Here is a 288,358-nt window from a genome sequence, read left to right as displayed (position 1 = left end):
ACTTTTCAGTTTGATTTACATTTTTTAAAGATTACTCTGATGAGATTGTAGGGGACCAAAGGTGCTAACAGGGAGACTGGTTAAGAGACTGTTGTGGTAGTCCATATAAAGAGATGGTGGTTGTTTAGACAGGGGAGGTAGTGGTGGAAGTGCTGAGGAGCAGTTGCATTCAGGACCTATGTTGACCCGAACATTGGGTAATTCATTATCTATTTATCCAATTGACTATATGATGCTGCCATTTACCAGAGGAGGACTGGGAAAAAAGCAGGTTTTTCAGGGGTAGAGAGGTATGGGTAGGGGAGCAAGTATTCTGTTTTAGATATGTTAGGTTCAAAAAGGTTATTAGACATCCAAGAATAAAGATGTCAGGTAAGCAATTGGATATATTTCTCAGTTGTGTGAAAGAGGATGAATCTGAAGACATAAATTTGAACATAATCCATGTTTACATGTTGTAAGTGAAGATACAGATGGCAAGAGACCCAAAGACCAAATCCCAAAGCACTTCAACATTTAGAAGTCAGAAAAAGAAAGAGAAACTAGCAAACAATAGAAGAGGCCAGTGAAATCAGGAAAATCATGAGGTGATGGTGTCTGAAAGCCAAACAAGGAAAGGCTACAAAAAGGGATGAAGAGATCAACTGTGTCAAATTCTCCTGAAAGTTGGCTAAGGTTAGATTTGACTATTGACAAGACAGAAGCCATTGGCAACCTCGACAAGAGCAGTTTCAGCTGGAGGTTGGGAAATAAAGATTGCTTAGAGTGTGCTGAATGAATGACACTGTGGATACAAACAATTCTGTCACAGAGATTTTGTTTTAAAGAGGTGCAAAGAAATGGGTGACAATTAAGAGGGGTTTGTAGAGACCAGGAATGATGTGGTAGATAGGATATTGTTCCTAGTTATTTCCTGCCCCTCTGATTTGTGTCCTTGCTGTACAGGAGAGAGGGTGGAGCACATGTCTCCACCTACTTGATGTTGGACTTAGCTCATGACTTACTTTGGCCAATGGAGTGTTGTAAAATGGGCCACAAGCAAAGGCCTTAAACATATTTGAGAAGTTTGGCTTGGCCTCTTGTGGTCCTGTGGAAAGCACACATATGCGCGTGCATGTGCACGCGCGCACACACACACACAGAGAGAGAGAGAGAGAGAGACAGAAAGAGAGAGAGAGAGAGAGAACTGAATAGCTGCTGGTCCAGAGAAAATGTGAAGACATGTGGAGGGGATCCGGCCCTAATATGAACCTTGAATCAAGTTTAGCCAACCTGCGACCTGAAGTGGAGCTCCCCAGAAGATCATGGGCTGATAAATGAGAAAAATAAGTGCTTATTATTATGACTTATTGTTAAAAAATAAGTGTTTATTATTGTGATTAATTAATTTATTTTACTTTTTTTTTTTTTTGAGATGGAATCTCGCTCTGTCACCAGGCTGGAGTGCAGTGGTGCAATCTTGGGTCACTGCAACCTCCGCTTCCCGGGTTCAAGCAATTCTTCTGCCTCAGCCTCCCAAGTAGCTGGGACTACAGGTGTTTGCCACCATACCCAGTTAATTTTTGTATTTTTAGTAGAGACAGGGTTTCACTGTATTGGCCAGGATGGTCTCAATCTCTTGATCTCATGATCCACCGGCCTCAGCCTCCCAAAGTGCTGGAATTACAGGCGTGAGCCACCATGCCCAGCCTGTTGTGATTTATTGCACAGAATATCCAGATTGGACTAAGCTCCCTTACTATGTGCTTCCATAACCCTCATTCTTCCACTCTCATAACTTTAGATGCATGTATCACAAATGCTTGCTCTGTCTTCCCTCCATCATACCCTCAGTCATTTGAAGGTCTTGGTTGTGCCTGTATCATTCACAGTTGTCTCCTCAGTGCCTCATGCAGTGCTCAGCACATAGTAGGGGCTCAACAGGTATTTGTTGAGTGGAAAGGATAAAGTACAATGATTTGAGCTTGAGACACACTGATCAGGGCTTTCTGTGCATACCAGGCTCTTTATCTCACTACGGAGAGTGGTGTGCATTGTTGACATTTGCTATAGGCAGTTTGTCTCCTCTAAGATAAAAGACCAGGAAAGACTGTAATATGTGATCCCTTCCGGTGTCTGCTCATCTATACTGTCAAAATCCTAACCATCCTTTAAGACCAAGCTCAATTCCCATCTTACTTAGGAAGGAAGCCTCTCCTGGATCCCAGATCCAGCTGGAATTTTTCCCCTTAGTATTTACAACAGTTAGCACCTGTCTTACAGCCTTGATCAGATGTTTATCTAAAATTCTTGTATGTTCTCACTGTAATCCCATCCCCCTCCTCCCTTCACCAATTAGACTGCTTTTTGAGTAGTATCCCTGGAACCTAGCCCAGTGCTGCACATGTAAGACATCTCAATAAATGTTTGTTAATGAATAGTTACTGAATAAATCAATGAATGGATACTTTCATTCACACTTTTATTCCTCCCAGCATTTAGTACTGCTTTGCACATTGTAGGTACTTGAGAAATATGCACACTCACACCCCCACTCACCTGCCACTCCTGCAACTTCTCCAATATTTGGGAGAGGACTGACAATTTTATCTAGTCTTTTGGGTGATTCCTAAATGATTCTCCGACAAGAGATAAGGGCAGTCCTCGCTCACTCTAATCCCTTGTAATCTGGGCCTGCCAGTAGAATAGCTGTGTTTACCAAATCAATGGTCTGGTTCTGGCTTTCTTCCCTATGGATGTTTCTTTAGCATTTTGCATTGCTTATAATCCATGGGAAGCTGTTTGTTCGTTCGTTCGTTCGTTCTTTCTTTTTTCTTTTTTTTTTATGGAGTCCTGCTCTGTTGCCCAGTCTGGAGTGCAGTGGTGCAATCTTGGCTCACTGCAACTTCCATCTCCCAGGTTCAAGCGATTAGCCTACCTCAGTCTCCTGAGTAGCTGGGATTACAGGTGCCTGCCATCACGTCCAGCTAATTTTTGTATTTTTAGTAGAAGTGGGGGTTCACCATGTTGGCCGGGCTAGTCTCGAACTCCTGACCTCAGGTGATCTACCTGCCTCGGCCTCCCAAAGTGCAGGGATTACAGGCATGAGCCACCGCGCCCAGCTGGGAACTTGTTTTGAAAATTCAATTCTAAGTATGGATTCAGTTGTAGAGTTTCCTCAAACTCTTCAGTCTGTTTCTTGATTTTTTTTCCTAAATGAATAATCATGTTCTTTGCCTATGGTCATATACTAAACCACAACTCTCTTTCAATATCACCATCCTCCCTCTACCAAAGGTTTGATTTGCTATAAACAATATTGAATTAGCAATTTACTACTGTTCAGAATTTTGATGTCCCAGATAATAGGAATCTTGGGGTTCCAGGTCTTTCAGTGGTGGAAGAAGAGGTAGCCTAGGATTTACCTCAAGGTAGCTGCCTATTCGTGGGGGTCCCAGATCTACCTGGCTCAGTAGGAAGAATGTTGGCCCAGGATGAGGCCTGACCCTTCTCTCACTTAATGATTTCTGAGTCCCTCTTGCTGGATCTACAAAATGGAAATTTGACTTACCTCCCAGATCTGTTGTGAGGGTCAAATAAGAACCTGTGAACGTTTTCATAAACTTTATAGTGCTATATAAATATATAGCATTGGCAAAGCCATCTTCTCTATTGATGAGTCCTGCCTCGTGTCTGAATTCTAGCATTCAAAATTTATACCTTTCCCTAAAGAATGACTTTCATGAGTTTTGATGGACAATGTTGTTTGTCGCTCCAATAGTCAGTCCCTTCTCCCTTGCTAACATGACTGCTTTTATTTGGGGCAGTGATGTGCTGTGGATCCTGGATCCTGGATCCATCATGATTCATGGCACATCATTGCCCCAAAGGTGGAGCACCATATCACTGGTGCCCTGAGGTGGAGCACCAAGGTGGAGCACCAGTGGAACACCACCTTGAGGTGGACCACCACATCATGCTTTTATTTGGGGCAGTGATGTGCCATGGATCAGGATGGATCATGATCCATATCAGTCAAAGGAATCCTTGATGGAACATTTGCTCTCCCAGCCCCCCATGCAACTAAGGCTGGTCTTGTAACCCAACCCTGGTCAATGAGATATAAGAACACATTTGCTGATATGTTGTCAGAGACAAGTTGTCTCCCAGTAAGAGGAGAACCAGCTTTTCCATTCCATGTCTTTCTTTTCTTTCTGTCTTGAACATGGTCATGTGCAGACACAATGGCCAGGGCCATGAAAAGCCATTTTGCAAACATGAGGCAACAAGCCTAGGGACAGCAAGTCTGGGCAGTAAGCCTCCTCTACCCTCCCCAAAACAGAACCAAAGATTGTAGCCAGGAGAGCAAGACATTAAGTGCTCACTCTTAAACCAAGCACAGAGAGATTAAGTAATTTGCCCAACATCACATAGCTAGTAGGAGGTAAAGTGGAGAGTTGAACCCAAGTGTTTTATTCCCAAATGACTGTTTTGTTTTGTTTCTTCCACTGCATCTTTTTTCTCACCTGTAGTCCTGGTCTCTTCGTACACTCATCCTGGGGGATCACACCCAGGATCATGCTTTCTAGCAAACAACTCCAAATCTACATTCCCAGCCCCAGGCTAATAAGAGCCAATCCCCCTCACATTTCTGCTGGATGGTCTTAGGCTGTCTTACTAGTAATATCAAGCTCCTATGTCTAAAACTGAACTCATTTATCCTTGCGACTTCAATACTTTTTCCTTCCCTTGATTTAGCTCATTTTGGTTAGTGGAATCCCAAGTCTCCTAGTCGTCACATGGTGTTGAGGACAGAATGTAGGTTTTGAAATCAGAAGATTTGACTTCAGATTGATCAGCAGTCGGTTGCAGAATCATTGAAAGGGTTGAAGAAATCCATCTCTGTTGAGCTTCCAGGAACAATAACCAAAGCCACAATGCAGACCTGAATTGCCAAGAGAGCTGTTGCCCTCTCTGGTCCCCTTGGGACCATGACCGTATTAGGAAGAGAAATCAGCATCACCAGGAGGCAGCCACTGCCACTGGTAGCTCCAGCCCCAGGACATATCTGCTATAATTCACCCCAGCAAAACAGGATGGCATGTCTGCCACTTATCCTGAGTCTGTTTTTTTCTCTCTCCATCAAATCATTGGTACCCTGCAACAGCCCTCAATTGCACTGTCTTTTTAGGTAACATTCTTCTCTAGTGCCAGAGGTATACAGGAAGACAGGAGCATGTCCCCTGTCACCCGTGTCCCATCCCAATTCACTGCCAGTGACAGCGGGACATTGCCAATACCCCACCCACCACAAGTGATGGAATCTTCACTGCCAGCTGGCCAACAAGTAGTTCATCCCTAAAATCCCATTTTAGAGTGTGCTTCCTAGGATCGCTTCTCTTACCAACTGCCTTAGACAGGAATCCCTGCAAACAGACTCTAAGCTGGAGAGGAGAATGCAGAAAGTTTACTCACGTGCTTCAGGAAATATGCCTCTAAAGGAGGAAGGAAGGGTCGGGCGTGGTAGCTCATGCCTGTAATCCCAGCACTCTGGGAGGCTGAGGTGGGCGGATCTCCTGAGGTCAGGAGTTTGAGACCAGCCTGGCCAACACGGTGAAACCCCATCTCTACTAAAAATACAAAAATTAGCCGGGTGTGGTGGCAGGTGCCTGTAGTCCCAGCTATATGGGAGGCTGAGGCAGAAGTGCTTGAACCTGGGAGGCGGAGGTTGCAGTGAGCCCATTTCACACCACTGCACTCCAGCCTCGGTGACAAGAGTGAGACTTTGTCTCAAAAAAAAAAAAAAAAAAAGGAAGGAAGGTGGGAATGGGCAGAGGGAGAAGCTGACTTGTGATTTGGATGTTATTGAGGCCTTACTCACCCCAAAGCCTCCACTCACAGCATTCCTACCTGCCATAGAGGCTTTACATACCTTCCCATCTGCTGGATTCTGTGGCTGAAGTGGAAGAGCAGCCTGCACAGCAACTGCGCTCGTGGAGCTGCTTCTCACTCCAGGCGTCCCAAACCTGGCAGCTTTCAAGATCCTGCAGGGAGCTCTGGAGCATTGTTGGCCCTTCACTTGTCCTAAATTGAAGCAAGGAGGTCAGTCACTGGCCCTGGGCTGCCCCTTAGGAGGGAGCAGAATTTCAGATGGGGCAGCCCCTGCCACTGACCACAGTTCCAGAGAGGGGTGCAGCTGTGAGAATCAGCAGGCAGTGTACCCAGCATCTGGAGGGGGGGCGTCGGCCCTGAAGAGGGGTTGGAGGTGGAGCCCCACAGCATCCGCTGCATGTGAGTGTTCACTGTAAATGAAGGAAACAGCACCAGGCTGGAGAACGGGGAGGGCAATGAGTTTGGCCCTGGGACCTGTGTTTGTGTCCCAGTTCCCAGACTTACTTACTCTATAACTGTGTTCAAGTAATGTCACGTTCCTGAACATTTGATTCCTCATTTGGGTAATGGTTATGATCATAAGAACACCTTGCCCTGCCTCTGCATGTGGCTAAAGTTAAACCAAATGAGAATCTGGAGGTGAGAGTCCATGATAAAATATTGTATGAGTGTGAGGAGTTCTGATTAATGGGGTCTGATTTCAAAGAAGTGTGCACCAGGGATATTGAGGTCTAGAGCAGAGGTCACTGAGGCTTATGCCAGAGTCTTAGCTGGCAGAGTTTTACAAGGAGGAGGAGAAAGCTGCTTATCTCTGTGCTTCCAGGAAATGAGGACTAGTAGGGATAGAGCCCTAAAGGAAGGAGGAAACTTGGTGAAGAAAGAAGAAACAAAGAAAAAAGAGATGGAATTCCAGTGAGGAAGATGGAGAAGAAAGTGAAGTCAACATGTGTTAAATAACTACCCTGTGCCAGGTGCTAGACTGGGCCCTTGTACCTGTATTCTCTCTCCGTAAGGGAGATGATTCTCAGAAACTTTTGCTTGCAGGTGAAAGGAAATCCAACTATCTTTTTTTTTTTTTTTTGAGATGGAGTCTTACTCTCGCTCTGTCACCCAGGCTGGAGTGCGATGGTGTGATCTCGGCTCACTGCAACCTCCACCTCCCAGGTTCAAGTGATTCTCCTGCCTCAGCCTCCCAAGTAGCTAGGATTACAGGCATACACCACCACACCCAGACAATTTTTGTATTTTTTGTAGAGACAGGGTTTCACCATGTTGGCCAGGCTGGTCTTGAACTCCTGACCTCGGTGATCCGCTCACCTCAGCCTCCCAGAGTGCTGGAATTACAGGCATGAGCCACTGTACCAGGCAGGAAATCCAACTATCCTAAGCAAAAAAGAACTCAGTAAAATTCCAGAATTCATCACTATACAATTCATCCATGTAACCAAAATACACTTACGCCACAAAACCTTTTTTTTTTTTTTTTTTTTTTTTTTTGAGATGGAGTCTTGCTCTGTTGCCAGGCTGTAGTGCAGTGGCATGATCTTGGCTCACTGCAACCTCTGCCTCCCAGGTTCAAGCAATTCTCCTGCCTCAGCCTCCCGAGTAGCTGGGATTACAGGCACATGCCTCCACACCTGGCTTTTTTTTTTTTTCCTGGTATTTTAGTAGAGACGGGGCTTCACTATGTTGCCCAGGCTGGTCTTGAACTCCTGAGCTCAGGCAATCCGCCTGCCTCAGCCTCCCGAAGTGCTGGGATTACAAGCGTGAGTCACCATGCCCGGCCCCAAAAAGCTTTTGAAATAAAAAATGAAAGGAAAAAACCCTCATACTTGCTTAGGTAAAACAAACACCAACAGAAAAAAAGGAATCTATTGGCTCAACAACCAAAAAGGTAAGGCTGGCTTCAGGAAAAACTCAGTTCTGGGATTTTTGTGCTACCTCCGAGACCCGTGCTCCCCATCTCCCATCTCTTGGCTCTGTTCTTTGACTGCCTGTGTTGGCCAAGATGGAGGTCACAGCAGCTCAAGTCAGTGGGGGAAAGGACTTGCTGCATCCTCTGTCATTGCCGAGATCTCACCCCTCAGCATCTCTCATCAGGTCCCACACCCTTCCTGACCCAGCACCCAAGTCCCTGAGAATATGATGTGCTCATGGGCTCAGGGCCTATTCAGAGCCCATGGGCTGAGGGTTGGTGACAGATGGCTCTTACGGGCATTTTGAAGAAGGGTGAGTTGGGTGGACAATCACAGAGGACCACAGCAGCGGCCTTGTACTATTTTACAGGTGAGAAAATTGGCAGCAGGCGAGACTGAGTGACTTGTTTGAGACACATGTTGTCTTAATATCTGTTTGAGGGAATGCTTGATTAAGACGTAGCTGGGAAGGGGCAGTCCTGGAGTTGGACATGCAGTCTGTGTGACCGGCAGCCCATGTTTGTATTCCATGCTGTCTACTGACTGGATGACCTTGGCCTAATCACCTACCCCTTTTGACCTTGGTCCCCTTATCCAGCTCTGAAATTTGACAACTCTCCTTTGAGGAAACTTATGACTAGATGAGCTATAAATTCAGTACTGTCATAACTGTTGCCAAATACCTGCTTCTTTCTCCTCAGTATTTGTTCTAAGTGAGGGTAAACACAGTTCCGTTCGGGCATCATCTGATGGTTTATGTTCCCTTCGGTTTATTTATTCACAAGGACTCTGTTTCTCATCGTGCCTGTAGGCGATAATGGATGCTTTGGCCTGGAGCGTGTAGTTCATTTAGCAGTTCAAATCCTCTTCCTTTTTCACCCTGCTTCCCCAGTGACCATTGTTCTGGGCTTCATTATAAAACAAATACTTCTTTCCACTATATTGACCCCAAATATTTCGTCAATTCGCTTGTGTTACTGAAAGCCAAGTGTTGATTCAGGCTGGGACAAACAAAGGCTACTTTGTGAGGCTGTGCTGCAGACAGACCAGCCAGATTACCTTGTGCAGGACTGGTTGTTTTTTCATTTTCAAAAAGGCAGTGTCTTTTTAAGCATAGTATCTTAGTGGCACATAATTACGCCACACTAACAAATAGTCTGTTGTCATTTTAATCTATATTTACTTCTAGTGTTGTCTGTTTTTTCACTGTATTTATATAGTTGTAGTGTTATATAGCTATAATTTAATATTTTGTTTATTTTACTTCATAGATTTTTCCATTCTGTGAACCTGGACTTTACTGTTCTCATTGTTACATTATACTCAACAAGCATTTATTGGTTCATTCTGAAACTCTTTAGCTAGTAACTACTTAACTATTCCAATATGAGTTACATCCAGTTTTTATCATCATAAATAATGTAATAAATGTATTTGGACACATACCTCTCCTGATCTTTTGGATTATTTTCCTAGGATAAATTCCCAAAAGTAAGATCATTAGGGGGAGAATTTAAATAGGTCTTAAAGCTAACAGCCAATCATGTGCGTGTGTGTCAGTGAATCTGTTTCCTCATGATCCTAGTCATTGTTAGGCAGGGATCTAGACCCGACATGGCGGCGCCACCCGGCGTAGCAGGCCCTTTGTTCGAGACTTCCCTTCCTCTTTGAACACACCCACAGACTTGCATACGTCAGAGGTTCCGGCTGGGCAACCACACTCCCCCATGACCTGCAGCTCACCTGCATTCCACAAGTTCGTAAACAGCAGTTTCAGTTAACAGTTTCCAAATACCCCTTCCTCATGACCCTTACTCAACTCCTGCCCTAGTAGTTTCAAGACCCCCCAGGCCCTGTTTGTACAAACAGCTTCCCTACCTCTCGGGCTATAAAAAAGCCCCTACCCTCCTCCCTCAGCGTGACTTCCTCGGCCCGCACCTTTGGACTGAGGAACCTCGCCCGCGAGTCCTAATAAAGGCCATTCTCACTGCCATTTGCCTTGTGTCTTCGTTCCCGGTTTGGCTCCAGCCTCAGTTTACCTTTACAGTCATGAGTTATAATTTTTTTTGTAAATACAGGACTCCTCCATGAACTGGCTTTTGCCTGTCTTTCCCTTCTAATTTCCCAACAATCCCCAACTTTCTCTTCTATTCTCCACCCCCTCAAAATATGTAGGTTTTTTTGGTTGCTGTTGTTGTTATTTGGTTGGTTGGTTTTGTGCTGTTTTTTAGAGACAGAGACTCACTCTGTAGCCCAGGCTGGAGTGCAGTGGTGTGATCACACCTTACTGTAACCTTGAACACCTGGGCTCAGGCGATCCTCCCACCTCAGCCTCCTGAAAAAATAGGTAGTTTTTTACACACAGAATACCTTGTTTTGAACATGAACTTCCTGTTACCATAGGTGCTCTACTGGAGCAAGACACTGGATACCAAAAGCTGCTATCAACCATCATCCCTTTGCTTAGTGTTATGGACTGAATTATATCTTCCCCCACCCCCAAATTCATCTGTTAAAGCCCCAACCTCCCATGTGATGGTATTTGGAGATGGGGCCTTGTGGAGGTAATTAGGTTTAGAGGAAGTCCTGAGGGCAGGGCCCTTATGATGGGATTATAAGAAACACCAGAAGACATGCATGCTGGCTCACGTGCACGCCCTCCCTCTCTGCTATGTGAGCGCACTGCATAACGATGGCTGTACACAAGCCTGGAAGTGAGTTCTCACCAGACATCAAACCTGCCAGTACCTTGATCTTGGACTTTCCACCATGCAGAACTGTGGGAAATAATGTCTTTTGTTCAGGCCACCCAATCTGTGGGATTTTGTTATAGCAGCCCAAGCTGACTTACACACTCAGGATCCATCATTCTTAATATTTGCGATGTTATTAGATAATTAGTTATCTAAATAGATCATTTAGAATTTGTTTCCACATTTCTTACTTGCTTTTCATGACAGTCTTGTAAATATCCTCATTTTATAGAACAATAATGGTCAATAGATACATCTGGAGAACTCTAAGTTGTTCAAGATGGTTCAAGGGCAAGGGTGCCATGTGAGGTAAGTCACTGGACAGAAGAGAGGACTGCAGAGGCTGGCACATGTAGGGCCTTTTGTGGCAGTTTCAGGAGTTGGACTTTTGACCCACAGAGGCTGGTGTTTGAAAGGTTTCAGGAAAGGAGTAACATAGATTAAGATGTTAGAGAGAGCTCAGACAGCAGTGTGGGATAGGCAAGGCAGAAAGCCAGGGTCCAAGCTAGGAGATCTGCAAAAGTGAGCAGTGATGAAGGCCTGAAAGAATACTAGGAATACAAAGTACTAGGAATGAAGGAGGACAAAGTTAAGGAAGATCTTAGAGTTGATCCTCATTTGGTAGAGGAAGAAATTGAGGAGTGAAGAGAAAAAAAGAAACGCACCCAGGGCACTCCAGCTAGTTCAAGAATTCAAAAAACATGTATTGAGTCTACCATGAGCCATGTGAATTCCCTGGTGTGCAAGGGACATGTTCTCGTTTCATAGTTTGTTGAGGGAAATGGTCTTCTGTAGCACTGGGCTTTGAATGAATCAGCTTCCTCTGGAAAGAGTTGGGTTAGGCTAATGCAACCAAACTCATGCTACTTCTCTCTCTCTTATTTTTTCCAGGTCTGAGCTTCAAACCATGTCCAGGTCTCCTTTTCTAGGGATTTTAAATTTTTCAGGCAGCCCAGTCTATCTCAGTCCCCAACTGCCTTCACATTCCCCCACCTGGTGCTACTTGATCTGTCTTTGCAAGTATAGCCCTACTTCCAGTTCCTAAAATCAATCCTCATGTGAGATAAGAGATTTAAGTAGCTCCAATTACACTTCTCTGGGTCATTTTTACTGTTTTTCAGATTCTGATATAGTGTTCTGTTCTAATAACTCACATTTTACTGTGGTTCCGGTGTTGGTCACAAGTTCATGCTGCTGTCCCAGTTTTGGACTGGGTCTCTGCCTTGTTCTTGTCAATTCCTGTCCTCCTGTCCCAACCCACGTATCCTAAATGGTGTCCTGATCCTGCACTTTTAAGGGTTCTGAACCTGCTGAGGACCTTTGTGCTTGATGTTATCTGTCCATTAGGATTCCCCAGCACTTGGTCTTGCAGCCCCCTGACCCCATTGAAAAATGCTAGCAGGATGGGAACCTGTTTTCAGACCACTTGAATCCCAACTCAACTACAGCCTCCTTGCAGCACTTAGAGTGAGAGGGAAGTTTCAAAACCCTGTTTGGTCATTTTGAGTAGGTATATTTCAGGTCCCACCCACCCATGTTCTGCTCTTTCCTGCTGCAGTTAATTGTTTCAGTCTGGAACCTGAAAAAAAAAATGTATTTAGCAAGTGTTAAATAAAAACATATTTATTAAAAATAATGTGATTTGCCACATTTACATGCTAAAGAAGAAAATTAAATGGTCATCTTGGTTGTTGCAGAAAAAGCATTAGGTGACATTCATTATGTATCTCCTTTGCAGCTAGAAATGGAAAGAAACTCCTTTAATTTGATAAAACATATCAACATAAAATTCTCAGCAAATCTTGTACTACATGATAAAACATTAAAAGATTTTCCTTTGGTGCATATGTTAATTAGCTTGATTTAGCCATTCTACAATGTATATATATACATTTTGTTTGTTTGTTTTTGAGACAGGGTCTCGCTCTGTCATCCAGGCTGGAGTGCCGTGGTGCAGTCACAGCTCACTGCAACTTCAACATCCCAGGCTCAAGTAATCCTCTCACCTCAGCCTCCTGAGTAGCTTGGACTACAGGCTTGCACCAACATGTCCAGCTTTACATATTTCAAAACAACATATTTTAGATGATAAATATATACAGTTTTTTAATTTGCCATTTAAAATATATAAATAATTACTTTTTTAAAAAAAGATTTCACTTTGAGATTAGGAGCAAGTCTGTACTTCTAGTCAATGTTGTACTGGAGGGCCTATCCAGTGAAATAAGGAAGACACATAAATATAAGGCACAAGAGTTGTAATGAAAAGACTGTCATTTTTCTTAGATGCTATTATAAATACATTTAAAAATCCAAAAAACTACAGCTAAACTATTACTGATAACAAAAATACCAGTGTACAAAAAATGTTGTATTTCTCTATTCCAGTAAAAACACAGTTAAAAGTAGAATTTAAAAAGAGATACCAATCGTAATATAATTTAAAAAGCATTAATTACTTAGGAATAAATCTATGAAAAGATGCAGAAGTCCTCAAAAGGTGAAAAATTAAAACTTCCTGAGAGATATTTTTAAATATCCAAATAAAGGAGTTATACCATGTTCATGGATAGAAAAATGACTATTTTAAAAATGTTTGTTCCTCCCAAACTGATCAGTAGATTTGACGCAACCCCAATCAAAATTCCAATTGATTTTATTTTGTAGAATTTGAGAAGCTACTTTTTGAAGAAAAAGAAAAATGTAGGAGAATTTGTTTTATCAGATATCAAGATACATTACAGTATTTTAGTTATCAAGATGATGTGGTATTTATGCAAAGATTTTAAAAACAGGCTGCAAATAGTTCCTCTAGAGTATAGAAAATGAGGGGAAAAAATATAATAAAATAAAAATTGACCAGTGAAGCAGAATAGAGAACTTAGATCTCACATACCTGGGCTTGATCTATGACAGAAGTGGCTGTAGGTAAAGGATAACATTTGTAATAAATAATAATGGAACAACCGGAAATTGTTCATATTGGAAATGTTGAGATTTTATTCCTTCCTCATACTATATGTAAAATCAGTTCCAAGTGGATTACAGACTGCTTTGGTCTGAATGTTAGTGTCCCCCCAAAATTCATATGTTGGAGCCTGATACCCAATCTGATGGTGTTGGAAATGGGGCCTTTGGGAGGTGATTGATGAGGGCTCTACCCTCGTGAGTGGTATTAATGCCCTTATAAATGAGGCTTCAGCTCCCTTGCCCCTTCTGCCATGTGAATACATAGAAGGCACTGTCCATGAGGAACAGGCCCTCGCCATACACCAAACTTGGTGGCAACTTGATCTTGGAGTTCCCAGCCTTCAGAACTGTGAGCAATAAATTTCAGTTGTTTATAAATTACCCAGTCTAAGATGTATTGTTAGACTGGGTAATTAGCCGAATGGATCAAGACAAAGATCTACTGTGAAAGGCTAAATGCTTTTGAAGGTAGTGTAAGAGAATATCTTAGTAATTTTGGAGTAGATATCTTATGTAGATAAAAAAACACTAAACACAAAGGAAAAGTTATAAATTGGTTATAGTAAAATTTAAAATTTCCATTATTCAAAAGATGCCACAAAAAGAGTTAAAATATGAGCCACAGAATGGGAGGACACATTTGTAACATATATAATTTTTTAACCCATTTCCCATTTGCCCCGAGAAATGAGCACTGGTGGTAGGCTGCACTTTTTTTTTTTTTTTTTTCTGAACAAGAAATAGGTTAAAAGGGCTAGCATACAGAATATGTGATAAATATTAAAAATACATAAGGCAGCAAACCCGATAGGAAAAAATAGGCAAAGACTTGAATATGTATCTCACAAGAAGAGATATTCAAATGGCCAAAGAACCTATGAAAAGTGCTCAACATCAATGTTAATCATGAGAATGCAAATTAAAATTATAACAAAATACAACTACACATCTGTGATTGGTAAAAATTAAAAAGACTAACAATATTGCATGTGCTAGGATGTGGAGATTTAGTAACTCATAATTCTGATGATAAGAATGTGAATCAGTAAACCTGCTGTGGAAAACAGTGTCGCGTTGTGTAGTGAAGTTGAACTTTCCATGTTTTTTAGAAAGATGCATATGTACATTCACTAAGATAAGTGTAAAAGGATGTCTAAAGCAACATTTGTTTTTTGTAATTTCTGAAAACCAGAAACAAACAAAATGTCCATGATATGGTATATTCATACCGTAGATGACAGAAGGAAAATAAGCAATTCAGTTTTAATGCAACAATGTGATGAATCTAAAATGTTGAGGGAAAAAAATAAGTTTCAAAAGAATAATACAATACAATTCCATTTTTAAACAGTTTAGAACCAAGTAAAACAAATACGTACAGTTTAGGGACGCATCCTCAGGCAATAAACCTACAATGAAAAGTGAGGAAATTATTACTATAAAGGGCAAGTGGTTACTTCTGGAGGGTGGAAGGAGGGGGTTGTTGTTATAGCAAGGAATAGAAAGAGGACCTCTGTGATGTTCTTAATGTTCTGTTTCTTGGCCTGGGGGATGATTGCTTGGGTCTTCACTTAACAACCATATGTTAAACTGTACATATAAATTGTATGCACTTGTCGCAGTAATATATCTTAAATTAAAAAATACTTTAAAAACTACCAAAACCCCAGATATTTCTGAAACCCCAGATATTTCTGATATAATGGACAGATCTAACTAGCTGAACAAACTGTGCACATTTATTTTCAGGATAAGCTTTGATTCTTGCTATCCACATTTCATTAATTCTGGACTTCATCAAGACCAAAGCCCAGGTGGCTATCCGCCAGCTCAGAGACCAGAGACTCTTCAGATTAATTTACATCTTTGGTCTACTCAGACTGTAATATGATGATGATGCCTTCATTATGAAAAAAAAAGGAATTAGATACACAAAATTACAGGGCTGTAAAAATAGGGAGGAAAAGATTATCTCAAAATAAGAACAAAGAAAAACAAGTGGCCTAGATTCCATCACAACTGACCTGAAGGTCATGATTTACCTAAATTTGTTCTTCACAGTTATAAGTTCTATAAATGTATTTCACAAGCTTGGTATGTGTATTTGGCTATATTTTGGAGGGATGTGAGTAATAAATAATAGTAGTTAGAGACATTGTTACAACCTTGCTGATTTGGTATTTTGAATTAAAAGAATAGTGTTAAGTGTTTTCTAAAAATCTATTAGGAAAAATATTCATATAAGCCAATTATTAATCTATATAAGATTTCAGAAAGGATGCTTAAACAAGGTTTTCAAACACTCTAAAGATCTTTAGAGGTCGAGGGCAGTGGCTCACACCTGTAATCCCAGCACTTTGGGAGGCTGAGGTGGGAGGATCATTTGAATCCAGGAATTTGAGACCAGCCTGGGCAACAAAGTGAGACCTCATCTCTATAAAAATTTTTAAAAATTAGCTGGGCGTGCTGGCATGTGCCTGTGGTTCTAGCTACTTGGGAGGCTGAGGTGGGAGGATCACTTGAACCTGGGAGGTCAAGGCTGCAGTGAGCCGTGATCATGCCACTGCACTCCAACCTGGGCAACAGATCGAGACCCTATCTCAAAAAGAAAAAAAAAGATCTTTAGAGAAAAGGTATATTCCAGGAACAAATTATAATAGTATCAATCCCTGATAAAACATTAAGCTATGATTTTTAACAGATAGTTTATAATCATTAGTAGTGACTAAGAATCAGCATGGCTTTTCTAGGAAAAAAGTATTTATTATTCTCATTTCCATTTTAAGGAAATTACTAGGTTCACGAATAAAGGGAATGTCGCAGACATCATAGCTCAATTTTCACAAAGCGTGGATACTAGTTCAATTAAGGGATTAACAATTTTTAATTGTTCAGTTATTTAACTTGTCATATCAACCTTAAAGAACTCTATTCTTCAACTTGTCCATTGTAACACTTGATTGATATCTGGCTGAAGAGCTAGAAAACTTACTTATGAACTGTACAGATGACTCAGCACTGGAGGAAGAACTAAGACATTGCATTGGAGATTCAGACTTACAGGGATTTGAACATGTTCCAAAAGAGGGCAGAAAGGAAATGAAAACTAGGTTAAAAAAAAAAAAGTTCAGCAACACAAGGTCAGTATTGAGAGGCTGTGGCTTGACATTAGTTTAGTGGAGAAAGACCCATAGTTTTAGCCAAGTGCAATTTAAATATGGGCCAACAATGTGATTTGGCTATTTAAAAAGCTAATGTGATTTTAGGGTACATAAACACAGACATAGTATCCATATCAGGTGGGTGATGGTCTTGCAGTGTTCTACGCATTAGACATAGCACAAACAGTCTTCAATTTGGGGTATCTTGTTTTCAGCAGAAAATGATAAATCAAAGATTAACCAGAGGGCAAATAGAATTACAGATGATCAGGAAATCAAGTCCTGTGAGGAATAGTGAGAAAACCTAGCAAGAGTTAGTCCTAAAGGGAACATGAGAGCTACTGTTACACATTTGAATGTCTTGCAGAAGAAGGAGGTTCTTTTCATTGATTGGTTAGTTGCTTTTTCAGTGTGCTGCAAAGAGCGGAATTGAGAGGAAATCAATAGAAGAGTAGATTCCAAATTAAAGAAGTTTTACACTCAGGGACAATGCAACCTGGAAGGGGCTTTCTTGTGAAGTACTAAGCAGAGTCCCAGAGAGCAGGAAGAGCACAGGCAAAGGGGCTGATGTGAAAAACTAAGAAATTGCCTCATAAATGGTAACCAGCAAAGGCTTTGGAGCCAGACAGACTGCAACCAACCCCATCTTTCTATACTAAACAGTTGTGTAACTGAGCAGGCTACTTAACCTCTTTGAGCTTTAGTTTCCGTACTTATAAAATAGGAATAATAATAATAATATACTCATCTCACAGGATGTTTTGGATGAGTAAATAAAGTTATGCTATTATTGGTAACCCTTGAGGAAATTCCTTCAGTGGGACCTTAGATTCCAAACCTGCAAGGCAGCAAGTAAAATCCTGAACCTTGGCTTTTTATGATCTGATAAAAAAAAAAGCTCCTCTGCCTAGAAATCACATTTGCCCATGATGAACATCACTGTGAAACTGGGGAGTCTGTGGCACTTTTTGCTAACCAAAATAGGTCAAAGAACATTTGATTTCACGTCCTCACTAACTCCTCTTTTCCCTTTCTCTGTCATAGAGAAAGTAATAAAGTCCTAACCCAGCTTTGACCATTATGTCTCCCACCTCCTTATTGGAACATTCACCCAGCTGTAAATTCAGGGCAGAACCTTTCTGCATTCAAAACCAAGCAAGCTAGGCCAGCTTTAGGGTCCAGGACTGTCTTAACCATTGCAGAATCCCACCCAGCAAATGGCAAGAGCAGTGCAAGGATACCTGGAATCTGCTTGGTATTGCACATCTCAAGGAGTTAGACCAGGGAAACGCGGTAGACAGAATTCCAGGCTCCTCCATCCCTGGTGAACATGCCATATAATTCCCTTCCCTCAAGTGTGAGCAGGGCTGTAAATGTGGTAGATTTCATTCCCACAATTAGGTAAAGGGGTGAAGGGATTTTGCAGATATAATTGATGTGCCAAATCAGTTGACATAGGGTTAATCGAAAGGAGATTATCCTGAGCAAATTAGATGAACTCTTACAAGAGAGTAGGCCCTTCCTGAAGGAAGAGATTTGAAGTACAAAACATTTTCCTATTGACTTTGAAGAAGTAAACTGCTTTGTTGTGAGGGGGCCTATGTAGAGAGCAACGTGACAAAGAACTCTTAGCCTTTAGGCCGGGCACGGTGGCTCATGCCTGTAATCCCAGCACTTTGGGAGGCTGAGGCGGGTGGATCACTTGAGGTCAGGAGTTCGAGACCAGCCTGGCCAATGTGATGAAACCCCATTTCTACTAAAAATACAAAAATTAGCTGGGCATGGTGTGGGTGCCTGTAATTCCAGCTACTCAGGAGGCTGAGGCGGGAGAATCTCTTGAACCTGTGAGGCAGAGGTTGCAGTGAGCCAAGATTGTGCAACTGCGCTACAGCCTGGGCAGCAGAGCAAGACTCCCTCTCAAAAAAAAACAAAAAACAAAAAAAACTCTTAGCCTCTAGGAGTTGGCAGTTGCTTCTGGCCAACAGCCAGCAAGAACAACAGCCTGCAAGAAGAGGGGGGCCTCAGTCATACGGTCATAAGGAAATGAATTCTGCCAACCAGCAGTGAGCTTGGAGGAAGACCTTGAGCCTCAGAGGGGAATGCAGCGCAACTACCCCATTAAAATGGTGAGACCCTGACTAGAAAATTGAGTTAACTCATGCCCGGACTTCTGACCCATGGAAAGTGTGGGATAATAAATTTGTGTTGCTTGCAGTCACTAAGTTTGTGGTGATGTGTTATGTAGCAATAGAAAACAAACGGAGGAGCAAGAAACCTGTTTGGCCTGACCCTGTCACCATCTTGTGATAGCCACATATTCTATGCCATTGCAATAAGAAATCAGTGTGCCCTTTTGGCCAGAAAGGAAAGGCAGTCTTTTTATTTAAATTATTGTTATTATTATTATTATGCTTTAAGTTCTAGGGTACATGTGCACAATGTGCAGGTTTGTTACATATGTATACATGTGCCATGTTGGTATGCTGCACCCATTAACTTGTCATTTACATTAGGTATATCTCCTAATGCTATCCCTCCCCCTCCCCACTCCCCACAATAGGCCCCAGTGTGTGATGTTCCCCCTCCTGTGTCCAAGTGATTTCATTGTTCAATTCCCACCTATGAGTGAGAACACGTGGTATTTGGTTTTCTGTTCTTGCGATAGTTTGCTGAGAATGAGGGTTTCCAGCTGCATCCATGTGCCTACAAAGGACACAAACTCATCCTTTTTTATGGCTGCATAGTATTCCATGGTGTATATGTGCCACATTTTCTTAATTCTGGCAGCCCTGGGTGGAGTTTTGCCTCCCCAGGAGCCTGGCAAGTAGGAAGAAGTGGATAAGTGGGTTCTCTTCTCACTGTGACTGGGCAGGCTGGTGCCCAGGCCAGGGAGAGACAGATGCTTCTGGGGCAAGGCAACCTCCAAACTCCCTCTTCCCCTCCCCAGGTAAGACTCTGTGAGGCTGTAAAAAGCACTATTTTACAAATAATCAACAGGCTGTTTATAAAGACTTCTTAGCTGTTCCCTAAAGTGATTCTTCCAAGAAACACTTTGCTGCAATTAGGTATGTCAGTTATAAGTTGTATATATTTTTAAAGTATAATAACATTTTACTTCATTTATTTATTTTTATTTTTTTCTTTGAGACAGAGTCGTGCTCTGTTGCCCAGGCTAGAGTGTGATGGCGTGATCTCGGCTCACTGCAACATCTGCCTCTCGGGTTCAAGCTATTCTCCTGCCTCAGCCTCCCAAGTAGCTGGGATTACAGGTGCCCACCACCAGGCCCGGCCAATTTTTATATTTTTAGTAGAGACGGGGTTTCACCATGTTGGCCAGTCTGGTCTTGAACTCATGACCTTAAGTGATCCACCCACCTCTGCCTCCCTAAGTGTTGGGATTACAGGCGTGAGCCACCATGCCCGGCACATTTTCCTTAATTTAGATTGGCCTTTGCCATGATTAACCCAAACCAGTGAGGCTTCACAGTCAGTCGTGATGAGACCTGCAAGGGCATAGAGATGGTTTCATCATGTGTTTCAGTCATGGATTGGCCACTTTCTGTGTAGTCTTGATTATGTGTCACTCTTTCACACCTGTCAACTGGGGTGAGGCAGTTGTGACAGTCTGATGGGACTTTGTGAATGGGCAAGTCTAACGTGTACCTGAGACAGAGGCGCACTTGGGGCATGCACTGAGTGGGTGTCCGGCTCCCGGACCTCTGGGTGAGGCGGTGGCCGGAGGGCCCTCCCCTTAGAGCTTGCTGGAGGGGAGCTCAGTTCCTTAACTGTGACCACCAGCCAGGGTCCGAAGCGGAGAGCCTGATGTCTGTGTGATACCCTAGCCCAGCCTCAGAAGGTCTGGGATATGGCATCGGAGCTGAGACCCAAAGGACTGGAGCAGGAGTTAGCTCCAGGGAGAGAGGGAAAGGAGCACAGGGAGCCCGAGCTCACAGATTCCTGGTGCGAGAATGATGAGCTGAGGAATGAAATGAGTGCATGGCAGCAAAGAGCTGAGGAGCTGGGCAGATGCAAGTCTGGAGAGAGGCGGGAGCCAGGTCCTGGAAAATCTTGCCATGTGCTCAGGAATCTGATCAGAGGATAATGGGTGACTTGGAGCATTTTAAAAAGGAGATCAGCATGACCAGATTGAACCCCGAGGACTGTGATTTTCAAACAGTTCCCCAGAGCGCAAAGTTTCCTCTGGAGTGGGAGAGAGGAGAGGAAGAGGGCTTCATGCTGGCACCTGCGCTGCATCTCCAAAGCATTGCTGCTCTCACCTGGTTGACCCGGCGGTTCTGGGAAGGCTTAATTTAGTAAGACAGGTCTCCCTTAAAAGTAAAGCTTGATATAACCTAGATGACTGGTTGATAGGCGCAGCAAGCCACCATGGCACATATATACTTAAGTAACAAACCTGCACGTTCTGCGCATGTATCCCAGAACTTAAAGTAAAATTAAAAAATAAAAGAAATGATCTGACACAGCAATCAATCAATCAATCAATCAATAAAGCTTCAAAGATCCTTTTAAGAAAAATTTCTCTGGTTGCAGAGAGGAGACGGGATTGGAAATAGCAACACATGTGGTCCCAGAGGAAAGTGATGGGGCCCAGTTCTTGAAAGTGGGACTGGGGAGAAGTCCGCAGATGGGGAGGTGTTTAGGAGGAGGGGAACTCTGAAGGACTCACTGATCAGGGAGAGGGGATTGAGGAGGCAGAGAAGAAGTGAAGATGTGTCCTTGGTTTTTTTTTTTCGAGTGGCTGGTGGAAAAGTATTGCCATTCCAGCGGCATCGGGCCTGGAGCATGAGAGGTAAGATTGGTGCAGATGCTGAGTTAGATTTGGGTGTGTTCGTTTTTGGGTGTCAGTGGCACAACCAAGTAGGCAGAGTGTATGAGTCTGGGGCTAAGAAGGAAGGTCTGGACTGGGTGTGGCTTTAGGAGACCTCAGCCTATAGATGGTAATTGAATCCATGGTACACGTCTCTGTTACCCAGGAAGACTGTGCATGGTGAGAACAGAGACATGGGAAAAGTCCTGGGAAGCATTCACATTTAAGAAACAGCCAGAAAAGAAGAGGCTGGCAAAGTCAACTCAGGTGGACAGTCCAGGGCGTGGCAAGGAAAAGCGAAAACGGTGATGTCACGAGAGCCAAGGAAAAGCATAAAGAATAGAAGAGTATCAGTAAGAACCCAACACTGCAGAGAAGGTAAGTGCAATCCAGACTCTGAGAAGTGTTTATTTAAAGACAAGAAGGTTGTTGGAGACCCTGGCTAGGGCAGTTTCAGAGAAGTACTGGTGCAGAAGCCAGAGGAGAGGATTTAAGAGGTCAATGTGAGCCAATGTGAAGATAAAAGATCATTCTTTCAAGAACTGTGTCTATAAGGGGTGGGAGCGAGATGGGGAGTAGGAGTAGGACAAGTGGGGTTGTGTTTTTTGAGAGGTGAGAACTTGGGCATGTTTGAATTCTGATGGGAGGGAGTCAATATAGGTGGAGGGGCTCTGCATTTAAAACACAAATCATAGTATGATTTTTATTTATTCACTTCAGAACTTTCTTGAGCACTTACCCTTTGCAGGGCTTGGGCTCTGTTGGTTATGGGAGAGGAAAAAGGGAGGGAGAAAGGGTGCACATCAAGTTTAATGACTTTCCTACCTGCTCTCAGAAACATATTCAAAGTGGTGTTGACAAGCTGGATCTGGCAGATGAAATGCCACAGCCCCTTTCATCGTATGTTATGGGGCTCGGTCTTCTAGACATTGTTTTACTGATTAGCTTCTTGAGCTTGTTGGTTGGCTGTACCAGAGTAATGAACAGGCTGTGCCTAGCCCTGCTGAGGGAGAAGCACATGAACTCTGAGTCTTTGGCAAGCTGGAGGCCAGAGGTCCTTCCAAAGGCCAGAACATTCCATGGTTCTGGAGGCCTGAGGCTAAATTCCATGTGAGCGGCCCTTGTGCTTTGTTTTTTTTCTAGGTTGACCTATCCTGGAGAAGACTTGGGACAAAGCACCACTTATTTTGCTTGTGGACATGACAACAGAAAAAAACATGTGTAAGAGGGGAACTAGGTGTTCTAAACTGTGGTCAAACTATCTGTAATAAAGCTTTGCTTGTTTTATTTAATTTCTAATCTGTTGCAGGCCAATGCTTACTCAAACAGAAAGTTTGAGTAATTAAACCAGTGATTTATTGTTTAGGGACCAGCATTTGTTCCAGGACCACGCTGTGGGTAGCCCACGTTCACTTCCCTTCCATTGACAATGCTCATTCTGGCTCTTTACCCATGTCTAGCGCTTAGAATGGTCAAGTGTGTTTGCCTTCAGGCTCTCAGGAGCTCAGTTCAGATGCCACTCCTCCTACGGATTCTACTTCACTCACTCTTCCTAGGAGGGATTGGGTGTCTGCCGTCTGACAGTGGATTTCCACGAGACGAGGGTTTGAGTGTTAGGAGTTTATTGGGAAAGAACCCCAGAGAACATTGGAAAGGGAGTGGGGAGATGAATGAGAAGGGGAAAAGTCAGTAAAGGGATCAACTGAGCAAGCCATCTGGTAGACAGCTGACACTTGGTTCTGCTGGCAGGATTCTGAGAAATAGGGTGGAGACACTCACCTCAGAGTTAGCTCCCCCAAGGCATGAGGAAGCTGGGTATTGATACACCATGGTCATTCATAGGCAGGCAGCTGCTTAGGAGGACATTAATTCCTCCTCACTACCAGCCTGCAGGGCAAAGTGGTCTCCAGTGGCCAGAGAAAGCCCCCAGGCAAGAAACTGCCTGTACCTTCAGTTGAATTGGTGGGGAGTCTTCAGCCTCTGCTACACTCTGCCTCCATCTGTAGTCCCATCAGACCCTATGGTTTCTTTCTGTTCCATGCCCATCATATTGCTTTGTAATTATCTATTTCCTTGTTTATTGTTTATCTCTTTTTCCTAGAGTCTAGGACCTAGACTGGGAGCTCTTTAAGGGCAGAAGCTATATCCTGTATCTCTGCATCTCATTGTGGAGTGTGGTATTTTTCATCCCAGAAGATGAAAGAATGCATGAATCTGGGCCTTCCAACACCTCAGCATGGGCTAGGTTTTATCCTCATTTTAAAAGTTAACAAAATAAGACAGAGAGAGGCTATGACCTGCCCTTGGTTATGAAGCTAACTGGTAGCAAAATCAGATCTCCCAATTCCAAATCCTGGTTCTTCTCATTGATTACAGCTGCCTGCAATTTTCTCTTCCATTTCTTACTCCCATATCCTAGTTCAAGAGCATCCACAAGGACGTGCATGTGTACACACACACACACACACACACACACACACACACACACCACTGAGTGCTTCTCTGTAGATACTTGCTGCTTTGTTTTTTCTTTTGGGCTGGTGGCAAGGTGGAATGAAAAAGTGAGAGTGGTCTTCTAATAGATATTTACAAGTTGCAAACCCAGCTGGGGTCTATGGAGTTATCCATTCTGAGGTGATATAGAATGGCCCCAGATGGATTCACAAGATAAATGGAAGGGAAGGAGAGTGGCCTCAGCTCTGTCCTCTCAAGCCGACCATAAACTCTTGTCACCTGGAGTCCTACGCCATACTGTATCTCCTGAAGGTGTTGCTGATTTGGGGTGACTCTCAGCAGCCTCAGCTATTTTTCCCCTTGACTGGTTTCCTAAAAGGACCAGGGAAGCTTGCTTCTGAGTGCAAGTCCTGTGCCTTGTCTTACCCTCTCCCCATTGTTCTCTGCTCCACAGCCAAATTGGGCTTCTGTTATTTATTATTTCTTTATCCATGGTTGGCTCTCCCCCTGGGCCTTTGCACATGCTGTTCCCTTTGCCTGGAATTCAGCCCCTCTGCTTCCTCCTAGTTACCTTCCCCTCCTCGTTCATTAGCTCTGGTGTCCTTTCTTGAGTGTGCCTCCCCTCTCTGCACCCCTACCTTCCTCCACCCCCTACACCTCATACCCTCTTACCTGGAGCCATCCCACCTCCTTTGTGGCATTCATTCCAGTTTGCAAGTGTACACATTTGCTGAAGTCATATCTTTTCAGGACAACGTCCCCTTTTAGAGTCTACGTTTTTGGGAAGAAAGAGCTGTGTCTGGTTTTGTCTAGTATTTCGCTCTTGTACATAGTTGGTACTCAAATATTTTGAATGCATGAATGGATCAATGATCAAATGAAAAGCTAAGCCTCACAAGCTCCTCCCAAGATAACCCTTACTCATCTTTTTTAATAGATAATGAGATGGAAACTCAGAAGATTTGGGCTTGCCAAAAGCCCAAGAGCTCATGAGTTGGGACAGCTGCAGAATTCCACCCAGGGCTGCCTGACTTCAACCCCCAAGCTTGGTGATATTGGGAGAGGAGGCTAGGTGGGGCCATTCAAGGAAACTTGAGTCCTATGATGTTTCTTTATTGATGCACACAAAATAATTTAGGTCTCTAAATCATTTTATGTGCATCAACACAAAAAGTAACACTAGACTACAGGAACTGAGCTAAAAGCAACACCAGACTGCAGGAACTGAGATCATGACAAGGTGATTTCAGCCTTGGTATGCCAGTCCTCAAAGGGTCACAAGATGAAGGGAGATTCCCCATGTTTACAATGAAGAGACCTTAATAGTAGCACAATGCAGAGCAATCTCCAGACACACAAAAAAAGATCTCCTGGTCTTTTTGTCTCTCTCTTGAGGAAACTTAACTTCATTGCTCAAATAATTGATGGGATATAAATTAAGCAGGATTGAAAAACCCACCAATCTCATAGACAGTGACTTGGATAGGAGCCGAGAGATAGAGGTTCTGGTTGTAGTTGTATCAGACTTGCCTTATATCACCACCCATGATGCTAGGTTCATCAACTGATGGATTCCCAGGTCCATCTGATTTGAGGTTAAAATTAATTCATTAGCCTTAGCTCTTCACTATCCCACTCAGGGTACTCCCCACTGCAACCTCTGACCCAGCTAGGCAGTCCTAAGTTTTACCTGCAATAAGGTCCTAAAGATGTGTCCTGAAAATTAAATGTTAGAAAAGGTGCTGTATAACTTAATTACTCTTTGCTTTGTAGACACACGCTTTGACCTTCCCCACTTCTTGTATCCCTTGAACTTCATCCTCCCATCCCCCATGACTGAATACACAGAGCCCTGGCTTAAGTTTGAAGAGCACCAGCATTTGGGCTTAGGAAGCTGCTGCTTGTGACCAGCTAGCATCTTACTATTCATGCCAGTATTTTCATTCCCTCCCTGACTCCATTTATTTTCATAAAGTAATAATTGTGGAGGATATAACAGAACTACATTTTTATTTTTATTTATTCATTTATTTTGAGACAGAGTTTTGCTCTTATTGCCCAGGCTGGAGTGCAGTGGCGTGATCTCGGCTCACCACAACCTCTGTCTCCCGGGTTCAAGCCATTCTCCTGCCTCAGCCTCCTGGGTAGCTGGGATTACAGTCATGTGCCACCACGTCCAGCTAATTTTGTATTTTTAGTAGAGACAAGGTTTCTCCATGTTGGTCAGGCTGGTCTCGAAGACCCGATCTCAGGTGATCTGCCCGCATTGGCCTCCCAAAGTGCTGGGATTACAGGCGTGAGCCACCACGCCTGGCCAGACCTGTTTTTACATGTTAAACAAAAGTTGGTCTAACAGCAGAACCTTTTCTTCAAATGAAAGCCTATACAGAACCTCGATATACAAGCCAATAAGAGAAGAATGGCTCAGGCCTGACATGGTGCCTCACGCCTGTAATCCCAGCACTTTGGGAGGCTGAGGTGGGAGAATTGGTTGAGCCCAGGAGTTTGAGACCAGCCTGGGCAACATGACGAGACTTTGTATCTAGAAATTTAAAAAATTAGCTGGGTGTGGTGGTACGGACCCCACTACTCAGGAGGCTGAGGTGGGGGGATCACTTGAGCCTGAGAGGTTGAGGCTGCAGTGAGTTGTGAGTGCACCACTGCACTCCAGACTCCAACCTGGGTGAAAGAGCAAGACCCAGTAGAGGGAGAGGGAGAGGGAGAGGGAGAGAGAGCATGGCACATGTTGAAAGGCTTCAGGGACCTAGAGCCCTGTCTATGCAAACCTGGCTCTGTGCAGCTGGGTGGAAGCCATCACTATCAAATAATACTTAATTTCGCCTTCCATAATGTTTGTATAACAAAGATGACAACTTTGTTGAAATGGAGCTGTCAGATGGCAGGCAGGGCCATGTCATACCCTGATATGTTTGGTTGCATCCCTGAAACCTCTGATATGTGAACATATCTACTTTGCACAAGAAAGGTCGTCATGAGGGTCATTTATAACTCATGAAGAAAGGGCCGGTCAGCAGACGGGAGAATAAACAAGGTCACCTGCAGTTGGTTTCTTGGGTGTGGTCGTTTTTCTTCATTCTTTATCACATCCTTTCTTCATTCCCTACATATGTGCTTCCATTTTAGTAACTGGGGCCCATGGCTGGCTCCCCCTCTCCCCACATCTCCCTGTTGATGGACTTCAGTTTTAACATTTGGGACCCACTGAGCCTGATCCCTACTCCTCAGCCATCTTTTAGGGCTGCCGAGACCCCAGTTTCCCTCCAGGACGGGTGGCTGGGCCTTAACTTTGCCTGCTCGCCTCTTTGGAGCTAATGTCCTGCCACTTGAAATTATTCTAAAGTGCATATATCCATGATGGATTTACAGGTAATATTCAATAATGTTAGACTTTTTTTTTAACTTCTAAAAAATCCCAACTTGTGCTTTATTTTGTATCTCACTAGCATTAGTGAAAAATATATTTTAACCTATTGGGCTCATGGGGTCAGCTTTACTTGGGTGCAAATGGTACAATAATGTCACAGTGAAGTATAGGCTTATAAACATTTAAATCTCTATTAGAGGCCTCATGAGTGATTTAATTTCATTTTATAACAAAAACAAAAAATAAAAAACAATCCCACTCCCTCAGGCTACACTAGTTCCTCAGTGTTTCACTTCTAGATTGAGGTATCAGAGGAAACTCACTGGGAAGTCAAAAAAGGGAAGAAAATTGAAAACATATACACCTACTTAAGAAAAAGCCAGTTGGAACTGCTGTTACAATGGAAATACCAAATAGTCAAGTACTGTCAAAGATGATGATTTTTTTTCTTTCATTTTGAATTTTTGTAACCAAAGTGTTTTGTAAAAGGAAATCTTCATTTGATCGGACATAGGATCAGCTATAGTCTGCCCTCCAATCCCAGTGCTAGCCTCAATGCTGCTGCTTCCCATGTGTAAGCTTTTGGGGAAAAGACTTCATGACTCTTGGGAGGATTTGGCCATGGCTCCAGTATAAAGGGTCACACAACCCTTTTAGGCTTAGAGGAAAGCTTGGGAGCTCCTGCTAGGAAAAATGTCCAGATCAACAAAATTTTGTATATAATTTTGGAGTGTTTATATATTCCCCAAATTCATGGACCCAGATTTTTAAAACCCTCCTGTAAAATCTTTCCAACGTTGACACAAAAAGATTATTAAGGCCCAATTCACAGTGACATTGGCCTGTGAAGGTGCACAAACTGGGCAGCCTACCCTAATAAATCATGGAGTAGGAACAGGTGACAAGCAGACACTTGCACCCACACTGAGCACAGAACAAATGGCAGGTGTGGTTCACGGCCCTGGATGCTGAGCTGTTGACAAACTTGAGAGGGACAGAGCAGCAAGTGTGGAGGCAGGACAGGGCTATGCAGATCTGATAAGAGGATTAGGTTACACTGCCCTTCCACCATTCCTAATGCCCTCAGACTGAGCAGCTGCACCAGCTCGCTCTTTCTCAGTTAGAAAAGTCTCTGTTGGAGCAGTAGCTGTGGGCCAGCACTCCCTGCTCCCGAGCACCTGCCTTTCCCGGAACTCCTGGTGTCAGGAATGCTGCCCCTCTAGTCCAGTACCTGCATGCTCTGCAAGACAGCTCTCCTTTCACCTCACAGGAGCCACCAGCCTAATTCTGGGGGTGGGTTTAGCTGGTTCTCCAGTGCTCCCCTGGCACCCCGCCCACCGCTCTTTTACTGCACCCGCCACGCTGTGCCACGAGGGTTTGTTCATGTAGCTTCACCAAGATAACAAAGACTTGCTCTGTGCACAGTGTCAGGCACACAATGACTATTTTTAAATGTTTGTGAAATTATATGCTCACAACTGTGTGACATACGGTCAACCCACTGAAAGAATGTGACCTATATGATGCATGCAGGATGCAGACACTCTGGGGAGCCCCAACATTCGTGAAAGCATCTTTCCTAAGAATAAAGACTGGTCGTGAGGAACAGCCTGAGGTGGAGGGAGCAGCCTGAAGTGACAGGAGCCGCTGGAAGTGGTAGAAGTGGCAGGAGTATCCTGAGGTTGTGAAAGCAGCCTAAAGTTGCCAGAGTGTCCTGAAGTGGTGGTGGGAGTCCCCTGAAGTGGGGAGAGCAGCCTGAAGTGGCAGAAGCAGCCCACAGCAGAGGACAGACGGTGCCCCTACTGAGCATGGAGTCAGAAAACTAAGAGCAGCTTCGTGCCAAAACCCCTGAATAATGGCGTCCTGAAGCAGGAAGGTAACCACACTCTCTAATCAGGGTGAGCAGTCAGAAAGTTTAAGGGGATCTTATTTTCAAAATGCATGCCACAGACCTCATGTTTGTTTGGCCTCTGTGCTTTTATTTTCTTTGAATTAAACCTTTTGGCCTTCGCCCTGAATGAGAGGGCCTTTGAGGAGCTGGGATGGCCGCAGGACAAAGCTTGTCCAGTAAACAGGGCAGTCTCGGATGATGGGAAAGGAATGTTCTATGCAGAAAACATCCCTCAAGCCATCAAATCATGTCAGGACAGGTGATGGCATGGTGACCTACCAAGGACGAGACACAGATGGAAAACAGGGGTTCCCTCTGCATAGAGGGAACTTCAGAGGGACAATAGAGAGACACAGCACTGCCTCCACCTGCAAGCAATCACCTTTAGCTAGTCGTCATCCTTCTCAGCCTCAGTTTCCCTATCTGTTAAAGGAAGGCATTAGAAGTTGCACATGTATTTTACCCACAGGCCAGTCTGTTGGGGTGAATCTTATATGAGTCCAATAGGTTCAGCAGATAAAGAAGAAGGATCATAAGTGGGGCCCAGGGCCTTGCCCACGCACCCCCATCCCCTCTCTGGCCTCAACACCCCAAGGGGCAGAAAACTTTCTCAGGAACCCAGAAAACCATCGCATAAACTGCTTCTTTCACCCCAGTCCCAAACTCCAATGACCCCAAAAGCTGGATGGTCACATAAAGCGTGATGTTGGCTCATTTTAGCCATGGAGGACTTGAGGACTTGAGAAGCTGTGCTTCTTCCCCAGGAGAGGTTGTTGCTGGACTCTGGCAGCTTTAGGAATATTAGCCCTAGGTTCCCAGACTAGATTTTTGCATGAAGACAGAAATCCAGATTTTTTCATTGAATTCACCTAATTTTTATAACATTAAGAGATGATTTTTTGGAGAAGTTTTAGGATTACAGAAAAATTGAGTGTAGAGTATACAGAATTTCCATGTATGCCCTCTTCTTGGCCTCAGTTTCCCCTGTAATACCTTATATTAGGGTGGCAAGTTTGTTACAATTGACGAACCAATATTGATACATTACTACTGGCTAAAGCCCATAGTTCATATTTGGGTTCACTCTTTGTGAAGTATCTTCTGTAGATTGTGACGGGGTATACTGACACGTACCCACCATCATAGGATCCTATGGAATAGTCTCACTGCCCTAACAAGCCTGTGCTCTGTGTGCCTGTTTCTCTCCACTCCTCGCACCAGCCCCTAGCAGCCCCTGATCTTTTTTACTGTCTCTATAGTTGTGCTTTATCCAGAATGTGATGTCACTGGAACCGTAAAGTATGTAGCCTTTTCAGATTGGCATCTTTCATTGGGTGTATGCATTCCTTTCTGAAACCCTCCTAATTTTTAACTATTGAGAACCAATGGAAATTGTCACAAAACACTCAAAAGCAGAACTTCACCCTACCCCATTTTCTGAGTTGGATGAGTAGGTACCTTTCTCTTTCTTTCTACAACTGATATTGGGAGCAGGGGTTGTTGGGGGTGAGGGAGAGAATCTCAGAAGTAGAGTCGGACACAAGGGGCAAGTGGCACCTGGTAGGGGATGGTCTTATTTTCCCCTTTGGACTGGCCCCTTGTGACAAGCCCCTTCCCCATCAGTCTGCCTGCCTTCTGGCCTCCCCTGGCTGCAGAACCTGCATCATCCAGTATCTTGCCCGCCCTTGCTTCTCCCTCTCCCCCTCATCCCCCTATGCTTGCTTCAGCGAGAAAAGCCACAGTAAAAAACCAGCAGAGTGGGCCTATGTCCCAGCTGTGCCCATGGCCAGGGCTTGCCCAGAAGCAGTGGGCACAGCCTAATAAGATTTAGCAGCCCTGGCTGTCAGCAGCAGAAGCCAATGATAACTGGATAATATTTCAAGTGTGGGGCTCACGGTTTATTTTTATACACATGCAATGCCCATTTAAGAAATGCCATCTTTGCATTTAAAGCCTGTGGAGGAAGCTTAAGAGCCTGGGGTCAGGATCAGACAGACCTGGGCTCAGATGGCGCTGCTGCTGCTGACAAGATGTATGATCCTGGCTAAGTTTGGACCCACTCTGGGCCCCTGTTTTCTCATCTACAAAAATGAGCATCATAATGCCTTCTCTGAGAGTTATGATGAGGAATGACTGTGACAAGTGCCTTGCACACTGGAAACACGCATAGGTATGAATTCCCTTTCCTTTCTGGGAGCTGGAGGCCTGAGTTTCAGTTCCAGTTTTGCTCTTATCTAACTGTTTTATCTGGGACTAGCCGTTGAATCATAGACACACAGGCCAATAACTGCCCTGCCCCTATTTGTTTTTAAACTTGTTATTGAAAACCCTTTTTTAAAAATTGAAAACCTTTTTATATACATTCAGAAAGTACACATACCATAGCTGTGCACCTTAATGAATTTTCAAAAACTGAACACACTGTGTATTCCATCTGCTTTTGTAAATTGAGGTTCTTTTTGAAACACAGCCATGCCCATTTATTTCTGTATATGTCTATGTCTATGGCTGCTTTTGCACTACAATGACAGAACTGAGTGGTTGAGATGTAGGCCATATGGCCTGCAAAGCTGAAAATACTATCTGGCCCTTTACAGAAAAAGTATCCTGACTTCTGTATAATATTCCATTGTGTGACTATACTAACATTTATTTATTCATTTTGCTGTCGATGAGCAGTAGATTGGGTAGTTTCCAATTTGGGGCTATTATGAGTAACTTGCTATGAAGATCTCATATATGTGTTTTGCAGAAAATACATATGTGTTTCTGTTGAGTCTATTCCTAGGAGTGGAATTATTGGAACCAGGGAAGACGTAAGTTTAACCTTATTAAAAACTGCTAGTTTTCCAAAGTGGTTGCACCATTACCTCTCCCACACGCAGTGCCTGAGAGTTCCACTTGCTCCATATCCTTCCGATACTTGCTGTTTTCTGTGTTTATCACTTCAGACATTTTTTCTCCCTGCCCCTTCCCCGCCCCCCGCACACTTTGATGCTTCTCCTCTCTCTAAGCTATTTCTATTTGTGCTTGGACACCTCCGGCAATAGAGCACTCACGGCCTCAAGGGACAACCGTTTCATCTTTGGATACTTCTGATCTCTTAGGAGCTTTTCCTCATATAGTAGCCCTTCAGATGTTAAAAAAATCAGTGCTCATATTCCCACGGAATGTTATCTTCTCCAGGAAAAGAAACCAGAATATTTCTAGCTTCTTTAAAGTTGCTCAAAAGACATGGATCTGCATGCCTTCGTCATCCTGGCTGCCTGATGAATGTTTAGCTTCTCTGGGCCTCAGGTCCCCTGTCCGTAAACTGAGGGAGTTCAATGAAAAGATCTTTAGTCACGTGAACTCCAACATTTTGTGTTAAATGTTGTCATGGGTACCCTTGAAGAGAGTTCCGCACACATCTTTAAACAGGGGATCACACCAAAATGGTCCTGTTCACGTCTACTGAACAGTAGAGAATGGAGACAGTAGAGAATGGAGTACTGCTGACAGTAGAGAGTGGAGACGTTTATTTATTCATCTTCTCCTCTAACAAATTGTTCCTGAACACGGAGGATGTTCCACGTGCTGCCCTAGGACTCCAGGATGATGGGACTGATAAAGGTCTCTCGTGTCAAATACGACTCTGGCAGGAAGGGGGAGTGAGGAAGTGGACTGTGTGCCTGGGCGACTCTGTAGCATCCAAGGGAGGTTGGCACTGTGCCACGTGCACCTTTAAAAGGCAAGCGTCATGGGAAATGTTGAGGCTGATGCAGATCACTGCAAGCTGCAGGGTAGCTGGCTAGCTAGGTGAGGGAGGAGGAGTTTGGGCCTTTGGCTGGTCACTGGGGGCATTTGGCCTGGGGCATTGCTCCCTCTGGAGATACGGAGAGTGCAGGCTTCACTTTCAGTATTCGCAGACTTCCTTTGTAGCAAGAAATTCCCAGGCCAGACTTCTCTTTTGCTTTCTCCCTGACACAAGTGGGAGTAGAGAGTAACAACCGAAGGCCAGGTCACCAAATCCAGATGGCAGGCAGACACCAACCTAATCTAACTGACCCAAACACTGTCAAAATGCAAAGCCTGGGAGGAGAAAATGAAAATATTGATTAGGTTTGCAAGACTCCAGATTCCACTGAGTCTAACAGGAGCACGGCTTTGCATATTGTAAAAGAAAAATCTAGCTATGATGTATTAATTCATGGAGTGGATACTCTAAGTTTTGTTTTATATACAAAGTTTTAGAATATGCCCAGGACCCCAGCTTGTAAGGATAACCAGCTTGTCAGGATTACAAACTCAAGCAGTCAAGCTTCAGGTGCATTGCTCATAAGGATGATGCTATTCACGTGTAGTAACAGAGCTTCATTTGGGAAGAAAGCCCTCACTGGCAGTCGGAATTGCGGCCTGACGGCTTGGCCAGCTCTGGTGTTGGAATGGCGAGGTGGATGAAATCCCAGGGGCAGCCCAAATCCGTCTTCCAGTTTTACAGAGGGGCCTAGGAATGAAGGTCCCAGGGTCACAGAGTTTACTAAAGTAAATTGCAGTGTTAAGGGTGATGTAAAAATTCCTCCTGGCTGGGCATGGTGACTCTGCCATTCAGGGGTCATGTCTATAAACTATAGGCCAGCGTTCTTTACAAAGGTATTAGTTAGAGATGAAACTATTAGTTGGAAAAGATACGCATTCTTTCCTGATAGTACAATTCTCCTAAGAATATTTAAGGATTATTTTAAACTTTTGCATGTGACAATTAGTGTATAGAATATTGCCACAATTTCAAAATTGAAAATAAAAAGTCATATATTTTCTTTCACCTTCCGTTTAAAAAAAAAATCCAGAATGAGTAACTGGAAAAAAGGAATGAATTCTCCAAAGCATCAAAAATTTACTACAAGAGGAGAGAGATGTTATGTAATGCATAATTTACTTTAAAATGTTTTAGCATAAACATTCTTATATATGTGTGTGCAAACTGATTTTAATATAGACTCTGCAATTTTAACTTTTAGAAGCCTTGCTCAGAAATGCAGACTTCAGGAGTGCTGTTATAAGTTACCAAAACTTTTTATTAGATCCTTGGCTAATGTTTCACCAGTAGTAAACATGGTTTAGGATCTGGGATTGAGTGTGCATCTTTGCAGGCACACCTGTCCTGGTGTGGATGGGATGCAGGAGCCTGCTGAGCCCAGCATTGCTCGCACCCTCCAGAGTGGTGCCCTGGACTTGCAGCTGGAGATTTTCCAGCCAATCCCTCTAGAAGATTAGCTAAACCTTACTGCTAAATTATTGGGGTATCTGCTTCACATGAACCTTTCATGATTTACTGGATAGTCTAAAGGGCACAAAGTAGGGCCTCACAGACTTTTCAGAAAAGCTCGCATGCCTGTTTCTATATCTGCTTGCTTAGAAACATTTTCCACAATTCCATGTGAGGCTTGCCTTCCCTGTACATGCTACCTGGCAGAGATTCCCAGTGGGGTCTTTCAGGCCCTCACCTTCCTCCCTGTGATCTTGGAAGGCTGCCAATAGCCACTGAGCCCAGTCAGTTGTGAAGAGTCAACTGGCTTAAGCTTGACCTTGGGAAAAATATTTCATAAACTTAAAAAATGTAATATTGGAATCTCACATTTTTAAAAATAGAATTGCACCACTGGTAGTATATCCAGGTGAGGTGTTATACATTTCAGGTACTCCTCTGCTCATTACTCACATTGTACCTGGTACATCATGTCTGCTCACTACCAGGAGACAGGAGCACCCAAAAGTGCCCTGTTTGTTTGGCCCATAGCTAGTGCTAAAAGAACAATAAATGCATTTTTCATAATGATATTTATCATTATGATAAGTAGATTAGGGATTGGCAAATTATAACCTAGGGGGCAAATCTCACTTCCTACCTGGTTCTGTAAATAAACTTTTATTGGCATACAGCCACAGGCTTTTATTTACATTCCCTTTGGCTGCTTTCACAGTGGCAGAGTGGAGTAGCTTCAGTAGACACCCTGTGGCCTGCAAAACTGAAAACATTTACTATCTAGCCCTTTACAGAAAAAGATTCCCCGCCCCTGACATAGATGGATAGCCTTAGTTTCTCATCCCATGACTTCTCAAAAAAAAAAAGCCCTATTCATTTTGAAGTCACAAAACTGGCTTGACGTGTAAAATAGGTGGTACTTGAAAAAGCATTGTAATTTGCAGTATGCTTTTAAATTTCGTCTTATACTTCAGCGTTTGTAGAAATCCCAAAAGGGCAGTTCCATGAGAGGAGGAGAGACAGGGTGTTCAATGATCACAGAGAGAGAAAGGCAGATGGAGGAGACAGCGTAGTGACAGGGCCCTTTCCTCTGCCTACGAATGAACCTGCCCCACAGCCGTTCTTCCGCTCCTCAAACACAGCAGTGGTCTGACCTCAGGACCTTTCCACCAGCCACTTCCTCCATCTAGATCACTTTTCTCTCAGGTGTCCACCAGGCTGGCTCCTTCTCATCACTCAGGTTTCAGCTCAAATGTTGCCTACTTGCAGAGATCTCTCCTGCTCACCCACTCCAAAGATTCATTCCCTCCCCCCAGACACATTCTAGAAAACATTACTTCTTGTTTTTTTTTCCTCTTTATGTCACTCCTTGGATGAAATTATCTTGTGTTTGTTTAGTGTCAGTCATCCTGTTAGAGTGGGTAGCAAGGCAGACATGAACAGGACAGGAAAGGGTCTTCCCAAGGAAGGTTAGGCAAGCATCAGGTGATGGTCAGGTGGCTGTTAAACTGTCTCTCTAAAATAATAATTGTTCACAGCCAGTGCCAGGGAAAGGCAGTCTCTCAATAGATAGAAAATACCCAGCCCGGTGGGGTGGCTCCTACCTGTAAACTAAACCCCAGCATTTTGGGAGATGGTGGATTGCTTGAGCTCAGGAGCTTGAGACCAGCCTGGGCAAAATGGCAAAATCCCATCTCTACCAAAATCCAAAAAAAAAAAAAAAAAAATTTAGCCAGATGTGGTGGCATTCGTCTGTGGTCCCAGCTGCTCGGGAGGCTGAGGTGGGAGGACTGCTTGCTGCTGGAGCCTGGGAGGTGGAGGTTGCAGTGAGCTGAGATCACAGCACTGCACTCCAACCTAGGTGACAGAGTGAGACCCCATCTCAAAGAAAACCCCCAAACCCTGAAGCTGGTGATCAGCAACTTCCCAATAAGACCTCAGGAGTTGGACTCAGGACTTGGGTGCGTGGGCTCAAGCACGTGCACTAAGAGGCAAAATGGTGGCGTTTAACTGGTATATATGACCTTCCTCTAGGAACACTCGCCTGGTAAGGGGAAAATGCCTCAAGTGAGCATGAGCACAATTTCAGTAAACACATTGTGCATGTGGCCCCTCCCAGGTGCTGGCAGGCCGCTGCTCAAGCAGTCAGCTTGCCCCAGGGAAAAATCAAGGGAGGAGAGATGCAAAACCCTGGAAGCGTGCCAATACATAAAACCCCAACTCAAAGGTCAAACCGGGCACTTGAATCTCTCAAGTTGCCCGCTTGGCCCTCTTCCAAGTTTACTTTACTTCCTTTCCTTTCCTGCTTGTCCTGAGGAAGGATTCTTCCTCAGATGAATTATTTCCTCTGAGAAGCAAGAATCAAGTTGCTCTGGACCCATACGAATTCCCCAATGTTAACAATTCCAGACCCCATGAAAGGAGGACTCCTGTCTGTTTCACTCATCGTTGTACCCCCAGAACCTAGGCAGTGCCTGGCACACCATGGGTCTTAAAGGAAAAGAATGAATTAATTGAGTAAGTTAATGGAATGAGTTAAGTCCACTAATTAATTCATTCCATCAATTCATTCATTGATAGAATGAATGAATGAATCGAATGGATTAATGAACAGTTAACCACCACACGGTAATTACTGAGTCCTGGGTCTCTGCTTCTTTCCCCACCCAGCCTGGCCTCACAGTGGTGAGCTGAAGGCAGAGCTTTTCCTGTTTATAGGTGCATAGGACCAATGACTTAATTTAACAAAACGGCTCTGGTTTGCCCATGCCACTTCCTTTAACTCCCATCTAGTTTCTTTATTCATTCAGTATTTAAGGGAGGCCCACTTGATACAGTTTGGCTCTGTGTCCCCACCCAAATCTCATGTTGAATTGTAATCCCCACTGTTGAGGGTGGGACCTGATGGGAGGTAATTAGATCATAGTGGTGGATCCTTTGTGAATGGTTTAGCACCATGCCTTTGGTGCTGTTCTTGTGATAGAGTTCTTGTGAGATCTGGTTGTATAAAAGTGTATAGTACCTCTCCCCATCCCTCTCTTGCTCCTACTCTGGCCATGTAAGATGTGCCCATTCCCCCTTCACTTTCTGCCAAGATTGTAAATTTCCTGAGGCTTCCCCAGAAGCTGAGCAGATGCCAGTGCTATGCTTCCTGTACAGCCTGTGGAACGGTGAGCCAATTCATCCTCTTTATAAATTGCTGAGTCTCAGATATTTCTTGACAGCCATCCGAGATCAGACTAATACACCACTCTTTGCCAGGCACTTGAACTTGTGCCCGGAGGCAGCTTGCCATTCTGAGGGAGAAAGTAGTTAAACAAGCCATAACAATAGGTGGGATGGGGCAGTACAGTGTGCCCAGGAAACAGGCAGGAAGGATGCCAGCCTTAATCTGCAGGGTTGAGGAAGCCTTCTCTGAGTAGATGACTTCCAACCCAGAGAGCTGGAGGGAGATCTGCAAAGGGGAGCAGGGGTAGGAGCAGATAGGGGACTGTTTTCCTAAGCAAGGCCCTAGGGAGTTACTTTAAATAACCTGCAGAGGTGCAGCTGGAACTGAGCTTGCAGTGGAGAGCAGAGGTGGAGAGGTGGGCTTGGTTGCCAAGAAATTCCATGGGCGAGAACCGCTTGGACTTCAGTCAGCAAAGGGAGAAGCGCTTTAACTGGGGAGTGTGGGATGAATTCCCCCAGACCCCGTGGTAATCTTGACTCTGCAAGGGGAAGGGAGGCAAGTTTCTTCCCCTTGCTATAGACAGCTCCCCTTTGAGAGCTTCTAGCCTGCACTGAGTAACCTGACCAGCAGGCACCATAACTGACAGAATGATACCCAGGGCAGGCTGAAGAGGTTCTGGGACTTTCAGTGATGAAACCAGGAAAGGCCCAGACCACCAGAGACCAGTTGGCCACCTACCAGCAGGGCTTCTGTTCAACCCATATACATGAGTTACGGTTGTGGTGGTTATTATACTAATGAAATCTTTCCCTATTTAGTGATTTAGTAAATAGCACCTCTCTGAGCCCTGGCTCTGTGTCCCCATTCTCTTTGCAGTATAGCCCACTGGCCCCAAACTCCCAGGACCTCCTTGTGTACTAGTGTGCTGTGGCTGCTGTGACAAATACTGCAGACTGGGTGGCTTAGGCAACAGGAATTTATGTCCTCACCATTCTGGTGGCTAGAAGCCCAAGATCAAGATGTCAGCAGGGCTGGGTTCATTCTGAGGCCTCTTCTGTAGAAGGTGGCTCGTAGATGGCCACCTTTTCTGTGTCTTCCGTGTGTCTCTGTCCTAATTTCCACTTTTTATAAGGACCTTGGCCATATTGGATTAGAGTCTACTCATATGACTTCCCTTTACCTTAATCACCTCTTTACAAGCCCTTTCTCCAAATGCAGTCACATTTGGAAGTAGTGGGGGTGAAGATTTCAACCTACGAGTTAAGGGGGGCACAGTTCAATCAATAACACATTGTAAGCCCCTCAAGGTCGAGGACAGTATCCTTTGCAGGTCCGTCTCCCCAGGTGCCTGATTCCCGCCCTGTCACTCAATGCTTGTCCTGCAGTGTGACCTTAGACAACTCCCTCCCCTCCTCTGCTTCCTCATCTGCAAAGTGAGAGGTGGGCTCTCTGCATGTGCTCCAGTGATTTTGAGGCACTCGAAGTGACACCATGGATCATTTCTTATTTGCCTTTTGGGCCAACTGTGCTCCATCTCATGATCCAAGCAGCTGTCTTGGCAATGTAAGCTGCCAGTCACGAGGACCTGGCCAGGTGAGAGCTTGTACACAGTCCTCTTTTGTCTTCAGTGGAGGCTGCCGGGAACAACTCAAAACAGCCACCTGAATGATGCTGGCCGAGAGAGCCACCCTTGAATGCGATAGGGCAAACCCGGTTTTCTTATACTCTTGCCTCCCCTTATGACCAAATTCCTCTGTGCCTGGCATGCTCTTTCTTGCCTAGGCTGTCCCTTCTGCCTGAAGCACAGTTTCCAGGGACTCTCCGCCCCACTGAGGTGTGCCTCCTACATCTTCCTGACTCCTAGAGTGGGCTCTGTCCCCTTGCCATTGCTCCAGAGCTTTTTTTCTCCCATGAGTGGTGTGCTGTATGATGCTCACCTTGTCAGGCATCACTTCCTCCACTGGGCTGTGAAATCCGGATCTGAGGACAGATCCTGTGACCTCACCTGTGCCTCTTTGGAGCACACTTTGGGTACCTGGTAGGCACTCCATAAATGCTTAAGGCATGAATGGCCTGATTCCATTTTCATAATGAATTCCCCCCAAATGTTATTCAGTGAACTTGCTGACAGTTTTCTAAATTTCCATACACCAAATTGTCAGTTTCTTACCAACTTCTTCAACTGTGAGGGCTGAGGTCATCTGCTGGGAGAAGGCACAGGGAGGTGAGTCCGTCCCTGCTGCCGGCCTGCAGGGTCCCCTGTCAACAGGGAAGCCAAGTATGTTACGAGATATGGTACAATATGTAAGAATCATGGAAAGGGGCTATGGGAGTCACTAACTTGCCTGGGAAGTAAGGAGGGCTTCACAGAGCAGGGATATTTGGTCTGAGTTTTGAAGGATGGAAAGGAGTCCAGCAAGTAGAGAAATGTGGGTAAAATGTTCGAGACACATGCAGAGGCTCAGAGTTGTAAGAAGGCTTGGCATCTCCGAGAAATGGTGAGCCGTCAGGTGCAGCATGGCTTGTCTGGCTTGAGATGAATCATGTATGTGCACTGTAAACACCTGAGTGCAGCTGCCTCCACTCTGTGTCATTCTCTTCCATCAACCTGTGGGCTCCTTGGTTTGAAAGGCATGCATGAAAATTCTGTTAAGACGGGAATCTTCTTCCTCTTACAGCAGCATCAGTGGTGGAGGCTAGGCAGAGGCTGGCAGGTGCAGCAGTTGGCACTGGTAGAAGGAAAGCAGCTGACCATTTCACATGGGGCCCGGGTGCTCAGCAGCATGCTGGCTGGTTGCTCAGCAGAAACCCTGGGACGTGAGGCCCATCCTGGGTAGAACACAGGCCAGTGGAATGAGTGGGCCAGGCAGCTCAGGGCACAACCTGGTCATAACGGGGCTTTCTTTCCTGTGGTTGCTCTCACCCCACACTTCTCACTAAACACACGCAGAGTTGGCACCCTCCTGGACAAGTGGATGATAAAAGCACAGCAGAAAGGCCCGGCTGGATGAGCTCATGTTTCCAGGCCCCAGATTGCTGCATGGCCTCACAAAAGTCCCTCAGCCCCTTTTGTTCTCTGTTCTTTCATCTTTGGGAGGAGGCTTCTTATTCATGCCCTCCCGACCCTACAGGATGGTGTGAAGGCTATGTGAAATGAAGGGCATGGAAAACTCTAGAAGGTTGGGCCCATACCACCATTGTTATTTTATTCCGTTTGATTTCTACTCACTTTGGCAGCAGCAAGAAGATTCACTCCCACAGCAGCTACCTCTGGACTGCATGGTGTATGTGGTCTGACAGTTGCACAGGTTAACTGAGAGCAGAACAGAGTATTTGCCTTCGGGATTCTTCTGGAAAAAGGCTGCTTGCTGCCAACTGCGGTGCTTTCTGCAAGGTGCCCTCTTGCGGCCAGGCCCGCCCTGGATCATCCTCCTTGGCACCGTTTGCTTCTGTGGCTTCGTACTTTCAGAAGGGCCTCCCGGCCTGTCCTCCCTGTTCCAAATTCTCATCACACTTCAGATCTCAGCCAAGTTTCTCTTTTTTTCTTCAGTAAACTTTCTTTGGTTGAAAGACGCTTGGAGTCCAGCCAAAGGTCTGTTTATCTCATTCCCCTTTTGCTTCTGGGGAAGTAAGCTTAAGACTGCGTCCTTCCCCATGGACTCAGCAGCTCTCAAACCCTCCCTGAAAGTGAAATTCTAGCTTCCCACAATACTAAGTTATCTATTGCTGCCCAAAAAACTGCTTCCACACTTAGTGGCTTAAATCAACAACAGGTTATCATGTTTTGCAATTCTATGGGTTGACCGGTTCAGCTGGGTAGTTCTTTTGCACAGTGCAGGGCTGCCGAGGTTACCCATATGGCTGCATTGGCCGGGGAACAGCTAAGACTTGAATGTCCATGAGGACTCCTATCCTCTGGATTTTCTCTCCATGTCCTCTCATCATCTGGTAGTTTAGCTTGAGCTTCCTTACAGCATGGAGGCTGGCTTCCAGAGACGGTGTTCCAAAGACCCAGTGTCCAAGTGTTTATCAAGTTTGTGCTTGTGCTGTTTGTGTCCCATGGCGAAAGCAAGTCACATGGTCAATCCCAAAGTCAGTGTTAGAGGGGATTACACTAGGACATGATTACAAGGAGGCATTGTTCATTGGGGGCCACCACTGTACAGACTGTCCAGGTACCTCTCCTTTCTGTTGGCCTTTACAAAAACAGCTGAAAGAGTAAACATTTGCCTGGCACCAGGGTCTGGGTGACTTAGGTAAAGAGACCACCAGTTTCTCCTTTCTGCAATGTCCTCTTCCCCTCTGCACATTCGCAGCTGGAAGCGATGGTTCTGTGCTGCGAACTCCCTTGGGGGCTTTTCTTCTGCCTCTGTTACTGCACTGAGTCATTTCCAGCCAATATTAAAATCATGTTTTATGTCTGTTTTTAGCTGAAGTGAACCATCTAGTGTCATTGCCACGCCCCACCACTGCCCTTTTACAGATGAAAGAACTGAAATCCAGAGACTTTCAGGTCACTTTTTCGAGTTCTGCGACTGGCTGGCGGCAGCCCTTAAATCAAACAACACCCCGTGTGTTGGCTGTCACTCTTGCTGCTGCTGCTGCTGAGCTTCTTTGGTGGCCAAAGGGGCTGAAGCCACTTGATTCACCCCCACCCACGGCACTCAACTGCATTTTCTTGTCTCATTTCTCTTCCACCAACCCCTGATGTGGGGCTCAACACCTTCATTGCCCAGAGAAGGGAAGCACATTGCAGATAAGTAACTTGTCCAAAGTCAAAGCTACTGAGTAATAAAAGTAGGACCAGATCTGGAGATTGGGCTTCGAAATCCTCCCCTTTATTCTCTGAAGAGGCAGTCTATGCATGTGGTTAAACATCCCAATATTTCAAAAGGATGTTCGGTGAAGTCAGTCTCCCTGTGAGCCAGATCTCCAGGCCCAGACATTGTCTCCAAAGCTGTCTGCTCTAGCCGGTTTCTTTCCACACTTTCAGCTTTTCTGTGCATGTACAACCATGTTCACAAGCGACAGTGTGCTCCCGATGCTGTCCTGCACCCGGCTCGTTTCACTCAAGGATGCATTGCAGAGCACACCCCGGGTCTCCGCACGTCCACTCTCACTCTTTCAAACCGCCGTGTTGTATTTCCCCATATGACTGAACCATCCGTTTAACCAGCCCTCTAGTCATGGACACCAGATGCCATCCTTTATTTGAAATAGTTTTTCTCTGTTTTGAACATCCAAAGCAGTGCTGTTTATGCGACAGCTACAAATACATGCTTAATTATGTATTATTCCTTTTCCTCAATCCCTCACCCCATCTTTCCCTCCCTCTACCCCTTCTCCTTTTCTTCAACAACTGTCTGTTGGGTCCCAGCTGTGCACCCAACAGTGCCAGGCTCTGGTAGCTTTCCTGGTTTTCCTTTTGGTTGCTGGGATCCAAACCCCACTCCCTGCCCCTTTTTTCATGGCCCTGTTACTCCTACTCATAGCTGATTTAAAGAAAATTTGTTATAAATATAGTCACATTTTTCCTTTTTTTTTTTTTTTTTTTTTTTTTTTTGAGACAGGGTCTTAATCTGTCGCCCAGGCTGGAGTGCAGTGGTGTGATCTCGGCTCACTGCAACCTCCATCTCCCGGGTTCAAGCAATTCTCTTGTCTCAGCCTCCCGAGTAGCTGGGATTACAGGTGCCCGCCACCATGCCTGGCTAATTTTTTGTATTTTTGGTAGAGATGGGGTTTCATCATGTTGGCCTTGCTTTTCTTGAACTCCTGACCTTGTGATCCTCCTGCCTTGGCCTCCCAAAGTGCTGGGATTACAGGTGTGAGCCACTGAGCCCGGCTTTTCCTAAACTATTTAAATATAACTGATAAATTAAAACTTAAAACTTTCAAAATAAAATTTTCCTAAATATTTACACAGTCAAATTATCTTGTTTCAATGTAACTGTCAAATGTAACTTCGAAATGCTTCAAACACCTTAAAATTTAACACAAAAGTTTTTACTGTGCCCATACCTTAACTTTGTAAAAACAGTTGTTATTACGCTGGACATGGAGGCTCATGCCTGTAATCCCAGCACTTTGGGAGGCCAAGGCAGGAGGATCGCAAAGTCAGGAGTTCAAGACCAGCCTGGCCTACATGGTAAAACCCCTTCTCTACTAAAAATACAAAAATTGGCTGGGCATGATGGTGAGCGCTCATAATCCCAATTACTTGGGAGTCTGAGGCAGGAGGCCTGAACCCTGGAGGTGGAGGTTGCAGTGAGCTGAGATCTCGCCACTGCACTCCGACCTGGGTGACAAAGCAAGACTCTGTGTGTGGGGGAAAGAAAAAAAAAAAAAAAAAAGAGTTGTTATTGACTTGACAAATTTGTCATCTCTACAAAATGTATTCTTATACTGTTTCAGGACTGCCCTTATTGGACCGCAGAGAGAAAGATGATCTCCTTCTCAGTGCCTGGACCGGTGGGTTCTTGGTGGCAGCAGGCATTTGCTGGTGGGGCCTCCCTCAGACCATTTTCAACTGTTACGCCAACAGGACTTACAGCGAGTTCTCGCAATCTTCACTCCCATGTGCATGAAGTCTTGGGAACATGATGTTCTGCCGCAGTTTACAATGACCTTCATTATGCATCATTAGCATTTCATTAACATTAGCAGGGCCATATAGCAGTTTAATCTATCAGCTACTCCCTTAGGATATCTGGCTAATCCATTAACTTGCAAAGTAAATTATTGAACCCCCTCTTTTACCTGTTTATTTACAAGACCACCGGTCCTGACCTGCCCTTCCTGGTTTTGGCATGGTTCCTTGTCTTCTGGAAGCCTTTGACTTACTCTTAGTCAACTTATCTGCCCCTTGAAACTTATATAAATATACCATCTCATAAACAAACACACAGAACTTCAAGTAAGAAATAAGACCCCGTATCTACCAAACCTGTCTCTTTACTAAAATATCCTATTTTGACCCTTTCTTTGAATTGTAACTAGTTTTGTAATTACACAGTTATTTGTCTATTTTTACATATACGATGTTAACTTTTTATCAGTAAAGCCTCATGGCTTTTCAGAGAGTCAACTTGTAGATCAACAACCATAGATCTACAGTTGTAGTGATATGCAAATTGTCACTGCCTGTTCCTTTGTCCTTTCAGCACTAACCCAGCATTTTTGGAAGGAACCTGGTTTTCTGAGAATAGCAAGATGTTTCAGGTCATTCTGATGTTCCCTTACTCCCACACATGGAATTAGCTTCTTTGAAGGGGCCCTGGCCACTGCTAATGAAAACCACTCCGGAGATTAATACTTGGGTACTGAGAATACACACAGGTGTGCACAGGCAGACCAGGGATGCGATGGCACTCCATGCCACTGGAAAGACAGGTGGAAAAGATGCTGTTTCCTAAGCTTGTAATTGTGTTCATAGTGAGATTACTCATATAGTTCTAGTATTACTACAGCTTTCTCTTTTATGTGATTTTTAAGTGGATTATTTTCTACAATGTGCCTATTTAGATTTTTGACTCTTAACCCAAACTGATTATTCCTACCTCTGATTTTATCATTATATGTGTGTGTGTGTGTATATACACATATGTATATATATGTATATACACACACACACACACATATATGAATTTTAGAGACAGGGTCTTGCTTTGTTGCTGCCCAGGTTGGAGGAGTACAGTGGCATGATCATAGCTTATTCCATCCTTGAGCTCCTGGGCTCAAGCAGTCCTCCAGCTGTGGCCTCCCAAAGTGTTAGGATTATGGGCATGAGCCACCATGCCCAGCCAAGATCCATTATTTTGAGGTCGCCTGTATCCATTATCAAAACCTTCTTTCAAGAAAGCATCTTGTGAAATTATGTTCCTAAATTATTGTTTTCATATAAATGTTCATTTCTCATAAAAATATTGGATATTATGATAAAATTGACACGAAAATATTCAGTTGTGCAAATTAATTTTATTTGTTATATAACTAAATGCCATTTCATGTCGATAAATTTATTGACACAAATTCATTCACATACTAGCTTCAAGAGGCCGACTGCCACCAGTGGGCAGCTGGGAAGCCGCTCTCCTCTAGGAACCATCACCGAGGCAGGTTGCCATTAATTATACACTTTTGAGTGATTTACATCCAATTCCACAAATGTGTCTTCATTAATTGAAGGCATTTTGAAATACTACTGGCAAATAGAAAGAATAGAGATGTTTGCTGATTGAAAACATGCAAATCACATAGTAAGGCCATGGAAGAGCCAGCTGTGGACTCCTCTCTCCATTTACGAACCTGGATTCCCCCACAGAAAGGGGCCATCTCTTAGTCATTTCCATCTGTCTATGGCCAGGACAGTTTCCAGTAATAATAGGTGCTCAGTAACTCTTCTCTGAATGATGAATGGGTAGGAGGAAGAAAATGCCATGGGAATAGTGCAGAAAATCATAGCTTTCCAAATAATTAACCCAGAACCATCATCCACAGTCCACAATTTCTTCTTTTAATTTGTCTTCAGCATTCTGAGGTAATTGGGTTTTGAGACAAATTTTAAATTGTTTCATTTCCAAAGTTTGTTTGGTCACAACATCTAGGAGCAATCCATCTGCTAATCAATAAACAACATTTAAATGCTGCTGCGAGAAAGGCAAACCCACAAAACCAATACTGTCAGCAACGCAGGACAACTCTAATTTCCTGACAGAAATCGATTCACAGCAAAATAATGATTATTGTAAATATTTATAGTTCTAAAAGAAAAAGCTCATCAATGCAGCTTTTTCAGCAGTTCATTTCCAAATAAAGATTCTGATGGGCCCCACCTAGCCATGTATCTTGTGGTGCAGGACGTAATGGCTGTGCAGCGACTCTGTAGCTGTCTTGAAACTGGCTCTCTTGGAGGCTCTCTTGGAGGCAGTTTGGGTACATTCCACATGCGGTGGGGGAGGAACACTGGGCATGGAGAGGGGAGGTCCACACCTGGCTCTTCACTGTTTTACTGTGTCATCTCAGAAAGCCATTTGACCACCCTGAACATTCCTTTTTTCTCATCTGGAAAAGAACAATAATCATATTGCCCAACTTAACCTTCCAGATTGTGAGGATGAAATGAAGAGGCGGGGAGGCTATATCTGTGAGCATATATTTAACGGACTAGACAACTTTAGGGTCTTCTCATGGTTCCGTATTTCCCAAGAACAGGGTTAAGGCGCAGGCAGGAAGGCTCCTGAGAAATCAGATGAGTCATCCTGAAGCTCAATGCCCAAGGGAGTTTTCCTCCTAAAAAATAAGTGACCCCAGAACGAAGTGTTCATTCAGTAATATGACTATGCAACACGCACTGGGAAAACAAAATGAAAAGGACCTGTAAGGGCTGCTCAGGAAGCTCAGTCTAGTGAGGAGGGAGGTTGTGCAAACAGAAAAATGGGGGACGGAGCTAGGCCAGTGCGACCACAGCTGTGGGAACGTGAATTGTGAGCTTCAGGGCTCATGGCCTGAGAATTTCATGTTGAGCAGCAACCACAGAGGGTTATTCCAGGAAAAGAAGAACAGGCAAAGACTAGCATTTCAGGGGAATCATGAAAACAAATCAGTTTCCCAAACTTCAGTCTCTTGAGGTCTGCTTTTACTTTTTTTTGGGGGGGGGGGCATGGCTCTGCAGCATGTACACCATTTTAAGTTGACTGATTTTTGAAAATGTCAACAAACAATTTAAAAAGAAAACTTTATATGACTGTGTGAAAAACGTTATTATTTGTCATAAACAGAAAATGACCTTAGAACATGGGCCACATCAACTCATTACTCATGAAATAACTGTCAGGCTGAGTTTGTTTCTGAGGCTAAAGGGGTGACCAAGACGGACAGAGGTAAGGGAGGGAGATAATGTCACATAGGAATGGACGTTACGTAGAAAATATGAAGTGTCTTAGGAGGGTTACTTTAGATGGGTTTCTAGGGGTGAGGGTTAGGGGTTGGAAGATGTCATTTGAGTCGAGGACTACAGTGTTGGAGCTAAACACCTTAACATCAAAACCAAAAACAAGGTCATTAAATTTCCACCAGACTCAGCTGCCTGCCGAAGGCTGCGCCACAAGCAGAGAAATGAATGAGCAAGTGTTGGAGGCGCGCACACCCAGCGCAGACTTGTTGCGGGACAAAAAGAGACGTGAGGAAGTCGCCATATCACGTGTGATCTTACGCTGCTCAGTGCTCTGTAGCCCCTAAAACCCAGCTGGGTGGCCCAAAGGAAAGCACCACACGCTTCAGGAAACGCCGCAGCTTCCAGCGGGATGCAGGCTGGGAGCACCCCGATAGACACATCAGTAAACTGAGAGCAAGAAAAGTTAATTCGCTGCCCCAAATTAGGCAGTGAGAGGTAGCGCTGCGACACGAAGCGTGCCCAGAACTCTCCTTGCACGCCCAGCCCAGCAGCTCCACATGCCGCGGGTCTAAGGTCGCCCTGGCAAAGGCCGGGCAAGACCGCCAGACTCCCAATCCCGAGATCCTTGCTCCGGCCCTCCCGAGGGCCCCTCCCTGGGCGTGGCTCAAAACGAGGCGCGGCGGAACCGCGGAGCAGGATAAAAAACACGGCCTGCGGCTGCGAGCATGCGCGTTAGCTCGGCCCTGCCGGGCCGCGCTCGGCGCCAGGGGAGGGTCACCCGAGGCGGACGTCCGCTACGCAGGCGTCTGCGCCCCGTGGGGAGGAGGGCGAAGACTCCATCCGCCATGTTGGATGCCGCAGATTCGCCATAACCTCGCCGGCTCGTTTCTTAAAAAAATAAAAATAAAAAGCGAAGCGTCAGCAGGGCGCCCCGCCTCCTCGGTCGGCACGGGAGGGGGCCTGGAAGAGCCCGAGGCTTTTTTTTCCTCCGCCGTGGGGGCGTTGCCATGGAGACGCGGGCGGCAGGTGAGCCGGGCTGGGGGTTGGGGTGAGACTGGGTGGGGGTGGGGCGCGGCGCGGCGCGCGGGAAGCCGTTTCGAGCGTCGAGTCGGGAAGCAGCGCGCCGGCCGCGGAGGGATCCGGGTCTGGGGAGGAGAGCGAACGTAGTTGCGTGCTGCGGCTCACGTTCAGTCGCTGAGGTATCCCGCCGCAAAAAAATGAAAAGCAAGGAGGGAGCGAGTGGAAGAGCACGCGCCCGGCCGTTTCCACGGCAATGGGTGGTGTCTGGGCGCGCGCCAGTGACGGAACGCAGTGGGCGCGAGGTTCGAATCCCGGCGATGCCAGCTCTTTGACTGAGTGGACCTTGGCGGGTCTTCCTTCTTGCCTGGCCTCAGATTCCTCCTCGGCGAAATGAGTACCTCCTGCAGGTTTCCCGGCCGGCGGCTGGACCTGATAGATTGACAGATCTTCCACTTGACATCCGGTGCAAGTCTTTTAACCTTGAGCTTGGGGGTCTTCACCTGTAATTACTACAAGCTTCCACATTTGGGCACTGACTTAACACGTTTTGCTGCTCAGCTCTCTTGAGAACTCTAATTTGTAGGTCATTTATTATGAGGAACAGAAGTTCAGAGAGGTCAACATCACACATTTCAAAAACGATAGAACTGGGGCTTTAAAAATTAACTTCTTCCAACTTGGGCTAAAATCCAAACTCCTGCGTGCTCGCCTGACTTGTACCTCTGTCTTCTTAGAATAGGGTTTGGCTCATGTAAGTGTTCAGTATATACTTAGTGAATGAAAGAACGAACGCGCTAACTGATCACGCCTGCCCATCAGTCTGGCCCTTTTTTTTTTTTTTTTTTTTTTTTTTGCTGAGCCCAAGTGACCTTTTGGAGATGCAAACATCGTGTCACTGGGACTTACCCTGCACAGCTGCCTCTCTCCAGTTGTATGTTCTGAGCCTACCAGTTCATCTTCTGAAACATCTGTAGTGTGTGTCCCCATGCTGAAGGAAGTAGCGTGTCACTACCTCTAACCCCCAGGGGCGGGTTAACCCCCTTTCCTGACTTTAGTTTCAAATAACAGCTTTGCAAGGAGTCCCTCTGCACGCCAGGCAGGGGTAAAGAGCGGTGCCAGTCATAGTCCTGCCTTCACCTGCTGCGGTGCTAGACGTGGGAGAATGTGTCCTGGAGTGACAGAGTGGGCCCAGAGCCAAGTATTGGTTCAGGAGACCCGAACTATATCAGGCGTGCTTTTTTAAATTTAATTTTTTTAATCTTTTGAGGCGGAGTCTCGCACTATCACTCAGGCTGGGGTGCGATGGCACAATCTCCGGTCACCGCAACCCATGCTTTCCGAACTCAAGTGAACCTCCCACCTCAGCCTCCCAAGTACCTGTGACCACAGGTGCGCTGATGAGCTGTGGTGCCCAGCTAATTCAGGTATGCTATCTTATGTTAGCCTAAAATGAGCACTGGAGAGACCTACTCTCCAAATACAGGTTGAGCATCCCTAATCCAAAAATCCGAAATCAGAAATGCTCCAAAGTCTGAAACTTTTGAGCACTGACATGAGGCCACAGTGGAAAATTTTCTGTCTGACCTTGTGAAGGTTCTCAGTAGAAATGCAGTTGCATAACTAGGTGCAGTAGCTCACGCCTGTAATCCCAGCACTCTGGGAGTCTGAGGCGGGAGGGTCGATTGAGTCCAGGAGTTCAAGTCCAGCCTAGGCAGTGTAGTGAAACCCCATCTCTCTTTTTCTCAGCAAAACAAAACAAAACAACAAACAGTTACACAACTGTAAAGGCGATGCTGTTAACATTCAGAAAGAAATGTAGGCTGAACAGCAGACTTAAAGCCAGCCATTGTTTATCATTCTGTTGTTTAGCAGCTGACACGTGTTCTGGTGATGCTGCTGTGCTGCTGAGGTACCTTGAACACCTTGTTTTTCACTGTATTAATGGTGTGTCATATTTTTTACTGGTAAGGACTTATGTGTAAATAAATGTAAGAAAGTGATCGTCTTATTGGTAGCATAGAAATTCAGAGTCAGGAATGGTGGCGATGCCAGACAACCACAGATTGCCCATATGCGTGGCTGAGATAGTGACACGTTTGCTTTCTGATGGTTCATTGTACACTAACTTTGTTTCATGATCAAAATTAAAAATATGGTAAAATTACCTTCAGACTGTGTGTATAAGGTGTTCATCAAACATAAATAAATTTCATATTTAGACTTGTGTCCCATCCTCAGGTTATCTCACTATGTATATGCAAATATTCCAAAATCCAAAAACATCTGGAATTCTATAACTTTGGGTCCCAAGCATTTTGGATATGGGATCCTGAAACAGTAGTTTATTTGGGAATAATAGGGGATTGCAATTTAGATAACGTGCGCTATGCTGGATCATAGGCACATCCAAAGAAGTTGGGGCAAATGGAAACTTTTAAAGACCAAAGGGAAGTCCACCTATGCGGTTTTGAAACAAAGACCATTGGTTTTAGAGGCTTATTGCAGGAGTTGGCATTAGTCCATTGGAGACAGGTGCACAGGCAAGTGTCCTGTGCGAGCAACAGGCTCTAAGGAATTCCTGGCATAGTTCCTGTCATAGGCATACTTGCATGAGGGCCCTTCCTTCATATCCTCTGGCCCCATTTTGTTTAAGAGTTTCACATGAGTGACTCCATTTTGATAAACGTGAAATATCTTCTCGATTGGTACCTTCTTCCTCCCACGTTGTTACTTGTGTAGAGAGAATGAGTTGTCCACTTCTCCACTTCTGGAATTTACCCAAGAGTTTTAAAGAAGAACTCTGGACATATGTTGACGTTGCCTTCAATTTCCAGCTGTACCAAATGAGAAAAGATCATATATTAAAATGTGTTACGGTCAACTCATGGTCAGCTAATTTCTGAAAAGAGTTTCCTGTTTTGGTTAATTTAGGAAAGGGAGTACCATGAATGATAACAAGGTGGAGTTGCATGTGGTCTACAGAGCACAGCTGTAGGTGGCAAATGAGCTGAGATGGTCATTGTGTGAATTGGAGCCCTGTTTCCACAGTACTCCCTTCTTAGTGGGCTCCTCCTTTGCCTCCGGTTAAAGGGTTCCTGTTTCTTGTCTCCCCATACCTTGCAATTTACATAACTTTTCAAAGATAGCTATCGTTAAGTAGAATTAAGCTCTTGCCTAGAGCAAGGGCAGTCAGGAATCAGATATATTAAAGTCTCCTTAATTGCATTTCCTTTTATAGATAGTTTCAAGCATACCGCCTCTGAAAAGTTCTGCACCAAGATGGGTTGATTTAATTATGTAGAAGAGATTTAGTCTAGAGTTAAGTTTTCCCTCTCTTCTCAGCTGTTTACCCAGTTAAACTTTCACTGTTTTTGCAATTTCTCAAGGACAGGCATCAACTTTAAGGGCTGGAACATTTAAGAGGGTGGAAAGAGCCTGTGCTCTGGGCCCAGGGATCTGCTTCTCACCAGATTCCTGACCTAAGGGAAGTCACAGAGCCCTTGGGACCCCAGTCCCTTCATTGGCAAAGGAGACACAATCCTGCCACAGGTGGCTGCTGATGGCATTCGGGAAATGGGATTTGTCGCTTCCCTTCCCAGAACCAGACTTCCCAGTGTACAGCTCAGTACACTGTCATCCACTCGCTTCTTGAAAGCATTTGTGAATGGAAAGGCAGAGCCTCCCAGACTCAGGTCATCCTCCCACATCAGCCTCCCGAATAGCTGGGACTACAGGAGTGCACTGCCACACCTGGCTAATTTTTGTATTTTTTTGTAGAGATGGGGTGTCATCAGGTTGACCAGGCTGGTATTGAACTCAGCCCAAGAGATCCATCCACCTCGGCCTCCCAAAGTGCTAGGATTATAGGCTTGAGTCACTGTGCCAGACTGAGTAATTTTTAATAAGTCATTTTTTAACATAAATAAAATTAATTTATTGACACAGAGTTTCGCTCTTTGCCCAGGTTGGTGCGCAATGGTGTGATCTTGGCTCACTGCAACCTCTGCCTTCCGGGCTCAAGCGATTCTCCTGCCTCAGCCTCTCAAGTAGCTGGGATTACAGGCATGCGCCACCATGCCCGGCTAATTTTGTATTTTTAGTAGATACGGGGTTTCACCATGTTGGTCAGGCTGGTTTCCAACTCCTGACCTCAGGTGATCCGCCTGTCTCAGCCTCCCAAAGTGCCGGGATTACAGATGTGAGCCACCGTGCCTGGCTGAGTAATTTTTTTAAAAGAGAGAGAGAAAAAAAAAGCAGAGCAAAGCAAAATAGACATTTTAAACATCTTACAGATTTAACGTTGCCTCCTTTTTTTTCAAGGAACACAAAATATATAGATAATTGAGTTTGCTTATAAAGATAATGTTTGGCATATCAATAGAAAAACAGGGACTTAAAATTGGGTGACATGATTTTCTTTTTTTAAACTAAAAAAAACTGTAACCTGACAAATTATATTTGTTTATGGGGTATAATGTGATGTTATGATTTATGAGTATAATGTGGAATAATTAAATCAAGTGAATTAACATATCCATCACCTCAAATAGTTATCATTTTGTGGTAAGTAAACATTTAAAATGTACTCTTAGCAAATTTGAAATGTACATTATTACTGTATTCACCATGCTATGCAATATGTCTCAAAGAAAAAAACTATTCCTCTTGTCTAATTGAGGCTTTGTACCCTTGATCATCATTTTTTCCTGCACCCTCAGGCTCTGGTACCCACCATTCTACTGTCTGCTTCTTTGAGCTCCACTGTTTTAGAGTTCACATGTAAGAGAAAACATGCAGTGTTTGTCCTTCTGTGCTGGCTTATTTTACGTGGCACAGTGTTCTCCAATTTCATCCATGTTGTCACAAACGACAACATTTCTTTTTTACAACTGAATAATATTCCATGGTGTATATGTCCCACATTAAAAAAATCATTCAGGTGTTGTTGGCCACTGAGGCCGATTCCATACTTGGCTATCGTGAATGGCACTACAGTGAACATGGTTCAGTCATCCCTTTCAGTATACGGGTTTAAAATCTTTTGAGTTCTTTTCAATCATGTAATACATGGAGCTGCAAAAGGTGGAACTCTGGAATCGGGTGCCTTTGTGTTCAACACAGTCAGATCAAGGCAGAATGGGTGGGGTACGGACCTGGCCTCAGAGGATGCCAGTGGAAACTGCAGGTTGTCCAAATAGGAAAGGGGCAGCATCCCATAGTGGGCAGTGGGGGAAAAGAGGACCAGCTCAGCCATGGGACCCGGAGCCAAGGACCAGGAGAGCTTTAGGGTGTCCTGGTATCTCTGGAGGGCATTTTAATTCAGCCCCAAGGCTCCTTGTAGGGCCCTAACTGGCTTCCTTCTTAGTGTTAGATATTCTCCTTGTGTCCCTGCTGGTGGGCCTCTTCTTCAGGAGTTGCTACCATTTCTGTGCCCCCTAGGGTTATTATTATTGCTTATTATTATTATTATTATTATTATTTTTTACTATCAAGCTGGTCTTCAGTTTACCTAGATGTTTATGCCAACTTTGTGCTGTTTGCTAGGGATGCAAAGTCCAATATGACATGTTCTTCCCTTTTGAGGATTTCATGCAGTCCTGGCAGTGGAAAACGGATTCCTTTAGGAATGGGGCTAGGTGCTGTGATGGAAGTAAGCCTTGAGTATTGAGGGTTTCAGAGTGGGTGCATCTACCCCAGCCCGAGGGATTGTGGGAAGGCTTCCTGAAGGAGGAGATGTGTTGAGCTGGGTCTTGTGGGATGAGCAGAGGTGCCCTGTAGAAAGAAGGGACAGCTGGTGCAGTGACACAGGTGTGGCCCACCCTTTGTGACCAGGTGAGTACTGAGCTTGGGGAGGGGCATGGGGTGCTGGAGGTCTGTGATGAAGGGCCTTTGATTAGCGGGAAGCTGTTAGGACTTTGTTTTGGAAACTTTGAGGGACAGAAAGATAACAAGGCTGGCGGACTGGCCTTTCAGAAAGAAAGATCTCTGGCAGCTGCCAAGAGACAGGTTTTTTTTTCTTGTTTTGTATGTGTGTACTATATATACTGAAGTGCATAGACTTAAAGTGTAGAGTTTGACCACTCACATAACCCACACTCCTAACAATATTCAGAACTTTTTCATCAGCCCAGAAAGTTTTATCTTGCACCTTACTGTCCCATCCCTGCTCCTCACCCCAAGCAACCAATAGTCTTTTTATTTGTTTGTTTGTTTCTGAGATGGAGTCTTGCTCTTGTTGCCCAGGGTGGAGGGCAATGGCGCGATCTCGGCTCACTGCAACCTCCGCCTCCTGGGTTCCAGCATTTCTCCTGTCTCAGCCTCCTGAGTAGCTGGGATTACAGGGGAATACCACTACACCTGGGTAATTTCTGTATTTTTAGTAGAGACGGGGTTTCACCATGTTGGCTAGGCTGGTCTCGAACTCCTGACCTCAAGTGATTTGCCCACCTGGGTCTCCCAAAGTGCTGGGGATTACAGGCGTGAGCCACCGTGCCTGGCCACAATCACTAGTCTTGATGTCACCATAGATGAATTTCTTCTTCTGTAGAACATCATATAATTCTTTTGTGTCTGGTTTCCTTTATTCAGCATAGAACTTCTGAGATTCAGTAGTTTGTTTCTTTCTGTTGCGTGAATATAGCCACAGTCTATTTCCAGTTTTTCGTTATGGGGAATAAAGCTGCAGTGAATGTTCCTGTACAAGCCTTTTTGTGGATATTTATTTTCATTTCTTTTGGGTTAATAAGTACATAGGAGTGGAATTTCTGGGTTATAGTGATGTTTTAACTTTTTAAGAAACTTCCAAATAGCTTTCCAGAGTCATTTGTATCATTTTACGTTCCCATCAGAGAATTCTGTCAGAGAAATCTGCTTGCCGTCTGTCCTTACCAGCATTTGGTATTGTCAGTCTTTTATTTTGTCTTCTCTAGAGGATATGCAGTGGTATCTCCCTTAATTTGCATTTGCCTGATGACCAATGATGTTGAACATTTTTTCTTGTGCTTATTGGCCATTTGTGTCATCTTTAGAGAAATGTCTATTCAAGTCTTTGGCCTATTTTAATTAATTGGGGACTGGGTGTGGTGGCTCATGCCTTCAATCTCAGCATTTTGGAAGTCTGAGGTGGGAGGATTGCTTGAGGCCAGGAGTTCAAGATCATCCTTGGCAACATAGTGAGACCCCACCTCTACACACAAAAAAAGCTGGGCATGGTGGTGGATGCCTTTGGTCCTAGCTTATCAGGAGGCTGAGGTGGGAGGATCGCTTGAGCCCAGGAGTTCAAGGCTTCAGTGAGCTGTGAACATGCCACTGCACTCTAGCCTGGGCCTCAGTGAAACAGTTTCTCTAAAAATAAACAAATAGGCAAGCAAATACATAAATAGGATTTATTGTCTTTTTGTTGCTGGAATGTAAGAGTTCTTTATATATTCTGGATGTTTGTCTTTTGTTGTATATATATGTGTGTGTGTGTGCATGTGTATGTTGTGAACATTGTCTCCCAATTTCTGATCACTTATTTGTCTCTTATCTTTTGATGAATGGAAGTTTGTAATTTTATTGGAGTTTTATTTGCCATTATTTTTACATTTATAGGAGGTGCTTTTTGTATCTTCTCTTAAGAAATGTTTTCCTATTTTAAGGTCACAAAGAAAGTCTCCTAAATTTTTTTTTTAAGGTTTATATTTCTTGCTTTTATTAGGTCTACTATCTATCTCTAATAAGTTTGTGTATGGTATGAAGTAGGGATGGAGAATGTTTTTTTTTTTCCTGCATGTGGATACCCAGTTTTTCTAGCCTCGTTTGTTAGAAGAACCTTTTCTTCCTCCATTGAATTACTTTGACTCTTTTCTTGAAAATTATGTGTCAGTTCACTCCTGAACGTTCTGGTCTGTTCCACTGCTCTATTTGTTTATTCTTTATCAGTACCACACTACTTTGATTACTACAGCTTTATAGTAATTTTTGAAGTATAAATAATAAGCAAGAGAACACTTTTTGGAGGGACAAAAATGCAGGCAGGAGAGTTTCATTAGGTGCTGTCCTAGTGCAATCCCAGCTGTAGGGATGAGGAGGGACAGATTTAGAGAAGTAGTTCAGAGAGAAAGCCCTTGGGACTGGTGAGGGATTGACTTTTACCTTAGGGACCTGCAGGCATTCCATCTGTGTTTGTTTCTAGGGAAAGGGGAATGGTGAATATAACAGGCTCAGGGACATGAAAACTCTGCAGGCTTCCTATGTGCAGCCCTGGGTCTATAATCTTCAGTTTCCTCCTGTGGTGGTAGAGAAGCATCTTTTGAATTCTGCCTGGTTTTGTTTCTGAGTTGGTGCAAGGGACTTGTTCAGGGCTAGCCCGGTTCCAGGAAGCACCTTGGGAAGACCCTTCCTCGGGGAGAGAGCCCCACAGGGAACCAGGCTTAGGTAATGCAGGGAAAAGGGGCCCTGAGGGGAAGCAGAACTGGGTGGAAGTCCTGGTCCTGCTGTCTAACAGCCCTGGGGCCTTGGCAAGTATCTTGAGCCACCATTGCATCCTATATTATATATTATATGAAAATGGTCCCCACAGACCTACTAGGTAGCGTGCTCGTAGAGTTTTCATACAGGAGGATTGGGAACATACCTGGCATATGGCAGGGGACTTTACTCTTTTCCACCATCCGTCTTTTCCTTCTTTCCCTCTCCTCTCTTCCCCTTCCATTCTCCCTCTGTCAGCCTTCACCTTCTTTCCCTGAACATTTGGATCCAATCCCTCATCATGCAATTGCAGGGGAATAAGATAGGGCCTGATCATAATAACTATCATTTCTGTAGACCTGCTCAGTTGGGTGCTTCACACCCATTCTTTAGTTTATTCTTCACAAAAGGTCTGCAAGGTGGGCCTATTATCTCTGCCTTGCAAGTGAGGATACAGAAGCTCAGGCTGGTTCCTGTGGCTGTCCAGCTCCACTCAATCTCTCCCTGTGCTACTGGCCATCTGTGCTTGCTGATGTGGTCATAAATATCTTTGAAGTGCCTGCTGTGTGTGAGGCCCTATCTGGGCTGCGTGCAGTGACTGAGGTACCAGCTGGTAGGTGGCTCCACAGCACTACTCACATATCCTCTATGGGAATGGTTCTCCCAGGAGTTAGGTATCGAGGGGGCCTTGAGACCTGTTCTGAAGGAACTCACAGTCTGCAAGGCGGACAAAACTAATTAAAATGAGCAAAAGGTTTGAAAGATTCTTTAACAGAATAATGTATAAAAATGATCAATAAACATATGAAAAGATGATCAACATCATTAGTTCCTAGGGAAATGCAAATTTAAATCACAATGAGACACTACTACCTACCCACTGGAATGGTGAAAATTGAAAAGAATCCCAAGTGCTGATAAGGATGTGAAGCAGCTGGAACGTTGATACATCATTGGTAGGAAAACAAAATGGTACAGCTACTTTGGAAAATAGTTTGCTGCCTTCCTACAATGTTGAGGGTACACTTATGTATTAGTCTGCTTTCATGCTGCTGATAAAGACATACCCGAGACTGAGTAATTTATCAAGAGAAAGAGGTTTAGTGGACTCACAGTTCCACATGGCTGTGGAGGCCTTATAATCAAGGCAGAAGGCGAAAGGCATGTTTTACTTGGGGGCAGGCAAGAGAGAATGAGAACCAAGTGAAAGAGAGATGGTTCCAAGACCTGAACCATCAGGTCTCATGAGACTTATTCACTACCACGAGAACAGTATGGGGGAAACAGCCTCCACGATTCAATTATCTCCCACTGGATTCCTCCCACAACATGTGGGAATTATGGGAGCTACAATTTAAGATGAAATTTGGGTGGAAATACAGCCAGACCATATCAACTTAACATAAAAGGTAGCAATCCTATTCCAAGAAAAATGAAACCTATGTCTGTCTGAAGACAGGTATACACATGTTCATAGCAGCTTTATTTCTAATAACCCTGTCTTAGTCTGATTTCTGTTGCTTATAACAGAATACTTGAAGTTGGGTAATGTATAAGGAAAGGAATTTATTTCTTATAGTTCTGGAGGCTGAGAAGGCCAAGGTCAAGGGGCTACATCTGGTGAGGGCCTTCTTGCTGGGTGGGTACTCTCTGAAGAGTCCCAAGGTGGCACAAGGTATCAATGGCAAGGGGCTGAGTTTGTTAATGTACTATGATCAGGACTCTCTTCCTCTTCTTGTAAAGCCACCAGTTCTATTCTCATGATAACCCATTATTCTTTTAACTCTTTAATTCATTCATGAGAGCAGAGCCATCATGGTCCAATCACCTTTTAAAGGCTCCACCTCTCAACACTGCCACATTGGGGGTTAAGGTTCAACATGCATTTTTGGAGGGAACATTGAAAGCATAGCAAGCCCCAAACTGGAACCAGCCCAAATGCTCAACAGCTGGTGCAAAGATAAACAAATTGTGATATATCCATACAAAGGAGTACTACTTGGCAATGAAAAAGGATGAAAAAGTGATGCGGGCAGCAACCTGAACCAATCTCAAGGGTGTGTTAAAGAAGCCAGACACGAAAGACAACATACTTTGAGGATGGGAGAAATTAGAACCTTTGTTCACTGTTTGTTGGAACGTAGAACAGTGCAGCTGCTGTGGAAAACAGTATGGAAATTTCTCAAGAAATGAAAGATAGAATTACCATGTGATTCAGCAATTTCACTTCTTGGAATATATTTCCGAAAATTGAAAGCAGAGTCTCAAAGAGATATTTGTATACCCATGTTCATAACAGCGTTATTCATAATAGCTAAAATGTGGAAACAAACCAAGGGATGAAAGGCTAAGCAAAATGTAGTGTATACATAAAATAGAGCATTATTCAGCCTAAAAAGGATGGAAGCCTGACATAGGCTACCACATGATGAACCTTGAGGCCACTATGCACAGCAAAATAAGATAGTCACAAAAAGACAATTACCAAATGATTACCCTTACATGAGGTTGCTAGAGTAGTTAAATTCAAAGAGACAGAGCTAGGATGGTGGTTGCCAGGAGCTGGGGGAAGAGGCATCTGGAGTTAGTGTTTAATGGACATAGAGTTTTGGTTTTGTAAGATGAAAAAGTTCTGGTGATGGACGGTCGAGATGGTTGCACACCAGCGTGAATGTATCTAATGCCACTGAACCGTATACCTAAAAATAGTTAAGATGGTAAATTTTATGTGTATTTACCATAAACACACATTTACACGGGGGTGGGGGGTGAGGGCACTGACTGAAGAGGCACCAGGAGCTTGGTGGGTGCCTGGGACTGGTCTGAGTCTTGACTGTGGCGATGGGTCTCTCGATTTAAACTTATTCACTTGCACAAGGGTCCCTTGGACAGTGCTAGAAGCTTGTACAAGGTACAGTAGGGGGATCAGTGACGTGGTCACTGCCAGTCAGTTCTGCCTGGGCTGGGCGAGGGGCTCAGGAAAGCCACAGGATGATGTTTGAGCAGATTGACCAGGCCAAGGAGGCACAGCAGGGGGCAAGGCAGGAAACCATGAGGGAGCCCGACAAGGTATGCAGCCTCTGCCTCCCCCTGGACTGGCCAGAGCTCCGCGGAGGCATGGCAGTTGCAGCCCAGAGTCCGACAGTGAACCTCCAGGTCCTCGTGCATTCTTTGTACAGGGGTCAGGTCTGAGCTGCCAAGCACTGGGGTGGAGGGAGGGGAGTGTGCTTAGCCGGCCGGCTCTCCTGCTGGAGCTGCCAGCACTCTGGCTGAGCTGTCCAGTAGCCTCTGGCTTGTGAGGCCCTGCCCATGTCCTGAGTCTCTACCTCCATCAGTAGGGCCAACTCCCTGTCCATCTAGCCTGCCTTTCTCTCCTCTCCTTGGTCTTTCTTCTTGCTGAGTTGGGTGTCTGTGGGGTCCCCCACCCCAGAAATATGGGCTCTGGGAAACAGCACTGGCTTTGGAGTCCCGGAGACCTAGCTTTGCATTTTAGACCCACAATGTGATCATTCTTGTGACTTCTTTGAGCCTCAGTTTCCATTTCTACAAAATTGTGGCTAAACATGTCTTCATCTGAGGATTTTATTCTCTGAAGAACCAAGTCAGGTGAGGTACACACTGAACTGGCTGCTGCTCAGGAAGTGTTTTTGAGGTGATCTTGAGAGTTCTTGCTGAGCAAGGCCATGTTGAACTCAGTGCCTAAGACTCCATCAGAGGCAGCTTGCAGCTTTTCAAAGTCTGTCGGGGAATATCACTGCCTGATGATGCACAGGACTTGCAGCTGTCCTTGGCCCCACTGCCCGCATGCCACTTAGCTCCCCACAGGTGCGTGCCAGCCTTCCGCCTGAGCCGAGGCTCCTGCCCTGGCGCCTTGTCCATCCCGACAGCATGACTCTCCAGCACTCACGTTCTTAACCACCAGAGAGGTTATCTGCATTCCCAGCTTCCACCGTGTCCCAGTGCTGTGGGACGTGCTTTCCAACCATTGTTCTCTGCCAGCGTAACTGCAGTTCTCTGATGTTGGGATATTATCTTTGATTTACAGACAAAGAAATAGAGGGGCAGAGAGGTTTGATCTCATGCTGGTAGGTGGTCCAGCTAGGATTTGAGCTTTGGGCTATTCCATCCCAAACCAAACTGTGCTCTTCTCAGGCTACTGAGTGGACTCCATCATATTTCTTGAGCACCTGGACTGTCAGCACTTCCCACCCTACCTCATTTAATTTAATGACCCAGGGAGGCAGATGCTGTTATTGCCATTATACAGATTAGGAAACGGGCTCAGCAGGTTGGAGTCATGGCACAGAGTCCACTCCTCACTAGGAGTGCAGCCAGACTCACCCAGGTCAGTGTGGTCCCAAAGTACAGGTCTTTACACCTGCAGGCCATGGGTTAGCTCCTTTTATTTCCTCTGTTGTCATTGCTTTCATGTCTCTGTTCCTTTCCCTCTTTGGATCTTACTGTTCCTTAGAGATTGACAGAAGCATTTCATACTTGGGGGTTATTAACCCTTTCCTGCCAGAGTTTACTCTTTGCCCTTGTGGTGGGTTTGACCTGCTCTCAGGTGTGGACCCTGGCTCTATGCTCAGTTCCCTATGCAATGCAGGGAGTGGGTGAGGGGCAATGATTAAGATCACCGGACTTTAGGGAAATGGGGGAATATGGAGATACGGTTGCAGAAATATGAGGTGCCCTGGAACACCAGGCTTTGACTCTGCCTTTTTAATGTCGATCTCACTCTCCTCTTCTTCTCTTTCTCCTGCTGTCAATTTTTAGAAGACAAAGTAATCAAGAAAAACATTCTGTACTTTTCCTTTTTAATTTTTTTTGGTCTTTGCTCTCTAATAGGAAGACTATATAAGAAATGCCCACAGAAGGGCTTGAATTGGGAGACGAGTTTTGGTGATGGGAACTGATGGCTAGACGGTAGGTAGACAGGAACATTGATGGGATTTGGTGACTGTTTCTTGGTGCCCTTCCGGGGGAGGAGTCAAAGGTGAGAGGGTGGCTGGGTGGCCAGGAGGGTGCTGTGCCCTGGATCCCTGGGGGTATCCAGGAGGCTGGGTCTGTTGAGTGGGAGGAGGAGAGTTCCTCTTTGGGACACAGTGACTTTGACGGTTCACCTGATCTTCTGATGCTTCTACCAGAATGTCCCAGGGAAGAGGGGCTCAGGGCATGAACGATTTGGGTGGGGCATGGTGTTTGGAATTCTTGGATGCAAGGAACATAGATTTGATCAGGGCATTCTTTATTATTGCTCTTATTATTTTAGTTCAGAATTCCTTAGCAAGTCTACTGGAGTGTCCAAATAGTTGGCTGTCCTGCACTGTCAGGTTTTCCTGCTGCCTCTCCTGGGCACGCTGTCTGTCTCTTCCACCTTCCCTTGCCTCCTTCTCCTGCTATTATTTGGGTCATTCTTTTTATTTTTATTTATTTATTTATTTTCGAGATGGAGTCTTGCTCCTTCACCCAGGCTGGAGTGAAGTGGCGTGATCTCAGCTCACTGGGCTCCACCTCCTGGGCTCAAGTGATTCTCCTGCCTCAGCCTCTGGAGTAGCTGGGACTCCAGGCATCTGCCACCATGCCTGGCTAATTTTTTTTTTTTTTTTTTGTATGTTTAATAGGGACAGGGTTTTGCCGTGTTGGCCTGGCTGGTCTCAAACTCCTGACCTCAGGTAATCCACCCACCTCGCCTCCCAAAGTGCTAGGATTACAGGTGTGAGCCACTGCCCCCGGCCTTGGTCGGGTCATCCTTCTGCGTGTTCCTGACCGGCCCTGGTGGCTCCCTTATCCCAGGGCTTTTGGAGTTTTCTCTGTGTGCAGTCTGAGCAGGTAGGAGGGACTAGGTGACATAGGAGTCTGTTGCTCAGCACTGGGCGTGTTAAATATTGTTGTACTGGCTCAGTGTGGTGGCTCACGCCTGTAATTCCAGCGCTTTTGGAGGCCGAGGCAGGCGGATCACTTGGGGCCAGGAATTTGAGATCAGCCTGGCCAACATGGTGAAACCCCTTCCTTTTTTTTAAGTTTTTAGTTTTTTGAGATGGAGTCTCGCTCTGTCGCCCAGGCTGGAGTGCAGTGGCGCGATCTCGGGTCACTGCAAGCCCCGCCTCCCGAGTTCACGCCATTCTCCTGCCTCAGCCTCCGGAGTAGCTGGGACTACAGGCGCCGCCACCACGCCCGGCTAATTTTTTGTACTTTTAGTAGAGATGGGGTTTCACTGTGTTAGCTGGATCTCGTGGCCTCGTGATCCGCCCACCTCGGCCTCCCAAAGTGCTGAGATTACAGGCGTGAGCCACCGCGCCCGGCCGGTGAAACCCCTTCTCTACTAAAAATACAAAAAAAGGCCGGGCGCTGTGGCTCGCGCCTGTAATCCCAGCACTTCGGGCGACTGTGACGGGTGGATCACAAGGTCAGGAGTTCAGTACCAGCCTGGCCAAGATAGGGAAACCCCCGTCTCTACTAAACATACAAAAATTAGCTGGGCATGGTGGCGGGTGCCTGTAATCCCAGGTACTCTGGAGGCTGAGGCGAAGAATTGCTTGAGCCAGGGAGGCGGAGGCTGCAGTAAGCCGAGATCGTGCCGCGGCACTCCAGCCTGAGTGACGGAGCGAGACCAATGGAGCCAGACTCCGTCTCGAAACAAAACCAAACCAAAAGCAAGCCAAAAACATTAGCCAGGTGTGGCGGCGGGCACCTGTAATCCCAGCTACTCTGGAGGCTGAGGTGGGAGAACCGCTTGAACCTGGCGGGTGGAGGTTGTAGTGAGCCGAGATCGAGTCACTGCACTCCAGCCTGGGCGACAGAGCGACACTCGTCTCCAAAAAAAAAAAAATTGTTGGATGAGTTTCCTGACGGGGCAGCTCAGAAACCTTTAATATGCCTGAGAGAGATATGTACAGTCCAAGTTTTTCTAGATGCCGGGCGCTTCTCGCCTGCAGCCTCCTGAGACTGGAGCGGGTCCCCAAGACCTAGGAGGGCCCCCTGCTGGGCGGGGACGGCTACCAGCCTCAGGCCACACCCCCTCAGAGTGCTGGTTGGTCTGTGGATGGTGTCATGTGCTCATTCTGGGCCAATCGGAGCCTTCCGTGGTGGCAGGCTGCCTTGTCCCACCTGGGCAGGGCTGTAGCCGCGTATTGGAGAGAAGCGCGGGTGGGTGGCGCCTGCCGGGGATAACTAGGGTGGTGGGGCTTCCTAGGAGAGTGCGCGAGTCTGGGAAGGAAGGGTGTAGATGGAGAGGGAGTGTCTTCACCTCTGCATGCTCCGTGGGAAGCGGCGGAGGCGCCCAGCATCCCTTCTACTCTGCCCTCGGTGGAGGTTTACTAGGTAATTCTCCCGATGCGAGTTTCCACTCTGAACTTTCGTGTTGATTCTTCGGTGGCTTGAGAGGTGTTTGGGCTGTTCTCCACTCCTGGTCGCCTATAGCAATTCCTGGCAGGAATGCCGTGCTGCTCTGTAGGGTGGCCCAGGACTCACCGGCTGCCTTGGTTGGCTAGAGATGCGGCCTGGGCCGGGGGGGCCTCCTTGGTTAGAGATGGCCCGGGCCTGGGGGTGGCACCTCCTTGGTTAGAGATGGGGCCAGGGCCTGGGGGTGGCACCTCCTTGGTTAGAGATGGGGCCAGGGCCTGGGGGTGGTACCTCCTTGGTTAGAGAGGGGGCCAGGGCCTGGGGTTGGTACCACGTTGGTTAGAGATGGGGCCAGGGCCTGGGGGTGGTACCACCTTGGTTAGAGATGGGGCCAGGGTCTAAGGGTGGTGCCTCTTTGGTTAGAGATGCGGGTGCGGACAGGGCCTGGGGGCAGTGCCTCCTTAGTGAGAGACGCAGGCAGAGCCTGGGGGTGGCACCTCCTTGGTTAGAGACTTGGGCTTCTGGGGGGTGGCACCTCCTTCGTTAGAGATGGGACTTGGGCCTGCGGATGGGCTCCTCCTTGGTTAGAGATGCGGGCAGGGCCTGGGGGCAGCGCCTCCTTGATTAGAGATGCAGACAGGGCCTGGGGGTTGATGCCGCATTTGTTAGAGATGGCCAAGGCCTAGGGGGTGGCGCCATCTTGGTTAGAGATGCGGGCAGGGCCTGGGGGCAGCGCCTCTTTGGTTAGAGATGCTGCCTGGGCCTGAGTGGGGGGCGGTGCCGCCTTTGTTAGCAATGGCCCAGACTTGGGGGAGTGGCGCCACTTTGGTTAGAGATGCGGGCAGGACCTGGGGGCAGTACCTCCCTGGTTAGAGATGCTCCTGGGCCTGGGGAGCGGTGGTGCCTTCTTGGTTAGAGAGGCAGGCAGCGCCTGGGGGAGCGGTGCTGCCTTTGTTAGAGATGGCCCAGGCCTGGGGGCTGGCGCCACCTTGGTTAAGATGACCGGGCCTGGAGGGTGGCGCCTCCTTGGTTGGAGATGGCTGGGCCTGGGGGCGGCGCATGGTTAGTTACGGACGGAGGACCTGGGCCTGGCAGCTGTGGAGTGGCTCTTGCCTTTCAGAGACAAAGATGGAGAGGGAAAGGGGTATGGGATTTGCTCAAGAGGGTGGCCAGGGGCCCTACTGGAAGCAGAGCCGAGGCTTCTCACTTCTCAGAGCGCCCGCAAGGGCCTTCTTGGCCGGAGTGCCTCCCCGGGAGGATGTGGACGCAACCCCCTTGCGCTGGGCCTGGAGTGAGCTCCTCCGTTGCTGCCTGGGCCATGGTTGGTTCGTCCTCCTCTGGACGCTGCCTTCTCCTGGGTTCTCCCTGCCTGGCTGCCTCCCCTGAAGCCCTGAGACCCGTCAGTTTGTAGGACGACCGTCCTGCTGTGGGCATGAGAATCCTCCCTTTCCCAGGTGACTTCATTTTCATGTTTTTTTTTTTTTTTCAGTTAGTCTTTTGAGAACTAATTTTCCAACTTTAAAAAATGAAGACCTTAGATATATAATGAGGCAAGGTTTAGGGAACTGTAGTTATAGTGATAACTACAGTAATAGATTTAATTGCTTTTTCTATTTAATACTCCGAATGTCTTCTGGGGAGAAAGGCTTTGGTTACATGGACACCTTTTATTCTTTGAGCCAACTTGATTTGAGGATTCCGGTGGGGAGGGGGCACAGGGGCACACTAGAGCTGTAATTTCTGCAAGTAAAAGCGCATGGATCTGGAGTTTCTGGAGTCTTTAGAGAGGCAGGGAAGACCCAGTGATGGGAAGGAGAGGCGAATGAACCAGGAGGATGTCTAAATGGAGCCTGTTCTGTGTTGACCTCTCCTTGAGACTCTCAAATACTGAAGGCATGTTGGATGTAGCGTTTGTTCTCATTTAACCTGTTATTATGACATAATTTATACTTACAGAAAAATGGAGAGAGTAGTACAAAAACTTTTCATATGCCCTTCACTCAGTCTCCTGAATGTTAGTATTTTACTACATTGCTTTGTCCTGTCTTTCAGCCATTTGGGATAAAGTTGCAGAGCTGATGCCCCTTTGCCTATCCCTAAGTATCTTCGGTGTTTACTTCCTAAACACAAGGGCGTCCTCCCACATAACCACGTTTCAGTTATCAAAATGAGAAACAGCATCAGTGCAGCGCTCCTCCTGAGATTCCACTGATTGTCCCAGCCACACCCTTTATGGCGGAAGGACACCCCAGCCGCGTGCCGCATTCCAGGGTCATGTCTCTTCACTCTCTGAATCTGGAGCGCTGCCTCTGGCCTTGTATTCCACGACATTGATATTTTTGTGGAGTATGGGCCAGTTATTTTGTAGACTCTACCTCCCTTTGGCTTTGTGGAATGCTTCCTCGTGAGCGGATTTAAATTCTGCATTTCTGGGCAGGAATTTCGCAGAAATAATGCTGCGTTCTCAGCACACCATAGCAGGAGGCATGTGATCATGATTTTTTCCATTACTGGTGATGCCACACGTTTGAGGAGGTCAGGTTGCTTCACTGTAAAGTTACTGTATTTCCCCTTTGTAATGAAATGCCTTGTGGTGAGCTCTTTGAGACCGTGTGTTTATCCTGCTACTCCTCACTCCAAGGACTTTCTTCATTCAGTAGTTTCAGCACCCATTGATGATTCTTGCCAGAGTTGGTTAGCATCAGGATGGCTGCTACATGATGGGTGTCTAATTCTGTCATTTCTTCCGCACTTACTAGTTGTCTTCTCCACACCCCCCTCCCCCTGTTTTATTGAGGTATAATTAACAAAAATTGTATGTATGTAAGGTATACAATGTGACGCTCTGATGCAGGCATACATTGTGAAATGATTATCACAATCAGCTAATTCACATAGCCGTACCTCACATTGTTGCCTTTTTTTTTTTTTTTTTTTACTAGTTGTCTGTGTAAGCAAGAATGTTCTCTTTTCCTTGATTTATATTTGCGTAGACTCAGGAATGCTTATTTTAGTCAGTGGTCTGTAATCTTTTCTCATTGTTTAATTTGATGCTCAGATTCCCCCATATTTGGCCAGTTGTGTTAAAGTGGGCCTTTGTGTTCCTTCAGCATGCCCCCGCTTTTGTGAGGACTTCCTTGCTTTCTGGTACAAGATATTCTGGGCTCATTTTGTGCTTTCCCTGTTCCAGCTCTGGAATCAGCTGTTTCTACAAGGAGGCCTGGTTTCTTTTAGTGGAGAGTGGCATTTAGAATCGGAGGTCTGGGAACTAGGTGAGCTGGGTGTCATTGCCTCTGTGCCCTCTCAGAAACACAGCTAGGAAACAGAGGGATGTCTGTACATATATGAGACATACATATATCTAAACTCAGTACACACCTACACAATCTCTATTTCCCTCTTAAAAATCATTGAGTTCACATGGATTTTTCCAGTTGCAATTCAACAACACAGTGTATTCTGTCCTCTCCCCTTTCCATGATAACTCCCTTCTCTGACAAAGAAAATTCTGGATCTCAGTATCCATAGTATAGTTACTTATTTACTCAGTCCTGGACTATACCAAAAATAGTTTCAGAATCAGGAAACCATGTCTTTGTGAAAAAGAAGCCTGCTACCTAGAGTTCAGTATTTAATTAGAGCTCTTCTTCTCTTTAGCCTGAGGCATCTGGTGTAAACAGCAGCTTCCAAAGTTACTTGGGTTGATCGTCTCCTATTTCAGTGCAATTATGGTTATTCATTTAAAGTATGGTTTTGTTCATTTGTTTGTTTGTATTTTGTTTTAGGATTTCCTCCCATACTTGTTTATTTTATTTACTTTCATCCTCTGACTAGGTGAATTTTGGAGGCGAGCGTATTTCAGTGAAAGGACTGAGTTTCACTTCTTTTCGTTTGTGGGGCATGAACAGGGAATGGCAGAGGGCTGAGGGTGTAAATTTCCAGGAAGGAGTGGAAGTCCTGGGTGGCTGTGGCCCTGAAGGGACTTACCCCATTGAGGTAGGGATGGGGCACCACTGCTGACACCTGCATTCTGAAACCCTTCAGCAAGCATCTTTCTTCTAGTGCTTTGTCTTGATTCTGGTTTCTCTTCCTTCAAACCACCATTCTGATTTGCATTTATTCCCGTTTTATAGATGAGGAGTCAGAGGATCAGAGAAGTTGGTTTTCTCCTCTGCTGGGGATTGGACTGGGGGCTTTCCCACCCTGAGCCTGATTTTTCTTTCTTGGCACACCATCTTCTTTTTCTAGAAAATGAGAGTGAAGAATGATTTAGTTCAGGCCGGTGTGGTGGCTCATGTCTGTAATCTCAGCACTATGGGAGACCGAGGTGGGCAGATCACCTGAGGTCGGGAGTTCGAGACCAGCCATGACCAACATGGAGAAACCCTGTCTCTACTAAAATACAAAATTAGCCAGCTGTGGTGGCAGGTGCCTGTAATCCCAGCTACTCGGGAGACTGAGGCAGGAGAATCGCTTGAACCTGGGAGGGTTCAGTTAGTTCAGTTAGTTCAGATTATTCTCAGGGATTCTTAAGTGAACACTCTGGAAATGTTCTGGTTTTCATGATAAAGGAAGTGCAGATAAGTATCTTTTATAGCTTTAACATGGATCTTTTAAAGCACTTTACTATATTTTGAATTAAATGATATTGATGATTTTGGAGCTTACAATCTATTGAGGGAGACAGGTTAAACCAGCACAGCATTAAATCCGTGATTACAAATTGTGGTCATACTGCAAGGCAAATAAGCAGGAGGGAGTATCAGAGACCTCATTAATATTGAAGGGGATTTACGAAAAGTCTCTCTGAGAAAGCTAAGATGGAGCTGAGACTTGAAGAATGAGGTTCCTGAATTAATAAAAAGTCTGAAAACCAGCGAGCAGATGCTTGCTTACTCGTCCTCCTCACCTTGCAAAATTGCAAGCCTGCAGGCCAGAACAAGCTGCCCTGTGGCCGGAGTTCTCTTTTGTCTTTTATCGCCCCCTAGGGGACATGTGTGTGAATGGTCCTGCTACAGGTGGCTTGGGAGATACCCTGTCTGTGGAGGCGCCCGCTGCAGTGGAGACTGGTCTCCTGGCCACCATCACAGTGCAGGCCCCGCCTGAGCATGGAGCTGAAGGGCCAGGATGCCACGCCTGCAGGAGAGAAGACCCAGGGCCACTGGATAGCTTGTTCAGATGCTTACGGCACTTGGCTATGGGAGAGACTGGCCTTGCCAGGGACACCCTGAGGCTGTACTAGCCTAGTGTGGTGAGGAGAAGGGGGGCAGCCTTTCTGAGGCTCCCAGTGGTGTAAACACAGGTGGCAGCTGCCCACAGTGATGCCCCTGCATCAAGGGGAGGGTCAGGTAGGGCTTTCTGACCTTGTTTAGACACTGGCTGGGAAGCTGGACTTGGACACTCTGTCCTTTCCAACAGCAAGAGTCTACAAAACTAGATTATAAATAACACCACAGTCATGTAAAATTATTCTCATAAACAAAATGGAATTGCTTATTTATGTTCCTGAAGGGGAGGGTGTGTGTCTTCCTCATTTCTGATTGCACCTAGCATGGTGAGTGACAGATGCCAGGCATTCATTTAGTGTTGAATTATGAGGCCAATGCACATAAATGAAAAGAATTCTGCTCTTTTCTCCTAATAAAAACTGAACAGCCCAGATATTTGGATAATACATTAAATATTTATTTTATATTTTGGTTACCAGGAAAAATGGGCCAGATCATTTTGGTAGGCTGGGGATGAGTTGAGGGGATGGTTTGGAAAATTATTCTTTTTCCAGTGGCTCTCCTTCCTCAAATTTAAAGCTCTATTCTGGAATTTGAAAAGACCCTAGACACATCTAAATACTAAGGGGAAGTTCTTTCTTCAGGTTTAATTTTGAAAATCAGAACATTTTATGTAACTGAGACTGATATAACTGAGGCCAATCTCAGACTTTTGTAAAGCGAACATTTGGAATTGAATTTGCATGTTTTCCACATCTGCCTCCAGTTCCTGCCCAGCCTGTTTTTTATCTCCTTGATAAGGACCTCAGGATCCCTGAGCACACAGTCAGCTTTTAAACCTGTGACAATAATAAATGAAAATGTTCGTCTGTCATCTGCCTCTCCTGTAACAGTGCAGACAGGGACTCTGGTCTACAGGTTCTAAATCTGCTAATTCTTAGTCTCGATTTTCCTAACTCAGTAAATCGCGAAGAGTTTGGGAGTGTTGGAAGCTTCTACTACCCTGCTGGAGGTCAGGGAGTAGAACCTGTGTACTGCATTTCCTGCTGGAGGTCAGGGAGTAGAACCGGTGTACTGCATCTCTCTCGTCTGCAGGGAAAAAGTTTCCTAGTATTCTGGAAATAATGTGAATACTGGATTCGTGCCTAGTCCGAACTTTGATGTGCTGTAGGTGAAAAATAACACATTGGCTATTGAAGACTTAGTGCAAAAATTTAAAATTTCTCATTGATCTTTGAAAGTGGATTATAAGTTAAATGATTCTATTTTGGATATACTAGATTAAAGAAAACATCATTAAAATTATTTTTTTTCTTGATTCTTTTTATTTTAATATGGCTACCAGAACATTTTAAATGACATCAGTGGCCATGCTGTGTATCTGTTGGATAGCACTGGCCTGGACAAAGCATCCAACCTCTTGCCCCGTGCTTTCACAGACCTGGGCTGGAGTGCGTGTCCTTGCGCAGAGTCACACATCTGTCTGTGTCCTCCACTCGAGGAAGTGTCCCTGGCAGGGAGGCCATCTCCAGGAGCAGTGCCTAGCACCTTTTAAGAACAAAGTAGCTGTTGATTGAATTCGGCCTTATATATTGTTTTCAAGCCTGTTTCACCTAGTAGATTGACTACCTTGACCGCTGGAAATTCTACTCGTTTTTCTCTTTCATGGCTGCCTCTGCTCTCTATCGTAACATGCGAATCACATCTTTGTTGAATTAAAACATCCCTGAATTAAGGGAAGGAGGCTTAGTAGAGTCAGCATTTCCAAGGACTTGGGTTTTGTCTGGCAGGAATTCTCACCCACCATGGTGTTGATGCGGGGCAGGTTCTTGGCTTCCTTCAGGAGGGAATTCAAGAGTGAGCTGCCAGTGGTAGTAGAAAACAGCTTTATTGAGGCAGTGACAGTGTTACCGCTCCCGTGGAGCAGGGCTACCCCGCAGGCAGAGCGCCAAGAGTAGCAGTGCTTTGCAGCCATATTTATACCCACTTGCAATGATGTGCTAATTAAGGGGCAGGTTATTCAGAAATAGCCAGAAAGTGGGTGGTAACTTCCCGTGTTGCCATGGCAAGGGGCAGTAACTTTTGGGTGTTGCCATTGCAATGGTAAACTGTTACGGTGCTGGTGGGCATGTATTATGGTGATGGGCAGTGAGAGGTGCTTTGGGCCCTTCTTCCCACTTTTGACCAGTCTTCAGTCTGGTCCGGAGTTGAGTCCTGCCTGCCTTCTACCTCAGTGTGATGTTAGTAAACTGCAGAAACAGGGAAAAGTGCAGGCAGCACCTTCATCTGCTGTGTGCCAGGCACTGTGTTTGGTGCTTCACTGGAATAAACTCCGTGCATCTTGAAAACCCCAGGAAGCAGAGTGTGGAAACCATGGCTGGACACGTCTAATGAACAAACGGGTTGAATCCCACCTACTGCAGCTCTCGGTTCCCTGAGGCTGCAGCAAGCTCTTATTTGGTCTCTTCCTTCTCTTGATGGGTTGAGGATGCAATGGGATAGAAAATGCGGGTAGAATTTGAGGCCCCTGAGGGAGAGGGCGGAGGTCGAAGGTGGCATGTAGGACCCTGAACGAGTGTTGTGTTTCCAGAGCTGGAACTGGGTGGCAATTTTCTGCTCCCTTGCAGGGCTCCTGACAGCTCCTCCAAGCACCTGCTGTGGCTCAAACTCTGGAAACCCAAGTCCTGGCTCCTTTTCTTCCCTTTGTCTCCCCCACCTTCTTCTCCCCTTCCTCGTGACTCGTTCTCTTCCCAGCTCTTGGGATTTGGATCCCTTATTTCTACTTGCTGTCATTGTTGGTGCTGTGTTGTTTATATTGTCTCTCAAAAAGCTTCTGAATTGCCTGTGTCCTTGGTTTCCCTAAAGAAAGTGTGTGTGTGTGTGTGTGCGCATGTGTGCTGTATGTGCATTTGTGTATGTACGCATGCGTGTTTTGTGGGTGCATGTGTGTATGTGTATGTTTACGTGTGTGTATGTGTATTTGTATAGATGTGTGTTAGAGGACAGCAGAAGCAACTAGAGACCCAGTAGGTAGCTTTAGCTATCCAGCTGAACGTTTCTGGATTTAAAAATTTCTCTCTCCTCTTCAGCATCGACGCTGTTTTTAGCAGCCTACAAAGCCTTTTCCCAGTATTCCCCTACCTAAGACCCCCACCACAAGATCCCCCCACCACCCGTCATTCTTACCCGGGCAGCTGTGGTTATCTGCATTTTTGAGCTGAGTCCATACGGATTCAGGAAGGGAAAGGCAGCTCCAGTCACACGGAAGTGGTGATGCCATGGGGTTTGCCATGGTGTTTGAACCTGGGGCTTCTGACCCGAACTCAGTGCTGAAGCTGGCTTTCAGGCGGCCCTTTACTTCAGAAGCGAGATGAGAGGTAGACCGACCCCACAGAGGAACCGAAATACGCTAAAGCAACACAGACCAACAGCTGGCAACCCGGACGTGTGGTCGTGATGGGCATTGCTACTTCTCCCCAATACACTAGAAGATGGGAGAGGATTTTGCTCCTTTTACTTTTGATGTGGAAATGACCACAGAGACTTGGTTACTTAGAGGCATCGCCTGAGAGCTGTGGGTAGGAGGCTCCTCAGGGCCACCTCGTCAGTTTGTCAGTGGGGAGCTGTGCTGTCCAGGGTCTGCAGTGGGGCAGGGGGTGTTCCTATACCCTCAGCCCTTCCCACACATCTGCTCTCAGGATGGGGGGCTGTTCCTGTTTATGTAAAATGATTTGTGTTGCTTTCCTGAGGGCCACATTTTAAAGCTATGATTATTGTGTTAAATGTGAATATATTCCATTGCCCAGGGGCTCTCATTTTGAGAGTGCTTAAAAATAACTTAAAAGAATTTATGCCAAGTTTCAGCATGGAAGAGATGTGTATGCATAAAATTATAATGCAACTGTTGGCCCAGCCTTAATTATAGCTGATGCTGAGTATTTCTCATTTTATTTTGTTAATCCAGCTTCAGCAAAGAAACACCCACGGGATTTCTCTCTTGCGTTTAATAAACACGTTAACTGTGTGAGCTATGGGATTTGGCATGTTCATCAGCATTTTATGAGATGCATGATAATCATTTCACAAATTAGGGGTGTGCATTTATTGGAACTTCAATCCACTGAGCCTCAGAGCCGGGAGGGAGGCACCTTGGGGATGATTTATGGGCAGGGGAGCAGCAGGAGGCAGGAGGGTTGGTTCATATTGCGTCCCTGCAGGTTGAAGGGGAGGAGGGTGCTGGTGAGTCTGCCCCACACCCTTGCTTTGGTTCAAGATGCTGTCTCTGTGTCTCTGCACGTTAGCCTCTGCATAAGGCCTGAAGACTAGGCTCCACTTTCAAACACTCCAAGGCCACTTTTAATGTGGGCTACTCTTCTTTCAGAAGAGACACTGTGAGGGATAAAGAAATTCAGAGACGTATGCAGAATCCATCCACTGGAAGTATGAGAGCCACTAAGGAGCTCAGAGGCCTGGGCTCCTGACCAGGCGGGTACCCCTCATACTGCTTTGTGTACAATGGTGCCTCCGAGGGGCCAGGTACTAAGTTAGGCACGTCGTCTTCGTGATGTCCTGTGGTCCTCTCTACAGCCCTGTGCAGACGGAAACTGAAGCTCAGAGAGGCTAAGTATGTGTGCACAGGGTCACACGGCTACGAGGGCCAAAGTAGTGTCCCGATCTGTATTGTTTTAAATGAGAGGTTTACTTGTGAATCAGAATATTGTTTTTTTTTCCCTATTATCTTTTCCTTTCAAATTTGCTGTTCACATTTTCTTAGATTACTGTGTTACATGCATGTAGAGAAGTATGCATAGGATAAACAGCTTAGTGAATGTTCGCAAATTGAACTCACTGCATAACCAGTGAGTAACCAGTGTCACATCTGGAAGCGGAACTCCCCTGCACCCCAGAAGTCTCTGGTCCCAGCCCCCAACCCAGGATAACCCGGACTCAGGGCAGGGTGGTTGTGCCTGCCTTGTAGCCATGTCAGTGGAAGCATGCTACCTGGATCCTGGGTTAGGTTTATTCCTCTCCATGTCATTTCTGTCACATAGAAATGTGGGCATACACGGGAAAGTCCCATAAGAGTTGAAAATAACTTACTCAGGTTGAGAATTGGCCAGGTGGCGGCCAGTCTGTGGTCAGAGTTGGTCTGAGTTACCTGCTGGGGCTGGCCAGGGCATCTGAGCTGTTAGGGCAACTGCACCCGCTCTGGGGACCAGCAGCAGCAGCGACTCCACCTAGGAAGGACAGCGGAGTCTGGTCCTGGGCCAAGGATGTGTGTTTGGGTTGCAGCCCTGCTGTGTGTCCACCTGCTGTATCACCTTGTAATCCCCTACCTGGCCCAGTTAACTCATCTTAAGATGGGAACAGCAGCCCCTCACTTACTGGGTTAATGTGAAGGTTAAGTGGGGTGACGGGGAAGGCACCAGCCAAGAGTTAGGCAATCAGTAAACACTAGCCATGTTTTTTAAAATTATGGCCATTCAGCTGTAGTGCCCTGATGGGCCACCGGAGGGTGGTGTTAGCACGTGTATGTCGCCCTCCCATCGATGAAGCTCTGTACTTTCTGCCTGACGGTAACTCCCAGTGTTGTTTTGCTAAAAGCCTGTCTGCCTCTTACCTGGTGGTTCACTGTTCCCTGGTTCTGGACCTGCTGCCAACCTGTGCAGTGGGCATGCTCATTAAGTATGTGGTCTGGGTGGGTTGGTATCACTTACATCTGGCATACTGTTATTTTCCCGCTGTTGCTGCCCAAAATGAATTGCTGTAGTAAATTATAACAAACACAGCAAAGTCCCCTTCTCCATGTAGCTCCTTTTCTTAGTTGTAATTAATCATTTGAAATGTCCTTCTAACCATGACGCTGGCTGTGGGCTGGGGAGACCAAGACTTACATTCCTCGCAGTATTGCTCTCTGTGAGCATTACAGGAAATAACAAGCGATTTCCCGTGGCAGGGCTAGGCACCAGGGGGGTAGGCAGATGTGGTGGTCGACTTGGAGGGTCTTGGTTAAGTTCTGGCTTTTTAATTTATCTGGCTGGGGGCTCCTTTGGCAACTCGCTAACTCACCTGAGCCCCAGGTTTCTGCTCTGTAAAAAGGGGATGATGACGGTGGTGGTGGTGATGGGGATGACACCATGTACTCGGCTGTTTCCCAGGACAGCAGGGAGGTTCCAGTGTGGTCACTAATAGGAATGTGTGTGTGACCAACAGGAGGCAGCGTAAGCACCTCCCTGCAGCTGGTGGCTGGGGCAGGGGAGGGTGGGGGTGCCACATTGTGCCATGAAGTCTTGATGTCTTCCTCTCCTTCCCATGACTGACACGTGGAAACTCCTAGAACACCAGCTCTGGGAGCTCCTGTGCCTTTTCCTGCCTGGCCTCCTCTAACCCCGGCGGACCATCTGCTCACCTGGGCCCTCCTTACATCCAGCCCACACATTTGCAGCTCTGGAATCTGGCACTTTGAGGCTAGGCTGCCCACACTTGCCACACTCACCAAGTTTCTCGTTGCAATGAATGAAACTTTTATGCCAAGAATGCCTTTTCCCCACGTAATCTAAATCTATCTTGCTGCTGGTTAAACTAGTTTCCTGTCTTCTTTTATTTTTTGGGTCATTTTATCAATGAACATATCTTTATTACATAAAGGAAGGGAGAAGTGTAAGACATATCCCTACGCTGCACAGTCAAACATCTAATCAACGTCAAAGAGAAATACCAGGAACCCAGCAGCTGTGTCCAGAGCTGGCATGTCCCTGTGGTATGGGCAGCCCTGGCCTTGATCTCGGTCTTGAATGAGTGTTTGGTCCTGACCAAGACAAGTTGACGTGTCTGAGGCCAAAGCGGTCTGGTGATCAGTAAGTCTTCGTCCCCTAAGAGGGAGATCTTATTATTTTGTCAGTTGCTATCCCTTTATTTCTAACACCCATATAAGTGTTTTTTAAAATTTATTTATTTTTTGGATTACATGTGTAATTCCTATTGTGGAAGATCTGAAAAACTCAGAGAAAATCTCTAATCTAGCAAAATCACACTAATTGTCTTCCATCTACCCAAGCCAGGCACTGGTATGGGGTGTTAGGGAGCTGGGTGGATGGGCAGAAGGTGCTGGGTCCTCTCCTTGGTCCCTCTCAATATCCCTCTCTTTCTCTGTCTCATGGTCTGTGTGTCTCTGTTTTTTTTTCAGACCAGTTTCCTTGGCTTTTCCCCTGTAAGTTAACAACTTTCCCCTAGTCATCCAAGTGGAAAGCCTTTTATCAGAAATTGCAAATTGGCAACCCGCAGGCCAGACCTAACCTGCAGATTTGCTTTGTTTGGTCTGCAGAGGCTGCAGAGGTTTTTTTCTTTTCTTTTTTTTTTCTTTCCCAGAAAAATCTTATTTGATGGCCAGTGCTTAAAAATCAGGGGATTCCAACTACAAGTTCAATATTTGGGCCTCCAGGGGCTGGACCTGGGAGGCAGCTGCCGCATCAGACAGGGCAGGCTTTCTAAGTGCCCCCATCCGCTGTCTCCAGACCTCTGGGATGGGCCACCTGCCTGGGGGGCAGGAGCTTCTTGCATCCATTCCTGGCCAAGTACTGGTCTGTGGGGGGCTCTTGGAGGAGCCGCCGCAGCTCTCAGTGTGTCTGCCCTGTCTTTAACCTGTCCTCTCCTCACACTCAAGGCTCTTCCAGCAGATGAGGCTCTTGGTTCTGTCCCCCACTGGCTACGTGGCTTCCACTGCCTTCTCCTCTCCTTCCTCCAGCTGTCTAGCCACCTCCTGGAGCAGTTCAACTTCCCCTTTTCTGACAAACCTCTTCCAGGTGCTCCAGCCACAGAGATCTCTGCCTTCTCCGCACATGCTCCTGTGGCATGTGGTTAGTATGTTCATATGTAGATGTGCACACATACAAGCTGCTTTCTTACCTAATTTTTAAGCTCCTTGTGACTCATCAAGTAGCTGTGGAACCCTACAGGCCTGTATTTGATTCTTAGGCAAATTATAGCTTTCTCATCTGTAACGTGTGATAATCATATCTTTCTGTCTGACACATTTGCAGAGCTACTGTGTACAGCTGTGCAGGTTACACACTGCACAAAGGAGCCACCTCTTTTTTTTTTCTTGTATCCTCCATGCCTGCAAGGGAGCCACTTTTTAAGAGGGCACATTTCGCATAATGAATTTGTATGTTTATTATGAGTTTTCCACAAATGGCTGCAAAGTGTCTTGTTCCAACAAACTCAATATGTTATGACCATTTTCTGACAGGGGGTGCTAGTGTCTTAAGGAAGGGTGCGTTTGTCCAGTTCTCACCGAGGTGCCTTAACGGCTAGCAGCAACCCAGCTTGTCCGGATCAAATGTGAGAGGGAGCGCGAAAGCCTCTGGTACTCAGGAAATGTTTATCTCCTCTCCCTTGAAAGCAGGGCTGTCGTGCTGGCATAGAGGTGAGCTCAGAAGCCGGGCTTACAGCCTGAGTGTGTACAGCATGCTGGGGAAAAGGGGCCTTACAGGGACGGGAGCCGGGACTGGGAACCAGGCTCTCCCCAGCTCACATCCAGCCTGCCCAGTTATATGGAAATGTTACTGAACTTCATTGATTCAAATACTTTTCTTTATTTTATTTTATTTTATTTATTTTATTTTGTTTTTGAGACGAGTCTCACTCTGCACCTACAGTGGAGTGCAGTGGCACGATCTCTGCTCACTGCGACCTCCGCCTTCCAGGCTCAAGCGATCCTCCCACCTCAGCCTCCTGAGTAGCTGTGACCACGAGTAGGCGCCACCACGCCTGGCTAAGTTTTTGTATTTTTGGTAGAGACAGGGTTTCACCACGTCCCTTAGGTGGTTTTGAACTCCTGAGCTCAAGTGATCTGCCCGCCTAAGCCTCCCAAAGTGCTGGGATTACAGGCATGAGCCACTGTGCCCGGCCAGACTTAGATTTTAGCATCTCTAAGATCAGGAGGCAGCTTCCAGTTGGTATGGTGAGAAACTAGTGTGTCTGAGTTTATTTGGCAGCGTTTTTATCTTTTTTAGTGGTATGTAAAATATCCATGCTCCCTAAAGTAGATGTTGTCTTAGATTTGAGGAAATAACAATAATAAAACCTATTTCACAGGATTGTTGTGAGAATTAAATAAGCCTCGTATGAGCCTCTGGTGGTGCCGGCTCATGGTGAGGGTTTAATTAATTTAACCTTCCTTCTCATCGGCTTCTTCCTCTTTCAATGCAATTGTTTTGGTTACAGCAAGTTTTCCCTAAGTATGATGATGGTAATGAAGTTGATAGTTTATTCACAGCTGATTAAAAGTTCTGCAAGATGAGCTAAATGGAAGGAAAATGTTTGTTCTAACCTGAGTCTCTTTTCCTGAATATATAAAAAAAGGTATTTTAAACCTTACTCATCTGCATGTATGAGACTATTCTTTACGCTGGATATGACAGCAATCCAGCTTTATGTTGTTAAAATATTTCCATTCCGATTGGGAAGCTGCTGGCCCTTAGGAAATTAATAACTTAAGGACAAATGAAAAACAAGAAAACAAAAGTATAACTCAGAAAGAATTTGCCACCCTACTCCTCTCCTCATAAGATAGATAATTTAATAGGGTCTTACTTTTGGCTGTTGGACTCTCTCTAAAGTTAATAAATCCAAGTAAAAGATAGTTACAAAGCAGGGAGGATGATTTATACTAATCAAGGAGAAGAAGTAAGAGATTTTTAATCTGGGGCTTTTAAACAGAGTAATGTAATAGTCTCATAATGTAGCATTTTGTCTTCTTGAGGGCACTGATAAATGGTTAATCATTTTGTAATAACCAGATCATCTAGCACTTGTTGAGTGCCTACTGTGTCGGCAGCATCATCGCTAAGGGGAAGCTGGCATTGGGCTGGTGAGGCTGTTACTGCAGGTAATGAGTACAGGTGGTATGAAAGGCAGTGGGCAAACGTGTGGCAAAAGCCAGCCCTTCAGACCCTGCCTCTTCCCACCAACTGGGCAAAGGTGTAGGGTCCATAGCCAGCCCTTCAGACCCCAAACTTCCCTACCAGCGCTCAGAGATGGGCACATTCACTGGGCTGCATTCTGGGTGTGCCTCTGGGAGCTGCCTCCCTCTACCTTTCTGAGCCTTACATATCTTCCAGGGTAGTTGGGATTGACTGTGATCATGGATAAGCCACCTAGCAGTGTACATGATCTTCTCAAAATTATTGTTTGTTCCAGAAGATCCAGACTCTTTTTGTTTGCCACAGTTATTTTTTTTAAATGTGTATTTTGAAATAATTACAGATTCACAGGAAGTTGTAAAGATAATACAGAAATCTCACGTACCTTTTACCCAGTTTACCCAAAAGTGGTTTACATTTTTAAAATAAATATAAAATATACACAACACAAAATTTACCATTTTAGTCATTTTTAGGTAGACAGTTTAGTGGCATTAGGTACATTAGTGTTGTTATGTAACCATCACCACCGTTGATCTCTAGAACTTTTTTTTTTATTATCCCAACCTATTGGTTACATCTTATGTAACTGTCATACAATATTAAACCAAGAAATTGGTGCCGGTGCAGTGTGTGTGTATAGTTTGAATCCATTTTTATTGTGTGTAGATTTGTGTCATTACTCCTGCAGTCAAGATGCAGCACTGTTTGTTGCCGTTTGATTTGTGTGAGTGAAGTGTAGAAAGCTTCCCACCATTTACATCCCTTTACCCTCCCTCGTTTTTCAAAAAAGGTACTCAAATATGTTAATTTTATTGTTTCTCAATACACACATTTATTTGTCCTGAAAACTGTAAAAATAGCACAAAGTTTCTTTTTATTACAATCCAAATTTTTGAAAGCCAGAAAATCCGATTACTATGCTCTAGCCAAACTACCGTGCTTTCTTTACATTCTTTCCCCACAAGTGACTTTGCTTCAAATTCTTTTTTTTTTTTTTTTTTTTTGAGACAGAGTCTGACTCTGTTGCCCAGGCTGGAGTGCAGTGGCGTGATCGTGGCTCCCTGCAACCTCCACCTCCTGGTTTCAAACGATTCTCCTGCCTCAGCCAACCAAGTAGCTGGGACTACAGGTGTATGCTACCTCCCCTGGCTAATGTTTTTTTTTTTTTCAAATTAGAGTTTAAGTTCTGGGATACATGTACAGAATGTGCAGGTTTGTTTCATAGGTATACATGTGCCATGGTGGTTTGCTGCACCCGTCAACCTCTCATCTACATTAGGTATTTCTCCTAATGCTGTCCCTTCCCCCAACCCCCAACCCCTGACAGGCCCCAGTGTATGATGTTCCCCTCCCTGTGTCCATGTGTTCTCATTGTTCAACTCCCATTTATGGGTGGGAACATGCAGTGTTTGGTTTTCTGTTCTTGTGTTAGTTTGCTGAGGATGATGGTTTCTGGCTTCATCCATGTCCCTTCAAAGGACGTGAACTCATCCTATTTTATGGCTGTGTAGTATTCCGTGGTGTATAGGTGCCACATTTTTTTTATCCAGTCCATCACTGATTTGGGTTGGTTCCAAGTCTTTGTTATTTTGAACAGTGCTGTAATAAACATACGTGTGCATGTGTCTTTACAGTAGAATGTTTTGTAATCCTTTGGGTATATACCCAGTAATGGGATTGCTGGGTCAAATGGTATTTCTAGTTCTAGATCCTTGAGGAATCTCTACACTGTCTTCCACAATGGTTGAACTAATTTACACTCCCACCAACATTGTAAAAGCGTTCCTGTTTCTCCACATCCTTTTCAGCATCTGTTGTTTTCTGACTTTTTAATGGTCACCATTCTAACTGGTGTGAGATGGTATCTCACTGTGGTTTTGATTTGCATTTTTCTAATGACCAGTGATGAGCATTTTTTTCATATGTTTGTTGGCTGCATAAATGTCTTCTTTTGAGAAGTGTCTGTTCATATCCTTCACTCACTTTTTGATGGGGTTGTTTGTTTATTTCTTGTAAATTTGTTTAAGTTCTTTGTAGATTCTGGATATTAGCCCTTTTTCAGATGGATTGCAAAATTTTTCTCCCATTCTGTAGGTTGCCTGTTGACTCTGATGATAGTTTCTTTTGCTGTGCGGAACTTCTTTAGTTTAATTAGATCCTATTTGTCAATTTTGACTTTTGCTGCCATTGCTTTTGGTGTTTTAGTCATGCAGTCTTTGCTCATGCCTATGTCCTGAATGGTATTGCCTAGATTTTCTTCTAGGGTTTTTATGGTTTTAGGTCTTACATTTAAGTCTTTAATTTATCTTGAGTTAATTTTTATATAAAGTGTAAGAAAGGGATCCAGTTTCAGCTTTCCACAGATGGATAACTGGTTTTCCCAACAGCATTTATTAAATGGGGAATCCTTTCCCTATTGCTTGTTTTTGTCAGGTTTGTCAAAGATCAGATGGTTGTAGATGTGTGGTTTTATTTCTGAGGCCTCTGTTCTGTTCCATTGGTCTATATATCTGTTTTGGTACCAGTACCATGCTGTTTTGGTTACTGTAGCCTTGCAGTATAGTTTGAAATCAGGCAGCGTGATGCCTCCAGCTTTGTTCTTTTTGCTTAGGATTGTCTTGGCTATTAGGGCTCTTTTTTTGGTTCCATATGAAATTTAAAGTAGTTTTTTTTCCAATTCTGTGAAGAAAGTCAGTGGTAGTTTGATGGGGATGGCATTGAATCTATAAATTACTTTGGGCATTATGGCCATTTTCACGATATTGATTCTTCCTATCCATGAGCATTTTTCCATTTGTTTGTGTCCTCTCTTACTTCCTTGAGCAGTGGCTTGTAGTTCTCCTTGAAGAGGTCCTTCACATCCCTTGTAAGTTGTATTCCTAGGTATTTTATTCTCTTTGTAGCAATTGTGAATGGGAGTTCACTCATGATTTGGCTCTTTGTCTGTTATTGGTGTATAAGAATGCTTGTGATTTTTGCACATTGATTTTATATCCTGAGAATTTGCTGAAGTTGCTTATCAGCTTAAGGAGATTTGGGGCTGAGATAATGTGGTTTTCTAAATATACAATCATGTCATCTGCAAACAGAGACAATTTGACTTCCTCTTTTCCTAATTGAATACCCTTTATTTCTTTCTCTTGCCTGATTGCCCTGGCCAGAGCTTCTAATACTATGTTGAATAGGAGAGGTGAGAGAGGGCATCCTTGTCTTGTGCCAGTTGTCAAAGGGAATGCTTCCAGTTTTTGCCCATTCAGTATGATATTGGCTGTGGGTTTGTCGTAAATAGCTGTTATTATTTTGAGATATGTCCCATTGATACCTAATTTATTGAGAGTTTTTAGCATGAAGGGCTGTTGAATTTTGTCAAAGGCCTTTTCAGTGTCTATTGAGATAATCATGTGGTTTTTGTCATTGGTTCTGTTAATGTGATTGATTACATTTATTTATTTACATGTGTTGAACTAGCCTTGCATCCCAGGGATGAAGCCAACTTGATTGTGGTGAATAAGCTTTTTGATGTGCTGCTGGGTTTGGTTTGCCAGTATTTTATTGAGGATTTTTTGATGTTCATCAGGGATATTGGCCTAAAATTTTGTTGTCGTCGTCGTGTCTCTGCTAGGTTTTGGTATCAGGATGATGCTGGCCTCATAAAATGAGTTAGGGAGGATTCCCTCTTTTTCTATTGTTTGGAATAGTTTCAGAAGGAATGGTACTAGCTCCTCTTTGCTCCTCTGGTAGAATTTGGCTGTGAATCCATCTAGTCCTGGATTTTTTTGGTTGGTAGGCTATTAATTACTGCCTCAGTTTCAGAACTTGTTATTGTTCTATTCAGGGATTTGACTTCTTCCTGGTTTAGTCTTGGGAGGATGTATGTGTACAGGAATTTATCCATTTCTTCTAGATTTTCTAGTTTATTTGCCTAGAGGTGTTTATAGTATTTTCTGATGGTAGTTTGTATTTCTGTGGGATCAGTGGTGATAGCCCCTTTATCATTGTTTATTGTGTCTATTTGTTTCTTCTCTCTTTTATTCTTTATTAATCTGGCTAGCAGTCTATCTATTTTGTCGATCTTTTCAAAAAACCAGCTACTGGATTCATTGATTTTTTTGAAGGGTTTTTCTTGTCTCTGTCTCCTTTAGTTCTGCTCTGATCTTAGTTATTTCTTGTCTTCTGCTAGCTTTTGAATTTGTTTGCTCTTGCTTCTCTAGTTCTTTTAATTGTGATGTTAGGGTGTCAGTTTTAGATCTCTCCTGCTTTTTCTTGTGGGCATTTAGTGCTATAAAATTCCCTCTACACACTGCTTTAAATGTGTCCCAGAGATTCTGATACGTTGTGTCTCTGTTCTCACTTGTTTCAAAGAACATCTGTATACCTGCCTTTATTTCATAATTTACCCAGTAGTCATTCAGGTGCAGGTTGTTAAGTTTCCACGTAGTTGTGTGTTTTTGAGTGAGTTTATTCATCTTGAGTTCTAATTTGATTGCACTGTGGTCTGGGAGACTTATAATTTCCGTTCTTTTGCATTTGCTGAGGAGTGTTTTACTCCCAATTATGTGGTCAGTTTTAGAATAAGTGCAGTGTGGTGCTGAGAAGAATGTTTATTCTGTTGATTTGGGGTGGAGAGTTCTGTAGATGTCTATTAGGTCCGCTTGGTCCAGAGCTGAGTTCAAGTCCTGGATATCCTTGTTCATTTTCTGTCTCATTGATTTGTCTAATATTGACAATGGGGTGTTAAAGTCTCCCACTATTATTGTGTGGGAGTCTAAGTCTCTTTGTAGGTCTTTAAGAAGTTGTTTTATGAATCTGTGTGCTCCTATATTGGATGCATATATATTTAGGATAGTTAGCTATTCTTGTTGCATTGATCCCTTTACCATTATGTAATGGCCTTCTTTGTCTCTTTTGATCTTTGTTGGTTTAAAGTCTGTTTTATCAGAGAATAGGATTGCAACCCCTGCTTTTTTTTGCTTTCCATTTGTTTGGTAGATCTTCCTCCATGCCTTTATTTTGAGCCTATGTGTGTTTTTGCACATTAAATGGGTCTCCTGAATACAGCACACTGATGGGTCTTGACTCTATCTATAGATAATTTGCGCCTCTGTGTCTTTTAATTGGGGCATTTAGCCCATTTACATTTAAGGTTAATATTGTTATGTGTGAATTTGATCCTGTCATATGATGCTAGCTGGTTATTTTGCCCATTAGTTGATGCAGTTTCTTCATAGTCTTTGGTCTTTACAAATTGGCATGTTTCTGCAGTGGCTGGTACCGGTTGTTCCTTTTCATGTTTAGTGCTTCCTTCAGGAGCTCTTGTAAGGCAGGCCTAGTGGTGACAAAATCTCTCAGCATTTACTTGTCTGTAAAGGCTTTTATTTCTCCTTCACTTATGAAGCTTAGTTTGGCTGGATTTGAAATTGTGGATTGAAAATTCTTTTCTTTAAGAGTGTTGAATATTGGCCCCCACTTTCTTCCGGCTTATAGGGTTTCTGCTGAGAGATCCACTGTTAGTCTGATGGGCTTCCCTTTGTGGGTAACCAACCTTTCTCTCTGGCTGCCTTTAACATTTTTTCCTTTATTTCAACCTTGGTAAATCTGACGATTATGTGTCTTGAGGTTGCTCATCTCAAGGAATATTCTTGTGGTGGTCTCTGTATTTCCTGAATTTGAATGTTGGCCTGCTTTGCTAGATTGGGAAGTTCTCCTGGATAATATCCTGAAGAGTGTTTTACAACTTGGTTCCATTCTCCCTATCACTTTCAAGTACACCAATCAAACGTAGATTTGGTCTTTTCACATAGTGCCATATTTCTTGGAGGTTTTATTCACTTCTTTTCACTCTTTTTTCTCTAATCTTGTCTTGCTTTATTTCATTGAGTTAATCTTCAATTTCTGATATCCTTTCTTCTGCTTGATTGATTTGGCCATTAATACTTGTGTATGCTGCGTGAAATTTTCGTGCTGTGTTTTTCAGCTCCATCAGGCCATTTATGTTCTTCTCTAAGCTGGTTATTCTTGTTAGGAATTTGTCTAACCTTTTTTCCAGGTTCTTAGCTTCCTTGCATTGGGTTAGAACGTGCTCCTTTAGCTTGGAGGAGTTTGTTATTACCCACCTTCTGAAGTCTACTTCTGTCAGTTTGTCAAACTCATTCTCCGTCCAGTTTTGTTCCTTTGCTGGCAAGGAGTTGTGATCCTTTAGAGAAGAGGTGTTCTGGTTTTTGGAATTTTCAGCCTTTTTGTGCTGGTTTCTCCCCATCTTTGTGGGTTTATCTACCTTTGGTCTTTGATGTTGGTGATGTTGATACTATTCCTTTCTGTTTGTTAGTTTTCCTTCTAATAGGCCCCTCTGCTGCAGGTCTGCTGGAGTTTGCTGGAGGTCCACTCCAGACCCTATTTGCCTGGGTATCACCAACAGAGGCTGCAGAACAACAAAGAGTGCTGCCTGTTCTTACCTCTGGAAGCTTCGTCCCAGAGGGGAAGCTGCCAGATGCCAGCCAGAGCTCTCCTGTATGAGGTGTCTGTTGACTCCTACTGGGAGGTGTCTCCCAGTCTGGATACACGGTGGGTCAGGGACCCACTTGAGGAGGCAGTCTGTCCATTATCAGAGCTCAAACACTGCTGTGAGAACCGCTCCTCTCTTCAGAGCTGTCAGGCAGGGAGATTTAAGTCTGCTGAGGCTCCACCCACAGCCGCCCCTTCCCCCAGGTGCTCTGTCCTAGGGAGCTGTGGTGGCTCCACCCTGTTCAAACTTCCTGTCAGCTTTGTTTACACCATGAGGGTAAAACTGCCTACTCAGGCCTCAGCAATGGCGATGCCCCTTTCCCCACCAAGCTCTAGTGTCCCAGGTCGACTTCAGACTGTGAGAATTTCAAGCCAGAATTCCAAGCTGCAAGAATTTCAAGTCAGTGGATCTGAGCTTGTTGGGCTCTGGGGGTGGCACCTGCCGAGCCAGGCACTGGAGACAATCTCCGGGTCTGCTGATTGCGAGGACCATGGGAAAGCGCGGTACCTGGACTGGAATGCACTGTTCTTCCCGGTACAATCTCTCACGGCTTCCTTTGGCTAGGAAAGGGAAAATCTCCTGACCCCTTGCACTTCCTGGTGAGGCGATGCCCCATCCTGCTTTGGCTCACTCTCTGTGGGCTGCACCCACTGTCCAGCCAGACCCAATGAGATGAACTGGGTACCTCAGTTGGAAATGCAGGAATTACCTGCCTTCTGCTTTGATCTCGCTGGGAGCTGCAGACTGAAGCTGTTCCTATTCGGCCATCTTGCTGGCTACCTCAGTTTTTTCTGTTTTTAGTAGAGACGGGGTTTCACCATTTGGCCAGGCTGGTCTTGAACTCCTGACCTCAGGTGATCCGCCCACCTCGGCCTCCCAAAATGCTGGGATTACAGACATGAGCCACTGTGCCTGGCCTGGTTCAAATTCTTGATGTTGGGTTTCCTGTCACTGACTTTAGGCTTATAAAATACATGGGAATACTTATGTCCTTTTGGTGCTTTTTTAGGTCAAATCAGTGAGTAGAGCTAAAATATACTGAGGTTATTCAAATACATTCAAACTACACGGATCACTTATAAATTGCTGGTATCATGGTAGGAAGGAAAAAAGATACAAGAAGACAAAACACATCATAGAATTCATTATCAAAATTATTGGTATATAGTCTATTCTAGCTATATATCCTTTTATGTAAAATTACCAGCAAGAAAGAAAAGCACAAGAATAAGGTTTATGGCTGAAGTGACTTGGTGTCATAATCCCTGATTCTAGCATTCCCAGAAGGATCCTATCTGTTAAATATGCGGAAACTGCAGCAGCATTGGAGTGGTTCACTTCTTCGTTCATTCTGAAGTCCCTTAAGCCGAGTGTTAGTTAGTTCTCTTTCAAGCCTAGGAACTATGCTGAGTAATGGGTATCTCAATTTTGCCATTCTTTCTTTCTGCTTAGATAGCAATGTTTTTACTCCTCTCTTCTTGTAAAGCAAGTCATCTCTGATTTACTTGAGGATCGTTGCTCTTATATCCTATTGTTGGGGTGAACCTGTGGTAGAAGGGAAGGGAATTCAGTACGACGGTTGATAGTCAAGTTATAAAGGTTCTTTATCAACATCTCAGAGCAGAAGTTTGAGAGGACCCCCTCCCTCATTCATGGTATAATTGTTGTAAGTATTTCTTCTGCATACGTTGAGAACTACTTCCCACAGAGATAGACTTTTTGTTTCAACCGTCAAACATAATTTAGAAAACCTAAGAGGAAAGTCTGGTGTATTTACCCATATTTTTATACTTTCCTTTCTTCTTTCTTTCTTTTTGATGTTCTAAGATTTATTGTTTTTATATTTTTTTTCCTGTTTAGGAAACTTCCTTTAGCCATTCTATTAGGTGATATCTACTGGTGACAAATTATGCCAATTTTTCTTCCTTTGAGAATGTCTTGATTTCCCCTCCATTCCTAAAGGGTATTTTCACTGGACATGGAATTTTAGGCAGACAGTTCTTTTCTTTCAACATTTGAAAATGCTGTGCCATTTCCTTCTGGGTTCCATTGTATCTGATGATAAATCTGCTGTCATTCACATAATTTTCCTCTATAGACTTTTTTTCTTGTTACTTTTACATTTTCTCTTTGTCTTTAGTTTTCAGAGATTTGATTATGATGTGTCTTGGCATGGATTTCTTTTTTTAAATTATTTTACTTTAAGTTCTTGGATACTTGTGCAGAATGTGAAGGTTTGTTATGTAGGTATATATGTGCCCTGGTGGATTGCTGCACCTGTCAACCTGTCATCTATGTTTTAAGCCCGGCATGCATTAGCTGTTTGTCCTAATGCTCTCCTTCCCCTTTCCCCCCAGCTCCCAACAGGCCCCAGTGTGTGACGTTCCCCTCCCTGTGTCCATGTGTTCTCATTGTTCAACTCCCACTTATGAGTGAGAACATGTGGTATTTGGTTTTCTGTTCCTGGTTAGTTTGCTGATAATGATGGTTTCCAGCTTCATCCATGTCCCTTCAAAGGACATGAACTCATACTTTTTTATGGCTGCACTTGGCATGGATTTTTTTGGATTTATCCTGTCTGGGGTTTGCTCAGCTTCTTGAATTAGTGGATTTATATCTTTTGTCAAATTTGGGAAGTTTTCAGCTGTAATTTCTTTGAATACTTGCCCAGTTCTATTCTCTTTTTCTTTTTTTGGGACTCATGTCACAAATGGTAATCTTTTGTGATAGTCCCACAGGTCCTTAGGGGCTCTGTTCTTTTCTTTTTCAATCTCTTTTCTTTGTTATTTTTCTCTCCTTTTCATTCTGCTTTGAGCCCATCCATTGAAAGTTTTGTTGTTGCTGTGTTTTTCTATTCTAAAATTTGTATTTGGGTTTTCTTTATATCTCTGATTTCTTTTCTGAGATGCAGTATTTTTTTTGCTTGTTGTAGAGAGGCTTGTCCTTTATCATGAAGGCATTTTTGTGATGGCTACTTTAAGTCCTTGTCAGCTAATTCTGACATCTGTTCCACCTAGTATTGGTGTCTGTTAATTGTCTTTTCTCATTACAATTGATATTTTCCTGGTCTTGGAAAATCATGAGGAATGATTTTTAATCGAATCTTGGGCATTTTCGATATTATGTTATGAAGGTCTGGATCTTATTTAAATCTTCGGTTTTAGCAGGCTCCATCTGACACTGCTCTGGTGGGGACAAGGGGGTACTGCCTTATTACTGCCAGTGTGGGGTGGAAGTTCAGGTTCCCCACTCAGTCTCTTTGATGCCTGGAGAAAAGTGCACCTCATTACTGGTGGATGGGGGTGGGAGTTCAGGCTCCCAACTGAACCTCTGCTGCTGATACCAATCCTAGCTAGAAGGGGCAAGGGTGCTTTAGTACTACCCTCCATGGGGCCTCCAGTGACACTTCAGTGTGCAGTGACAGCTTCATTACTGCTGAATGCTGGTGAAAGTCTTGGCTCTGTACTGGGCCTTCTATGCTACTAGCCCAGCTGGGAATGGGAAGGGGTGCTCTGTTCACTGCTGGGTAGTGTATTTTGAGTTTTTACTTGGGGCCCCTGAGACCATCCATGTCAACAATACCAGTGATCTCCTCTGCTGTCCTTCTGTGTCAAGCCCAGCCTGCAGGACCTCAAGGGAGGCAGAGGGGTATGGAGGGGCACAGGGCTCTGGGGACCCCAGTGGGGAAGGGTTTGTACAAGGTTTTGCTGCTATGAAGGTGATATTCGTCCCTGTTACTGTCCATCTCTCTCTGTCTATGATGCAGAGCAGAAGGTCTGGAAGGATGTAGGCACCACACTGTGCTCAGTGATGCTCTGACTCTCAGAGGGGATGCTCAGGGGTTGTCTGTATTCTATAGACTGCTGTTTTGTTGACTGTTACCATCAGCATGTACTCCTATGTACCTTTTATAATAAACAATAATGGAAATATTAAAAACTGGTGTAAGGGCTGGTGGGGGACCCCATAATGCCTGAACCCTGTCTTGTTCCACTCATCCTGCCCTTGAGACTCCCGCCAGGTGGATGTACAGAGGACAGCAGCAGCAGGAGGAGGACACTCTGCCTCGTGTGCTGGGTGCCAGAGCATCCTGCGAGCCAGCTGGATGTGAGCTGGCTGTGAGCATCTGTGACTCCAGCTCAAGGCCCAACTGACCCTCATCACCCCTTTCCTTGAGGGCCTGAAAGTTGGGGAGGGGTCCCTCAGAGCAGGCCAGCTTCAGCTGATCATGTCTGCGGCCCATGGCTAGAGCACCGGCCACCTTCTGCTGCATCCTGGAACCTTCCCAGTGCAAGGGACTCAGTCTCCACCTCGGGGCCTATGAATTCATATTCCAGTTAGCAGCTGCCTTCTGGAAGGAGTTGGGTCAAAACACCTTGCTTGTCCCAAGGTCCCAGAGCAGGCAGGGGGGTCAGAGGTTGCAGACAGGACCTGATTGTTCTTGGCTGGGAATGTTTATAAATCAGAGATCAGAAATGAGGACTTATTAGTACAGTTATTTTAGGATTTTCCACTTTAATAGTATAGAGTAGCTGGCTAAAACCTGGGAAACAGTAGGAATTGAATGCTCAAACCCCAAACTTCCGTGATTTTCTTTGTGCTGAATATGTCATTTTCCCTTTGAATTCTTTTGATAAGGTTGAGTGCACAGTAATTGGACCTAAAATGCATCCAAATTATAGCATCTTCATCAGGATTAGCTGACAACATAATTATGAGTATATTTCAGGGTGAAAGATAATATTTTTTTCATGTTAGTCCACTATAGAAAACAAAAGTGCCTCCTTTGTTGTTATTTTGGTGGATTAACAATTCTTAATATTTGGGGGATGCAGCCTGACCCCGCGCCCTCTCTGTGTGCTTTGGCATTTTGCCGTTTATATGCGGCTTTATGAACATCCCTGATGAGTGCGGCTGCCTTCCCTGTGGGGAGGCACTCATAGGTTCTGTTGAAAAGGGTGCACCGTGCTCTCTGCTCTGGGCTTTTGGAACAGGCTGCTTTTAAATTTGAGATTGCAATGGTAGGAGCAACACAGAGCGCCCCCTGGGGAGCCTGGCTGTCAGGACCAGCCCCGTGCCCAAGACCCCTGCTCCCTTGGGGAGTTTTGTGGTCTCGTGGGCTCTGTGTGGCCATATGTTCTTTACTGGTGCTGACCCTGCACAGGCCACGTAGCACTGTGGAGCCCTGGGCCTGGGTCAGGGAGATCCCAGTTCTGCTTGCCCCTGCACTTCCCTGGCTGAGGGGAGGTCAGCTCCTCTGACCCTCCGTCCTGTATTGTAGAATGGGGATCATGGGCTGGCCAGCAGAGAGGTGGGGGATTGAATGAGGGAGTGTTCATAGGAGTGGGGGGGATGGGGGGTAGAGCCCATGCCTGATGCACTCTGGAGTCTGGGAGCCCCTCCCGTGACCTCCTGTGCAGGTCTGGCTGCCTTTCAAGATCCATTCAAGTGCCTTCTCCTGTAATTTCCCAGGCACCTCAGCCAAGGCTTTCCCCTTTCCTCTGCTCGCGGTCTTTATGATTTGCAGTGTGCGACTCAGCTTCCTCATTAGTTGAACACCTATCATGTGCCAGGCTGGGGACATGGACTTGAATAAGATGCCATCCTTGCCTGGACTTGAATAAGACGCCATCCTTGCCTGAGCAGCTTAGAGTGGATCCTCCTGAATGGTGTTGGATCTGCTGTGTTATCCTTCACCTTGTTTTTAGAAGGCCTAGCAGTCTTTCTGATTTTTAAATGTTATTTAGACTCATTGTAGAAAATACAGATGTTATTATTAATTATTATTATTATTATTTTGAGACAGAGTCTTGCTCTGTCACCCAGGCTGGAGTACAGTGACACGATCTCAGCTCACTACATCCTCCGCCTCCCAGGTTCAAGCAATTCTCCTGCCTCAGCCTCTCGAGTAGCTGGGATTATAGGTGCACGCCCCCACATCCGGCTATTTTTTTGTATTTTTAGTAGAGACGGGGTTTGACCATGTTGGCCAGGCTGGTTTCAAACTCCTCACCTCATGATCTGCCCACCTTGCCCTCCCAAAGTGCTGGGATTACAGGCAGGAGTTATTTTTTAAAACAGTTTCACAGTGAAAATTTTGGTGTATTTCCTTTCATCCTGGCCGGCTTTCCTTCCTTCCATCTATTCATAAATAATATCTATCCATTAATAATAAAATTGTATTCATACCAAATAGCTGAGTATTCCATTCTTTGTTTGTTTGTTTGTTTGTTTTTGTTTGAGACGGAGTCTCGTTCTGTTGCCCAGGCTGGAGTGCAGTGGCTGGATCTCAGCTCACTGCAAGCTCCGCCTCCCGGGTTCACGCCATTCTCCTGCCTCAGCCTCCCGAGTAGCTGGGACTACAGGCACCCACCACCTTGCCCGGCTAGTTTTTTGTATTTTTTTAGTAGAGATGGGTATTCCATTCTTTAAAACTTAGTGTTCATTATGAGTGTTTCCCTGTGCCATTCACTATTCTTTGAAATATGATTTTCAGTGGCTGTACCATAATTTGTTTTGTGAGTGTCAGGATTTGTCCACTGCTGAGCACTTCGGTCACTTCTGGGAACTTGCTATTATAACTACTTGTGTGTTGAGTATCTTAGTGCACAATCCCTGTTCTCATTTTGGATGATCATGAAGGCAGGATCTCAAGGAGGAAAACCACCGGTCAGAAGTTATGAGCGAGTGTCTTTGAGGCTCTTGGCCCCTTTGCCATGGCAGTATTGGTTCATGAGAGTGGCAGACTCTACCACCCTTGTGCATGCCTGTGCATGTGTGTCTGTGCTGCAGAGCAACTGTGTAGGGAGAAGTGGTCTTGGGCATTGGGCTGGTCCCGAAAGCCAGACTCCCGGGAAATCTCTGAGCAGTCCTCTGTGGGCAGATGACCCAAAAGAGGCTGCCTTGCAGGCCAGAGAGATGTGGAGGCTTACGACACACTGAGCTGCCTCCCCACTGGCCTTTTTACACACTCTCTGCACACACTCTCTGCCCGCTGTCCTCCCTGCTGACCAGACCTCTTATTATTTTGTAATTTGAATATGATGCTGGCCTTTTACTCAAAGGCTTGGAAGACTGTCAGCTGGTAAAAGTCATTTGTCCGGTGTAGCCAGTGCTTGGCATTGACCATTGTCACCCAGACGGCCAAAGGATACTTCCTTTTGTTAGAGCAAACCTTCCCCAGGCCTGATGAGGGTGCCTGCTTTCTGAACTTCCCTGCCTTGATCTCAGCCACCTTGGGCGTCTCTGTGGCTGTGTTAGGGAAATCTCACTTTCTGAGGTTACCAGTATCTTCCTCATGGCTGGATCCAGTGCCTGCCCTCCCCATTCTTGCTGCGTTTTTCAGGAGCAGCCCCTCTTCTCTTCCACCTTCTCCCTAAGGGCTTTCTCTGTCACTAAGGACTTGGTCTTCTGTTTGTTGCTTGCTATGAGCTGAATGTTTATTTTCCCCTAAAATTCATAGATCAAAACCTTCCCTCCAATGTGATGGCCTAGCAGGTGGGGCCTTTGGGAGGTGGTCAGGTCATGCGGATGGGGCCCTTGTGAATGGAATTCGTGCCTTTATGAAAGAAACCCCAAAGAGCTACCTTGCCCTTTCCACCATGTGAGGACACAGCAAGAAGGCACCAGTTATGAACCAGGAAGCGGCCCTCGCCGCCAGTCATTGATTCTGCCATGCCTCTATCTCAGACTTCCCAGCCTCCAGAACTGTGAGAAATACAATTCTGTTAATAAGCCACCCAGTTGTGGCATTTTGTGATAGCTACTCAGATGGACTGAGCCAGGGCCTTTGGAAGGATTTGGCTTCTTGACACTTTCCATCTTTAGGCTTGATGCTCCTCCTTGGGTGCTGACCCCATTTCTCTGCCCCACTGTAGCTGAACCCCACCCTGTCTTGTGCTGCCTTCTCCTAGTAGGCATCTGCATGCTGACATCCTGCCCAAAACCACTTGATCCTGCCCATCAGACCTGTCCTTGCTCCCTTGGGGGCACATCTGCCTCCCCTGTCTCTGTTGTTGGCCATGTCTAGTCAGTGATGGTGTCATACCTGCTTGGCCTGACTCCTCTGCAGACCTGTGTCTCCGGCCATCATCTCTGCTCTCATCTCCGAACAGGCTCTTTGGTGTCAGTCCCACCCGTCTTGGGCCGATGTACTCCTTCCTTCTCCCTCCCTCATTCCGCCATAGCCACTTGCTGTCCTCCATGTGGACTGAGGTGTCCAAGGCTGGCCAGATGCTGTTTCCAGTGACCTCCCATTCTAGGGGGGCCATGTGGTGGGGCCATGCTGCGTCCAGGGTATGGACACGCAGGGGAGCTGGCGCAGCTCAGGCACGTGGGGCCTCTCCTTCGGGGCCAGCCCCTTCAGACACAGTTTCTCCTTGCCTTTGCTCTGCTGGTGGACTCCTGGTTCTCTCAGGAGCTGCCAGTGCCTGCTCAGTGACTGTGCTGGGAATCTCTGTCCCTGTGTTGTCAGCAGATCCACTCCTTTCCCTTCCTCCTGCCTCCACGGCACTCCGTGTGTTTCCTCCCTGAGCCTGCATGTCCCCTGCCCACACACCCTTCCTGGAGTTTCACTGTCCCGCAGCACTGAGCTCTGGTTGTCCCTCAGCTGAGAAGCCTCTCCTGTCCATGGCAGCCTGTCCAGATGGGGATCCACGCCACTCTCATGGCCCACGTCCCATGGCGGAGCCTTCTGTTATGTGAGAGGTGTTCCAGGTTTCCGTGTTCGTCTCTGCCTCCACCTCGGGAGCTCCAGGTCCAGTCTCCCTGCCTGAGAGAGCTGAGCACACAGACACATCTGTTACGCAAATTCATAACAGATGGCCAAGGCCAGGTGCCACCCAGGGTCCTCAGGCCTTCAGGTGGTGTGGAACAGCCAAGCAGTAGTTTATTTCCGGTAGTCTCCAACACTTTGTCATATACAAATGCAAAATAGTTTTATTTATGTAATCTCCAGGCAGTGCTTGGTGTGCCTTTGAACTAGGAGACCCCTTGTAATAGCCCTGTGGTCCCCAGAAGTTCAGCTCTGTTACATATCACAGAAGTCCCATTTTCCTGAGAGCATCCTAGGAACCAAGAATACTTACAGGTATTGGGAAATAATTTCAGTAAAAACCATCACATGAGATTGTTCTGTGGCATGTCTGTCTCTCCAGTGAGATGGTGGCCTCCTCTTGTGGCAGGGCCTGGACCTCATGCCCGATTCATCTCTGTCTGCAGTGTCTGGGGTGGGGCCCACCTGTGGTTACTGCTCAATGAATGCTGAAATGAACACATCTGAAGCTGATATGTGCTTTGGGGATTATGCTCTTTGCTGTAAGGAGTTTTATTGCAGATGTTGCTGGGTGTAGAGTCTTAAGTATTTTAGCTATGACTTGGAGAAACTCAGCTCATGGGCTGTAGCCAAACATAACTCGTGTCAATTGCAGGTAAGAGAGAGTCTGGTCCCTGCCTCTTGCCCATGATGACTTGAGCAAGTTGCTTTTCCTCTTTCAGCCTCAGTTTCCTCAGCCGTGGACCAGGGATTGCAAACCCTTTTCTGCCTAAATCACTGGGCTATTGTAGGAGTAGCAGGAAGCACATTGAAAACAACTTGGCCTCCTATAAAGAAAAATGTATTACTCTAATCACTTCTTGTTCGGGAAGCATTTTGGGTTCCTTAGGAATAGAACATTTCCCGGAAAAAACAATATCGATTGGCAGTATCTGCGAGAGATTTTCATTGATGAAGCAATGTTCTGCTTTGTTAAATTTTGATTTCATGTGTTGTTGGTAGAAAAGAATTCTCTTAGGTTGTTACCTCCCTGTTAGTTCACGGAGAAAGTCTTCCTGTGAATCCAGGGAGGGTCTGGCTCCCCGGACTCCACTGCCTTCCAAGGGCTCCACCTTCACGCCAGCAAGGCCGGGTTGGCCTATTGCCTTTCCTCCTTATTTCTGGTAGGAGAGTTTTACTGTAAATAGGAGAGAAATGGGGTGGGAGAGTGGGGATCAGGAGATTTTTTTTTGTTTTTTTTTTTTTCTGAGACGGAGTCTTACTCTGTCGCCCAGGCTGGAGTGCAGTGGTGCGATCTCGGCTCACTGCAAGCTCCGCCTCCCGAATTCACACCATTCTCCTGCCTCAGTCTCCCGAGTAGCTGGGACTACAGGTGCCTGCCACCACGCCAGGCTAATTTTTTGTATTTTTAGTAGACAGGGTTTCACCGTGTTAGCGAGGGTGGTCTCAAACTCCTGACCTCGTGATCCACCTGGCTCGAACTCACAAAGTGCTGGGATTACAGACGTGAGCCACCGTGCCCGGCCGATGTTTTCGTTTTGAGATGGGAGAATAAGAGTATGCTTATAGGCCAATGGAAAGATCTAGTACAGAGGGAAGAATTGATGACCTGGAGAATGATTATCAGAGAGGGTGGGTTCTGCACACACAAGCCATCACACACCCTTTGTCTAGTAACCTTCCCACGTGGGGCTGTGGGAGCGTCTTCTTGGGTGCAGGCAATCAGGGATGCCCTATCTTTAGAGAATTTGAAAGTAATGATCACATAATTGAAGTGTTTGTCTGCTTTTGGTATCTCCATGAACCAGCAATTCCAGACAACATCAGAGACATGATAGCCCTGCTCTGGGGTGGGCCACTGCCCTCACCCACACACCTTGTGTCCCCCTCACTATGCCCACCTTCGCGCCAGCAGGAGCAAGGTGGGGAGACAGCTGAAGATGCAGGCAGGCTGAAAGGGGTGGCAAGGGCAGTTGTTTTCTGGATGCTTCCAGTGAGATATGAAGCAAGGTCAGCTGTTGAGAGTGAGGAGCGAGGAGGATGAGACACTTGCTCACCATCACCAGGGAGCACAGAGCTCGTATGATTGCCATGTATTTGTCTAGCATCGCTAGGCAGTAAATGGCGTAGAAGTTGCATGTGACTTCCAGGCAGCGTTGAGAGTCCCCAGGAGGCTGGTGAGGGGGATTCTGAGGGGAGCCGGGTGTGGATTGCCAGCTGTCCGGATGCTGGATGAGGACACACCATGGGTGCGGAGTTGCGCCGAGTCAGTGTTGTGCTTTCTGAGTGCCCGCTGGGTTCTTGCTGCCGAATAGGCATGTTCTATCCCCAAAGTTCCTATGGATTCCAGCAACTGACAGATGACTGCTTCTCTGAGGTCCCCAGCTTTCCAGCATTTAGGGATGAGTTGGGAATTTAACCTGGGCCTTTTGGCTTCAGAGCCGTTGTTCTTTTCAGTGGACAAAGCCACTTCCTTTCAGTCTGAGTATATATAATACTACAAAGATCTGGCTTTTAATTGTTATTGTATCCTGAATTTAATGTTTTGTTATATATCTTTATTTTATCACTCTAAAAAGTGAGTGTTTTATTTCCCTCATTATGTCTCCCTGTCTTATAATGAGATGAACATAATGAACTATTGGTAAATTTTTTGAATAATGAGAATGCTTTAAATAGGAATTCAGTGGCTTTAAAGAGGCAACTTTAAACTTTAAACTTCCCATCGTTTGATTGAAAGGTGCTTGCCTCTTGAGAAATGCTATTGTGGTCAGTTTTTCCTTGCACCTAATTTGAGAGAGTCTAGCAAGACTCCTTAATTGCCATCAGTGTGCAGTTCATTCATTTGAGGGGTAGGATTTAGTTTTTCAAGTTGCATATTTGTTTTTTAATTGGCTGTACTTATCCCAGAATCTGGGCTGATGAGTAGATTTGGGTAGGGAGGAGGTTTGTATTAGACACTATCCAGAAGGACTGAGGGTTGAGATACTGAATAAAGAACTTTCTGGCCCCTGGAATTCCCTGAAGATGAAAGTGAGTGGCCTGCCGTGGAGGTGACTGCCAGAGGGACACAATCTGGTAGAGGCTGGTGATGGCTCAGAAGGGCAGCTTTTGGTATTTTCTTTGGCAATTGGAAGTAATAATTGTTTATGTGGAGATGAAATAACATATTTTCCTTTTTTTTTCCTTACAGAAAACACGGCCATCTTTATGTGTAAATGTTGTAACCTTTTCTCACCAAATCAGTCGGAACTCCTCTCCCACGTTTCCGAGAAGCACATGGAAGAAGGGGTTAATGTTGATGAGATTATTATTCCCCTGAGGCCTCTGAGTACACCTGAACCCCCCAACTCAAGCAAAACCGGAGATGGTAAGGGGACTGGAGAGCGGGGCAGGATACCTTCTGACACACCTGTTGATGTTGATTTGCTCCTTAGGCATAGCAGAAGCCTAGACAATCCACATTTCCGAACCAGAAGTCACAAAACGAGTCCAATTGTAGATACGCTCAAATAAGATTGTGTCTTTGAAATCCCATACCTGGCCCCCTGTAGGTGTCCTCCAGTGTCTGGTTGGCGAATGAATGAATGAATGAATGAATGAAAGGAAGTGGCAGTGTTCAACAGTGTGAAAGACATGAGCTCGTTGTCAGACAAGTGTGGGTTTAACCCAGCCCTAGCACCTACTGGCCGCATTACCTGAAGCCAATGATGTTACTTCTCAAAGCCTCACTTTGCTTCTCTTGACAAATGAAGAGAAATATGCTGGTTACAAGAGGGTCTGTGAGGATGAAGTTAAAGAATACACGTACAGGACCTAAGATGATGCCTGGCACACAGAACATGATAAAGGGAAGCTGTTGTTCTAACATACATGATTAATAAATAAGTCTGTATAATCTTACAGCATTTTCCAATTCTTCCTGTAAACCTGGAACAAGGATTGAAATTGCAAAGCTTTGATTTGCACTGAATCCTGAATCCTTTGGGTTCATAGTCAATGTGCAAAGTGAGATGCATCTTGTCTGTAGTGTCCAGACATCTATCACTGAGTGGGTTATCAGATGCAGCAGGTGCACGGATCAGAGAAACTATCCAGGCACTGTAATTAGGTCCCCACAGACAAAAAAAAAAAAAAAAATATATAGCACATGAGGAACTGCTGCAAAGATCCTCACAAAACCCTGAGATAAAGGACAGCAGCTGGGCACCTGTGCAGAAGCCCAATACATAGCAGTCAGTGTCCCATTGCAGGGTTCATCAGCCACACTAATAATCCAGTGGCTCTTTCCTGGGAATATTCAGACTGGCATTTCTAAATAGGCTGGCTATTGATCATCTGTCGGACACCATTAACAAGGAGAGATTCCAGACAAAAAATGTTTTGGTTAATAAGTCCCTCTGGTCATTCCCAGGGTTCTCAGTGAAACATGCCTGACAGAAGATTAAGTTTTTGGGAAGTTAGGAAGTTCTGAAAGTTACTATTAGTGGCATAAAGTGAAAAACGAAAAAGATGCAGCTAGTGGTGGGTGAATAAGGAGCAGCAGTTAGTATTTGTTACTTCTGTCATCACCATCAGCTAATAGCATGTGTGTCCATGGCGTGCTCAGCCCCTCACAGGCCTTGTGAGTGGACCTGTCCTCTCCCCATTGAGAGGAAGCAGGAGTGAGGAGGAAAGTTATATGGAATTGCGTCTCAACCAGTAGCACACACTTGAGACCCTTTGCTTTGGGGTAGAGGAGGAAAGTTTGCATGGGGCACTGAGAGTCCGAACCTCCTTGGTGTCCGGGGCCTTGCAGTTCAGCGCCCTCTCTCTGCCCACCCAGCCTGTGTGAGTCCTGACCCCTGGCCAGAAGCTTTGTGACACCCACAGTCTCCATGGCCCACTTCCCTGCTGAGCAGTCAGTGCCTTGCTTTCCAAAGAGTATAGCTTCATAGAGAGGACTTTAGTCAAGAACTGTGTACATCTGTGTACCTGCCTCTGGGATTGAATGTATATGGACTCAGAAAAATGGATAATGTCTCTTGTCCAATTCATATGGCAGATAGAAGCCATGTGGATCAACGTGGAAAGAACTTCTGGATTGGCTCTTGCAAAGCTTTTAGTTCTTTGCTTATTAGGATTCTCTTCTTTCTAAATGATATGTGAATAAGAGAGAAATTTTAATTTTTAATTTTTTCATTTTCTTTTTGAGACTGAGTCTCACTCTGTTGCCCAGGCTTGAATGCAGTGGCGTGACACTCTGTTGCCCAGGCTTGAATGCAGTGGCGTGATCTTGGCTCACTGCCACCTCTGCCTTTTGGGCTCAAGCGTTCCTCTCACCTCAGCCACCTGAGTAGCTGGGACTACAGGCGCCTGCCACCACACCCAGCTAATTTTTGTATTTTTCATAGAGACAGGTTTCACCGTGTTCCTCAGGCTGGCCTCAGACTCCTAGATTCGAGCAATCCACCCACCTAGGCCTCCCAGAATGCTGGGATTACAGGCGTGAGCCACCATGCCCCACCTTTCATTTCTTTTATAAATAGGAAATGAATAAATGCTGAAAAAAGCAGAATTCACATAGAATTATGAGTGTCGGTGTTGTAAGGTGCATTTTCCGACGTCCACCCTTCCACACCTAACCAGTGTTAGTGAGAGACAGTGCCACTCTTGTAGGAGCTGGCCCTGAGCTCCTGCCCCTTCCCAGAGGTTCACCTTTCTCTCAACCATCCCCTATGCCCCTCTCCTCCCTCTCAACCATCCCCCATGCCCCTCTCCTCCCTCTCAACCATCCCTCATGCGCCTCTCCTCCCTCTCAACCATCCCCCATGCCCCTCTCCTCCTTCTCAACCATCCCCCTTGCCCCCTCCTCCCTCTCAACCATCCCTCATGCGCCTCTCCTCCCTCTCAACCATCCCCCATGCCCCTCTCCTCCTTCTCAACCATCCCCCATGCCCCTCTCCTCCCTGTCATCACTGATCTACAGCCATGGGCCCCCGGCTGCTAGCGGAGGAGCAACTGAATGCAAATGCCATCCCTGCCTGGGAAGCTCCTTGTAGGTGTTCTTGCTGGTTCACTCGTGCATGTGGCTGGGACTCACTCAGCCTGGAGTCACCCTGAGGAACACTCCTTTGGCCCCAGGTGGGGCTGCAGGACTTTTCTCTGGGCTCCCAGAACCCCACAACTAGACTTGTTTCAGTTCTCTCTCACCTGGGTGTGCTTTCATTTGTCTCTGTTTCTCTTGCTTGTCGGGAAATGTCCCAAAGAAGGGATTTGGGCTGTTCAGCTCTTAGCCTCTGGTCCTGGCATGGGCACTGACACAGGGTATAGCCCCTTCCCTGTGTGTCCAGTGAATGGATTATCTTTTGTTGTCCTTGCTTTCTTGCCTTGGGCCTTGCTGCCCTTCCCTGTCCCAGCTGTCACCCTTCGCTCAAGAAACTTCAGTGACTTTCCCCACCCAAAGCAAGGCTCCCCAAACTCATTTGACCTGGGGACCCTTCTGACTAGCGTAAGACCCCTGACTTCTATGGAGTGCTGTTGGCAGCATGGGTTCACTGGTGGGGCCCTTCTCTTGGCGCTGCAGGCTCCTTCTACAGCCGAACAGCTGGAGGTCCTCTAGGCCTCCGGCTCCTTTTTCCCTCTGTGGTGTTGCAGATGAACCCACACTTGTAAAACTTCCCTTAACTCCTCCAGGTGGACTTTGGTGCTTCTCTTGGGCGAATATACTATGGGGGTAAACCCATCAAAGCAATTACACTTTTCCTTTTACTTTTTTTTCTTCCCAGGTTTAAGAGTAATTTTTTTTTTTTTTTCTGAGTTGGAGGTTTGCTCTTGTCACCCAGGCTGGAGTGCAATGGCGTGATCTTGGCTCACTGTAACCTCCGCCTCCCAGGTTCAAGTGATTTTCCTGCCTCGACCTCCCAAGTAGCTGGGATTACAGGTGCCCATCACTACACCCAGCTAATTTTGGTATTTTTAGTAGAGATGGGTTTGCCACGTTGGCCAGGCTGGTCTCGAACTGCTGACTTCAGGTGATCAACTTGCCTCAGCCTCTCAAAGTACTGAGATTACAGGCATGAGCCCCCATGCCTGACCCTGAAATCTTGCTGTAAAAGAAAATTAAAGCAATATAATATGGGGAAAACATGTTTTTCTAACTGCCTTCCAAGTTCTAGAAATGATGGTGCTAACAAGTGTGCTTCCAGACCTTTTTCTCTTCATATGTAAACATAAATACACTGTTATTGCTTTGTTATTTATAAGAAACAAAAATGGGATCATAATATATGTTCTGCAGTCTTCAAAAAATGTCAGCAGTATATATTGGGTATTTCTTCATTTTAATTCGGACATGTCTCCTAATTTCTTTTTTTAGTTTTATTGAGGTATAATTGACAAACAAAAAGTGTATGTATTTATGGTGTATATGTGGTATTTTGACATACGTATACATTGTGAAGTCACAGCCAACTTAACTCATGTATCTATTACCCCATGTAGTTAACTTTTTTATGTGTGTGTATGTATTGTGAGAAGATCTGTTCTTTTTTGGCTGTGTGTGATGGCTTACTCCTGTAATCCTAGCATTTTGAGAGGTTGAGGGAGGAGGATCACTTGAGCCCAGGAGTTTGAGACCAGCCTGGGCAATGTAATGGGACTCTGTCTCTACAAAAACAAAACAAAACAAAACGAAAGAAAATTGCCAGATATAGCACATATGCCTGTAGTCCCAGCTACTCGGGAGGCTGAGCCAGGAGGTTGAGGCTGTAGTGAACTGTGGTTTGCACCATTGCACTCCAGCCTGGGTCATAGAGTGAGATCCTGTTTCAAAAATAAATAAATAAATAAATAAATAAATAAATAAATAAATAAAACCCAAACCCCGACCTCCTCTTTTAGCACATGTCAAGTACACGATACTGTATTATTTGTATGCCCTAATTTTTTTTACTGTCTGTATGGTATTTACTTCTATGGAAAATGCATAATTTACTCAACCTTTCTTTTCTTTTTTTGATGACATATGTTTTCTCTCTAATTTTGTGCTATTATAAATAATGTTATAATAAATGTTGTCACGAATATCATTGTACATTGTGCATTCAGGTTGGCTATATTCCTAGCAGAATTGCTTGTGTAGAGAGTATACTCATTTAAAAGTTTGCTAGGTTTTATCAGAATGCTCTCTGGAAAGGTTTTTTCCATTTATATTCTCACTAGGATCTAAGATCTTCTGTTTTTCCATATCCACGTCAACTCAAGGATATTATCTTATTGTAAAGAGTTTTTGCCAATTTGATAGATGAAAAATGGAGTATTATTTTAATTTGCATTTTGCTGGTCACTAGTGAGGTTGACCATGTTTAATGTTTAATGACTATTTACACATCTGTGGATTACTGTTCATATCAGTTGTCTGTGTTTTCGTTTGCTCTTTATTGATTTGTAGGAGCTCTTTGTATAGAAAATATTACCGCTTGTCTTTAGAGAATCTGTATGTACTCATTTTAAACCTTACGATGCATGACAGTGATTATTTTATACAGTAAGTGTTCATTCAGAGTTAGCTACATGTTTACGACTCTCTGGCTCTTCAGTCCTTGGATCTCCATCCATTCCATCTCCATCCGTGGATGAGTTTTTTCTTCTGGTATAGAATACACTTTAGATTTCTTTGTAAAGAAATCTGAATGGAGCTGCTGATCATGAGCTCTCCTGGTTATTGTTTATCTGATGTGGTTCTAATTAGTGTCTTTATTATTGTTATTTTGAGACAGAGTCTTACTCATTTGCCCAGGCTGGAGTGCAGTGGTGCGATCTTGACTCACTGCTACCTCCACCTCCTGGGTTCAAGCAATTTCCGGCTAATTTTTATATTTTTAGTAGAGACGGGGTTTTGCCGTGTTGGCTAGCCTGGTCTTGAACTCCTGACATCAAATGATCTGCCTGCCTCGGGCTCCCGAAGTGCTGGGATTACAGGCGTGAGCCACCGTGCCGAGCCTATTGTCTTTGTTTTTAATATATATTTTTCTTGGGGATAGAATTTTAGGTTGGCTTTTTTTTTTTTTTTTTTTTTCCATTTCAGCACATTGCAAATATTATTTCATTGAATCCTGGCTTTTATTGTTGATATATTGATAGAATGCCAGCTGTCAATCTGACTTTAAGTGCTTTTATTCCCTAGTCTCTTTGTTTTTGGTTTTCTAAAGTTTTACTGTGTTGCATCCGGGTAAGGTTAAATAAATGTTTACAGTGATGTTGGTTGGTCTTCTTAAACCTATAGATTTATTATTTTTATAAATTTTAAAAAAATATAAACTGTTCTGCCTTCTGGTATTGCCTCTGCTTCATTATCTTTCTGTGACTTAAATGTTTGCTAGTCCTTTTGTATACCTTTTATGTAACTTTTGTATGTTCTTTGCTTTTATCTTGTGCTGCATTCTGGGTATTTACTTCTGATCCATTTTCCAGTTCACTATTTTTTTACCTGTTATTTTTAGATAAAATTCATATGAAATAAAATTTGCCATTTTAACAATTTTAAAATACAAAATTCAATGGTTTTACTATGTTTACAAGATTGTACAACTTCTACAACTACCTAATTCCAGAACATTTTCATTACTCCAAAAATAGCTCTGTACCAATTAAGCAGTCTTTCAAGATACATCCATATTGTAGCATGTATCAGTGCTTCATTCCTTTTTTTTATGGCTGAGTGATATTTCATTGTATGTATATGCTACATATTATCTATCCATTCCTGTTTTGATAGACATTTGAGTTGTTTTCGCTTTTAGGCTATTGAATAATGCTTCTATCAGCATTTGTTTACAAGTTTTCACATGAATATTTGTTTTCATTTCTCTTGGATATATGCCAAGGAGTGGGATTGCTGGGTCATATGGCAATTGTATATTTAAGTTTTTCTAGGACTGTCAAACTTTTTTCAATAGCAGGTGCACCATTTTACGTTTCAGTCAACAACATATAAAAGATCCAGTTTCTCCACATCCTTGCCAACACTTGTTAATTTTCACATTTTGATTTGTACCCATCCCAGTGAATGTGAACTGGTATTTCATTGTGGTTTTGGTTTGCATTTTTGATGATTAATGATATTAAGCATTTAAATCTTTGATCCATTTTAAGTTAATTTTTGCATGTGGTGTGAGGTAGGGTTCCAAATTTGTTCTTTTGCATGTGGCTATCCAGTTGTCCCAACATCATTTGTTGACAGGACTATTCTTTTCCCATTGAGAGGTTTTGGCACCCTTGTCAAAAATCAATTGAGTACAAATGTGTGAGTTTAATTCTGGACTCTGAATTCTATTTCATTGATCAATATATCTCTTCTAATGTCAGTACTATACTGTTTAGATGGCTGAAACTTTGTAGTAAGTTTTGAAATGGGGAAGTTTGAATTTTCCAACTTTGTTCTTCTTTATCAAGATTGTTTTGACTTTTCAGGGTCTTTTGCAATTCCACATGAATTTTAGGATCAGCTTGTCTGAGATTGCATTAGATCTGTATTAGTTCATTCTCACACTGCTATAAAGAAATACTCGAGTATTTTATGAAGAAAAGAGGTTTAGGCCGGGCATGGTGGCTTACGCTTGTAATCCCAGCACTTTGGGAAGCTGAGGTGGGCGGATCATGAGGTCAGGAGTTCGAGACCAGCCTGGCCAGTATGGTGACACCCTGTCTCTGCTAAAAATGCAAAAATTAGCCGGGTGTGGTGGTGCGTGCCTGGAGTTCCAGCTTCTCGGGAGGCCAAGGCAGCAGAAGAATTGCTTCGACTTGGAAGGTGGAGGTTGCAGTGAGCTGAGATGGCACCACTGCACTCCAGCCTGGGTGACAGAGCAAGACTCTATCTCAAAAAGAAAAAGAAAAAGAAAAGAAAAGAAAAAGGATTTAATTGATTCATAGTTCCTCATTGCTGAGGAGGCCTCAGGAAACTTAAGATCATGGTGGAAGGCAAAGGAGAAGCAGGCACCTTCTTTACAGGGTAGCAGGACAGAGTGAGTGCAAACAAGAGGAAATGCCAGTCACTTATAAACCCATCAGATCTTATGAGAACTCACTATCATGAGAACAGCATGGAGGAAACTGCCCCTATGATCCAATTACCTCCACCTGGTCCCACCCTTGACATGTCGATATTATGGGGATTATAATTTGAGGTGAGATTTGGGTAGGGACACAGAGCCAAGCCATATCAAGATCCATTTAGAGACTACTGTCATCTTAACAATTTTAAACCTTCCAATCCATGAACATGGAATATCATTCAATTTATTTGGGTCTTGTTTAATTTCTTTCAACAATGGGTTGTATTTTTCAATGTACAAATCTTATACCACCTTGATTACTTTAATTTCTAAGTATTTTATTCCTTTTATGCTACTGTAAATGGAACTATTTTCATAATTTATTTTCAGATTGCTTATTGCTAGTTTATAAATACAACTGTTATTTGTTTATAGATATTTTATCCTGCAATTTTGCTGGACTTGTTTATTACAGCTTGTGAACTTGTTTATTAGTTTTTAAAAAAGCTTTTAAAAACTTGTTTATTAGTTTTTTAGTGTATTCCTCGGGAGTCTATACATATAATCTTGTCATCTGTGACTAGAGATAATTTTACTTTTTCCTTTCTAATCTGGATTATTTGTATTTATTTTCTCGCCTAATTGCCCTGGCAAGAAACTCCAGTACAGGGTTGAGCAGAAATGATGAGTGGCCATTCTTGTTCTGATAGTATCTTAGAAAGAAAGCATCTAGTCTTTTACCATTAAGTATGATGGTGTGTGTGTGGGTCTGTCTGTGTGTGTGTGAGTGAGATAGATGTTCTTCATTAGGTTAAGGAAGTTCCTTTTATTCTTAGTTTGTTGAGTGTTGTTTATTTTTTAAATCATAAAATGGTGTTGGATTTTGTCAGATGCTTTTTCTAAGTTTGTCGAGGCGACCATGTGGTTTTTTTCTTATTTGTTGTGTTAATATGGTATATTAAACTGATATGGTTTTACATGCCAGGATGCATCACCCTTGTGTTTTTGGGATAGATCTCATTTGATTATGTTGCATAATCCTTTTGCTGTGCTGCTGGATTTGGTTTCCTAGTATTTTGTTAAATATATTTGCATTTATATTCATAAGAGATATTGGTCTAGAGTCTTTGATGTCTTTGGTTTTGGTTTCAGGGTTATAGTGGCCTCATAGCATGACTTGAGAAGTGTTCCCTCCTCTTCTATTTTTTGGAAAAGTTTTTAAGTATTGGTGTTAATTCTTCTTTAAACATTTGATAGAATTCACCAGTAAAACTGTGTAGTCCTGGGCTTTTTATTTTTTCACTGAGTTAATCTCTTGTTATAGGTGTATGCATATTTGCTATTTTTGAATTAGGTTCAGTAGTTTGTCTTTCTAGGGAATTTTCCATTTTAACTAGGTTGTCTAATTTGTTGATGTATAATTGTTCTTAATATTCTTGTTTTGATTTTTGTAAGGTTAAATGGTAATGTTCTCCCTTTCATTATTGATTTTAGCAAATTAAGTCTTAGCTATTTTTCTTGGTAAGTTTAGCCAAAGGTTTTCCATTTTCTTAATCTTTGACAAACATTGGTTTTGTTGATTTTTTCTTTTCTTTTCTATATTTTATATAATCTCTTTCCATTCTAGGCGTTATTATTTCTGTCCTTCTGCTTGTATTGGATTTAGCTTGCTTCTGTTTTTTTTTTTTTTTTTCTTAAGTTGGAAAGGGTAGGCTATTGATTTGAGATATTTCTTGTATCTTTCAGATCTGTCTCTCTCTCTTTCTTTCTTTCTCCAGCTTTATTAAGGTATACTTGACAAAATTGTGTAAGTTTACAGTGATGATTTGTTATACATATATATTATGAAATGATACCACAGTCAAGTTAGTTAACACATCTATTATCTCACATAGCTACCATTATATTTATATATGTGTGGTGAAAACATTTAAGATATGTCTTAGCAAATTTTAAGTATACAGTACAAGTATTGTCAGTTATAGTCACCATGCTTTACCTTAGATTCCCAGGATGCATTGAATCTATAGGTTGCTTTTGTTAGTATGAACATTTTAACAATATTAATTCTTCTGATCCATGAATGTGGTATATCTTTCCATTTATTTGTGTCATCTTCAATTTCTTTCATTGATATAGTTTTTAGTGTACAAATCTTTCACTTTGATTACTTTTACTCCTAAGTATTTTTTTTGACGCTATTGTGAATGGGATCGTTTTCTTTTTCAGTTGTTTTTGTGTAGAAACACAACAGATCTTTGTATGTTGATTTTGTATCTTGTAACATTTGTAACTTTATACATTATCCAAAAGCTATTAGAAGTATAATCTTTAGGGCTTTCTATATCTAAGATTTTATCATCCACAAATGGAGACAGTTCTGCTCCTTCATTTTTACTTTGCATATTTTGTATTTTTGCTTACCTAACTACTCTGGCTAGGATTTCCAATGCCAGGAAGAATATAAGTGGTGAGAGTAGGCACCCTTATTCCTGATCTTAGAGGAGAGCTTTCAACTTTTCACATTGATTATTATGTTAGCTGTGGCTCTGTCATTTGTTGAAGCATTTTCCTTTATTATGTTGTGGTACATTCCTTGTTATCTAATTTTTTGAGAGTTTTTGTCATGAAAGGTTGTTGAATTTTGTCGAACTTTTTCCCATACTTATTGAGATGATCATGCATGATTTTTGTCCTTAATTCTATAAATGTTATGTATCACATTTATTTATTTGCATGTGTTGAACCAGCCTTGCATTTCAGTGATAACTCCCTCTGCATCATGGTGTGTAATTTTTTTAATGTGCTGTTGAATTTGATTTGTTAGCATTTTTTGAGTATTTTTGTATTATCAGGAATATTGGCCTGTAATTTTCTTTTTTTTGTATTATCTATCTAGCTTTGGCCTTACAAAATGAGTTGGGAGGTATTCCCTCCTCTTTAGTTTTTTTTGTAGAACTTGAGTAGAACTGGAATTAATTCCTTTTTAAATGTTTGGTAGAATTCACCAGTGAAACCACCTGGTCCTGGACTTTTCTTTGTTGGGAGATTTTGATTACTGATTCAGTTTCCTTACTTGTTTTTGGTCTATTCAGTTTTTCTATTTCTTTATGATCCAGTCTTGGTAGATTGTGTGATTCTAAAAATTTATCAGTTTTTTCTGGGTTATCTAGTTGGTTGGCGTATAATTGTTGATAGTAGTCTCTTACGATCGTTTGTCTTACTGTGATGCCACTTATAATGTGTCCTTTTTTATTTAATTTAATTCATTTGTGGCCTCTCTTTTTTTCTTGGTTAGTCTAGCTAAGGGCTTCTCAACTGTGTTTATCTTTTCAAAAAACAAACTCTTAGTTTGTTGATCTTTTTCAGTCTTTTACTATCGTGTTTGTTTCTGTTCTACTCTATTATTTCCTTCCATCTGCTCACTTTGGGCTTAGTTTATTCTTTGTCTAATTCCTTGAGTTGTAAAATTATGTTGTTTATTTGAGATTTTTCTTTTTTTCTAATGTAGTCAATAAACTTTCTTTTTAGAATTGCTTTTGCTACAGCCTATAAGTTTTGGTATGTTGTGTTTTTGTTTTGTTCATCTCAAAGTATTTCTAATTTCCCTTATGATTTCCTTTTTGGCCCAATGGCTATTTAAGAGTACCATTTAATTTTCATCAATTTTTGAATTTCCCAAATTTCTTCCTTTTTATTTCTAATTTAATTCCACATACTTGAAGGATTTACATTCTTTCTTTCTTTTCTTTTCTTTTTTTTTTTTTTTTTTTTTTTTGAGGTGGAGTTTCGCTCTTTCGCCCAGGCTGGAGTGCAGTGGCGTGATCTTAGCTCACTGCAACCTCCGCCTTCCGGTTTCAAGCGATTCTCCTGCCTCAACCTCCTGAGTAGCTAGGACTACAGGCACCCGCCACCGCACCCCGTTAATTTTTGTATTTTTTTTTTTTTTTTTTAGTAGAGACTGTGTTTCACCATGTTGGCCAGACTGCTGTCAAACTTCTGACCTTATGATCCGCCCGCCTCGGCCTCCCAAAGTACTGGGATTAGAGGCATGAGCCCCCACGCCCAGCCCACTTCTTTTAAATGTATACAGACTTGATTTATGGCCTAATATGTTGTCTGTTTTGGAGAATTTTTCATGTGGACTTGAGAATACTTTGTATTCTGCTGTTGCTGGGCGTCATGTTCAGTATGTGTATTAGAATTTGTTGGGTTATAGGGTTATTCACATCTATTTCCTGGCTGATGCCCAGATTTTCTAAAGAGGAGTACGTGGCTTAGAGACTCAGAGGAGTTAAAACAGCATGCTCAAGATTACCTATTTAGTAAGTGAGGGGGAGGGATTTAGGCCCAGCTGATGTGATGTTATTTGCATGTTATGGTGGTAGTCCAGGAACAGTCAAATTCTTATCACTGAGCCTACTTTTATAAATTATTTTCCTTTATTAAATAATTTACTTTTGACAAATTCTTCTTGAATATATTTTCTTTTTTGTGTGTATGCTAAACTACTTTTGTCTGTGTAGTTTAATTTTAAAAAGCATTAATTTGTTAGTTAAACTCAGCCTTTTAATATGACAAATTTTTTTAAAAGTCTTTCATTATGAACTTCAAGTCTTTCTTTTTCTCTTTGTGAAAGTTCATAAAATTTGAGGCTTGTAGAGGCTTAGTTTCTCTCTAATGATTTTCATTCAGGCTTAACCTTCACAATTCATTTTAAGTTGAGAGATACTTGAAATGGTTTAATTAAACCTTTAACTGAGTAGTAATTGATTTATTATTTTGGTCTCTCGTTATAACATGAAGGCACTGAAATCCTCTGGTTTATTTTATAGCCTTTTAATCTTTTTTGCTCGTGTAGGAAGTGATCTGCAGAAAGACCTTTCATTTTCCTCCTCTTTTCCTCATCAAACCTCTGGCTGTGATCCAAGAAGAAATTTCCTAATGGACCAAGCTCATTCTCGTGTGTGTGATCACATGTGCGTGTGAGTGTGTGAGCATACCTCTGCATGTATGTATATGGGTGTGTTTGTGAGTGCACATGTATGTGTGTATATGGGTGTGTTTGTGAGTGCACATGCATGTATGTATATGGGTGTGTTTGTGAGTGCACATGCATGTGTGTATATGGGTGTGTTTGTGAGTGCACATGCATGTGTGTATATGGGTGTGTTTGTGAGTGCACATGCATGTGTGTATATGGGTGTGTTTGTGAGTGCACATGCATGTGTGTATATGGGTGTGTTTGTGAGTGCACATGCATGTGTGTATATGGGTGTGTTTGTGAGTGCACATGCATGTGTGTATATGGGTGTGTTTGTGAGTGCACATGCATGTGTGTATATGGGTGTGTTTGTGAGTGCACATGCATGTGTGTATATGGGTGTGTTTGTGAGTGCACATGTATGTGTGTATATGGGTGTGTTTGTGAGTGCACATGTATGTGTGTATATGGGTGTGTTTGTGAGTGCACATGTATGTGTGTATATGGGTGTGTTTGTGAGTGCACATGTATGTGTGTATATGGGTGTGTTTGTGAGTGCACATGTATGTGTGTATATGGGCGTGTTTCTGTGCATGTGTGTGATTGTGCATATAGGCATGTTTGAGTGTGCACATATGTGTGTGATTGTGTATATGGGCATGTTTGAATGTGCACATATGTGTGTGTATAGATGGTGTGTGAGTGTGCATGTGTGTGATACTGTATAGGCGCATGTGAGTGTGCATGTGTGTGATTGCATATCTGGGCGCATTGTGAGTATACGTGTGTGTGTGATTGTGAATATGGGCATGTTTGTGAGTGTGCTGTGTGTTGGCACATGTGTAAGTGCATGTGTGTGTGGTGGGCACATGTATAAGTGCACATTTGTGTATGAGATTGTGTATACAGTACATTTGTGAGTGTGCACATGTGTATGTGGTTGTGTACATGGGCGTGTGTGAGCGTGCGTGTGTGGTTGTGTGGGTGCTTGTGTATGTGTGTATGATTGTGTATATGTATATGTGTGTGCACGTGTATGATTTTGTATATGGGTGTGTATGAGCATGTGTGTGTGAGAGTGTGTGTGCACACACATGCATTCATTTATCCTGATGGAGGCTGGGGCAATTGAGGAAGAATGTACATGGGTCTCCCGAGAGCCTTGTTTTGACTCTCTCATCTTCTTTCTCATTTCAGACCCTCTGTAGGAACTCTTCCTTTCTTATCTTTCCTTTTCTTTCCTCTCCCCTCCCCCTTTCCACCTCTGTAGTCATTAACTGTTTGTTGGGTGCCTACTGTATGTCTGGGTGCTGTGTTAGGTGCTGGGGCTGCAGGAGGGGCCCACAGGCTGTTGACTCTGGCCGCCTAGCTGGCGAATGGCAAATAGGCAAAAAGGCAGTTTCAGTGCAGCAAGGTGAGGGCCTCTGCGCGGTTAAGTTCAGGCTGCTAAAGACGTCCTCTAATGTGAGGGTAAAAGGAGGCTTCCCAGGGGAGGTTGATGTCTATGTTTAAATCTGTGTGTTATCTCTTCTGGGCATTTACCACAAATCAAGTCATTCTGAGTGCACGTACGAACGTTGAGCCCTCTGATATGCATGGTCAGCCGCGCAGTGTAGCGGAAAGGGCACACGTCTTGGAATCAGACTTAGGCTCTGTTCCTGGAGCTTTCACGTGATTGCTGGGGCCTTGGCTAGCACATAGGGACCTTTGTGCAGATTACAAAAGGTGTCACCATTCTGAGGGGATGAGCTAGTAACAGGAGCTCTTTCTGGGTGAACAAACATAAAATGTGCTCAGAGCTGATGCAGCCAGTGCCGGAGCCCACAGCTTGGCTAGTGGAGTTTGGCCCTGGTGAGTCTTCAGTCACCACCTCACACAGGGCACAGTCTGCACCACAGCCTTAAGGCTCTGCTGGGGGCTTAGGCAAGTGGCATGGCCCCTCCAGGCTGTGACTTTTGTCATCTGTCAAAGGGAGATAAGATACCGGCCTTTTTCATAGGTTCTGAGACAAGTGCATGTTCATACATGATGCCTTAGTCCATAGTGACTGCCTGATAGACATTGCACCCTCCTGTACCTTACATCCATGTACTTTCCAGCCCAGGGAGTGGGGTCACACTGAAGCTTGTCACTGCATGAGACTATCATCATTTTCCTGCAGAACTTAGTGAAGAGGTCACAGTGTGTTATTTCTGTGCTCAGATATTAGTTGAACTGTCCAAAGGACTTGCTGTGACATGGGTATGAAGTTCACTGACTTTGAGGCAAACAGGTCTGTATTCAATTGTTGATTCTGCCATTTATTAATTCCCTGACCTTGGAGCAAATTAGTTAATCTTCTTAAGCCTCAGTGACCTTGACTATATGATGGGGATCATACTAATGCTTCCCTTGGGGATTAAATGAGGTCATGCATGTGAAGTGCTTAGCATGGTGCCTGAGATATATGTGTTTGATAATGATTAGTTATCACCATTATTTACATGGCATTTCCACGATATGGCTGGTAAAAGTATAAGGAACAGGCTTGGGATGCCTTCATCCTCCCTGGTGCCTGGCATTGTGGAACAGGATGCAGTCTGTCCCTGCGAAGAGGATATTGCAGTCCTCATAAACCTAAGAGGCTTGTGTTCCCTTATTTATGATAAATAATTCATTGTCTCCTCTGTTGCTTCCTGAGCTTTGGAAATAAACGTCAGGGAGATTGACTGTCAGGGCCTTAGAATGTTAGTCTTTCAGGATTTTCTGAAATTCTGGAGTTGGCGTGACTAGAGATTGAGCTGCCCTGTGCGAGTGCTGGGAAGCTGGCCTTATCCAGGGTTTCAGGCATAATAAAATTTGTGTGTCTTTAATTCTGTATTGGATTTCCTGGTGTAAGAGCTATTTTAAAATGAAGAACTCAAGGAAAAAATGCATATTGAGTCAGAATAAATGAGAATGCATGTACATCAGGCAATCATATTATCTATCTGTGGACCAGGTGGGAGGATAATAGTTTCTTAAAAGAGATATTCTAAGTCAGAATCTTAATGACTATGGCCGTAATGTTAAACAGTTGCCATTTATCAATCACCTCCTGAGTTCTGTGCTCAGCATCGTAATGGATTGCTTTTATCGGTAGTGACTCTATAAAATAGAGGCAGTTTTGTGTTTATTTTTCACATTGGAAACAGAGGTTCAGGGGAGATTTGAACCCAGGTCAGTCCAGCTCCAAGCCAGCATTCTCTGCATAGCACAGATTGTCTCTATTAAAGTATCTAGAGCTGACCTTTTCTTACCCATGCATCAGGGGTATATGATTCTGCAGAAACGTTTTTGTCTGGGAATAAGGAAACCCAAATTCCAGTTCTGTGTTCTCAGCAGCTGGTTCTGGAAAATGTGCCAAGCCACTTGAACCATTGCATCCCTTGTTTCTTTTCCTATTGAGGACATTATGTTTGCTACATCCATCTCTTAAGGTTTTTATAAGGCTAAAATGAGATAATAGCTGGGAAAGTGCCTTGCAAACTTGAGTGATGCACACATAAAGGGCTTACATTATTAAATTTTTGATAATGTTGGGCTATTTTTTTCATAATGTTCATGTTGTGTTTTGATTGAGTTAGAAGAAATCCTTTGGCTGATTCTGTGCCCCTTGCCAGTTTTTGGCCTTGGATCTGCAAGGATGATTTTCTGACTAAGAAGAAGTTGTCCCCAAACCGTGGATTTAGAGCAGGGTTAAGAGGCACTGTGGCTTAGCCCTTTCTTCCTGTTGGAAACTGGGGATGCAGGAAATGGCTTCTTTTCCAGATGTTTCTTTTCCTATCATCAAACAGTGGATCAGTGTGTTCTTATTACTTGTATCTACTCCACATCCAGCTCTGTTCAAGACCCTGTGGGACCCAGGAATTAAAAGGCCAGCTCAGACCTCAGGGTTTTTCATAAAAGGTGGGGAAAAATAGGAACAATCAGGGAGTGGTCCAGGCACATACACACCCTACGTGTGTGTGGCTCACACTGTGATTCGAATCAAACTGTGGGGATAGTCATCCTGCTCACTTAGCTGGGGACACCTCATGGAGGAGGGACTGAGGTCTTAATTGGACCGGACATGTTAGGATTTGAACTGGGGCTTGGTGTCTGATTTGTAGTGAAGGAGGTGGTCACAGTTGGGTAGAATAGTACAAGTAACTGAAAAGAGACAGGAATTCTCTGTAGATATATTTGGAGAAGTCTAGAAAATTGCCCTGAACAGTCAAGGGGGAGGAAGAAGGAAGTGGGGGCACTGTGTGTGTGTGTGTGCGCGCGCGCGTGTGTGTGTGCGTGCACGCACCTGTTTGCATGCGCACGTGCATATGTGTAGGGTTGGATCACATGCTAAAGGACCTTGAAGGCCAGGCCTGAGAGTTGTGGGCAAAGCATCCAGAACAATGGAAGGTTCTAGAGTGAGGGAATGACAGATGAGGGATGGAGACAGAGAAAGCCCAGAGCAGGAAGCTGGAATGTGGAAACTGTGCAGGGATCTGGGTGGTGAGGTTGCTGTGTGAACAGAGAGGGGATTTACTAGACAGACATCTTTAGGGCAAAGTCCATAGAGTTTAGTGACAGATTAAATAAAGGAATTTAGAGGGAGGAAGAAGAATTAAAGCTAACTCCATTGAAATGTTTTGATTTAGACGTTACATGATTTTCCTTGCCCAGTTCCAAGGTTTTCAACTCTGCCATAAAATGCGAGTAGTTGACAGCAGCAACTCATTTTCAGAGCTTAAATTATTCAAGTTCATTTATGAATATTTCATTTTTAGCTAGCTAATTGGTCTTGAGGATCTGAATTATGGATACAGCAAGCTGGAAGATTAGTTTTGTCACCATCATGTTTAAGGTTTTCCAAAGCTTTCAGGCCGATTTTATTTCTTCATTGCCGTGGAATTAATTGTGCATTGCTCATCAGTTTAATTCACCCAGAGTTGCTTGCTGGCTGCCTGCTGTGCAGGGCACCAGGTTAGGTGCTGAGGGGGATACAAAGTAATCCGGACAGGGACTCAGCCTTTGAGGAGTCTCCAGTCTGGGGGAGGGGAGACCTACGATGGCTGCTGTACTGCACACTGTGCTGTGCTCCAGCACATGCAAGCACTGTGGCTCCGTGTGCTCCATTGAGTCTGTGTGGAGAAAACACTGGGTACCCCGCAACAGTAAGTTTGCTAAACTCAAGCTTAAGGGCACAGTTCTCCATAAGACGAGCAAGTCCACCCAAGACTCCTGATCCCAGCCACAAGTTTGGGGGGGTCTCCTGGACTACTGTTACTTCTTTTTTACTACTACAGATTTGGAAAGTCCCTATGGCCTCTCTCAGCTTTGAGAATTTGCTAGAATAACTCACAGAACTCAGGAAAGCCCTGTCCTCATTATTATAATTTGATTATACTCAAAGGATGCAAATTAGCCAATTAAAGGGAGAGAGGTGTGTGGGTAAAGTCGCAGACTGGGAAGGTCCCAGACGTGGAGCTTTTGGTCTACCCATGGAGTCCTGAGCAAAGTTACCTCTCTCCTGGCTACAATGCAGGATAGCACTCAAGAGTATTTCTAATCAGGGAAGTGCACTCGAGCCTTGGTATCCCGAGTTTTTATTAGGACTCCATGACACACTGCCCACATGCCGCCTTTTAGTCCCTGTCCCTCCTGTAGGTTCTGACTGATGCCTTTTGTTTTCCAAAGTCCCCATCATAAATCCCATTGTTTGTCTGGTGGCCAAAGTCCTTGGGTAAACAAAGATGCTCCTATCAGGAGGGACATCCGGGGGCCCAGAAATCACCTTCCTGTAGCCAAGGGCAAAGGCCAGACTTCTCTTTGGGTAAAGTTAATTCTTCACTACACAGTCGCATCCTCGTAGAGTGTTTCAGGGGAGTGGCTGGTGTCTGCGGGATGGCAGAGTCTGTCACTGGGTTTAGACCTGGGCCACAGACTTCAGTAAACTGTTAGGCACCCTGGTTCTGGAACTCAGCTGACATGACACGAGGTGGGTGTTTTGTAGCCTCTCTGCTAATTCTGCTTCTCTGGTATGAATTGCTGCTTCAGTAGGTTGTGCAAGTACACAGTGTTGTGAAAAAGAATAAGGAGAAAAGTTTTAAAGACTCCAAGGGAAATGGTTTCTTCTTACTCTGTACCTTCTATTTGTTTCCTTCCCTCTCCCGTGCACACGGGCTGGTTTTCCTGTAAACACAGCCTTTGTTCTCCTTGTTTAAATCTAGGGAGGGCTCCCAGGGCCTTCTGTCCCTTGTTTTATCTGGTTTGCCTTCCTATCATTAAGTACCTTCTCCTCCTTTGTGCTCCCCTGCCCACCATGCCCCAGGGAGACAGAGTGAAGGCAGGAATCTCGCTGGCTGCCCTGGTGCAGTGCTCTGGTTTGGATCTTTCAACCAAAGCCGACCTACTCACCAGTGGTGTTGCAGTTCGGTTGAAGCTCTGTTCCAGCAAGAGCCCTCCTTTCCCAGGAAATCTCTTGCCTCATTCTGGTGCCAGGTTTCCCTGAGGTCTTGGGTACCCCGTACCAAGGCAGGCTCCTTTGTCTAGATTCCCTGTGGTCAGGCTGTTGTGTCCCTGCAGACTCTGCCCCAGACTGTCCTGCCCATCTCTGCTCCCTTCTGCCCCTGTGGCCTCCCTCTTTGATTTGTGAGCACAAGTGACTTACTTAATGGGTCCTCATGGTAGTAGCAGTGTGATAAAGTGGCTGGTGTCCTACTGCGTAGAGCAACAGCTTTGGAGAGAGCAGGAAGGGACCTGAGAGACATCCTGATATCTACAGATGCACGTGTACCCAAGATAGTGCCCGCTTACCCCTCTTCTCTGTCGCCCAGGCTGGAGTGCAGTGGCATGATCTCGGCTCACTGCAAGCTCTGCCTCTCATGTTCACGCCATTCTCCTGCCTCAGCCTCCTGAGTAGCTGGGACTACAGGTGCCTGCCACCACGCACGACTAATGTTTTTTTTTTTTGTATTTTTTGTAGAGATGGGATTTTACCGCGTTAGCCAGGATGGTCTTGATCTCCTGACCTTGTGATCCACCCACCTCAGCCTCCCAAAGTGCTGGGATTACAGGCGTGAACCACTGCGCCCAGCCCTGCTCACCCCTCTTAATTCCCACCTTCATTCTGGAGATGAATGCCTTAAAAATTAACACTAATTGAGAAGAAACACAAGTTATAAAATGATTTTAAACTTGCTGTAAAGCAGCTGTGATCATGCCATTGAAAATCACTAGGTCGCTAGGAAACTGGAAAAATATTGTTATTGTCTTTAGTGCTATAATTTGTGGCTTTAGATTGTAATTATTTTTTCTTTTTCTTGCCAGGACTATTTGACTCTACTAATTATGACTCCTTGAAATAATCTGAATAGTTGTGTAACTCATTAAGGGCATGACAAGCTCAGCAGCCTTCGAGAACGCTTTGCAGAGAAGTCCCTAAGCAGTTTCTGAGAACTGGATTTCAGTAGAAATGGTGCTTAACAAGGGGCAGGATTTGTGAACAGGGAGTTGACAGCCGCAACTTAAAATCCTCCCAGCATTGCTGAAGAAAGATGTACAGAGATGCCAATAAACTGATTTTCTTGAATCAGAACATTAGAACATTGATTACCCATTAGTACACAGATGCAATGATATTAGCACCAAAGATAATTGTTTGCAGCTGTGGAATCACTTCAGATTTTTCATTTTTAATAAAACGTGAAATCTGAACATATCCTCACACTTGGAGGGTGAACGTGAGCCCTGCAGTGCCGTCTCATGTGACTCCATTGTGCCCTCTTGTTTCCTCTGTAGAGTTTTTGGTCATGAAGAGGAAGAGAGGCAGGCCTAAGGGGTCCACGAAGAAGCCCAGCACAGAAGAGGAGCTGGCAGAAAACATCGTGAGTCCAACTGAGGACAGCCCACTGGCTCCGGAGGATGGGAACAGCCTGCCTCCAAGCAGCTTGGAGTGTAGCAAGTGCTGTCGGAAGTTCTCCAACACGCGCCAGCTGCGGAAGCACATCTGCATTATCGTGCTGAATTTGGGTGAGGAGGAAGGAGAAGCAGGTAAATGCTGCCAAATGGCTGAACATGTCAATTTCTTATGAAGAGGTGTATCTGCTAATATCAGGTTTCACTGGGTCAGTTATTACTTGGAAATAGCCCATATTTATTCAGCTCTCACCCATCTGGAAAAGTGCTTATTTTCTTAATGATGACTGACTATTACTGTAAGTAATCTTTGAAGTGAATGTGTCATCTGGGAGTTGATGCCCATGGCATGCGGGTCAGGGGGCTGCTTTGCTAGATGCTTTGAGAGTTGCAGGGATGGTAAAACACAGCCTCTACCTTTGCTGAGCTTATGTTCTGGGAAAGAAGAGAAGGTTTTAAATGCATCATGTTAATAGATAACAAATTGTCAACAGGAGAGAGCATTCTGATGGAAAGTCGGGAGTGAATCTGGTGTCACAGTTTGGGTGGTATTGAATTAAAGGAAGGAGGGCTGTCTTATTGGATGGATGGGGCCATGTGGGCCGAAGTACAGCAATTAGGATCCTCAAGGCTCCTATGAGGGACCTTGATGGGCCAGTGTTGGCTGAGGACTAGATTTTGGTGGGCATTCTTGAAGAAAATAAAGACTATCAGGTACTTCCTTCAGATACGTTCTTGACTAGGCTTCAGCTTTGAAGCAGCTTCTAAGAGAGGCTGAAAGGCAGATAAATGTGACCAGGGGATGAAGTCGCTGTGGGGTAGCATGTCTGCAGATGGCCTTCATTGGAGGAATGAAATAGCAAGGCTGCACTGGAGCAGTTAGGGCCTCTGCTATGGGTTCTGTTGTTGGGTCCTTGCACCATTTTTGAAGTCTTCAAACTGTACCCTGTGTTTCTTTCTGTTTTGTATTGTGCTAACCATGTTATGTGGGAGGCAGTTCTCATTAAGAACATAGGCTCTGGGTTATGACTACCTGGGTTTGCATCCCAGTTTCTGCACTTATTAACTTCATTTTGCCTCAGTTTCCTCATCTGTAAAATTGTAATAAAAGCAGTACTGTCTCCTGTGGTTGCTTTGACAATTAAGTGAGATAGGACTTATAAAGTGCTTCCAGTAGTACCTGCCGTATCAAAAGCACCGAGTGAATGCCAGCTATTACAGTGAGCCGTTCATAACCACATGGATACACTACTGTTGTCATCCTTCCTGCTTCATGGATAAGGGCATTTAGACTCTGAGAGATTAAGTAATTTGTTTAGGGTCCTTTAGTTAGTAAGGGGACCTGGCCTTTGAATCCAGGCTGTCCTACTCTGACCCCTGTTCTTAAATTCTTCAGTATAAATGCCTCCCTGCAATGAGCAAGACTCTTGGTTTGCAAAACCCTATCATAGTTTGGGTGAATTATTGAGTAACTCATCAACTAATATTTATGGAACATCTAGGTTGGTGGCCAAGGCTCATTGCCAACATCTGTACAAGTTGTAGAAAATACCAGACACTGTTCCCTCTCATAAATAACTCTCAAGGCAATGATGTAAAACCCTGTGGGGCTGCACGGGCTCATGAAAATAACCCATGAGGATCAAAGGAGGTGGAGCTGTCCCTAAATGGAGCCTGAGTAATTGCCGTGTGAGAGCTGTAGCCCGGGAGTGCTGTCATTTCGGAAGAATCCGTATCGTGTTTCAGAACCTAAAGCCCTTTTGGGAAATAAAGATAATTTTAGAAATGAAACGGTTGAAAGACGAAGGATTAGGATGGACCTCCCCTGAACCCGAAGCTCTGATTTCCAGTGATTTGTTAATCACTGGATTTGGGTTATGGAGTCTTTCCCCCACCCTCTTATGCATGCATGCACACTCTCTCTCTCCCTCTCTCTCTCTCCCTTTCTCTCTGTCTCTCTCTCTCTGCCTCCCACGCGTACACATGCATGCCCCCCTGCTCCAGCACAGCTAGGTAATAGTGGTGTGTTTTCATCAGTGCTAGCCATCGAGGCAGCTCTGCTGTCTGTAGTTTCTGCACTGCCTGAGCCCTTCAGAGAATCCAGTTCTCTCTGACCATTTGGTTTTGTCTTCTCGAGAATCCCTTTTGTTTGTACCTTCACAGGGTTTTTCCTGTCAGGTTCCTTCTGAGGCACTCCTGGACTCTGCACAGTTATGGCTAGAAATCAGAGACTTTGCTCTTTTGCAACACTAAAGTTTTCTGCTTCGCATTCTTCCAGACCTCAGGTCAAGCTCTGGGTTTGAGGCTCAAAGTCAACAGCACAGACCCTGGAGGCCCAGAAGTTCAGTTGGGTCTATGGCCGTTCCCCAGTCTGCACTGCCCTTAGTGTCAGCTCTCTGAAACAGAGGTCCCCAACCCGTGGGCCACAGGCTGGTAGCGGTCTGTGGCCTGCTAGGAACCAGGCTGCATGGCAGGTGAGTGGTTGGTGAGCTGGCGTTACCACCTGAGCTCTGCCTCCTGTCAGATCAGCTGCGACATTCACTTCTCGTGGGAACATGAGCCCTGCTGTAAACTGCACATGCAAGGGATCTACGGTGCGTGCTCCTTATGAGAATCTAGTGCTTGAGATCTGAGGTGGAACAGTTCCATCCCCAACCACCCTACCCCACCATCTGTGGAAAAATTATCTTCTGTGAAACCAGTCCCTGGAGCCAAAAAGGTTGGGGACTGCTGCTGTAAAACACAGTGCCTCAGTGTCTCCCCATCACAGCAGAGTGCAGAGTCTTTCCCTGCGTGATCAACACCTTCACCAGAACCATCTTTCCATGTGGCTCCGTCAGTGCCATAAAGTATTCTGTTTGTACCAACCAGGGTACAATTGATGAAAACTTAGGTTTTTATCAGTTTTTAACTGTTGTAAGCAATGCTTTAATAACTATTCCTAAATAGGTGTGTGTGTGTTAGTATGTATACATATTTGTAGACTTGTGTTATGATTTTTCTAGAATCAATTCCTAAAAGCAGATTGCTGGGTTGGAAAGTATATTAATATTGCCAGATTTCTCCCCAGAAAGCTCACATCAACTTAGATTCCAGGAGTGTCTGAGAATGCCTATTGGATATTATAACTTTTGTTTGTTTTAGTTTTTAATACCTGTAATGAAACAGAAAATACTAAGAAAGTAAAAATATTCCAAAATTTCACTGCCTGGGGTCAATGACTGTTACACTGAAAAAGAGAAGGCCCTCCTCCATTCTGTGTACACCCATATGTATTTTTCAGAACTGAAATTATACGTAATATTCTGTGACCTTTTTTCACTCATTAATGTGGCAGATACATTTTTCATCACAATATTTTTTATTTAACAAGCTCTTTTCTAGCGCTTTTTTTATGTGACAGTTTCTGTTCTCAATGTTTTACAACTCATAGTCATTTTACTTCTCATGGTAGCTTAAGAGGTGGGCACTAATTTTTTTTGTTGTTTTGAGATGGAGTTTTGCTCTTGTTGCCCAGGCTGGAGTGCAGTGGCACAATCTCAGCCCACTGCAACCTCTACCTCCCAGGTTCAAGTGATTCTCCTGCCTCAGCCTCCCAAGTAGCTGCAATTACAGGCATCTGCCCCCACACCCGGCTAATTTTTTGTATTTTTAGTAGAAATGGAGTTTCACCATGTTGACCAGGCTGGTCTTGAACTATTGACCTCAGGTGATCCACCACCCTTGGCCTCCCAAATTGTTGGGATTACAGGTATGAGCCACTGTGCCTGGCCAAGGTAGGCACTATTGTTACTCCCATTTTATAGAAGAGCAAACTAAGGCACAGATGTTTCAGCCGTTTGCTTTGGTCACACAGCCCATAAGTAGTGGAGTTGGTTGTGAGCGAGGTGGGCTGGCTCCAGGGTCTGTGCTTTTGACCGCTGTGCTGTGTATCCTTACCCAAAACAGTGTTGCTTGTTGTCATTTTTAAAGGTGTACAGCATTTCTTCACATGCATGGGCTTACCTCATTTTACTTCATTGGTCTCTAGATGATGGGCATTTAGAATTGTTTTAAAATTTTCTCTCTGATAAAAAAGCACTACTCAAGTAAACAGTCCTGGGCATGCATTTTAGATTTATTATTATTATTTTTTGCACTTGTGCCATTATCTTAAATGACTAATAATGTAATGCTTGTTAAGTTTTTATTTAACGAGCTGTTTTTTAGTGCTTTTTATTTTGCAGTTGCTGTTTCTCAGTGTTTCACAGCTAATAGCTCCTTTAACTCTCATAGCAGCTAAGAGGTAGGCACTGTTGTTATTCCCATTTTATAGAAGAGGAAACAGAGGCACAGATAGTTTCAGCAGTTTGCTTGGCTAGATCACACAGTCTGTAAGTGTATCTGTTAGTTTCCTTTGTAGCATTGCTTTGTTTTTCTTTTGCATTAGGAAAATGCAAATAGGACATATTTTACATTTTGACACACATACATATTGTCAAACCGCCCTGTGGAATGTGCGTGTCAATTATTTTTCCGTCATGGGTCATGCCCTCAGATCGCCTTTATCCTTTTCATCTTGGGTTGTGTCAGCCTCTATCCTTGCCAGTCTCTTTTGTGAACAGTTGGCTTTCATTGTTTTAATTTGCTGCTTCTTGATCACTAGTGGACTATCTCTGTTCCAGTTATTAGTTATTGGTGGGTTTTGTGTGATTGGGGTCATTCCTTGTTCATGCACTTTACTTATACCTTTGAATGATCATATATGCTGAAAATATTTTCTGCAATTTGTCGTTTGTCTTTGAATTTTCTTTGTAGCGTTGCTTTTTTTCCTTTTGCATTTTGCTGGAGTTTTAAATGTCTGTATTGTCACCATTGTTTGTATCGTATTGTCAGATGTATCTTTTACATTTTTTGCCCTTTTATCGTAGTTTACAAAATTTACCTCATATCCCCTCCAATTTAAAAAAAATGCTTCTATTTATTTGTCTGTTATCTGTATGGTTTTATTTTATGTATATCTTTGATTCATTTGGCATTGCATTTTTGTGTTCTGTAAGTTGGGAAGTAAGGCAGTTATATAGTTGATTTTTTAACAACGTGGGGATTAAGGGCACCATCCCACTGTCAACAGTTATTTTCAAGTATAGCTTTTGACTTTCCTCAAACTTAACTAGTAATAGCCTACTGTTGACCAGAAACCTTACCAATAGTCAGTGAACACATATTTGGTATGTTATATGTATTAGATACCATTTCCTTATAATAAAGTAAACTAGAGAAACAGAAATGGTATTAAGAAAGTTGTAAGGGGCCGGGCGCGGTGGCTCAAGCCTGTAATCCCAGCACTTTGGGAGGCCGAGATGGGCAGATCACGAGGTCAGGAGATCGAGACCATCCTGGCTAACACGGTGAAACCCCGTCTCTACTAAAAAATATAAAAAACTAGCCGGGCGAGGTGGCGGATGCCTGTAGTCCCAGCTACTCGGGAGGCTGAGGCAGGAGAATGGCATGAGCCTGGGAGGCGGAGCCTGCAGTGAGCTGAGATCCGGCCACTGCACTCCAGCCTGGGCGACAGAGTGAGACTCTGCTTAAAAAAAAAAAAAAAAAAAAAAGTCGTAAGGAAGAGAGAATGTATTTACTCCTCTTTGAGCAGAAGTGGACCATCATAGAGATCTTCATCCTCCTTATCCTCATGTTGAGTAGGCTGAGGAGGAAGAGAAGGGTTTGGTCTTTCTGGAGGGGTGGGAGACATGGAAGAAATTTCAGTATAAGTTCACCCTTGCAGTTCAAACCCATGTTGTCCAAGGGCCAACTGTGTATATTTGACCAATAAATCTAGGGAAAGGAATTATTTTAATAAATATAATTCAGTAGATAAAATATTTGAAGTCATAGGGTCCACGGAGAAAATATAGATCTGGCGGTTCAGTCTCAAAAACCCCTTAAAAAATACAACTTTGTGTTTTGAAATAATTATGAATTCACAGGAAGCTGCAAAGATAATACAGAAGAGTCCCATGTGTCCCTCACCTGGTCTCCCCCAGTGGCTCCACCCTACACAACCCTAGCACGGTATCAGAGTCAGGACGTTGGCCTTAGAGTGCGCGTGACTGGCTGCCAATTTGCCACTCACAAGTATGGCCTGTGCTCGCTGCCAGAAGCCAGAACCGCTCTGTAGTCACAGGGCCATGCACCCTGTCCCTCGATCGCCACCCTCACCTGGCAGCTGCCAACCTGTTCTCCAACTGTGTGACTTTGTCATTTTGGGAACACTGTGTGAATGGACTCACACAGTATGTGACCTTTTGTGGTTGGCTTAAAGAACTCCCCTTTTAGACCTAAGTTCTAGTTTTATGACTGAGGAATTTGAGGTGCAGAAGTGATGGCGATCCGGTCACATGACTCATTTGGGGCTGGCTGGGGCCTGCGTCTCCCGACTCGTGCCCTGTTGCCAGTTTGCTTGATCGTGTCTGTGCCTTAAGACCGCTCTCATTTCTACCTCATGGATGGAGATTTTCTCCAGTTCAGCGTGTCTCTGTCATATTTTTCTCTAACCTTATAAGCAATGGAAGTGGCCCCCTGTGTGGATTCCTGATGCTTATTTTCTACTCTGTAATGATTGGGCAGTCTCTTCAGCAAAGGCAGACAGACAGGGTCCTTTCTAACCAGATTATCGGCTTCCTCCAGGAATGGCTGTAGAGAAAATGGCCTCATATTCCATTGATTTTAATGACCTAAATTGACTTTAATTTAACAAATACCAAATGGAAAGGTAGACGCTCTGGGCGTTTTTCCCTTTCTGGCCACTGTTGAAGCTCTAAAATATGCAGAAATGACCTTATGCCCAGCTGCCTTGCGGCTGGCATTCATGTGATTGCACCGTGTTCCCTAGTTTGCCAAGCACAATATTACAATTTGGAAAATTCTCGAGTAATTGTTTTAATATGTGCTCTGTCAAGAGCAGTCTAGTGACATTTCAAACAACTGACCTTGGTTCTATAGCTTGTTAAAACAATTAGAAGAAAACAAAATAAGCTTTTTCTTACCCTGAACCATGGCAAGTTAAAATAACTCTTTGATATGTTTTCAACATTTGTTTATTTTATTCTGCATTTGAATGGCAGAAGAAACCAGGAAAAGAGATTTTTTTTTTTCCTGTAGTTATGTAGAACAGCTGGTGTTTTGAAAATGTTTTGCAGCCTACAGAAATCAATATGTCAAATTTATAAAAGTGACTTCTGAACTTTTCTAAGCTTGTTCTTTCTGGGGTCATTTTATGCAAAGAGAGTTGTGAAAATTTCCTCTTATTCTCATTAAATTCTTCCTATCAAAGACAAGGCATTCATTTTATGGTCTTACTTAAGATGCACCTGTAATCTTCATGGTGGTTTTTTATTACAGTGTTTCAAGTCTCTGCCTTCTACTGTATTTGTGTTAGCAAAACAGCTGGCTTGATAAATATCTGCCATGACTGAAAATGGTATGGAGTGAGTCATGTTTAAAAATTTGCGGGTGAAAATGTGTTTCCGAACATCTCACTTTTCTCTGCGGAAAGACGGATAGTGGTAATGTTTGTTTCTTTTTGCTGCCTGTAAACCCTCAGTTTTTCCTCTGTACTAACTAGGTGAGTGGAAGCCCAGTGGTCTGCAGCCATGTTTGGTCTTGTGCGTACTTGTGAGTGTGGCTTCTCCGTGGCGCAGTTCATGCCACTGCTCCTGCCTACCTGCTCTGTGAGCGGCCCCTCTTCTGCCTATCACATCACTGTCCCTGATTAAGGGGAGACCTGGTTACACCTGATAGCAGAGCTACCCTGAGTGACAGTGTCTCAGTATTCCTGTGCTTGCTTTCTTGTTGGTGTTGCAGGTCCTCAGGGGCCCTGCTCACTCAGGGACCCAACTGGAGAGAGCAGCCACCATCTTGAATGTAGCAGGTCATGGTACAGGAGGGAAGAGAGCCCTAGGTGGTTTCATCTTGGCTCAGAAGAGCATCTGTCATTTCTTCTCTGCACAGTTCACTTGCCAGTGTATTAGTCTGTTTTCACACTGCTGTAAAGAACTACCTGAGACTGGATAAGTTATCAAGAAAGGTTTAATTGATTCACAGTTCTGCAGGCTTAACAGGAGGCATGACTGGGAGGCCTCAGGAAACTTACAATCATGGCAGAAGGTGAAGAGAAATCAAGGACCGTCTTCATATGGTGGCAGGAGAGAGAGAATGAATGAAGGGGGAAGTGCCTCACACTTTTAAACCATCAGATCTCATGAGAACTCACTCACTATCATGAGAACAGTAAGGAGGAAATCCACCCCCATGATCCAATCACCTTCCACCAGGCCCCTCCTCCAATTCAACATGAGATTTGGGCGGAGACACAAATCCAAACCATATCGGCCAGCAGGGAATCATATGGCCCCGCCTGACATCAGGGGCCCAAAAAGTGCAGTTCTGCCCCGTTCACGGGGTAGAGGAGCCCTGGAAATGCTTGGTGACCATCACTAGTGAAGGCCGCATGGTTCTTATCCATTTACCTGATTCTACCACCAGCTGTGTTCTCATGTGTTGCAAATATCTTCCTTGCCCATGTTTCAGTTTGGGTGTCCCCCAAGCAGTTTAAGTTATGCAGCGTGTTCAATCCTAAGCTCGTCCAGCTCCCAACTGATGTTCCTCCTCTATTTCATCTTGGTGACTGGCCCCCACCATTCAGCCAGAAACATCCCTGTTACATCCCGACACTTACCGTGGTCAACTGACTACCTGCTCAATATCTCTTCAGTCCTTCCCCCGTCCCTGCTGTTGTCCTCGTGGATCCATCATCTTTTCTGTGGACTCTGTGACCACTCCAGTCTGCCTGTCTACCCCAATTCATGCTCTGTGTACACCAGTGGTTTGCAGATATTCTGGGGGTTTTATCCTCATTAAGTATTTGTTTAGTAATAAGTTGCATTTTTAAAATTGAATAAGCATCTGTAGAGTTCTTACTATGGGCCTGCCTCTCTTCTGAGTGTCTTACAGATATTAATTCATTTCCTCTTCATAAAAGCCCTATGAGGTAGTTACTGTTTTTATTCCCATTTCATGGATGAGGAAACTGGAGCAAGCATCCTATCCAGTGTCACCCCATAGTACGCGATGGACCAGGGATGTGGACCCAGGCCTTCTGGCTCAGATACATATAGACTGCTGTATTAATACGCTGTAGGTGTTATAATACACACATAAAGGGTAAGTTTCAAAAGGATGAGTTAAGAAAGGTAAAGAGGAATTCTTCTTTTTTATTCCCAAATTTCAGTGGATTTTCCTAGGCTTCCCCGGCCATACGCGTTTCACCTTCCACCTTGTCTCCCTAGCGTTAAGCATCTTTATGACATATGAACCCATCTTATCCTTACTCTGAATGCACCCCTTCATGACACCCACTGCTGTGCAGGGACAGCCTAAGCTCCTTAAGAACCTGCTATGTCACTTAGGACCTAGCCGCTGCTCGCTCTGCACCTTGACTTCTTACCCTCTCCCACTTTGCCCACCTCTGGATCTGCAGTGAACCTCTTAAAGCCCCCAGTGTCCTGTGCCCTCACCATCTCTTGTACGTGTCATTCTTTTTGCTTGCAATGCCCATTTGCCCTTTTCCCTCCGAATATGCTTAACCTTCAATGATTCTGGCACATGCACAAGCCCCCTGAGCCAGCAGGGCTCCATCCCGTCATCTGTGCCTTCTCTATGGAATGCCACAACCCTCTCCTGTGCCAGTGATTCCTGCTGGTCTTCAAGTCACAGCTTTATTTCCCCTTTCCAGGCCTAGCTCCAGAGTCCCCTCCCTTGTGCTCAGCTTCCCAGCAGATCCGCGCTTCTCATTGTGCTGTGCACGTGCGTCGCTGTGTTGGAATTGCTGGTTTGTGTGTTTGTCTCCCTATCAGCTGATAACTGAGAAGGCAGGAGCCCACACTTGCACCATGGCCTTGTTCCCTGTGGACAGAATAGGGACACATCTCTCTTTTCTTTACCAAAGTCCAGGGCCAGACTCTAGTCCTTGGCAGATTTGGCACAAACAGACCAAGTAACTTGTTCTGTGTGGGTGTGTCACTTCCTGGCTCTGTCTGCAGCATTCAGAACAGTGCTGGGCACACAGCAAGTGCTCAGTGATTATCTTTTGAGTGAAAATACCGATTCTCATAGAGCAGACACAAGAACTGTGCAATATCTAATGGGTGGTAAACCCAAAGTTAATTATTTTATACCTTGCATTTGTATTTCTCTGTGGAGTGGCCCAGTGACTCACATGAGGCCCTGGGTAAGTACATGTTGTGGCTGACTGGCTGCCATCCATACTTGCTCCCATGCATTTCCGAATCTGCAGCTGCTTTGGTTCTTTTTCTTCCTGCTCTCCTGCTTTTCACATTTCGGCTTCAGCCATCAGTTTTTTCGCCTGTACTTAACGGTTATGGAAGTTACCTCTTGTTTGCCATCTAATGCAGCCATTTGAATTGGAAACCTTGGAGTCATCTTGAATTCCTCCTTTTGTCTCATCTGCAAATCTCTCAGTCCTTAGTCCTGCCAACATTTCTTCCTTCCTCCCATTGCCCCAGGTCCACTGTCATCACCTCTAATGCAGACAGTTTTGCAATAGTCTTCAGACTGGCCGCTCTCCTTCTGAATCTGCTCCCTATAAGCCCACCCTCCTAGAATTGTGTGAAATACATGGGGTCACGCTGCTTCCTGCTGGTGGACCTCCCGTGGCCTCCCCTCCCCTGCTGTTGCTGGGCGTGGATGGATCTCACCCTGTCCTGAGATTGCTTTGTCTTGGGCCACTGCCTCTGTATGCCATTGGCCCCCACTGGTCTTATGGAATCTGTTGTGCGGGCAGAACTTTCTTCCTGGGAAGCCCCTTCTATCCTCTAAGCCAGCTAATGAATTCTGTCTCATTCTGTATGGCGTGCACCATCCCTCAATGTAGGCAGCCCCGGCAGGTGTCTGCCTGGTGAAAGCACCTGCGTATGACCTTTATTACTCCAGTAGCTTCTTATACTTTACGTAGTTCAGATAAAAAGCTCAGATAAATGACAGTAAGCTACATTATCAGAGTTGTTTAGAGAAGGAAGGAAGTGTAGGCCCTAGAGCCTTGAGCCCGTGGGGAGCTCCAGCAGGCCAGAGGTGGCCTGCATGAACAAGCTGCAGCATTCATCAGGTGCTGGGCTTTACAGGCTTGCGCTCACACACTTCCCGACTTCCCTGAGCCATCCCTGCAGAACGTCCCAGAGACTTGTAGAATCCCGATTCTTGGCTCAGCAGGTGTAGCAGGATGAGCCACGGACAAAACCCCTCAGACACTGAGATAGTGAAGGGAGTGGCTTTAATCAGCTGGGAACATCGGCAGGCTAGCGTCTTAAAATCGAGCTCGTCAGGTGCTCAACTTCTGTCCCTTTTAAGAGCTCAAAACTCTAAGGGGGCCTGTGTGAGAGGGTCGTGATCGATTGAACAAGCCAGGGGGTACGTGACAGGGGGTGCGAGCACCGGTGGTCAGAGTGAAACAGAACAGAATGGAAGGTTTCACAGTGTCCTTCCACACAATGTCTGGAATCTATAGATAACATCAGTTGCTAGGTCAGGGGTTGAATTTTAACTACCAGGCTTAGGTCGGGCAGGCCCAGGCCTGGTTTTGGGTCTGGTTCCTGGGCACTGGGCTACCTGCCTTAGTTTCGCTTCTTTTTCCTTTTCTGAGTATAAAACAAAATAAAACAATATGAGAGGGTCTCTCTGTTCCCTCAGAGGGATTGTGAGGCTCACCTACCCCAGCTGGGCTCCCCAGTGATGCTGCCTCCTCTTCTTTGTGACCAACTGCCTCTGCTGCTGTGTGGGGCACCGTGTCTCTGCTCTGATTCGACCACCGGGGCAGGGCGCCATTCTCTTTTTTAGATGAAGAAGCTGAGGCTCTGGTAGGTGAAGGAAGTTGCCTAAGCCCAGGTAGAGAGTACCTGTTGGAACAGGGATTCTGGTCCAGGACCCTTGGACTTCCCAGCTCAAGCTCTTGCCACGCAGATCCATCTGTCTTCAGGGATGCTGCTGCTGATTGGCTGGTCCTCTGATTCTCCACACTCCCCTGCTTCAGAGTCATGTGAATTCAAACCTCCAGTCCTGGTGACAGTTGTGTGTTCCTGAGAGACATGTCAGATAGAAACAGGACTGACACTGCAGCCCCCACTGTCGCATTGCTGCTTACTGTGACTCTTAGTTACCAAAGGGTGCTCAGGGCCTTTTGCAGGGACAGAATCCCACCCCAGCAGAATGGTGAAAGGAAGACTTGCTTCCTCAGCATCTGGGAGGTCACGCTGGGGCTGCTGGCTCTCAGGGACTATGCGGTAGGTTGGTGTCTGGAGGCAAAGGGAGTGGCCTCATCCTAGAGTTGCTGTCTGAAGTTCAGCGATTCTCAGTGTGGAGGGTCCGCGATTGATCCAGTGTGATGCAGCCCATGGCACAGGGGGCCTTTGCTCTAATTAACAGTGTCATAGTGACCATGCCTGAGACCGGAGAAGTACTGGAACGTGCGGCTCATGGCTCGTGCCCAGCAGCCTGTAAATCTGGACATACTGCTGGGGCTGGGGCTTCCCATCTCAGGGAGACTGGCTAAAGGCAAGGGCTGAGTGAGATTTCTGCAGCAGGCAGAATCTCTTCTCTTTTTTTTCTCCTGCTTCCTGAGCTTGTGCTATTATTGGGCACCAAGTCAGACTTTGGGGATTGAAGTTGAGTAAGACAAGTCTATTCCCTTGAGCAGCTGAGTGTCTGGGGAGGAGGACAGTGATGTAAATAGACAACCAAATACGGTGAGGTGAACCACCTGCAGAGGGAGCAGGGCAGGACCATGCGTCTGCTGGAGCATGTCATAGAAGGCTTCCTGAAGGAGGAGGTGGCCCTGAACTCCATCTCTGAGGATGACTTGGGACTAGGGGAGAAGGTGGAGAAGGAGGTGGAATAGGCATTTCTCTCATGATGGTTCAAACAAAGCCTGCAGATAGGGGAATTTGGGCACATTTGAGGAGGTCTGGGATGATCACTGCAGTTAGTATGTAAGGCCGCCATGGGTGACCAGTGAGACAACGGCCTCATGCCTTTCACAGGTTTATTTTCCTGGCAATTTCTCTCTATTGGGAAGAGCACATGCTGAAAGCAGGTGCCTGCCTGTTCTTCCCCTGTAGTAAGAGAGATAGGAGGATGCAAGAAAGCCTAAGGGAAGAGGGTGAGGAAGAGCAGTGCATATTCAGCAGGTTCCAATCATTGTGGGTGTAATAAGTGCTTTAAACTGCTTTATTAGCAGGGTGGAGTGAATTGGTGGCAGAGTCCCAGAATATAATCCCTTATCAGTCTGCTGTTCTGACAGCTGTTCTGGGCTTTTTATTAATGTAACTGATAACACTTTACTCTCCGGGGCATTCTGAGATTTAATTAGTTCTTGGGCAATTTAGAATAGGTACTTTAGAATATTAGTGCAGTGTTAAATATAAATGAATGCATATGAACTAATTTCTACAAATGTGTGATTGCATTTGCATTCAACTCTTTAATTGCCTGCTTCCAATTCAACATACTTTGAATTACGAGTTACATGTGAGATACTCTGTTCTGTGGGGAATTCAAGGGTAAGAAACGCAGACACAAATCCTGCACTAAGAGTGTAGGACTGTAAAACAAAGCAGGACCCCTCCTTTTCTTTTGAGATGGAGTTTTGCTCTTATTGGCCAAACTGGAATGCAATGGTGTGACCTCGGCTCATTGCAACCTCCACCTCCTAGGTTCAAGCGATTCTCCTGCCTCAGCTTCCCAAGTAGCTGGGAATACAGGTGTGTGCCACCATGCCTGGCTAATTTTTAGTATTTTTGGTAGAGACCAGGTTTCACCATGTTAGCCAGGCTGGTCTCAGACTCCTGACCTCAGGTGATCTGCTCCCCTTAGCCTCCCAAAGTGCTGGGATTACAGGTGTGAGCCACTGTGCCTGGCCACAGGACCCCTCCTAAAGAAACACTTCTAGAAGAGGTGGGATGGTAAACAAAGAACAGGAAGATTTTGAGGTGAAAGGGACTTACTTGAGAGATTTTGTATCAAATGGACTTTGTTTTTCTTAGTAAGGTGTTGGAAGCTCATCAGAGTTAAGGGTGTGTGTGTGTGTGTGTGTGTGTGTGTGTGTGCGCGCATGCACATGTGCCTGCATGTTAGGGGCTGAGAAGAATGGGAACTTTTTGAGCCCTCCTGTGGGTGATTCAGAAATGCATCAGAGGCATCGAGCGCCTACTGTTTGTGTAGCAGGCATGGGGTGGTTGCTGACTACAGGATGTCGCATGAACGGAGGTCTGTGCAGTAGTTTCCCAGACTGTAGTGGGCTGGGCAGAAATGATTATGACACTGTGGGGTAAGTATGGGGAACAGCTAGTAGGGGCTTCACAGGGTCTTGGGGGAGCTGGTGGAAGGGGATTCTGTAGCAGCCTGGAGAGCAGGTGGAGTGGGTGCTCTCTGGTGGCTCGCTGGGGCAGAGAGTTGAAGGCCACATAGACATCGAGCTGTGAAGAGTGGGGCTGGGGTAGAAGAGGGCAGGAGAGGAGGGGAGTACCACCCCTGCAGGAGGAAATAGCATTTGCTCAGGCACAGAGGAGCCACTGGCCACACAGAGGAGGCTGATGCAGTGATCCTGGGGAGCATTCTGTGGCATCTGAATCCAGCAGTGGGAGTTGAAATAAGGGGACATATTGTGGAGATGTCGAGGAAGTGCAGTTGACAGGACCTGGCAGAGTTCGCAGAGGGGATCTGCCTTGATTTTGCCTAGGGGCCGGGGTGAATAGTGGCATCCCTGCCTACCTCAAGAGCCCAGAGCAGATGCAAATTTGGAGGAAAGAGGGTGAGTAAGTTGTGGCCACACATTGATCTGGGGACTGCAGGATATGCAAGAGGGCATGCTGCCCCACATGGAGTCTAGCATGAGGTCCTCTACTCATGCTTCATGAGGAGGGGCATGAGTAGAGACTGAGTGGAAGCAGAAGGACGAACCACCAAGGGCAGCCTCCTGAGGCTCCCGCAGGGGAGTGTCCAGGGACGGAGAGCAGGGAAGGCTGCCTTGAATGAGGAAGAGGATGGGTTGAGAATGGAGAGTGATGCAGGGAGTTCAGTGAGAGGAAGCTGGGGTGAAGACTGCATTGATTAGGGGTGTGCCTCGTTGCTGTCTTGATCAGGAGCAGTATCAGTGGAAGGGGGTCAGTGGGAGATGCTTGTGGTGGGAGGGAATGAAAATAGGAATGGAGAGATGAGTCATCCAGAGATGACTAAGAGGATGGCCTGGGGGAGCCACCAGGATGCCAACAGGAGGCAGGTGGCACACTCAAATGGGTGACTTGAGAAGCTAAGGAAGAGACCCTTTGTAAAGGTGTGTTCAGGTCTAGGTACAGCATCAAGTCATGGTGTACCTGCGGGACTGAGGGCAGCTGGGAACAGCAGGGTAAACACGCAAGAGGGGAGAGAAGTCATCAGAACACCGAGGGAGAGAGCTGTGGCCTTTGGTAGAGGATGACGTCAGCCTGTGATAACCTGGCAGGGAGGGAGCCTGGAGAATAAACACCCACCCCCGACTTTCTCCCCTCCCTTTCATCTCCTGCTGGTGCCTCCACTGGTCAAACCCAGTTGGAAGCCAGAGAGCAGTAGGGCCCATTGTGTGGTCCTTACTGGTCAGCCTTGGGAGCTGGGTAGAGAAGGGGGAGGGGCGACCTGGAAGGGCAAGCGGGACCCCTCCAGAACTTCAGGGGACTCTAGATGCTTGCTTATTATCTGCCCTTAAAAGGGACACACTCGGGTCTCTGTTCCTTAAGTAATGGCCCCCTCCAGTTTACATCAGAACACGTCACTCCGTGCAGGGGCGCTAGACCCTGTCGTGGTAGAAAGGGCTTCAGCCCCGTGGGGCATGCACACCGTTTGCTAACATCTGCTTCCCTCTTTAAGGTTTGCATTCCACATCGTGCGGTGTCATCGCTTTTCCAAATGCTGTTTTTTCCAAAGGAAATGAAATATAAAGAAGTATGTTAATGTGCTAGGGTTGAAGAGCAGCGCTGCACAGTCAAGGTTACCGTTCTTAGAACATCAGCACCTGGGGAAAACGCACAAAGCTAGGTGGTAGGGGGAGAAAGGGGCTTGGCCACAGCTCATGATTCATAAAAACCGGAAGAAGCCAGAAAGAAGTCATCATCCCAACCTCAGGCCTGCGTAGGACTTTCATGTATATTTTTGGGCGTGAAGTCGACAGACTGGTGTGCAGCCAGTGTTTCCTGAAGGCCTACTGTGTGTGCTCACCATGTGAGAAGGTTCTGCATCTGTTCCCTCATGTGAACCTTACAGTGACTCATTCTGCAGATGCGGGTAAGTTTAGAGTGTCCCAAATTCATCCAGCTGAAAGGCAGAGCCTGGATCTTAGCTGAGATGCCTTTAACTCCAAATCTTGTGTTTTTCACCATGCGTTCTCAAAACAGTGACTTTTTGTTAAAGCCGTATTTCACGTAGTACACTGTACCTCTTAATTCGGTGGTTTTAATGCTGTTTCCAGGGTTCCTCAGAGATGCTTAGTGGCTGGGGCTGGAGGGATACTGAGGACAGGTGTGGGAGGCTAGCAGGGAGCCCAACCACTTTAATCTGAGAGATTGTACCTTTTATAGATTATTTATATTGAAATTGCCTGAAGAGCAGGAAAAAGGTCCTGCCAGTTAAAAAAATTTGAAAACTACCATCCCGGTGTGCTGACAATGACAACTGAATTCAGACAGTGATGCTGCATGATGTAAAACTAGATGAACAAGGAGACTTCAGCTAAGGCCCTTGTTTTCTGGAAGAGCACATTTATAAGAGCCTTGGAAAAAAAAGTGAAGCATAAAAAGACTGGTTAAAAACACACACCGTGTACATAATAGCAGAGTTACAGGTGCTAGTTAATGCTCATGAAAGTGCTTTGCGGACTGTCATGTGCCACTCAGAAGATAAAGTATTGTTATAGCATTAATAGCACAGTTGATCACCCTTCTGTGATATTGACTAAAGGGAAAGTACCAGACGGGCATAGACTACTGTTAGAAGCTTCTGTTTAAACCCACTGTTGCTGATGGAGTTAATGCTGGTCTCCCAGTGATCTGGCTTGCCCAGGGTAGGGCCATAAAGAGCTCACTGGGGTTCGATGTCATCTAGTCTGCTCTTCCTCTTAAGCATCTCAGACAGATTTCAGCTGCGGATCTCACTAAAATTACATTCTGTTTTCTCTTGGCTAAAGAGTCTTTTCTAGAGCTCAGTGAAGGTATTTTTTAAACATTTAATACAATGAAAACAAAATACTGTCTTAGAAGTAACTGTGTAATTAGCACATGTACATGAAGAAGCAGAATATTTGAAGAGGCTTCATTTTGAGAATGGCATCTAGAGGACTTGGAGTTTGACCTGGGTCACCCCAGCCAGCCTGCAACCCCCGGGGCTCCCTTCAGTGTCCTTATTTTCCACATTAGGTTGTGTTTATTAAAGGACATCCGCTTGCCAGCTCTTCTTTGTCAAGCATCCTGCCTAGGCCCAGGAACTCAACCGGGTTTTCTCTGAAACAAGGGTTAGTAAATTACCCAAAATTCCCCGTCAGCATCAGCCAGGGGGCTTGGATTTAGCTGGGGGTCTTTGACCCTGTGCTGTGTGCTGCCATCTCAGAAGAGTGACTTTTAGCAGCCATGTTTATTGCCAGAAGGTTCAGTATATCTCAGTGCAAGGGAGATAGACATTTATTTGTCGAATAGAACTCTGGCTTTCTTCAATCCCCAAGAATTGCCTCTTCATAGCACAGAGAATCACTGCAGATCTGGAAGCGCTGGGCACACCACTGACAAGCCGATAGGGGACTTTAAATGCCTGGGCCTGGATGCCAGGCCAGAGAAGCGGTCTGTTGCACCCAGGAACCAGCTGTGCACTTGACCGTACAGCGTGCCTTCTCCGGCTGGAGTGGGGCCGTTCATGTACACGGAGTGATTAGGAGCAAGTGGTCTCTTGCTGTGTGTGGGCACTTCGCTGAGGGTGCACAGAGCAAATGCCAGCCTTACTTTGTCTACTTCAGCCTTCAGCACAGCTGGGCCCAAGCCCCCGATCAGAGAGAGGTGGGCGAGGAGGAAAGGAGTGGTGTTTGGATGCTGCGGTGCCTGAGCTGCCTGCAAGCCTTTCACACCTCTGCCTGTGGTGAAAGCAAAAATGCTGTTCGTGGAAACCACTTATAGGTCCGCTAGCCAGGCCCCTCTGCTCTCTCCACCACCGTAAACAGTATTGCACTCTGCCATTTGACCGTCACCTCATCTCATTGTGGAGCCAGCTGTTCAGCTGGTTCCTCTCTGCACTCTGTCTAAACTTCTGCTCCTGCAGAGCATCAGAGGCAGGAGGGGTTGTGGGAAGCGCTCACCTTGCAGTCTGCTGGACTTCCATGGGATGCTGGGTGTGCCACTCGTGGGGACAGTGTCCAGGCTCAGTCCCCTCTTCTCCTCACTGAGCTTTGGACTCCTTATCTTTATAAGGGGCTTGGGAGCAGTCCTGCCTCACCAGGATGGTGGAGACTGAGGGAGACTGCGACATGTGCAGCATCCTGAGTGGCTGCAGGAGGCCTTCCCTTGCTATTTGTTTAATGACTGGATGACCGTCCCACTTTGTGAGGTTGGAGCCCCTTCCTCTCTTTCCCCACTTTACTGAGTATCTATGATGTTTTGGGCACGGTGGAAGACTTCCAGTGAAATAGGCTAAATCCTGCCAGACCTTACTGAACTCACATCCACCTAGGGGAGACAAGCAAGAAACAAGTAAACAAATACATAGACAAGCCACTTACAATAACTCTCCTCATCAGTAGGGACTGTTTGTGTGAGATGTGTTTGTTAGATCAGAGCTTAGAGCACTAGACCACAGTTGCTGGTGGTCTGCAACTGCAGTGGTTTGACTTAAGGTTTTTCAACTTTACTATGGTGTGAAAGTGATATGCATTTAGTAGAAACTGGACTTTGAATTAGAAATTTTGATCTCTTATTTTTATTTCTGTTATTACTATAAAATTCATATTTTTATTATTGTAAAATAGGCTTTGCGTGAAATGATTTTGTCCAACTGTAGGCTAATGTAAATGTTCTGAGCACATTTAAGGTAGGATAGGCTAAGCTATGATATTTGGCAGGTTAGATGTTTTAAGTGCATTTTTGACTTAATGATATTTTTGACTTTGCATGGGTTTATTGGAATGTAACTCATCGTAAATTGAGGAGCATCTGTATTTAACAACACAAACTTTTCCTACTTCCCAAAGGCCTGCACTCCACCAGACTCAGGTAAATGATTACCTTCTAACATACTGTGTAGTTTAGTTATTTATTATGTTTTAAATTGATGGTCTCTTTCCTCACTGGCATGTAAACTGCAGAGGGGAGGGCTCTCTCTCTCTTTTGTACACTAAGGTATTACAAATGCTAGAACAGTGCTGGCCACTGCCTAAGTATCTGCTGAACGAACTGTTGCTGGTAAAGAACAAGTAAATGCTGTAGTGTGTATATAATTTCCAAGTAAGTTTTTATATATTTTGTGCAGAAATGATATTTTGTTTGAATAGGGACACTTAAGAAAATTTGAAAATAGGAAAGTGAGAAAGGAAAATCATCTCATAAAGAGAGTATTTTATTTAGTAGTAGGGGATAATTGTTGAACTTTGTATTGGAGATAGAAATTCTGTTTTCAGATGAGACACAATTAGTATGAATGTTTAACCAAATTGAGGAGAGGGTAACCAACAAGCAGGCATAGAAACTGAAGAGGCAGACTTGAAATCAGACCCGAAGTTGACTTGGCCCTCCCTAGTCACAACCAGTCACTCTTTTGCAAATAAAAATGCACAGTGACTGGAAACTAGGGGTGTGACTCCCTGCCTCATTCTGCAGCAAACACCACACATACCAGGACAGCCTGGGGTGGGAAGCTGGCAGACAGTCAGACTTGCCCAGTGCTGCACCTCTCTTCTGTTGCCATGATTGCACAAGATGACGAGTGGCTCTGGAGCAGGAATATGGGTGTCGCAAAGTGTCCTTCTCTGTTCATGTTTCCTGAAAACTCACAGCAATGAATTTGCTCTTGGTAACTGTATTAGTCTGTTTTCACGCTGCTGATAAAGACATACCCAAGACTAGGAAGAAAAAGAGGTTTAATTGGACTTACAATTCCACATGGCTGGGGAGGCCTCAGAATCATGGCAGGAGGTGAAAGGCACTTCTTACATGGTGGTGGCCAGAGAAAAATGAGGAAGAAGCAAAAACGGAAACCCTTGATAAACCGATCAAATCTCATGAGACCTATTCACTATCATGAGAATAGTACAGGAAAGACCAGGCCCCATGATTCAGGTACCTCCGCCTGGGCCCCTCCCACAATTCATGGGAATTCTGGGAGATACAATTCAAGTTGAGATTTGGGTGGGGACACAGTCAAACCATGTCAGTAACCATGGTTGAGACTATCTGCAATTTAGTGAATCAAGCCCATGGTTTACGGCAGCTCAGAGAGCTCTTGTGCATGTGCAAGGCGGGTTGGGCAGCGCAGCTTATTTCTAAGCAGGTCACCATACAAACTGTCTGTTTTGTAGTGGTGAGGTCTCTGTTCCCAGAGGGGTTCACAGGTAGTGTAGATGGCATTCCTTTGAGATGGTTGGGTGATAACTGCCTGCTGATTGGAAATTGTACAGAATGACCCGCCACCATCCCATCTGCCCCTAAAGGCTTGGGGTCACCGAGTCTATGTTAGAGCCCAGACTTTCTGTCGTGGTTCTTAGTGTGTTGCCATATCATTGTCCAAGAAATTTCTAATCTTAATTGTTGTTAGTAATACTAGCTGGGACATTATGTTGTATATTTCTTTAATTTGCATGGTAGAGATGGTAAAAATCTTAAAAACAAAGCTGAATCTAAACCAAGATATTTTGGATTGAATGAACTGAAGCACTTACAACATAGGAGGGCTTTGTTCATTGGGAGAATGTGGAGGTAGAGGTTTTCTTGCATCACTGTGCAGAACCATGGCCCCTGCTCCAGTTGTGTGGGTGCATGGGACGCTCTTGTGGCTGTCTAGAACCACCACATGCTGAGAGCAGAGGTGGGAAGCTGTCCCCAAGATTGCCTCTGACTACTAACTTAATTTCATCTGGTTCTTAGGATTTCTAAATTTGGTGCCCATCAGAGTGGCTACCAAGACAGGGGAGTGAGAGTAGCTGTGGTGTGTGGTTGAGAGAGTCCTTGGGATGGTGTCCCAGATATGTTTTCAGAAGGCAGAGAGGGTGAACATTGATGGGATGTTTAATATATGCCTGGGGTTTTCCCAGTAATTGTGTTCTTCCTTCTTATAGCAATCTTTTGAGGTCCTTATTTATATTTTATATTTTATGAGTGATTTTAGGGAGATTCATCAATTGTCCAGAGTTCCATTGCAAGTGGTTAAGTTGTGTCTTACCCCAGCCTCTCTGACTCCGGAATGCTGCATGCCCACTGCCTCTCTGCAGTGGTTCCATTAACCGGCCCCTATGTTGCTCAGGCCAGCTGGTTTGTAGCAAGCTCACAGCATGACTGAATGCAGCAGCCATGCGCAAGAGAGAGAAGCAAAACCCATCAACAGCTATGGAATTTTTAAAAGGAGAGGAAACTGGAGGGGAGCGTAGGCAGGGAAGAGTAGAAAAGTTTTAAAAGTCCGTAATTCAGAGGAAGCAGGAGACTATTGAAAAACACCTATTGAAAGGCCATGATACATGTGAGCTGAAGATGGGAATGCCAAACCCTCAGAAAAGCATCATCAGCATGACTTCTAGGTCGGGTCCTCAAGGCATTTCAGTGGACAAAAGGCAACTTTGAAAAGTACAACGGTGGGTCAAGTGAAGATATAGGGAAATTGGTGAACAATCAGGTCAAATGGGAATGAAGACTTTGGTGTCCTACAGGGAGGGGGCAGAAAATTACTAACAAGGCTGTTGTTAATGTGTCTTTCTCTTTTACGCTGTAAAAGCTACCCTCCTTGCTTTCCACAGAGAAGTATTGAGCACGTACTACACACCAGGCCTAATGCTGAGCATGAGAAACACACAGTCATGGGCTGTGAGAGAGCTGGGTTCAGGGCTGTGAGGAGCATGCGCGTACAGGAGTGCAATGGAGAACCTGATATTTCTCTCCATGAAGCACCTGCTTTTGTAGGCCAGAGTCTCTGAGTGGCATCTGGGTCTCCATGCCGGTTCTTCTCTTGCCTCACCTCCCACCCCCAGCCATACTGGATGTTTTACCTGGAGTTATTTGCTGCTCCCTAAATGCACCTGGCATTTGCCTGTGAGCGAGCATGCATGTTCTTTTTCTGTGGGAGCCCTGTTCTTTTCACAGTGCTTCAGGCCTCAAGGGATCAGTTAAGACAATCTCCAAGAACCATCTCCAAGACCTTTCAGTGCAGTGCCTGGCACCATGGTGCCTGAATCGGTTGGAAAGCTTAGTGTTGAAGCTTCTGAAGCTCTCAAGATAGAATGTAATGTGCGTGGACTGTGCATCCATGGTGCATGAGGCCACAGAGAATTGGTGAAGGATGTGGGCGCTTGGAGGTGTGTATTTCGGGCAGTCTTGAGTGGGCAGAGTCTTAGCTTAGGTTCCCCACTGGAAGCAGCTTTGGCTATAGGTGGTTTAGCTGAGGGGTAGTTCCAGGAAGCAGGAGTGGGGGGAGTGAGAAGAGTGAGACAGGGAAGGAGCAATGCCAAGGGCTTGTTAGTGGGGTCCCTGCTATAGGTAGTGGGGATTTGACTCTCAAGATGTTGCCATGGGCCAGGCACAGTAGCTCACACATGTAGTCTTAGCACTTTGGGAGGCCGAGGTGGGTGGATCACTTGTGGTCAGGAGTTTGAGACCAGTCTGGCTAACATGGCGAAACCCGTCTCTACTAGAAAAATGTAAAAATCAGCTGGATGGGATGGTGCACACCTGTAATCCCAGCTACTTGGGAGGCCGAGGCATGAGAGTCACTCGAACTCAAGATGTGGAGGTTGCAGTGAGCCGAGATCACGCCACTGTACTCAGCCTGGGCGACCAAGTGAGACTCTGCTTCAAAAAAAAAAAAAGGTGCTGCCATGGTGACTCCCAGAATTGTCTGCCTAGACAGTGTCCAGAGCACTGGTCACGTTTGGGCCATGGGATACAAGAAGAGCCCCACTGTCCCTTGCCTAGGGGAGGACCAGAGCCTGCACTCAGTGCGGACTCGAGGTTGGTGCGGCCCAGTGGGTTGAAAGTGAGTGGTGTTCTATTCCCTTCTCTTTTATCTCTTCCAGGTTTTTCTTTTACTATCTCTCATATTTTTCACTCTTTCTCCTTCTTTTCTCCCTGCAACTTCCTTTCTCCTACCTTCTTCCTTATGTAACAATTCCACCTATTTGTATGTGAGGGCCTTAGAATTTAGAGATTTACACGTCGTTTGGTTCAGAGTCTTTTCCACAGCATTTCCAATGGTATTTGTGACTTCCTGGAAAACTCTCCTCAGAAACGTGTCTGAAAAACACCCTTTCCTTGGATAGCTCTAACTGTTGGAAGTTCCTTTCTCTGCTCTGAGATCTGTCACTGGGGACTCTACCCATTGGTCCTAGCTTCATCCTTTGAACATAACAGAGCAGGTCTTCTTCACTGTCTGGCTCCAGCCCTCTGGAGGCCTATGTTAGGCTTCATAAAATCGCAAGAAGAAGTGGACCCAACCTCCAAGAGGTCACAATACGGATAAGGCATGTCAACAGATAATTGCAAGCAGTGTGGAAAGTCCAACCATTGGTTTGGTGCTCTGTGTGTGTGTAAAGAGAATGGAGGAAGTAAGAAGATGAAGGGTACAGAGTATCACAGAGGAGGGGAAATCTGAGCTGCCTTTTGGCTTGTCACTCAGACAAGCAGGGGTGTATGGATCAGGACATTGTGCCATGCATGGCTGTGTGCCACGGTCCAGGGGCTATAAACAGCACTGGGTGTCAGTTAACTTATGGTTCAGCATTGTTGGAGCCCAGAGGGGTAGGAGATAAGTACGTGAGGGTGTGTGCTTGCAGGTCATGGCCTTGATGGTGCAGGGATAGTGGGAGAGGATTTGTGGCAATTCTTGGAGGACTTTACCTAGCACTTTCTCCTAAAGGAAATGGGAAGGAAGCCTGATGAAGGGTTTTAAGCAGGCATGTGACAGAATTAGATTTGGATTTTTAAAACAGTTCACTCTAGGGTCTAGGTGGAGGAGGATGGTTCCAAGAGTGTGTCAGTCAAGATACTGTTAGCAGAGGCACTGGTTAAAAACGAGTTTAGTAATGAGAATGTTCTCTCATGTAACAAGAAGTCCAGGCACAGCGGTTCCAGGGCTGGTTCAGGGACACCTCTGTGCCATGAAAGCCCCAGGATTCACCTCTCTCTCTGTATGCCTGAGGCATTATCATGGTCTTTCACTTGGCCTTGCGTAGCTGCTGGGTAGTTGCCTCAGTTCTGGCAGTGGACATAGCAATACCCAGCTGAGGAAGAGAGGAGGTACTTTCCTCATGAGGAAGGAAAACCCACTCCTGAAAGTCCCTAGACCCTTCTCCTCACACCCCATTGGCCAGGCTTGGGTCCTGTGGCCCTAGCTGTTTAGGTGGAGCAGCATTCCGAGTTCCTGGAGTGGGAGATGGCATCGCGCTCCAGGAGGGACAGGTGTTGGGAACAGATAGGGTGGATACCAACGATGCACATCCCAAAGCAGCCATGGGGAAGGAAACTCACATTGGAGCTATAGGAATGGTGAGGGGACAGATGAGATTCTTGTGTAGTCTTTTCGTTTTCACCAAGGCCAGCTCAGGTCTCCATTGGCTTTTAAAACTGCATGGTGCCAGACCTTCACCCACGTCCAGCCACCCAGTTCTGCAGTGCGTTCCTAACATACGATGCCTAAAGCAGAGTCCAGACGCAGTTAGGCCAGACGCCGTTTATGCAGACGCAGTTTATCCGGTGCAGTGTGGTGATCTCTTCAGCTGCTTCTTATTGGTGTAGGTGAATGTCATTTGGTTTTTGTTGATTCATGCTGTTAACCTGGGTTTAGCTTCTGGCAAGCTCTAATTCTCAGATCTTTTTTTTTTTTTTTTTTTAACATGAACAAATCTATTCCTAGCGTATCACCCACATATTGAATTGTATGCCATGGTGAATTCCGGTAGAAAGCAAAGCATCATTTTAAAAGCAAAAAATTCTGTAATATGTTGTTTCTACCTTTTTATAGCGTCCAATATATTCTGCTATAGTTATTTATACGTGTGTATCACCCAGTATGTAGGCCACACAAAGAACTTCTGTGACTCAGGCAGTTTGCAGACCTTTTGAAATGTTTTTATTATAGGCACTAAAAAGCAAAATAAAACAAAAACTGCTGTTAGGCGTGATGCAAATCAAGCCTACAAAATGTAGGCGCTGCCAATGACTTTGAGATTACTTGTTTTCCTCATTCTCCGGCTTTATAGGGGTCACCCTGCTCTTCACTGGAGGGACTTGTCTGATGGTCTTAACTTTTTCCCTTTAGCCGTGGAGAGTGATGCAGTTGTGTCTGATTCATGATCTCATCTATTCATTCTTTTTAGCTCCATGTTACCATATTTAGTGCTGATACTAGTTATATGATTAAGGACCTTTTCCAGTGAATGAAAGAACTTCTATAAAACTGTTTCACTAGGTCTAAAAATGGTCCAAGCACCTGGATTATGGGACAAACACCAAAAAAAACTTCATAGAACGTAGAAAATTAGAATGTTTGTTTTGACCAATCTGCCATTAGCCAAGTTTTTTCTTCCTTCTTCCTGAGTGAGCTTTCGTTTAACCAGCCTGCCTCCCTAAGACAGAATACTACTCCATTTTATCTTTTCCCTTCAGGCATTCCTTGGTACATTTACTTGGGGAACTGGCTTTAGGCAGAGTTGAATCACTGGAAACAGACGGACCGAATGGCCTCTGGCTGTCTCCCTTTGGTTTCTCCTGTTTCTGCCGTATTGCTGCGTGGTTCCCATGTCACCTCCCTATAAGCCAACCTTACAGCACCTTCTGGACCCCCACGTTGCGCTTGCGCACCCTGCCTCCCTTCATCTGCTTCCATGCTAATGGCTGAGAAAGGCTTATGTGGAGTTGTTCCCTGTGCATTTGTCATATGTTCTGAGGAAGTGAATTTTGGGCAGGTTATTTCAGGTTTTGTGGCTCTATTTCTAAGAAAGAGAAAACTCCTTTTCCTCCCTTCCCTATATTTCCTCCTTGCTTAGGAATCTCAAATAGTGTGCATTCAAGAGATGGCTTCTTTGTTCTTCACTTGGATAGCGAAGCTTTTCTTACCCCTCAGGCTAATGCCAAGGGTAGCCATGTGGAATTAGCTGTTGTTCTTTCTGTGGCTGACATGTTCCCTCTTCAGTGTATTTCAACATTTTTTGAACCCATTGACTTTGCTGTCTGTAGCAGCAGCACAAATATAATCCAGCCCTTCCTGGCTTGGACACCTGTGGCTCTCCATGGCCTTCCAGAGGCAGCAGGTAGGCCCCAGGCATTGTTTCCCTTCTCTCTTCCATTGTTTTAAGAAATTTTAGACCAGAGTCAGCCTTAAAAAATCAGAAGATTTCATGTAAATCTGGATTTCCCAGTCTCACTGTGAGCCATCAGAAGACGTGGCTCTGTCTCCCCACCCAGCAGGCTGTTCCTCTGTGGGAAACTTGAGCCTCCTTTCCTTCCAGCTTCTCCCCTTCCCCAGGCCTGACTGGTCTCCATGCATGTTGATATTTCACCCCCGGTTCCCCAAAGGAAGGTTCCAGGCTTCTCATGGCCATTCAAGGCCCTCTTGGGCCCAGCTCTGACGCCCTCCCCTGGTTTTATTTCTATCTCCCTGCTTCCTTATGGAGTTGTCACCACACAGGATACTTGGGCACTGGTTTATACTTTGGCTCTGCCATCTGTCCCTAGATTGGAACACACCATTTCCACCACACCCACTCCTTTGCCCCATACCCCTTGCCTGTATTCCCTAACCATCGCTTTGCACATGCTTGCTTTTTATGTGAACCTAGGGCTTACCTCTCCACAAAGGGGGGAATCTACCATCCTTTCCTGTAACCATCTCAGACCCTTGTTCATTTCACTTGGTGCGCAGCAGACTGCCCTGGATTGCCTGTGCTGTTTGCATGTCTGCCTCTCCCCCTGCACTGTGGGGCCCTCGAGAGCAGGGTCTGCACCTTATCATTCTTTTTGTCCACCATGCCTGGCACCCATACAGTAGCTGATAAGTGTAAGTTGAACACGTGAATGATTTATTTCTTAGAATATAAATCTTGGAGACCTTATCTTCTCTGCAGTGTTGTTTATTAATGATTCTGAAGTCTGCTAAGCCTCATGAAGACAAGACAAGACAAGAAACTATGTCTGCTTCACCCAACAGTGTGTGCCCAGGGCCTAGGTGATGGCCTGTGGCAGGGAGCAGTGAACATGTACTCAATCGAGTGAAGGAGTGAAGAGCCACCGTGGTCCCTACAGTGATTCCTTGGTCTGCATGGCACTGCAGACCAAAGAGCTGTGTTTCCTTTACTGTCCCGTGAAAGAGTAATTTTACCCTCCAACTCTGCCACTGATATAAAAGGATACCTTATGCATCTTGGTATTTGCTCCTTAGGTAACGAGTCTGACCTTGAACTAGAAAAGAAGTGTAAGGAAGATGATCGGGAAAAAGCCTCGAAAAGACCACGGTCACAGAAAACAGAGAAAGTCCAGAAGATCTCAGGAAAGGATGCCGGACAGCTTTCTGGGGCGAAGAAACCCATCATAAGTGTGGTTTTAACTGCACACGAAGCAATTCCAGGTGACTGCACCAAGCGGGAAACGACAAGGCAAGACCCTTGGCAAGCCTGTGCTAAGGGTAGCCTGATGTCACAGTCTGAGTCAGAACACAGAGCTGGTGCATTGGTGGGGCTCTCCATTTAGTCACCCACTAATTCGAGAGGATGAGCTTACTGCCCAGGTGTTGTGGTTAATGGATAGAGGAGAAGCTATGAGGGCTACTGTGAGGGCTGCTGCTCCTGCTGCGGTCCCACAGCCCCGCCGTGCTGCTCCTGCTGGAGTAGTGGTTCCGGGAGCAGTTTGTTTTCTTCCTCCCCTCACCCAGCTCTTCTGCTGGGTGTGTGCCTTCCGCTCCTGCTCTCAGCCATGCTGTCCTGCATGTGAGGCCAGCCCATTCAGCCAGACGCATGCAGGCTGCTGCTCCAGAACCCGTGCTAACTCTGCCCACCTTCTGTTTTGTATTTTTTTCCTCTCTACACATAGAAACGACCTAAACTGACATAGACACCCACTATTTCCATCTCTCAAAGGTTAGAGTTCTATTCTCATTTTTCTTTTCTTTTAAGATCAAGACAGTGGGAAATGTCCTAAGGTGGTATCCTGGGGTGCCTCTGATCTTTTTTTTGTATTTTTAGAAGGGGTTCACCAAATATATTATAATACTAAAAATTTCCATCTCTGTATTCTTTTACATGAAATAACCGGTGGATATGTTGCACTATATTTTTTAAAAAGATCTCCTCTAGGATGGTACCCTTAATAAAAAAAAAAGCAGTTTATAATTGTGTTTCAAAGTATAATAATTTTTTCCCTATGTGTTTGAGGTGACTGCTGTCAAATAAAATTTAAAAATTAAGTTTGGGATTTTAAGGACAGCTACAGCCTTTTAAGTGCCTATTTTCAATGCTAAGAGTAACTCATTATTTAAAATGAAAACTCTGAATAAATTCTCCTTCTATACATCACTGCAGACCAAGGTGATCAGTAGAGAACAGACCATATAAAATCGTGTGACTAGAAGAACTTTCTGGAAAGTCACTTTGTCAGCCCTGCTCACTTCAGAACAGTATTATTCTGGAAAATAAGAAACCCAGAAGACAATTTCCGATTTTCAATTGTTGCTAGAGATAGTTTCTAGAATTTTTCTAAAAATTAGTGGTAGTATTTTGATATTTCTTTAAGCAAGGGTGAAAAGTATAAATAATTCCTTTGCAATTCCAGAAACAAGGGGTAAATTGGATCTTTTTCTTTAATGCGGTTTGACATAGGTGATCCTATATAAAACCTTGCAAGTAACATATATATGTATATGTATGTATGTATGTATGTGTGTATATGTATACTTTTTAACATAAGTAGATCAAGTGAAAATGTATCTCAAGAGGACTTTTAGACAGATTATTGAAAAACTTGTCCTTACTTTCTCAAAAACATGCACACACTCTCTTACCCCCCTCCCCAAAGAACTTAAATGTGTGAGCTGAGTGAAAACTATCTTGCGTGGGCATCAGACAGTATAGACATGTACTTCCCAGCACCATCCCCTCTGTTGCGATGGGGTCATGGCTCACTTTCGATGCCTCTCAATAAGCAATGCCTTTTGCATCAATCTCAGGTGCTACCAAGATTGTGCCAGTGGAGGCTGGGCCCCCTGAAACAGGAGCTACAAATTCTGAGACCGCTTCAGCAGACCTGGTGCCTCGGAGAGGCTACCAGGAATACGCCATTCAGCAGACACCTTATGAGCAACCAATGAAGTCAAGCAGGTAAAGTGTTTTGTTCTGTAACTTTAGCCAGAGGTTGGAAGTGAGTGAACTCCACAGAGTGCAGGAAGGATCAGCATGCTTGTTCATTTGGATCTGCTTACAAACTTGTTTATAAAAGGTACTGACTCTTTGATTCAGCGGTAGAATTACCCCTGCGTTGCAGCCCTCAGTGTGCTGGCCGAGCCTCCAGTGTGTTACAGAGTAGCATGCTTTTAGAACTGAGCACCAGTTGGCTTAAGCCAGAGCATTTTATTTAAAGCAAACCTATTTTTTACCTTAATAAAAAGAAATAGAAACATAGCTTTAGTAAAGTTTTAGATATTTATAGCTTCACATGTTACAATTTAGAAAAATCTTTATTTCCTTCCCACTTTCAAAAGTAACACAAGTGTGTTGCAGAAGGCTCACATATCCCATATAATGTGGCGTTAAAGTAACCTAGAGTTACTCTTTCTAGTGGTAGTTTAGTTCATGTGCTTCTATAAGTTTTTCAAAATATACTAACATATATTGGTTTAATTTTGTTGCTTTTTGCAAATACTAAATACCAAAAGTACTGTTTAAAACTTTTAAAAAAAGCTTACTATACCCTGAAAGTCTTTGATTTTTAGTACACAGTTTAAAAAGCTGTGTTTGCTGTTATATGGATGTATTTTAGTTTATATGGCCAGTTTTTACTATTACGGACAATGCAATGATTAACGTTTTGCTGCATACATCTTTCCATACTTCAAGACTTCCTGTGGAATCAATTGCTAGAGTTGAAACTGCTGCAGCAAAGGATATGAGTGCCTAGTGCTTAATTGACATTAAAAACTGTCTTCCAGATACACTGGATCCGTTGACCACCCATAGCAAACCAGTGTGTTTCTCTACACTCTCCCCAAGTTGTCTGTCTTTAGCCTGTACCTTCTGAAGTCAGTTAACAAACTCTGATTCCCAGAGGTCTGAAAACATTTCTCCCAACTAGAAGGAAAGACAAAGAAAATGCCTGTTGCCAGTGGTTTTCCTCTGTTTCTGGAAGAAGAGAAGTGGGGTGTTTTTGAGTAGAACATAAACTTTAAAATGAAATAGACCTAGGTTGGCTCTAGACTATTCTGTATAAGTTCAGCTCAGCAAATTGAGCACCTCTTACGTGCTGGGCACTAGAATCAGACAGATGCAGCCCCTGCCCTCATGAAGCTTATACTCCATTGTAACTTGACACACGTTACTTTGCATCTAACATTTGTTGCCCAATTTTAAGACTGTCTAATAGAATTTTAGTTTAGTAGTGAGAATAAGAGATAAAATATACAAAGTGCCTGGCACATGTAGTGCTCTCATTAAATTATATTATTATATCATGTGGGATGCTTCATTAATTTGTAGCCTCAGTCCTCTGTTCTTGTAAATGTGAACAACTGAATTTATTGATGAAGTTGTAAAAACATTCATTCCTTTGGTGAATTCGTAAAATTATTAAGTCTCTAAAATCATTCTGTGTTTCAAGTCAGGTTGATTTGTAGCCTTAATTAATTATCTTCACAATATTTCTTTTTTTTTTTTTTTTTTTTTTTTGAGACGGAGTCTTGCTCTGTAGCCCGGGCTGGACTGCAGTGGCCGGATCTCAGCTCACTGCAAGCTCCGCCTCCCGGGTTTACGCCATTCTCCTGCCTCAGCCTCCGGAGTAGCTGGGACTACAGGCGCCCGCCGCCTCGCCCGGCTAGTTTTTTGTATTTTTTTTAGTAGAGACGGGGTTTCACCGTGTTAGGTCTGTTGGGGAGGGGTTCAGCTAAATGTTAATCTAGTTACAGGTAAATACGCTGAATATTTAATCAACAGATCTAGGCTATATTTTTGTTGTCATGCATTCTATTAATATTTTATTGTGCAAATTATAAGATAACTATGAAAGAGATGTTTTTGCATAAGGATTTTACTTGGTAAAATACAGATTAAAAACTTTTAGGTTATATAATTCTTCCCTCATAATAAATGATACAGAGTTATTATATAACAAATTTTGGAAGTTCAGAAAACTGAGGGAAAAAAGTCATTTATGATTTTATTACCCAAAGATAACCACTTATTATTTTAAATGTGTTTCTTCCCAGCCTTTTTTTCAGCATGTACATTTTATAAAATTGAGTTTATATTTTATATGCGATTTTGTATCTCACTTTTTAAAAGTTTTTTTTTGTTTGTTTTGTTTTTGTTTTCTGAGACAGAGTCTTACTCTGTTACCAAGGCTGGAGTGCAGTGGCACAATCTTGGCTCACTGCAGCCTCTGTCTCCCAGGTTCAAGCTATTCTCTTGCCTCAGCCTCCTGAGTAGCTGGGAATACAGGTATGCACCACCATGGCCAGTTTTTTTTTTTTTTTTTTTTTTTTTTGATTTTCAGTAGAGATGGGGTTTCACTATGTTGGCCAGGCTAGTCTTGAACTCTTGACCTCAAGTTAGCCACCTGCCTTGGCCTCCCAAAATGCTGGGATCACAGGCGTGATCCACTGTGCCCGTCTGTCACTTTTAGAAACTTAATCACATTACATTTATATGCGTTTGTTACTCAAATTAATCATAAACATTTTGCTTTATAGCAACAAGGCATAACTTCATAAGGATATAGTGTAATCAGCTCAACTGTTGACAGTGGAGCCAACGAGATCTTTTAAAAATGCTCATCTGATGGTTACCCTTTTGGGCTTTGCCTTGCTCTTAGGGGTACAGGGGGCTTCCAAGACTGGCCCTGCCACCTCTGAGCCTTGTCCACCTGCTGTGGTTCCCCAGTACTCTTGCTCCTGCCGTCTACTCCAGCCATTTGGGCCTCTTTTCACTTCCTTAGTCTCTTCTTGCAGGCACCCGTTCCTCTTCCTGGATGCCTTTCCTCCCTTTTTCTTAGTTAATGCTTATCTGTCCTTCAGCTTTCTGCTCAAATGTCTTATCTTCAGGGAGGCTTTCCCTGTCCCTAGACCAAGTCAATCTACCCTGACTGGATTCTCAGAGTGTCCGGCCCTTATCCTTCTCCCAGGGAGTCTGATGGTCCTTGTCTGCTAACTTTTATATTTATTATGTAGGCTGGCCTATGGCACTTTCTGGAAGGTGAGCTCCAGAGAGCAGGGCTGTGCTTGTTTTCATTCCCCTTTGTATCCTGAGTACCTGGAACACTTTTTTAAGGGAATGAATAAATGAAGAAAGATAAACATGCAAACAAATTAGTTCCCTATGTTAGTACCTTCGAACAGCTTCCCATTCTTAACTATTGTGGAAAATGAGCCATGAGCACCATCATCTGAAATTTGTATTCTTTCTTTTGGATAAATTCCCAGAAGTGGAATAACTGAATTAAGGAGCATGACCTTTTAAAGTTCTGCTGGATATCTTTGTAAAAGCAGTGGTGAGAGTACCTCTCTGAGGAGGCAGCATTTGGAGTAAAGCGACTTCATAGAACTCGCATGGACATTGAAGCTCTGGCATCGGTTCACTGTCACAGTCAATGATTTGGATTTAAGAGTCAGATGGAGGCTGTGTAGCATCCTCATCAGATTCACTATCCTCGAGGGGAACCCGAGCATTAAGGGCCTTACCAGGTATTTGCCTAATAATACAAAAAATTAGAGCAAAAGATTCTCCTGACCATTTAGATCTTGCAGTAGAAGAGAAAATATGTAAAGTCTTGATTTATTTATTTAATTAATGTTATGAATCCAGGGTTTCTTTCTTTGGCATGCTTTGTGCCAATAATATGTATCACCTTCTGGATATCTTTGTCGTTTGAGAAAGATCCAAATTACTTTCCTTAAATTAGCCTTGGGCTTAGCATGCAGGCATACTAGTAACTTCCAAATTTAAATATTATAATTACATCATGTGAATTGTATCCTCTGGTATTTATGGACTGCAATCCATTTAAATATTTTAAATTTAAAGACAAGGCCACCTGTGTTGATCAGACACAGTTGTTTGGATAGTTTTATAACTGTAGACTTTACAGTGAGAGTGGGTTCAGTTGAATGATACCTTGTTAATAGCACTACATGATTATTAGTACATTTGAGGTCCTTTTTGGATAACCTGGACACATTGTCCAGAGAAAGCAGTTACAGCTGGAGAAGAAGCCTCACTTGCCTCCTTAGACTCATCTGTCAGTGCCTGTCCCTGGTTCCTATTGTGGTACTTTGGTGATTGCCATTTGCTGGTTTCAGAAACAAGGCTTGGCCATTCCAACAGCAATGGAAACCCCTCACAGGGAGCCTTCTTTGCAGTACAGTCACTCTGGGGCAGGGTCGCTGCGTGTCAGTGATTTCAGGCAGTAGAGAGGATGAGCATGCACGTGTAGGCTCTAGAGTCGGCGTCTTCCTAGATTCAAGTCCTGGCTTCACCACTTACCAATTGTACAACATGGGGCAAATACTCAGTTTTCTCATCTGTAAAATGAGTATAACAATACAGATGGGATTAAATACTTAGCATAGAGCTTATCATACTGCACATACTCAATAATTATTAGCTGTTATTGTTACCATCTCATTCAGCACACACATTGCTGTATTGAAAGAGAGAGAATTCATGAGGCAGGTGGACCATGCTTTTATTCTTTACCACATGCATAAAATCTGACACAGTATCTGAAACACATTGGCAGGTGTTAACAAATAGTGGCCATTTATGAATAAATGGAATACGAAGTTAATAAACAGCAACCCTATTTTCCCCATCTGAGTTCTAAACCAAACATGATAGAGGAGGAGGAAGATGGAGAGCCACACGCCAGCTCTATGACTGACAGAGATGTGGAGGAGAACAGTGTGGTACAAGTCAGCAGGAGCCTCCTGTTACTGCCTGCAGAATGAGACAGACTTTCTCTCCCACTCACAGTCCTGGATCGCTCTGGCCAGGCTCACAGAGGCCCAGCTGGCTAAGTGCCCGCCGTATCCCATGCTCACCCCAGTCAGGCACATCCTCACCAGAAATAGGCAGAGCTCAGCTCGTGACTTAGGTCCTGCTCTGAAGTCACCAATCAAACACATGGGTCCTCTTTTCTTGAGAAGAAGTAAGGATGTGGAGAAACACCAGGGGTCTTTCACTAATGGGTGGCCCTCACATGGAAACTTGCAGAAAGGAAAAGAGTCACCCCCAACAGTTGGTTGAATGAATAGGCAAGTCTGGCTTTACCAAGCTATTGAAAAGATGGTTGCATCCAGTCTTATGCAGCAGGCTGAATTCATTCCATTAAGACTAGTCCTGTTAAAATATCGCAGAACCACCTCGGTCAGCTTGGAACACAGTTGATTATTATTGTGCATGTAGTAGACGGCACACCTGTCCTTCCGCTTCCATCTTCCTTCTTTTGCTTCCCTCTTTCCTTTTCTTGAAGCCCCAGTCCAGACAGACATCTCTTCCTCAAGTTTTCTCAGCTACCCTAATCCAGGTTAGAGGTCTTTTTCCTTTTTTGCCGTGTGTGTATTCCTATTAATACATACCACGCTGTCATGCAAACATTTGCCAACCTGTCCTCCCTCCCACAAGACTGTGAGCTCCTGAAGGACCATGGCCCACATGAGCCCTCTGATCCTGTTTGTTGAGTGAATGAATGCACCCATCCAGTGTCTGTCCAGTTTCGTTCACTTTTCAGCCTTCAGTGTTTGGTTCATAACAAGGATGTAGAGTTCATGAGGAACATTCAAGGTCTCCAGATGTAACCATGCTGTCATCTGTTTCTAGGCTAGGTCCCACTCAGCTCAAAATCTTCACTTGTGAATACTGCAACAAGGTCTTCAAGTTCAAGCACTCGCTGCAGGCCCACCTGAGGATCCACACCAATGAAAAGCCATACAAGTGCCCCCAGTGCAGCTACGCCAGTGCCATCAAGGCCAACCTCAACGTGCACCTGCGCAAGCACACCGGCGAGAAGTTCGCCTGCGACTATTGCTCGTTCACCTGCCTGAGCAAGGGCCACCTCAAGGTGCACATTGAGCGGGTGCACAAGAAAATCAAGCAGCACTGCCGCTTCTGCAAGAAGAAGTACTCTGACGTCAAGAACCTCATCAAGCACATCCGAGATGCACATGACCCGCAGGACAAGAAGGTCAAGGAGGCCTTGGACGAGCTCTGCCTGATGACGAGGGAGGGCAAGCGGCAGCTGCTCTATGACTGCCACATCTGTGAGCGCAAGTTTAAGAATGAGCTGGACCGCGACCGCCACATGCTGGTCCACGGAGACAAGTGGCCTTTTGCCTGTGAGCTCTGTGGCCATGGGGCCACCAAGTACCAGGCGCTGGAACTGCATGTCAGGAAGCACCCCTTTGTGTATGTCTGTGCCGTCTGCCGCAAGAAGTTCGTCAGCTCCATCAGGCTGCGCTCCCACATCAAAGAGGTGCACGGGGCTGCCCAAGAGGCCTTGGTCTTCACCAGTTCCATCAACCAGAGCTTCTGCCTCCTGGAACCTGGTGGGGACATCCAGCAAGAAGCTCTGGGGGACCAGCTGCAGCTGGTGGAAGAGGAGTTTGCCCTCCAGGGCATGAATGCACTCAAGGAAGAGGCCTGTTCTGGGGACACTCAGCTGGAGGAGGACCGGAAGGAGCCGGAGGCCCCTGGGGAAGTGCCTGCCCCAACCGTTCACCTCGCCTGCCCGCAGGCTGAAAGCACAGCCCTGCCACCCTGTGAGCTGGAAACCACCGTGGTCTCCTCCTCAGACCTGCATTCTCAAGAGGTGGTTTCAGATGATTTTTTGTTGAAAAATGATAGCTCCTCCACGGAGGCTCATGCTGCTCCTGAGAAGCCCCCAGACACGCAGCACACAAGCTCAGTCCAGACGCAAGGTGAAGTGATCACACTACTGCTGTCCAAGGCCCAGAGCGCTGGGTCAGACCAGGAGAGCCATGGTGCCCAGAGCTCCCCAGGGGAAGGGCAGAACATGGCTGCACTTTCAGCTGGTGACTCAGACCCCAGCAGTTGTCTCAAGTCAAACCCAGCTGAGGCCTCAGACCTCCTCCCTCCAGTAGCTGGTGGTAGGGACACCATCACACATCAGCCTGACTCTTGCAAAGCTGCCCCTGAGCACCGGTCAGGCATCACCGCATTCATGAAGGTCCTGAACAGTTTACAGAAGAAGCAAATGAACACCAGCTTGTGCGAGCGGATCCGGAAGGTTTATGGAGACCTGGAGTGTGAATACTGTGGTAAGGAAAGGCAGCGCCGGTGCGCGGCCCTGTCCACTCCCATCACGCTGTGGTCACCTCGCATTTGATTTGAGCTCACATCTGTTTGCAAAGAACACCTTCTAAGTGAGCCACCCTCCTCCATTGTAGATAGGAACGGTGACCGCTGTGTGGCAGTTAGCGCTTGGAGCCTTATGGAGGCGGCCGGGATGGTCGCACAGTTGACCGTGTTGACCTGGTCAGGTGTGTGTGCTGAGGGTTACCCATGACCTCTACCAGAACTCTAACTAAGAAGAATCTTTCTTCTGGCACATGACAAGTTTAAAGTTGAGCTTTAAATTGTGGCCAACTACTAGATCGGCCAAGAGAGGTTACAAAAGTTACAAAAGTGGCTGCAGCCATTTAGGGAGGTCCCAAATAGCACCCTGCAACTCACAATGAAAGCATGGCTCCTGGAACTCCTGGGGAGCTGGCGGTGCAGGATATCGAAAATCCAGCTCCAGACCTGCTGTCCCAGGAGGGCCAGTAGAACTTAGAGACTAGCAGATTTATGCATGTGCATCATGGTATTTGGCACCATAACTGGTTCTCAGTAAACACTGACTTCCTCCTCTGCTGGCCCTGACGTCATGCAAAAAATAGTAGCACCCTTAATATTTGCAACCTCCCACCTTTGAAAAGTAATTTTCAGGCAGAAATGTGGTGAAAAGTATGAAGGGCGACCTGGACAAGTGCAAGAGGGAGATAAATATGGTAGATAAAAAATAATAATAATTAAAAAAATTCAAAATCAGTCAAAAAAAACCTTCCTTGTTCTCATGTGAAAATATTTTTTTAGGCAAACTTTTTTGGTACCAAGTGCATTTTGATATGCATGTCCGCACCCACACCCGGGAACATCTGTATTATTGCTCCCAGTGTCATTATTCTTCCATCACCAAAAACTGCCTTAAACGCCACGTAATTCAGAAACACAGTAACATCTTGCTGAAGTGTCCCACTGACGGCTGTGACTACTCGACTCCAGATAAATATAAGCTACAGGCACATCTTAAAGTTCACACAGCGCTGGTAAGTAGCAAGCCCAAGCGGCAGCCCCGTCTCCCCTGGGTGCTCATTGCTTTCTCAAGTTTATGCATATATGTAGGTGTCCCCGCTATAGGTCAGCCCTGAAAACAGAGAGAGGTCCTTCTCCTTACACAGCTGTGCGCGTGACAGAGGCTTCCCAGGTTCCTTTTTAACAGCAAGAGTCTCTACTATGTTGAAAAAAGAGATTAGATGGAACAAATTGTTTCCTGTGCCAATTTTTGTAGCATCAGATAAAGTCTACAGAAGAAATAGCTATAGAGTAGAAGTCAAGTCAGAATTTCTTAAATGACATTTTAAGGAATAATTAATAGCAGAGATAACAGTAATAGCTACTACTGAATGTGGTTGAGAGGTTGAATTAGATAATGCTGTACAGTGATGAGAACAATATTTGGTTCATAGTAGATGTTGATGACCACTATTGTCACAGTTTTGTGTCATTTTAATCTCTGGGAGAGAATGTCTTTGAAGCACTTATTTTTAAAAAGTGATATGTTAATTCAAGATGCTGTTAATATTCACGAAGGTAAATTTCTTTAGGTCTTTGGTGGAGGATCTCATAACACAATGAATGAATGTTTATTTTTGCAAATTCTAATCTAACTCAAGAGGCTGACACCTGAGAGTGATTTGAGACTTCTCAAAGTTATAAAGGAAGCACATCTGGCCCCAGGTGTGGTTCTGTTTTAATTGAATGCCTTTTTATGCTACAGACAGCAAAAAGTGAAGCTTCAGAAATTTGATATGCTACCATGGTTTCCTGGCATACAAATCATAGCAGTTTGTCACTAAGGGTCAAGTCGGGGTGTTTGGGTGTGGTGAGTAGGTCAGAGCATGGGCTTTGGGGTTGGACACCTGGATTCAAACACTGTCTCCAGCACTCTCACAGGCCCTGTGGCCTTGGGCAAGTCGCTTGTCTTTCCTGAGACCTGTATGAAATAGCCTTCTGTATAAGATACATATTTTTAAAATATCTATTTTATATACATCCACACACATATGCATATACACACACATACACAGATGTGTATATACATGTATTTATACACGTGCTTATACACACCTACACACATACACTTATATGCACACACACACACACATATGTATGGCACTCTAAAGAACTTGGCACCGTGCTTGTCATGCAGTTGACTGTGTACCCGCTATTGCATGTCACTCGGCACTTCTCAGTACACATCCTCTCTCCTTCCTTTTCTTTCTCTCTCTCTCTCTCTGAGTAGCATGTGAAGGCACGTTGTTTGTAGTTCCTCATGGAACTGCTGTTACGTAGATACTGCTTCCAGTACACTATTATGCCTGGGAAAAGTGAGGTGGCAGAATTCAGTAAAGTGATTTTGCTGGAAACTCATATGAAGTCAAGAGGGACTGAAGCCAGTACGAGAACAAGTTCTTGGGAGAAGCCTTTGAATATGGCAATAAAGACTAGGAAGCAGACTGCTGAGTTTTCACCCTGGCTCCCCCGTTTACCACGTTTTTAGCCTTGGGATAAGTCATGTGACCTGTTTGCCTCAGTTTACCCATCCTTGGGTGAGGATGAAGTGAGAGAATAGATGCAAATGTCTCAGAACAGTGCCTGGCATGGAGCAAGCACTGTGTGTCCTGGACTGTTACCATCATTGATTCTACTTCTGCTTTTGGAACTTGCTGCTCTGGATTTAGAGATTTTGAAACATAGGCTGAAAGAATGACAAGAAAAAGGAAGTTGTAAGTGAGCTTTACCACCTGGGACTGTATGTATTCTTCCACACCCAAATCTTGCCTGCCTGTTGTGAGGGACCCACAGTTCAGCCCAGAGATTTTCTTCCCCCAGCTGCTGATGCCCGGCCTCCTGGCCACATCCCTGGACCTCATGATCAGCGGGGGAGTGTCAGGAAGGTGTGCAGAGATCTTTGGCCCCAGTCTCATCTGCCTTCATTCTTCTTAATAAACCAGCATTTAAAGAGGTTTCTCTTTTCAACTTTATGTGGTTACGAATCTTCCTACTGAGAGGCTTATCTCTTCAGTGTGAATATGTAGGATGGCATCTGGGGAAATACATGTTGGGGGAAAGGGAAGGAACAGCTGCTGTCTTTATCCTGTGGGTCAGCTCCTTGTGTGATCTTAATTCTCATATTACTTCTAGGAGTTGGAGTATTTCCTCCACTGGGCAGATTAGGGGCCTGGCATTACAGAGTCGTTTGGTAATTTGTTCATGGCTGTGCCATTGGTAAGGGACAGAGACTAGAAGTTAATTCTAGATCCTTGAGGAATCGCCATACTGTTACTGGGTATATACCCAAAGGATTATAAATCATGCTGCTATAAAGACACATGCACACGTATGTTTATCGTGGCACTATTCACAATAGCAAAGACTTGGAATCAACCCAGGTGTCCATCAGTGACAGACTGGATTAAGAAAATGTGGCACATATACACCATGGAATACTATGCAGCCATAAAAAAGGATGAGTTCGTGTCCTTTGTAGGGACATGGATGCAGCTGGAAACCATCATTCTCAGCAAACTATCGCAAGAATAGAAAACCAAACACCGCATGTTCTCACTCATAGGTGGGAACTGAACAATGAGATCACTTGGACTCTGGAAGGGGAACATCACACACCGGGTCCTATTGTGGGGAGGGGACGGGGGGAGGAATAGCATTAGGAGATATACCTAATGTAAATGACGAGTTAATGGGTGCAGCACACCAACATGGCACAAGTATACATATGTAACAAACCTGCATGTTGTGCACATGTACCCTAGAACTTAAAGTATAATTTAAAAAAAAAAAAAAAGGGAAGGGAAGATAAATAAATGTTTTTACTTTAAAAAAAAAAAAAAAAGCATTTAAGTCCACATTCTCACCACTGCCCGGGGCTGCCCATTTTGTTGTAGTTGGTCATTAACATCAACCACATAGTTCTTGGTAGGTCTCTTGGACACTTGTCCATCATCTGAAGGAATGTGATTGAGGCAGATGTGCCATGAGGGCAGGGACTGTTGATTCTTTCTGTGCTGTTAAGTGGCAGTTGTGCTTTATGCTACGATAATAAAATTTCTGTGCAGCTAACTGCAAGAGAAGAGCAGCGTGCTGAATAAGGGGGTGTGACTTAGTTGACCTTATAAAAAAGATATGCTGGCGTGCTTCTCATTAGCTCTCATGTTTTCTTAGAAGTTGTAAATTTAACTTCAATCTTTTCCCTCACTGATATTTGCAGTTCTTCCAGCTGAGACGCTTTTAAAGGTGAATGTGTTGCCACTGCTTCCAAAGCCAGCCAGTGCTACCTGGAGGCCCCCTCCTCTATGTGTCAGGCATTGAGATTTTCAAGTAAGACCTGATCCCTGCCTGCAGGGTGCTCTTGGTTTTGTGAAGAGGGAGCTAAACAAGTAAATAGTAATGGCAAAATGGCAACGTGAGAGGGACAGTGACATCAATACAAGAGCGTACTCCCCCCCCAAAAAAATTTGCCTGGAAAGGACCTGGGAGGAAGGGTTCTGAGGGCTGTCTCAAGGAAGGGATTCTGAGGTTATGCGTAGATTTGGGCCAGGAAAGAGAGTGAGGAGGAAATTCCCAGCAGAGTCAACAGCACAAACCAAGGGGAAGCTTTTTGTGTTTACTCCAGGATGTTGAATTAGTGAACATTTTCCATGAAGCAGGTGGACCATATTGCCAACATAGTAAGATAGCATGATTTATGAAAACAGATTCCAGGATTTTTAGTTTAGACAACATTTGTCTTTTGAGCCTGCAAATTATTTTTGTAATGAAGCCAAGGGTACCAAGAAAATGCTGACACAGTAAAAAAAAAAAAAAGAAAAAGAAAAAAAAATTCTGCTTTTCCTGAATGAAGACTCTTTTGCTCTGATAATAAAGTTGCTATCGCCAAGTGTTTTAAATAGAATTCTGTATTTTCAAGGACAGTTAAGGTGGATTTTTTTTGGTAACAGCTTTACTTTATCAAGATATATTTTACATAGCGTACAATTTGCTCATTAAAGTGTGAAATCAAATTTTTTTTTTTTTTTTAGTATTTTCACGGAGTTGTGCAACTATCACCACAGCTAATTTCAGAGCTTTTTCATCATCTCATAAAGGAACCTGGTACCCATCAGCTGCCATCCCTTGTTCCCCTCCCTGAGTCCTAGGCAGCCACTAATCTGCTTTCTATATCTGTGGATTTGCCTGTTCTTTCTTTCATATGAAATTTCTTTCATTTCTTAAGAAAGAAATCATAAAATATGTATATTCAATACAGTCTTTTGTCACTCATTTCTGTCACTTAATTCATCCATGGTTTCCTTTTTATAGCTGAATAATATTCCATTGCATGGATACACTGCATTTCATCAGTTGATGGCATTTTTTAGTGGTAATTTCACCAAGACAGTACCTCCCAACTACAGGGTGTTTTAAATCCACAGGATTCTGTCCAATTCTTTGTGAAATCACCTAAGAAAGCATGGAGGTTAATTCTAGGAGGTTAAGTATTTACCTTTCCTTAAAAGGGTTTTCAAAAATTATGAAGTGTCTAAGAAGAATTATCCATGTTTTCATCACCACCCACCAGTATTTAGCTGTGTCATTGTCAACTGTTCTGACACTTGTACCGTCATTGCTGCCATGAAATGGATAAAACTGGGAATTTGGAATTATAGGACGGGACTCGCTGTGTGTCTGTGGACTGTGCAGACTGCTTGGTCTTTATTTCCCTTTACCTGAAAGTGGAGTGAAAAATACTTCCCTGCTTTCTCTGGATGGTGGCAGTGCTCCAGTGGGATAGCGTGACTGTGCTTTGTGATGTCAGAGTGCCTTATGGATGTCTATGTGGTTGATCTTAGGACTGTGATCATGGCAGGGTCTAGCTGGGTCAGGAGAATGGTGCTGTTCTGATCAGGAAATGCACGGGACCTGGGACGAGACCTTGCACCAGTGTGGGGCTTGGCTTCCTTACCTGTGACCCTGGAGATGGAAGCAGGTATTGTAATTCTGGCTACCTGGCCTTCTGCATTTGTTTCAGCATTTACTGCTTTCAGCATTTACTGCTTTCAGCACAGATTCCCATGAAGAGCAAAAACGAAGGAGATTAAAAGTAGCCATCTCCCCGACCTGCCCCTCAAATGGGCCCATATCCAAGTTCTTTCCAGTTGCACCAGGACTGTAGGATGATCTGGCTAAGTACCTGCTTCTGTGACTCTTACAGCCATTTATTAGCCAAGGATAAACCTAATGATTGGAAAGAATGTGTACATTTAACGAAGTTTCTTCCCACTACCTCCTTCTTCCAGTTAGTTAACTAGATGATGTCAACTTATAGTCAAAGATGTCTTGGCATTAAAGAAATACAGGGACCTAGTCAAGAGAGTGAGTCAGTGACATTTCTGGAGCAAATCCACTGTTTACAGAACTGTGCAAACTTTATAAAGGGGGCACTTGAGCAAACACAGTTTTAGTAGGATGAGAGGAGGCTTTAGGTTCTGATATGCCCGAGTTCAGACCCCATATCTGTCTCTGTGATTTGGGGCAAATCCTTAGCCTCCGTGACCCTCAGTTTTCTAAGCTGTAAAAATGTAGATAAAAAAATACTTTTCTCTGCCTCTTTGGATTATGAGGACTGCATTAGAAAATATGTACTGTACAGAACACCCAAGTCAGCATTCTCTCTCTCTCTCTCTCTCAAAAACGAAACAAAACAACAACAAAAATCCATTAGAAGGTTGTGAAATCAGTTTAGTGACTCATAGCTAGGATATCTTATAAATGAAACAGAATAAAATAAAATAGAACTTGTCAGCATTATTCACCTCTACCAAGTGTAAGTATTATTTTCAGAGGTGTTTGTTTCGGTGTTTAAATGTTTATCTGTTAGTGTGTGCATGAATGTGCTGGGTGGTGCTGTCAGATGGGTGACCCCTGTGGGTCTCCTTAAATAGATATTTAGTGGCCTAAATCACATAATTCGTGACCTCCTCAGTCAGAGTCACATGGTGATAATTGTTATGAATGAGTTTCCTGAGCTCTTACCTCCACCATAATCTGATAATCTGTTATTTTAAAGTTCCTCCTGACACAAAAAGTGAAGGGGGCCAGCCCCTCCACACCTGTGGGTATTTCTCGTCAGGTGGAATGAGAGACTGAGAAAGAAATAAGACACAGAGACAAAGCATAGAGAAAGAAAAGTGGGCCCAGGGGACTGGCGCTCAGCATGCAGAGGACCTGCACCAGCACCGGTGTCTGAGTTCCCTCAGTATTTATTAATTACTATTTTCACTATCTCAGCAAGAGGAATGCGACAGGAGAGCAGGGTGATAGTGGGGAGAAGGTCAGCAAGAAAATATGTGAGCAAAGGAGTCTGCGTCACAAATAAGTTCAGGGGAAGGTACTATGCCTGGTTGTGCACGTAGGCCAGATTTATGCTTCTCTCCACCCAAATATCTCAGTGGAGTAAAGAGTAACAGAGCAGCATTGCTGCCAACATGTCTTGCCTCCCGCCACAGGGCAGCTTTTCTCCTATCTCAGAATTGAACAGATGTACAATCGGGTTTTATACCGAGACATTCAGTTCCCAGGGGCAGGCAGGAGACAGTGGCCTTCCTCGATCTCAACTGCAAGAAGCCTTCCTCTTTTATTAATCCTCCTCAGCACAGGCCCTTCACAGGTGTCAGGCTGGGGGACAGTCGGGTCTTTCCCATCCCACGAGGCCGTATTTCGGACTATCACATGGGGGGAAACCGTGGACAATACCCGGCTTTCCAAGGCAGAGGTCCCTGCAGCTTTCCGCAGTGCATTGTGCCCCTGGTTTATTGAGACTGGAGAATGGCGATGACTTTTACCAAGCATACTGCTTGTGAACATTTTGTTAACAAGGCACATCCTGCACAGCCCTAGGTCCCTTAAACCTTGATTCCATACAACACATGTTCCTGTGAGCTCAAGGATGGGGCAAAGTTATAGATTAATAGCATCTCAGGACAAAGCAATTGTTCAGGGTACGGGTCAAAATGGAGTTTCTTATGTCTTCCCTTTCTACATAGCCACAGTAACAGTCTGATCTCTCTTTCTTTTCCCTACTCAAAAGTGTGAGGCAGCAGGAAGTGGAGCATCTGGTGGATGTTTATGATATACCAGTTTATTCCCTTTATTTCTGACCTGTGTTGCTTCTCAGAAAACCTCAAAGATAACCTGATGCTAAGGGTCTTGTAGCAGTTACAGCCCGAGCTTGGGAGTTGGTGCATTTGATGTTCCATTCTGACTCTGGGACTTAGAAGTGGTGTGGCTCCATAACCTAACAAATCCCCTGGAAATGAAGCCAACAGGACCCACTTCCATGGGAATTTAGCGAGATCATGTTTGTAAGGGACACAGCATAGTCCCAGGCATATAGGGAGGGGCCTGTCCAGAGTAATTCAGGATTAGGATTAGGATTAGGATTAGAAGGATTAGGATCCTTCTAATCCTCCATTTTAGTAGGAGAAGAAGGAGGAAGAGGAGGAATAGTAATAGTGATTGGTGGTGGTGCATCTATTGAGTCTGATGGTCTCCCAACAAATGTTTAGAATACCTAACCTTTGTCACTGAGAAACGCATAGTCTTTCTTTGGCTATAAAGGTACACATATTTAAAAGAAATCTTACATGTACTTTCTGGAGATAAGCTAAAATAATATGTTGCCAACAAAGCACTGAGAAGCGAGAGGAAACTACTTTCAATCTCTTTCTGGAAATAAATGGGTACACACAGTCAGTATGTGTACTTTTAAAGTAGAGGAAATGTTATTTAATTAAAATGATTGTACATAATGTTTTCCCTTCCCACGAGCTTTAAGAAAATGATCTTTTCTTAGTTGATCACGAAACAAGTTTGCTTCTGTATTGCTCCATCTAGGTGTTTTATCCACTGTCCAGGAGACCTCAGGCTACCACAGCATGTTGTGCATAGAATAGCTTCATTTCAGCAAAAACTGAGATTCTAAATTGAAAGGGCATCACATGGCAAAACAGAACTATTTCCAGTGGAAAGGAAAATCCTTGAGTTGAAATCCTAAATCGAGCACATTTCTGGCTCTCTTCTAACTTGTTCAAATCAGTTGCAATTTCGACATCACTTTTCCTGTGCTTTGCTGCACTTTCTGCAGACATCCTCACGGATTGTTGGGTTCCACGTGTGGGCACATCTCTTTCTTGATGAGCATTCGAGCCCCTGAGAATCTCACACCTCTTCCTCAGTGCAGCGCCTGACACATAACGGGCCCTATAGCAGCTGAGGAATGAATGAGTGAGTCCGTGGAGGACAGCACATGCCATAACTGTGGTCTTTATTCCTGAGAAATGGTTGAGTAGAAACCCCCACCTTTATTTTTTAAAGCACCTGCCGCTAAGGCATAGACCAGATGAGGTCTGCCCGGAGCAAAGAGCTGGGCTGTGAGCCTCAGGCTTGGAGCTGACCTTGCACCCCAGGCCATACTGCAGCTTCCTGCGGCATCTCCTTTCTTTCAAGGCCATTTCTGTCAGAGCAAACAGACTCCAAAAGCTGCGCTCTCCTACCGTCATTAAGGCATGGGTCTCTCAGACTCTCCATCTCTGCTGGGAGCTCTTTTAACCACCACTCTTTTTAAGTTTGCTGTGTCAGTCTGAGTTTTCATCTCTGGTATGGAACTGAGGTTTTGAAAAAGAAGTAAATGAGTCCTAAGAGTTCTCCCGACAACCCCCACCCAGTACCCTTTACCACCATCTGTGTCCTTCTGACAGTCTTCAAAGGTATCAAAAAATAAGGGGCCCTGATAAACTCTGAGATAAATTGCTTTCTGACTATCAGAGATTAAAAGAAAAAAAATCAAATAGCGGAGGCTCAGGGGAGATCACTGTAAACTCCTTCAAAGCCCTTTTGAACGCCAACTCTGATTATGTGGGCACCGAGAGGCAGCCAGGGGTGGTGGAGGTCTCCAGGATGCCCGCCTAACCCGGGGCATCTTGCCCGAGGCCAAGGGCAGAGGAGAACGGTAACAGGAGTCCTCTGAGGAGCCCTGAGCCCGTGGTGTAGCCTGGCTGGGGGTCTGTGGCATTGCCTGGCCGGAAAACTCAGGACAGTTTCGTAAGACATGCCTGGACCCTTTGGACATGTGCGCTTGGCTGGCGTTGCTTGGTATTCAGATGTTTGGTGGGAAAGGCATCCAAACCATTTAGTTGTTCAGAGGGACTTTTGGTTTGGTTTGGTTTTGGTTTTTAATGTAAAGTACGCTTTGTCTAAGTGTGCGCCGGTGAACACCAAAGCAGGTGGAGGGTGCTCATTCAGATCCCGCTCTCGGAGACTCCCGGGGAGTATGAGCCCATGAGAAGGGCTGATGTCTCAGGCTGAGTTGCATGATAGCAACATGGAAACCATAGCAGCAAAGTCTTTCAGATTTATTGGGCACTCACTATAGGACAGGCTCCATTCTAAACACTCCATGTGTTTTTCATCTCCTTTATCCTTCTTGTGACCCTGTGAAGGAGGCATTGTTTTTTATTGCCATTTTACAGACAATGAAACGGAGGCACTGAGAGGTTAAATCACTTGTGCAAAGTTCCACAGCTAATAAGGGGCAAAACCAAGATTTGAACCCAGGGGCTCAGAGCCCTGAACCTGGTCTGCTAGTCGGGGTCTCACAAGAGCAAGAGCTCTGGAGTCCAGCTCTGCCCTTCGTGTAGTGTGAACCTTGGGCAAGTTTCTAAAGGCCTCATAGGATATGGTATGTAAAGCACTTTGCATCCAGTGAGTTCTTACGAAGTGGTAGCTCTTGTGCTTTTCATTATTTAGAGTAGGAGTCGACTGCCCAGCGGGGAGCACAGTGAGGATTGCATTCATCACACAAGGCATGGAACACACTTGGTGCCTTGTGGAGCTCACAGTAGGGGCTCCACCAGTAGAGGGAATTAGTCCTTCTGTAAATCCAAGAGAGCATGGAGCGGATTAACCTCCCCCAAAACACACACAGCCCAAAACATTTCCTTGCAGTGGTAGTTCTGCATATTTTGCTTTTACTTTTTGTTCAGCTCTCTGCACAGAGTCCTCCCTACCAGGATTTGGCTCTCTGTAAGCTGTGGGTTTGGTAAGCTTGGCAATCAAAAGTGCCTCAGACTGGTGTATAAACAGCAGATATTTACTGTCACACCATCCTGGAGAGCAGAAGGCAGAGGTCAAGGTGTTGGCAGGGCCGCTTCCTCCTGAGGGCCATGGGGGAGGGAGGATGTGGTCCGTGCCTCTCTGTGAGCTTCAGGTGATTTGCTGTCTGTCTTTGGCGTTTCTTGGCTGGCAGATGCATTGCTGTGGTTTCTGCCTCCATCTGCACATGGTGTTCTCCCTGTGTGCAGTTCTGTGTTCAAATTTCCCCTTTTTATAAGGACACCAGTCACATTGGATGAGGGCCCACCCTAGTGACCTCATTTTGACTGGATTACCTCTGTAAAGACCCTGTTTCCAAATAAGTTTACATTCTGAGGTATTGGAGGTTGGGACTCTGACATATGATTTTTTAGGGGATGTAATTCAACCAATAACACCCATGCTGGGGGAAAAGAGAGATATGAAATCACCCTCAAGTGGGCGCTGAGAGCAAAGGGAGGTGAGCAAAAGCCATAGCTTGATAATTCACAAAAGCATCTTCCTAACTGAGAATGTTACACCATGGTGGTCCCGGCTGTGAAGCTGCAGCAGTGCAGGATGAACAACTTACCTGCAGCCTCAGTGGGCCACGGGTCTTACAGGGGCAGGAGGCATCGTGGGTGGGCATCCGCACACTCTACTTCTAACACTGGCTCCTCCTCTCAGACTTTGGGCTTATCTCCTGGGCCTCGTTTTCTTAATCTGTAACATGAGCATGAACTGTGCCTATCTTTTGTGAGTGGTTGTGAGTCTCAGTACAATCACTTGCCCATGCAATCCCTGCGTTGAGTGCTGGCAGAAATAATATGCACTTGGGTTGTAGAGTAGCACTGGTCTGTGTGGTAGATCAAGCCTTGAGGTTGAGTACCACCCACCTCCACAGAACTCTCCCCTCTAAGCCCCATCCCTTCCTTTTTAAATGGAGCTGTTGCCATTTCCCCATTTCCCTACACTTGAGCTCCCCAGGCTGTGTAGGGGATCTCAAGTAGGGGATCGCCAGGTAAATCCTGTATGTATGTGCTTGGGAGGGTATACTTTGTCTGGTTTTGATGAAGCTGATGATAATGATGGTGCTAATGAGAATGCTAGTGTTGCTGATGGTGATGGTGGTCATGGTGATGGTGGTGGTGATGGTGGCAGTGTTGGCGGTGTTGGTTGTGGTGGTGGTGATGACTGTTGGTGGTGGCGATGATGGTGATGGTAGTGATGACTGTTGCTAGCATTAGTGGTGGTGATGGTGGTGATGATGATGGTGATGGTGGTGACGACTGTTGCTAGCATTAGTGGTGGTGGTGGTGGTGGTGGTGGTGTTGGTTGTGGTGGTAATGACTATTGATGATAGTGCTGGTGGTGGTGGTGATGATGGTGATGGTGGTCGTGGTGATGGTGGCGATGACTGTTGATAATGCTACTGGTGGTGATGGTGGTGGTGATGATGGTGATGGTGATGACTGTTGATAGCACTAGTGGTAGTGGTGGTGGCAGTGGTGATGATGGTGATGGTGGTCGTGGTGTTGTTGACGGTGGTGGTGATGGTGTTGCTTGTGGTGGTGGTAATGACTGTTGATAGTGCTGGTGGTGGTGGTGATGATGGTAATGGTGATGGTGGTCATGGTGTTGATGGTGGTGGTGATGGTGTTGGTTGTGGTGGTGATGACTATTGATGATAGTGCTGGTGGCAGTGGTGATGATGGTGATGATGGTGGCAGTGGTGATAGTGGTGATGACTGTTGATAGTGCTAGTGGTGATGGTGGTATTGATGATGGTGGTGGTGGTGATGACTGTTGATAGCACGAGTGGTAAGTGGTGGTGGTGGTGGGTGATGATGGTAATAGTGATGGTTATTTTTTACAGACCACAGATTTAAATGAGAAAGTCAATTGACTGTGTTCTCTTTCTATTAAGGACAAAAGGAGTTATTCTTGTCCTGTTTGTGAAAAGTCTTTTTCAGAAGATCGATTGATAAAGTCACATATCAAGACCAACCATCCTGGTAAGGTTGTGCATTTTAGAGTGGAAGATTAATGTTAAAAATTTATTTTAAAACAATGTTTTACATCAACTGCACTACATAGAAATAAAAAGGGATGAAGCTGTGAATACATTCATGGGAAACAAACATCTTTATTCGATGCTGGAAAGTTGATGTAATTATTTATTGCCTTTTGTTCTTTTATCGGTCTTCAGATGCATATACCCTCACCCCTGCAATTTCAGTGATACCCCCTGCCCCTTTTAACGGGAACTTTGCATACCTTTGGATGGGTCGTATATGAGTCATAAGCTTGTGTTACCCGGAGTGGTGATTTGTAAGGGGTGTTGGCTCCTGCCCAGGCTGAGGAGCATCCTTGAGTTGGAGAGACCATCACCACAGGTCTTCTCACATTCCACACCACTCAGGTGCATGAGGCACCAGCTACCTGGTGGGTGTTCGTGCCTTGTCATTTCTGTTCGTGCCACTTGGAACATTTTCCCTTCTGCCCTGCCTAGTTAATTCCTGTTCATTCTTTACATTCTTCCTCAGACCCCTGCCTTTGGGGAGGCTGTTGTAGCTTCCAGTCTGGCTGAGGGTCTACCCCCAACCCCTGCTAACGTCATACACAGCACACTGACCACTGTGCTCCTGTCACTGTGACTCTCCAGCCACTCCCAGGGGCTCCCTGAGGCAAGGCTTATCCTCAGATCTCCAGTGCCTCCACAGGCAGGCTTGAGAAAGCAGATGAGGGTGTTGTGTGTTTTATGAGGGAGTAACAGATATTCCTTCTAAATGCGCCTCTCCCTTCGTACGTGTCTTTTTTCCTGTTCTTTATTTTGTATCTGCTCTTGGTATAAGGGAAATGACTCACTGATTATAAATGGAGGAAGATGAAGAAATAACAGAAGGTCACTAACACTTATGTTTTAGCTGGGAATGGACAGAGCTGTGAGGCCTTCGTCTGTGTGGGAACCATGTGGGCTACGTGCTTCTCTGAAGGCCCAGCTCTGTCCTCCTCACTTTAACTCATGTCCTAAGTGACATGGGATCCAATGTGAGCCAAAGTCATTCTTAAAACAGCTAGCCTTTGCTGATGAATAGATGTAAGACATTATTTTGTTATTATTTTAAACTTTTTATTCCAGAAAATCCCCAAATACAGGAGCACACAGAACAATGCCGGGAACCTCCTGTAGCTGTCACTCAGCTTCCACAGTTACCCACATTTTGTCAAACTGTTTCATGTATCCAACACACACTCTTTTCTTCTTCTAGGATATTTTAAAGTATATTCCAAACAGCATGTAATTCCTCCATAAAACCTTTAAAATGCATCTCTAACTAATAAGGATTGCTTTCAACATAACTACCATGTCACCAGTAAAGCAAACAGGATAACTGTGATTGATTATTGCCACCTATTATAAGTCTGTTTAAAATTTCCCCAATTTCCCCAGGATTTTTCTTTTTTATTTATTTATTTATTTTTGAGACGGAGTCTCACTGTGTCGCCCAGGCTGGAGTGCAGTGGTGCAGTCCTGGCTCACTGCAAGTTCCGTCTCCTAAGTTCATGCCATTCTCCTGCATCAGCCTCCTAAGTAGCTGGGACTACAGGTGTCCGCCACCATACCCAACTAATTTTTTTGTATTTTTTTGTGGAGACGGGGTTTCACCGTGTTAGCCAGGATGGTCTCAATCTCCTGACTTCGTGATCCACCCGCCTTGGCCTCCCAGAGTGCTGGGATTACAGGCGTGAGCCACCATGCCCGGCCAGGATTTTTCTTTTTAACTGTTGGTTCACTTGAACCGGCATCCATGCATTTGCATCTAGTGGCTTTGTTCCTTACGTTTCTGTTTCTTGTTTTCTCTAGTGCCCCCCTTGTGCTTTTTTCCATGACGTTTACTTATGGGGGAAACTGAGTCACTTTTCCTGTAGACAATTTCAGTTTCTGCATTTGTGTGGTTATTGCCTTGTGATGTTGCTTCTCCATTCCTCAAATGTGATGTTAACAGATATTGAGATCTGAGACTTGATTTGATTCTGGTTTAACTTTTTAAGTGAAAATCCTGTCTCTGGACACCATGAGGCACACCTTGATTCCTCCTGTGGTGCTGCTTAGCGATGAGGTTTATTTGTGTCTAACTTCCCCTGAGGTGCTCTGACTCCTTCTCACATCCTGCTTTTCTTCTAGAGGTCTCCATGAGCACCATTTCTGAGGTTCTTGGGAGGAGGGTTCAGCTGAAAGGGCTAATTGGAAAGAGAGCCATGAAATGCCCATATTGTGACTTTTATTTCATGAAGAATGGCTCAGACCTTCAGCGTCATATTTGGGCTCATGAAGGTGAGTATTCATCTTTCCAAATTGGGTACCTTGTTAACTTTGTGCTTCCATCCTTCGTTTTGAGAGTACATTAAGAGGAAGCCATATCTTCACATCCCTGCTGTTAGAATTTCCTTAGCACACTGAGAAGTGTGTCCATCAACCAGCTACAAACAGTAATTTAAACTATTACTCGATTGGTTGCAATTGCAATGAGTAGAGGTGTGCACTCCTTCATAGGTCTCATTGCAATTGTAGTGAAATAAATCACCACGACTCCCCTGCTGGAATGTAGGTACCTTGAGAACAGGAACACCAGAGTCTTATTCTTGGCAGGAGCTCCAGTGCCCCCACTGTGCCCTGTGCATAGCAGGTTTCCTAGAACTGTTGGGATTATGAATGAAGGAAGGAGGGCAGCAAGTAGTTCTCCCGTTCCAGCAGTGTGAAGTGTTGCCATTCAGGCTATGGAGAAGGAATTCAGAAGGGGGAAGTGCAGGATGGAGATGAGGGAATGGATAGAAGAAGGTGGGCTGTGCTTTCGGGTTGCTTGCCGATGAAGGGAAGTGCAGGGCCACTCTCAGGCTTTGGGAAGTTGGAAGTGAAGATTCTGCTAGCGCAACAGACCGTCACCTTTGTTTTCTCCCAGTGTATAAAGACATGGCCCTCCTGGGGACTAGGGTAGGAGCCGAGGGGCCAGGGAAAACCCTTCCAGATACCTGCATCAGATCCCTGCCTGTTATTTAGGAACCTGGAATGCTGCAGATAGGAAAAAAGACTAGAGAGGGTTGAAGGATAAACTATTTTCTACAATATTGGATAAAATGACCTATTTATAGGTCCTAGGGAAGGAACTATTAGGGAGAGAGATACTGATGGTTCAGTAAGGAGAATTGTAACTGACAGGTTGGGAACGTGGAGAAGGCAGAAGGAGTTGAAATAAATTCCAAGGTAGGAAGCTACTTTTTTGTTTACCAGCATATAATGAGCACCTATTAGATGCCAGTGCTCAGTGTTTGACTCACGTTATTGGAGTCAGTATTCTCAACAACCTTAGAGGTGGGTGCTGTTACCATCCCTATTTTACCAATGAGGAAAATGAGGCTTAGAGAGGTGAAGTAATTTGCCCAGGGTCACACAGCTGACAAGTAGTGAACTGGGATTTGAACCAATGCCATCTGATTCCAAAACCCTTGCTCTTCTCTTCTGCACTGACTTGTTTCTGGAGGAGGAGTCCCCTCCTACACTGAGACAGTAGTGAAGGGGGTGAGGGTGGCAGCAGGTACGTGTATATACATGTGTTGTTTCTTTGTTATGAAGTTGAAGGCATTCATAGCCGATGGTCACAGTTTGCTCAGCAAAGAATGCCAAGAAGGCAGACTTGGAGTGGCATTCATGGGAATCGGCAGGGAGCTGACCCTGATGGAAGCACAGAGGGTCCAGCGGAGGCTGGAGACCATGGGCTTATCAAGGCATCAAACTGTAATTGTACTTACGTGAGAAGAAGTGAGAGAACGGGGTTCAAATTCCACCCTCACCATGTATGATGAACAAATAATTCCTTCTCTTTGAAACTCAGTTTATTTATCTATAATGTGATCTGCCTTGGGGTTTGTTGCAAGGATCAATGAGATAATTTATGTAAAGCCCACAGTAGAAGGCTTAGCACATATTAGGTGCTTAATACATGGCTGATGCTATTGTGTTAAGTAAATACTTGTGATGATGCAGTAATGCTGCATATTTGCAATTTGAAAGTAATCTAATATTTTAAGCGACTTCAGAATTGATAAAGATTCAGAAAGCCAAAGGCTGCTGTATCCTGGCATCTTTCTTTTTTTCTTTTTTCTAATTTGTGACTTTCTCTGTAATGATGGAATCACAAAGGAAACAGGATATCAGTATACACACTACAATGGGGTTCCTTGGAATTGATCCCTTGTACCATAAAATATCTCTTGTCTCCATTTACTCTTAACACATAGAACAAGAAGAACAAATTTAAAAACCCAAAACATTAAATTGAAAAAAGAAAGAAAAATAGAAAACACAGATATTGACTGTAGTCACAGAAATTAACCCTTTGTCTAGAATTTTGTGCATACTTGCAACATTTGTTGCTTGGAGGACCTGCAACTTTGTTCAAGGTTTCCTAATAGTCAAGCAGTGGACCTGGGGCCCATCCATGACAGCAGTTCTAAACATTGGCTCTTAGGGGAGAATTTAGAGTAGACAGTGTCTTGGTATGTCGCCTTGCGGTGAATGCCATGTTGTGGATGATCTGGAGATGCACAGCTGGTTGACCTGCACCATCTCGTTTTCCATGACCGTATGTCCCAGAGCACACGAAAGTGCGGAGTTGTTGAGGTGACTCCCCAGGGTTCCACAGCCGGCCTGTGGGTGTGCAAAGATGTTAATGGAAATACGTGTACTTCAGTCTCTGTGTTGCTTCTCTTTCTAGTCATAATAAGGAACAGAAATTAGGAATTTGGCTTCTCCAGGACTGGAAGACAGTGCATGTCTTCATTTTTGAGTTCTTTTAATGTTTTAGAAAGAGCACCAGGCCAAATAGTGCCTGAATATACTCAGCTGTTCACACATTTGTGAAGGATCTAAAGACAGCAGGGATGCACCATGCTCCCTCTTTGTATGGTTATTGTGGGCTTCTCCTCTGTGGTGGTGGTAGTCCTGAGCCATCTGTAGCTTTGATTCGGGGTTGAAATGCCTGCTGAGGGTCATGTGAGATACGGAGAGACGCCGCTTGACCCAGACTAGCACCACAGCCGTGGCCCTGCTCTTGTGAGAGTGTGTTGTAAATGACCAACCCAGAACAATGGATCTGGTGCCCTGAAGGCTTCTTGGGAAGTGACTCCTGGTCCTGTCGTTTTACAGAGATGAGAACTGTGATCCAAACATAAGTTCAAGGGCACACAGCCTGTTGATGCTTATGGTTAGATTATTACTTCATCTCTAGAAACCCCGGCCAGAGCTGGGCTTTGCGTGGGCCCTAAGGGACATCAGACCCCGATGTGCATCTCAGCTCTGCGCCCCTGGGCATTGCCCTCAGCCTCTTTAAAGTGTTGGTTTCCTCAACTGCAAAGTCATAGGTAGTGTAAATAATGGGTGAAAATGTTTGGCTCGCTAAAAATTGTCTGCTTCATTACTGTGTTCAGGCTTGTTCCCCGCCCTCCTTCCCCTTCCCCCAGGCCCCAGCCCTTGTTCCTATAGCGCATCATACACCATATTGTAACGGCCTGTTTACCTGTCTGCATCTCCCACCGGACAGTGAAGGCTGGGATTCACTCTTCTCAGTTTCAAGATTAATCCTCAGTGCCTACTATGAAAATAGGTCCTTAGTAGACAGTTGGTGAATGAAGGAGTGGTGAATGCCAGGATGCCCCTACAGTCAGAGTCATCAGCCCATCAACCACCAGTTGGTAAAGCTTGATTTGTTTTACAAAGTAAATGTGCTTCCACATTTGGTCCTGGTGCCTGATCTTTTTGATTTTTTGCAAAGGGCCTTGGTGCCTTTGTGTTTAGTTCAGCTCAGTTCAACTGAATTTAGTGACTGTCTGCTCCACAGGATGCTCAGGGTCTCTGTCCTCAAGGAGTTCCCAGACTATGGGGAGAGGGCAGATATGAAGGACTCACTGTAGTGTGCAGTGAACGTTTCAGCTAGTAGAGAGTTACAGGAGTTGGGAATATTGATAGGGAGGTAGGGAAATCTACCAAGGAAGGTCAGAGAAAGCTGCAGGGTGGAGGCACCTGGTATCCCAGGAGGCAAGGGCATCCCAGGAGGAAGGCATAGCCTGGGGAAGAGCCTGGCATGGGAAGTGTGTGGTGCGTTAGGGCCAAGCAAGTATACCGCTGTGTTCAATGTGGATGTTTTATATATACATATCTATAAGGGTATTTAGATATGGATATATATATTCCTTCAGATTCACACACACATATTCATACACATATGTAAATATATAGAGATAGATATATACATTTTTCCCTCGGCAGGTGTGAAGCCCTTCAAGTGTTCTTTGTGTGAGTATGCAACTCGTAGCAAGAGTAACCTCAAGGCTCATATGAATCGTCACAGCACTGAGAAAACCCACCTATGTGACATGTGTGGCAAGAAATTCAAATCAAAAGGGACACTGAAAAGTCACAAGCTCCTTCACACTGCAGATGGTGAGTAAACCCCAGGGTGAACTTTCCCCTCTAAATATGTAATTTGAAGCTGGTGTTCCAGTTCATCAGAAACTTGCTGTACTGGAGGCAGGAAAGAGCACGTGCCCATTAGAAGGAGCTTCTGAAAGAGCGGTGAAGGCCTGGCCTGCCTGTCTCCCCGTCCCGTGCTCAGTGCTCACTTCCAGCAGGTGCAGGATAAACACTTACTGGGTGTGTCTGTGCCAGTGGCAGGGCTATGCAGGGAAGGAAGCTGCTTCAGGGAAGGAGACATCTTCAGGAAGCCTTGATCTGTGGTTCTGAAGTTTCCATCCTCTTCAGCCCTCCATCCCCACCTGGAGCTCAAGGATCTTGAGGGGCAACCTTGATCACACTTGGCCTGATTTTTCAAGTGAGGCTCTTATCATCCAAGCCACCTCAGGGTTGGAACCAAGTCTAAAATAAAGCCAACATTTGGGCAGATTTGATCTAGATAAAGTGTACTTAAGTGGATTTCTAATTTCATTCATTCATTAAGAACAATTGATTGAGTTCTTATATGTGCTAGCCATGGAGGTAGGTTCTAGGGATACCAGGTCAAGTAGAGACCAGTTCCTGCGTTCAAGGAGTTCATAATCTAGAAGGCAGGACAGAGGAGCAGGCAGGCCATGGTAAAGGCTTAAGTGCAGTGATGGAGGTGAGCTCGGGAGCCCTGGGAGCAGGTCATGGGTCGAGGTAGGTGGGGAGCTCGGTGGGCGGTGGGCACAGTCTCCCTGGCATAGGCTGGACAGAGGGAAAGAAGATGTGTTCTAGGAAGACAGGCAGCCAAACCATAAGAGACTTTTAACATTTAAGATTTTACTCAGAAAGACAAGTTACGTGAGGGATTTGTAAATACTTCATATAACAAGATTAATAAACTTTATTTATAAATGTATTGTTATTTACCAAAATTATGTATAAAAGTTGGAGTTTACTCTAAAAATCAAAATTATTTCAACAGTGATGTTTAATTTCAAAATTTAGTGGATGATATAGCTCTTAAGTTCTATCTTTGTTTTAAGATTGTTCTGAAAATCAGTCCTGCTGTGTGTGTGTGGGTTGGGCCCTCGGCAAGAATTCAGGTGAGCTCGAGGGACTCAGTGCAAAGGCTCAATGCTTGGCTGGGATTCATCAGAATTAAGGATCAAGGGCTTGCCTAAGGCGGAAAAAGAGCCAGAACCATAACTATTAAAACTGAAGCAGTACTCTCTCTCTCAAAAAAAATCCGTAATCAAAATTAAAAATACAATGACGTAAAGCAGTCATCCTTGAATAATGAAAACACTGAAGTCATGTGGTTTTTAATGATTCTATGCCTCCACAAACAGTAAGCCTTGCCGACCGCTCAGCTGCCTGAACATTTAGGCAAGAATTACATTTCTTAAGATGACAACACATAACTACTGCAGTCCTTCCGTAATGAAGAGCAGCTGTTCCCAGAGGCAGGGAAGCCTGGAGTATGCAGTGGGCCATGGTGACAGGGTCAAGAAGGCGTTCACAGGCACTGAACAGGGTTCTGTGGTCTCATGCCTGGTTCTGCAGTCCAGGCTCTGTGCTAAAAAGCCTTTGAGCAGATAGAAGCTGTTAATCTGGCAGACCCTGGACCAACTGATGCGGAGGGATGGGGTCGGTGTGAGTAGTTGGTATCACGGGTCCAGAGCAGCACACTCAGCCTATCCTCCCTGTCATGATTCTCTGAGTTCTTCGGCAGGAAAGGGAGTTCAGATGGACAAAGATGTCTTGTCAAAGCAGGAATGCATCTCCTAAAAGGGAATGGTATTCAAACATTGTGAAATATTTTCTAACAAAACATTGGAAATTTGTATTGTTTTTCTTTATTTCTTTCTGCTGACATTTTTGGTAGGATGAGGTATTTGTAAAGTCATGTCTTAGTTTTCAACACTTTTCAGTTGTCTGGGAAGAAGAGCATCAAGTCTGGGCGCAGTGGCTCACGCCTATAATCCCAGCACTTTGGGAGGCCAAGGGTGGATTGCCTGAAACGAAGGGGTTTGAGACCAGCCTGGGAAATATGGTGAAACGCTGCCTCTACCAAAAATACAAAAAATTAAGGGGGCATGGTGGCTCTTGCCTGTGGTCCCAGCTAATTGGTAGGCTGAGGTGGGAGGATTGCTTGAGACTGGAAGCGCAAATTGCAGTGAGCCTAGATCGCACCACTGCACTCCAAACCGGGTGACAGAGTGAGACCCTTCCCCCCAACCCCCTCCCCTCAAAAAAGAAGGGCATCAGTCATCAGGTGCAATGAAAGGACCACTGGAACAGGTAGCTTGCCCCCCAGCCCCTTCCCCCAAAAAAGAAGGGCATCAGTCATCAGGTGCAATGAGAGGACTGCTGGAACAGGTAGCTTGCCCCCCAACCCCCTTCCCCCCAGAAAAGAAGGGCATCAATCATCAGGTGCAATGAAAGGACCACTGGAACAGGTAGCTTGTTCCCAACCCCCCTCCCCCCAAAAAAGAAGGGCATCAGTCATCAGGTGCAATGAGAGGACTGCTGGAACAGGTAGCTTGCCCCCCAGCCCCCTCCCCCAAAAAAGAAGGGCATCAGTCATCAGGTGCAATGAAAGGACCACTGGAACAGGTAGCTTGCCCCCCAGCCCCCTCCCCCAAAAAAGAAGGGCATCAGTCATCAGGTGCAATGAGAGGACCGCTGGAACAGGTAGCTTGCCCCCCAACCCCCCTCCCCCCAGAAAAGAAGGGCATCAGTCATCAGGTGCAATGAAAGGACCACTGGAACAGGTAGCTTGTCCCCAACCTCCCTCCCCCCAAAAAAGAAGGGCATCAGTCATCAAGTGCAATGAGAGGACCTCTGGAACAGGTAGCTTGCCTCAGTGCCAACTTCTGCCACTACTTGGGTCTCAGTTTTGTCACATTGTAAAATAAGGAAAGGATACCTTAATATTTCTTGGGTTTCTTTTAGCCTCAATCCTCTGATTCTAGGAAGAAAGGGGTAAAGTAGAGCTAAGGGGATGGAAATAGGAGGTGCCAGTACAGCTTTATTTTTGAATTCGAGATGATTGCTTTCCTACAGGGCTGCTGTACTTCATTATTTGTGTTTCTCTTTTGATGCTTACCAGTCTCATGTTTTGCCTGGGGCTGGCTTGGTAAACAGAGTGCTGAGTCGGGGACCCCTTGTTCTAGCTCCATTGCTGATTTAGGATGTAGCTTTAATTAAGCTGTAGGTGAGTCTTTTCCTTTTTAATTTTCTCCCATACATGTTTATTATAGAAACTTTGAAAAAAGTTTATTTACATCTCTTATTCATTTCTGTAGTGCTCACATTTTATCCTGTTGATATCTTAGAGCTCTTTGTACTTAATACTTTGTCATCATTTGCCTTTATGTTTTGTTTATGGTATCTTTTTATATACAAAGTTAAATAACTTGGTTCATTTAAAGTTATTTTCCTTTATGTTTTCATCTTCCATGATTCTCTCTGTCAAAAGAAACCTTCCTCAGTTTGGGGCTATATTCTTTTACTTTTTCTTTGAGTTTTAGTTTATGATTGCATAACATTTATGAAATTTAATATTCTTGCAATTTATTTTAGCATATGGTATGTGGTAGGAATCTTTGTTTCCAAACGGTTATCATCGACTCAGTATATTTATAGAGAAATCAGTCCTTTCAATTTTATTTTTCAGTGCCAGAATTTCCCAAGATATTGGGTCTAATTCTGAGATTTTGGTCTGTCTCAGTGATTTTTGTACTAGTACCTTATTTTTCAAGCTGTTCTAGTGACTAACTTTATTGTTATCCAATAAAGTTTATTTTTTTATGAAGCTTACGTAGTTTTTCTCATTTAGTTATTACTCCTTTAGATAAACTGCAGAATTGTTCATCAAGTTAGGACTATCCCTGGGGATGACCTTGTAAGCTGTTTGACGACGTCTGTAACATGCTTTAAATCCATTGGTCACCTGTGCTTGTACAGGTGCCTTGGTTGTCTTGATGAGGCTCTCAGCCTTTAACTATACAATTAGCTTTTTACTTAGAAGCAAAGATTGCCTTACAGCCTGCCTGGAATTGTTTGGTTTTAGTTGTATTTGTGGTATGAGTAATAACTCAGTAGGTTGCTCTGTAGAGAAGCCGTGTAGAGCAGGTAGAGTTAGAGAGGCTTGGGCGTGGGTCTGTCTGCCCCTTCCTAGTAGGGTGATTTTGGTCAGATTACTTCTCTGAACCTCACTTTCCTCATCAGTAAACTGGGATAGGTATACTCTTTTGTTGAGTGGGTCTGAGGATCAAAAGACAGGCAGTGTACCCCATGCTTGCCTGGGAACCTCCTGTTCTCCTGGCTGCCCTGCCTCGGCATCCTGTCCTGGTTCTGCCTTAGCCTTCTGATCTCTACCTCTCGGAGGCCATGGGGTTCAGTCTAGGAGCGTTGTTCTTTTTTTTTTTCTTTTTTCCCGCTGTGTCAGAGTCTCACTTTGTCAGCTAGGCTGGAGTGCCGTGGTGCGATCTCAGCTCACTGAACCCCGCCTCCCAGGTTCAACTGATTCTTGTGCCTCAGCCTCCTGCCATAGCTGGGATTACAGGCATGTGCCACCATACCTAGCTAATTTTTGTATTTTTGGTAGAGATGGGGTTTTGCCATGTTGGCCAGGCTGGTCTTGAACTCCTGACCTCAAGTGATCTGTCCGCCTCAGCCTCCCAAAGTGCTGGGGTTACAGGCGTGAGCCACCGCATGTTCTGTTTTTCCTCACACCTTCGGTGATCCCTCCAGTCTTATAGCTTTAAACACAATTTAGATAGAGGATGTATGGTTTGGCTGTGTTTCCACCCAAATCTCATCTTGAATTGTAGCTCCCATAATTCCCATGTGATGTGGGAGGGACCCAGTGGGTGATAATTGAATCACGGGGGCAAGAATGAGTCTCACGAGATCTGGTGGATTTGTAAGGGGTTTCCCTTCTCTCTTGTCTCTCATTTTCTGTTGCCTACCACCATATAAGATGTGCCTTTTGCCACGATTGTGAGGCCTCCCTAGCCACATGGAACTGTGAATCCATTAAACTTCTTTTTCTATATAAATTACCCAGTTTCAAGTAGGTCTTTATCAGCAGTGGGAAAACAGACTAATACAGAAGGCTTCCACACTTGGGATTTCCAGTCCTCTTGTTCCTCCCAGCCTTGGCACTGCCCTGTCTGTAACTGCCCACTCAACACCTGCACTTGGATGCCCACCTGGCCCCCCGAGCTTAGCGTGCTCAACACTAAGCTCCTAATCTTCCTCCCTAGACCCCACCCAGGGGTTGCCAAAGTTTGTAAAGAGGTTGTAAATATTTTTGGCTTTGAATGCTACATCCAGTTTTCTCTTTTTTGTTGTTTTTATTTTTACAAACTTTGAAAAGTGTAAAAGCCAAGCTTAACTCCCAGCTGTACGAAAGCAGGAAGCAGGCTCAATTTGGTGCTCGGGCATAGGTTGCCAACCCCTACTGTACCCCTTCTTGGGAAATGGCTGCTCCTTTTCCTTTGCCCAGGTCAAAAGCATTGGGTCAGTCTTGACTGTCTCATTCATACCCCACACATGATCCATTAGCAAATCCTGTGTGTTCTGTCTTTAACATGATCCAGCGTTCTCCTGCTTCTCAGCACCCTCATGCCATCCTTTTTGTACAGGCCCCTGTCATCTCCTGCCTCCATTCTTGCAGTAGCCCCCTAACCTTTCCCTAGATCCTCTCCTGGTCCCCACAAGTCCATTCTCAGCAAAACAGCCAGTGATCCTGTGGAAACAAAGGCCAGGTCATGCCACTCCTCTGTTCAGAACCCTCCTGTCTATCTGCTGTCATTGTGAGTGGAAGCCCAATTCTTCACCATGAGCTGTTTGATCCCCCCGTCTCTCTGACCTCTTCTCCTTCTAGTCTCCCCCAATTGGCATCTCTCCAGACATATTGCATTCATTCCCTTTATTTTTATTTTTATTTTTATTTTTATTTTCTGGAGACAGAGTTTTGCTTTGTCGCCCAGGCTGGAGTGCAGTGGCACGATCTCGGCTCACTGCAACCTCTGCATCCCAGGTTCAAGCAATTCTCCTGCCTCAGCCTCCCGAGTAGCTGGGATTACAGGCACGTGCCATCACACCCGGCTAATTTTTTGTATCTTTAGTAGAGATGGGGTTTCACCATGTTGGGCAGTCTGGTCTTGAACTCCTGACCTCAGGTGATCTGCCTGCCTCGGCCTCCCAGAGTGCTGGGATTACAGGCGTGCGTCACCATGCCCGGCCTATCTTTATTCCTATTCCTCACACCTGCCAGGTATGTGCTCATCTCAAGGGCTTTGCTTTGGCCCTTCCCTCTGCATGGAGTGTTCTTTCTCCCTGTCTGAATGGATACCTCCTTCAGGTCCCGGAGGTCTTTATTGAAGAGTCACTCTGAATGAGTCTTCCCTAGGTGCTCACGTGTAGAGAGTCTCCATACCCCACCAAGTAGTCCAGACGCCCGTGACTTCCTGTGCTGCTCTCCTTGGCTAATCTTTCTCCAGTGTATTATATAGTTTCCTTATTTACCATTTTTTTGTCTCTATTACTGGAACGATCCCCCTAATTACTTCATACTCTCTTTCATGTTTTTTACTGTTTCTCTTTAAACCAACCCATCTCCAATGTACTGTATCATTTCCTTATTTATGATGTTTCGTGTCTTCCACTAGATTGTAAGCTTCACAAGCAGGGATTTTCAACTTACTACATTTATTTTGTATCTTCAGCACTTAGAACAGGGCTTGGCTTATCAGAGGCACTCAATAAATTTGTGTTTATTGAATGAGTGGAAAATGTAAAGTGCCTTGCATAAAATGGCTGGGATATAGTAGTACTCACAAAGTGTCAATTATTTTCTCTGTTTCATCTTAGATAATTCTGTTAAATCAAATGCTTGTGAATTAGGTATTTTAAAATATGGTCAAGGAACTCACTATTAAGTGAATCTTCTTGGGCATTTTTTAATGAAGTAAAACGGAATTGAGTAATTACAATTACCCTTTCTTCTAACTACTTGTGAATCCAGTTTTTCACATTTGCTGGCTTACTTAAAGTGATATATCCCTATCTGTGGCATTCCTATTTCCCGAAGGAACTCATTATTGTACCTTAGAAAAGGTAGCTCGTTCTGGGTGAAGGTTTCAGTTAAAAAGATTTGCCAGTCAGTATGTACAAAGAGAGACATTGATCTATAAAGGGCCCGATTAAACCCTTTGTATGTATGCCAACAGGATGTAAGAATTTAATGCAAAGATCATGCTGTAATGTAGTCCCCCCCTTTTGACTTTAAAAAGGCCTAGACATGATGTGCTATCTGGAGGTTTATACATGATTCTACCCACCCATAGCAGATGGGGAAGGTTAAGCTGTACAGTGCCTTTATGTTATGTAATCAAACAGGAATCCTCAAATCATGAAATAAAAAGGTCTTTGGAGTTTATTATTGATTCCTTTGGGTCTCTCCCCTCCCCCGATACAGACTGCCCCTATACATTTTAATTAAGAAGTTTTGGGGTAAAATTTGAAAAGAATTATCCAGGCTTCAAGCACTCTTGTAATGGGCAAGTGGAGATTTGAGTATGGAAATTAGGTTTGAGTGGAGTAAGTACGTGTTTTTTCTGTCCCTTCTTCAGTTTATGATAAGAGAGCTCATGGCTGCAGATGAAAATATTCTAGGAGATCTGAGTGCGGAGTTTTGCTTTGTTTTCCTCCCCTGTCCTCTAAAAAGCAAAGCCACTCTAGGATAAAGTAGCCCCATGGCCTTTGCTTTTAAAAACAGAACAAGGAAGTAAATAGAAAATGGTCCCTGAGCACCTAGCTGGGTTGATCTTACAAGGTTAACTTGCAAGGCTTTAGTGAGACAGGTCTTTCTGCTGCATCCTTGTCCCTCATGTCCTTCCTCCCACTTGCCCTTGGAGAAAAGGTGAAGGGGCAGGTATGGAAGTGTGGCTGCTGGATGAACATGGTAGGTTTCTGTTGCTTATCCTTGGGCTGGAGTCTGGGTGATCGATGGGAGAAGGTAGGGCTAATTTCAGGGCCCATAAATACCATTTTTAATAGGTTCACCCTGTTTGTGTTCATATGTAGCTCTTTTTCTCAGGTTTTTATAAACCACAAGATCCGTTAGGAATAAGTGACCCCATACTATAAAATGAACTATGCAGCTAACTGAGCAATTAGCTTAGATTGATATACAGATTTAACTTTTTAATGAGACTTGGCTACCTAAAACCTCACCAGGTAGAGGGGTCTCAGCTGCAAATGTCTGGCACAGTGTCTGTAACTTTCATCTAGCCCTGGTGCTGCGCTCTGTCCTTTATGTGGCTTTGCACTGCCTTCGGTTTCTTTCCACCTCTGTCTCATGCTGATCCATCCCTCCTTATATCAAAACTGATGTACTAATTACAGAGAATCATGAGGCCCTAAGTCTGCGGTTGCTTGAAGTTCAGCCTTTAAAGTACAGAGACTTCTTTAACTGTATTTTTATTGCTGTAGCTATTTCTGTTCTGATTTGCCACTACATAAATCACCACAGATGCTAGAACTGTGAAGATGTGTGCTTTGCAAAACACTTGCTGCAAAAATGCCTGTTATGCTTCCTGCAGGATGCTTTTCTTACATGAGGCAGCAAACCTCTGTGTGCTGGGCTACATGGAGAAGTGAGGAGGTAGAGTGGGGAGAACCTTGGGCTCCAGAGGCAGGCCCAGACTGGAATCACTTCTTGCCTGAACAGTCTTGAACAGTGATCCCCATTTGTAACATGGATGTTACATGTTTCCTGTGGCTCCTGTAACAAATTACCACAAAGTAAGCGACCTAGATCAACACAGATGTATTATGTTGTAGTTTGGAGGTCAGCGATCTAAAATCAAGGTATCAGCCGGGCTGCATTCCTTCTAGGAACTCTGGAGGGGAACCTGTCTCTGCATCCTGTGGCTTATGGACCCCTTCCTTCATATTCAAAGCCAGCAGTCCAGCATCTTCCAACCTCTTCTGTCCCTGCTTCCATCACCACACTCCTTCTCTGACTTCAAGCCTCCTGCCTCCCTTTTATAAGGACCCTTGTGATTTCACTAGGACTATCTGGATAGGCCAGGCTAGTCCCCTGCTCAAGATCTTTGGCTTAATCACATCTGCAAACTCCTTTTTTTTTCCCCCATATATGGTAGCATGTATAGGTTCTGGGGATTCGAATCTCGATATCTTTGGGAGGGCCATTATCAACCCACAGCATGGGGCTGTGGGAAGATTAATTGGGTTCATACTGTGGGTGTCAGCTCATGTACCCTTTCCTCTGGCGCATGAACCAGTAGCTCTTAATGACACAGTATAATAATGGATATTTGTAGCAGTTAATTTACATCATCTGGGAAAGATTAAATCACTATTTTTTTTTCAAATATTCTCTTATTAGGAAGGCACAGTGCAATAGTTAATATTTAAAGAGTATCACTGTTGAAAAGGGTAAAAGTCAGTTTCCTGAAAAAAAGTTAAAGTCAATTTCCTAAAAACTCTTGAAAATTTACTTATGTAAAATGCCACCGTTTTCAGTAAGACTGGATAAACAGTCATAAGGAGGCATTTTTACTTTTATACCTCTAGTATTACTAATAACAGTTGAGATTTATGGAAATTCTTTCCTGTAAGTACTTTAGAGCTCCTTCAGGTTTGAGGTGCACATAAAATTTGATTTGGCAAGGATGATTTAATTTAGCAGATACTTCAAGTTGCCTTAAATTCCAAGGAATTTTTCGTTGCTGTCTCTCTCTGTGTTCTGATGGAATCCAGATGCCAAAAGCTGAAGGTGACGTTTTAAGTTTTTTTTTTTTTTTCCCTACCATTCCATTCCTTCTTAGTTTTATATAGAACTCTATTTAAAATAAGCAAGCGGCTGGAGTCATCCTCAGGGAAAGTCACCAAGCAGATGAGGCTGTAGTAAGAAACAAAGGGAACAACAGGTGCCACACATAGTGCCAGTGCCAAGTCGCCAGGCTAGGGCTTCACAGATCCCACGGTGGCCCGCCCACAGCTGCCAGGAGGCAGGGAGCGATTGCCTTTCTTTTCAGAAGCAGAGAATGGGAGCTCAGCCTGTGGCTCCCTTACAGCTGAGTTTCAGAGGTCTAGGGTGACATGGGCGCCTTTGTGCTTCCATGTCCAGCTGGGAATAACTTCCTGCTTGAGCCCAGGGGCTTCAGCAAGGCAGGTACCGTGCTGGCTCTCCCACCTACCACATTGCTATCCCCCTTTCCTTCCATGTGGAGAGTCAACAGGAAGCAAAGTCTGAACTCTCTTAGGTTTGGTCACATCTCTTTATCTAACCTGAGGCAGGATAACAAGTATTCCTGTTTCTTCTTTCCTTCTCCTATTTTCAAGTCCCCTCTTCCCTTTCTAAGAGGATAGCCTGGGTAACATTTTACCTGGCTAAGGCTGGAGTAAAGAGCAGAGCTCAGGATTCTCTGACTCCAGACCCTGTGCTGGCTTTCACTGTCTGGTGATCCTTGAATTCAGCCAGCATCCAGTTTCCAGGCCCAGGCAGTGCTCAAAAGGACAGAGGTCAGCTTTGCTTCATCAGTCATGGACATGCAGTCCCAGCACTCATGGTTAGGCAAAGAAAGAGGCTCCTTCCAAAAGAACACTTGAAAGTGGAGAGAGATTTTGCGAAGATATGCCTCACCTTTGGAGAGATGAACAGAAATAATGGAAATGACATTTTTGTGCCTGCATCCCCATCTTTGAAGGAGAGTTCAACCAAATCACACATTTTTAAAGGGAAATGGAGCTGCTAGTGAAACACTGTGTTTCCAGAAAGAGCTGCGGTGTCTGCAGTGGAAACCTCCAGCAAGCCTAACACTCAGAAAGACGTCTAACTGAAAACTATAGGGCCAGGAACACTGGTGGGGTCCCTTTCCTTCCACTGGCAACATCAGACTGCATAAATCCACAAACTGCCATACAGTCCTCAAAGTTTATCTTTGAACTACACGACACATCTTTCCTTTCTTAAACAAAGTTGTTGCCAGTTCTCAAGAACCTTCTAAGGAAGGTGGCCTGTTTTGTTGTTGTGTTATTTTTCTTTTTACGTTTTTAAAATTAAAGTACACACACACACACACACACACACACACACACACACACACACAGAGACAGTTCAGAAGTATACAGCTCAATGGATTGTTACAAAGGAGGCACACCTGTGTAACTACAGTCTAGAAGAAACAGCACACTTCCAGCTTCTTGGCAATTTCTTCCTCCCGTGACGTTATTGCCGATCTCTCTTGCCCAGAAGTAACTGCTTACTGCCCTGACTTCTAGCACTGTAACTGCTTTTCCTTGTCTTTGAACTTCATAGAGTTGATTCATACAATATGTGTTCTTTTATGTCTGGCTTCTTCCTTTTCACAGTATGGTTGTGAGATTCATCTAGTTTGTTATGATTTTGACTTTTACCATCTGGGCCTGTAGGTCAAATAAAGAATTTCATAGGGAAATGAGATTCTAAATTCTGTGGTTTCTGACCAGGAAATCTTTGTTCCCACAGTGAATTTTTTTTTCCCACTGTGGCAGTACTTTTGCAGTCAGCTTGGAGTGTGTGTTCTGCAACAGTGTTTCTCCAAAAGTGGTATGACTCAGCTTTGCTTTGTCCTTATTTACAAGGCGTGGCTCAGAATGACATTTGACTGTTTACAGAAATTAAATTCTGCCCCAGAGGTAAAGAAGCAACTACTCCTGATTTTTTTTTTTGCAAAATTAGGCCACCAGCTCTTTTTTGTGAAGGAGAGGGAGAAAGATGCTTGATCAGAAAGAGCACCCGTGAGTCAGTGCACTGCCAGTCAAGGCTGGGGTGCTGTTATTTAAAAGACGGTGAACTTTCAAGTTCAGAAGCCATGGGTATCATTTGATGGCTCTGCATTGAAAGATCTGTCTTCTGGTTTGTGTGCAGTAATGGATGAAACATCTCAGCCTTTCAGAGATGGGTGCTAATGATCTGAAATGCTTTTCTGGTAGAGTGCAGACAACATGAAAACAATGTTCATAAAAATCCAACCTCTTCCTGCAAGTGTGCCCACAATTCTTTAAAAATTCTTTATTTTAAATCTTTAAAAATCTTTATTCATGTTCATATAGAATGGCTATATAGTTGTAATGAAAAGATATAATTCTTATTAATATTATAATAATCCTTTGTTGCTTGTACATTTCATTAATAACAAGTTTAAGAGTTTTATGTTGCACTAAGGTGATCCATGAGTTGTATAACCATTCCCTTATTTCTGGACAATGTGTTATTTTCATTTTTCCTCCCATTATTATAACTTAGGTGGCAGGGGCTTCTTTCTTGCATATATAAACTTTTTCTTCTTTTGAATTAACTCCTTAGGACACATTTCCAGGAGCAGGATGGCTATTTTGTTTTGGTGGTTTTAATTGTACACTGCACTGCCAACTTCCTTTCCAAAAAATTGTACCAGAAATAAGAAAGTGTCCCAGCTTAACTCTTCCATTTTTAACACTTTGTTACTAAAAATGTCTAGTTTCTTAGTTTAATGGGTATCAAATCTTACCATGTTATAATTTTTATTTATATGATAGCTCGTAAAATCAAACAGGTGTTGTGACAGTTAAATGAGTTAATGGTCATAAAGCATTTGTAGCATTGGTTCATAGTGCTGTGTAGAAGAGTGTGCTGTCATTGGACTTTTTCAGTTAATTAAATCTGATTCTGTCCTCTCCAGAGAACACTGTTTGGTCAAGCCCTATTTTGGCCTGCTTTCTGGGGTCTTGGTGTTTTATAGTCATACATTCACTGGTTCATTCAACAGCTATACTTCTTGGACTCTTGGTTGCAGTTGACAGAAACTCATTTGAGGTTACAGAAGTCGCCAAGGGGCATTTATGGTAAACTTACTTGGAATCTTACAGAGACTCAGGGCCTTTGTGTTTGAGTTCCTTCTTCCCAGTGCTGTGTTCACCTCTTCCTCATGCGGCTGGTCTCCTTATCCTTCCATCTTATGTAATGTCGCTTCCTCACAGAAGCCTTCCCTGACAGCCTGGCCACATGGCCGCACCCCTTCCACACTCCCTCATGCTCCACCGTGGCTCCTTGCCTTTGTCCTTCGTGGCCTGTTGCAATTGGTAATTCTTTGTTGGAATACTTGCTGGTTGTCCATTTAGGTGATGAGTGCCAGAAGCAGGGCCTCTGGTGTCTTGTCCACTCTCATCTCCTGGGGTCAGGCATGGTCCTGGCACCCAGCGGCACCTCCGTGAATGCTCGCTGAGTGAATGGACACAGCCAGCCAGGCGATTGTCTTCATCCTCCACCTTTGGTCCTCTCTGCTTCCTTACTTCATACTGATGTCCTGTCTCTGTCTCGCTATGCTGTGCTCTCCTCTCACCCCCTGTAGATTGGCTTGCTTACTAGTTTCACCCACAGACTGAAAACACAACTCTCATCCACTCCTGAGTTGCAAGCTTCATATCTGGACAGTTCTGATTCCGGGCTCAGCTACAGTCTCTTGTCCACCGTGGTCCAATCTCCTGTGACTTGGAGTGGGGAGATGGTGGGTAGGACCACATATCACTGGCCCTTGTGATGCCCTGTGTGACCATGTTGATTAGGGGGAGGGGAGAAAGGGTGGCTGAACAGACTTCTGAATGGGGTGCTCCTATAAATTAACTGCTAGCCTTACCTCCAGGATGCTCTCACCTCCAAGCACTGAGGACGTGGCATGAAAATTGCAGTCATGTCTCAAAGTCCCCACAACCTGCAAGGGTGCCAGATGGACCAACCAAGGTGAATCAGTGCACTGCTTCGGTGATTGCAACCAAAGCCAAAACCCAAAATCTCCACTGTCATGAGGCGAACATTCTCGTGAGTGAGATGGTTAACAAACACTATAAATCAATAAAGTGTGTGGTATATTACAGTAGAAATATGAAGACATCTAGAATATTAAGAAAATTGAGAGATGAAAATAAAAATATGAATATGAAATGATTCCCCATTTCAGTATGAAAATATAAGCTGAGAAATGCTAAAAATGAATCAGTAAAGGGGTATAGGGACTGTGATTTTAAACAGAATGGGCTGAAGGGACTCAGTGTGAAGGTGACATTTGAACAGAGACTTGAGGGAGATGAGGCGACAGAGCATGGCATATCTGGGATGGGCACCCCAGGCTCTGGGAACAGCAGGTGCAGAGGTCTGAAGGTGGGTGGGTAGACTGTGTCTATGGAGTGGAGAGAGGTGAAGGCAGTGCATGAGCTCCAAGAGGTGACAGGGAGCCACACACCCCTGTGCCCTGCAGCCACTACGAAGCTCCTGGCTTTTGCTCTGCGTGGAGATGAGGCCAGATAGGGTGTTGGGAATAGGAGGAGGAGGAGGTTTTCTGTAAACTCTGCTGTTACAACTGTTTACTTACACTTTGGTATAGTTGTACAAACCTTTTCCTTTGCTCTGTTTTTATGCTTTTTGTTTTAGGTACATTGATTTAGGCTGGCTTAATTAGAACTGAATACTTGGATTGTCTCGGAGTGTCAGGGAGGTACAGGCCTGGAGGACACTGCACTCAGCTGAACGGTCCACTGCGGGGTCACCTGTATGCACCCCCAGCCTCATCCTTCAGGGGGCTGCTTTTCAGATGCTTGCAGGCCCAGTCCCTGAGTCCACCCTCACAGCAGACAGGGATTACCTCCCCATTTTTCTGATGGGGCCTCTGAGTAGCATAGAAAAAAGAACCCAGGGTCACTCAGGGTGAGCAGGACAGGGCCAGAAAGAGAACATAGTTCCCCTGCAACTGGCTCTTCTTGGGCAGTCCTTTCTGATGGGTAGTCACCTTCTGATGGGTAGTCACCTTATATGTTAGTGGCACAGATATGCCATTGCTGGTATAAATTCCTCCTTCCATTTGGGAAATTGTATCACACCCTTATTAGCTGAAAAGATTCTTATGGTGTTGGGGTGAACAGACCGGGGGCCAAATCTGGGCTCTGCCACTTACCACTTCATGATCTGACAAGTGACCCAGAGTCTTGATATCAGGTCCTCATCCATGAAAGGGTGACACTGCCTGCCTCCTGGGCTTTTGGTGCATGGTAAGATCGTACATGTCATGCCCCAGCACAACTCATGATGCCTAGTAGTCCAGTGGGTAGACCTAGCCAGGTATATTTTGGGGAAAAGGAATTACTTTTTAACAGTCAACCTCTTTTCTTTGTAGTCATTCTTTTCTTCCCCTGGTATTCTGGGTGATTCGCATCCACATACAGCCATTCGATGTGCATCTCCCAGCATTCTGAGGTCAGTCTCACCTCGAGTAAACGCTAGGTTTTGCAGCTGACTCTGCCTGTAAGTCTCAGAAATCTCTTGATAGAAAACCATCTGATGGTCTCAAAGTATTACTCTTTTATGATTAGTCATGAATCTGCATCCCATTATTTTAATTAGGCAGCAAACAATTATGTCAGGTGTTCTCCCAGGCTTATTTGATAGGTGCTGGCTGTGGTTGCTGAAAACGTTGGTAATATTTATTGCCAGGGCTCTGATGCTTCAGTAAGGGATGGCTTTTAGCTGCTGCCTTCTTTTCTTGTCTCTTGCAGAGTCTTGGAAGTACATCCATAAAAGGCTGACTCATGATTTCAAAGGAGGCAATACTATGTATTCATTTTAGGGCTCTTTTTTAGCACTTAATCTGTTACTCTTTGACCCAAGTGTTTGATAATGAATGACAGAATATTTATCAACTTAGAGAATGGTTCCATTAGCTCTGCTTCCCCCACTCTAGTGGTGAAGAACACAGCACGATTTTGCCCAGGCTGCCCAGCATAAGGATACTGTACACACATGAGCCATGTGTCAGTGGAGAAGTGTGTTTAGCTGAGATTCGACTGGAGCTGTGTAGAAATGTGTGGCCCTATGTTTAAAAGAAGATGTTACTGTATTTTTTTTTAAGTTCTAATTGCTCTCTAATTGTAACTGTGTGACTTACAAGTGAAAAAGTTTTGTTACGCTTTGGGCTTGCAGAATTAATAAAATTTAGAATTTTGGGTTCATTCACCTGGAATAATAGATACAACTGTGGTATTAATGTTTGTTTCCTTTTGCTGCTCTTATTGAGAGTGATGTTCATATAAGACGTACAAAATTTTTGCTCAGTTCAGTTTAGTGAAATGCATGGAATATATTCAGTCTGTGTGTGCACTCATGCGCTGGGGTACCAAGATGAGTAAGATGTGGTCCCTGCCCATGGGCAGCTGAAGGCAGCCCCTGCCTTGTACAAGGCTGTAGAGGTGGAGCATAGACTGAAGCGAGTGAACAGTGTGTAGGGGGCCTGTGGAGGGCTTCCTCTTGGCCCAGTTACTGGAGTGTTCGATTTGAATTAATCTGAATTAATAGGAAGAATGGCCAGATGCTGCGAGACAGTGCCTTCCAGGCATGGAAAATGTTAGCAAAGGCTCAGGGGTCTGAGATTGCAAAGGCAAGGCAGAAAGTTTGGAGAACTCAAGGAGTCCACTGTTATTAGCCTAAATACAGAGGGGACAGGCACAAGAGGAAGTCAGAGAGAGGGGCGGGGTGGGTTGGGGAGAGTTGGTTCTGATTCTAGAAGGCCTTCTCTGCCGAACTCTGGAACGTCAACTTTGCTCTGAAGTTGGGGCCATTGGTTGGTTCTCATGGCTGGACTGTGGGATGGTTTATGCTGTAGGTCATCTGGATAGAAGATGAGGCATCAGGATGCATGTGTGGATAGATGTGTGGGTTGTGGATGATGGATGGATGATGGATGGATGGATGGACGGACGGATGGACGGATGGACGGATGGACGGATGGACGGATGGACGGATGGATGGATGGATGGATGGATGGATGGATGGATGGATGGTAGTGTTTTATGAAGGCAAGGGAACCAGCTTAGGGGCTTTTGCTGTTGTCCAAGAAAAAAATGAGGAGGACCTGAACCGGTGTGGAGGTATTAGAAATAGAGAGAAATGGACAGACATGAGAAATATTTAGGAGATGAAATCAGGTGCTGAAAAAAATGAGGTGAGTGTAAGTTAGGGCCATAAAGATGTTGAGGAAGGCTACTGGGTATCTGATGTAGGTGATCAGATGGGTGATTAACTGGGAAGGCTGGAGGTGGAAGCTGTTTGGTGAAGAAGATGTGTCCAGCTTTTAGGACATTTGGGACAGCTACTCAGCTGGTCCAGCAGGCAGTTGTATACTCAAGTCTCAGATTCAGAGAAGAGATTAGAGTAGAAGATGCTGATTTTGGCATCAAAGGTTTACAAAAGCCTGTAGGGGTCAGTTATATGCAAGGATGCTTGCAGAGTTAGACTAGGAGCGTAGGCTGGAACACTGTGGAACATCAGCAGCCTAATGATATGTGCCCTGATGAGAGAGAATGCCTCAGGGATACTCAAAATGAATAGAGAGGCCCAGAGAGGGGGTATTGTTATGGAGTCAAAGCAACAGAAGATTTCCAAAGGGTGAACTCTTAATGGAGTCACATTAAGAGTCATCCAGTAACATACAGGCCAAAATCCGCCACTGGCTTGGCATGCTAGTGAGAACAGGTTTCCAGGTGAGCTGGCAGTGAAGAGAGGGGAGGGGAATGTCTAAGAGGGAAAGGTACAAGAGCGCTCTAGGAGGAGCCAGTGCTTCTGGGAACCCAGCCACAGTGGCTGCGGTTGTCATGCCCGGAGGAGGTTTACACCATTAGAAGCTGCTTGTTGAATTCTTTACTGCTATACGAAGTAGGCCACATTTACATTTGGTTACACATGTTTGTATTATTGCTTGTTGAGGTTTTATTTATGCTAATCAGAGGCAAAATGTAATGTACCTCATATATCTATTAACTTGTTTTAACATAGCCCATTATTGAATGTTTAAATATTGCTAAAACCTTAATCTTTTTAAGAGCAGTGGTTTACGTTTCGCTAGTTTTCTTTCTAGCATTCTCTCAAAAATGCCTTTGGCACTCCAACCAGAGTTAGGAGTTCTGCAACACAGATCCTGCACTTTGCTGACCATCATCCTGCAGACTCACCAGACTTTCAGGGTTATGTCTGAGGTCCTTGTGAGATGGTCCAGGCCCTTGACATTCTGGGCTGGCAACCTCTCCGGCCCTGCTCTTGACTTTCCGCAGAGCTCACACTCCAGGAAGGATGATGCAGCTCCTGCACTCCAGGAAGGAAGATGCAGCTGCTCCACTTTCCTGAGCACCCTGTGGTCCATTCCCCTGCAATCTCATCTGTGTGCGCTCCTCTCCCTCGATGCCCTTCTCTCTGGGTAGCTGGACACACCCTTACTCTTTCTTTAGGAGCCTGATGGAATGTCATTGCTCATAGGGCCTCCCCAGGTGGAGCTGGCTGTGCCTCTCCGTCCCTAGGGAGCGCCTCTCCACTCCCAGCTGTTGAAGACTGAGCGTGCTGCATTGTGCCTGTGCACCTCGTCGCTGTTCCCTTCTGAGATTCTGATCCTCACATGGCAAGGAACACCTTTGTGTACCTGGCTCCATGCCTGGCACTTCATTCCCAGTAGGAGCTGCTGGCCTGGCGACGCTCACCTTGTCCTCCACTTCTTTCCAGGGAAGCAGTTTAAGTGCACGGTGTGTGACTACACAGCGGCCCAGAAGCCACAGCTGCTGCGGCACATGGAGCAGCATGTCTCCTTCAAGGTAAGAGGGCTCTGGAGAAGGAGGCAGATGTTCAGGCGGAAAAGGCATCACTTTTCAAAGTGAAGATGGAGAAAGCATTCTTTCATTATTTGTTGGCGTTCCCTTCACTTTGGGGTCCCCTTAGCTGGTACACATGGAGTCTGAGGCATAGTGCAGTTTATTTGTGCTCTCTCGTTCCAGAAGCGTAGCATTTCTCTGTAATTTGGAAACCAAGTCAAAGATACGTAAGAGGATGCAGACAGAAGAAAAGGCACAGTCTTTGCATAAAAGCACTGGAATGATTTAGAGGAAGGCTTGCAGGCTTTAGGGACATTTATTTTTGCTTTCAGATCCTGGATTGCCGCAGGTGAGTCACCTGATAAAGCAGGTGTGATGAAGCCCACCCGACAAGCAGTTGTAAAAACTGGAGATTGTGTTCAGGAGTGTCCACCACAGTGCCCAGCATGTTGCAGGCGCTCAGGAGATGGTGGCCATCCATATTCTTTTAATACCTCTAATTGGTGTTTCTTCAGTGTGAGTGGTAATGCTTGCCTGCCTAGCCACTGCTTATGATGCAGTTACTGACAACAATAACTAGGGTCCAGTAATTTGTTCAGTAAAATGTTCTGCTCAGCACTTGGGAAAACTTGACCCTTAAAATTACTGCTGTTGCTGGCACAGCAGCATGGCACACATGGCACACATGGAAAGGAATCATTCCATTTGTAAACTTGTTGCTCTAAAATGGTTTTTGAAATTGTGTCTGCCATTTCATCCCAGAGAATCATAGAAAGTGGGAGGGACGGCGGGGCATCTGTTTTGTCCCGCTGGACTTGCAGCTGGAATCACCCCAAAAGTGGTAGCAGTGGAATTCCTACCAGGCAGTGCCCCAAACCATCCTGATATAGGGCCTGTTGTGATTCCAAACAAAGAAGCACTAAACGCTGGGGTGGTTTGTTTAAAGCAATTACTGAGTCCTTGCCACAGACAGCAAGAGGACAGGGTTCGGGTGTTCCGCTTGGGTATGTCCACAGCGAGGTGGTCAGGGTGTGGAGTGTTATGAGTGTTAACGGAATTTGGTCCAGAGGTGGTCAGGGTATGGAGTGTTATGAGTGTTAACGGAATTTGGCTCAGGGCCAAGGCTTGTTTCTTTCAGTGGTGTCTTGGGCAACAATCTAGATACTCCTCTTTGTTTTTTTTTTTGTTTTTTTTTTTTTTGAGAGGGCGTCTCAGTCCTCTGCTGCCCAGGCAGGAGTGCAGTGGCACGGTCTTGACTCACTGCAACCTCTGTGTCCCAGGTTCAAGCGATTCCCCTGCTTCAGCCTCCCAAGTGGCTGGGATTACAGGGTATCTCAGTTAGCCTGCTACCACGCCCAGCTAATTTTTATATTTTTAGTAGAGACAGGGTTTCACCATGAACAACCTAGATACTTTTATTGGTACCTGAGAATTGTTTGAGGCTTCAGTTCTGGTTCAAGCCTACTGGGAAATCTGGCAGCTGGCTGGGCTCACAGAGCAGTCAGGGCACCCTGATTTTTGGTCAGGACACAGAAAGAAAGCACTAGAGAAGCTTGTGTTTGTTGAATGTCCATTGTGTGCTGGCAATGTACCAGGAACTTCATGTTCATCATCTAGAATCTCCTTCTTGGTACATATTATCTTCCATCTTTGAAATATGAAGATTCTAAACCTCAGTGAAGCTAACTGATCACCTGTCAGTCTTTTCTGCCATGCCTGTATCCACTGACTTCAGTCACCATGATGATATTGACTCACCTGCATTCAGCACTTCTGAAGTGACAAGGACCTTCCCCACTGGCAAGTTTATTTTATGCTCAGAACAGTCTTGTGGGAGGTGAGTTTTCATGGTTCCCTCTCTTGTAGTTGAAGACTGTGATTTGTCAGAGGGAGACTCAGAGGGATCTGCTGGAACGCCTTCAATGTCCAGGAAGTGAAGAAGCTAAAATGTGAACTTCATCCTCTCACTCCTAGTCCTGTGCTTTTCTCACTGCATGTTCTCAGTTACTTGTTGGGGGCAGAAAGGGAGAAACTGGAGAAACTAAGGATGTTGAAAGGTATTGCTTATATAGCTGCTTTTTAAAATCACCTATACTGACCATGAGTTTCTTAGGTAGGACCCATATGTCATCTAGTGGGATCCTGGCAGTGTCTGAATCAAGAATGGTCTTTAGTGTTATGCATATTTGTGTACATATTTAAAATTAAGAGCTGTATTTCACATTTCACAGCGTGTAGGTGTACTTCTTTGGGGGACTAGTGCAATTATTGTGCTAGAGAATAGAGAGCTAAGGCAAATTTCACTTTGTAGGTGAGAAAATTAGACCCAGTGAGGTTAATTATTTTCCTGGCTTTTGCAGCATTGCTACTAGACTTTGCAATCATTCCTTGGTTTTCACTGTGAAACATTTTCCTTCCCTAACCAGACCTAGCTGAAATAGCCTTTTTGCCCTGAAATACTTATTGGTTTTTATTGTTGCTGTTTTGTTTTGTTTTGTTTTTAAGATTGTGGACTATCTGGTTTATGTGCAGAGGAAATGGATTTGGGGGTAGTTTCAATTCAGGAATCACTCACTTTTGTATTATTATTGTTGTTGTTATTATTTACTGTCACCCAGGCTGGAGTACAGTGCTGTGATGTCGACTCACTGCAACCTCCGCCTCTTGGGTTCAAGCAGTTCTCTGCCTCAGCCTCCTAAATAGCTGGGATTGCAGGCGCCTGCCACCACACCAGGCAATTTTTTTGTATTTTTAGTAGAGATGGAGTTTCACCATCTTGGCCAGGTTGGTATTGAACTCCTGACCTCGTGATCCACCTGCCTTGACCTCCCAAAGTGCTGGGGTTACAGGCGTGAGCCACCACGCCTGGCCACATATGTATTATTAACTTCTGCCATTACGTAGTTGGTGTCCAGTGTTGGGCCTCAGGACCTGCTGCACTGAGCTGGACCTGGTGTCATGGCTGGTTTCCCTTGGGCTCCCTGTGGATTTTGGCTTCCTCCCTATTGAATGGTACTATAGATGGGAATGAGATTCAGACCTGAGTGAGAAACAGGAAATCCAGCCTTAGTTTCTCTCATCCCACAAGTTAGGGTACTCATCAAATGCATGTCAATTTAGGTGGTGTTTCTCAATTAATTGGGACTGACAAAGTAAAATGAAATTGCTTCATACCAACCCTTCATCCAAATACTGGTAATCACTCTCTCCCTGTTGTATTCCCTTCCCACTCTCTGTGTTAATTTCCTATTGCTGCTGTAACAGATTACCACCAATTTAGTGGCTTAAAATAGCTCAGATTGATTCCTACATTTCTGTAGTTTGGAAGTCTATCACACATCTCACTAAGATAAAATCAAGGTGTTGGCAGGGGTGCATTTTTTCTGGAGGTTCTGGGAAAAAAATCCACTTCCTTACCTTTCTGGCTTCTAGAGATGACCTGCATTCCTTGGTCATGGCCACTCCCTTCATATTCACAGCTGGCAACATGACATCTATCACCATGTCTCCTTCCCTGACTCTCCTCTTCTGCCTCCTCTTCTACTTTTAAGGATCCTCGTGGTTACATTGAGCCCACTGAGGTAGCCCACAATAATGAATATCCTTATCTTAAGCTCAGATGATTAGTAAACTTAATACCTCCTGCAGTCTTCATTTCTTTTTGCCATTCTAGGTAACAAATTTACGGGTTCTGGGGATTAGGATATGGACTTTTCTGAGGGCCGTTATTCTGCCAACCATATTCCCCCACTTTTCTTCCTTTTATGTCAACTCTGTGGTAGAGCATTTCAGCAAGATCAGAAAATATGCAATATTCATACATATTCCAATGGCAAACATTACAAAGAAATCAAGTCTCTTTTACTAATCTTAGATTAGATCTCAACATCCTCACACAGATGCTACTAATCAATTGCAATTGGCTTACAAGATGAAATCAATTTGCTTTTCTTGATGTAGATGTACAATTTACAATATATGATTTGTGTCAGGGAATACTATAAGGCAAATTTCCTGTATTGCCTTTTGAAATGGCATATTTCTTATTTGTATATTTATTTTAAAAATAAAATTAATGTGTTCACTAAATAAGATTTGGAAAGTACTTGTTGATTCCTTTCCATATGGATTTTTTTTAAATATTATTTAGACATGGTTGAGGTCATACTATAAATGCAGAATTTCTTTTTCTTTTTCTTTTTCTTTTTGATGGAAATCGGAGCCTGGATTTACCACTGATAAAGCTCTATTGGGGAATGTGGCTTGGATGACTGGCCTGATGGTTTGCTGTTAGGGTACCTTCCTAGCGAAAGGCAGGGCCAGGGAGCTTATATGCAATTTTTAATGTTGTCTTTTTAATCAACATTTCATAGGTGTTTTCCATTTTACGAAAATCTGTTTATGAACTACTTTCAATGGCTGCTTAAGGATGATTATCAGAGTTTAACCATTCATTTCATAATTGGATAGTTTGGTCATTCCCGGTTTCTGTTGTTGTAAGTAACCCTACAATGGATATCTTTATGCCAAAAGCATTTCCATGTCATCCTCAAATCTAAACAGCTGTAAAACACTGGGTGAAGCCCATCAAACCTCTGAGAATTCACAAATAGTAAAGATGTTATTTTCTTTTCTTGCAGATGCAATTAAAATGCATTCTCTAGGGCGGAACTGATATTTTCAACCTTAAAGAGGTGCCAGAGAAGATACTTAGACAAGATGAATGTTGCTGAGCCAGGATTCTCTAAACAAAAATAGGCTTATTCCTTCCATCTAGCGATTCAACTCTTTGCTTTCTTCCAAATCCTTCCATGTAGCTATTCAACTCTTTGCTTTCTTCCAAATCCTTCCATGTAGCTATTCAACTCTTTGCTTTCTTGCAAAGAAGTAAGTCCGTGTATCATTTTGTAAGGCAGTGTAGTTAGAGTCAGGAATCTCCTTGTGAAGTTCTCTCTGATTCGGCTCATTTGGACCCCTAACTCTGTTGATAGAAATGTTCTCAATGACAGAGCTGATTCAGTGGTATTCTCCTTGCACATGAATCAAAAGTGAGTTTATTTTAAAATTAAATTTGATCTTTTCATTTAAAAGGGACACTCACTTAAAGAGGATCCCTCTTCATGCTAACCATATATATATATATCATTCTATATTAAGTTTGAAAGTTGTTGTATGTTCAGTTCATGGGATTCATACAACCAGTGAAAATGCTGTCATGAGAGACATTGAGTTCGGGATGGGTGATGTCAGTGATAGAGAGGGAGGGAAAGAGAAAGAGAGAGTGAGGGAAGAAAAATAGATGACCATGAGAGGAAAGTCTTGCTAGGGCTTACATCACAACCCCATGCCAAAATAGTTGGTAAGATCTGCCATTTTAGCTGATCTTGAATCTCTCTACCTCCCTCCCCAGGTAGTTTGGTAGATGGATTGAGTGGCCCATTCATTCTAGGAAACTGTGCTAGATTTCCCTTAGCGTATTTGTTAGGTGTTAAAGCCTGAGAATGGATTTTAAGATAATACTTTCAAAATCCAAGACAAAAATAATGACTGGACAGCTGGAATTACTTTTATTTTCATATGATATTAGCTCTTTAATATTTGTCTTATTCTTATGAATGTCTCATATTAAAAATAAACTGCTACCAGTAGCCCAGTTGAAAAACAGGCAAAGGATATATAAAAAGAACAGATCACCGAGAAGGGAATAACTTTGGGGGTATGATAAGATGTCCACCCTCACTGATAATTAAAAAAAAGAGTAAAACCACACTAAGATACTATTTTTCAGTTCTCAGATTGGTAAACATTCAGAAGTTTGCAAGCATGCTCTATTGATGAGGCTATGAGGAACGGCCATTCTCACACATTGCTGGTGGGAGTGTTAGTGCCCATGACCCTGTGGAGGTCAGTTTGGCAGAATCTGTCAAAATTGCAAATGCATGTGTTCTTCGACTCACCACTTGTAAGATTTTATCCTACAGATGTACTTGCAGATGCATGAAATGATTACTGTACAGGGTTATCCATTAGAAACAATGGAAATGTCCATGAATTAGGGTAAGGGTTGAATAGGCAGCGGAGCACACAAATAGCAGAATGATGCTTTGTGGCTACAGGAAAGAATATGGGATCTCTCTACTTCTTTAGAAAGATATTTAAGATATATGAAGAAGGGCAAAAAGTAAGGTTAAAAAAGGGCAAAACCATATTTGTATTTATTTACATTTGTTTTCAAACCTCTGCAAGAATACATGCAAAATAAACAAAGAAACATAACCTGTCCTGGGTGGGTGAGGGTTGGAACTTGGTAGATTGAGGGACAGGGCTGAGAGTGAGACTTTTCCCTATATATATATTTTTAAAATGTTAAGTAATTGCTTTACCTATTCAGTAATTTAAGTAAAAAACAGTAACGTATTAAATAAGAATATTATCCTAGAAACTATCTAAAGTCAAAGCAGAATGTAAACATGTTTCTCATCCGTGATACCATCCTGTGAAGATAGTGCAAATTGCTTTTGGAATTTCACTGAGATTCTGTTTAGCATTTGAAAATCTCGGAATTTCACTGAGATTCTGTTTAGCATTTGAAAATCTCGGAATTTCACTGAGATTCTGGTTAACATTTGAAAATCTCAGAATTTCACTGAGATTCTGTTTAGCATTTGAAAATCTCTGAGAGTGATGAGTTCTCATAGCAAAGCACAGGATTTAGAACCAGGCAGATGAAGTTTCAATTTCTGGCTGCGCCACTTGTAGGCTTTATTATTTAACAAATTTTATGATCTGTAAAATGCTGATAGTGATATTTGTCTTCTGGTGTTGGAGATATTAAAAGCAGTACCATTTTTTATGAGTAGTAGGTATGGCACATGGTACCAGGCAGGTGATCAAAAATTGTTGGCTCTTGTTTCCTCCCCTATCTCTTGAAAATGACTCCAGTTCTTGAAAGAACTAAAGCAAAGAGTATAACCCCGCCTGATCATGGTTTATATTCTTTTTGGTGAGATTACATTATGTTTACAAATAGTTCATTCTAAATATTTTTCTAGGTGTTATGTTATATTTTTTATACATTTTTAGATATTGATGTTGTTTTACTTTTTTCTTGTTGTTCGGAATTGTTGGGTTAGGCGGATTAGGGCCAAAATCTTGGTGCTGCTGCTTACTAATTAGTTAACCTTTGGGAGTTCCTTTACGTTTTTGAGCCTCTGTCTTCTTATTTGAAAAATATGAACAATGATATAATTACTTCAGAGGCTTTGAAAGAGAAGCTGCTTTGAGGGAACAGACCAGAAGGAATGTCTCCGCACAGCTTTGGGAAGGCTTGGCCCATCAACCCCGCCAAGCCGTTCCTGGGGGAGGAGGTGCTGGGGAAGACCTCAGGTTTGCTGTCTCATAAAGACAGTTAGGAGGCTTTCTTGTTACAGGGAGAAGCTCTGGCCTCTTGCCACCCTTCCTACAAGACTGGCTTTTCTGTAACTTTAGTCAACATCAGAATTACCTTGGGATCTTGGTAAATGTGCACTTAATGGGTTTCTAAACCCAGAAGATACTTTCAGTAAGCCTGGAGCCCAACCTAGGATCCTTGACTTGAACACTTTCCTGTGTTGTTCTAATGCAGTGGCCCCGCAGCCCGTAATCTGCTAGACATTGCACTGGGTTTTGAATTCTGCAAAGAAAGGCCCTATTCAAATATTTTTACTTAAAATGTTCTCCTGTAAACAGCACACAGCTAGTTCTTGTTTGTGTCTCTGTGTGTGCCTACATGTGTGTATGTGAATTATGTACCTGTGCGCAACAGGGTGACAATCACTGCCCTTTAATTGGAGTGCATAGTCCATTTACATATAGTGTAATTATCAACATCTTTTAATTTAAGAGTACCATCTTAGTATCTATTTTCTATGTGTTGTATAAGTTCTTTGCTTCTCTTTCCTTCTTTTCTGTCTTCTTTTGAGTGAATCAAGTATTTTTTAGTATTCCATTTTATCTCTTGTATTGCCTTTTTATTTTAGAACTGTTGTAGATTTATAGAAAAAAAATGTGACTATAGTACAGAGAGTTTCTATATACCCCACACCAGTTTCCCCTGTTGTTACCGTCTAATATCAATACGAAACATTTGTTATAACTAATGAATCAATATTAATACATATTATTATTAGCTAAAGTCCATATTTTATTCAGATTTTCTTAGTTTGTACCTAATGCCCTTTGCCTATTTCAGGATCCCATTAGGATACCACAGTACGTTAGTTCTCATGTCATTTTTAGGATCTGTTTGGATTTAACAGTTTCTCAGACTTCCTTTGTTTTTGATGACCTTGGAAGTTTTGAGGGGTACTGGTCAATCGTTTTATAGAATATCCCTCCGTTGGGGTTTGCTGAACTTTTAACTATACCTTTTTGTGTTCCTCTTGTTTTAGTGGTCACTGTAGACCTTTACCTTATCTTTATTACAACATATTCTAGTTTCAAATATTATATTATTTTATGAACAATATAAGAACCATGAAACACTGTAATTCATTTACTCTCCCCCTACACTTTGTGCTCTTGTTGTCACACATGTTCATGTTATAAGTGTTATTTTTTGCTGTAATCAGTAAATATTTATAAAATATTTTAAAAATACGTAATGAAACTAAAATTTTAAAAAGATTTAAAATTGAAAAAGGATTTTATTAAAATATTAAAATATTTTTAAAAGGGTAAATACAAATTTACCTGCATAATTCACCTTTCTGGTATTCTTCATTTTCTCCCTGCAGGTATGGGGTTCTATTTGATACATTTTTCTTTAGCTTGGATAACTTGTTTTAGCATTTCTTGTGTGCTGGTAGGCTAGAATTGAATTCTCTCGATTTTTGTCTATTTGAGAATGTCTGTATATGGTCTTCATTTTTGAAAAATATTTTGATAGCCATAGACTTCTAGGGGGACATCACTCTAAAAATGTTCCATCCCTTTTCATCCTTTCTTGTTTCTAACCCTTTCTTGTTTCTAACCACGTTGTTTCTCTATGTGTAATGAGTCTTTTTCTCCTAGTTGGCTTTAAGATTTTCCTCTTTTTTTTTTTTTTTTTTTTGGTTTTCATCTTATTAACGTCAGCAAGTCTAGGTGTGCTTTCCTTTATATTTACCTTACTTGGGGTTTGTTGAGCTTTTGGATCTGTGGGTTGATATTTTTCATCAGTTTTGGACTATTCTCAACCATTATCTCTTTATTCCTTCTGCTTCATTTGTTCTCTCCTTTCCCTCTAGGACTATAATACCACATATATTAACACATATATATTAATACATATATGTGAGGCACTAATAGCACCTCACATTAAGGTGATCTCTCTCTCTCTCCCTTTAATTCTTCTTTCTTTTTATGTTTCAGTTTGTATAGTTTGTATGATTTCTACTTGCCTTTCTTCAAGCTTACTTATCCTTTCTTAGGATATATTAAATCTGCTATTAAGACCACCAAATACGATGTTTTAATTTCTAGGATCATTTGGTTCTCTTATCTTTTCCTTTTCCTTTTCCTTTTCCTTTCCTTTCCTTTTCTTTTTTTCCTTCCTTCCTTTCTTCCTTCCTTCCTTTCTTCCTTCCTTCCTTCCTTCCTCCCTCCCTCCCTCCCTCCCTCCCTCCTTCCCTCCCTCCCTCCCTCACTTCTCTCCCTCCCTCCCTCCCTCCCTCCCTCCTTCCTTCTTTTTGTATCTTGCTTGAGCTCCTGGGCTCAAATGATCCTCCTGTCTCAGCTTCCCACGTAGCATTTTTTTTTTTTGTAGTTTTTGTTTCTCTATTACATTTTATCATCTGTTCACACTTGTTTTTATGTTTTTCCTAGAGCCTTTAACATATTTGTTCTAGTTACTTTGATGTTTTTGTTTAATAATTTTAACATCTGGGGCACCTGCACATCAGTTTCTATTGAATTTTTTTTCCTTTTTCTTTTTTCCCTGCAGGGCTGCAGAGATGTTTTTCTTCTTGATTTGATGTCATCTTTTCTTGCTTCTTTGCATGCCTCACAATGTTTTAATGCCAGACATTATGCCACATATGCCAGACATTCTATGTGAAAAAACAGTAGACTGAGGTAAACAGTAGTTGGCCTTGGGAAAGTATATGTTACTAGTGTGGGGGACTGTGCAGAAAAGAGTTAATATAGCAGGCTTGGCTGCTGTCCTTTGAAAGATCTGCTTACAAGCTTGGGCTGGCATCTGAGAACATGGACTTCCAAGAGAGTTTATAGCACCTCACTGTTAAGAGGAGCTTACACTTTCTAAAGTATTTATACAAACAGTGCAATTTATGCTGAATACCTGCCTTTTTTCTGGGAGTATAGAATTTTGGTGCATGCTAGGCAGAGGGTACTTACATGATCAGCCATCACTAAAATCTCTGATCTCTGAGCTTCTAACGAGCATCTCTGGTTGACAGCATTTCATAAGTATTGTCACAGATCCTTGCTGGGGGGTTAAGCATGTGCTCTGTGGCTCCACTTGGAGAAGACCCTTGGCAGCTTGCATCTGGTTTCTCCTAGCCTTCACCCCATGTGTCTCTTCCCTTTGCTGCTTTTGCTTTGTATTCTTTTACTGTAATAAAGTGTAGCCATGAGTATGACTATATGCTGAGTCTTGCAGGTCTTCTCAGTGAGTCATTGAACCTGAGTGTGGTCTTGGCAACTCAAGAATGAATAAATCTAATTTGTAGTTGAGCTGGGTCTGGGTCTGGGCTCTGAACAGCTCTAGAGTTGGTTTTCACTATCTTCGGATATTCTGAGAACAGGATCAGGACTTTGCTTTCAGCAAGGTTGACCATCTGAGCACCAGTGAGATTCCAGAAATCACGTTGTGTTTTACAGCCCAGCACTGGCCTTCTCAATCATACAGGCTCTCTACCAGCTTTGCAGGTCGGCTGCCAGCATCTCAGGATGCTACAGAGTTTCTGTTTCTCTCCAGCTCCACCCCGGGCCTTCTGTTTATTAAACATCTCTCTCCCGCCTTGCCCTGCCCAGGGAACTCTTTGGAGAGTTGGCGGTGCACTTGGTGAAGGCCTTGTGTACTTTGTAAGGGATGAATTTCCTCTCCCCTTTCATCGGTGGCCCCAGCTTCAGCCCGCAACCCTCTTGCACGTGGTGAAGTTCTCCATTTCACAGGGAAGAGGTTGATGGGTCACTATGCTGGAGATAAAAGTAGGAGAAAAGGAACTGGTGGATACCTTGGTCTCTAGCATAGCGACCTATCCACCTCTTGTCTTTTTCTAGAATTAGTTCACTTAGATTTCTTTGTATCCTCAGCAGTCTGATAGCTCTAAGTTGTTAGTGTGAGAGCAGTGGTTTCTTGTGGTTTTCTGCATCCTAGCTGGAAGCAGAAATACTCCAACCCTGTGATTCTCAGAGTGCCTATCAGTGCCTGCACAATGTGGGTGCCTATCAAATGTACCTATTGCCCCTGCTCCAACATACACAGAACTGGAAGCTGGGAGTAAGGAGCAAGGAGGGTGACTGAGACAGCAGACTGGCTGATGTGAGTAATCTGGGTGGGTGCAGAGTCACAAGGAGAGAATTCACTGCCAGCTGTCATGCAAGAGTATTATCAATGCAGCATTACCTGTCGGTAGTTCAGGAAAGACTGGGAGATTCATGGACCCTTGGGACTGTACCCATGGGAGAAACAGCAGTGCACAGGTTTGATGGAAGGCCTGAATCCTACAGCACAAGACCTTTCTTTTTTGACGTTAGAGATGGTGGCTCTATGGTCAGACTATCATAGAATCTTGGATTCCCACTTATTACCTGTGTGGTCTTGGGCAAGCAGTCTCCCCTCTGCAGCTTACCTGTAGCACGGAGATAAAAGAAGTACCTCTTCTTGCCACTATACACGTTGTGATTAGTCAGGAAGTAAGTAAAGAGGGCTTGTCACTTTGTTCTCAAATGTTAGTTCTCTAGAGACTCCATTCTGGTTTCTTCTTTTTTTCATCACAGGACTGTCCTGACTCTACAATCTTCTTTTCTTTCATGACTTTGTTTAAGATTCTTGGTGCCTGTGGCATGTTCTTTTTGTTCACAGAGTCATATTCACCTAGTTCCTCTAATGTGGCACATTCTTTCATGATGTACCTACCACATAAATATGTCACTGAGACAGAGTCCCACTCTGTCGCCCAGGCTGTAGTGCGGTGGCGTGATCTCAGCTCACTGAAACCTCTGCCGCCCAGGTTCAAGCAATTCTTCTGCCTCAGCCTCCTGAGTAGCCGGGATTACAGGTGCCTGCCACTGCACCTGGCTAATTTTTGTGTTTTTAGTAGAGATGGGATTTCACCATCTTGGCCAGGCTGGTCTTGAACTCCTGACCTCTTGATCCACCTGCCTCAGCCTCCCGAAGTGTTGGGATTACAGGCGTGAGCCACTGCACCCGGCCAAGAAGCTTTTACCAGTTGTGTCTCCCACACGGAATTCTTAATAAATGGCCTCCTTCTAACATTGAATGTCTCTCTCCTCAGCGGCCCTGCCCTTCACTGCTGGACCTGCTGCCTATGCTTTCAAAAAGTGTGATTCTCCTGCAGAAGGGCCTTGTTCTGCCCTTGCCCCGCCATTCTTTCCTCGTCACTACCTCTCACCCATTTTTTGCATTGCACAGGACATGCCACAAGGCCCCAGCACTGTAGGAAGTTTGCCCTTTGACTTATTCCTCTGTAAAGCTCCAAGTGCACCAAGAGCTTTTCCTGATTTATGGAAAGCACGTCAAAATTTGGTGTGTGAATGTGTAAGTCCACAAAAGAATTCAGGTCTGAAATTCACAGTTTTTGAGATTTGTGCATTTTGGAGACTCTTCAGCGTGACTTCATGCTGACCCTTGCTTCTTACTTTAGACACTTTTTTTGCTTCTGAAACAGAATAACCCTCTCCACTGTTTGACAAATAGCTCAGATCACTCCTCTGCCCCTGACCTCCAGAAGGTGAGACTTGCCTTCTCTTCTGTGGCCATCAGCCTTTTGGTATAGATGTGTATGCTGTTTCACAAGGGAAACCATCCACGCCTTCATCTTGAAAAGACACTATTTAAAGTTTATGTTTGATGTATCTCTAAATGCAATTGAATCTTCAAAAATGTGCACCATGAAGCCAGAGAAATCTATTGGCTGTTGTCAGCCTAAAATTTGCATAACTAAAAGTATTTTCATAGAACTAGTGAGAAGCAAGAGAGATCTCAATCACCGATGTCATTATCATTGAGAAACTTTTCCTGAGAATGCCATATAGAATACATGATACCACGATTTGACATTCAGAATTTTAAGAAAAAACATAAGTACAAATAAAGTACTAAATGTTCATTTGTTTTTTTGATGCAAAGCATATGAAATGTTTACTTATGTATTCAACACATTTTTTTTTCTGGATAGCAGGCACATCTGTGTCAGGCACCATGACGGGTCAGAGGATTTCAGGATGAAGCCAGGCCTCTAGTCTGCCAGGGTTACAAGTCTGGGGAGAGCCAAGTAGACATCAAAAGCAACAGCAAATATGTTAAATGATCCAAAAAGTTATGTGCAAGGTTCTGTGGGAACCCAGAAAACCAGCAAACTAATTATTCCAGCTTTATCAGTTTTTAAAAATTATGTTTTAATTGGATTAATATATTATCCTGTTGTGTAAAACCTGTAGCTTAAAAAACGTGTAGCAACCAGAAAGCTCTCCAATTGACTGATACCCACAAGTCAAAGGGAATTAGTGTAACCTCTTTTTGCATTCCTGATGATGAAATAGGTCCCAAAGGCCTTTATAATGTGTCAGTGTGAAAGGGAAATGGTTGTATGTACAAAAGACACGAGGCATCTGAGCACCTAGAATGCTAAGGAGCTTGGGTGCTCGGTTGAACAAAGGTGATGTTTGGATGAGGTCAGCTGAGGATGTGGCCTGGTAATTTTCTCCTAGTTTCCAGTCTAAACTTTGTCAGCAAGGGAGTGAAAGCAATCAAATGATCTCAAATAAGCAGATTGGAAGCCACACATTTATAAATAGTTCAAAGTAATAGCCTGAGAGTCTCAGTACCACCTCAAAATGCTGAGTCATCTGGCATTGCTTATGACATTGCGGTTTTATTTATACTACAACTCCTCCTGTTACCCGGAAGATGGTTTCATCTTTCCACGAGAAAATTCCACCACAAGGTTGAATGTTTAAATATCTAGCATTAGAATAAATAAGACAGGTGGGCTGGTTTCTTTGTAATGGCCATGTGCTTGGCGTTACACAGGTATTTCCTGTGCATTACCTTATTTTGCCCTGAAAAACTCTACCAGGTAGGTATTAACATCCCCATTTTATGGATGAAGACACTGAGGCCCAGAGTCTTGTTTAGTAATGTGCTCAGGAGTATCACAATTTCTGTGCGCTAGAGTTGGGATTTTGATCCACGTCTCTGTAGTGAAAGCTACTCTGTCTGTGTTAGTCCACGCTTTCTCATTTTCAAGTGAAGCAGAGGAACTTATTTACCCCTTTGTCCTTTTTCCTCTCACTGCTTTGCTTATTTAAGCCTGGAGCTATATGTTTAGCTCTCAAGACTGAAGCAAAATCTTCAAACAAAATGCTGATGGAGTGTAAAGTTAGCAGCCAGAGCATTTTCTAGGTTCAGTGGAAATTACTGAACCAAGGGGCAGAGAGAAGGAAGTAAAGCATAGAGTTTCTGTTGGTGGTGTTTGTCTTGCTTTGCGGTTCTGAATTTGCAAGAAAGTGGAGAATCTGAGATTCCACATGGTTTTCTTGTTAATTTTGAACGTGGCGGGTGGGGCTGGGGGTGGGAGGTACAGCACGGCCATGTGGTGGTGGCAACAGGGGCCATTTGTTAAATTGGTTAGAAATGTAGTGTCTCTGCTTTTTAGCCATCTTAGTGCCATCCTCAGCTTCATTCTATTTTAGATGTTTAAAGCACCTCTGGAAAAAAAAAGAGGAAATGGGGTTGTTTTATGTTACATTAAAATCCTGTCTAAGAGTGTGCAGTATATTCTCTGGAAATATTGCATTTTTGACACAAGCGATTACAAAAAAATCAATAATCAGAGAACGCTAAAGAGTCTTCTAAGCCCTTGCACAAAAAGCAATTAGTGTGGATTGATTTACTGTTATTTATTGTGATGAGATAATTGCCTCAACACAAGCCATTTTTGAACTTGTGGTATGCCACGGTTTTAAAACATTTATTTTCTTAAATTGTTTAATTTGTCTCTGGCCTTATTTTAAAACCAAGATAGCTTTGTGCTTACTAAATTATATGAAGACCTGGCGTTTTCTCTCTTGATCTTTACCGCACGCTGTTGTTCCCCCCCCCCCCCCCCCCCCCCCCCCGTTGTGACTAACCCTGGATGGAATGTAAGTCCCAGCCTCATGCTCTCAGGTTTATAAATCCTGAAGAGATAAGGCAAAAAAAAAAAAAAAAAAAAGAAAAAGAAAAAAATTAAAAGATTTTTCTCTCCCAGCGTGGATGGTGCCCAGTGGACTTGGCTTTGAGCCTGTCTGCTTTCAGGAAGCCTTGGATTATAGACCAGAGTGTGACCTACCAAATCTGCCTGAATTATATTTGGCCACTGGGACAAGGAGAAGGGAATGATGTTCTCATCACCAGATATCCTGTAAACATCAACATTACTTTGAAATCTTTAGTACAAACTTCTTTACATGCTAACATGAGCCCATGAAAATCTGCTTCCCCCTCGCTCCTTGGTCCGAGGGCCTCTTCCTTTCGGGCGTGTGTCTCTTGATGTCTCTTGGCTTCTGCCTCTGTGTTTCTTTCCCCTTGTCTGTCTCCTGTGACTGTCTGTGGGTCACGGGGGCCTGGGTGTGGTTGTTTGGGTCAGGTGGAGTGCACCGGTCCCGCACATTGCCCTGTGTACACATGGTTCACATTCCCACTGAGCGTAGGCTGGAGAAGAAGATGAGCATTCTAGGTGCAAATGTTCTTTAGGAATTTTCCTTATGAGCATCACCATGTATCTTGTAATTTACAGTCTTGGTCCTTTATTATGAATATGCGTTTTTTTTCAAGTTGCCCGCTGCCCAGTCTAGGGGTGCAGATCTTTGGCCATTGGCCTGGTGATCAGTATTCTTCTTGCTTCAGGGTGGGGAGCCTTCATGTGGCCCTGCTGCAATGACTCTCAGGCACTGAGCAGCCTCTGGGGATAAACTCATATTTCTATGAAACATTTCCATCTGTCAGCCTGTGTCATCATCCAGAACATTCTGGAAGAGTCACAAGCTTTACTGGGTGACTCTGGGTAGATAATGGGCCTCGGGGTTCAGAAATTCAGTGTGATGGAATTCCTCCGAGTGGAAAAGAAGTTTATCGTGGGCACCGTTAACATGCAATAGCGAGGTGAGTCCGGCAGTCAGGCAATCACGTTTTTGTTTCCGCGTGTTCCATTCTGAGTCTCTGGTGCCCAGTGCTCCACTGGCTATGGTGGAACCCAGCAGTAGCAGAAGACATGGCTTTTGTCCTAAGGAAGCTCAGCCTACCTGGGAGACAAGATAGACCCTCCCTGGAAGAGGCCATCAGTCAGTGTTTTCCACGCTGTGCTCTCTAGAACACTAGTTCCCTGGGATGTCGGCAGGTGTTAGGTAGTAGGGACACAGTACACAGTGATTTTCAGTCTCATTTTGGCTGGAGAAGTCCCTCTCCTATTTTCCCCAAAGTGCCTGCCAGCACTTAAACAGACTTTGGGAAACACGGGCTATCAGAGAACCCAGAAGTAGAGAAAATAGTATAATGAACCCCATGTATGTCTGTCACTTCAGTGGTTTCTGGTCACACTCAGAGTTAAAGCAGAAATCCTACAGGTGGCCACAAGCACCTGCCCTGCCTGGCCTCTGGTTCCCGCGCTGCCTTGCCCCCCACCCTCCGTTGCAGATGTGGCGCGTCCCACTCCATCTCCATGCTTGGTTGCACCTGCTCTTCCCACTTCTCATTCTGCTTTTCTCCCGGGTAGCCACACGGTGCTTCTTTCACCTCCTTCAGGTCTTGGCTCAAATGCTTTATTTTGATGTGTTTAACAGCATCAGTGGGTTATATATTTACTTGTTCATGATGTTAGAATGTAAATTCTTTGAAGCCCTTTGTTTAGTTTTTATCCTACTCCCAGCACCTATGCAGTGCTTAATAAATATTTGCTGAATGAACAAATCAGTAAATGAATAGGTTCTGTAGAAATTTAGTGTGATAGATTTATCATGGCCCAACTTCCAGGTGGAGGTGGGACTGAGCTCCTTCAAGGGCTTGGAGCCACAAGGGCACAGCGTTCAACAGATCTTCTGTTACTGGGCCATGCCTGGTCCTTCACTCCGTTCTGTGGCTTTGAACTCTCAGTTCTTCCCTCTTCTCACAGTTGCCAGAGGCCTCTTGAGGTTAATACAAGATAAAACATGTGTAAGTGCTTTAGAAAGGAGGTGCTCAGCTCAGGATAACCAAGCACGGTCCCAAGGCTCATGGGATTCTTCACACTCACCAGATGCAGTGAGCCAGGCCCTGGAGGATGCTGAAGGATCACAGCAGAGGTTCACTGCAGCCCACCAGGAGCCCTCCTCTTAGCAAAGAGCCAGTTTACTATCTGTAAGTGTATTGTTGTCTTATGTTGAGCACAGCAAACCTAGCTTCATTATTGTGTTATGTTCAAGAAGCCTTAATGGAGATTCCTGTAAGAGGGAGTGCATGTGATCTGTTTCTGGTGTGTTCTTTGGAAATCTGTGCAAATGCAGTCACAGTCAATCTTCACTGCTGCAGTGGTGTTAACTCTGACCTGCAGTGTTTGGTAGTTCTGTGGGCAGTTTAGATGGGGGTCTGTACAGAGCCAGGTCCTGAGGTGGGAATAGAGAGGGAAGGGGAAGAAATGGTGAGAAGGTTATGCTACTAGAACTTTGGGAGCTGGAATTGCTACTGTGAAAACAGCACCATCTTGTTGATGCTGTGATTTGAAATGCAAATTCATCTGCAAAACTGAAAATGCAGTATAAAAGCAAAAGTTGCAGAAATCATCCATCTGATCCATTAGCATGAGAGATTATTGCTGAGGTGGAGCTTGTTTGTGGTGAGCCTTGGTGATCAGTGCCCCAGTGGCCAAGGAGACTGGGGTGTGAACATTAGGATCCAACAGACCTTAGCTAGAACACTGGTTTGGCTGGTGACTAACTGCTTGACCTGCAGCAAGCCACTTAACTTCCCAGGGCCTTGTCAGCAAGAAGAGAATGTTTATATCTCCATCTTTACCCTAGGCGACTGAGGCATCTAATAAACACTCAGTGATAGCTGTCATTATCTGTTGCGAATTTGGGGTCCCCTCCTTAAGCTCGTCTTCCTCTATTGCTGCAAATGTAAACAGGAAGTGTTCAAACTCCAAATGCAAGTTAAAGGAATACCGTTGGTTCTCTTCCTTTAACTGAGGCAGTTTCCACTGTTCTTTGTGTAAACTGTCAATGGTAATAATTTGATGAACATCTCCATGCAGACTGCTCTGTTTACATTAGCTCCAGTCCTTGCAATTAAAGGAGCGAACATTCTCAGGGTTGCAGAGCTGTTAGGCAGTAGAGCTAGATTGAGGTCTGACTCCAGAAACCCCTGCCAATTAGGGGTGGTGAGAAGTGTCCCAGGCCACAGACCTCTCCACTGTACGTGGTGGGGAATATTTGTTGGAAGCATCTGTTCTGGTTGTTTTTTTTCCCCAGAAATAAAAGAGAGGTAAGACTGAAGAAGCTATCACTTCATCCTTTATGGGCTCAGATTAGATAAAATTGCTTTATAAGTCTCAGAAGTAACTGAATTAAGTCTGAATTCAAAGTTCTCAAGAACTTGGGATCCCACCCTCCCCCAGCCCAGCTACACACTTCTCAGGGTGACTTGGTGCTAGCTTGCATTTTAGGGGATTGATGGCCACCCCAGACATTAATGAAAAAGAACTTCATCTTCCTGTCGCATTTCCTCAGCTACAGAAGTGCTGTTGTAAATCTTACAGGTATCCTACCACCAAAACCCTTCGGGAAGCACTTGCATGATCAAGACCGTCTCTCCACCTGGGTAACTTGATATAAGCTTGGCAGTGCCAGAGTTATAGTTAATATTTCCTCTAGGCCTGTCACTGGGTCTTTAGAGAGAAATTCCTACTAAGCCTCCCTTTTGGAATATGTTATAGTTTCAGTGCAGTTTTCATCACACAGATGAAAGAAAATAAACCTAAAAATCACTCTGCATGTGCCGCGATAAGTGGTGTTGTCATCAGTGTTATTAATGTTAGTAATAACTACCAGTTGGATGCTATGTATCATTCTAGGCATTTAATGTAAGTTCTGTGTAATCCTCATAAAAACCTTGTGAAGGGGACCTCTGTTGCCTCTTTACCCATTTGGCCATACATTTCTTTTTACTGTCTTTCTTTCTTTACTTTTCTTATTGTGAAAGAGAATGTAAGTCCAGAATAGTACATATGGCGTGAAGATGTGGTGTGATGAATAATTATAAGGTGAACACTTGCATAGCTGCTGCCCAGAAATAGACCATTACCGGACACCCTCCTGCAGGACGTTCCTGAGACCACCCTTTCTCTGTCCCAAAAGTCACCACTTCCCGACTTCAATGACAATTACTAGGGTTGGTACAAAAGTAATTGTGGTTTTTGCCAGTAAAACACATGCTAAAGCACCTTGTTTAGAGATGTATACATGGATGGCATTATTTTTAATGGCAAAAACCGTAATTACTTTTGCATCAACCTAATACTTTTTTATTTCATTATAGTTTTGCCAACCATGTATGCATATCTAAACCACATCTAACTAATTTTTTTAAATTACTTTTTCTAGAGACAGAGTCTCGCTGTGTTGCCCAGGCTGGTCTTGAACTCCTGGGCTCCAGAGATCCTCTCACCTTGGCCCCCTGACTAGCTGGGACTACAAGGAGGACGTGTGCCCCACTTCTAGCTAATTAAAACAATTTTTTTTTGTTAGAGACAGAGTCTCAGTATGTTGCCCAGGCTGGTCTTGAACTCCTGGGCTTAACCATTTCTCCCACCTCAGCCTCCCGAAGTGTTGGGATTACAGGTGTGAGCCACTGCACCTGGCCTTGTATATTTGTTTTGAAGTTTGCTTCTTTACTCAGAGTTATATTGGTCAGACTGACCAGTTCTCACGTATAGCCCTAGTTCACTCATTTCTTTGCAGCACACATGCCATTGTGTGAAATATGACTCCCCCCTGTGAACCTAGCATGATGTTATTATTCATTTAATTGCAGGGAATAATTGGGTTCTTTCTGTTTTGTTGCTTTTATGAGCTCAGCTGCTCTGGACTCAGGACACCTGTGTTCTGGTATGCTTGTCCACCAGTTTCTTCAAGATACATACACCCACAGAGGACTTGCAGGCCATGGGATATGCACAGCTTCAGCTTTGCTAGCTGATGCTCAATTGTTTTCCAAAGTGGTTGCACCAGTTTGCAGCAGCATGCATTAGCCTCTCTTGGTCCGTATCTTGGTGTGAACTTTCCATGTTGCCAGTCTGGTAGCTGTGCAGTGACCTTCTATGTGGTTTTACTTTTATCTTCATGATTGTTAATGAGGTTGGGCCCCTTTTCATATGTTTTTTAGCTGCTTGGATCTCTTTACTTTCTTTTACTCTCCTTCCCTCCCTCCTCCACCTTTTTTTCTAGTAAAGTATCTGTTCAGCTAGTTTTTCATTGTTCTATTGGGAGATTTTGTTGTTTTCTTACTTGTCTTCAGGAATTCTTTCTCTCTCTTAAGTGTGGGTCATTTTTGGTTATATGTTAGGGATACAGTTTATCCTTATTTGGCTTTTCTTCACTTTCTTTGTGATGTCTCTTAAAGTTCTTAAATTTAATGTTTTTTTTTTAAAAAAAATTTTAACCAGATTTTTAGCTTTTTTCTTTTGTTGTTGTTGTTGTTAGGAGGGTTTGCTGGACTAACTGCACATGAATCGTTAACAGAAAGAGGCAGACAATCTTCCTTTCTCTTTTAGCCACATAACTGTATTTGAGCATCTGCCTGTGCTGGGCACTGCACTGGCTGCCAGGGGAGCATAGGTGAGCGGGTTCTGATGTAGTCTGTACTCTCAAAGGATTTGCAGCCTGTGGAGGGCGGATGTGGAGAGGCAGGTGGCAGTTACACCATAGCAGGGTTCGTGCCACAGCTTTACCAGGTGTTGGGGGACAGAGGAGAAGAAGAACTTACATCTTCCTGGGAGTGTTAGACAAAATTTCAGGGTGAAGGTGGGGCGAGTAAAGAGCAAGCTGAAGCTCATGAAGAATGGATGGGGGCCTAGCTGATGAACTTTCCCACTCTCAGTACCACAAGACAATGGGTCGACATTTTTAGTAACTTGGGGATAAAGAAAATGTTGAACTCATCAAGTTTGGCTCAAATCTGTGAAGCATAATAACATTGTCTTCTTTCAAAGCATAAGAGGGGGCATTGTTTTAAGTGAGGAGGTGGGTATTTATAGTGTCATCCCATGATTTATGCTTTGGAGATCTAAGGCTTGATGCGTTGCTTGGAATGAATGGGTCAGCGTTGAATCCAATGTGATCAACTTGTTCATTCAGACAAGTTTAGCTGATTTTCACTGTCAGTGGCATGTTTCACTAGATAACCATAGCCCCTTCTCACTTTGGTGTCATCTAGTATTAGAATCAATAGATTCTTTCTCGAGGGTATTGAGGGGAAGATACACAGAGCCTGACCCAAGGAACTCAGTAGAATAGAGCAATATCAGAAGAACAGAAGTAGATGCCTGCACACAACAGTTGAGAGATCCACTAAGGGGCAGGAACAGCCTCCTGTGTGCTGAAGTTGTTCTGAAAGTTAGTGAAGTAGAGAAAACAGGTGGGGAGTGTTCTTAATGAAAAAGGAATGGCTTGCAAACAGGAGTGGCAGTTGCAGGAGTGAGATGGTTTGGAGCAAGCTCCTGCACATCTCCCAATGTGCCTGGCTGACCGTCACAGAGAGGTGTGGGCAGGTCATCCGGGAATTTGTACATGACCCCATCTCTTCTGTGCAGTAAGTACATGTAATTGGCTGGCTGTCACAGAGAGGTAGTGGGCAGGTCTCTGGGGATTCGTACGTGAACCCATCTCTTCTTCTCTGCAGTAACTGCATGTACCTGGCTGACTGTCACAGAGAGGTGTGGCAGGTCATCTGGGGATTTGTACATGGCCCCATCTCTTCTTCTGTGCAGGAATTGCATATGCCTGGCTGAGTATCACAGAGAGGTGTGGGCAGGTTATTTGGGGCTTGGTACATGCTCTCCTTCCACTGCTCCCCCTGCCCTCACTTCTGTACAATACCTGCATGTACTTGGCTCACTATTACAGAGAGGTGTGGACAGGTCATCTGGGGCTCTCCATAGGCTCTGGCAGACCTTGAAGGCTCTGAGCAGGGGGCTGATAAAGACACTTGTTGTGTGAGATCATGTCCTATGCAGCAACATGGTTCAAGCTGGAGGCCATTATCCTAAGTGAATTAGTGCAAGAACACAAAACCAAATACCACATATTGTCACTTATACGTGGGTACTCACTGAGTACGTGTGGACACAAAGAAGGGGACAGTACACACTGGGGCCTGCTTGAGGCTGGTGGGAGGAGGATGAGGATTGAAAAACTACCTGTTGGGTATTATGCTAATTACGGTAACAAAATTATCTGTACACCAAACCCCCGTGACATGCAATTTACCGATGTGACAAATCTGCACATGTACCCCTTGAGCCTAAAATAAAAGTTAGAAAGAAAAGAAAGACACTTGTTGTAGAGAGAATGGCAGGATCAAGACTAGGGTAAGAAGGGCAGTTTGGAGACTTGACTTTGGTCCAGGACACAGCTGCCTGAGGGAAATCTGCTGATGCGGTGATGGGGTGTTCTGGATAGAGAGAGAGTGAGAATGCAAATGAGAAAGGAGCAGTATGGTTCAAGTCCATTGACCGAAGATGACCATGGAGAGAGATGTGGTCAGAGAAGTGGGCAGGTCTGGATCAGGCAGGCCTTGTAGAGAAGAAAGTTACCAGCTGGCCTGGCCTTCAAGGTCCTGGCATCTGGGAGGGAGGAGGTAAGATGTAAACATTCAGGACCTCTAGTAGATGGTGGTGAACGAGGTAAGAGGATTTAGTGGAATGCCTGTGAGTGTGGTGCCAGCCACCTCCAGTTCGTAACATATTGCTTGGCGTGTAGTAGATGCTCAGCAGATACTTTATTTATGAGTAAAGATAAGAGATCTTTTTGGAAAGAAATGGCAGCATGATTTGACATTTAAGTTTTATGTGAGGTGATGACATATTTTGCCTATTTTTCTTATCTTTCAGTGGATCATGGTTGATGGATCCTGTGATTGTCATTCCTCAAACTCAGACACTGGCATTAATTTCTCCATTCTCTTCCTTTCCCTCTCTCTCTCTTTTATTTCCTTTTTTCTTTCTTCCTTTCCTCATCTCTTTTTTTTGTGTGTGTGTCTTTTTACTTGTGGTAAATGAAGATTAACTGATGATTGGCTTGTATTAGTCCATTTTCTGTTGCTTATAACATAATACTTGAAACCGGGTAATTTATAAAGAAAAGGAATTTATTTCTCACAGTTCTGGAGGCTGTGAAGTTCAGGGTCAAGGGGCTGCATCTGGTTGAGAGCCTTCTTGCTGGTGGGGATTCTGCAGAGTCCCAAGGCAGTGCAGAATATCTCATGGTAAGGGGGCTGAGTGTGTTCGTGTGCTAGGGCATGTCCCCTTCCTCCTCTTAATAAAGCCACCAATTCCTTTCCCATGACAACCCATTAATCCGTCAATCCTTGAATGGGTAAATCCATGCATGAGGACAGAGCCCTCATAATTCAGTCACATCTGAAATGCCCAAACTCTCAATACCCCTCAGTACTCAATAATATTAAATTTCAGCGTGAGTTCTGGAGGGAAAAATATTCAAACTATATGCATGGCTATCTCCAAATCTGAAGTCCAAGATTTCCCTTAAGGTCACATGAGGAAGCCCTGACAGAGCCGGCAGTCCTGGCCAGCACATGGAACCCAGTGCCCGGAGTCCTGCTGGACCTACGAGAACTGGCCCCTCTCCCCTCTGGTGCCAGTGGACAGGGCCACTTGATCCACGGAACCCTGAGCACATTTTCGTGAGCCTAAAAAATGACCCCAAACTACAGGAAAACTACAAAATCAAGATGAACAAATGCCTACAGGCCAAAGTTTAACTTAACTGATGGTTAAATATAGTTCATAAAAACTTCATGACACTTGAAGTCTATTTTTTAGGTTAGAGTTTTTTCACTTTTTCAGAATTTCCCAGTCCGCTAGATGGCCATTGAGGAATAAAGGCATATGAGAGAGACGGTTAGTGTTTCTAAGTGACTTAACATGCAATGTTATGAAAGTCTTTTTACTTATATTTACAGGAGTGAGTCCAGGGCAGTTGATGTATGAGTGGGTACAGTTTAATTGGGTCATGGTGGTGTAGGTGGGACTTTTTGTAGCCTTTGAAGGTGGCAGAGGGACTCTGTTGCCTCCATGCGCGGGCAGGCAGCCTCCTACACAGGGTCCCAGGCCATATGAAGAGAAGAGCTTCTCTAGAAGGGAAGGGAATGTTGTTGTCATAGGGAAAATTGAGAGGACACCCACCAGGAGGTTTCTTGGAGCCTCAGATGACCACATTAGATGGGGGAATAAAAATATGGGAACGTTTTAAAAGAGAACATTTAAAAGAGATAGAACCGGTAAAACCAGCCAATTCTGAGGGCTGAGATGATGTGTGAGAGGGAGGAGATGGAGCTCCAGACTCCAGACTCCCCTGATCCTCTCACCTACTATCTGTCCTCTCTTGTCCTTCTTCCGAGCCCATCTCCTTTTGGCTGCCTGCCCCTGCACCCCAGGGCGCTGTTCCAATCCTGCTTCTCTTCTCACTTTATACACTCTCTTTCTATGGCTGCATTCAGTCTTAGGGCATCTGCTAGTTTCCTGTGCTAATATGCTAATGAACTGATTAAAGACCACAGTAGTGAGGCCTATGGTGTTTTATGATTCTCAAAGCACAGTCGTGCTCTCTTTTTGGTGCCCCATCTAAACTCCATCAGGTAGGCAGGGAAGGTTTGCTGTCCCATTTCACAGATACGGAATCCAAACCAGTGGAGGTGTAATGACTTGGCTAGGGTGACTCCACCGTTAGTGGTGGGCCTAATGCCTGACCCTCTTCTCCTGCTCCCGGTTCATTCATGCTGCCGCACTCCGTTCTTCTACCCTTGCTTGACATAGAATGCAATCATGTCCTTGAGAAGGTCCTTCTGTGTTGTAAAGGTGTCCGCATTCTAATAACACCACTTCTGTGTATCAGCAGTGTATAAATAGTCTTGTACCAACCAGTCCACTTCATGTAGGTCATAACCATTACATGACCTTTTTCTGCATTTGAATCCAAATTTTCTGATACCAGACGGGTGGTTAGTCTCCTTCCGTATGTCTGTCTCTGTCTGTATCTTGATTACTACACCAGCCAGGTTGTTAAACTAAGGTTGAAATAGTGATGTATGGCCCCAGGTTTCACACACTAGTGTCATCTGGCACTTTCTGTTTTGCCTTTATTCTTCTTCACCCTCTCCAAGGTAGGCCTGTCAACAAAGGGGCGGATTCACATCTGATCTTTGAGCCTTTTGATATATGTGCCGCCTTAATACCATACTTGGTTGCACAAATTAGACTGCAAAAACCTTACCTGATGACAGCCTTCTTGCTTGCTGTGAATAGGAGCCAACAGAACAACTCCTCGTTTTACCAAAAAGCCATCCTCTACATTGCAGTCAGTTGCCAATGTCATGACCTTGCACATTACCTCATCACCAGCTTCTCATCTGCTTTACAACGTTCCTCTAGGTCTGTTCCTTGATGCCGATGGGAAATGCGATCACTTTAATGTAGTTAGAGGTTTTTAGATGTCTTCTAATCAGGCTTTTCAGAACCCACTTTCATGTGTGAGGTAGGATTCCCTGTCCTCTTCTATTCTCTTTCTTTTTGTTTAAAGAACCAAAACAGCAAATTCTCAAATTATGAAAATGTGTATTTTACCAGCTTTTTATTTTTAAGAAGCAATAGGGTCTCACTCTGTCACCCAGACTTTTACTATGGTGGTGACATCTTGCTTGCTTGACATAAAAATAAGGACTTAAAGAATTTCAGCTTTAACAAATCTTCACTGTACCTTTTTTTAATCTTCTTTTTTTTTTTTTTTTGGCGACAGGGTCTCATTTTGTCATCCAGGCTGGAACACAGGGGCGCAATCTTGGCTTACTATGACCTCTGCCTCCCAGATTCGAGCAATTCTCGTGCCTCAGCCCCACAAATAGCTGGGACTACAGGCATGTATCACCACGCCTGGCTAATTTTTGTATTTTTAGTAGAGAACGGGTTTTGCCATGTTACCCAGGCCAGTCTTGAACTCCTGACCCCAAGTGATCCGCCCACCTCAGCCTCCCAAAGTGCTGGGATTGCAGGTGTCAGTCACTGTGCCTGGCCCAATGTACCTTTTGAGAAAGATTTTTTTTTGATGCCACCTTTTGAAAAAAGGAACATGACCCAAAACCCAGCCTGTGCTCCTCGTCTTTTCTCCTTGACTTGCTGAAGCCTGACTTTTGCCTGTGTCATGCTGCTGAACCTCTTCTTGGTAGGTTACCGGTGCCACCCCCTGATTGCCAGGTCCAGTGGACACTGGGGAGGCCCCTTCCTGTTGGATTTCTTAGAGCACTCAGCTCCATTATCCTCCTCTACCTGGAGGACCTTATTCCTCAGATCCCATGATTCCAGACTCCCCTGATCCCCACACCTGCTATCCTCTGTCATCCCTCTTCCAAGTCCACCTCCTTTTGCCTGCCTGCCTGTGTTCCAGGGTGCTGTTCCAATCCTGCTTCTCTTCTCACTTGATATACTCTTTCCATGGCCACACTCAGTCTTAGGACCTCTGCTAGTTGCCTGTCCTCTGATCTGTGTTTGCAGCCCAGAGCTGTCCTCTGAGTTCTAGACCCACCCTGTGGGATGTTCAGAGTTCTAGGAATACACCCTCTCCCTCCCATTATCCATATAACTTCCTTTTTGCTGGTGGCCTTCCTTGCCTTCTGCCATCCGTGCTGGAAGCTTGGGAGTCATCCTAGAGGCTCCATCTCCTCCCTCTCACACATCATCCCAGCCGTGAGGTCTGGCTGATTTTACCTTCTTCATCTCTCTTAAATGTTGTCATCTTTTCCCATATTTTTATTCCCCTGCCTCATTTTAGGCCTTTAGTATCTCTCGTCCATGCCACTGCAGTTAACTGGATAATTGATTCCCTGCCTCCAGTCTTGTTCCTTTCAAGTCCATTTTCCATTTAACTTCCAAGTATCGAGAGTGATATTTCAAAATGGGAAGTTGGCCATTGTCCCGCCTGACACCTCCCAGGGGCTCCCATTGCCTAACATGACTTTCCTGACCCAGCACGCAGCACACTGTGTTGACCTGGCTGGCATTGACCCTCGTCTTCTCCTCTGCCCAGTCCTTGCCTCATAATGATAGCCCAGTAACTGCCCACATCTCTCCCGGTCAACTGTGGGGTTCCTTGGTCTAGAGGTTGATACTTAGATCTGGGCCACCTTATGTCCAGGAGACCCAAGAATACCAACCCTTGCCCCTCTCAGTTGGAGTTTTAGGGGGATATATGCTAGGGGAAAAAGTGACCAGTGGAAAACCAGATAATCTCTTTATTGTTGGCTGGGCCTGGGGCCCCATATCTGATGCAAATCAAGTAGCCAGGCTAGGAGACCGTGAAACTTTGGCAAGTCTCTAAACCATTCTGTGTCTCAGTTTCCTTACCTGTAAAAATGAGGATAATAATTGCACATACTGTATTCGTTTGATGTAAGACTTATAGGAATTAATCCATGCAAAACATTTAGAGCTATCTGGCATATAGTAGCTATCAGTGAAAATGAGAGAAATCAGTAATATTTATCATGTTAGATCTCATTACTTTGGTTAAGAACTTCTGTGCAACATTGAATAATAGCTATGCTGATGGGCTCCCTGTCTTGCTTTTTGGACCACGATAAGAACTTCGATGTTGCATTCCAAATGAGCTATGGAGCCAGCTTATATCTTCCTCCCAACTCTAGGCTGGATTCTGTCCTGAAAGCTCTGAATAAATAACTTCCCTTTTGAGATTTAGTGTCATTTGTTGTTTGCGAGTTTCTGACTGAGAAACCAAGTTCTATGATTTAGTTTGCCCAGATACCATTTAATCTTTGGAGTTGATATTTAAGTCCCCAAACATGTATATATTTAGGGAATCACAAATCTGCCTCATTCACCGTGTATCCCTGGGGGTCAGAGGACAGTCAGAGGTCAGTAAATATATGCTCCATAAATGAAACCTTGAGACTTTTGCAGTATTGATAAGGCAGCAGGCTTTACGTCTGGTAGTGGCTTACCGATGCTGTTCCCTCCCTCTGCCTGTCTCCTCCCCTGCGTCAGCCCCAGGAGAATTCTCTGCGGGCCTGCAGCAGTGCCTCACATATCAGAACTTGTTTTGCTTGAAGAGCCTAGATGGGGCTCAGTTCCCACACTTCGGGAGAGAAGATCCCCAGCAGAAAATGGGTGGTAATGGACTTCATGTAGAGGTTCTAATGGATATGAAGGATAGAAGCAAGACCAATGATGGAAAGGGACTGGGAGGTTTATCTTCCTAACTCCCCCTGCACTGTTCAGCAGTGAAAAGACTGCCGGGGCATGTTTTGAACCCCCTGCATCAAAGCGGAGACTAAGTAGACAGCAGACTGCTGGAGAGGCTGCAGAAGGAAGTCTTGCATGGAGAGATTTCTCCAAGTCAAGTGTTCCTTTCAACTCTCAGAATTGAAAATTTTGATAGAAATTGCTAGCTCAGAGACTGAATCCTCATTTGGGCTCTCACGTACATTTTTGCCAATATGCTCACATTTTGGCAATTTTTCTTCTCATTAGCAATTCTGCCAATGGATGGGCATGGGGAAGAAAAGGAGCTGAACTCACAGGAAGCTGTTTATCTGCTTTGCTGCAAGAAGGGTGAAATTGGCTCTCGAGTCTGAAGCTAGGTTTGCAGGACCATTTCTTATTTTCATCATCCTTTTTCTTCCTGCGTTTTATGCCCGCTGACTGCCCGATGCTGGCGATATAGCATTTTCACTTTTTGATTTCTGTGTAAATGCTAACATTCCAAAAATAATATCTGCATGCTGTTTGCTTATTTAGAGATGAAAGCACTTGAAAATGGTTTAACTTTTATTTTAGCTTTGCAGTAATCATATATTAGAATTTTAGACCTTTTGTTCTCTGTGTGCTAGATAGATGAGAAAGCCAGACAAATTTTGCCTTTGTTCCAGGTCCTTTTGTTTAGTAAATGCTCTGGGCCAAACTCCAAGGATTCCTTACCCGAGGGACTTAATGTAGAAACGCAGCACGTACGGTGCAGCACAGAGCATCCGGTAACCAGAGTGTGAGCCTTGGTGTAGGGCGAAGTCCCTGGGGAATGTTTTAGAGCTGGTTGACCGACCAGATTAACTGCCCTGTATCTTTCCAAGAATGGCCCTTCTGGGGATGGCAGTATTCCCTTTATAGGCTGGGAGGGTCTCCTTCTCTGTGCTGGAGAGAGAGAGAGGAGGACAGGGGCGCTCTGGAAAGGCTTCCCGGGAAGGTTGGACAAGACTCCGTGATCAGTTGAATAGTAAGAAAGAAGGAAAAATGAAAGATGGCTGTGGGTTTCTGTCTTTGATGACTAACTGATTTTGCAGAAAGATATGAGTCCAAAGTTTAAGGGGCCTATAGAACATCCCTGCAGAGATACCTGGAAGGCAGTTGAAAATTCCCATCTATGGTTCGGGAGAGAGGACCCAACAAAACATATAGATCCACCAGTCAGCAATGCAAAAATGATAATTGGAATCAGAGCAGAAGAGCAAATCCAGCCCAAGACCAGCACCTTAGAAAGATCCAGCATTTGACATTAAGCCTGTGTTGCAGATCTCATAAATAAGTCTAGAAAGCTGAGCCATGGCAGAACCTGGTGACAGTGGCATGACGATGTCACACCTGCCACAGTGGGATAGGGCAGCCAGCTTAAGGAGATGGGATGGAGGAGCAGAGGTCTGAGCAGAAGGCACCCCCAGGAGTTGCTTGCTAGGAGATGGCAGAGGCCTGAGAAAGGGAGGTGACAGCATGAAGGCTGAAGGGGGAACTGCTCTTGGAGCAGGTGGTGGGCAAGGGGTCTACGAGGAAGGAGTATGACTTAGGCAGGGGGTGAGGTGGAAGATTTTCCTCTTCCTTTTCTTCTTTTCCTCCCTCCTCTCTCTCTCTCTTTCTCTGTCTCCCTCTCTCCCTCTCCCCCTCTCCCTTTCCCTCTCTCTCTCTCTCTCTTTCTCTGTCTCCCTCTATCCCTCTCCCCCTCTCCCTTTCCCTCTTTCTCTCCCTTCTCTCCCTCTCCCCCTCTCCCTTTCCCTCTCTCTTTCTCTCTCTCTTTCTCTCCCTTCTCTCCCTCTCCCCCTGCCTTTCCTTGTCTCCCCTCTCTCCCTCTCTCCCTTCTCTCTCTCCCCCTCCCTCCTCCTCCCCTTCTCCCTCTCTCCCATCTGCTTCTATGGGAAGACTGCATCACAGTTTTATACTTGAAGGGAAGAAACCTTGAAGGAGGGACTGATCTAAGCTTCAAAGATGAGAGGACATTTTCTCTACTGTTGGTGTACTTCACATTCAGACATTTCTGTTGCTGGTTTAGCTCTTATAGGTAACAGTGATAAAAAGATTGATGAATTGGACAGTCAAGGAGTAAAGGTATTGTTTGAGGTCTTAATAGATGCAGTGGTACATCAGCTTCCAGATGCCCGGTAAGAATTGTGATAGAATTGCTGATAAAATCAGTAAGAAATGCTTTGCACGGCATTTTAGGTATCAGTTTATACGATACCATTTAATTCTCACAACAACCTTATGACATGGACATGATCCTCATTTGCCTCATGTAAAGATCCATGCTAAGAGAAGTTTCATGACTTGCCTGAGGTTCTATCATTGGGCAAGGCCAGAGGTGTGACTGGACTTGCTCCATCTGAGTCCCCTGCACCAGGCAGAGTGCTGCTCCCATTTTGGCTGTTGCATGCTCTTCTGCTCCTCCTGGGCTAGAAGGCTGCTGGGTCATCAAACAGGCCCTGAATGACCCTGGAGCACTGTCGGAATCATACAGCACGTGGATTACAGGGGCATGCTGGCAGCTCCTGAGCAGGGGCTGTGGTATGAAATTTGACAGTGATGGAGATGCGCGTCCATTGAGCAGCCAAAGGCCAGGTCTCACTGAGCTTCCCCAGGGGCCCAGCAGGCGCCTCTTTCCCCAGCCCCACTATTTATGCAGCCTCCAAAGCATTGTGCCAGGGGAAAGACAAGGCTGCATGACTCATTCGTGGCCTCATCCCAAAAGTGCCTTGTCTTGACCAGGTGGGCGTGAGAAATAGGTTTTACCTGCTAGACTTCTCTAATGGTTGACACTTGTGTATGCCGGTGCTTGCAGGCAAATACTGCGGAGGAATTGATTTAGCTAAAGAAGCAAATACAGTGACGCATCACTGAATAGCAGGGATACGTTCTGAGAAATGCGTCCTTAAGCAAACTCTTAGTTGTAGAACATCATAGAATGGACTTACACAGATGTAGAAGGTATAGCCTACTTGCGCTTGCAGGCTGTATGGTAGAACCTACTGCTGTGACCGCTGTTGTATATGCAGTCTGAGGTTGAGTGAAACGTCATTATGTGACTCCTGACTGTAGATCAGGGAACTAACTGTAATGAGAAAACTACTTTTAATGTCATTCACTTAAAAAAATGATAGATTACTGTATTGCTTTTTTGGTCTTCTTCTTGAACAAAAACTAAATTCTGAGGTGGATGAAAACAGAAAAGAAGTAACAAAAGCAAATTCATTCAGTAGAGACAGCTCCTCCTCTGAGGCACCTTGTCCTGGTCCCTTGGTTGGTCACTGCAGAGGCAGGTCTCAGCATTCTTGCCTTAGTGGTTTTCCCTAGAACATATCACAGGTGATGGGGCCTGCTCATCTTAGACCTTCTGGGTGTCAGATGCTCATCAGGTGGGAGCAGCAGCGAAGGCAGACATCTGGGGCCCACCTTCTTTAACGCCTCCTCATTGTCCCCACAGCCTTTCCGCTGTGCCCACTGCCATTACTCCTGCAACATATCTGGCTCTCTGAAGCGGCACTACAACAGGAAGCACCCTAACGAGGAGTATGCCAACGTGGGCACCGGGGAGCTGGCGGCGGAGGTGCTCATCCAGCAAGGTAGGCGAGGGGCCAGCAAGCTGGGGCCCTGCCTGCTTCCTTGTATACCAAGTCCCCCAGTGGGAAGAGCTGCTGACATCCTGCAGTTCAGTTCTCACACATAAATGTGCTGGTGACGTTCGTTCTTCCTTGTCATCATTATTGTCATCATCATCCTTATCATTGTCAGCATTACTTCCTGCCTGATTAGTATTAGAACAAGCTTAGTGGAAGTCTAAAATGACAAGTGAAAATTCACCCACAGATTCTACTACCCTCAGCAATGCTTATTTGTCAGCATTGCCTTCCATTCTTTGTCGGTGCATAAAGTTCACGGAGACGAAAGTTCAGTTGTCTTTCTTTACTTCACGTTAACAGGAACATTTTGTTTTTCTTTGGTACATTGTCTTCCTAATTATGACTTCTAAGGGCTTTTTGTAATTCAATATTGAATGGAAACACTGACAATTCTGTTATTGAACATTGTGGGGTTTTTAGATTTTTTCTTTCTTTGTAGTTATAACTAATGCTATTGTAGGCATATTTATAGGTGAACCTTTTTGGATTATCTAAAAATATTTATTGAGTAAGCTTGTTACTTATTCATCCTGAAAAGAAAAAAAGGCATTCTAGAACATTTAAACTAATGAGAATTGATGAAAGCCTCTTTTCATTTTAAATTATTACAACTTTGTGGGGGTTTTTGTTGTTTTATTTCAATAAATAATCACATTCCCACTTGAGAGGGCTTAGCTTATGTGTTGTTACCATACAGAGAATTCTGTTGTATTTATATCTGCACTTCAATAATTCAGCTAAAAAATGATTGCAGCACACTGTTTACTGCTCCTCTTTCCTAAGTCCTGTGACTATTTGAAGCTGAAGACAGATTTAGAAATCTGCCCCCAGTAAACAGAGATGTGGAATTGTAGACTGCTGCAGCTGGGGAGGCTTGGCGTTTTGTTTCAGCGTGAAGCTCCGCTCGCCGTAATAGCCATGAAATGCATCTTAATGTAAAACAAATGAATTGACTATATCCTTCAGCACTTTCAGTGACAGGGCTGTTGCACGGAAATAGATGAGCAGCACAGAAGACTCAGGATAATTTTAAAGCCATCCATCTGGGGGTAATGGTGAGCTTGCGTCTTCGTTTTCCTAATGGCAGTTTTATGGAACTGGGGAGCAGGATATGCCGTGGGGAGGGCCCTGGCTCCAATCTGCATTCTTCTTTTTTAGCTGCGCCATCTTGGGCAAGCTCTCAGGCCCTTCACCTGTAGAATGGAGTTCACAGCAGTCATCTTCCACGATGGTGGAGAGGATTAACTGAAAAAACACGTGCATGCAGTACATGTTCAGTCCTTGCTTTTGTATATTTTTTTCTGAACATATTTAGGACTTATGGAGCCATCACATTATTTTTTATGACCCATGCCAGTGCCCCATGTCCAGGAATTACAGAGGGGAGAATAGATTGGCTTACAGCCCCAGTAAATAACTGGAGTTGCAGGTTAGGGATTCTTTTTCACATCCTTCACACTCTTGGTTTGGATTGCCAGGAAATAGATGTTTACTGTGGCTGTTGGGACAGGCGTGAGGATCTGAGTGATGATACCGTCATTGCCCTGTGCTTCCAAACTTTCATCATTGCCTTGCGAAAAATGTGCTGAGGTTGAACTGTTTCATGCCCTAAGTTTCCAGTTAACTTCCTAAGACTCTCTGTAATCAGTCATCATTCCCTGACAGGAGCAGGGTTTTATATTTTATCTTTGCAGGGGTGCTTTTGGTTCCTCTTTCAGAGATACATATACACACATACACACGCACACACACACAGATATATATTCACAGTTGTTCCTAGGCATCCATGGGGGATTGGTTCCAGGACCCTCCACAGATACCACAATCCACAGATGGCTCAAGTCCATTATATAAAATGGCATGGTGTTTGGATATAGCCTACACACATCCTCCTATGTACTTTAAATCATCTCCAGATTACTTATAATAACTTATACAATGTAAATGCTATGTGAGTAGTTATTATAGTTTGGTTTTTAATTTATATTATTTTTGATTTTTGTATTGTTATTTTTTATTTATTTTTCCTGAATATTTTCAATCTGCAGTTGGTTGAACCCATGGATATGGAGGGCCATTTGTACATATATATAGATGTATTATTTGTATATGCAAATGTACTTGTATGCATATGTATGTATATATGTTTATCCCCCCATTCCCTTCAAGGGCCACGTTGAAGGAGACGACCCAGTGTCTCTCGACTCTTAAGAGGCCTTGCGCCGCTGTGCTTTGGCAGGAGAACAGTCTCTGAAATCAGATGGCTGGTGGAGTATGAACACAGTTTAGAAATCTCAGAAGCACAAAGTTCACGTTGTTTTTATGTCTGGGAGAGGGGAGCAGAATGAAAGGAGAACATGAAACCAGATTCAGTTACTGTTTGGAAATGTTGAATTGTTTGGAACCACTGCAATTTTTCATTTTCTTTTGATTAATTTCAAGTAACTCTCTCCATCCCCATTTGGTTTTATTTTCCTCTTCTACTCCCCCAAAAATATCTTTATACTTTATGATTTGATATAGAGGAACATGTCTTAAAATAACATCATAAAAAACACAAATAACATGTATTTTTCTCAGAAGGATTTTACAGTCTCCTTTAAACCACGTGCAGGGATCCCTTGTGTATCAGCTGTATTAAACAGTGTCACACTGTGATATGTGCAGCTATTGATTCCTAGGAAAGACCCTCCTGCCTGCCATGCCACAAGGATCCCGGGATTCCAGGGAGCGGTTCAGTGCACAGTGCTGCAGAGGAGGTCAGGAGAATGGCCTAAAAGGAGCCGAGAGTTCCCACATCAGACACGTCTGTTCTTTGCAGGTTTCTAAAGGAAGGCACTATGGCATTCTCCATGGAGTTTGGGTGGTTTACCGTGTGTTCCCAAAGCTTGCTGGGAAGGATGGCTGCATAGGCTCTTCCCAAGTAGGAGGGAGGGGAAACCTGACTTGTAGAATTTGCCAATTTCTGTCGTGTAAATATTTCTACCATGGCCAAGTTTAAGCTGCTAACATGATGTCACTCAACGTGGAGCTGGGGGACGTGTGCCCATTTGGCTTATGAGCTTGCGTATCTTGGCTCCCACGTACCTTTCACCCTGAGAGCACTGGGTGACATTGCCAGGTCTCTGCCACCAGGGCCTGTCTGGATGCACTGATCCCTCAGAACTCTGATACTTTGTAGTAATTAAGGTAGTACTGAGCACTATGTAAATATTGTACTCCTGGCTTATATTTTATGTGCATCTGATGCTTTGAAGACAGATTCCTCTTAGCCATCACTTATTCATTAATATGGATTTGAGGCATTCTCTCACACAAATGCACATTTCATGCTGTTTAAGGAAGAAATACTTGTATTGCTTCAGTGGGCCTGCCCCTTTCCTCCCCTTAAAATACACCTGATTAAACTAGCTCAAGAACTGGTTCAGTAAATCACAGTAAATCACAGGCATCAGATACTTCAGATACATCAGATACATCAGATACTTTGGTGCTAAGCTTTACGAAATCTTTTGCTCACTCCTAGAGCATGTAGCAGGGTGAAAATGGGGTTTAGCGGGCTTTCCAGTGGCTTCCAAGCCGTCCCTCAAGTCTTTCTAGAGACTTGGAGTGAACACAGGCTTGGGAGTCAGATGGACCTGGGCTGGGATTTCTGATCACCGTGGACCTTGGGCCAGGTACTTAACCTCTCTGAATCTTGGTTTATATACCTCCATAGCAGTTGCAAAGATTAGATGTCATTCTCTAAGATTCCCAGAGAGTGCCAACAGTAAGTTCTTGATGAATGGCTCAAATCCACTATTACGTTTATCCACATATTTCTACTTTGAGCATGTATCTCCCAAGCACCTACAGTGGGCCTGGCACCATGCTAGACATTGGGACTTGGTGTCAAACAAGGCAGTCATTGTTGGTATTATTGTTATTCCTGCCCAGGTTGGGGACCAGGGCTAGGCAGCTCCCGCCAGAGCTCTGTATTCTGATTATAGCAGAAGGAATACATCCCCTTCAGCTATGGCCTGGAACAGAGTTAGCTGCTTCTCCCAGGGGACTGTGTCCCCCAGTTTTAGAGAGTCATTGAAGTGTAAGGGTGGGTAACTGGAGCAAGAGAAAGCAGTAAGAGGAGAAGTGTTGAGGAGAAGTCTTAGTATTTGGCATCTGCTAGAATCTTTATGTTACTTCGAAGTGCTATATTAGAAAAGTGTAAATATGTATGCATGTGTACCATGGATGTATGTTCATATATGAGTTTTTTACACCAGATTCAGGGAAAATAGCATAGCAGGAAATCCAGAAACTGTGAAGTAACCCACAGGTGATATATTTGATTTTTAGACATCTTAATTTTAAAATTGTTTTTATTAGGGCCCGGATTCAATAAGTTGTTGGCACATGCTTCTAGTGATGTGATATAATGCTGTGTTATTGATTATTATTTTACGTGTTAATTTATCTCTCACAATGGCCCTGTGAGCTTGGCATAATCATTCCTATTGTAAAATAATGAAATGAAAGGAGTGCTAATAACTGACCTCAGGTCACACCAAGTGAGCAAGTGGCCAAGCCAAAGCTCACATGTTTGATGTCCCCTAAAGTTTGTAGATGTTTGCACTTAGTAGAGAGGAGGAGAAGAAAGGGGAGGAGAAGGAAGAGGCGTAGTCATCTCTTAAGCAATTGGGCCACATTTGCTGGTGGTCATATAGTAGTTTGTGGAAAAGTCACACACATGGATACTGTTTATTTTCTCTTATTTCTTCATCCCCAAGGCTAGTTGCTAATCTGACCGAAGACTGACTCTGTGACCTGTCTCTTTCCAAGCCCTTCCCTGTGGTTATCCAGAGTGTCTCAGATCCCAAGATTTGGGGCGCATGTGAGGGGAGTGGGCAGATGGGAAGACCTCACTTACGCTCCTCTACCAAGTGTTTCTCGTGGGGTTTGGGACCTCAGCTTGGCTAATAATAAAATGTTCTTTGTTTCCTCCGCTGCGTTTTCCCTTTTGCTCTTTTTCTTGAGGATCCTGTGGGAAGAGGGTCTGGGATTTGAAACAGGATTCAGATAGTCCCAGGTAGGATCTAACATTGCATGCCGTGTCACCAGGAACCCTCCTCTTCAGTGCTTGCATGTGACTTCCAGTTAATTTCTACCCTTAAGCATTTCCTAGCTCTGAACTGGGGCTCTGGCTGGGCCCTAGAACAGACACTAAGTTAAGAGACAATAGGAAGTGAAATGTCAACAAAGTTCTGTTCCATATTTCACTTGTTAATCTATGTAGTACAATTATTCCATATCCTTTCCTCGGATAATTTACCTGCTTTTGTTCCTTGTCCTTATCTGTATTCGCATCCATCAGTGCCTGTGTTAGTTGCCTGTAGCTACTGTAACAAGTCACCGCATACTTCGTGGTGGATTAAAACAACACAGATCTATTTTTTTTTTTTTATTATACTTTAAGTTCTAGGGTACATGTGCACAAAGTGCAGGTTTGTTACATATGTATACATGTGCCGTGTTGGTGTGATGCACCCATTAACTCGTCATTTACGTTAGATATATCTCCTAATGCTATCCCTCCCTCCCCACCCTGACCCCACAACAGGCCCTGGTGTGTGATGTTCCAGCAACACAGATTTATTATCTTAGTTCTGAAGGTCAGAAGTCCAAAATGAGTCTCACCAAGTTAACATCAAAGTACTAACAAATACTCCTTCTAGAGACTGTAGGGGAGAATCCCTCTCCTGGCCTTTTCTAGCCTCTAGAGGCTACCTACATTCCTTGCCTTGTGGCCCCCTCCTCTATCTTCAAAGCCAGAAATGGCCAGTGAATCTTCTCTCAAACTGCACGTCTGTGCTCTCTCCTGCCTTCTTCTTCTGATGACCTCTGTGATAGCATTAGGCCCACTCGGAGAAACCAGAATGACCTCCCCCTCTCAAGATCCTGAACTGAATCACATCGTTTTTGCCATGTAAGGTAACATATTCACATGTTCTGGGGATTAGGATGTGGCTGTCTTCAGGGGCTCATTATTCTGCCTACTGCACTCAGTGTCTTTTTTAAGAATATGAACTTTAGGGCAGTAGTCCTCTCAAAGAAAAAAAAATAAAAATAAAGAATATGAACTTTAGCATCTTCACCTTACTGGAAGAGAAAACCAAGACCCGAGGGTTTCAGGAAGCTTTGGCTCACCTGAGCAAGTGCCGGATTCAGGTCTTGTGACTGCCCAACCCAGTGTTGTATGCCATGCTGGGAGTTATATTATTGAAAATGAAATTGAATTTTCAATAACGCCAAGCACCACAAAGGAGCAGAGATATTTTAATGCCTGAAACTCCTCCAGAATATATTGCATTCCAAAAAGAGCAAAGGATACTGTGATCCGTTTTTTTAAATTGCTCTTGAAATTCTGTACTTTTCCTGGTTAATCAGTCCATGTGAGGAAACTGTGATTTGAGGATTCCTGGTTTTTATGGTGTGCACTTAATATCAGTGCCATGAGTAGATTCACCAAGTCTTCCGTTGACCTTTACTGTGCATTGCCTAATAATTTACTGAATTCAAATAGAAATTAATTTATCTCAGCTTTGATATCAATTAACTGGCATAGTTATACATTCAGTCTAGATTACATATTTTCATTTGTTGTTCTTTAATTAAAGTCACTGTGGCAAAGGCTGAAGTTTTAATTAATGTGGGGGCATTATCATATTAAGTTTAATTTAAGCATAATATAAGAATGTTTTCCTCTCTGAATTAGTTTCCACTAAAGAATACCCCAGAGGGAATCTTTAATTTCATTTTAAAGCCTAAGTTTAACCTTTAAAAGTTTGCCTTTGTTCATCATCACATATTAAGTCTTTATAGGAGACGCAGCATCAGTTTAGCAAAAAAAAAAAAAAAAAAAAAAAAAAAAAAGTAGAGGTCCTCATACCTTAGAGGTTTTAAAAAGATGATTGAAGGAAAAGACACGATTTTATGTGATTTCAAAAAGCGATAACCAAGGAAGTTAAAAATGAAGTTTAATTATCCTCTGGGCAAGAAAGAAGCTCGTTTGTTTTTGTGTGAAAAAAGAGCACAGTATGTTTGAGTTTCAGAAAATAAACATCCATCTGAGCTGTCTTTTCTGCAGAATATTCTAGAATTTAAGAATTTGATGTTTGTTGCCAGTCTTTCTGCTGACAGTGGGTGCCTTCTGCCTCGGTGCCCTCCGCCTCTACCAGGGTTGGGATCGGGAAATAGTGGGCGGAGGTGCTGGGGCTGCATAGTGGCTGGCAGGTTGGCCTCTGTACTAGTGACTGTTTGGAAAATCACCCACCACCTCAGCTGATAGAGCAGAAACCCTAATAATAGAACACTGCTCTCTCTTGATTCCACTGACATGGAATTGATTTGGAGATTGAGCACATCCAAACTGCATCTGGGAGATGATTCAATGTGGGCCACATTCCTGTGAGGTTTATCTGGTATAATTTGTCCAGAAAACCTTGATATCAGGACAGAATTCCTCCATTTCTTCCCATGTACCCTAATGAGCAATACATAAACATGGTAGCCTGAGATACACTCAGTGGTCAGCTCAGCTCTTTTGTTGCCTAAGTATAAGCATCTTAGTGGTTTGTTCAGCTCACATGTATATTGGGGAGGTGGGATACTTTGGGACATCACTGGACCTGCATATCAGACATATAGAGGGGACTGTGTGTGAGGCTTTAGGACTCCACACAGAGGATGAGGAGGCTGTATAGGGATTTGAGTTGGAGAGGTGCTTAGTAGAAGAACCAGGAGTGAGTGGTGTCATAGAAGCCCCAAAAGACTAGATCTTGACTGGAGAATGTGGTCAGCATTGCCATATAATGCACAGAAGTCACACTGTACAATAGCAAAGCCTGGGGTTAAGGATGTGTGTTAGACTTAGATTCAGTTCTTAGCTTTGCAGTGTGACCTCAGAAGGGTTACTTCACCATCCCAAGCCTCTGTATAAATCAAGCTAAGCATGCCTGTGTCATTGGGCTATTGGGAAGAAACCATGACTTGATGTATGAGGTGCCTGATGCGTGGTAAATGCCCAGTTAGTGGAAGACGTTTGTTGTTATTGTTATTAGTAGTATTGGTGGTGGTACTAGTGGTAAGATAAAGAGTGAAGAGTATTGATTGGATTAACCAATGAGGACGTTAGCTGATCTTGACATGTGCAATGCCAGGAGAGAACTGAGTGCAGGAAGCAGCATGCTATGGTGTGAGGCAGGGCTTCTCAACGTCAGTACCACTCACAACTGGGGCCAGGCCAGTGTTTGTTTTGGGGGCTGTGCTGTGTGTTGTAGGGTATTTAGCAGCATCCCTGGCCTCTACCCACTGGATGCCTTAGGCACCCCCCAGTTGTGACAACCAAAAGTTCCTCCATACATTGCCTGTCTGGGAGGAAGATTGCCCATAGTTTAGAACCACTGGACTAAGTAATGAAGAGAGACAGGGAAGCAATTACTTCATATTATTTTTCTAGTTTAGATTTATAATCTTAATTTCAGTAATTATTTTGAATAGGGCAGTTACTCTCCCATGGAATAAAATTTGAAAGATGGAGGAGACGTGAATGCTCTCCTCCACCACTTGCATCCCAGCCTGTTGTCCACCCCAGGCATCACTAACGGCACCTCTTTCTGGTGAGTTCTTGGAAGTGGAGACTCCACAGAATCGTGGCTGTGAAGGAAAGGGGAAGATAGGGTAGCACCGAGGCAGGCCCCCAGATAACACCAAACACACTTACTTGGTGAGTGGACAGATGTGTACAGAGGGGAGGTGCAGAAGTCCAAGGAGAGCAGGGGGATGGTTGGAGATGGAGCTAGAGAAAGAAGAGGATTTGCCAAGACCCAGAGTCAGTGATGCAAGACAGAGTGATTGAGGAGAAGCTAGATGCCGGGTGCTACGGCTTGAACAGCGAATAAGTGGATGATGCCCCTAAAGTCCCCGCTCTAGGAAGGTGCCACTTTAGAAGGGAGGAAGGACAATGAAGACGTGTAGGAAAGATAATAATACAATGTCACACTGACAATTTGATGGCAGTAGGGAAATCCTACTGATGGCTCTGTGTGTTTGGTGGGGCTGCTTTTGCTAGGAGTCCCAGGAGGGCCTTTCTGAAGAGGTGGTGCTTAAAGAGGAGGAGAAGGTCAAATGGAGATCTTGGGGAAGAGTTTGTGAACCAGGAGGCACAGCAGGTGTCCCAGGAAGGGAATGAACTTGGTCAGTGCAAAAGAAGAGAAGGGAGAGAATGAGGAAGAGAGGGAGGGAGGTGGGACTCGCAAGCCACAGGGAGGAGTCAGGATTTTATTGTAGGTGAGACAGAAGACCATTGGAAGGGTTTGTACCTCTAAGGCTATAATCTAGTCTGTGTTTTCAAAAGACCATGTTGTGTGCTGGGTGGGAAGCGGACCAGCAGTGGAGGACAGACAATAGCAGCTGAGAGAGCACTTAGGAGTTGGTTGCTCCCATCTGTGCAGAAGCCTGCAGTGGCCAGGCCAGGAGGTGTGGGAGGCACTGGGATGCACAGTCCTGTCTACCTGTGGGGAGGCATCCCAGGCTGGAGTTCGGGACAGGAGTCTGGGCTGGAGCTACAAATAGGAAAGTCATTAGTTTGTGGATAATATATGCCCTGGGTAGGAGGAAGAGCCTGAAGAATGTCTGGATACCCAGCCTAGGGGACACGGGACAGAGTAGGAGGGTGCAGCCACCCAGCCATGGGACAGGGAAAACAGAAAGGTGTGGAGGCTGGGAGAAACAGAGTGTCCAGTGGAGTGGTACTTGCACCCATGCAGGGTTTCAAAACTTGAGGGGCTTTTAAAAAACTTCAGGATGATGGAGGAATCTTAAACTGCTTGTTGTAGAAAGGGGCATTGAGTCTAACAGGGCTGAGGATCAGTGCTCTAGAAGGAGGAGAAAGGGGTCTTGGAAGGCAGAGGGGAACTCTCACCCACAACTGGCATCAGGCCAGGCATAGGCAGGTGCAGAGGGACAGAAATGTATAGTACAAGAAGGTCTGGAAAGTTCTTACCTGATATTCTCATTATGAAGCAGGAAACAAGAACTGAGGATGAGATTGAAAGAAGAAGTCGACAATAATGTAGGGGACTTAATGAGATGGATGGAGAATTGCAGTTCTTTTTCTGGATAATTGAACAGAGTTGACTAGGGAAGTACTTGAGGCTGGAAGTGTGGCCATAAGAATACATATGGCTTTGTGATTTGCCTCAGCATCCCAGGATCAGAGCAGGGAGGCCTGGGGCTTGGATCAATGCCGGACTGTGGATTTGCCAGGCAGGTTTGAGAGAAAGAGAAGTGGCTGAGGACTTGGAGGGCTTTGCCAATAAAAGTTGTAAGTTTTGGGCTCCAGAGTGTGCTCTGGAGAGGGGAGCAGAGTTAGGGATAGGTTGAGAGAAAATGGGAGGGGATGCAAACTGAAGCTCCTCCCAAAATCGAAGAATAACGATAGTGAAAGTAAGAGAGGGCCAGAGGGCCGATAGTCGTCAGAGTGGGATGCTTGGATTTAGCCCCGTGGGTGGTGCTGAATAATCATATGCATGACTGAATGAAACTCCACAGATTGTGAAATGGTAGGGAAGGTTCTTGGCCTTAAAGTCAACGGATATTGCAGTATCTAAGTGGAGAGGGCCAGGTGCCAAATTGTCTGATGGGTCTGGCACTGTGGGTAGCAGGGACAGGATGGGGAAATGCCCCTATTCTACCGTGGAGGTGGCATTGCTGCTCCGCCCGGGCTTGGCATCCTCCTTACCTGGGGCTCAAGAGCATGAGCAGCCTCCACCTGAGAGGCCTTAGAGGAGAGTGTGGTCAAAGAAAGAGAGGGAAGCAGCGCACTCTCTGACAAGGTGCATGTTGGGGATTTTGTTGGCCAGGAGGTCTGAGATTCCGGGATGCTGCAGAAGCACTGGCATAGAGAAGAGACCATGCGGACCATAGAGAAGACGTGGCAGAGAAGGATGGGAGGCCAGAGTTTGCGACTAGGGAATGACTGCTGGAATCGGGTAGCCCACAGTTCCAGGCAGCTGTGGTGTTGGGGATGTTGGTGAGAGGGCTCATTCCCCTGGCCCAGCTCAGGGTGGTGGCCGGTGGTGCCAGCAGTCAGCCTAGCTCAGGCCAGTAGACTAGAGGCCTGGCATCAGCACTACTCTTAGTCTCCCGAGGCTGGAATTTGCTTCTGAAGGCACAATCTGTTCAAAGAGACTTTTGTCTAGGCTGCAATTTAGTTGCTGCTTCAAATATAATTGTAGAAAGATACTCTTTTGTGTGAGTCTCCAGTTTTTGGAGTTTTTTTTAAACCTTGAGTTGTACATTCTCTTAATTAAAGCATCTAAACACTTCCTGGACCATGTGTAAAATTTAATCAGTTCAATAAATAATGACATTTCAGGATGTGACCAGCTTTTAAATGTGTTCTTTACTGGGAAATTCGCATGGGAATTGATGCCAGTGACTTAGCTTCTGACGTGAAGGAGACTGAGAATCTGGCTCCTGGTCTTAGTGTTTTGGGACAAAAGAGATTAAGAAAAGCAGACACTCCCTTTCCATTGTTCTTGTTTTCTAGATTATTTGTTATTTACAAGTGAAAAAAAATGAAAGAATGATTTAGGCCACTTACTCACTGGCCAAGGGAATTATGTTAGTTATCTTAGTTCTCTCTGGCATTTAAACTGTTGGGCACATATTGGGCTGTCTACAAAAGCTTATTCAACAAATAAAAAAAGTACATTAAGTTTTAAAATCTCTGCCTTGAAAAACATACACTGTTGCTATTGTGTTCCAATACTAAGGTAAGCTTGAATTGAATATAAGTGCTGGAGACAAAATAATACTTACTAGATTTGAGGCATTTGAATAGAAGGAGGAACTGTTGCATTTTTATGTATTACAAACACATTTTTTTTTAACCTCTGTCTGTGCTTTCAGGTGGTTTGAAGTGTCCCGTTTGCAGCTTTGTGTATGGCACCAAATGGGAGTTCAATAGGCACTTGAAGAACAAACATGGCTTGAAGGTGGTGGAAATTGATGGAGACCCCAAGTGGGAGGTAATTTTTTTAAGTGTAGTATTAATCTTGACATTTCTAAACACAGATGACAAGCCAGGCCAGCCCAAATACTGGGCACGGACAGTCATTCCTCAGAACATTAGATTTTCTGGTTGGGAAACTTCTGAAACATTTTCAAATTATGTCTCGTGTCTGAGGGGTATAACTGGGTAAAATCTGGGCCAAGCCTGTGAATTCTTGTTCTGGGTTGAATTTAGACTCTTTTGTGAAAGTTTGTATTAACCTCGACACTTTTACTTATGTTATTCACAAATCCGGAGTTTCAGATGTTGCATCTGAAAGAGTGGAAGGCAAGGATTCTATTGTATTGCCATCCTCACTGAGAGAATTGGAAAAGGCTCCATTTCCGGATTCTAGGCGCTGCTCTCCTTCTGTGGAGATCTCATGCTCCCAGCTGCTTTTTTGGTTTTGTTTTGTTTTTTTTCCTTAGGCGTTGGAACCATTCACCTGCTGAAAACACACCTTCATTATAAGAGCCAATAACGATCTCTCTTTTCAGATACTAGGTATCACCACCATGGACTAATTGCAGATACCTAAGGCAGGGCTTCTCAGACTCAGCATGCTGTCGACATTTTGATCTGGACAATGCTTTGTTGTGGAAGGCTGTCCTGTGCCCTGCAGGCTGTTTAGCTGCATTTCTGGCCTCTTCCCACTAGTTAATAGTAGCTTCATCCCCCCAACCCCATCCCCTGTTGAGATACTGAAAAATGTCTCCAGACATTGCCAATGTTCAGCATTTCCTGGGGGTAAAAATCACCCTCACTTTATCTAAGGACTTTACAGAGCATCCAATGGTTAGGAGAAGGTTTTTTAAATAGAATCCACAACATATGAAAAAAATAATACATCATGATATTGTGGGGATTATTCTGGAATGCAAGGGACAAGTAATCTCATGGAAAGGTAACATTAACATCCATTATAGTATGAAACAGTCACCTTCATAGATGCAGAAAAGGCATTTAACAAAATTCAGTGTTCACTGATGAAAAAGAGTAAATAAAATTTGATGGATACATCCTTAAGATGAAAAAAAATAAATGTGTATCACCCATACACCAGCATCTTACTTCATTGGGAAACACTAGAGTGCTTCCACTGAAGTCAGAAGCAGACAAGAGTGCCCAGTGGCTCTGCTGTTCTTTAACAGCATGTGGAGGCATCAGTCAGTGTGGCTAGACCAGGCAAAGCATATGGAGACCTAGAACTGGAAGGAAAGAAATAAAAGTATCTCTCTATGCATATAAGATGATGATATTTTCAGAAAATCCAAAAGAATGAATGAAAAGCTAATACAAACAAAAAGGAGATTAAAAGATCAACATACAACAGTTAGTTGTAGATACATGTACACCTGCACATATGAATGTGTATACACATATGTGTAAATATAAGAATATGTATATGATAATATATGCACACATACATACATACATAAAATCAGTTACAATGGAAATAAAACCCCCATTTGATACAGGAAACAAAACCAAGATAAATCTAGGCATAAACCTTATAAAAATGCCCAAAGTGTAAATATGGGAAACTATAAAACACTCTTGAAAGAGACATAAACCTAGAATTGAGCAAATTTATAGGAATACTCAATATCATAAAGATGTTAATTCCCCTGAAGGTAATTTATACAATAATTTATCAATGTAATATGATCTGTTACATATTACATGTAATCTAAATACCATTAGATTATTTTTCTGGAGCTAATCAAGTTGATTTCTAAAGTTCATTTGAAAGAATAAGTAGAATTAGCTAGGGAAACCCTTGAGAATAACAACCATGAGAAGAGAATCCTACCAAATATTAAAACATATTATGAAATCTCTCTAACTAAGACAGTGTGCATGAATAGATGGTCTAATGGAATAGAACAGAAAATTTAGAATAGACTCAATGACATGGAAATTTAGTATATGATAAAGATGGTGTCTCAAGTTGGTAAGAGAAAGGTGGGCTTTTTGATAAGTGACATAGGATAACTAAATAGCTATCTGAAAAAAGATAAAATTGAATCTGTTTATTATAACATATAAAGTTATATGAGACAAATTTTAAAAAGATCAGATATTTAAATGTAGAAACAATAATATTTTACAAATACTAGAAGAAAACATAAGTGAATTCATCTATAAACTGAGAGTGTAGAGACCTTTTGTAACTATAATTCAAAATCCAGACTCAATAAGGAAAAAGGCTTTTAAAAAATTGCATAGAAAAACTTTAAAAGTCTTATGAAAAAGAGCTCATAAGTAAAAAGATAAATGATAAAAATATTTTTTGTCACATAGAAAAAATTAATATCTTTATCAAAGGCCTATAAAAAATAGTAATGAGAAAGATCAACCCATTAGAAAAATGGACAAGAGATAAGAAAGGTTCAGGGAAAAGGAAATATAAATAACCTTGAATAACTGAGAACATGATCAGCCTCACATGTAAGGAAACAAATTTTCATTAAAATTAGCCCGAGATGGAATTTCTCACCTACTAGCTTGACAGAGATCCAAAAGTTTGACATTATCTCTGCTGGAAAGGCTGTGGGGAAATCTGCTCTCATACGTTGCTGCTGGGAATGTAAAATGGCCCAACCCGATGAAGGGAATAGCAATATGTAACAAAATTACATATGCATTTATTTATCCATTAACTCAATAATCCCACTGTTCGGAAACCATCCCAAAGTTTCACTGGGACACTATGTGTCCATACTGACATAAATAAATGATTGAATAAGTAAATGTGGGAGAAGGAACTATGTATTTCCCCCCCCAAAATAATGATTAATAAATGTAGAAGGAATGAGGGAAATAGAAAATTACTATTAGAATACCACAGGAACAATCCTAGCAGGTGAGATCCATTAATGAGTGCTAGGTTAGTAGGCAAAAGTTTAAGGAGAAATGAGATACATAAACTCTGGATATCTCCTTCAAAATATTTATTAATTACAAAAGGCAGAAATAGAAGCTTTACAGTGGAGGCACCACCTTCACAAGCAATAGAGGTTGGCGTCATCAGTAGTGAGGCACGCTGACATCAGTAATGAAGCATGCTGTTATGATGTGATCAGCTGAGAAGACACTTCATCTCATGGTATTCTTAACTAAAATCTTCGACCTCAGTCTAATTATCAGAAACCATCAGACAAATCCAAATGATGTGCGTGGTCAAATACTTCATCTGTACTCCTCAGAAGTGTCAGGGTCATGAAAGATAAGGAAAGTGAGAACTTTCATAACCAGGAGGAGACAATGGAAGCATGATGGCTAAATGTGCTGTGGGATGCATGATTAGATCCTGGAACAGAGAAAGGACATTAATGAGAAAACCGGAGGAATCTGGAGAAAGCCTGTTGTTTAACTAGTAATAGCGTCCCAAATGTTAATTTCTTGTTTTGATCATTGCGCCATGATTACGAAAGATGTCAAGCTTAGGGGAGGCTGGGTAAAGGGTCTCCAGGAACTCTGTTGCAGCTCTTTACATCTTTGGAACTCTTGTGTAAGTCTAAAATTATTTCAAGTAAAGTAGTTACAAAAAATAAGAAATGGGGTCGTTATATGTAGGGAAAGGAGGCAGAGAGCAAGATGGAAGGGATGGGGAGAAGCTAAATTTCTCAAAATACCCTGCTGTGTAGCTTTGACTCTGATTTTATAAAATATTGTAAAAGTATTTTATATAATAATAAAAACAAAATTTAACTTAAAAAGCAAGTCTTAAACATTGTGAGTAAAATGAAATAAATGATTCTAACTGTATATCAAATTGGTGACCTAACTACATGGAGAGGAACAATTTCAAGAGATTTCAAAATGGTTGTTTGATGGGGATGTAACCTAAGGGCAAAACAGACTGCACAAACTGCAGTTTTCAAGTATTCTGTTGTTGGTAGTAGGGATGATCTTGTGATTCTGAGGCTGTTACTAGTGTTTAATAATGACAGTGAAACACATAAAATATGTTTAATTCTGTAAGTTTATAATGATATTTGGAAAAAACAACTTAGTCATTTTTGTAGAATGTTAGAGAATCAACTCTTTATTTTTGAAAATCGGTAAATTAAGACCAAGAATCAAGTAACTGTTCTATCTTTATTTTTTAATTTTTTTGAGAGATAGGGTCTAGCTACCCAGGTTGGCATGCCTTGGAGCCTCCCTTCATAGCTCACTGCAACCTCGAACTCCTGGGCTCAAAAAATTTTCTTACCTCAGGAGACAGTAGATAGTCCTTTCTACTATCTTCCAAGTAGATAGGACTATAGGCAAGCACCACTATGCCTGGCTAATTTTTTGAAAAAAGTTTTAAATAGGGACAGGATTTCTCTTTGTTGCCTAGGCTGGTCTCAAACTCCTGGCCTCAAGTGATCTGCCCACCCTGACTTCCCAAAATACTGGGAATACAAGCATGAGCGACCATACCCAGCCCTCTTCTACCTTTAAAAACAAAACAAAACAGAACAAAACAAAACCCTGTGTAAACATAACCAAACATTTGATGAGGGGAAATTTTTTCTTTTGAAATATTTCAACTAACCCATGAAAAATAAGAATATTACCATGTTGCAGCCTTCTAGTGGTGTCATGGGTTTAACAATGATCATCAGTTACTGCTGACCTTACATAAAAGAGACCACCATCCAAAGCATGTCTCCTGAAAGAACTGCCCAATATCACCCATGCAGCATTCTTGACAAAAAGGGAACCTGAATCTACTTAAACATTTGTATTTATATCCAATGACCAATTTACAGAAAACACCATGGATGGAGGAACTTTGGTCAATTCCATGGTGATACAATCAGCAAAACTTAGATTGCTGACAGCTCTGTAAGGCAAAACCCCTGCTGTCTTCAACAAATAACTACAAGGGGAGAAAAGCGAGAAATGGAGGAAGAGCATATGGGTTTTAAGTCTTATGAGACACATTAATCAGTTCTAGTGTGTGAACCTCATTTAGATTTGATTTGAACAAACCTAAAAAATGAGGTAATTGGGGAAATTTAAACATTGTCTAGACCTTTGATGATATTAAGGATTTATTGTAAAGTTTTTTGAGTGCGACAGGAGCGTTGTAGTTCTTTTTTGGATGAGTTTTATTTTTTAGAGATACAGTGTGAAATATTTATAGGGGAAATAATTATTTCAGGATTTGCTTCAGAATAATCCCAGAGCAGGGCATGGAGTATGTGGGAACATAGTCCAAGAAAGTCTGGCCATGATTCACCCTACAGAATGGGAGAAAATTTTTGCCATCTATCCATCTGACAAAAGGCTAATATCCAGAATCTACAAGGAACTTAAACAAATTTACAAGAAAAAAACAACCCCATCAAAAAGTAGGCAAAGGATATGAACACATACTTCTCAAAAGAAGACATTTATGTGACTAACAAACATATGAGAAAAAGCTCATCATCAGTGGTCATTAGAGAAAAGCAAATCAAAACCACAGTGAGATACCATCTCACGCCAGTTAGCATGGTGATCATTAAAACGTCAGGAAACAACAGATGGTGGAGAGCATGTGGAGAAATAGGAATGCTTTTACACTGTTGATGGGAGTGTAAATTAGTTTACTCATTGTGGAAGACAGTGTGGTGATTCCTCAAGGGTCCAGAACCAGAAATTCCATTTGACCCAGCAATCCCATTACTGAGCATATACCCAAAGGATTATAAATAATTGTACGTAAAGACACATGCACACACGTATGTTTATGGCAGCACTATTCACAATAGCAAAGACTTGGAACCAATCCAAATGCCCATCAATGATAGACTGGATAAAGAAAATGTGGTATGCATGCACCATGGAATACTATGCAGCCATAAAAAAGGATGAGTTCATATCCTTTGCAGGGACATGGATGAAGCTGAAAACCATCATTCTCAGCAAATTAACACAGGAACAGAAAACCAAACACCACATGTTCTCACTCATAAATGGGAGTTGAACAATGGGAACACATGGACACAGGGAGGGGAACATCACACACCAGGGCCTGTTGGGGGTAGGGGGCTAGGGGAGGGACAGCATTAGGAGAAATACTTAATGTAGATGATGAGTTGATGGGTGCAGCAAACCACCATGGCACACGTATATCTATGTAACAAACCTGCATGTTCTGCACATGTACCCCAGAACTTAAAAAAGGAAAGACTTGCCATGATTGATAATTGCTGAGATTGGTTAGTGGATGCATGGAGGTTTATTAGACCTGTCTCTCTGCTTTTGTGTGTTTAAATTTTTTTTTTTTTAATAAAAATTCTTTTAAAAAGAGTTTTGGAGTCTGACAGACTTAACTTTGAATCCTCTGTCACCTGTAAACTACTTGCCCTTGAGCCATTGTTTAACCCTCATGGCTTAGTGTTCTCGTCTGTACAGTAGGCTAATAATCCCTGAGAGCTCAGAAGCACTGAGAGAAACCATGTGTAAAATTCTGAGGCCTGAATGAGCCCCCTGGAGGCCCTCAGAAAATGGCAGCTGCTATGATTATTGCAGATGTTGATGATGATCACTGTTACATCTTTATCTATGCAAAAACAATTAATCACCTAGTGTTTCAAGTATTAATACATACTGGAAGAATTTACTCTTCATTAACAAAATAGACACTTGAATGTCAATTACCGATGTAAAACTCAATCCATCTTGTCAGTAGGTGCTTTTATAAATGCATGCAGTGATGCCCTATCTCCACTGAAGGCCTCGCTTCCAGCAGATGCTAGCATCTTATGCAGAGCCATGAACACAACAGAAATGGTTGACATAAAGCCAGGTAGTTGACTCCATACTCATCTCCATGAGATGGTGAGCAGCCAGGAAGCTGCCATGCAGGGGTCACCAGTGGAGTAACAAGCCTCCTCTTCCAGCAATGTGCATGTCACCTGGCTCCCAGGAATGCCTTGCAACAAGTACCACCCTTCCTGGCAGCAATTATGACATGCTTTCCCCAGAATGAGGAGAAACCTTTCAGGCTGCATTCCTGTCCTTTCATAGGCTCAGGCATTGCCTGGATCTACTGACGGCTAATCTGTTGCCTCATGGTACTGAGAACAAAATATTCTTTTTGTTCACTTATGCATTCATTGAATATTTTTGGGGTGTCTACCGTATGTCAGGATGGAAACACCTAAATGGACTTGGCCGGTTGGCTGTGAAGAAATATTATATGCTATTCTGAACCTCTGTGTCATTTACTGATATGTGCTTATAGAGCATAACTTGACTCCTGTACATTTTGTCTGAAGTCCTTCTTTTTGTTCTTCTTGATTGGTGACATTCATGCATCCATCCTTATAGTTTTGTTTGCACTTTCCATCCCTTCCAGAAAGAGATAATTATTAACATCTAGTTCTATAAAAATTCCGTTCCACCTCTTCTCTCTTTGAGGCACGAGGTACCTGTGAATGCCACTTTAACTCCTCCTACCCTCACAAGTCCTGGTTTTGTGCAAATATATTTCTTGTAGTCAGTTTTGTTTCTTACACCTTCATGTACGAATAAGAATGGCGTGGCTGGGCGTGGTGGCTCACACTTTGGGAGGCTAAGGCGAGTGGATCACAAGGTCAGGAGATGGAGACCATCCTGGCCAACATGGTGAAACCCTGTCTCTACAAAAATACAAAAATTAGCTGGGTGTGGTGGTGCATGCCTGTAATCCCAGCTACTCGGGAGGCTGAGGCAGGAGAATCGCTTGAACTCAGGAGGTGGAGCTTGCAGTGAGCCGAGATCACGCCACTGCACTCCAGTCTGGGTGACAGAGCGAGACTCCATCCCAAAAAAAAAAAAAAAAAAACCAATGGCACAAATAGCTAAGATTTGCTGAACTCTTACTCTGCCAGGACCTGCGCTCTCCATGTGCTGTGTAATCACTGGTTCTCTCCCTTCCACCATCAGCTGCCCTGTGGCTGTGCCCCTTCCTCTGCATAATCACCCGCCCTACCCCTTCCACTGTCAGCTGCCCGGTGGCTGTGCCCCTTCCTCTGTATAATCACCCGCCCTACCCCTTCCACCCTCAGCTGCCCCGTGGCTATGCCCCTTCGTCTGTTGGCCACATGGCACCCAATCCCCAGGGTAAGGCACAGATCAGAGGTAGTGTTGGTAGCAGCAGGAGGAGACAGAGGAGCCGTTAGAAAAGCGTATACAAGAATATCTGAGCTGGTCAAATCTCTAATTGTGAACAGCATACATAAACTCCGTTTCCCACCACAAAAATGTACAGCAGGGGCTTTTTACCAAAGCTGGTTTTTAAAGGTCTTGATCCTCACAGAGAAATTTTCTCTTTGGGAAGTATATTTATGGGAGCAACTGGTTCCTCAGGGGTGCCAGGTAAACGAGATGTTGCAATGTATTGCTTTCTTATATGTATTTGTTCTATCTTAATACATATTCTTGGAACTTCTGGGCAACAGTCGATCTTTTAGGAGATGACTTAGATATTATGTTTTTATTTAGACAGCAACAGAAGCTCCTGAGGAGCCCTCCACCCAGTATCTCCACATCACAGAGGCCGAAGAAGATGCTCAAGGGACACAGGCAGCAGTGGCCGCGCTCCAGGACCTGAGATACACCTCTGAGAGTGGTGAGGACACCTGCTCTTCCTTTGCCATCACAGAACGGTCTTTCCTAGACATGCTGAATGAATGCATTTGCAGATGAATGATGTCCATCAGGTGATCTACTTCCGAATTGCTGACCCAGCGTTCAGACTGCAGAAGCAGCCCCGTTGCCAGGCACCAGAGATCTCTGCCTCCAGAAATGCTCTAGAAGAAAGCCAAAGCAGAGGGGAGGCCTTAGAACAAGACTGCAAGATTCCCCCGCATGTTATCACATTTAATTCTCAGAACAGCCTTGTGAGGGGAGGAGATCTGATTATTCTCACTTTACGGATGCGGAAGGTTGCTTTTCATTGTTAATGGTTGGCTAATAGTTAATGGTTGTTAGTGGTTGGCTGAAGGTCACCCACTTTAGGATGTTGGAGCTCATCCTGGAATCTGGGTCTCCTAACTTCTTGTCATGGCATCGTCCCATTCCGTGATTCCTCAGGGACGTCTCCTCCAGGGCCTACAGGGGCCAGGCAGGCAGTGGCAGGAGGTGGTGTGGGCTCAGTGGGTGGTAGAGAGTGGCAGAGACTCTGGCGTGTGGGAGTTCACTTTGCAGACCTGCAAGGCCAGGTCACTCATTCTCCAAGTCCTTCCCAAAAGGCGCAGTCAGGATTTGTATATGAAATGTCATGATTTTCAAATGTTAGATCAGTTCTAAAAAAAAAAAAAAAACAAGCCACTGTACCAGCCTAGTGGCAGTTGGGGCATTATGCTTAGAAAACAGTTTTTCTTGATGCTGTTTTTAAAAGATGAACAAAACACAAGCTGATGATTCATACCACAGCCCTGTACAAGGGCAGAGGTCAAGCAGGTTGGGTTAAAGAGGAAGCATTAGGTAAAATGCAATGGTGATAGGAAATAGGAGTTAGGAAGACACCATTTTTCCCCAGTTCTTAAACCCCCAAACTCCAGATTGTAAGGAAGCTGCACAGAAAACTCCTGTGGGCCAGTTGGTTTAGGGAAGATTAATTGGCAGGGCTGTGTTCACTGCCTGCTGAGCTGCAGGGAATTCGGGAGGCAGCGCCTCCACTCTGCAGACGGGAGAGTCGAGGCCCAGGCTGTTAAACATGGCTCTCCGCACTGAGGTCCTGTCAGAACTTCAGTTTCCTTCAGGACTTGAGTTTCCTTCCATGATCCAGTGACATCAGTGATTGCTTAGGACCTGCAAGATGCAGCCCATCTGTCTTCATCCCCTATGAGCACACACACAGCACATATGCACACACACACCCCCCAACACACACACAGGCTGATGCTCAGACTCATTCACTCTCTCACATCTTCTAAGGCCCTCCGATGTCTCTTCATAGCTCTTAACTTTGCAGCTGAAAAGGCCAGGTTCAGCTTCTCTGGCTCCTGCCTGGCCGTGTCACTGTCTCTTGCCACCCCACCCCTGGGCTGTGCTGCCCTCAGCCAGATCTGCAGCTCTCAGAAGGTACACACACTCCAGTGCTCCCTGGGGTATGGCCTGGTTTCTTCTCCCTCACAGCCTTTTTCTGCCAAACTCATCCTCGTCTGCAGTACTCAGACTGCAGGTCACCTCCTGAGAACACCCCCCTTTTCTGCACTGTTTCCTAATTGCACTCCTGACATGGGACCTGCCAGGTTCTGTAAGGATTTGCTTACAGTCTGGCTTAGGAGCCTCTGTGCCCTGGGAGGAGTTGGGGCTGGGGGGGAAGGGGGAAGTGGTAGGACTTTGTCTTTATTCTTACCAGGAGCAATAGTTCCTAGGGTTTGATAAATGGTCATTGAGGGAGTCTATGGATGCGGAATTAGAACCTCGCCTCAGTAAGTTGCACAGGTAAATGTTTTTGTCCTTGCATGTTCAGAGTGGTTGGCTGCAAGGCACATTTGCACCACTTCCCTTAAGGGACATGTGTTTGGGGAGTACCAGGCGATGCATTGTGAATATAAGCTGGCCACTGCCTCAGTCACCGGCTTGTCCTACCTTCTGCATGAGACACGTTGAGTTCCCCTTCTCTGATCTCTTATTGATTGACTCACATTGGAACACGGCCCACAAAAAGCTGCCCATGAGGATGAAAATGTTGGCAGAGACTGCAAAATATTATGCTAAGGTGGAGATCAAGCAGTCATTTCTCTTTTCGTAAATTAATGATCAGGGTCAGGGTATGCTCAGGACGGTTGCAGATGGCCTGGCAGATGGTGGGAGCAGGCAGGGATACTAAATAGCTGCCCTGATGATGCAGAATCCCGTCTTTAGAGATGGTTAAAATAGAACCCCCAGCTTCAGTTGGTTTGGAGTTCTAAAGCCCACTGGTTGAATAATTGAGACATCCTTGGATGTTTTGCCCATAACTTGTGGAATTTCTTGGCACACACTTTCATTGAGTCTGCAGCTGAACGGGCTGGCTGGCACTCCTCAGGAGTTCAGCTTCGAGGGCAGCCACGTGTCCGCATGTTAGGACTCAGAGCACATGGGTTCGAGTTCTGGCTTTGTGGTGTAACTGACTCAGTGACCCAAATGAGGATCCTACAAAATGCAAATAACATCTCAATGTCCCATCGTCACAGGGTTGCTTAGGGTTTTGAGATGTTCCTATAGAAAATGCTTTGTAAGCTATAAAGCACCATACAGATTATTTCTGTTGTCAAAATGAGCGATTACAGAGAGCCCATGCATCCTCTGGAGAAGGCATCACCCGAGGGAACAGACGGGCTGGTTTTGCATTCCATGTCCTTCAGCAACAGTGGCTCCTCTTTGCTTCTTCCTCTTAAGGCGACCGACTGGACCCCACAGCCGTGAACATCCTGCAGCAGATCATTGAGCTGGGCGCTGAGACCCACGACGCCACTGCCCTTGCCTCGGTGGTTGCCATGGCACCAGGGACGGTGACTGTGGTTAAACAGGTAGGGACCCTCCTGTGAGTATTCATCCCTGTGTGTCTCACAGTCAGGTTCTCTCCTCTTCCCTGTGTTTCTAAGTCTTTAACTTACCTGAGGTAGAACTTGGAATGAAATTGGTCAGCCTCACACCTTTTCTTTTCTACCTCTGATCTCATGGGAGTGCTTCTTCAATAGCTCTATATGTGGGAGGTGTTTGGGGGAGAGGTATAGTATATTTAAAAAAAAATTCTGGAAACTCTCCATTCATTTTCTTTCAAAGATTCCCAGAGTGAGAATGAACATGATGTGGACCATTGAGACACATCTCTGGTGAAAACAGCTCTCAGTGCCTAAGTCCCCATCAGTAAATTGAGCTAGTAGGACGCATGGGGGTAGCCAGAGAAGCCAGGAGGATTTCCCAGTCGACTGCCCTTCCTAAATAGTAAACACCTGATCAGATCAACACAGGATACTGCTCTGGTAGGAAGAGATGGTCAGTTTTGGAATAAAGGTTACTCCACTTAATTAATCCTTTATCTGCTTGGCTCATTTCCTTTTCTGTCCTCAGTGGAGACTTTACCATCTGTTAAAATGCAATGTGTTTGATAATTAGGTCATCCTTTTTATCTGTTTATACCTATCTGTCTATCTGCTACCTGTTGTTTCATTTTACAAAAGATTTTAACTGGCTTACACAAATACTTTAAAAACAGAAAACCAAAATAGTAAATGCATCAAAACCAGGGAAATTTGTAATCTGAAATCAAAGTTCAAGTTCACAGAGAAAGTAGAAATGCAAACCATGGAGTTTCTCACATTTAGCCACTCCTGTATTGACTCATTTGGTATTTATTGAGTGCCTACTGTTGTCAGGCAGAGTTCTAGTTGCTGGGGTCTTGGAGAGAACCAGTGTCTGCCATCATGGTGGTTACTTTCCAGTGGGGAAAAAGATAAAGCACAAATAAACCAGTATGACATAAAGGATGTCAGATGGTGAACAAGTGCCAGGAGAAAAGTAAAGCAAGAGAAGCAGGAGAGGAGTGGGATCCAGGAGCGTGGGTTGGGATGATTTTGTAAAGGGTTGTTGGGGAAGATCTCTGACGTGAGGAGAGACCTGGAAGAGGTATGCATTACTAGAGTTGTCTGAAATTGATTAAATTTGTTACCGAATTGTATAACAGAAAACAAAAAGGAGGCGTTAAACAGTTAATTCAGGAAGGGTGTTAGCTTTTCCTGTCACTAACAAGATATTTCTTAATGAGGCACTGACATAGGGACACCTGAGTGATGTGTCCCTGGTGGCCTGATGAGCCAGGAGGGGACATCCCAGTGCTGTCTCCACAACTGTCCCCTGAGTGTGCCCAGGGCACAATGCAAAGCATGAAATTCAGGCCAAGTAATTCTCTGGGGGAATTAGTAAGTACATTCGGTTTCAGCTCTTGAGTTTCTTGACCTACGGACAAGACTTAGCATATCTAGATGAATGTTTGGATTGCATGTCCTAAAATCCCTCCTCCACAGTGTGGTTTCTCTCAGGAGTCGAGCTGGAGAGTCAGCAGCGGGATGCTTCAGTCTGTAGCAATCTAGTGTCTGCATTGGCTGAGAAAAGATTCATATCCTTCCAGGCTAAGTACCTTTTTAGCTTTTCTTGGTGTTTACTAGGTTGCCGTCTTCAGATTGTCTTATGAATCTCTTCCGAAACTCCTCATTTGCATCTTGACATGTGGAGTCCCCACCTGGACCTGGTGCTTTAGGAGGGTCTCTCTGGGATGGTATCAGGAGGAATTTGAATGTCTCATACACGTGAAATCCTTTTGAGAGTGCAGGAAGGCGCCTCTGATTGTGACTTGTGTCTTCTTTCTAAGAACTAGATTGATTTGCTGCTGCTGGGAGACATGGTTTATTGAGCCTCGCAGGCAATGCAGTGATACGTGAGGTCACAGGGTTTGGGTTACAGCTTAGATATGCTTCGAGGCATTAGACTGACAGCACAACAAGGGATGAGGCAGATAAGCATCCAGAACCACCAGTGTCAACAAGCTAAATGTGTTTGCAGGAGGAGAAAACAGTGCCGCCCTTCCGAGGATCTTCTTTCTTGTTGCAAACACAGCAAAGAGTGCTGTTGAACACAGTCGTGGGGAACTGCATTTGGAAATGTTCCCCAAGAAGGTGTATGTCCTGGCCATTATCTTGTCTGCCTGGCCCTGCACCTTGCTCAAGGCAGCTCTTGAGAAATGACAGAGAGGAGAGTGGGTGGACAGACTAATGGGTGAGTAGACGCTAAGCACCACTCCTATAGCAAAGGAAATGAAGTGTTTCAGGCTCTCCCAGGTGAAAGGATGCCCTCTGAGTTCCATTGTCCTATAGTTTAAATTGAAATATAGCTGTATTTATTAGAAAAATTGGTTTCAACCTTTTTCTTTTAATTAAACTCTGGTTTAGGGTTTTTTAGTCAAGAAATTATGCCTGCTTGATAACTGTGCTGAAGCACTGACATGTGAACCCTGGTGCACCCGTTGGAAAGAGGAAAGCTTTTCCTCCTGTGGGAGGCACCTTGATATCGGGGGCTTTCTCTTGCTCCAATCCAAGACATCACACATAGTAGTTGCTTAATATGTGTTATGAAATAGAATTGATGATGTTGGAGGTTTTGATTCTTCAGCTGTATCCTATAAATCAGTATTGCTGGAGAGAAAAAAGCAAGAATTCCTCATCATAAAGTATGTGATGTATATTGCAGAATAATGTTTCAAATTACTATGGGATAGCATGTTTTGAGATCTTTTTATATCTCTTTTATATACATCTTCCACAAGACCAAAAACAAAACAAATTCTACATTGTACATAGTTGCTTCTGGAGGGTTAAACATTTCAAAATTTATTTCTCATATAAACAAATAGATATATACTCTATTTATAATTTTCGTGATTCATTAATGTTAACTGAAAAAATCTTATATATCAAAATTCATCAATAATCACTGAAAGTGATTAATCCCAAGTCTTTTGGAGTTTTTAGCTTCTGGGATGAAAGTAATGGCAGGCCTGGTGTGGGGCTGGCAGTGTTGGAGAGAAGAGAGCTGGGAAAAAAACTGTTTGCTTCTTGCTCTTTGAAGAGACAAGGAAAAGATTTTGCCCATAATTGAGGCCATTTAAATTCTCTGTTGGATGCAGAAATGTGTCTTCAATGACTTCTCGTCACTTTCTCTCTTTTCTTGAGTGTCATCATTAAAAATAGATTCACGGGGCCTGAGCATCTCCAAACGCTCAGAAAGAATCACGCTTGCGTGCTGCACTTCCAGCCCGGCAGAAGGGCCCACGTGAGAACCTGAGTGCCACTAAGTGTGTGTTTGTTAAACCTAACAGTTTTCATTAAATAAGGTGATTCCTTTTGTTATTGTCGTTAATTCTTGCGTTAAGGTTTTACGAGGAGGAAATTTGTATTCAATAAATAGAACTGCCTAAGAAGGTAGATGGAAGAAAGCTAGCTGCACAGGAAATGCTATCATGAGCATCTCTGAGTCAAAATTAGTTATTTAAAGGAAAAGAAAAACCGAAGAAAATAACAGCAACAGTCATCACCAGTGGCTCATGGCTTAAATCACTCGTGGATGTTCTTATGGATTGGATTTTATTTTAGACTCAAAGGGGTGGCGTGCCCCTCCACACCTGTGGGTATATCTTGCCAGATGGGACAAGAGACTGAGAAAAGAATTAAGACACAGAGACAAAGTATAGAGAAACAACAGTGGGCCCAGGAGCCCAGCACTCAGTATACCAAGGGCTGCACCGGCACCGGTCTGAGTTCCCTCAGTTTTTATTGATTATTATTTTCACTGTCTCAGCAAGAGGAATGCAGTAGGAGAGCAGGGTGATAATAAGGTCAGCAAAAACATGTGAGCAAAAGAATCTATGTCATAATTAAGTTCAAGGGGAGGTACTATGCCTGGATGCGCACGTAGGCTAGATTTATGCTTTTCTCCGCCCAAACATCTCAGTGGAGTAAAGAATAACAAAGCAGCATTGCTGCCAACGTGTCTCGCCTCCCGCCATAGGGCGGTTTTTCTCCTATCTCAGAATTGAACAAATGTACAATAGAGTTTTATACCGAGACCTTCAGTTCCCAGGGGCAGGCAGGAGACAGAGGCCTTCCTCTTTTACTAATCCACCTCAGCACAGACGCTTTACGGGTGTCGGGCTGGGGGACGGTGGGATCTTTCCCATCCCACGAGGACGTATTTTGGACTATCACATGGGGAGAAACCGTGGACAATACCCAGCTTTCCAAGGCAGAGGTCCCTGCGGCTCTCCGCAGTGCATTGTGCCCCTGGTTTATTGAGACTAGAGAATGGCGATGACTTTTACCAAGCATACTGCTTGTGAACATTTTGTTAACAAGGCACATCCTGCACAGCCCTAGGTCCCTTAAACCTTGATTCCATACAACACATGTTTTTGTGAGCTCAAAGTTGGGGCAAAGTGGCTGGGGCAAAGTTACAAATTAATAGCATCTCAGCAAAGCAATTGTTCAAGGTACAGGTCAAAGTGGAATTTCTTATGTCTTCCCTTTCTACATAGCCACAGTAACAGTCTGATCTCTCTCTCTTTTCCTTACACAAAGTAACAGTGTATTTATGATTGACAGGCACTCATTTAGTAGGCATTTGCTGAGCAACTGCCATGTGTTCACTCTCTGGTTGTGTTGATTTCCTATCGCCACTGCCACAAATTACCACAGATTTATGGTTTGAAACAACACAAACTTATACTTCTTACAGTTCTGGAGGTCAGAAGTCTGTAGTGGTTCCTGTGCTAAAATCAAGGTGTCGAGAGAGCTAGTGTTTCTGGGAAAGATTCCTTTCTTGCCTGTTTTGGCATCTAGAGGCCACCTGCACTCCTTGACCCAAGGCTCCCTTCCTCCATCCCCAGAACCAGCAACGGCAGGCTGAGTTCTCACATCCACTCACTCTGACCTCTGCTTCCAGGGGCAAATTGCCAGCCTTCCTACTCCCTTTTTTAAGGGCCCTTCTGATGACATTGGACCCACCCAAATAATCCAGGACTATCCATCTGGGATGGCTTCTCCATCACCAGATCCTTAATGGGATCACATCTGCACATTCTTCTTTACTATGTAAGGCCACATATTCACAGGCCTCAAAGATGAGGATGTGGACATCTTTGGTTGAGGGTCATGGGCATTACTGTGCCCACCAATCGGCTACAGAATTAAGATCGTTCCCACTCTTAAGAGGCAAATGGTCTAACAAGGGAAATGACTTATTTTGTCATACAACAAATACTCCTTGAGCTGCTTTTACCAGCCAGGCACTGTTCTCAACACTTGGGGTAGTTCAGTGAACCAATCAGACGGATGATATGGCTGAGAAGCTTACGTTTTAATTGGGGTAGATAGCCAATTCACACACATGTAATAAGGAAATTATAATAGTACGTTAGCGGCAAAAAGTGCAGTGGAAAAAAGAACAAGCAGAACTGGCTGAGAGTTATGGAAAATGCAGCCTGAAACAGGCAGTCCCAATCGAGAGTGATGAATGCTTCAGGGAGGTGGCCCAGGGACCCAGGAGTGCTATGGGGAGCACCAGGGGCCCATGGACCTGGGTCTGGGGTAGGGGCAGGTGCTGAGCAGGGAGGCTTTGTGAGTGTAGGATGGGAGCAGGGGCTTGTGGCTGGTGCCAGCTGAGTGACTGGAGGCAGAGGTAGGGGTGGTGGAAGAGGCCCTGCATAGAGTAATGACTTGCCTGGTTGTAACATGGGACAGGGATTCCAAGCCTCAGAATTATCTCAGCCTGGTGTCTCCCTTCGCCTACTGGGAATCCAAACAGTTTGTGGCCTTATGGCATATCCTAGGGCATAATGTCCTTTTGCCATGGGCTTCCTGACCTATGTTCCCCTCTTGAAGTCATACTGGCATTTTTAACAAGTGACAATTTATTGGTTTTTGCAAATAGTGAACCTGCACTGAGCATTCCTGCCCTTTGATATTTAGCAGAACAATCGGTGCCTGTCTAAGACTGTCACTGACATTTGTCTTGGCCTGTGGGTCCTGGGTCCACCAAGCCAGCTACTGCACCGTGCCCTTTCTTCTTTCCCTGGGGGTGTTTTAAGTAATAAGTACACCATATGATGACACTGCATCTTGTTTTTAAGAAGGTGAGGGTGATTGAACAGTTTGTCTTTGTGATAATCTTCGGTCTTTCTGAGTTTTGTGGGTTTTTTAAATTTTGTATATTGTTTTTACTGCTGAGGGTTTACCCTAAACAGCAGACTGGGGGTGCTGGGGTGTTGTGGGGTATCAGCCTCTGAGGATGGGGGAGGGAGTTGGGCTCCCAGTGAAGTGGTATGAGTCATTCGTTCATTGTAGAAGTTACTTTTCAGTCCATGTACATGTATGAATGGACAGGACATTCCCCTGTGTATAAGAGCTCACCTGATGCGGTCTCGTCCAAGTGAGGCTGTCCAGCAGCATGCACTTTGCCAAGCCTGCTTCTCTGTGACTTGGTCACCATTCCTGCTTTACTGAGACCTGATAAGAAATACATTGTGTTTGTCAGAGTTGCTCAGAGAAACAGAACTCACAGGGGTGTGTGTATGTGTTTGTGTGCGTGTGCATGTGCGTGTGTGTGTGTGTGTAAAAGAAGGAGTTGGCTGATGTGACTGTGGAAGCTGACAAATCCCAATGTCTGCTGTCAGCAGGCTGGGGTCCCAGGAGAGCCAATGATGTGACTCCAGTTTGAAAGCCTGCAGGCTTGGGATGCAGGAAGGGCCAGTGTTTCAGCTTGAGATCAAAGGCAGGAAAAACCAGTGTCCCAGCTTGAAGGCTATTGGGAGGAAGAATTCCCTCCTTTTCAAAAGGGGAGGGTCAACTTTTTTATTCTATTTAGGCCATCAGCTGATTGGATGGGCCCCACCCACACTAGTGAGGGCCATTTGCTTTATTCAGTCTGCCAGTTTAAATGTTAATCTTATCCCAGAACACCATCACAGCCTTACCTAGAATAATGTATGACCAAATATCTGGGCACCCATGGTCCAGTCAAGTTGACACATAAAATGAACTGTTACACATGTACAAATGTGTTTCAGGGTGTGAGTGTCTCTTTGTCAGTGAAAGGGTGTTGTGTGATTCAAGGGTGAAATTCTCAGTTTCACAGAGACAATTTTGGTGGACAGATTTCATGGTGATTTAGTAGCTTCCAGAAAACACATCCATTGGCAGATCCATATTTCTATCACAGTTGAGATTTTGATTCAGGGTTCAGGAATCAGCTCCATCCTGCGTGTCTTTGAGAGAGTCACAGCTGAGGACTGTGCCAGCACGGTGCACTGACCCCCAGGAGTCCTCCATGGAGCGCCAGCACTCCACTCAATCCTCCTGGCCATGAGCAAGCAGACCATTGTTGCCACTGCCTGCGTGGGAGTTGATGTCCAGTAGGAACTAGTGTTAGCAGCACGCTACGTGGCAGGCCCGTGTCTCTGTCCACATGGGGCATTTCCCCTGCAGCCCAGGAGTTGGCTGCCCCTGGCTTATGAGCCTGGAGTGGGGATGGGGCATCACACACACTGTCTGCCAGTTTTAGTGCCTCCTGGGGTTGCCCCTCTCTTCTGTTGGTTGTTTTCCCTGCAATGTGCTGGATGCTTCCACACTGTGTGGTGGGGCCTCAGTGGGAAGGAGCAATTTGGACTGCCTCAGACCCATGGACACCCGCCTCTTCCCCATGCAGGCCCTTAGCCGGGCACAGCACAGAATTATTCTGCCTTAATCTTGTTCAAAATCCCAAGTGCTCCTCCGACATGCTTTAACCACCGATCACAATGAAAGAAACAGAAAACCAAGCAGGAACCCCAGCTTTGCCCAAATCACCCCACCTTCTTCTCCCAACTGCTTCTCCACAACCTTTGCCACCTTCAGCCTTCAGGTGGGTCCCTGTGATGGTTGGCAGTGTTGGGAGAAGAGCAGGCAGAGCTCCCACCCTGGGCTCAGCATACAGTGTGAAGTCTGAGAGGGAGCTTAAGTAGCAGTTCTTGCTGGAAGACATATGTTGGTTGCCACCCAGCGTTGGAATTGCTATTTGTTATTTGCAGTTCATTATTTTTTGCAAGAAAAGGCACTCTACTTCAGTGGAGACCACATACATCAGTTGCCTGTTTGCAAGGAAGTGCATGTCCAGTCTGTCATGTTTTAATTTAAGGCCCTGAGTAATGTGGTCCCCTGACCCCTTTCTCACTGCCCATCTGGACAAGGGCTCCTGGTGGGGAGAAGCCACTCTGCGGAAGGGACTTCTCGTGTGCAGCCTCTGGCTTGAGAGAAGCCTGGTGCCCTGTGGGCCACCTGAAGGGATGCTCAGACCGGCCTCCTCCTGTCGGGGGGACAGATGTTGAACATTTTATAAGACTTGTGACGAAATAATGAGGAGGGGGATCTAGAAAGTGATTTATATGAGGCTTCAAAATCTATTTTTATTTTTACTTTTAAAAACAAGCGCTCTATTCTACAACTGTGATTGTAGTTACACAGAAAAAGATCTGACAGAAGAACCCTATTGGTGCAAGATACTCTTCTAACTCTTTACAGATTGTGGTGTAAGAGAGCCTGGCCATCTGAATTGTCTTAAAGTGGGACCGAGGTGAGATCTCTTCTCTAATCCTAGCCACAAAAAGGATTGAGTGAAGTCCATCCCATTTTTCTGTTATCCCTCTAAGCTCAAATAACTGGTGAGTTAATGGAATTTTCCTTTTCTTGTTCCCACAGAGGCACTTTTTTGACTTCTACTGTAAACAAGTCTCTCCCTAAGTTCAACACAATTCTTGCAGTGCAGATAAAAGGAGAGTCACTGGCTGGTTTTTCTCTTTTCTTTCCTCTCACCTTTCCCCTTCAAAGCCTCCTTTGACTTCATTTCATCTTGCCTGTGCTGAGTGGTACATTACAACAGCAGACCTGTATTCTCTCACGCCATAATGGAACCCTAGCATCTTCAGTTGTATCATTTACTCCACTTTCCCGTTAACAGTTTTTTTCTGTCGTTATTGTGGCTCATCTAAGGAATCAAATCATTCCAAGAAGATTAAAAGTATGTATAATTGTAAAAGAATTGATGGTAACAGCAGTTTCCATCTGCCATAACTGCTTGTATTTTCTGTTATTCTTCATTGTATTTGGGTGTCACACCCACTCCATGCTTGCAGACTCTGTAGTGTAATGAGTCACGATGGATTCAAATGCCTGTGGAAGACCCAGGCAAGAGAACTGCATGTGTCTTTTGTGGGCAGTCAAATTGGTTGCGTATCTCCAGGACTGAGAGCATATGCACCCAGCGTGCTTCTTAGGCCTCAGATGATCTAATACTAGATTCTTAGGCATATGCTCAGGATTTCTAATAGATACCTATAATCCAGGTTTTACTTTTTTTTTTTTTTTTTTTTTTTTTTTTTTTTTTTTTGAGACAGAGTCTCGCTCTGTCGCCCGGGTTGGAGTGCAGTGGCCGGATCTCAGCTCACTGCAAGCTCCGCCTCCCGGGTTTACGCCATTCTCCTGCCTCAGCCTCCCGAGTAGCTGGGACTACAGGCGTCTGCCACCTCGCCCGGCTAGTTTTTTGTATTTTTTAGTAGAGACGGGGTTTCACCATGTTAGCCAGGATGGTCTCGATCTCCTGACCTCGTGATCCGCCCGTCTCGGCCTCCCAAAGTGCTGGGATTACAGGCTTGAGCCACCGCGCCCGGCCTTTTACTTTTATCTTTTAATGCCAAGTCCTTTTGATCTTGGTAAAATCCTGAAGTCTCACTGATGACTTTGTTTTTTTCCCTGTATCATAGCCCTTACTATGACAACCACTTTTCAGCTGCACGCTTTTGTTGGCTGATGAGGTTAGGCTCCTGCCTAATGAACTCTGCAGTGCAATTCATTTGATCCCGGGCCTCTGCCAACTTTAATTGTATGAAGGTCCTAATTATACATGCAGGTAGCCTCTTAAAAGTGTTCTCATACTTCACATTCCTTATAGAATGTTCTTTGTGTTGTTGCGGAATGGTGACCTTTAGCATGGAGATTCAGAAACAAAAAGTTCATTCACAGTCTTGGCAATGGGTTACTCTCCCTTGTCACTTAATGCCGACTCTTGTCCTTTGTAGGCCTTTCTTAGTTCTCCTGTAGTTGTTTGAACCTTTTCTTTTTCTTTGTCTTAACTAAAACTTCTTTCAGAGACTTCTGCTTCTGGTATGACTTTGGAGGGCTGCTACTCCACATTGCATCCTCTCCCAAAGCTCTTTTATTACTTGCTTAGCTCTCTTACACCATAGTAGTTACAGAAAATTCCATTTCTTTGTGAAATTTTTAAAGTAAAAGTAAACCCCATGATATATCTGTGGCCATATGAGAAATGATTTGAAAACATAGAGAACAAAGGTTATTCTCTATTTCATTATGTTGCCTTTTTCCCATACAAGCCATCCTTAGCTAACCGGAGGATGCTCGTCTACTCAACTTGGCTTTTCTTCCTTTTCCTAAGTCCCCATCTTTCTGCTATTATGCCCCAAGAAGCTGCAGCCTTGATTGGTGCTATTTGCAGAATCCCACTTTATTTGAGTTTTAATACTGCTGAGTTTATTACTGTTTGCTTGGTGCCTGTTTCCTGACCCATGTCCTTAGCCAAGGCAGGTCGGTTTTAATTGACATCTCCGCTCCAGGCAGCTTCACCCTGGGAAGCAGTCCTTGCTGGCTGAGATCACTTGGTCTGGTTCAAGTTCGGGGCCAAGGCCAGGCTGTAATAGCCCTGACGAGAGTGAGTGAGAGCTGTCCCACATATGGAGGAGAGTGATGTGGGTCCTCTGTGGACTCGTCGCACCTCAGGGTGGCCCTTGTTTTTCATTCTCACCAGAACAGTAGTCTCCAATCCTGGCCAGAGGAATTCCCCGAAACAAGAACTCTTGGTGTCCCCCTCCTTCCTACTCCTCCTATCCATCTGGTGTCCCCACCTGGTGGAGGGCTTCCAGGCCACTCCAGTGTCTACGCCAGAACCTGGGAGGCCCTCTTGCCTCCTTGCCTCTCCCACTGGACGTCTGCCCTGTCGGCACATGTGGTGGGCTCCTGCTTCACAAGGGGCCTCAAATAGTCCCTCTGGCTCCCAGCTACCACCTTCATTTAAGCCCTTGCTACCCAAAATGTGGTCCCCGGGCCAGCAGTGTCAGCATCAGGGGGCTTGTGAGAAATGCAGAGTCCCTGGCTTCACTGCACCCCTCCCAAATCAGGCTCTGTGTGTAACCAGCAGCGGGGGCATCCTGCACATTAGAATTTTAGAAGCCTGTTCTCAGCTGTCAGTCCCCCTCCCCTGGCTTACAGAGGATGCTCTTGTCTTTCCATCCTGCTGCTCTGAGATCCAGTTTTCACATAGAAGCCAGAGCAATCTTTTAGAAGTATCATTACATCACAGTAACCCTTACTTTAAAATCCTCCAGTAACTCAGAAAGTCTCCAGTAAACTTAGAATAGAAGCTCTCCATGGCCCACAAGGCCCAACAGCAAGGTGCCCGCCTTTCTCCCTCCGTTTTCCTTCTTGCTTCATGGTGGGATGTTTCAAGAAGACCCACCCCACCCGTGCTGACTGTGGGAGGCGCAAGATGCGGGAGCAGCTGCTTCTGCATAAAAGCAAACACTCCAAGAAGGAGCACGACCTACGGGGGGTCCCTGCATGTCAGGATAACCCCCGCCCATTAGGACACATCAGGTTAGACCCTGTGGTCAGCTTCAGCTCTCGGATTGTCAGGTCCTTCCTGCCCTGAGGGCGCAATTAGGAAGGGAATATTTTCAGAGGGGCAGAAGCTGTCCTCCCTCTCCAGGCAGTGGTGAAGATGGGGCCGCAGAGGAGGAGTACCCTCCCTCACCCCATCACAGGTCTTAGGAACTGTATCACAGACCATATCTAGTGTGGTTGATACCCATGGCTTTTCCTCCCAGCAAACTGGAAGCTCCATGAGAGCAGGTGACAATTTGGTCTCACCCATCTCTGGGATCTCTAGCACTTGGCTCAGGGCCTGGTACATTTTAGAGGCTTCATAGGCATTCAGAACCATGAATGCCAGATCAGATTTCGGGAAGCTGAGCTAGTGGGGCACAGTTGCCCTGGGTGTGACTTGTGCTGAGCAGCCTCGTACTCTCCAGGCTGGCAGTGCATACCCTACCACAGGAGATGCAGGCCTCTGGGACAGAGTCCCCCTGCCCCGGATGGACAGCACAAGGGGGTATCTCTGGAGAAGCCCGTTTCATGGGAGTCACCCCAGCTCATGTCACAGTGGATGGAGGAGCCCTTGGCACAGCCAGTGGTGTAGCAAGGGGCTGAAAGACAGCCAGACTGCTTGGGCTGGAACCCTGGATCTGTCACATAATAGTGTGCGACCTTGGACAAAACACTTCTCTTCTTTGAACTTGTGTTTCCCCATCTGTATAATGGGAAGATCATGGAACTTACTCCAAGGGGCTGTTGTATGCATTATACCTAATTATGCAAGATGAAGCCACTGGCCCTCTCCCTGGCACATGGCTGGGTCAATAAATCTTAGCTCCTGTGATCATGGAAACAGCATAACTCCTTACCTTTCACTGTGCATGTAGAATTCAGCCACAGCCATTTCTGCTTCTGGTTGCTTCCATTTAGCAGGTGAGTGCTGATGTGGTATTGTCTAGGCTTTATGCTTGGCATCAGGAGTCCAGGGTGGATAAGACACCACCTTTTTTTTTTTTTTTTTTTTGAGACAGGGTCTCACTCTGTCACCAAGGCTGGAGTACAGTGGCATGATTCTGGGTCACTGCAGCCTCAACCTCCCCAACTCAAGTGATCCTCCCACTCCAGCCTCCAGAGTAGCTGGGACCACAGGTGTGAACCACTGTGCCTGGCTAATTTTTGTATTTTTTCTAGAGACAGGATTTCGCCATGTTGCACAGGCTGGTCTCGAGCTACTGTGCTCAAGTGATCTGCCCGCCTTGGCCTCCTGAAGTGTTGGGATTACGGGTGTGAGCCACCACACTGTGCCAGATGCTACCTCTCATGGCAGAGCTTGTTGCTTGGTCCAGGGAGGTAAACACATAGGTTATACAAATTAACATGATTGTGGCTCAGAATCATATGATCCCTTACAAACTCCAGTTGTTGAGTCATTGTGAGTAATTCCCTTAGAGGAGGCCCTGGGGGAGGCATTATGATGGACCAAATGTTCATGTTCTCCCCTAAGTTCATATGATTGCAATCCAATCCCCAAAATGATGGTACTTGGAGGCAGGTTCTTTGGGAGGTGATTAGGTCATGCGGGTGGAGCCCCATGAATAGGATGAGTGCCTTAATAAGAGGGGAGAGAGCTTGATCTCTCTTTCTAGCATGTCAGAATACAATTACAGGTCAATAATCTGCCCTTGGAAGGGGGGCCTGCACTGTAACCTAACCATGCTGGCTCCCTGATCTCAGACTTCTAGCCGCCAGAACTGTAAGAGATAGATTTCTGTTGCTTATGAGTCACTCAACTTGTGCTGCTTTGTGACAGCAGCCTGAGCTGAGACCATTGCCCAAAGTAAGAGGAGCTTGGTAGGAGGTGGTTCTGTGTGAGAGGGACTTAAGACTAGGCCAAAAGAGAGTTGAATTAAGTTGAATTAAGTAGATCTTCCTACTCTGAGAGAGAAGTATGTGGGTCATGTGGATTTGAAGAGCAGGAGCTGGTGTCTCTCTGGGGTTTCAGCATAAGATCTGAGACTGTCATGTCAACACCAGTAGGGCAAATGTCCAAGCTTCACTGGTGCTCAAAATAAGAAGAGATAGCCAGTTTCTTTTTCTGTTCTTAGATCTGCTTGCTACTAATGAACTTACCTCGATAAGTTTGATGAGTGATTTAAATGGTTTGTGTTTTGTTATGATAAACATATTTTAAACAAACAAAAAACCACTTTATTCTGGGGAGTTTGGTTTTTCTACCTTGGGCAAGGGATGTCGCTCTGTGGTTGTCCAGGGAGGAATACGACCTGGGTCCTGCCAGCTCCATTTTCCTTCTATGCTCGGTTACCAGCAAGGCCCTGTTGGGTTTCTGTGGAGGCTTCAGGTCAGTCACGTTAAAGTACTGGGAAAGAAACTGCTAGTGGAAGCAGATTGCTTAATTACGGGGAGAAGAGTGTGCGTCAGCTGGGGAAAGAAGCCAAGCCCTTCCCCAGCAGGCACCAAGACAGCGTCCTCAAGGTGGCCCACGAAAGGGCAGCGGATCGATCCCATCCCCGCAGCTTTATCGAGCACCTGCCCTTCAGGTTGACAGAGCCACCAGCAATGAGAAAGGCTGGGGCCTGCAAGGATGGTCACACGGGTGATTTTGTGAAAGTCAGACAGGTGGAAATGTACAAAGGAAACTAATCCTAAAGTACAGTGGAGGGGACTTGGGTGAGAAAAAATCTGAAATGTTTGCCCAACCCCAACAGCTGCACAGCTGTGCAGGGATCACCAGGCAGAGGTGTGGAGAGAGGAGAATGTGTAGGGAAGAAAGTGCTCCCTGTGTGAGGACCAGGCAATGCTGTAGAGCTGCCACGCCAGGCCTGGCACTAAATCAAATAGAGATTCAGTGTATGCGTGCTTAAAGGTGAAGGAAGTCAAGTATTATGCATAATAAATGTGTCTAAATATCAAAAGATATTTGTGAGGAGGGAGAAGCTCTGCCTGCCTCCTTCCCTTTCATGGTGAATCTGCTCTGAACTGTTTCAGCACAGCTTTGAAATATCTCCTGGGGTCCACATTTGAATAATTCAATTCAGTGTTTATTGAACGCCTACTATAAGCTGGGTGCCCTGTGGCTATGGCATGATGGTGTGGAGGGGATGTGCGAAGTACACGGGCAGCAGCTTAAGTGCCTGGGAGCTTGGCTCAGCTGGGGAGGGGAGGGGGCGGCAGACACTTCCTCCAGGGAGGGCTGGCATCCAGGAGCAGTCATGAGTGTTGCACCTCACGCACCTGCCCTGTGCCAGGCACTGCCCCCCGCCCCGCTGTCTCTTTTCTTTCCCACACACTCTCTCTACCATGTGGATCTCTCTAGCTTCCCACAATCTATGAGAGAAGGTTTCCTTTTCTAGTCAATTGATTATTCAGACCAAACTAAGCTATGCCTAGACTGCCAAGATATGCAAGAGGTACAGGATGCTCTAGTCATGGGCATCCTCTTTCTGTTGCCCACTGAGTTAGTTTGGCCAGTATGGGAACCTAGTCATCCTCTTCTTACAGCGCTGAGGTCAAGAAGCCTGCGTTGCTCCTCTCTTCCTGTTTCCAAGGTCCTTCTCTCTCAATGAAGAGAGCTGGCCCTTTCCATTCCCCTCAGGCCCAGGGACCTGGTGGACAAGTCCGTATTGCAGGTGGCAGCAGAGCTCTCCAGTGCCTGGGGCTTAGGAAACAGGGTTGCAGCTGTGTTGGCGATAGTGGAGTCTCAGTGTTGCAGAGACCCAGGTGACACAGGAGGTGGGTGGTGACTGCTGTTAGCAAGCTGCCTTTACAACTTAGGCTTTGGACTGTGCATGGGATTTATACCTTCGGGAAAGAAAATGTGTGTGCTGTCTACTTACAACCAAGAGAAAAGTAAGGTGGAGACGCAGCATTACCCTGTCTTCCTCCATGAAAGGTGTCTAGCCTGACAGTGGAACGAATCACGGCCTTCCTCACTGCCTGTGCTTGCTTTCCTCCTTAAAAGGCTTTAAATCTCCATTGATGTATGGAGTGGTTTCTTCCTGACTCTGAATATCTTCTGATATTTCCACAAGTTTCTTGCACATAATGCCCCCTCAGAACACCCTTATTTTTGTCCTGTATAGGTATGTATTTCTGGAGTTAGCAATTTATGATGGTTTTTACAAACCACATTCATTTATGCCTTTTCTTTCCTCTATAAATTCAGGGTTGTGTTTGCTGTTTCCCTTTGTTTCTGACTTATACGGCTCCACTCCTCACCTAGGGTTGTGAAAGCAAATGTGCTTGCTTGTTAACCTTGTAAAATGGTCCTGCCAGTCCCCCTTTTGAGAATGAAAAGGAAGCTTTTGCTTGGTTATAATTTAAGCAGTGAGTGAAACCCTAATCACTGGAAAAAATAAGGCTCCCCCTCCCCAGAGCTTCAACACATACAGGGGAATATTCTACCTGCAAGAATCAACTGCAGTGTTCTTTTTTCATTCTTGTTGTTGGGTTGTATTTGGATTTTTGTCTGCAGTCCTCCAATTCTAACAATAACATGGAGTCTGCGAATTTCTGAGTGGAAGGGACCGTAGAAGATGTTGGCCGTTTGGGAGGAAATAATGAATTGCACCCCTTCCTTTGTTCTTGAGGTATGAAAGCATCTGAGAAACAAGACGTGAGTGAATCAGATGGTAATGAGAACAACAGGAGAGGAAGAGGAATTGGAGACCAGTTGAGCCATCCAGTCACAGGCAGGGCTGGGCAACAGCAGGGCAGCTCTTCCTAGAAGGGCAGTTGCTTGCCCGTAGCACATGGAGTCTCAACCCGATGGACCCAGGACTCCCACTGAATAATGACTACCTTATAACACTCCTTTTACTCTCTTGAAATGAGTACATTCCTACACATGCGTGACTTAAAAACAAACAGCAGCAACAAAAAACTCTAGTGTCCTAACTGAAATAACGAGAAGTAAATGGAAAGTTATTAATAATAAAATAATAAGAAATTGAGCATTTTAATATTCAGACATGACAATACCAAGATACAGTGGTAGGCAGGACAATGGTGCCCCAGAGATGTCCACGTCCTCATCCCCAGAACCTGCAAATATGTTAGGTTTTACATGGCAGGCGGGAATTAAGGTTGCTAATTAGCTGAATCCAAGCTGGGGAGATTATCCTGGATTATACACATGGGCTTAACTGTGATCACACGTGTTTTAAACAGGGAAGAGGAAGGCGGTAGGGTCAGAACCAGAGCGATGACATCATAAGAAAGACTCCACCAAATGTTGTTGGCTTTGAAGATGGAAGCAGGCCACAAGCCAAGGAGTGCAGGGGCCTTTAGAAGCTGGAAAAGCCAAGGAGGTAGATTCTCTCCTAAGGTCTCCAGCCGGGAACACAGCCCTGCTGAAGTGTTGATTTTAGCTCAGTGAGACCCATTTCAAACTTCTGAACTCTAGAACTGAAAGATGATACATTTGTGTTGTTTTAAGCTGCTAAATTTCTAGTAATTTGTTAAAGCAACAATGAGAAAATGAAATAAAAACATAACGATGTGGTCAGGAAACTGGACCCTTTCCTTACTCCTTATACAAAAATTAATTCAAGATGGATTAGAGACTTAAATGTTAGACCTAAAACCATAAAAACCCTAGAAGAAAACTTAAGTAATACCATTCAGGACATAGGCATGGGCAAGGACTTCATGTCTAAAACACCAAAAGCAACGGCAACAGAAGCCAAAATTGACAAATGGGATCTAATTCAACTAAAGAGCTTCTGCACAGCAAAAGAAACTACCATCAGAGTGAACAGGCAACCTACAGAATGGGAGAAAATTTTTGCAATCTACTCATCTGACAAAGAGCTAATATCCAGAACCTATAAAGAACTCAATCAAATTTATAAGAAAAAACAAACCACCCCATCAAAAAGTGGGCAAAGGATATCAACAGACGCTTCTCAAAAGAAAACATTCATACAGCCAACAGACACATGAAAAAATGCTCATCATCACTCGCCATCAGAGAAATTCAAATCAAAACCACAATTAGATACCATCTCACACCAGTTAGAATGGCAATCATTAAAAAATCAGGAAACAACAGGTGCTGGAGAAGATGTGGAGAAATAGGAACACTTTTACACTGTTGGTGGGACTGTAAACTAGTTCAACCATTGTAGAAAACAGTGTGGCGATTCCTCAAGGATCTAGAACTAGAAATACCATTTGACCCAGCCGTCCCATTACTGGGTATATACCCAAAGGATTATAAGTCATGCTGCTATAAAACACATGCACACGTATGTTTATTTTGGCACTATTCACAATAGCAAAGACTTGGAATCAACCCAAATATCCATCAGTGACAGACTGGATTAAGAAAATGTGGCACATATACACCATGGAATACTATGCAGCCATAAAAAAGGATGAGTTTGTGTCCTTTGTAGGGACATGGATGCAGCTGGAAATCATCATTCTCAGCAAACTATCGCAAGAACAGAAAACCACATACTGCATGTTCTCACTCATAGGTAGGAATTGAACAATGAGATCACTTGGACACAGGAAGGGGAACATCACACACTGGGTCCTATTGTGGGGGGGGATGGGGGGAGGAATAACATTAGGAGATATACCTAATGTAAATGACAAGTTAATGGGTGTAGCACACCAACATGGCACATGTATACGTATGTAACAAACCTGCACGTTGTGCACATGTATCCTAGAACTTAAAGTATAATAATAATAATAATAATAAACCTTACGATGTGGTCAGGTGCCTTCTCCTAAGCATAGTGTCCACTCCGGGTGCAGCAGCCGCAAGCACAGGCTGAGAGCACGCTGTGACTTGAGGGTGAGGCCGCTCATGTGAGCAGCATTGCTGATGCTGCAGGGCTTTCCTGAAGAAAATGAAGTGCAGTCTTCCCCTGCTGGAAACAGCAGTTGTGTTTCTAGAAGAATGCAGCACACAGACTCTACTCTGTGTTTATACGGGAAACAGTTAGGTTCTAGGTTCAGAGCATCATTAATAAGGTTGTTGCTATTGTTTATTTTTACCCTTGTGACTGTTTGGGGGAAAAATCTGGAAGTCATGGTGAGAACAGAACAATTATTGGTTGTGAGGGACATCCTGACACATTGTTGCCCACACCTGCAGCTTTCAGAAAGATCTCTACAGGGGATGGAGGGTTCTGCCGCTGAGGTGCACTGGCTTCAGGCATGGTGGAGGAGGAGAGCTCTAGGCAGGGGCAGGACAGCAGGGCAGACAGGAGGCCAAGCCACCGGCTTGCGTTTCTTCTCCAGGCCCTCTGAGCGAGGTATGTGAGAGGGCGGCGGGGAGGCAGGACTTGCCTCTCAGACTTCTGAAAGGGTGGGAATTCCTGCTTTATGGACTTTACCAGGAAGGGGTAAAGGGCAGACTCTCCTGTTAATTCCAGTGTCCATCCTGGGGAAGAATCCAGCATGATGGTCTTGGAGCAGCTATTTGCGTAACTTTAGCAGTGGGGAGTTGGTTATGTCCATTCCAGACAGCAGCCCACTGTATTCTGTAGCCTCTCTGTCAGCCCTGGCCCCCGCCAGAACCAGCACTACATCTGATGGCCCCTCCTGTGACGGCCCCTTGTGTATTTGAAGGCACAGGGCATCTTTTGGGCCCTGTATCTTCTGTTTTCTAGGTCAGATATCTCCAAGTACCCCAGCCATTTTTTTTTTCTAGAACTGGTCAGCCTTCTTGGAATATTGACTGATGAGTCTTTAGTCCTCTTCATGGTTGAGCCCAGGCATGGACTCCAGGGGAGGTCTGAAGCCGATGGCAGTTGGAAGAGATTGGGATGGGACTTTGTCCCTCTTTTCGGTGTACTCTAAGCTGCCTTTACAGTGGCCGTGCTCACCATTCACTCACCTTGATCTTGGTGCCACCTCAAACCTCTGCATCTCTTTCACATGTACTACTCTCAGATTCTGTGTCTCTCATCTGTATTTGTGACATTAGGTGGTAAACTGAGGCACAGACTTTTGTGGTGATCCACATAACTAAGAAGTTGCTTAAGGGCTCTTGTGGTCAGACCTAGAGTGAGAAACAGCATGGCCTGGCCGAGCTAGCCCTGTGGGGAGGGGAGGACTAGAGCGCTCTGGCCTGCATTTCATGGTGGAGCCGACTGTTCCCGCAATGCTTTGGACGTGGAGTGTGTGTGAGAGCAGAGTCTGGGCTGATGCCTAAGCCTTTTGGTTTGAGAAGAGGGTGGATGGTGGTGCCTTCTACCAAGAAGAGGACAGAGGAGGGAGGAGCAGGTTGGGTTGGCAGAAAGTGACTAGTTCCATTTTGGCTTCATTAACTTAGAAATGACTATTTGACACCCACGTGGATACGTGTAGTAGGAAATATGCTATGCACATTTGAATTTCAGGGGAAGGGTTTGGTCTAGACATGCATTTGGGAGTTGTCAGCCTGAAGTCGGTATTTGAAGCCATGAGCCTGGCTGAGATGATGGAAGGAGGGGATGTAGAGAGAGCAGAGCCTCCTGGGGCTGAACTCTGGGGCCCTGTGCCCCTTAGAGGTCCGGAAGCGGAGACAGATGTGGCAGCAATGGAGAGGGAGCAGCCAGGGAGCAGGGAGGATGCTGAGGAGGGAGCTGCACTGTGGGGCAAGTGAAGAAAATGGCCCAGGAGAGGAGCAAGGGAGGGCTGGAGGTTGCAGAGGCTGCAGAGGCTGAGCAAGCAGCAGACTGAGCTGTGAGGGTTGGGCTGGGCCAGGGTGGCAGTCACTGCACTTCGGAAGAGGGCAGGCCGGGGGAGCACTGGGTCTAAGAGCCTCCTAGAATGGGTTGAGGAGGATGGGCACAGCTCAGATAGACTATAGAGGCTCCTCTGCCAGTCCCCATCACTACACCCTCTTGCCATGTTCTGGCCCATCCTCTTCACAGGATACCGGGCTGTCCCTGTTCTCCCTACCTCCAGGCTTTCTGCTTCCTCTTCCACATAGCCCCCTCCTACACCTCAGGGGAGTGAGCGTGGGGGTCTGATCAGGTCTCTGCTGTCTAACAGAGAGGCTCCAATTAATTTTAGAGTAAAACTAAAATTCCTGTAAGATCCTTCATGATCTGGGTCCTGATGGTCTCTCTAGTCTTTTTTCTTTCCTCTTTGTTTCATCTGTTCCCCTTCCATACACCCTCCCCCTGCCACTTGTTCTGTGCTCTGGCTATACTGGATTTCACTGCATCTTGTTCTGTGCTCTGACTATACTGAATTTCATTGTATCTGTCCAGCCCTTGGACTGTTGCTACACCCTTTCTTCTGCCTGGTGCTTTTCCCCATCTCTTTATACCTCCTCCCATTCTTCAGGAATCCCACAGTGTTCCAGACCAGGACCATCATCTTCAGGAAACCATTCCTGGCCACCGGCTGCTTCCCACCCCACCTTCCCCCGAGCCTGGCAACCCAGGACAAGCCCCCTGTCCTTTTCTCCCCTGGACTGCAGCCTGTTGGGGGCAGGGACTGTGTCTGGCCTCATGGTTCTGTTTCCAGCCTCCACCAGAGCATCTGACACACGCTAAATTCTCAGTGGACAGACAGAAGAGAGAGCCCAGAAGTTGTCTGAAGTATATGTGGGAATTGAACACATGAGAGATGTGACACTGCAAAGCAGAGAGTGGGTGGCTTTCAGAGATGGCTTATTCAACAAATGGCCCACCTCTTAACGGTGTCTAAACACAGAGGCCACCTCGATTCGTCTTGCAAATCAGGTACTGATGTTATGTAACTGCACGTTCCTAACTCTACCCAAGAAAAGTGACAGCTTTCCAGTCTAGCAGCTCAGCACAAGCACTGGCCTTTCACACCTGTTCCCCATGTTAGCCTTGTTTTCTATCCATCTTCTGCTTTCTCAGTCACTTCTGGCCTCAGAAAACCAACCTGTCCATCTGCCAACTTCATTAGCAAAGAAAGGGCCGCCGAATGCTCAGCATGGGGGCGCTGTTTACCTGTACGAAGGCCCCACTGAGCAGCGTCTGGGCCGTGAGGGGCCTCCCGAAGTCAGACCTCCACTGTTCTTTAGAGGTCCCCTGGAACTGGAACCGCAGTGCCTGAGCTGCCCTGGTGGGGTTTTCTGCATTCGCTCTCTAACTCTTACTCCTGTGGTTGCTCAATACGGAGGTCAGGTCCTGGGGGGGCGTCTTCAGCTGTGCCTCATCTGGTGGTCATTTGAGCGAGACCCCCACTCTGCACTCTTTATCCCAGTGATTCATTGGAGAAGCAGCATTCACTGTCACCATTGTGCCGGGAAGGCGAGGGAGAGCACGACACAGGTCGCGCCTCCTCAGAGCAGCATAAAGTGCTAGCTGGGATCCAGTGCCGCTGGTGTATAGCAGGAGTCTGCACAGCGTTATATAAAGGGGGCACTGGCGGAGCCTCCTGGAGGAGAGGGCGTGGACCTGAGTTCTCAAGGGCAAGAAGGGATCTTTGGGAAAAGATGGAGGACCAGCACAGTTGGAAGTTCAGAGGCGAGAGAGCATGTGTGTTCAGTAACCAAAATTGAGTTTCGGGGAGGGAGTCAGGCAGGGAAGCCCTTGCCTGTCCAGCAGGGGAACTTGTACTTTGTTTTTGAAGGTTACAGGAAGCCGTGAATATTATAGAGAAGGCTGTGGGCTTTGGAGGTTTTTGACTTGGTTTCAAATTCCAGAATCACCTGTTACTAGCTGAGGGCTCACATCAACTCTCTGAGCCACCCCTTCTTCTCAAAGGGATGTGATGGGAATCCCCTCTACCCTGCCTTCCTCAGGGCTCCATGAGAATTACAGGAGGTATGGGATCCACAAACACTCTGTAAACTGGGAGGGACTGACCTGTTCAGGTCATTATGAGAAGTGACTGTAAACCAGGGGGCAAGTAGTGTCACAGGCCACAGAAGAGAAAGAAGGAAAGGAAGCGTGAGTGAGGAGAGATTTCTTCTACCCATTAGGCCTTTGTTGAGATTTAAAGGTGGAGATACCCCATTGTAGCAGCAGACACAAAGCCGTGCCCATACCCATGTGCATGTACACACACATATCATATCCACAGATGTGCATAATATTCATGTACACACACAACCATAAACCTCCACATACGCATGGATATCCACGTAGACATGTGCAAATATATGGACACATACAGACCCATATACATGCACATGTACATATGCACACATGGACACACACCGATACACACATGAACACACATATACACACATGCACGCCCATGTTCCTGCACACAGGCATGCATGTGTACATAGCAAACCCTCACACACGCCCCTCACCCCTGTGCACACTGCCTGCATCTTGCCTTCGATTGGCTCCTGTCTTTGCATCACTGCCTCTCCCATGCCTGATCTCATCAAGTCCTGCTCATCATGGTGCTCACTGCATTCTCTGTGGTGATGATCTTGACAGTGGCTGTGTTCTCCTGGTGGCTTTCTGTGTTCTGTCCGCCTCCCCTGAAGCCCAGAAGGCTGGATCTGGATCTGGGGCTGCCTCCCAGCAGGTTCTGAGAACTGATCCTGAGAACAATAGGAGTGCCAACAAGAGGAGAAGAAATTGTGGCTTATCTGTTCATTTCCTGAGCCACAGCCCCAGGAGCCTTCCCTTTCAAGGACATTAATGACATCTGCGAGAGGGCTGTTCTCCAAGACATGGTTTAATAAACAGGGACCTGATTCAATTTATTTAAAAATGGATTTGAAACATGAAGGATGCCTGAAGCGAAACAACCTCCTGGTGGTGGTGGTGATGGTGGCAGAGATGACGGTGGAATTTCTTTTCCCTGAAAAACATAAAGGATGATTTCTGTCCTAAAGAGACCCCCAGCTGGAATTCCCGAAGTGAAGGCAGTTCATCTTCCTCCCAGTGCCTGACAGAGGGCACAGGCTTGTGGGAGGGCACTGGGAATGTGGGCAGCATCTAAAGGCAGCTGCACTGGCGGCAGCTTTGTTTCAAAGGGATACAAACCCAGTAAGAGGTTAACTGATGCCATCCCACTGTCATTGTGGTTTTTCATTTTAGGGCCATCAGGGGTTTTATTTTAAATTCCTTTATTCTTCACTTATTTGTGTGTTGGGAGCTAAGTTCAAATAATTTGGTGGGTTTTGCGTGGTCTGATAGAACCCTGGAAATTCCAATACCCTGTCATGACGGAACAGTCAGGCGGCCCGAGCACCTCTGCACAGGCACGTGGGGAACTCGCACCCCAGGAGGTTCTTCACACTGTGTTTTGAAAGCTGTGATGCAAATTTGTGTTGTTTATCATTTTCTACCAGCAGTTTTAAAAATTGTTACTTTAAATACCCAGCTATAAGAACATTTTCCCTTTCTCGTTGCCGCCTCTGTGGGATTCAACCATGAGATTCAGCTCTCTCTCCTCTTAATGAGTCTTTGTTTGTCATATTTTGATGTCCTTGAATGTGTCCTGGGGTTGTTTCAATGTCCTGGGGAGGGGTGTTGGTGCAGCCTCTGACACAGAAAGACCTATGTTAGGGGATTGGGTTTCAGAGGCTCTCGGCCAGGTTATACACTAAGGTCAAGTGTCCCCAAGGGCCGCTGCCTTCCCCACAGTCTTCCTGTTTGGCAAGACACCTCCCCATCGGTGTCAAGAATTCCAGAAAACGTGTGTCAGGTGAGGAGGGGTTGTCCTTCCTGCTTCAGCCAGCCTCCAGGCGTTTTTGAGAACATCTTTCCCAGGCAGAGGGTACTTTGACAGAGGAGTCCATCAGTGCCTTCTCATTAGAGAGGAAAGAGAGGTAGGAAAAAAGACTGTGCTAGGGTCAAATGCAGGAGGCCAGTGGGAGAATCAGGAAGATTGTGCGAACTCTGACACTGCAGCCTCCTGCTTGGCCAAGCCCAGAGCTGTGCACAGTGGCCTGGCTGCTGCGACCATCAGGCTCAGAGGCCTGGGGGAGCAGGGGCGAAACAACTATGTAACTCCCCAGGACCCTCCCCAGAGCCCCCCAGGGCAGCTTGTCATCCTCCCCTGTGTCTCCCCTCCTCTAAAGCTGAGACACTAAGACTTCTTAGGGTGCTGTGAAGACTAAGTACCTAATACACGTAAACTCTTCACACAGCACCTGATCCACAACAAGCACTTATTATTCCAGATTGTAATCTCTAAGCCCTAGGTCTGTCCAGATGATAATGTCTCCATCGTCATCAGCATTGTGTGTTTACTGCTTTCTTCGTTCATCCAGGGATGTTCCCAGCTACTCTGGAAGCTGAGGCGGGAGGAACTCTTAAGTCCAGGAGTTTGAGGCTGCAGTGAGCTGTGATTGCATCACTTTACTCCAGCCTGGGTGACAGGGTGAGACCTTGTCTCAAAATAATAATAATCATTACGACTATTATAAATAATATTATTATTCCAGGGAAAATCTACTTGGCATTCGCCTTTGCCCAGGTGCCATGCTGGACATTCTGGCTGTGTTCTTCCAGTAACCAAAGTGCTTTGTGGTTTGTTGTGAAGTTGCCTCGTGCAGGCTGGGGAATTTTGCAGACCAGAAGTCAAAAAATCTGTGCTCTATTTCCAACAGTGTGGCCCCGGGCAGTTTATTTTCTCTGAGCCTTGACTTCCCTTCCATAGAATAAGGTGATTAGACCTTTGGGACTTTTGGAGCCGAAAGGGACTCTCCTCCATAGACAGTGCACCGTCTTCCCTACTTTCACATCATCTGGGGGGCTCCTGCCAGACAGAGTTTGAACCAAGGGCAGGCAGTTTGCGCCAACCTAAATCACCATCACCCACTATGTGCCTACCAAGAGCGTGGCACTGGGCTGGGTACGGAGGAACCAGCGCTGTACTTGCTTCTGGGGAGATCTGTGCAGAGATAGATTGTAAAAGCCATTGTGCACTGGCTCCTCAGGGCACCCTTGGAGCACTGTGGGAGCAATGCAGGACCCACCTTCCTTAAGGAGGGTTTCCTGAGCTAGAGGAACTTCTGGGATTTTCTTAAATGTTGGGGGAAGAAAGCTTAACCTGAGAGGAATGGGTTTTACAAAGGAAGTGAGGAGAGGAGCTGGAGGAGAAGGAGAAGGCAGAACAGGCAGGGGAGTAGAAAAAAAGCAAGATAATGAGGCAGCCAGAGCCATGCCCGCTGCATAGCACACAGCGGAGTATCCATCGACGTTTGCTGGATGAATGGATAATGACGGGTTAAAGCCAAGGAAGACATGGGGTCTCAAGGGGAAGCTGCCCTTCAGCATAAAGAGAGCCCAGCAAAGTGCCGGTCCTGACAGTGATCTTGTCCAGACTCCAGAACGCTGGAGACAGCAGAACAGCAGAACACAGTGCCTGATTCAGTGAATCATCTGCACATCCCAGGGGTTAAGGGTTTCTATCAAGCTATCTATGCTGCTGCTAATTTATCTGATAGATGTGTTAGATACAGCATTTGGGGGAAATGGAGTACTCATCTCAGGATAATGACCCTGTGAACGCTGTATTATTTCTGTGGCAAAGAACAATTTTAAGCCTGCGCTAATAGATTAAGCTACTAGAGTGATTATTTTGAACAAAGAGAGTGGTTGAGAGTTCTACAGCCAGCCTGAGACTAATCAGGAGGAGTAAAGAGTGATAATTTAATCATATCAACTCATAACATGGGATACTAATAGTCGCTGTCACACTACACCAGCTGAAGGAGGTCTCTGAACCACCCAGACTAAGTTCCAGCTTTTGCTACTCTTTCTGGCTGTTTGACCTTACAGAAGTCACCAGGCCAGGAGGAGCTTCAGCGCCCCCATTTGTAAAGTGGGAACACAAATGCCCAAGGCACAAGACACTGTGTGTGAAGAATCGGGACAAGGCGTGGGAGAATGTTCAGTAAACTGCACGTGGCTGGGTGGATATTGGGTGCCATGGGAGCCAGGAAGGAGGCGCGGGATTTGTAAACACTGCCTGAAAGCAAACAGAATGTGATCGTGTACCACGAAATGCACAAAGGGGTGCACTCTGCAGAAAGCCTTATGAACCCCTTCTGTAAAGCAGCTCCTTCATCCTCTCCCTCCTTCATCCTCTCTACACGTTAGCTTTTTGTGACATGGACATCTGTGTGGGCAGCGTCTGCAGGGCCAGCAGAGCCACTCGTGAACACTGGGGAGAGTGTAAAGGAGGCCCACCAGCAGGCTGCAGGGAACCTTCAGGAACCCTGCGTGTCTTGGACGTTCAGTAACACGACAGGGCAACAGCGTGCCTCCCTGTCACATTTGTGCACACCGGGAAGCCTGCTCTTAGCAGGACTTGTGAAATACGCATTACCATTGCCTCCATCGCTTTTTCTGGTGAATTAAGCCCAAAGGATGATGTTGGGAAACTTTTTTGTACTCTGATAATTAGCAGTGGGTGAATTTCGAGGGGATTCTGTTGGACAAACCCTGGAGGCTGAAAATTGAAAAACAAAAACAAAATAAATGGAGAAAGGTTATCTTTAAATAGATTTAATACTTAGAAAAGATACTACGGGCAAATAAATGTAAATATTTAGAGGGATAATGAGAGACGCATACTTCTCAGAAAGTCGTCTCACATTAGGCAAGTTTTGATTCATAAATGTCACAGATTGGATGACGCAGGGCCCTTCTTTGAAAACCTTTAGTGCCTTCCTTTGTAAAATAAAGGCTCAATCTCTCAGCTCATGACCAAGGCTTTTCAAGATCCGCCTGTGAACTTCGTTTCAGGCCTCACCTACTGCTTCTCCCCCCAATGCCTTCTCTCCTGTGACTTTTGCGCAGCCCTGTTCTTGCATTGTTTGACAGACATCCTTGAATGCCTCTCACTTGCAGACAGAGGTATGATCTGGAGCTCAGGAGTGGTGGCTGCAGTCTGGCTCAGCCAGGAGTGAAAGTGCCTGGAGGGTCAGAGAAGAAGTCAAGGTGGGAGACCCAGGAATCCTCCAGGCTTTGTGATGGGCAGAAGGAGAAGGGCAGTGAGCGACCCCGCAGTCTGGGAGAGGGCGCGGAACAGAGCCCAGTGCTGGGGAGGAGAGTGGTGAAAGCTGCGAAGAGAACATCTCATGCCGGATGGTAGAGAGGGCTCTGGAAGGGTGAAAACGGGACTCTGCCCAGTGGGTTTGGTGACTGGGAGGGGGTCGGTGGCCTTGGCAGGGCTGTAGGGCACACACCTTTTCTTTGCTCACTCTCTTCTCTTGCCCGTGATGTCCTTTCCCACCACAGACCCTCTGTGGCCAAAGCCACCTTCCAAGAAGTGGTCCCAGGCACTGCTGCTGCAGAGCTATTAACACATTGTTTATCTTCAGGTCCAGCACGCTGGCCTCTGCGGCGTCTATGGGCAGCAGCCATTTCCAGGCCAGCGAGCGACCTCCTGTTTCCTTCCGGTTGGTCCTAAGAACTTGGAGTGTGTCCCCTGTGCTGCCAGGGGACAGGAGGCTGCAGCCTGTCCTCCTAAAAGGCCTGGCCCTGGCTTGGTTCTCCTTGTCCTTGGCAGTGACTTCAGCCACTGTCCATACTTGGGCATTGTGGTGTTCGTGTTTTTAAAGGGTGAGAGTTGTTAGCCAGTGGAAATTTTCCATCAGTGAAGGAGTCACTGTCCTCTCTAGGGTTAGCTTCGGTGGCAGTCACTCTGTCCACAGAATGGTGCCATGACCCAGAGCCTGTGTTAAAGCTCATGGATGAGTTTGTCTCCCTGTATTGTATGTGGTCTGTTTACCCAGAGTGTGGAGGGCTTGTTTGCACATGTGAGGCCCTGGGGACCTGGGTGTAAACCGTTCCCATCCCCTCACCCTTTCCTTTGTGTGGCGTTTACTGACAGGTAAGAGGAGAAAAGATTAGCTGCATGTTGCCTCCGCTCTCCCAGTCTTCTGTCAGGTTCTCTCTTGCAAAGTGAAATAAATTAATATTTACTTCCAAAATCCTGGTTCATGGTATGTTTTCCCAGTTAAATGAAATTGAAACAAATGGGAAAAGCTGAAAAAACAGATCTCAGTTCACTCTAAAAAAACAAATCAGTCTAAATGTATTGATAGTTTCCACTCAGAATAGCTCTCCAGCTCCGGGTGAATTCTATCAGTCCAAATCAAAAGTTCCTTCCAATCCATAATGTTGGAACCTCCGGAGCCCAGCCTGGAGGAACCTTTTCCATTTTTCTCTCTGAATTAAACATGACCCACCTGTTGACACAGCCCTTCTCACTCGCGGAGACAGGAATAATCACAGGGTTAGGATGAGACCCTCCAAGCCAGTTGGGCCTTCCCCAGAGAGAGCGCAGAGTCAGAAGAGGCGGGGAGCGGGAGGCCACCCAATGCCAATTGCAGGCCAGGAAAGGGCCCGGACATGTCGTGAGTGGGACCTCATGGAGGCTGCCCGAGCACACTTGCTGCTCCCTACACCTCCTGGGAGTCATTGCTCCCCCATCTGCCTGGAGCCCATCCCTATGCCTCCCTTGGAACCCCAACACTGGCACAGGCTGCCCTACAGGAGCCCAGCTACTCCACAGCACAGTCATTCACTGTGCCCTGTGCCTGCACCATGAGACTCAGCTTCCTCAGAGGACTGTGGTTTTCTAGTGCCCAGCGTGGCATCTGACACCTAATGGATCATCAGTCAGTGAATACTGAGCATATGCTGTGCGCCAGGCAATCAGCTTGGCTCTGCGGAAACAGTTGTGACCAGGCAGACATGGTCCTGCCCTTGTGGAGCTTGTAGTCTACTGGTAACTGGTAAGATGACAGAAGTTCTGTAGGGTGAAAGAATGAGTGATTGACATGCTAGAATACTGCTCTTCCAGGCAGCAGCAGGTATTTAAGAAAGTGTAGTCGAGGCCGGGCACAGTGGCTCATGCCTGTAATCCCAGCACTTTAGGAGGCCAAGGCGGGTGGATCACTTGAGCTCAGGAGTTCAAGACCAGCCTGTGCAATATAGAGAAACCCTTTTTCTATCAAAAATACAAAAATTTATTAGGTGTGATGGCATTTGCCTATAGTACCAGCTACTTGGGAGGCTGAGGCAGGAGGATGGCTTGAGCCCAGGAGGCGGAGGATGCAGTGAGCTGAGATCGCCCCACTGTACTCCAGCCTGGGCAACAGAGTCAGACCTTGTCTCTAAAAGAAAAAAAAAAAAAAAGTGGTTGAATGAGCGAATGAATGAAGGAATTGAAAGGTCGGTGCTGTTATTGAGCTCCCACTTTGCATACAGAATCTCCTTCCATTCTCCCAGGAATCCTCTGGAGAACACATTTTAGTCAGTGTTTTACAGATGAGTAGACTGAAGGTTGTAGGCAAAAGTGTCTTGCCCAGGCCTCATAGCTTAAAAATGGTGGGACTGATGTGCGAAGCCCCATCAGCGCAGTACAAAGCACATGCTCTCTCCGCCTTGGCATTCAGACTCACCTGGAAATGAATGGGTGTCCCTGACACTCCTCTGTAAGTCTGAAGGCTCTCTTATCCTCCAGCTAAGTAACTCCAGGCCCCTTTGCTTTCCTCTTGTGTCTGTTTTCTAATCCTTCACTCATTTTTGCAGCTCTGAGATCTCAATTCCCTGTCTTTTGTTTCTCATCTCAAGATCAAAGACGGTTGTTATTTAAAAACAGCCCAGAGCTGGCAGCATGAGGGATGTGGGGTATTAGCACCAGCTGGCATTTGGATCTTGCCTGGAATCTGGCAGCTTGGAGCTTCAGAGAAAGGCCTGGCCATAGAATCCATGAGGTCCCGTCCCCTGACTGATACCCAGAAGACTCCTGTCCAGCCCTGTGGCAGTGAGTTTCTACCAGCAGGCCTTCCCCCAATTAGTTAATTCATTAGTGTTGCTGGATGAAGGACACCTGGGGAAAATCAGGCCTGCCGGGCCTTTGTTGCTTCCTCATGTGATACAGATCTTCACACAGAGGTAAGCTCCCTGAGTGTGGAAACATAGCCCAGGATGGACCTCATGCCTTTATCACTGCCAGATGGACTGGCTATAAATTTTCAGGAGCATCCCCCAGCCGCTACCCTTGACACTTGCAGTAAATAACCCCCACAAGGCCTTCCAGCCCTCATTCTCTAGGTAGCCCCACACCTCCTGGAAGCCCCCGGGAAGCAGCTTAGCATCAGGAAGCAACCTTGGACTCTGGGTTTGAACTTGGGTTCCAGCATTTGCCACAGCTGGGGACCTGACCACGTTGCCCTACATTGCTGAACCTCATTCTGATCATCTGTAAAATGGGCATGAGAGCACGCACAGCCTTGTAAAGAGGATCGGTGGAGAATGGATGTGCTCCCACAGTGCACTGGTTGCTCCTAAGCTGTGGTTGTGACTTTGTTGTTACGCTGGACCGGGAAGTAGGCGCTGTGTGACCTTTCTCTTGCCCTTCTCCCACAGGTCACCGAGGAGGAGCCCAGCTCCAACCACACGGTCATGATCCAGGAGACAGTCCAGCAAGCATCTGTGGAGCTTGCCGAGCAGCACCACCTGGTGGTGTCCTCCGACGACGTGGAGGGCATTGAGACCGTGACTGTCTACACGCAGGGCGGGGAGGCCTCGGAGTTCATCGTCTACGTGCAGGAGGCCATGCAGCCTGTGGAGGAGCAGGCTGTGGAGCAGCCGGCCCAGGAACTCTAGAGGACATGTGGCATCGGATGGCCACAGGGTGGGGCTGCCAGGCTCTGCAGGCACCCAGGGTGGGGAGGCCGCCCTTCCTGCCCGACCCACAGAATGGTGCTCTCCTTTGCCCTCCCTGCCCGGCAGCCTGATGGGACTCTCCTAGTCCAACTTGGGGTGGGCAAGGCAGTCAGCATCACCAGCAACACCACAGAACCCTGTCCGCAGCATAGACACACACCCCCTGACCCTTACCATCTGCTTCCTGAAAGACTTCAGCGTCAGCTCCCCTACACATGCCCCCACGCCTTCACCCCTTGCTTCAGGATTCAAACAGAGGCTCCCAGTGCCCCTCAGCGTCTTCCCTGAATCACAGCCCCAGCTCCTTGACCCCCATCTAGGTGCCAGATGTTCATCTGCAGCCGCTCTGCAGCCTGGTGAGAGGGAGACAGCCATCGCGTAGAAAGTGACCTTACGGGTTTTTAATCACTGCTGAGTGGGGTGGGCGTAGTGGGATTGTCCTGGCTTTGTCGACAAAGTCCCACTTCCCTGAGTATCGAGTGCCCTTGTTATCAAGTGAGGTAAATTCACCCCGTCACAGGGTCTCGCCCTACCATCCTGGAATTATTTCGCTTTTAAGATAAATGCACTATTTCACTGTTCGCCTCTCATTCTAAGGAGGTGAGGTGGATGGAATAAAAACAGTTCCTGTCTAATGCTTTGGTTCCTCAGGTGGGATGGCTTACATTTCCCCTTCCCAAGTTGAAATCTTGAATTTGGGGCCAACCCAGAAGGACCCCATCCAAACCCAGGCCCTTAAAATGCAGACAATGAGGCTCTTTCCTCTGCGTCGAGGTTTGCTTTGGAAACTTTTTGAGGTTAATGATCTCACCTTCCATTTCCTGGCAACCAGCATTTGATTTGCTGCCAGCCGAGAAGTGGCAGTGCCCTCTTCTCCACTGTGTATTTGGGAGGAGCAATGCACTGACCATCAAAGGCGTCATAACCAAGGTTTCTAGTCTGAGTGCTCAACATAGATGCCATACGTTTGGAACTCCTGCTCTGTGCACAGCATTGTGGGGGCATTGTCTTGAGTCCTGCTATACCCAGCCCAGCCCTGGGGTGTCTTGACATTTTCAACATCTGACACCCTGACATCAAGGTTTGTTTCCTCCGAGAACCGTTTCTTGCAATGAAATCCGATGCAAGTTCAGAAGCAAATAAAAGAGTAGCCGCCCTGTTGAAGAGGACAGAGTTTACTTGGCCCTCCCTGTTACCAGCTCTCTCACCTCACCCCAGCAGGGCCTGAGGGCACCTCCTGGGGGAAGCTCAAAAGCTGCTGCTCTGATTCAAGTAGGACAATGACTCCTTGCCTTAAGCAAGGAAGAGGGAGAAAGCTGCTGGCTTGGGATGAGTTAGGGAAAGCTTCAGGGTGGAGGTGACCTGTGATAGGGCCTGGGAACCTAGATGGGCTTTGTACCTCCAGGGATTATGGGGAGAGGGAGCGAGAAAGGAATTCCAAAGAAGAGTCACAGCGCCCCCTGGGGCGGGCAGTGTGGGAGAAGAACTTAAACCATGAGCATTTGTGTTTGTCTGGGGGCAACTCTAAAGGGAAGGGCGGAAAGATCAGCAGAAGCCAGATCCTAGAAGAGCAGGGATGCGAAATGGTGGATGTGGATTTTACCCTGTACGCTGTGGGGCAGGCAGTGGCATTGGATAGAGGAGGGGAAGGGCGAGGAGGTCAGGGTGGTTCTCCAGAATGGGACATCTTGCCCATGCATCGGCGTGGTCTGTGGTGAGATGGGTGAGTGCCCAGCTCGCAGGCAGAGGACCTGGGCTCCAACCCTGCTCTGTCACTTATCCACGTGACCTTGCCATGCCACCAGACCTCTCAGCCTTAGTTTACCCATCTCTGAAATGGGTCTGAGGACAATTGCTGACTCCTGATGATTAAGAGGATTAAATGAGTGAAGCCTCTGAAGCTGTTAGAAGTGTCCTGGCCCACACTCTGGAACTATCACAGATTGCTTGTATTCCTGGCATGGGGGTCTTACACATGAGTATCCCTCAGACTCCTCTCTCAAGGGCATAAGGTAGCGGGAGAGGGGGGCCAATGAAGGTGACCTGGGAGGACTCCCAGGGTGTGCTCCGTGCTCTGAGCAGCCTGACTGCACAGCCTGCCCTGCCTGGACACGCAGACCCTCCCTGTGTACTTACCTTCCCTTCCCGTCTCCTTGGATTACGAGGAAATGCAGAAAGCTGAAGTGAGACATTACCAGTGGTCCTGGCTGACCAGGCCTGGTGGGTGTGTGGGTGGGGCAGGCAGCAGGCCTGGTTCTCCGCGGTTCTTTCCTGAGGAGCTGATGCTGGGCTCAGAGGGGAAGCTTTCAAAGCCAGTGGTCCATGCATATGACTGAGCGATGGAGCTTCTCACTGCTCCCAACCCCCTTGGCTGTTGTTCTCGGGTGCTTTTTGACCCCAGGTATTTTTTTTGTGTCAGGCAAGGTGAAAGCTTGTGCTAAAAGGCTGAATTCTCTACCTCTCTGTTTTAGAATGTGTGTTCAGTACCTACTGTGTGCCAGATTCCATATGAGGCCCTTTCATGGGCATCTTCCTCTGCAGACTTCCTGTCTACCTGTGTCTTCCTGAGACAACACTGGCGCTTCTGTGTTGGGATGTGGGTGTTCGCATCACAGCAACCCAGGGAGTTTGGTGCTATTGTTAGAATTTTATTGATGGGAACTGTTAGCACAGGGAGGTTTAGTAACTTGCTCGAGGTCACACAGGAAGTGGCAGAACCAGGAATTGAGCTCAAGCAATATCTGCACTCATAACCAATGTGCCTTCTGCCAACTCTTCTCTTGCTTTTACAGCTGAGAAGACGGTGGCTCAGTAAGTAACCTGTTTTGGGGGACACTTGAGGCTAGAAAGGGATGCGTGTGGGACTTGAACGCAGGTATGAAGTTCTTGTTCCCCCAGGTACTTTTTACCCTCCCTGCGCTGTCCTGTTTCTCTGTCTGTCAGCCCTGACACCAGGAAGGCAGTGCAGGACCAGGACATGGAGGACAGGGGCGAAGTGCCAGATTGACTACAGGGAGCTGAAGCCCAAGGCCATGTGGCCAAGTGTGAGCAGAAGTCATTGCAAGGACAAGAGACCGAGGGATGGCCCAAGGTCAGAGACAGGGTGGAGGCACCAGATGGGGACCAGCCCAGAGTGCTCTGTAATGCTTGGGCTGGGGAGGAGGCCAAGGCAGCATTCAACTGGCCTCACCCTGGAAGAGCCCTGGCACTTTACACAGACACGCCTTCACAGATGACACCCACCTCGCACCTGGATGGGCTTTGCCTCTGTCGTGTGGACAGGGCTACAGGCTCACATCTACAAGGGGAGAAGGGCAGTTTTTGAATGAAAGAGCTGAAGCCCAGGAAAGACAGACCTGGCCCAACGTCACTCTCAGCAGGTGTGTCAGTTTGGGCAGGCTGGACCACCTCTCCCGCATTAGCAGTGGGGGTGATAAGATAACAATTGCTGCAAGGCACAGATGCTCCTTGTACATCAGGGACTTGCAAAGGACTTTCTGTTCATTGGGTATTTGCTTCTCAGGACAGCATTGGGAAGGGTGGGTGTTCTCACCCAATGCATAGATGTAGAAGTTTATCAAATAACCGTAGTGTTAGAATTACTGGGAAGATGTTTGTGATGTGCTCAGCACAGTCTCTGGGGTGGAGGAGAGGCTCCACTTAATAGCGCTCAAATATGAACATGACCTTGCAACCTGGCTGTGCAACAGCAAGTTTAAGATGCGTTAGTTGCTCTGAGTTTCGCATCTTTGAGGAGACAGTGACTCATTGTATAACCTGTATCTGTGGGGCTAATTTGACAAATTAATTTTTCTTGTAATAAGTATTTAAAATTCATTAACACTTGTCACTGATGATTTTCCCCTTGTTCTTCAGTTCCATCTTTCAAGGCTGGAGAAAAAAAGACCATTTGATTCCAAATCCATCTCCCCACTCCACCCCTTTTAAAGTTCAAAATGAACTGTCCATCCTGCCCTTGGATGAAATCCAGGATTCCATCAGTCTCCCCACAGTGGGAATAGTTTTAGGTCATAGTGGGAAATCTTTGACAATCAATTAACTAGACTAATACTCTGTTGGAGGAAAGGGGAAAAGTGCTGAGGGGGAGACTTAATTTGCCATGCATCACAAAATATTCCAAGTACATTATTTTCAAGTCAGCTCAGCCCTTCTCTTAGCCATGACGGGGACATGTTTGGGTTTGATTTTAAAAATTCGAATCTATCACTGTCACCATTCCTGCTGCAATTTAAGGCTTCGGTGGTTTGTGGTAGATAACAGTTGTTATACTTCCTGCAGGCTAAGAAGGCAGTGATGGTTTGGTTTATTAACTATCACAAAGCAGACAAAAGGGAGAAGAAAGGTCTGTGTAGACAGAAGAAGGCTGTGTCAGGCCAGAGGCCACGGGGGAACCAGACTGGAGAGGGGCCCCAGCTGCCTCATCTCCTCCATTCTGCACCTCTTTCCTGAGCATCCAGAATCACATCTATGGGTCATAGAGAGATGCCCCAGACAGCAGCCCTGACCCCAGGGGATTGTCATGGGCCAGGTGAAACTGATAAAGGAGGTGCAAGTGACAGAACTGCCTGCAGTGAACACTTAGGTCACATGCAGGTGCCTCGAGGGCAGTTGGCCTCAAGAGACAGATTCTGCAGGGCCTGGGGGAAGGGGGCTCAGCTTCTGTCCTGTGTAGATCATGGCATTATTGACTGTAATAATTAATAGAGTCCACCCAGTCCAGGCGTATCTAGAAGCCTATCAGCTGGCACTCTGTGAAGAAGTGTGGATAATCCCAGCACTTTGGGAGGCCAAGGCGGGTGGATCACAAGGGCAGGAGTTCGAGACCAGCCTGACCAACATGGTGAAGCCTTGTCGCTACTAAAAATACAAAAATTAGCCAGGGGTGCTGGTGGCACACCTGTAATCACAGCTACTCAGGAGGCTGAAGCAGGAGAATCCCGGGAGGCAGAGGTTGCAGTGAGCTGAGATCACACCACTGTACTACAGCCTGGGCGACAGAGCGAGACTCCGTCTCAAAAAAAAAAAAGAAAAAAAAGTGTGGATATGTTGTGAGCGACTCAATCGTGGCCGTGTCTGAAGTCAGAATCCCAGGTTGGAGTCATCAGTTCACCCCTTAAGAGCTGGGAACATCGCATGTTCTCTCTGAGCCTCAGTTTTTCCATTTCTAAAATGGGGGTCACAGTAACACTTTCCTCATCAAATTGCTGTGAGGGTTTGAAAAGATGGTGATGCCAGTTTTCTGGCCTGTGCAGGCATCCAAGGAGGGTTAATTCTTACAGTCCTTGTGAGTATTGCCATCATTTGTATTCTATAGTAATCATGTTGGATGCATGAGTGGCAGAACAACCTGGAGGCCGAGTTCCCTGGCAGGAGCCCCAGAGGCTGGGGGAGCCTGGAAGGGGCTTCTGCATTCAGTGATCAGGAGCGATGATCAGAGAGCGACATGAATGTAGAGCAGAAACTGCGAAGCAAGGCCAGAAGGCCAGGGCCGGCGGGACTGAGGGAGACAGTCATGCTGCTTCATTTCACAGGTGAGCAAACTGAGGCTCCAAGAGGGCAAGGGGTTCCCCTGATGGCACAGGGCAAGTGACTCTCTGAGACACTCCTGCTTGGCCCCATTAGTGAGGCGTGTGTCTTCAAGGGTCTGAGATTCCTGCCGCAGTCCCGGGAAGGCTTGTTCCTGGTGCTCCACCCTCTGAGAGCACCCTCCCTCCTGGCTGTTGCTGACTCACTGCCCAGACCTTTCGGAGAGACACCTGGGAAGGGGTCATTGCAAATCCACCCCCACTACAAGGACAAGCCCCTCCCACTGGGGGGGTCACTTGGAGCAGGTGCAGCCATCAGTGAGAAGCAGTAGCAGTCACTTTCACATCCTGAGCCCACTCAGTCCTCCCTTCAGTGTGATTCAGGCACCATGTGTCTGCAGTGTTGGGAGCTCTGGCAGCCTGCAGAGGGAAGGGACCCTAAGCCTTGGACCCTGTCGGGCCAGAAGTCCACCTGGCCCACCAGAACTTTAAAACCTGTCCCAAAGTGCCTTATTTGTGGTAAGCAAAGATTTTCGTGGAGTATCTAGAAACCTAAAGCTATTTGTTCACTCTGTTCTTCCCCTTATCTGTCCCTGGCCTTCCTCTGTAAGTCTCTAAAGTGGGAAGTTGATACTGACCTACCAGTAGAGGGGAAGACTGTATGAGACACACACATAATCACACTGGCAGAGGATGCACGCCTGACCTGGAGCAGCCACCAGCATCCCACTCCTGGTGACAGAGCCATTTCTCAAATGGGCTGATCACATGGAGGGCTGGAGCACCTGCTCCCCTCATGCGGCATCCCCACTCCACACTGCTCGGCTCCCTAGGTAACACAATGTTTGCTGCATCTCTAGAATTTAACGTGTCTCCTGGAGGTATTTTCACATAGCTAAAATCTACAGGTTGAGTGCAGTGTAACTGGAAGATTTTCTTTGACCGAAGCCCTAGGAACTGTCATGCGCCTTAAGTGTGCGGAGGGTGATCCCACTTGCTGCAGGCCAGACAGAAAGACGAAGAGGACCAAGGTACACACTCCACCTTTCGTGTTCAGGTCAGGTCCATTAACAGTGTTTATTCTGCCCTCATGATGCCTGGATTCCAGAGGCTCAAAAGATAAAGCTTGTACCAGTCACAGACATTCCCCCAAATCCTAGATGACAGAGAGGGAGGACTGGAGGAGGGTGTGGTTGGGAGAATGTTCTGGGCTAAGGGGAGCAGGGAGGAGGAGAGTCCCACAGACGTTGGAAGCTAATGTGCTGGGCACGTCTGCCAAGAACCCTGGATCTGAACAGCAGCTCTTCACTTTGTAGGGCCGCTTAGCTCTTTGCGGGCTCTGATGAAAGCCATCGACCTACTCCCTAGAAAAATGTGTACACACACAAAACTTGAGCACAGTTGTAGGGCGTTCTTGGGCCCCAAGTGAAGGATTTTTGATCTAATTTAAATTAGTTGTGCAGCTTTGGGCAAGTCACTTGAGCTGCTGGCACTGCAGTTTCCTTCCACTGAAGGATGACCATGACAGTGAGTGTTCCCTGAGTGCTGATTACGCCAGCCTCAGCCGCGGGGCTCCCCTACCCAGGCTGACCGACCCCAGCTGGCGGCCAGCAGAAGGTGGATGTGGGGGACTCGTGG

The 288,358-nt window shown here is 44.9% G+C and overlaps 1 protein-coding gene across 3 annotated transcripts; it reads left to right on the top strand.

Moving 5' to 3' along the window:
* The first annotated feature begins 48,279 nt into the window (after window positions 1-48,279).
* ZFAT (zinc finger and AT-hook domain containing) lies at window positions 48,280-281,809 on the top strand. 3 transcript variants are annotated; one of them, XM_008001598.3, is made up of 16 exons: window positions 48,280-48,561; window positions 97,973-98,149; window positions 118,594-118,845; window positions 146,398-146,583; window positions 148,177-148,327; window positions 154,031-155,487; window positions 156,305-156,537; window positions 168,606-168,693; window positions 170,868-171,017; window positions 175,005-175,178; window positions 193,774-193,862; window positions 226,083-226,221; window positions 238,228-238,346; window positions 246,839-246,965; window positions 249,728-249,858; window positions 280,875-281,809. In XM_008001598.3, the coding sequence occupies exons 1-16, from the start codon at window positions 48,543-48,545 to the stop codon at window positions 281,112-281,114; spliced, it is 3,732 nt and encodes a 1,243-aa protein (XP_007999789.3). In that variant the 5' UTR covers window positions 48,280-48,542; the 3' UTR covers window positions 281,115-281,809. The 3 variants fall into 3 exon arrangements, with proteins under 3 accessions (XP_007999789.3, XP_007999791.3, XP_037856030.2); XM_038000102.2 differs by lacking the exon at window positions 48,280-48,561 and adding an exon at window positions 64,310-64,329 and having other exon boundaries at window positions 249,728-249,765; window positions 280,892-281,809; XM_008001600.3 differs by lacking the exon at window positions 146,398-146,583.
* Window positions 281,810-288,358: the final 6,549 nt, after the last annotated feature.

The sequence above is a fragment of the Chlorocebus sabaeus genome, chromosome 8 (genome assembly GCF_047675955.1).
Source record: "Chlorocebus sabaeus isolate Y175 chromosome 8, mChlSab1.0.hap1, whole genome shotgun sequence".
Classification (NCBI taxonomy): Eukaryota; Metazoa; Chordata; class Mammalia; order Primates; family Cercopithecidae; genus Chlorocebus; species Chlorocebus sabaeus.
Note: the sequence above shows the minus strand (reverse complement) of the source record. Positions and strands in the feature narration are given on the sequence as shown.

What these genes read in the sequence shown, in the direction of transcription:
- ZFAT (XM_008001598.3), top strand. An exon ending in TGCACACGAAGCAATTCCAG is followed by an intron (nt 146,584 to 148,176) that starts GTGACTGCACCA and finishes CATCAATCTCAG; the next exon opens with GTGCTACCAAGATTGTGCCA. An exon ending in CGGTGACTGTGGTTAAACAG is followed by an intron (nt 249,859 to 280,874) that starts GTAGGGACCCTC and finishes CTTCTCCCACAG; the next exon opens with GTCACCGAGGAGGAGCCCAG.